We start from the raw sequence: 288,358 nt of genomic DNA on the forward strand, positions 1-288,358 counted from the left end.
GGAATAGACAAGTTAGAAACAGGGGAGTTGTTTCCACTGGCAGGTGAAACTAGAACTAGGGGCAATGGCCTCAAAATAAGGGGAAGCAGATTTAGGACTGCGTTGAGTAGGAACTTTTTCCACATAGAGGGTTGTGAATCTGTGGAATTCTCTGCCCAGTGAAGAAGTTGAGGCCACCTCATTGAATGTTTTTAAGGCAAGGATAGATAAATTTTTGAACAGTAAAAGAATTAAGGATTACGATGAGTGGGTGGGTAAGTGGAACTGAGTCCATGAAAAAATCAGCCATGATCTTACTAAATGGCAGAGCAGGCTCAAGGGCCAGATGGCTTACTTGTGCTCCTAGTTCTTATGTTCTTATGTCCTATAAAAGGAAGAAAGATGCGAGGAGTACTTTGACTTGATTTGGTTTATTATTGTCACATGTATTTGGATACAGTATTATTTCTTGCATGCTCTACAGACAAAGCATACCATTCATAGAATACATGAGGGAGAAGGAAAGGAGGAGGCTTTTATTTTTATTCATTCGTGGGACATGGGCTTTGCTGGCTGGCCAGCATTTATTGCCCATCCCTAGTTGCCCTTGGTGGACAGTTGAGAGTCAACCACATTGCTGTGGCTCTGGAGTCACACGTAGGCCAACCCAGGTAAAGGCAACAGATATTCTTCCCTCAAGGACATTAATGAACCATACGGCTTTTCCCCAATAATCAACAATGGTTTCAAGGTCATCAGTAGATTCTTAATTCCAGATTTTAAAAAAAAATCAAATTCAAATTCCACCATCTGCTGTGGCAGGATTCAAACCTGAGTAGCCAGAACATTAGCTGAGTTTCTGGATTAATAGTCTAGGCCATTGCCTAGTGCATAATATAGTGTTACAGTCATAGCTACGGTGTCTTTGTTGTCCACAGATAATGGGGATTTACAATTTTAGAAGTAAAACACACTGGGGGGTATTCTCCTATCCTGCTGTCATGGGAATCAAACCGGGCAGGGAGCGGACCATGCAATGGTCCATTGAACTTGGGCAGGATTCTCCATTTTTGGGGCAAGTGTGGCCTGTCTGCAGGGATAGCAGAAGCTTGTAACCAGGTAGCAAAACATCAAAATCAAGCACAAAGCATCAGCTAAAGAAACAAGTGGATTATTTTATTCATCGTTATTTTTCATTGTTATGAATCAAAGCTAGTAAGAAGAAAAACTGAAAATAATTAATGGGATTTCTAAAACGCAGAATCATTTCTGGGTTTATTTAAATTTGATTTCATACTTTTGTATGACAGTAAGTATTGCCAATATTTCCCATGTGTATTTGTTATAATTAGTATTGTTTTTATATTGACTAAAGCTCACTGCATTGCACACTGCATGTAAGTACAGGTTGCCCTAGTCAACACTGCCTCTCTGTATTTTCTTAAAATCTTGCCTCAGAAGCCCTGCTGTGATAATCGTTACCTCAATTCCAAACTATAATAAAATGCCAATGCTGCTGACTTTGAATCATGGTTGCACATTGTAGTTACACTGGGCAGGGAAGAAAGGCATCAGTGAATGCAGTGGAGACCGTGTCAATATTTTAGAATAGGTTGGATAGATAGCTGATAAAAAGGCAGATAAAAGGAAATAGGAACAGAATGGGCACATGGGATTAGGAGTATGTCTCATGTGGAGGGTAAACAGCAGCACAGACAGTTCCAGGCGTGCTGCATTTGGGATAACCGACACTGCCTAACCAGCAATCCAAACCAGACATTGCCTAACCAGCAATCCTAAGAAGAATTGTTAGACATTGCCAATCGAAAGACAATAGGTGGAATCTTCCAGTCATTCATGCCTCATTGTAAGTGAGGATGGGTAATTTGGTGCTCAGCCAAATGTCTGTTCACTGCAGTGGGGCCAAAGAATCCTGTCTGTAACATGAATGGCTGATAAATTCTGGCCAAATTTTTATAGTGGCACAGAGCTGAGCTCCTGCTTTAATGATGAGTTGTCTGGTGCCCTGCAGTAAGAGTCAACAAATACTAATTTCAATGATGTTCCAGACCCAACTTTAATCCAGCCTCAAATCTATCTGGTCTGCCACAAGGACTATGACAGTTCCACCCTGATGTAACAATTGAATTAAGTTAATCTGATCGCAAATGTTGCTCTGTATGTTGACTTTGCTAAATGTAAATAAAGCAATTTAATAATTTGTTTTTCAAAATAATCATTTGGTAATATTTCTGAAAAAACACTCTATCAAAACTTTTTGTCTTCTACTCATCAGGATAACTTGCAAGAAATTACTAATAGTAAAAGGGAAAATACTGCATGAGAAAAGAATGTTGATTGGCTAGCAAGTGGACTCTGATTGGTGAAGGTATTGCCATGGAGATTACAGCGTGGAAGAGTTAACAGCCCAGTTTTGTTCAAATTCAAACTGGGCAGGTTGATTCTGGTTAGTCAAGGCATTATCCCGGGGAATGAATCAGGGAATGACCTCCCCAAACCTTTGTTTAGTTCAAAAAAGGTGCAATGTGTGGATGTGTTCCTTCTATCTGCAAAGGACAGGACTCTGTGTATGAATTTTTGTTTGATTTGATCTGATTTATTATTGTCACATGTATTAACATACAGTGAAGAGTATTGTTTCATGCGCACTATACAGACAAAGAATACCATTCATAGAGAAGGAAACAAGAGAGTGCAAAATGTAGTGTTATAGTCATAGGTAGGGTGTAGAGAAAGATCAACTCAATGCAAGGTAAGTCCATTCAAAAGTTTGACAGCAGTAAGGAAGAACATGTTCTTGAGTCAGTTGGTACATGACCTCAGACTTTTTCCAAAAGGAAGAAGGTGAACGAGAGGTGTGTGGGATTCCTAATTATGCTGCTGCTTTGCCATGGCAGAGGGCAGTATGGACAGAGTCAATGGATGGGAGGCTGGTTCATGTGATGGATTGGGTTACATTCACAACCTTTTGTAGAACCTGTGGACTTGGGCAGAGCAGGAGCCATACCAAGCTGTGAAACAACCAGAAAGAATGCTTTCTATGATGCATCTGTAAATGCTGGTGAGAGTAGTAACAGACGTGCCAAATTTTCTCAGTCTTCTGAGAAAGTAGAGGCGTTGGTGGGCCTTCTTAACTATAGTGTCGGAACAGGGGGGACCAGGACAAGTTGTTGGTGATCTGGACACCTAAAAGCTTGAATGAAGTTCTCGATCCTTTCTACTTCGTCCCCATTGATATAGACAAGGGCATGTTCTTCTTTACGCTTCCTGAAGTCAATGACAATCTCCTTCATTTTGTCGATATGTTATGTGGCTTCTAGCACGCATAAGTGAGCCACATTGCAATCCCAAATGACAACTCTAAATTTGTTTTCACTGTAACTCTTATCACAGTTGAGATGTTTCCCCACTTTTCCTTGTCTACACAGTTTATCATGTCAAAAAGATTAGGCACATATGTGCAAGTCACTACATAAAATTTAATTTTGGCAGGGACCGGGATAGACACAAAATGAAGAATAGAAAATTATTGCCTTTATACATTTCACTGAATTTCCATTCCCCTGAAATTCAAAGAAAGGATGGGGATTGTTTTATATCTTCAAATCGACAACACATTGTTCTCATAAATTCCAGCTCCCAAGTATTTTTTATAACTAGCAAGAAAATTATATATAAGGAAGAAAATGTAATTCTATGTCTCTCTTTAAGGCATTGACAGATATAGATACTGAACTGCATATTCTGCTTTGAATTCTAGAACCTATCAGACAGACTGAAATGGCCTTTTCCACTTTGAATAGGGGCAATTCAATCATCTGTCATCACTTTATCAGAAAATCCACTGGAAAAGCCAAAGGAATGCTTTAAACAGTCATTATGTTCCAAAAACTCCATACTGCACATAGCATGTGGTAACATTTTGATGTTATGGCCAAATGGATTTTTGCTTGCTGTTGTCTTTGACTTGTCATTCTTACTTTTTAGTATTTCTATACTGCCAGGATTAGTGTGTAATGGGTTAAATGTATCTCATCCAAGGTTTCTCAAAAAGGGTAGACTTAGTTGTGTTGGCATCAACATTGCTTACTTATGCAAGTTATTGAAGCTGTGAACAATGAGAAATCCCCAAGTGGGAATTAACTGGAATGGGCACATTCACTGACAAGCATTTTAGGCTATCAGTGGAGATTATTTTCATTCAATATTAATGAACAGACATTCTTGTTTAATTAAATCATGACAAGTATATTGTCTACTCACAGTTCTAAGGTTGGGTACCACCGTGGAATCCTATCATTGTTAGCTCAATGGATATAAACCTTGACCAACTATTCAAGGCAGGTGCAGTCTTGTTTAAGCAAAGTCGTGGTGGCTTTGGCAGTTAGTGGCCAAAGGTTGTATGTATTTTAAGTCTGAGCTGATTTAGATTTAAAGAATGAAGCAGTAAATGGTCTTCTGTCATAGGGCCCATGCTTAAAAAGAAAGTAAGTTACATCTTTGTTGTTTTCATACACTGAGGAGTCCAGGGAATTGATGTTCACATTGTGAAAACTGTTTGTTCATGTACTTTATGTAAATAAACCAGTTATTCAAAGTCTGAGACCTCAGTTTCCATGCCATGCTTATTCAGTCTGTCTTCCATATAGAGAAAGGAAGCAGATGTGGGTGCCAGGGGAGAAGGAAAAATATGTTATATTTCAGCCATGATTGGGTGGAGTAAGTGTTTTGTTTTACAGTTCCTTGGTCATGCTATTGTGTAACTAGATAATTGGACAGAAAAGGGAGCACCCCAGATTTTAAGCTGGATCCCTGTGCAACTGTTTGTTGATCAGAACCTTATGAAATAGAAGGTTTGTTGCCCATTCACTGGTGCTCCATCTGGTGCCTCGCTTTATGTATAACACAGCTCGAGATCCACCTGCCTCACGTACTTGGTAATGATGGGCACAGGTTTTTTTTAAAAAAATTCCCAGATTGCAGGAGAGTTTAAATGGGGAAATGAACAGAGGGTGGTTAGAATGTAAAATTCGGTGCCAGTGTTGCTGAGGCAAAACTTTTTTCTAAAATGGAATTAGATATTAGCTTTGGAAAAAGGTATGTAACAGGTGAGTGGGATTGTCAGGTTGGTGGAATAAAACAGCAGCCTGGTCCTGTGCCACTCTGAATCTCTTGCTCTCTGATGCTCAGTGAGACAACACACATTTTGTGGATTAGGCTGCCTGCTTCTGCCTCTGGGTGGATATTCTGTAATAATATACGCTCTGTACATCAGGTGTCTACAGTCTCTCCTCCCGAAACAAGCGTGCCCCCCAGCAAGAGCACTCTCTCCCCTGGTTGAACATCAGGTAGTTACATTGTGATTGACAGCTCGGGTGACGTCGGCGTTGTGCTCCCTCTGCCTCTCTCTCTGTCTGGCTGCTTTCACACTGGCTTCATTTTCTCACCCGGAGGGGAAGGGAATCAGATCGGGCAGCCACAGCTCGAATATCATCCCATTCAGTCCCTCCGGCAACAGAGCTGACCTGGCAAATGCCAAATCCGCATCAGCCACAGAAAAGCCACCGCACCGCGCCGACAGGGTTTATTTCATGGTAAGTTTCATTTGCCATTGCGTGTCGGAAAATGAACATCTCCGTGCTGCTCTTCAGATACATGTTTTCCGGAGCATTTTCGGTTGGCAAGGAGCGATGCAGTGTGTTGATTGCAGTCTGATGCGGGGCGCTTACAAAGATACATCCAAAGCTGCCTGCAAATTCAACCGCTCCTGGTTAAAGAGAGGGATGGAGCAGAACGCAAATTTGCTCAGTACTCCCTGTCTTTGTCTGTCCTTAATGACTGAACGTGTGGCTGTGTTCCTACTGGTACCCGTGTTTGTGCACAGAATAGGTCGGGCGCTTCGTGCATCACACGTTAACTGGAAGTGTATAAATAATAGATTGATGCAGGTGCCCTACGTTCTGCAGTCTTTGTGTATATATTTGCATGTGCACGAAGAATATTTCAGCTGTAGATCGCTTGCATTTGCTGGTTAAGTTTCTCAGGTGCGGGCAGTATTGTTATTGCCAATGTGGTATGGTCACTGTCATTTCTTACCTCCAAAGTAGCGCTAATCCCCAAACTGTTTTTAACCTGGAGCACCTAACCCTCTGTGAATGTACACTTTAGAAATGAGCATTGTGTAGCAGATGCAGAATGATGGTGCATGGTGGGTGATGGATACAACATGTTCTTTTGTTTGGAAAGATTGCCTATACGGACATCAGCTTTACAAACTAGATTAATACAGGGAATTAGTTCCCAAAGGAGGCTGGGAGTGGGGGCATGGGGAAATGCAATTTGAAGTGTGGCGATACCATAATGGTTGTGGTTGACCTGTGTGCTGGCATTATTCAATCGCTGAGGCTGGGTTGGTGGCACAGCGGCAAAGTGGTTGGCATTGCTGCCTCACAATGTCAGGGACCCGGGTTTGATTCCTGGCTTGGGTCACTGTCTGTGCAGAGTCTGCATGACCTCCCCATGTCTGTGTGGGTTTCTTCCGGGTGCTCTGGTTTCCTCCCACAGACCGAAAGATGTGCTGGTTAGGTGCATTGCCATCCTAAATTGCCCCTTAGTGTATCAAACAGGTGCTGGAGTGTGATGATTAGAAAATTTTCACAGTAACTTCATTGCAGTGTTAATGTAAGCCTATTTGTGACAAACAAATTAACTTTAACTTTTAATATTGGTTGGAGATTGGTAAACTGGGGTTGTTCTTCCTGGAAAGATGGAGAATGAGGGGGGACCTAATAGAGGTGTACAAAATTATGAAGGGTGAACAGTGGGAAGCTTTTTCCCAGGTCGGAGGTGACGATCACGAGGGGTCACAGGCTTAAGGTGAGAGGGGCGAGGTTTAACTCAGATATCAGAGGGACGTTTTTTACAGAGGGTGGTGGGGGCCTGGAACGCACTGCCAAGTAGGGTGGTGGAGGCGGACATGCTGGGATCATTTAAGACTTACCTGGATAATCACATGAACAGACTGGGAATGGAGGGATACAAACAAATGGTCTAGTTGGACCAATGAGCAACACAGGCTTGGAGGCTGTTCTGATCTTTGTTCTTTATCTTTTATAAGTCAGCAAGAAATGAACCAAAAAGAAACTTCTTTACCCAAGCAGTGGTGAGAATGTTGAACTTGCTACCACAGGGAACAGTTAAGCAGACAGTATAGTTACATTTAAGAGGAAGGTGAATAAGCAGAAAGAGGAGAATGGAGGGTTCGGCTGATAAGAGTTAGATGAGGAAGAATGTGAGGAGGATTGAGTGGAGCATAAACACTGGCATGGACTGGTTGGCCAAATGACCCATTTCTGAGCTTTATATTCAACATAGTTTTACTTAATTCCTTGTCAATTAAGTGCCTTGATCGACACAATAACAAAGTGCTATGGATGTCGGAAATATGAAATAAAAACAAAAACTGCTCAGCAGGCCTGCAGCATCCGTGGAGAGAAAAAAATAGAGTCAATGTTGCAGATCAATGAGCCAAAAAGCATAAATAAGCGTGAACCTTGAGTAGGTCTGACAAAATGTCATTGACCTGAAACATTAACTCTCTTCCCTCTCCACAGATCTGCTGAGTGTTACCTTTATTTGCAATTTGAAGAATAAATTAAATTAGTTTCCTTCCTCTTGTGTGCTGAGCACAAACAGGTACGGTTGCAAGATCAAGATAATTTGATTTAGACAGAGTGTAATGGGCATGATTTGTTGCAGTTATCATTGCCATTGCTGTAAAGCAGGTGTTACCTAACTTTACTGTGAGGTAATTGAAGTAGTTTATAACAATCCCCGTCATTCCTCAATTTGATTTTTGCCTCTAAAGTGATCTCATGTACTTGTTATTCTTAGGCAATGTATTATGTAATGCTGGAATATAATAAACAGAGATTGAAATCCATTCAATAAAGCAGCTTCTATCCCATGTTTTCTGGGTTGACTGCCACATCACTGACAATATCTTTTGTCTCTTATTTGGGTATCTGGTGGATATTGGTGGTCAGGATGTTCTGTGAAATTGAGACATGATGAATTCCTCAGTTGGAGACTTAATGATTGGATGCAGGGTGTGCGATGGGTTAGATATTGGTCTTGGCATTCAAATCTGTAGTGTAAAACTGCATTTAAGCTAAGTAGCACTAAATTGTGAATCTCACAATTGTTGGTTTGGAAATAGAAAAATATTCCATGTGCCTTGACTGGAGTGCCCTATTGATTAAGGCTAAGGTAAGTTATTGAGATTTCACTGGGGGAGCTTCAGTCCGCAGCTAACTGTGTTGCATCCAAACTGAATCTTAATCGATTCAAATAATGGGTGCCTGAAACGGAAAGTGTTCCATTTCCAAGAATGAGTATCAGCTTGAGAACCACAACATGGAATAGGTTTAACAACTGAGGCCCAATTATCGTGAGCTTACCTAGTGATTATCTACGATTGCTTAACAGAAAATAAAATTGGCAGTATATATCAGCTGGTGAATAATAATCAGAGTGTTTTAGAACATAGTAATTGACTTCGAATGTTCATAAGAGTCAAAAACCCATAAGAGTGAACCTTGAATAGTTTCCATCACAGCGCAAAGATTGAATTACAGCATTATTTCACTGACGTACAGACTAATTTCTAATTGAATTTTATACTACTGTGGGGTGATCTCTACCTGACACTGTGAAAATAAAAGGTATGTCACATGATGCAGAACAAAGAATAATGTTGACTTTATGATTTAGGATCAGCAGTGACAATGCATCTGACTTAGAATCTAATGTTTTAAACTGTAATCTAGAGGAAACTACTGGCAAAGTGTCGTTCTACTATTCCCACTCTGATCACTTTGTGTAAATGGTCATCTAGAGATTTTGTTGTTCCTCAATCAGCAGTATCTTTCAATCTCCCATCAGGGCTACAGATAACCTTGTTGCTAGGTCTCTGCTAGTCCTACTTTTGAATGCAGTATTGCAATACAGTTAACCTTACCACAGGGCTGTCTTACTTTCTGATTTAGCTTCCCTCTCTATGGGGATGCACCCTATCTCTTTTTGCCACATCCTCTAAGTTTACTGAGATTAAGACTGTATAGTATCTCCCTTTGGCAACCTTCCATCTCATGAGCCAAGATTTTTTTTGCCTTGTCAATCAACTCTGCTAAGCATCATTTGGCGTGTCTTTGGCATGGTCTGCCTTACTCCAGTGCAGCAGTCTCTCTGCCGCAGGTGAAAACAGTGGACTGAGATGGTGCAGCATTTGCTGGCCCTTGTTTTCTCTGGACTGTCTACTTACTCTGGTTTACTTCACCCCTTCCAATGCCCATCCAGACAGTCAGGCTCCAGAGCTCATGGCCATCAACAACTGTCTCCCAGTTTTCTGTGTGATTGTCCACCAACTACATATATCATTTGACTGTGTCATTTTAGTGGAATAATGGACATCCAGAGATGCCAAGAAATGCTGAGACAGTGAAGATGGGAACTGTTTATCTTTTCACCTGCTCAGCAAATTATGTACAGGTCTCACTACTGAAGAGGAGTACACTGAGGACACAGGGTTGATGCACTTTGGAGTTTGATATTTTCAGTTAGGTTGTTGATGTTCAGGTTGGATATAGCAGTTGCTGCTGATGTAATGCGTATGTTGATTTCAGTACCAAGCGACAGATTGCTGGTAATTGTGGAGCCTAGATGTGTGAAGCTATCAACATTGTTACTGTTGCTACATGGCTACAAGGCAATATCCTGGACCATGACATTTGTCTACCTGTTGTTGATGGTTAACCCAAACTCTGTACAGGTGTGAAAGAATCTATCCATTTGTCAGTGAAGATGTTCCTTGGTATGGAATGTTCACACAGTATCAACAGTCTAGAATAACTCTCTGATGAAGAGTTGGTGCACTTCTGTCTTGGGTCTCAGGTGAGAAAGGCTGAACAGCTTTTCACCAGTCCTGGTGTTTAAGTAGACACCCACTAGATGAACTGAAGGTTGTGACAGCAGCAGAGCAGAATATGCTTAAGAGTGTCAGCGGCAGAACGTAACCTCACTGTGGACATAAGAACATAAGAACATAAGAAACAGGAGCAGAGGTAGGCCATCCAGCCCCTCGAGCCTGCCCCGCCATTCAATAAGATCATGGCTGATCTGTTGTGGCTCAGTTCCACATTCCCGCCCTCTCCCCATAACCCTTAATCCCCTTGCCTATCAAAAACCTATCAACCCGCGTCTTAAAAATATTGAGCGAGGTAGCCTCCATCACTTCAACGGGCAGAGAATTCCAGAGATTCACCACCCTTTGAGTGAAGAAGTTCCTCCTCAACTCCGTTCTAAACCTCAAAGGGTCTTGATGTTGCTCCATTATAACTGACCTTACTCATCATGTTGTGACAGAGAGAGGACACCACAGTGAGCAGCTTTGGAGTGCAGCCAATTTTCTTCAGCAGCTTAAATTGCTCAGCTCATATGGTCGAATGCCTTGGTGAAGTTGACAGTATATGTGATCTCCTTTGTTCATATGATTGTCTCAGTCCAGCAGTTGCAAGAGAAATGCTGTCATAGAATCAGAGAATCCCTACAGTGCAGAAGAGGCCATTTGGCCCATCGACTCTTAAATTGGCCTCGCAGGTAGAGGATTTGGTTAAGAAGGCGTGTGGTGTACTGGCCTTCATCAACTGAGGGATTGAGTTTAGGAGTCGGGAGATAATGCTGCGGCTTCATAAGACCCTAGTCAGACCCCACTTGGAGTACTGTGCTCAGTTCTGGTTGCCTCATTATAGGAGGGATGTGGAAGCTATTGAAAGGTGCAGAGGAGATTTACAAGGATGTTGCCTGGATTGGGTGGCATGCCTTATGAGGATAGGTTGAGGGAGCTCGGTCTTTTCTCCTTGGAGAGACGAAGGATGAGAGGTGACCTGATAGAGGTATATAAGATGTTGCGAGGTATAGATCGGGTGGATTCTCAGAGGCTTTTTCCCAGGGCTGAAATGGTTGCTATGAGAGGACACAGGTTTAAGGTGCTGGGGAGTAGGTACAGAGGCGATGTCAGGGGTAAGCTTTTCACTCAGAGGGTAGTGGGTGAGTGGAATCAGCTGCCGTCGGTGATGGTGGAGGCAAATTCGATAGGGTCTTTTAAGAGACTTCTGGATGAGTACATGGGACTTAATGGGATTGAGGGTTATAGGTAAGCCTAGTAGGTAGGGATATGATCAGCGCAACTTGTGGGCTGAAGGGCCTGTTTGTGCTGTAGTTTTTCTATGTTCTGTGTTCTATGAGTCTGCACTGACTCTTGAGCAGAGCATCTTACTCGGGCCCTCTCCCAACACTATTCCCTTAATCCCACACATTTGCCATGGATAATCCATCTAATCTACACATCTCTGGACACTAAGGGACATTTTATCGTAGTCAATCACCCTAACCTGCATATCTTTGGACTGTGAGAGGGAACTTGAGCATCCAGAGGAAAACCACGCAAACAAGGGGAGAATGTGCAAACTCCACGCAGACAGTGATCCAACCTGGGAACCGAACCCAGGACCCTGGAGCTCTGAGGTAGCAATGCTAACCATTGAGCCAGTGTGCTGCTCCCACCATGTCGATTGTTCACCTTCCAGTTACTATGCCTCTGTTATTGCACCCACAAAAAGTAGCTCCTTCACTTGGAGAAAGTTTGATCCCTAGGCATGCAGTGTGCTAGTCCACTGATATTGGGGCATACCCTGATGTTCATGAACTGAACTCCTAGCAATGGACAAATAGCTTCACAGCCTTGTGGATACCTCAGGAGAGTTGAAGGCTAAAAATATAGAGTGCAGCCAAAAGGTGATTTGATGTCTACATTTTTCTGACAAATCCTACAGCTAGAATGGTGCTTTGCATTCCTTTGGACTCAACCAGGAAGTTAGAGAGAGGGATCATGGCACTTGGGCAATCCAACATTCCCATAAATTTTGCCAGGCTTGTGTCCAGGAGAACACACTCACTCCAGTTTGACTCAAAATGTTAACTCAACTTAGGAGACAGCAGTAATGAATGATGAGCCTGTTTGATTGGCAGAGAACGGGTGGTGCAGGCTGCCTCTGAGGATGGGCGAGACCATTATGTCCCACCAGCTAGCCACGGCCAGTAGTCAGGCCATACCCCCCACAATAAGTCAGGTACTGGCCTTGCATGGTTCCTCTGCTTTAATGGGTGCTTGAAGTCTGTGCCCAACAAGTGGATGGATTTCATCGCACCAGGTTAGCAAACAAAATAAACACACAGGGAAAAGACGCTAACTCTTCAAATGGCAAAAGTGGAACATCAAGGCCCTGTGCACAGGACTGACCCAGACAACTTGCAGCTACTCATGAACATGTGCAGGACAGCCATGAGCAACATGGATATCAATCATTTCAACATTAACAGACTTATCTTCCAGCAACAGAAACAACCGGACCTGTAGGGGACAGCTGTACTGGGGCAGCTGGTAAGTGTAGAGCAAGACTCAGAGCCTTCACTTACCTTCTGGGAATGGAGTTAGGTGGACCTGTGAGGGACATCTCGACTGGGGCAGCGGACTGGGAAAGAAATCCAGGAATAACATCACAGGGAAATGATAAATTCGTTGGTTGGTGAGAAGCTGCTGTTAGTGATTGTGTTCAAATGGTTTAGTTAAACAGATCGTTTATGAAGAAGTAGCTCCTTGAATTTCAGACAGGAACACTAGCAACAGGGAAGTAAAGTTAAGTCAAGTCAAAAGTGAAATAAGGTAATAAAATAAATAAAGTAAGATAAAGTTAGAGAATGGAACCGGGAAGAAAAAGAGCGTGAGAAAGAGTGAGACTGGGAGCCAAGCCGAGAGGAAAAAAGAACGAGACTGAGAGCAGAGCTGGAAGGATAAAAGAGCACGGGAAAGAGTGAAAATGGGAGCGGAGACAGGAGGATAAAAGAGCGTGGGAAAGATTGAAATTTAGAGCGGAGTGCTAGCTTGGACTTTGGAGACCCTGAAGTGACATCAGGATTCAATATAACCCAGGGCAAGTGAAAGCAGCTGATTGGCTGAATATGATCCGGTAAGTATTTACTAAATCATTGCTTATAGTTTGTAAGGTCTTTATTTTATGTTTTATAGTTTGTCGTAACAAGGAACAGGGAAGAACGGCCCCATATTATTTGATTGTAAGTATCATTCAAAGGTTTATAAAAAGGGATGCTGTGGCAGGAGTGCTCATCCTGTTCTATGTGGGAATCCAGAAACATTTCCAGTGCCTGGGGCCAGCATGTTTGCAGGAGGTATCTCCAGCTGCAGCGGTGCTAGAGACACTGGACATCCACGAGCTGGACGCTATTGTGGATAGCACATATAAAGAGATGGTCACACTGCAGACTAAGACCGTACAGGCAGGAAGGGAATGGATGACCACCAGACAGAGCAAGAGGACAGTTGGTGCAGGAATCTCCTGTGACTATTCCACTGAAAAACAGATATACCATTTTGGATACTGTTGAGTGTCTCAGGGGAAATCAGCAACAGCCAAATTCATTGCACCACAATTGACTGTTGCATAGGGAGGAGTTATAAAGTGTGGATAATGCAACAGTTATAACAGTAATAGATAGGCATTTCTGTGGCTACAAATGAGACTCCAAGATGGTATGTTACCTCAGATCAATGATGTCTCAGGACAGTTCCAGGGCATTCTGCAGGGGAGGGTGAATAGCTAGTGGTCGTGGTACACATTGGTACAAATGACACAGGTAAAACAGATTCTAAAAGCAGAATATAGAGTCTTCGGAATTGAAAAGTAGGAGCTCAAAGGTAGTGATTTCAGGATTACTGCCAGTGCCATATGCTAGTCAGAGCAGGAATTGCAGGGTTATCAGATGAAAATGTGGCTAAAGAGATGGTGTGAGGGTTTTAGATTCTGGCACATTGGAACCAGTTCTGGGGAGGTTGGACCAATACAAACTGGATGGGTTACATCTGGGTCAAACTGGGACTGATGTCCTAGGGGGATTATTTGCTAGAGTGGTTGGGGAGGGTTTAAACTAAAATGGCAGGGGAAATGGAAATGTATGCAAGGAGTCTGAGGAGAGAGAAACAGGGACAGAAAGGGGAATAAGAAAGTTGAAAAGCGGAGAAATCCAGGGCCAGATTCAAACAGGGCCATAGTGAAAAATAATGGGAAAGGGACAAATAATGTTAAAAAGATAAGGCTTAAGTCTTTTTGGCAATAAAGTGGATGAATTAATTGCGCAAATTGATGTAAGTGGGTCTACAGTTGGGATTATGGAGACATGACTGCAGGGTCACCAAGGATAGGAATTGAACATCCAGGGCTATTCAGCTTTTAGGAAGGACAGACAAAAAAGAAAATGCAGTGAAGTTGCATTGCTGGTTAACGAGGAAATTCATGCAATAGTGAGGAAGGATGTTAGTTCCAATGATGTGGAATCTATATGAATAAAGCTGAGAAATACCAAGGAACCCCCAAACTAATGGTGATGTTGCGAATGGCATTAAACAGAAAACAAGAGACACATGCGATAAAGTAACATCTGTAAATTAAGGTGACTTTAATTTGCATATAGATCAAATTAGTGTACCTGGATGTCCTCATGTACCAGTTGCTGAAAGTAAGCATGCAGCTGCAGTGGGTGGTGAAGAAGGCAAATGGTATGTTGGCCTTTATAGCTAGAGGATTTGAATACAGGAACAGGGATGCCTTGCTGCAATTATACAGGGCCTTGGTGACATCATACCTGGAATATTGTAATAAACGCAAAAAAATGTGGATGCTGGAATCTGAAACAAAAACAGAAAAATGCTCGAAAATCTCAGCAAGTCTGACAGCATCTTTGCAGAGAGAGTAGAGCCAACATTTTGAGACCAGATGATCCTTTGTCAAAGCTGAGGGATGTTGTTGCCTCTCCTTACTGATTGCAGTCTGTGGGTTTGGAAGTCTGGGATCTAGTCACAGAGAAGGAGCCGAGCCCAAGGCCATGGAGTTTGGAGATGAGCTTTGTTGCGATAATGATGTTGAAGGATGAGCTATAATCAATAAATAGTGAGTGTGACATAAGTGTCTTTGTTATCCAGATGTTCCAGGATCCTGCTGACTTGGTTTGTAATAGAACATGTCATTAGTAGGTCATGTACAATGGGTGCAGATGACATTAGCTTGTGTTAGAAAACGAGTTGGGAGGAGTGACCGATCATTGTGTGGGTCAGGTTGAATGGTCATGCTAAATTGTCCCTTCATGTCAGGGTAAATTAACAGGGTAAATATGTGGGGTTATGGGGATAGATGAGTCACCTGATGAAGCAGCAGCACTCCGAAAGCTCATGATTCCAAATAAACCTGTTGGACTTTAGCCTGCTGTTGTGAGATCTTACTGTGTTCACTCTAGTCCAACACTAGCATCTCCATATCATGGCTCCCATGTACAACACAAGCCTCATGTTGGTGGTACGTTATTATTTCTGTCATATATTAGCATATCCAATACATTAATCCTTTATACTGCACCTCACCCAAAGTATACTATCCTACTTTTTAACAACAATATGAAACTTTAACTATTCACATTACATTTCTGCAACTCTCTTTTTACAATACAGATTTCAGCCAACTCAACTCCTACTCTTCCCCTCCCCAAGTATCAGTCTTGGGGGTTCATCTCCCTCAGTGTTCTTGATCCTTGGTCCTTCATGTCTTGGAGACATGAAGGCTTTCTTCTGCATTTGGTCGGATATTATTATCTCCAAATGAGGACAATACTTTATCAGCATTGTTGGGAAACATCGTGTAGGTTGCAGGATGAATTGAAATTGCAATGTTAACAAAGACATTTCAACAAAAGACTCATCCAAAAAGGAAGACTGAAGAGAATTAATCTTTGGACCCTCTGGTACGAGAAGAGAAGAACTCAGAACACACCGAGGAACGTGTTGCTCCCTTGAAGGAACTGGGAAAAAACTTCAGAAGAGAAATAATCTTCAACTTCAGGGACGATCATCACACCTGTATCATCCACTGTTGTGTTAAAGACTGAAAAAGCATTGAAGATCTGAGATTTCAGTGAACTTAAAATGATCAACTTCCTGTAAGATTGTCAGGAAAAGAAGAGATGATTTCCCAGTGATATGTCAGGAGGACTGTTGACTTTCTGCAGGCAGTAGTAAGAAAGCCATGCTTCTCTTTGCATGGGGTTGCTCCACTATAGGCAATGGGAAGAACTGCTGAGTATTTGGAGACAAAACATCCTCGTGCTCTGTAATGATATGAATTCCCTGTAGACAATCAACTCTGGGACAAGATTGCTGTACAGGATTCTGTTGCCTCAGAAGTGCTAAAGATTCTTCTACAGTTTCTGTGCTGACTTCCAGTCCTGGAGTGAAAAAGACATTTAGCTGGCATTGAAAGCATCAGCCTTCAGCAATGGACTCTGACCTGAAGTCAGGAAACACATTCTCTGTGGAAGACTCTTCACGGACAGTAGGATATAAAGTAGGCAACACATTGATCAATTCAGTGAAATTGAGATCTGAATATTGCTCAGTCACAAAAAGCACAACTGATTTAGAGATGCAAGGACTGATTAGGGACAGTCAGCATGGCTTTGTGAGTGAAAAATCATGTCTCTCAAATTTGATTGAGTTTTTTGAAGGGGTAACCAAGAACGTAGATGAGGGCAATGCAGTTGATGTTGTCTACGTGGACTTTAGCAAGGCCTTTGACAAGGTACCACGTGGTAGGTTGTTGCATAAGATTAAATCTTATGGGATCCAGGGTAAGGTATCTAAATGGATACAAAATTGACTTCTTGACAGAAGCCGGAGGATGGTTGTAGAGGGTTGTTTTTCAAATTGGAGGCCTGTGATCAGCAGTGTGCTTCAGGGATCAGTGCTGGGCCCATTGTTATTTGTCATTTAATGATTTGGATGAGAATATAGGAGGCAGGATTAGTAAATTTGCAGATGACACCAAGATTGGTGGTGCAGTGGATAGTGAAGAAAATTATCTCCGATTGCAGTAGAATCTTGATCAATTAGGCCAGTGGGCTGATGAATGGCAGATGGAGTTTAATTTAGATAAATGTGTGGTGATGCATTTTGTTAGATTGAACCAGGACAGGATTTACTCAGTTAAAAGTAGGGCGCTGGGGAGAGTTACAGAACAGAGAGATCTAGGGGTACATGTTCCTAGCTCCTTTAAAGTGGAGTCACAGGTAGACAGAGCGGTGAAGGATTTCAGCATTCTTGGTTTCATTGGTCAGAACATTGAATACAAGAGTTGGGACGTCTTGTTAAAGTTGTACGAGACATTGGTAAGGCAATACTTGGAGTATAGTTCTAGTCACCCTATTATAGAAAGGATATTATTAAAAGGATATTATTATTAAAAGACTAGGACTTTTTTCTCTGGAGCACAGAAAGCTGAGGGGTAATCTTATAGAGGTCTGTAAAATACTGAAGGGCACACATCAGCGAGATAGTAAATATCTTTTCCCAAAGATAGGTGAGTCTAAAACTAGAGGGCATAGGTTTAAGGTGAGAGGGGAGCAATACAAAAGGTCCAGAGGGGCAATTTTTTCACAAAGAGGGTGGTGAGTGTATAGAACAAGCTGCCAGAGGTAGGGGTAAGGGCGGGTACAATTTTGTCTTTTAAAAAGCATTTAGACAGTTACATGGGTAAGGTGGGTATAGAGGGAAAAGGGCCAAATGTGGGCAACTGGGATTAGCTTAGAGGTTTCAAAAAAAAGGGCGGCATGGACAAGTTGGGCCAAAGGGCCTGTTCCATGTTGTAAATCTCTATGACTCTATGATTCAACTAAAAAGAAAGTAGAGACATCATAAGATGCATCCATCAATGGGAAGATGAATCATCCTCTAGGATCTTAATCTTCAGGAGGTCACTCAGTACTGCAAGGGGTTCTTCCTCATCACCCACTACAAAGGGCACAATTCTGATCCAGCAGGTTTTCATGTGGTTGCCACCATCTACTGCAGCGTCTTCTGTATCCGTCATCTCTGTCCTTACTTTGTGAAGAATGGAGAGTTTCATAACTTCATTCTTTGCCTGTGTCTAACGGATGGTATCTCTGTGAAAGTGTATGAACTTCCTCAGCTTCTGAAGGCTGAATTTCTACTGCTTTTCAATAAAAGATTGAAGACTGTTGCATGGAAGACAGCAAATCATTCAAATGCTTTTTTTACATATGTTTTTTCTAAGATTCTTAACAGCGTGCCAGTATTGCCACTCAATGAGGACACATATTGTTTGTGAAGAACTAGAGAGAAAGAAAGATCTGTCACCCCCTGTAGCTATGAGGAGCAATAATTCTACCTTTGATTGTAATGTCTGTGTCTCTTGGACAGTTATAACTTGATGTCTGATGAATAAAGAGCTGAAGCCATTCGAGGCCATCTGCTAATATGTTAGCAGCATCTCCGCTATCAATTTTTAAAGTCTTGAACCTGGACTGTAACTGATGATTTAAGACTGTCTATTTCCCGAAGGAACTCTGTAATTTTGTCTTTTTTAGTTTTAAAGTTTAAGTTTATTTGTTATTGTCATAAGTAGGCTTACATCAACAGTACAATGAATTACTGTGGAAATCCCCTGGCCGCCACACTCCGAAACCTGTTCGGGTACACTGAGGAAGAATTTACCAATGCACCCAACCAGCACGTCTTTCGCAGCACCCGGAGGAAACCCACGCAAAAATAGGGAGAACATGCAGACTCCATACAGACAGTGACCCAAGCCGGGAATCGAAATCAGGTTCCCGGCACTGTGAAGCAGCAGTGTTAAACACTGTGCCACCATGCTGCCCTTTTGACTTTCCATTTCATGTTTCATAAATACTTTCTGGTTCTTGACTTTGATGAAAATTACTGAATTTGCAGAAATGTTAGAAATGGCTAGTTTTGCCATACTGGAAGTATTCTGCACTCCCTGCTGGGCAGTTTTGGCATCAATGCTGGGGTTTCCTATCGCAACACGGTGGCATGGTGGCACAGTGGTTAGCACTACTGCCTCACAACACCAGGGACCAGGTTTGATTCCCGGCTTGGGTGACTGTCAGTGTGGAGTTTGCATGTTCTCCCTGTGTCTGCATGGGTTTCCTCTGGGTGCTCCAGTTTCCTCCCAGAGTCCAAAGATGTGCAGGTTAGGTGGATTGGCCATGATAAATTGTACCTTCGTGTCAGGGGGATTAGCTAGCATAAACAAATGGGGATAGGGCCTGCGTGAGATTGTGGTCAGTGCAGACCCGATGGGCCAAATGGCCTCCTTCTGCACTGTAGGATTCTATAGCGCAAGCATCTCAAAATGGCGGCTGGTGTGGAATTTTTGATTCGATTTAATTTATTATCATCACATGTATTAGTATATAGTAAAAAGCATTGTTCCTTACATGCTATACAGACAATGCGTACCGTTTACAGAGAAGGAAAGGACAGGGTGCAGAATGTAGTGTTACAGTCATAACTAGGGTGTAATGAAAGATCAACATAATGCAAAGTAAATCAATTCAAAAGTCTGATCGTGGTGGTGAAGAAGCTGCCCTTGAATCGGTTGGTATGTGACCTTAGACAGAGCTGTGTGAAGCCTCAGAGTTGCCCTGAATTCTGGCTGATTCAGCGCTCAGTGTTGGGCTGCATTATGCACTGAACCACCTGCCCCATATTGGGGTTCTGTGGCAGTATCAAGGTATCAATAGCTTTAAGAATAGACTCAAAGTCCACAATGGAGTCCTGCACACCCTGCCTTAGGAGTATGCTAACTGCTATTGGACCTACTGCATAAATGAATGAACTAACTTGAAGCTTAGCTTCCTTTCCATGAACTAACTTGGAGCTTAGGTTCCTTCTCATGCTGCTTGGTACTGGAGAAAACGGTAGTTCCATAACTCCCATTTCTAATCTCTGTGAACAGTTAAACAGGGCTAGGAAAGGGACTACGTACTCAGTACTGCCGTTGTTACTTCGCTCCAGTGTGCAGCCTTCCTCCACCAAAATGTTTCAAGTTGCTTCCAAAGATTTCTTCACTTTGTGTTTCTTTCGACATCACTGATGCATCTTTTACATTGATGTCTCCACAGATGTCACCATGTCCTGAGAATGGTCTATCTACCCTTAACTCTAGGCATGGGACTTAGTCCTTAGACAGACTGTAGACCTTCTCTGATATCTTAACAATTGTTTGTTGTTGTACACTGTAATGACTTTGGTCAGGCCATTGAGGTTGGCCTGTTGAGGTATGAACTCCCTGATTAAGGATCCAATTGATGGAAGTCTCTGCATTGCACTTAACTGGGAGTGTTAGTTCCTCTGAAAATCCCCGAAGGAAGATTGCTAACAGAAAGCATTCTGTATGCTGCTGTTAGAGTTTGTAAACAAAGGGATTTTGGTGAAGGGTCTTCTGCCTCCACAGAATAGGCACGTTGCTCTGAGGCATGATTCCAACCTACCTCCCTCTCTTTTTCAAGACAGAGAGCTGAACACATATACTGACTGATGTCAGTGGTACTTCATCATCTATATCATCCATTAGCATTTCCAATCTGTTAATCCTTTATACTACATAACCAAATATGTATCGTTTCTAAAGAAGTTACTTAACGTATGAATGAGAAAGTGATGTGTGATAGATACTTTCAAAAAAATAATAACGAGGAAAGGCTTCTTTACCTAATGACTGGTAGATATTTATTAGGACCTTGCAATCTAAAAACATCTCTTGTCAAATAGCATTAAACTCTGCTTGACCTCAGATTGGACCGACTTACAGCGATTAGACTTTCTGGCTTAAAGGAGAGACTATTTTATACACAGCTCCACTTAAATAGCAGCATAATGCATTTTATGTAAGACTCCTGTTATAATAAACATCCAATTTAACATAAGCAGTGTTATTATATTCAGTAACGTATATTTCAGGTGTTATATCAAGTGCATATTATTTCTTTTCACTCAGCCGTTGAGGAAGCTTTGTGTCCGGTGCTCTGACACTGAATTCTTTTGATGTGTCCACACCATTTGGACAGTGTATTTCCCCGTGGGTAAACGCTTGATATCTTTTTGGAAGGAAGAAACAGAAGAGCAACGGAGAGGCACTAGATGCAGACTGTGCCACCTGCCAGTCCCCTCACACCCACATTTACTGGCAGGGATTCCCTGTCAGTTAACAAATAATTGTTAATCACACATAAACCTATAACTCTGCTGCATCTTGCTTGCATTACCTGCCTGGCAGCGCCAGTGGTGTTAACAATTAGCTATGCCTCAAGTCTACGTCGTCTATCTCCTTCTAGGCATCCTGTGGTGATGTCTTAGGAGACAGTAACTTCTGAGTAAACGCACTGAATTGTAGAACATCCTGGCACAGAAACTTGCTATTTGGCTCAGCAAAACTGCAGCTTTTCTCCACACCTAATCTAATCCAATGCTCCTGCTCACTCCATGTATCATCTAATGTTCCTCTAAATGTCCCTTTCACAAGGATTTATGGGCACAGCTTCAAAAATAACACATAATTGCACTATCTAATCACGCTCTTTCAGATGAGACATTAAACCAAGGTCCCATCTGTCTCCTTGGTTGGATGTGACTGATCCCATGGCACTAGCTTGAAGAAGCGCAGGGTGGTAGGGAATGCGGGTGGTTATGTTGGTGGGGAGGGGATGTGGGGGTGGTGGGGGGGGGGGGTTATCCCCAGTGTCCTGCCCAATATTTATCCCTCACTTAACATTAGAAAAAACATGATCTGATTACTAACACACTGTTGTTTGTGGGAATTGATTGTAGGCGATTTAGCTGCTGCATGTCCTACATTACAACAGTGACTACACTTCAGAAATACTTAATTGGTTACAAAGTGCTTTGAGAAGTCTGGTAATTGTGCAAAGCGCCTTATAAATGCAAGTCTCTGTTTTTTTCAGGACAAACAAATTTTTCTAACCTACTCTTTGATGATTTTTATCATTATTTTAAATTGCTGTCTTTTTGTACTGTCTCATTAACCAATGGAAACACCATTTCTAATTACCCTATTGGAATTATTTAAGATAATGAAGTGTTACATTAGATTACACAGCTCTAGTGAAAATAACCCTGTCTTCTAAGATCTGTCCATTTGGAGTGATGTATCTAAGTCCAAAAGTAGAACACTGAATCCAATTGCATAGGTGGGAGTTGGCTATAGTAGGTTGGGAAATTAGAGGGGAAGGTGATGGCTGAGTGGTATTATCGCTGGACAATTAATCCAGAAACTCAGCTAATGTTCTGGGGACATTGTTCAAATCCAGCCAAGGCAGATAGTGGAATTTGAATTCAATAAAAAAAATCTGGAATTAAGAATCCACTGATGAACTGTGAAACTATTGTCGATTGTTGTAAAAAGTCGTCTGGTTCACTAACGTCCTTTGAGGAAAGAAATCTGCCGTCTTTGCCTGGTCTGACCTACATGTGACTCCAAAGCTACAGCAATGTGTTTGACTCTCAACTGCCGCCCAAGGGCTGGGCAATAAATGCTGACCAGCCAGTGACGCCCATGTCCCACAAGTGAAAAAAAAATACAACAGGTGAACAATAACAAACATTTAAATCAAAATTTCATAATGGTGAACTAATCGATATTCCATTCAGAAATAAAAGCATCACGGGAAAAGAAATCCATCTATGGCTAAGTAAAGAAGTAAAGGATAGGGTGGGATTTTTTGGCCACATTCACCCCAAGACCAAAATTCCCCAGAGGTCAATGGACCTTTGCATGGTCTGCCCCCCCGCCCGCCATGGGAAAGTTCCAGCCAGAGTGTCAGATTAAAAGGAGAGGCTCCTAAAATTGCCAGGAAGGAAAGTAGGCTTGAATGTTGGGAGAGTTTATATATGAGTAAAAATGATCCAAAAATTGATAAAGGAGGATAAAATAAAGTATAAGAGCCAGAAACATTGAAATAATTTGTACAAGAATGTAAGAAGGGAGAGAATTAGAGAAAGTAAGTGTGGCTCCCTAAGAAGATACAGAAGAAATTAAGATGAAGTTTGTATCTGCTGGAATTTAGAAGGTCCTTAGGGATCCTGACAGGGTGGCTGTGGAATGGATGTTTCCTATTGTGGGAGAATCTGTAACTGGGGGGTCACTGTTTGGCAGCTGGAGTTGCTCATTAAGAACAGAGGGAAGAATTTTTTTCTCTTAGTGTTCTGAATCTTTGGAACTCTCTTCCTCAAAAGACGGTGGAGGCAGATTCTTTGAATATTTATAGACAGGGCTAGATTGATATTTGAGATACATAGAAAATAGGTGCAGAAGTGGTCCATTTGGCCCTTCGAGCCTGTACTATCATTCAATATGATCACGGCTGATCATACACTTTCAGTATCCCACTCCCACCTGGAGGAGACTATTAATAGCTGCAAAACCAGACCCCAACACAAGTCAACATTTTTAGGAGAGGGGGAAGAAAGAAGAACAAAATAAAAATAAAGATAAAGTAATATTCACCAGAGAAAAACAAATCAACTTTGCAAATTATGAAGGCCAGATTCAATTAACTTAAGTAATTTCTCATCTTCTGATACTTTCCCAATAGGGCTATAAATCATGCGGAATAGGTTTTATTACTGCCAGGAATTATTTATTACATATTTGTTTTAGTTCAGATGCAATATATTTCACTACCAAGCAATACTAATAAGTCTTTTTGACATTGCTGCTCCATCTACTCATTTGCAGTATGTGATATTTCTGCAGTGCTCTGAGCAGAAAGTTAGGAAAGGTTTGATATTACAACATTGTTGAATGTAAAGTGAAAAATGATGGCCCTGACATTACCTCAAAGGGTATTGGCACAGGAACACTGAATTCAGGCATATGGATTTAGGGCAGACGGTGGTATTCTCACTGGATAAGTAATCTGGAGGCTCGTGGTAATGCACTGGGATATCGACTTCAGGAAGCATAAAGGAGAACATGCCCCTGTCTACATATATGGGGACAAAGTAGAAAGGGTCAAAAGCTTCAAGTTTTTAGGTGCCCAAATCACCAACAACCTGTTCTGGTCCCACCATGCCAACACTATAGTTAAGAAAGCCCACCAGCGCCTCTGCTTTCTCAGAAGACTAAGGAAATTTGGCATGTCAGCTACTACTCTCACCAACTTTTACAGATGCACCATAGAAAGCATTCTTTCTGGTTGTATCACAGCTTGGTATGGCTCCTGCTCTGCCCAAGACTGCAAGGAACTACAAAAGGCCGTGAATGTAGCCCAATCCATCACGCAAACCAGCCTCCTATCCATTCACTCTGTCTACACTTTCCGCTGCCTTGGCAAAGCAGCCAGCATAATTAAAGACCCCATGCACCCCGGACATTCTCTCTCCACCTTCTTCCTTCAGGAAAAAGATACAAAAGTCTGAGGTCACGTACCAACTGACTCAAGAACAGCTTCTTCCCTGCTGCTGTCAAACTTTGGAATGGACTTACCTTGCATTAAGTTGACCTTTCTCTACACCGTAGCTATGACTGTAACACTACATTTTGCACTTTCTCGTTTCCTTCTCTATGAATGGTATTTTTTGTCTGTATAGCGTGCAAGAAACAATACTTTTCGTTGTATGTTAATATATATGACAATAATCAAATCAAATCAAATGTGTTTAAATCTCACTACAGCAGCTGGTGAAATTTAAATTCAATTGATAAAATCTGGAATTAAAAAGCTAGCTTCAATAATGGGAACCATGAAACCCTCGTCAATTGTTGTAAAAATCCATCTGCTTCACTAATGAAGGAAATCTGCCATTCTTACCAGGTCTTGTCTGCACGTGACTTTGGACACGCAGACATGTGGTTGACTCTGAAATAGCCAAGCAAACCCTTAGTTGTAACAAACTGCTACAAAGTCAATAAAGAATGAAACTGGAGAGACCTAGGGATCAAGAAGACAACGGCATAGCCTAGCTGGTCAACCCTCCATATTCTTCCTTTCTGACATCTGGAAATTTATACCAAAATTGGGAGAGCAGTCTTCCTGATTAGGCAACAGCCTGAGATAGTCATACTGTGAATCATATTGTACAGTATCCCAGATACCACATTCACCAGAAGTGGTGGCACAATGGTGTGCAGTTGAGAGGTAAGTTCTGAAAATTGACTCTGGGCCACATGAAGTCAAATGGCATCAGGTTAAACAAGGACAAGGAATCCCCCTTTCACCTAGCTACTGTAGCAGCAGTGTAAACCATCCAGAAGGTATGCCACAGCAACTCACCAAGACTCCTTCAACATCAGTTTCGAAACCAGTCACCTGGACCACTCAGAAGGACAAGGACAACACTTGCATGCACCACTCTCTGCAAGTTTCCTCCAGGCCCTCCAGAAGCCCATCCTGGCTAGTTAATATATCGCTGTTCCATCACTATAACTGGTCAAAATTCTCGAACTCCCTTCCCAACAGCACTGTCAGTGAACCTACACCACATGAACTGCAATGGTTCAAGAAGGTGGTTCAGCACCACCTTTTGAAGAGCAATTAGGGATGGCCAATAAATATTGGCCTAGTCAGTGACACCCACAATCTAAAAAAGACTTAAAAATACATTGAGATGTTGAACACATATATAATTAAGCACAAACTGCTTAATTATATAAGTGTTAGTCTCAATTATATAGTGTTATGCAACTATGAGAAGACTGTAGTACCAACGAATGATTAAATATTCGTGCTTCTTTGTCAAAGGGAGAAATTAAATTCCCCAATCAATTTTTTCATCATTTCTTACTGAAGTAGTTGAAGGAGTTAGATGATGATCCTGCTTTAATAAGGTTGCTTCTTCTCAAGTATTCATTGTATTTACTTTAACCCTTCTCTGTTACATGTTTTCTTCAGTACTCAGAGAGACATACAGTTCAGCACAACTTGAGGATTACTGTGGTGTTGTGCCAAACACACGCTGGAATAATCCATCCTGTGTAATAATTCCAGTGAGGAACGATAAACCAAAATAACCAAATGTATTGCATGCCCCCAAACGAAGAAATTATCAAAAAGATTCCACTGTTAGTGGCTTTTACTTTAAAACAAATCAAAAACAATGTCAATTTAAACATAAAAATGCAAAGGCAAATTTCACTTTAGTCAAAACTACAAAGATGCATCCTAGGACCAGAAGCACAAACATCACTCCCTACACTGTGACACCATATTCAGTTCCAAATTCCTCTACCTCAGCTTGCAGTGCATGGGATCTGTCACTTACCCACTCAGTTATTTTGTCCCTCAACGCACATTCATCAGCACCAATACTGCATCCAAGGTCCAGCATATGATTAATGCCAACAAGGTGCACAACAGCAGACCCTCTCTCACTCAGCACACGTCAGTCCTGATCACATAACAAAGTTCGGCTGCCCCCCCCAAATTCATTCAGGTGGTACGCCAGTTCCATGATGGCATGATGGCCAGAGTACTAGATGGCGGAAAATCCTATGAGGCATTCCCACTCATCAGTGGCAACAATCAGGGCTGTGTGCTTGCACCCACACTGTTCAGCATGATGTTTACTGCCAGGCTGAATGATGCCTTCCAGGACAGTGTTGCTGGAATCAGCCTCAAGTACAGAGTGGATGGGAAGCTCTTCAACCTGAGGAGACTTCAAGCTATTACCAAAATGAAGGAGACTGTTCTGAGAGACTTCCTCTTTGCCAATGACTGCACCCTGTATACTGGCTCAGAGCCAGAGATGCAAGTCAGTATGGTCAAATTTTCCATGGCTTGTGACAACTTTGGACCCACCATCAACATTAAAAAGACCGAAGTCATGCACCAACCTGCTCCTCATGCACCGTACACAGAACTCATAATCACAATCAAAGGGCAGAAACTACAGGCAGTGGACCAGTTCACTTATCTTGGCAGCACTCTCTCCCAAGTAGTGACTATTGATACAGAAGTTAATTGCAGAATAGCAAAAGCAAGTTCTGCTTTCGGTAGACTGCGCACCACTGTATGGGAATGTCGAGGAATCAGCCCAGCAACAAAACTGAAGGTCTACAGTGCCGTGGTACTCACTACCCTCCTGTATGCCTGTGAAACGTGGACTGTGTACCGAAAGCATGCAAGACAGCTCAATCATTTCCACATGACTTGTCTTCGCAGAATATTACACATCAGATGGCAAGACAAAGTACCAGACACTGAAGTTCTCTCTAGACCAAGTCTACCATCAGTCCACATGATGCTGATGAGAGCGCAGACCTGGTGGGCAGGTCATGTCATCCGTATGTCAGACAAGCGCATACCGAAGCAGCTCCTTTTTGGGGAACGCTTCGCTGGAAGATGCTCACATGGAGGGCAGAAGAAACGTTTCAAAGACACACTCAATGCCTCCCTGAAGTCACTTGACATTGACACGACCACCTGGGAAACGCTGGCACAAAACCGCCCTACCTGGCACTGCCTCATCCACAAAGGATGTCAAGCTTACGAAGCAAGGTGTATTGCTGAAGCACAACTTAAGTGTGAGCTGCGCAAGTCCAGAGCCACCAGCGCAACAACTACAGTGTCTACACAAGTCTGAACAATATGTGCCAGGACATTCCTTTCCCAAATTGGCCTGATCAGTCATCTTCTGACACACCGCAACCAGCCTCAAAATGACTAATGGTGTCGAGGTCCTCATCGATGACGATGGATGAACAACAAAACCTCAGCTTGCAGTGTGTGGGATCTCTCACTTACCCACTCTCACTTACCCACTTACCCACATTTATCGGCACTAATATTGCATCTGATGTCCAGCTTATGGTTAATGCCAACAAGGTGCACAACAGCAGACCCTCTCTCACTCAGCACATGTCAGTCCTGATCGCATAACTTTGCAGACTTCCTTTTCAACTGAACAGCCAACAATACCTGGTTCATTATCTGGTCCTCTAATACAAACTCTCAGCTCTTTCACAGGCCTGAGCTTTTCACACCACTTTTAGAACTCAGTCCTTTTTAGCTCACTTCCCCAAGAACTTCTGGAATGCTATTATTCTTCTTACTGTCAAACAAAAAATTTTCCTTTACTTAGAGAGCTTTGCAGGCTTCACCACATAAATTCTCTATTCCTTCTCTGTCTGTTTCTGCTTTCTCTTTGTGTCTGCATCTGTGTGCTGATTACTGTCTATCTACAGCTCTCCTTTGTGTCAGACACACAGAGTAAGATTTTATAGCCTCGCTCATCCTGCCAGAGGTCAATGGACCTTTCCATGGTCTGTCCCTCATCCACTCTGATTTCCTTGGTGGATGGGACAGTAAAATTCCAGCCACAGGTTCCATATCTTAACTTCCTTCTTATTGGTACTGTTTCCAGGTTAACAGCCTCCAGGTCACATGGATCAATATTTCTTCTTATCCAAGAACAGTACAATTGATCCCTTTATAATTGACACAAAATTCTGGTGACTTGCATAATCCTTACTGCAGTTAAAGTTACCTTCTGTAGCAATGAAAAGTCTAGTGAGCTATGCTATTTCTATTGCAGAAATAAGACACCACTGGAACATGAACAAAGGAGAATTGCAATATTACTGACCTACAATTTAAAGTTTAAAACAGTTCCTCCCAAAGCCACACATTATCCTAACTTGGAGCTTTTCTTCACTGTCACTGGCTCAAAATCTTGGAATTCTCTTTTTTTCATTCATTCATGAGATATGGGTGTCACTGGCTGGCCAGCATTTATTACCCATCCCTAGTTGCCCGAGAGCAGTTCAGAATCAACCACATTGCTGTGGCTCTGCAGTCACATGCAGGTCAGACCAGGTAAGCATGACAGATTTCCTTCCCTAAAGGACATTAGTGATCCGGATGGGTTTTTCCGACAATTGGTAACAGTTTCATGGTCATCAGTAGATTCTTAATTCTAATCTTACTTTATTGAATTCAGGTTCCACCACCTACCTTGGCAGGATTCGAACGCAGGTCCCCAGAATATTAGCTGAGTTTCTGGACTATAAGTCTGGCGATAATGCAACTAGGCCATTGCCTCCCCTCCTAACAGCACCGGGGTGTACCTACAACACATGGACTGCAGCGGTTCAAAATGACGGCTCACTGCCACTTTCTCAAGGGCAACTAGGGATAAGCAGTAAACGCTGGACTTGCAAGCAACGCTCACATCCCACGACAGAATTTAGCAAAATATATTTTTCAGTTTTCAAAATTGATTTATTAGAAGCATATTTTTATTCTTTATGACTAGGTTATGCTTGTTATTTACTGTAGATCCTTAATATTTCTGAAGCTTTGTCATCCACAATGCTTCCTTACCAGCCATATTACAATTCAAGCTGCTTTTTTTTAGGGGCTAGTCTTTTTAAATTGCTTTCCTCAAATATTTCAAATCCAATTCACAGTCTTTTAAAATGATGCTGTGAATTGAGATTAATGTTCGTGCTGCCCTGGAGACTCTGTAAATTTATTCAAAAGGTGCAAGTTGGTGTCAGCTTGTATTTGTCCTGCTGCTCATTGGCAGATTCCCGAAGCGCAAAATCCTGAATGTCTGAAACATTCAAATGACATTTTTTACCCTACATGTTATCATGGATGAATTGTCAGCGAAATAATTACTAAACCATCAAGTGCTGTACCACTTTCAAAGTCTTCTGCAAAGCTTTGCCTGCTGAATGAAGGAGCTTGCAGTTAGATAGCATTCCATCATGTTTCTGAGGGCCTCCTGAAGTGCCGATCATTTGAGTTACTTTGAAGCATAGTCGTTGTTGTGAAAAACACTATAAATGTATGTCTTTTTTTATTTTCTGAGGATAACACAGTGCAAGGGGGTTAGTTTTAGATTGCTCTCAGCAAACTTTTTTATACTTTCATGGGCTGTGGGTATTGCTGACTAGGCCAGCTTTTACTGCCCATCTTTAATTGCCCTTGGGAAGGTGAGGGTGATCTGCCTTCCTGAACAGCTGCTGTCTTTGGGTGTAGGTATACCCAAAATACTATGTGGAGGGTAGTTGCAGGACTCAGTGACAGTGAAAAAACACAATGTCTGATATTATCCAGCTGTTCCCACTGATGGGATCTTCCAGTCCTGCCAACAGTGAGTTGCACTGTTTGCATCGGAGGATGCAAACAATGGGAAAGCCCATTGACACTGGCGGGACAGGAGAACCTGCCACCAGCAAATAGGGGCTGCCTCAAAGATTCTGTCAAAGGAGCTTTGGCGAGTAGTTGCATTGCATCTTGTAGGTGGCACACACTACAGCCACCATACGGTGGTGGAGGGAGTGAATATTTAAGTGATAGATCAGGATGCCAATCACGCAGGCTGCTATATCCAGGATTGTGTTGAGCCACTAGAATGTTGTTGGAGCTGCAATCACCCAGGCAAGTGGGGACTATTCCATCACATCCCTGACTTGTGCCTTGTAGATGATGGACAGACTTTGGGGAGTCAGGAGGCGAGTTACTTGTTGCACAATTCCCAGTTCTAACCTGCTCTTGTCACCACAGCATTTATATGGCTGGTCCAGTTCAGTTTCTAGTTAATTGTGCCCCCCAGAAAGTTCATGATGGGGAATTCAACAATGGAGACATTCAATAATTAGATTCTCTCTTGTTAAAGATGGTCATTGCCTGATATTTCTGCAGTGAGAATGTTATTTGTCACGTGATGGACCAAGCCTGAACATTGTTCAGATCTTGCTACAGAGGGACAATGACTGTTACAGCATCTGAGGAGTTGTGAATAGTGCTGAGCATTGTGCAACTATCAGCAAATGTCCCCGCTTCTGAACTTATGATGGAGGGAAGGTCATTGATGAAGCAGCTGAAGATGGTTGAGCCTAGGACACTATCCTGAGGAACTCCTGCAGCAGTGCCTTGGCACTGAGATAATTTTATTTTACTCATTTATGGGACAAGGGTGTTGCAGGCTGGGCCAGCATTTATTGCTCATCCCTAGTCAGCCTTGAACTGAGTGGCTTGCTAGGCCATTTCAGAGGGCAGTTGAGAGTGAACCACATTGCTATGGCTCTGGAGTCACATCTAGGCCAGACCAAGTAAGAATGGCGGATTTCCTTCCCTAAAGGACTTAGTGAACCAGATGGACTTTTCTGACAATCAACAATGGTTTCATAGTCATCAGTAGACTTTTAATTCCAGATTTCCTTTATTGAATTCAAATTTCACCATCCGCCATGGCAAGATTCAAACTTGGGTCCCCAGAACATTAGCTGAGTTTTTGAATGAATAGTCTAGCAATAATGTCACTAGGCCATTGCTTTCCCTAAAATAGGCCAACAACAATCTTAGCCTTTGTGCTTTGTGCCAGCTATGACTCCAACCAGTGGAGAGTTTTCCACCTGATTCTCATTGACTTCAATTTTGTTTGGGCTCCTTGATGCCAAGTCAAATCCTGTCTTGATGTTAAAGACAGTCACTCACACTTCCTCTCATGAGTAAGAAGTCTCACATCACCAGGTTAACATCCAACAGGTTTATTTGGTATCATGAATTTTCAGAGCACAGCTCATCTAATAAAGGAGCAGCACTGTGAAAGCTCATGATACCAAATAAACCTATTGGACTTTAACCTAGTGTTGTAAGACTTCTTACTGTGCTCACCCCAGTCCAACAGTGGCACCTCACATCATTCCTCTCATGAGTCAGCTCTTTTGTCCATTTTTGGACCAAGGCTGTAATGAGGTCAAGAGTCAAGTGATCCTTCGGAACCCAGACTGTGGGTGGGTAACCAGGATATTGCATGTGACTGCACTGTTGGCACTGTTGGCGACATCTTCCATTACTTTGCTGATGGTTGAGAGGAGACCGATGGGACAGTAATTTGCCCATTTGATTTGTCCTACTGTTTGTAAACAGGATATATCCAGCCAGTTTTCCACAATGTTGGGTGTTGTAGCTGGCATGGCAGGGTCCTAGCTGTACTCGAAATCTTGGCTGAGGGCACGCTAGTTCAGGAGCGCAAATTCTTCAGTGCTCCTGTTGCAGTATTGTCAGGGCCTATGGCCTTTGCTGTATCTTGTGTCTTCATGATGTGGAGATGCTGGCGTTGGACTGGGGTAAACACAGTAAAAAGTCTGACAACACCAGGTTTAAGTCCAGGTTTCGAGGTTTCAACCTCGAAAGTTTGTGAGTTTACTATCAAATAAATTGGTTGGACTTAAACCTGGTGCTGTCAGACTTTTTCTTGTGTCTTCAGCCATTGATGGGCCAAGGCGCCACCTTATTAAAAGAGTCAGGCAGTCTCATGTATTTCCCATGTATCAATTTGCATATACTGGCAACCTCATCCCAAGTTTCCCCAGAGGTAAGCAGGTGCTAAGGTGAATCTGTGTATGTGCAGACAGTGTTAATATGTTAAAAGATTGGTAATGACTGTATTGTGTTTGCCACATTCGAATGCCAAGCCTGAATGCACTTTTAGCCAAACAGAACTCCAGCTAAATCCAAACATAACAAAGACACTGGATTCATTGTTTATTATCAAGATAAATGAAGACTGAGAACGCTTTGAGTCAGTACTGGAGTCAGCCAGGAAGATTACTGCAATACACAACAAGAAGCATTAACAACACTTTAATTTCAGAGTAAGCTTTGTGAACAGACAGATTAAGCAAAAAAAAAGACATTACGCCAACTGAAAAGATTATTTTGTGTTGTGTCCTACATTTTGGGTGTCATTGCATATAGATATAGAGAGGTGGGTGCCAAATTCTATGACAAACCAGCTAACAACAACACATCGTGATTGCAGCCCTGAAATTATGGAACAGAACTAGACTATGAATGCTTACTGCTTTCATCTGAAGTTTCTCTTATTAATTTAAAGAAAATATTGAACTATTTATTTTAAAGTACCACAGAGAAGAAATTCAGACAACTGTTTAGCATTGCTGTCTCACAGTGCCAGGGACCTGGATTCGATTCCCGTCTTGGGTCACTGTGCAGAGTCTGCATGTTCTCTCCATGTCTGCATGAGTTTTCTCTGGGTGCTCCGGTTTCCTCCCACAATCTGAAAGACATGCTGGTTAGGTGCATTGGCCATGCTAAATTCTCCCTCAGTGTACCCGAACAGGCACCAGAGTGTGGCATCTAAGGGATTTTCACAGTAACTTCGTTGCACTGTTAATATAAGCCAACTCATGACATTAATAATAAGTAAACCCTAAACTGATTCATATTATTTTGCCCTATCTTATAATTTCAAAGCTTGGGTGAAAACAATTGAAGTTTTCACAAAATTTCAGTAGATGAAAGATAATTACATACAGGAAGGGGATAATCTAAGTGAAGAACCCCAGAAAAATGTATAGCATTACCCTAACTCAGAAAACATCACAAAATAACAGGAACCACAAAAATCATCTTAAAACTAGGCAGATGAGGAAGAAGGTTGGATTTAATTCTCAGGTGGCTAAAGCATAATGAAACAACTCGGTCATCCCTAAAAAAGCACTTTCAAGAAAGCTATTCAAATTAGTCCCAGTGAGAGAAAATTCATCCCCAGAGTCCCAGCCCAAAGTGGTTAAGGAGCTTCAACCAAATCGAAGTTAATGGGAATCAGGTGAAAAACTGCACTGTTTGGTGTTGAATCCAGCACAAAGGAAGATGGCTGTCCTTGTTGGAGCCTCGGCCTCAAGATATTGCAGCAAGAGTTTCCCAGAGGAGTGCCCAAGGTTGGAACTATCTTCAGCTGTTTCATCAATGATTTTCCCTCTATCACAAGGTCAGAAGTGGGGATATTTGCTGATGATTGTACAATGTTGAGTACCATTGTGACTCCTCGGATACTGAAGCAGTCCATGCCACATGCCGTAAGACCTGAAAACCATCTGATGATTGGAAAACATCTACCATTACAGTGAAAGTAGATGAAAAATGCTGTGACTAATTTTGCCTTAATTTGCTTAGTAATATAAAGCTGCTAAATCACTGAATTATACAGCTTAGAAGGAAGCCATTCAACTCATTGTGTCTGTGCCAGCTCTTTGAAAGAAGTATCAAATTAGTCCTATTACTTTGCTTTTACCCCATTGTCCCACAGATTACTTCTTAAGAATATATCCAATTCAATTATTTTTATTCATGCTTAGAATCTGAGCACCATTGACAAGGCCAGCACTTATTACCCATCTCTAATCTTCCTTGAGCAGGTGGTACTGAGTGCCTTCTTGAACCAAAGCATTTCATGTAGCTTAGGTACTCCCACAGCACTGTTAGGAAGAGAATTCCAAGATTTTAACCCAGTGACAGTGAAGGAATGCATTACAGTTCCAACAATATTGTGTATGACTTGAAGGGGCGCTTCAAGGTATTGGTGTTCCCATACACCATCTGCTCTTGTTTTTGTAGTTGGTAGAAAGCGGGGGTTTTGAAGGTGTTATCGAAAGAGCCTTGTCACGATGCTGCATTGCATCTTGTAGCCATTGCATATTGCTGCCACTGTGTGACAGTGATGGAGGGAATTAATACTGAGGATGGCAGATGGGATGTCAATCATGCAGGCTGCTTTGTCTTTGGTAGTGTTGATCTTCTTGAATGTTATTGGAGCTGCATTCATCAAACTCCATCATGCTCACGGCTGGTGCCTTTTAGATGGTGGGGAGGCTTCAGGGAACCAGGAGGTGAGTTACTAGCTACAGAATCCCAGCCTCTGATCTGCACAGCATTTATATGACTGGTTCAGTTCATTTTCTGGTCAATGGCAGCCCCCAGGATGTTGATACTGGTGAGGTTAATGATGGCAATGTTGTTGGATATCAAGGGGAAATGGTTAGATTTTCTCTTAATGGAGATGGTCATTGTGCAGCACTTTTGTGGCACAAATGTTACAGCCCAAATTTCTCAGACCTTACTGCATGCACATGGACTGTTTCAGTATCTGAGAAATCGTGAATGGTGCTGAACATCAGCTAATATCCCCACTTCTGACCTTATGATGGAGGGGAAGGTCATTGATGAAGCAGCTGAAGATGATGCAGCCTTGAATGCCATCCTGAGAAATTCCTGTTGCAGTGACCAGGGGCTGAGATGATTGGCCTCCAACCAGCACAACCATCTTCCTTCGTGCTAGATACATGACTCTAACCTGAGTCCCATTGACTTCAACATTGTTCAAGCTTCTTGATTATTTTGCTGTTGATTGAGAGTCATCCAAGTCCACATAGAAATTTACGATTGAACCTGCTTTCATCACCTTTTCTAGGTAGTCCATTCCAGATCAAAACTTGTAATAATACCTAAGCAAAGAACTGATTAAATCTATTGCATTCAGAGAGTATTGCAAAACTCATGTTTGAGTCTCACAATTTCCGATAATGAGGTTTTGCACTTTGGAAGGACAAACCAAGGTAGAACGTTCAAGGTAAATGGCAGGACACTGAAGAGTTCAGTAGAACAGAGGGATCTGGGAATACAGATACATAATTCCCTAAAAGTGGCATCACAGGTCGATAGGGTCGTAAAGAGTGCTTTTGGTACATTGGACTATCTAAAATAAAGTATTGAGTATAAGAGTTGGAATGTTATGGTGAGGTTGTATAATACATCGGTGAGGCCAAATTTAGAGTATCGTGTACAGTTTTGGTCACCTAATTACAGGAAGGATATTAATAAGGTTGAAAGAGTGCAGAGAAGGTTTACAAGGATGTTGCTGGAACCTGAGAAACTGAGTTACAGAGAAAGGTTGAATAGATTAGGACTTTATTCCCTGGAGCGTAGAAGAATGCGGGGAGATTTGATAGAGGTGTATAAAATTATGATGGGTATAGATAGAGTGAATGCAAGCAGGCTTTTTCCACTGAGGCTAGGGGAGAAAAAAACCAGAGGACATGGGTTAAGGGTGAAGGGGAAAAAGTTGAAGGGAATATTAGGGGACTTCTTCACACAGAGAGTGATGGAGTGTGGAATGAGCTGCCAGATGAAGTGGTGAATGCAGGCTCACTTTTAACATTTAAGAAAAACTTGGACAGGTACATGGATGAGAGGGGTGTGGAGGGATATGGTCCAGGTACAGGTCAGTGGGACTAGGCAGAAAAATGGTTCAGCACAGGCAAGAAGGGCCAAAAGGCCTGTTTCTGTGCTGTAATGTTCTGTGGTTCTATATGTTCCAATGTTTTGTCCTCATAGAGAAGTAGTCTTCAGCTTGTATTGTCACAACTATTCGTGGGTCTGTAGCTAAACTGGAGGATAGCAACAAGATATAAGAGGCCACAGAAACTTAGACAATGGTGGTGGGGCATTCATTACAATTATTTGACATGTCATTACTCAGGGAGGACAACGTGAGGTCAAGTAGTGCAAACAAAAATCAGCTGTGGTCAGATCCTCTGCAGGATCTTTTCTGAGGTAGTACAGACTTAAAATCATCAAATCCCTACAGTGCAAGAGGAGGCCATTTGGACCGTAGTGCCTGCACCGACAACGATTCCACCCAGGCCCTATCCATGCAACCCCACATAACCCCTGCTAGTCTCCCACACACTAAGGGGCAATTTACCATGGCCAATCCACCTAGAGTCATAGAGGTTTGCAGCAGGGAAACAGGCCCTTCGGCCCAACTTGTCCATGCCGCCTTTTCTTTGAAATGACTAAGCTAGTCCCGATTGACCGCACTTGGCCCATATTCCTCAATTCCCATCTTACTGATGTAACTGTCTAAACGATTTTTAAAATACAAAATTCTACTACTACCTCTGGCAGCTTTTTCCAGACACTCGCCACCTTCTGTGTGAAAAAATTGCCCCTCTTGACCCTTTTGTACCCCTCCCCTCTCACCTTAAACCTATGCCTTCTAGTTTTAGACTCCCCTGCCTTTGGGAAAAGATATTACTATCTAGCTGATCGATGTCCCTCATTATTTTATAGACCCCTGTAAGATCACCCCTAAGCCTTCTACGCTGCAGAGAAAAAGTCCCAAACTATCCAGCCTTTCCTTATAACTCAAACCATCAAGTCCTGGTAGCATCCTAGTAAATCTTTTCTGCACTCTTTCTAGTTTAATAATATCTTTTCTGTAATAGGGTGACCAGAACTGTACACAGTGTGCCCTTACCAATGTCTTGTACAACTTCAACAAGACATCCCAACTCCTGTATTCAATGTTCTGACCAATGAAACCATGCATGCCGAATGCCTTCTTCACCACTCTGTTCACCTGTGACTCCACTTTCAATGAGCAATGATCTGTTTGTTCTATAACACTTCCCAACGCCTTACCATTAATTGAGTAAGAACTGCTCTGGTTCGCTCTACCAAAATGCATCACCTTGTATTTATCTAAATTAAACTCTGCCTGCCATTCGTCAGCCCATTGGCCCAATTAATCAAGATCCCATTGTAATCTGAGGTAGCCTTCTTCACTGTCCACTATGCTGCCAATCTTGGTGTCATCTGCAAACTTATTAACCATGCCTCCTAAATTCTCATCCAAATCATTAATGTAAATGAGAAATAACAGTGGACCCGGCATCGATCGGTGAGGCACACCACTGGTCACAGGCCTCCAGTTTGAAAAATAACCCTCTCAACCACCCTTTGTCTTCTATCATCAAGTCAATTTTTATTCATTTGGCTTGCTCACCCTGGGTCCTGTGAGATTTAATCTTATAGAACAACCTACCATGCGGTACCTTGTCAAAGACCAGTTAAAGTCCATGTAGTCAACGTCAACTGCACTGCCCTCATCTACCTTCTTGGTTATCCCTTCAAAAACTCAGTCAAATTTGTGAGACATGATTTTCCACTCACAAAGCTACGCTGATTGTCACTAATGAGCCTTTGGTCTCTAAATGTCTGTGGATCCTGTCTCTCAGAAAACCTTCAAACAAGTCACCCACTACAGATGTGAAGCTCACAGGGCTGTATTTTCCAGGCTTTTCCCTGCAGCCTTTTGAAAAGAAAGGCACAACATTTGCCACCCTCCAATCTTCAGGCACCTCACCTGTGGCTATTGATGATTCAATTGATGATGGGGACAAAGTAGAAAGGATCAAGAGCTTCAAGTGTTTAGGTGTCCAGATCACCAACAACCTGTCCTGGTCCCCCATGTCGACACTATAGTTAAGAAAGCTCACCAACGCCTCTACTTTCTCAGAAGACTAAAGAAATTTGACATGTTAGCTACGACTGTCATCAACTTTTACAGATGCAGCATAGAAAGCATTCTTTCTGTTGTGTCACAGCTTGGTGTGACTCCAGCTCTGCCAAAGACCACAAGGATCTACAAAAGGTCATGAATGTAGCCCAATCCATCGCACAAACCAGCCACCCATTTATTGACTCTGTCTACACTTCCCGCTGCCTCGGCAAAGCAGCTAGTATAATTAAGGACCCCACCCACCCCAGACATTCTCTCTTCCACCTTCTTCCTTCGGGAAAAAGATAACAAAAGTCTGAGGTCACATACCAACTGACTCAAGAACAGCTTCTTCTCTGCTGCTGTCAGACTTTTGAATGGACTTATGTTGCATTAAGTTGACCTTTCTCTACACCCTAGCTATGACTGTAACACTACGTTCTGCACTCTCTCGTTTCCGTTGCTATGAACGGTATGTTTTATCTGTATAGTGCGCAAGAAACAATACTTTTCACTTAATGATAATACATGTGACAATAATAAATCAAATCAAATCAAATATATCTCTGCTAGGGGACCCAAAATTTCCTCCCTAACCTCTCACAACGTCTTGGGATGTTGGCAACATAGATAACCTAACCCGCACATCTTTGGACTGTGGGAGGAAACCGGAGCACCTGGAGAAAACCCATGCAAGACATGGGGAGAATGTGCAAACTCCATGTAGAGCAACTCAAGCCAGGCAGCTAACCACTGTGCCACCGTGCTGCCCTTTGTAGGAAACTCATCATTTAAGGCAATGTGTCAGTTACATCGAGCAGATGCTGTACCATCAACAACCCTCACAAAGCGAAAAGCATACCTAGATTTAAAAATTTGATTGATATTTCTAATGCTAGAGTGCGGTCTGGGACTTACACCATTATTGCTACATTAGGACGTATGAAACTTGTGTACGTTCCTGGAATGTTGCCATTCGGATCTCCTAGAAATTATTGAAATTATTTTTTGTTAGGTCTCAGGAGCCAGCATCCAATTCTTATGTGCTTAAAATAGCCCAGTGAGGACTACTGTTCTATAGATGGATGGACCTTCCCAAAATCTGACAAGCAGTCTTTTCAAAAATCTGATATAAGGAATGAGTATTTTAGCTTTATGATTATGTTAACCTATCATTAAATGAAGGCTGGAGACCAGTAGTCCTGTAGAATTTCAGGTACAATTTGTTGATCAGATATAATATCCATGTGCATTCTTTTCTGTGTCAATCTTTCAGTTCCTTACAGAAAAACAATTCCTTACATGCAAAAAGTGTCACCAGTTTTGTGGTGCTAATTCTCTTGATATACTTGTAATTAATTACATTGGCTTCTAGAATGTACAACCACATTCCTTATTATAAGGATATCAATGTATTTATGTAGTAAGTGTCTTTGCTTGCGTCAGTTCCAATTGTGTACCCTAACCCCACATTCATATTGTAATCAAGCACAGTTTACATAACTGCATTCAGCAAAGTGTTGTAATGAAATGCGCAGAGAAGCTTCATAGCACTGCAATATGCATCAGTGCATGATGCCTTTGTGAATATGTGAATGACATTATCATGTTACAAAAATTGACATCATTGTGTTGACTCAGCTTCACTGACGCAGCTTAAAGCTACCACTGAAAATGACTTATAAGTGACCATTGAATGTGCCATATCTTTCAACAAGTTGTTTACAGCTAACAAAATATGTTCACATCCCCTTTAATAAGTGGCTGGGTTCTGCAGGGGGGAGGAGGGGGTGTGCTCTTCAATGGTAACACAAATTCCCCATGGACTGAAATATATAGTGGTCGATTCTCCCAGCTCGGACCAGGAGACTCAAGCTGAGGCCTCTTAATAGGCTTCCCACTGGGTGCCTTGGCATCTGCACATCTCCAGCTGCCGGATTTCTGGCGTCATCATTTCCAAGCCGGAAATCATGTGGAGCTAAATAAGTTATTTAAATGGGGATTTGCCTATCATTAGCAGGCCCACGACTGAGGTATGGGAGGCCAGCGATCAGGGGGTTTGGGGTTGGAGGGGCAACATTGCGGGGTTGGCCAGCGATTGAGCTGGCCAGCGATTGGGAGGCTGGCCGTGCCGGGCTACTGTGCATATGCCGATTTTGGTGCTGACAGATCGGCGCATGCACAATGGTCTGCCAAGTGCTATGCTATTGGCCTCTCCAGTGGAAAGATTTTGTGTGGGAGATCCATTTTGAAAGTCCTGTTGAAAAAACCAGCTGGATTTACTCCAGTTTCGGCATTGAGAATTTTTTTGGGAGACTTCCACCCATAATGTGTGAATAAGCATTTAAAGCAGTTGTTTTTGTGACAACATGCAGAGGTGCCCACTCCTCATCTTAAGGATGCTTGCTTTTCCATAATCCTTAGGACCACAGTTCCAAACTTGTTGGCTCCAGAATCTCACTGGAGTCGGGATCTAAACTTGGCAGAAGGGTAGGGTTGCCACACCACCTGAATTGTCCATGAGTCTCCTATGAATCTTCAGGACAGAACTGTGAGCATCTTAGGAGGAAAAGGAGCTGAAAGAACACTGTGATTATTTATTTTCTTTGAAAAGTTATGAAAGTACTGGAGTAGCGGCAAAGGGTTGTTTGACTGGGTGGGGTGGGGCTGGAGATGGAAAGTTGTGTGGTAAATCCTCCACGATACGTCCAACCAGACCTGATAAGGCTACAGCAATGGAGTGAAGAGGAAGAGCGGGAATAGGGACACTAGAAATTCTCATGGAAGTGGTGATGCAATTATTTTAGAGATTTGTTTGCCATCCTATGGTGGAATTTCAAGGGCCAGTGAATTTTCATTTCAAAACATTTGGATGATTGGTGGATGAGATTGATCTGGTGTGTAATATTGGTGTTTGAATAAATCAGTGCTCAGAATTATGGCGCTCAGTTATAAGTTGACATGTGTCTCTCAAATGCTTGCCTCTTAATAATCAACCACTGCAATGGACGTGCACGAAATAACTCAGAAAATTAAGGACTTGATCAATGTGACTATTACTAAAAGGTGAACTGCACTGACCAACCTTTGGACTGTGCTCTGAGACTATTAGCTTGCAGCACTGAGGAATAGCATCAAAGGTTTTGGCTAAGACAAGTGTAATTTCTGATACTGCACTTGGTCGGAGCCAATGAGGTTACACTGAGGCTTCACCTGAAGCAATTCTTTTAAAGCCATCTGGATCTTTTGGCTAAGATGGAGCTCTGATCGAGCCCGGGATGGGGTGTTAACTCCTCATCCTGTCAGCTTGGATCTTATTTGATTGAGCCCAAGATGGAATATATGCCCTGTCTTGTCAGCTTGGATCTGTTTCATCTCGCTTGTAGGCACTCTGAGACAAATTAGATTTTTGACTGGGAATACAGTAGCAAAAGGTACAAACAAAAAACCAGCAGTGATGGACGTTTTTTTTTAGGTCAGTTGAATTTTCCTACAAATCTTAGAAATCTGATGCTGACTGACTTTTATCTTAGCACGTTTTAATTTTATTTTTGTTTGAATTCTTTAATTCTCCCTGCCCAGCACCTTACCCACCTACATGACTGAAATCAGCTCCTAGGCTGGGATTTTACTTGCTCCCCTCTCCTGCCCACCGATAGGCAAAGCAAGCCAGTAAAATCGCGTGAGAGCCAAGGAATCAGGATCATGCCCGATTTCTCAGCTCTCACAATTTTACGGGAGCCGGATTTCCGGTGAGGTCAGCCTCTCGCTGGAAATCAGCAACAGACTGAATAATTTATTCAAATTTATTATAATATTAATTTACGTCTGTTTTAGCGAGCCCAGCGCTGAATCGTCCGGGCTCACTTGCCTTTATGGCCTTGCCAGGAGAGGCTTTCTCCAGCGAGGAAAACACTTGCTCCCCATGAACAGGGAACAGTCTTGCTGGCGGGCAGAAATGGAGGTCATTGAAGCCCTCAAGGGAGGCCGAGGGCAAGAGGGGGTACATTTTGGGCAGTGCCAGCCTGGCATCTTGGCACAGCCAAGGGGCTGGGCCTACGGGAGAGGGGCTTATGTGGGGCAGTGCTTATGGAGGCCTGAGGGGGTAGGTCCTAAAGGGGTAGGGCATAAAATGGCTGGGCCAGAAGTGGGCAGAACCGATCATGGAGGGAGGGGGGGCTTGTTGTCACTCTGTCTATGATAAGACTGGTGTGGCCACTCTGCACTGCAATTGGATCAGGGGGATGGTGCGCGATAGCTCTGGGCAGCGGGGAGGAGCAACAGAGTCTACATTTCTGTGCAGCGTGGGTTAGCAATTGGCTGCAGGCCCCTACAATTGCAGTGGAGGGGTGGAGGTTTTGTGAGGCTGCTTGCAACCACAGAGGACCTGACAACTTGTTTCCTGTCTTTCAGACCTCTGTTGTTGAAATTGCGCATGTGCAACATCAGAGGTCAGCACATGCACAATAGCTCCCTCTGCAGCCCTGATTGGTGAATTAAGCCCAGTCCATTGCCTGCAGCAGCTAGAAATGGTCTAGCCCATAATTCAATGTCTAAAATTGGGTGTGAAAACTTGCCCACAAAATGGACCAGGAACCCTCCCATTTTCACGCTAGCTGGACATTTAGAATCATTCTTGTAAACTTCTGCCCCGAATCATCTGATAAGATGCTCACCTCCAACAATTTTTGAGTTGGTGCATGACTATCATTCAGGGGGACCCTCCAATATTAACTCCTTCCTTTTCGTCATCACTTTGAAACCTCTCCTGATGACATTGCCTTGACTGGAATTCTTTGAGGATATAACTAGTAGAATTGATGAGGGGGAGCAGTGGATGTGGTTTACCTGGACTTTCAGAAGGCTTTTGGTAAAGTTCCACATAAGAGTGTGTGTAAAATTAAAGCACATGGGATTGGGGGTACTGTATTGAGATGGAGAGAAAACTGGTTGGCAGACAGGAATCAAAGAGTAGGAATAAACAGGTCTTTTTCCAAATGGCAGTCAATGACTAGTGGGATATCGCAGGGATGGGTGCTAGGACCCCAGCCATTCAGTATATATATTAATGATTAAATAAGGGAATTATATGTAGTGTCTCCAAATTTGCAGATAACTCAAAGCTGGGTGGGAGGGTGACCCATGAGGAGGGTGCAGAGATCCCTAAGTGTGATTTGAACAACTTGAATGAGTGCACAAATGATTAGCAGATGCAGTATAATGTGGATAAATGTGAAGTTATTCACTTTAGTAACAAAAATGGGCAGGCAGATTACTATCTGAATGGTCAGATCTGTGTGCTACAGAAACATAGAAACTAGAAGCAGCAGTAGGCCATTTGGCTCTTCGAGCCTGCTCCAGCATTCATTTTGATCGTGGCTGATCATGGAATTTAACATCCTGATTCCCCCTCTTCCTCCCATACCCCTTTAGCCCCAAGAGCTATATCTGATTTCTTCTTGAAATCAGACAACATTTTGACTTCAACTACATTCTGTGGTAGTGAATTCCACACATTCATCGCCCTCTGGGTGAAGAAATTTCTCCTTACCTCAGTTCTAAAAGGTTTATCCCTTATCCTCAAACAATGACCCATAGTCCTGGACTCCCCCACCGTTGGGAACATTCTTTCTGAATCTACCCTGTCTAACCTGTTAGAATTTTATATGAGATCCTCTCTCACTCTAAACTTCAGTGAATATAGAACATAGAACATAGAACATTACAGCGCAGAACAGGCCCTTCGGCCCACGATGTTGCGCCGACCAGTTAAAAAAAAAACAACAACAATGACCCACTAACCTAAACCAATCCCTTTTCGTCCATAAACCTGTCCACAGACCTCTTAAACGCCCCCATACTAGGCGCATTTACAACTGCAGCAGGCAGGGCATTCCAATCCCTCACCACCCTCTGGGTAAAGAACCTACCCCTGACATCTGTCCTATAACTACCCCCCCTTAGTTTAAAGCCATGCCCCCTCGTGCTAGATTTTTCCATCAGAGGAAAAAGGCTATCACTATCCACCCTATCTAAACCTCTAATCATCTTATATGTTTCAATAAGATCCCCTCTTAGCCGCCTTCTTTCCAGCGAAAACAACCCCAAATCCCTCAGCCTCTCCTCATAGGATCTCCCCTCCATACCAGGCAACATCCTGGTAAACCTCCTCTGCACCCTCTCCAAAGCCTCCACATCCTTCCTGTAATGTGGGGACCAGAACTGCACACAATACTCCAAGTGCGGCCGCATCAGAGTTGTGTACAGTTGCAACATAACGCTACGACTCCTAAATTCAATCCCCCTACCAATAAACGCCAAGACACTGTATGCCTTCTTAACAACCTTATCTACTTGATTCCCAACTTTCAGGGATCTATGTACACATACACCTAGATCCCTCTGCTCCTCCACACTATTCAAAGTCTTCCCGTTAGCCCTATACTCAACACATCTGTTATTCCTACCAAAATAATTATAGTTCTAAATGACTTTGTCTCTCCTCATATGACAGACCTGCCATTCCCAGGAATCAGCCTGGTAAACCTTCACTGTACTCCCTCTATAGCATGGAAAGCCTTCCTCAGATAAGGACATCAAAACTGCACTCAATACTCAAGGTGTAGGCACCAATGCCCTATACAATTGCAGCAAAACATTTCAATCCCTATACTCAAACCCTCTTGCTATGAAGGCCAACATTTGCCCTTATAGCAGGCAGTAAAAAGGGCATTTGCAATACAATATGAACAAATATGGAGGTTATCCACTTTAGTAGCAATAATAGGAAGACAGGCTACTATTTGAATGGGTGTAAACTGAGAGAGGTAGCTACTCAATGAGATCTTGGAATCCTTGTGCATCAGTTGCTGCAAGTAAGCATACACGTATAGCAGGCAGTAAAACATGTATGCTTACTTGCAGCAACTGATGCACAAGGATTCCAAGATCTCATTGAGTAGCTACCTCTCTCAGTTTACACCCATTCAAATAGTAGCCTGTCTTCCTATTATTGCTACTAAAGTGGATAACCTCCATATTTGTTCATAATGTATTGCAAATGCCATGCAAATGCCCACATACTCAGCCTCTCCAAATCTCACTGAAGCATCTCTGCATCCTCCTCACAGCTCACCCTCCCATCCAACTTTGTATCATCTGCAAATTTGGAGATAATGTATTCAGTTCCCTCTTCCAAATCATTAATATATAATGTGAACAGTTGGGGTCCTAGCACAGATCCCTGTGGAACCCCACTAGTCACTGACCAATCAGAAAAAGACCCATTAAGGCACCCCACGTGCAGCCTCCCCTGCAGACCCCACTCCTTCCCCTTAGGCTCCACCCGCTCCCTTGAGCCCTAGCCTTTGGCACTATCTGGTGCGTGGTGCGCAGTGCCAGGGTGCCTAGTGTGCAGTGCCAGGATGCCAGACTGGCACTGACAGGGTCCCAGGCTAGCACCACCCAAGGGGCACTGCCCCCTCTGACCCAGACCACCTGGGGCCTCAATGGGCTCTGGTCCCACCGGTGAGGCCATTACGTCTGGTCCATGTTGCCGGGGACCATACATGATCCTCGCCAGTCAGATCCTCCACCGGCGCAGCTGTCAAGGCAAGTAAGCCCAGACTATTACGTAGGGGCTCACTAATAATATTTAAATTCAGATTGAAATATTAACACCTGCCTTGTGCAAGTCTGATTATGCCAGTAATTCACGGCTAGTGTCATTACGATCTTACCAGCTCACAATGCTGATCGACCAGTGTGACGAGTCAGCAAGATTGCTCCCATGCGCTGCAAAAAGCAGTCTTGGTCTGAAGTTTCTTGGATTTCCACAACAGAGTGGAAGTTGTTTGTTGTTTGTCTGCTGCATCATTATTAAAGCAACAATAGTTTTGCTTTGGTTAATATTACTGGATTTTTATAGTTAAACATTTGTAAAGGAATATTGGGCTGTAAGGTGTTTACTTGTGGGTTTGGAGTAAGGAGTCTTTTGGGGGAAAGTTTTATAAGACTAATTTAAACTGTGTGAGTGTAACCTTGTGTGCTTAATTCTTCTTTTTTTCTTGTTAATAAACCTTTTAACTTTTTTTTTATGTCCCAGAAATGTTACTGGACTTCTTGCTGCTGAGATCAATATGATATTTTTCACATTTTCAGAAAAGGGTACGGATCAATAAGCCAGGTTTCCCACTAGGATTTAGTGTGCTCAGCAATTAGCATCTGCTATGTTCATAACAACTCATTATTATCCTGTCACTGACAGGCTTCACTGCTGTGACAGCAAGAAACCCACTCCATGATGGTGCTTTTCTCCACTACCATAATTGAAGATCAAGAGCTCTGACTTCTGATCACTGCCTGTCCACCTGACTTCAGAAAGACCCATCAGGCTACTTCTCAGTCTTTCTGCCTCCATATATACTTGCTCTTTCTTTCTTGTATCTGTCCAGGTTCCAGGTTGCCAACCGCATTGCTGTGGGTCTGAATCACATGTGAGTGAGAGCAGGTAAAGATGGCAAATCGCCTTCCCTGAAGGACATTAATGAACCAGATAGTCACCACTACTGAGATTGGCTTTCAATTCCAGACTTTACTAACTGAATTGAAATTCTCCCATAAGTTTAAAGTTTATTTCTTTAGTGTCACAAGTAGGATTACATTAACACTGCAGTGAAGTTACTGTGAAAATCTTCTAGTTGCCACACTCCGGTGCTTGTTTGGGTACACTGAGGGAGAATTTAGCATGACCAGTGCACCTAACCAGCACATCTTTCAGAGGAAATTGGAGCACCTGGAAGAAACCCACGCAGACATGGGGAGAACATACAGACTCTGCACAGATATATTCAGAGTGGATAGCCAGAGGCTTTTTCCGAGGGTAGAAGTTGTCAATTACAAGGGGGCAAAGTACAAGGTGAGAGGGGGAAGGTTTAAGGGAGATGTGCGGGAGACGTTTTGTGGTGGGTGCCTGGCACGCGCTGCCAGAAGAGGTGGTGAAAGCAGGCACATTAGTAACATTTAAGAGGCATCTGGATGGGTACATGGATAGGGAGGAAATAGAGGATACGGACCGAGAAAGGGCAGAAGAAAGGTTTTTTTTAGTTTAGTTAGGGCTTCATGATCAGCACAGGCTTGGAGGGCCGAAGGACCTGTTCCTGTGCTGATCTTTTATTTGTGCTTTTTTTTTTGACAGTGACCCAAGCCGGGGATCAAATCCTGGTCTTTGGCACTGTGAGGCAGCAGTGCTAAACACTGTGCCACCATGCTGCCCCATATGCTGTGGTGGGATTTGAACCCATGTCCTCAATACATTAGCCTGGTTCTCTAGACTACTATTCCAGTAACATCACTAATGCTCTGGGGACCCGGGTTTGAATCGCACCATGGCTGATGGTGAAGTTTGAATTCAATAAAAAAAAGTCTGGAACTAAAAGTCTAATGATCACCGTGAAACCATTGTTGATTGTTGTAAACACCTATCTGGTTCATTTATGTTCTTTAAGAAAGTAAATCTGCCGTCCTCATCTGGTCTAGCCTACAGGGACCCCAGAGCCACAGCAATGTAATTGATGCTGAAATGCCCTCTAAAATAACTTAACAAGCCGCTGTGTTCATGGGCATTTAGGGACGGACAACAAATGGTTGTCTTGCCAGTGGTGCCCACATGTCATGAAAGAATAAAACAAAACTCTGAGATACTGTAGATCAGTGAGTTTAGAGATGGTGGGTGAACAGGAGTGATGTAGGGAAGGATGCAGACAGCAGAGTGTTCGATAAGCTCACTGTTATGGAGTATGGAGAATGGAAGACTGGCCAGCAGAACATTGGGATTGTCTGAAGGTAACAAAAGCTAGGATAAAAGTTTCAGCAGTAGGTGGAGTGAGGGCAGGGCATATGGAGGTGGAAGTAAGCGGGTTTTGGAAGGAGTAAGGGGGTCAGGAGCTCAGCTCAGGGTAAGATAGGATCCTGAGCTTGCCGTGGGCCTGGTTCAATCTCAGACAACGCCCATGGAAGGGGATGAAATCAGTGGCTAATGAATGGAGTTTGGAGGGCAAGAGGAATGGCTTTGTTCCACTTAATATTTTATTCAGCGTAATTTCTGTTTATCCGATACTGGATGTCAGAGAAGCAAGCATGACAAATCAGAGGCAGTGATGGGACAAGGTGTGGTAGAGCTGGGTGTCATGAGGGTATACATGGAACTTAACATTATGTTTTCAAATGATGTTGCAGAGCGGTACCATGTTGACACAAAATAGGAAAGACAAAAGAGGGACTTCAGAACTAATATCACAGGCGTTGGAAAAGAAGCCATTGCACTTGATTACCAAGCGAAGACTGGATAGTTAAGAATGGAATCAAGCGAGTGCAGTCAAATCAGAAGAGGTTTTGGAGGATGGTGATGTGGCCAACTGCTGTGGTCAAAGGTTGCAGACAGTCACACAGTAGTACACTACCTCCCACGGTAGCAGAGTGTGTCGCACGGTAACGCAGTGGTTAGCACTGTTGCTTCACAGCTCCAGGGACCTGGGTTCGATTCCCGACTTGAGTCACTGTCTGTGTGGAGTTTGCGCATTCTCCTTGTGTCGGGGTGGGTTTCCTCCCACAGTCCAAAGATGTGCGGGTTAGGCTGATTGGCCATGCTAATAAAATTGCCCCTTAGTGTCCTGAGATGTGTAGGTTAGAGGGATTAGTGGGTAAAATATGTTGGGATATGGGGGTAGGGTCTGGCTGGGATTGTGGTCAGTGCAGATTCGATGAGCCAAATGGCCTCTTTCTGTACTGTAGGGTTTCTGTGATTTCTATGAGCATGCGGTGAGGATCATTTCAGTGCTGTATCAGACAGATAGTGTCAGGAATTACTACAGGAGTCAATAATAAAGGCATTTAACGGGTTGACTGGGCAGACAATTTTGGGCTGTTCAGTAAATACATTCCTTTATTTACCAATTTTGAAACATTGAGTGCAGACAAAGTCTGGCCTTCAAGCAGTTTAAATCAATTGACCGCATCTTTTTAACATACAATTATCGCAGTGGTGAGATTTTGTGAGATCTTGGATGCAAATACCATCCATTTTGACAGGTTGTTACTAAGTGGCAATTTCCTGCATGTGAAAATGATATTAGTTACTTCACTTTCTGATTTCACCATCTGTGCGTTTGGCAAACAGATCGCATCATGCACCCTTTATCAGCACATGTACTGCAGTGTTGACAACATCAGATCTGAGCTCAAAAAGATTCTGTCACGACAGTTAACCTCATTATCCCTGCAGTTGGAAAGAGAAGTAACAGTTCATATGTCACCTCCTGATCACTACCCAGTGACTACTCTGGGAAAACAAGTGTGTGCCAATTTTGAATGAGGACAGAATCAAGATTTAACTGGGGTTGAAAAACCGGCTGGGACTTCGGAGCTGGAGGTTCCATGCTCTATTGATAAGAACGAAAGGCTGCAATCTCGGCCAAGCCAAATCTGACAAAGGAATTTCCCTTCATCCCAATGGATCCTCAGTGCCTGATCTTGTGTATTTCTTCACTGCCATGTAGCCCATTTAGGGTGCCTCCATGTTGCAGCACCTTCACAGTTACTGACCTACCACAGCATCCACCTCTCATGATGGGTTTGCAGAGGCTACAGCACTGACAGCTCTCTGATTGGACCTGCAACATCTAGGGCCCACCAGCGAACATGATGGTGACCATTTAGAAGGCTGGCTCCCTGAAGATTACTAAACTGCTCTCGCTGCCAGCAAGCACAGCCTTGGGGACCCAAAATCAGTCCAGATGTTGGAGTCCCAAAGCCTGTCAGGTCCCAAATCCAGCTGTAAATGTCAAGGGTAACAGAGGGATAAACATCACTTGGGTAGGACAAAGAAGGTTTGCTTAGTGTTTATATAATAATAATCTAGCATAAGGCAGCTTAAGACAGCAAAAAGGTGAGGCAACTAGAAAGAAAATACTAACAGGGTACATCCAAATTGATATCATCATATCCAGAAACCACTGCAACAAAAGAGGAATGAAGATACCTCCATGCTGTTAAAAGATTGCTACATTATAATCTCGACTTTTCCACGTCAACCAAAACTTGGCGTAAGGCTGTGGTATTTGAATAAGTTATTTAAAGTAGATCTTGACTTTATACAGTAGTGTAAATTGGATGATAATGAATTGACAGCCCATTTTACATCCCTCCTGAATTTAGTTTCTTGTTGTTTTATACTGTCTCACAAAATCAAGATCTAACCCTTTGAACTTTATGAACCTTAATAAATATTTCAATCCTATTAGAACATAGAACATAGAACACTACAGCACAAACAGGCCCTTCGGCCCACGAGTTGCACCGATCACATCAACACCTACCATCATATAAGATGATTAGAGGTTTAGATAGGGTGGATAGTGATAGCCTTTTTCCTCGAATGGAGAATGCTAGCACGAGGGGGGATGGCTTTAAATTAAGGGGTGGTAGTTATAGGACGGATGTCAGGGGTAGGTTCTTTACCCAGAGGGTGGTGAGGGATTGAAATGCCCTGCCTGCTGCGGTTGTAAATGCGCCTAGTTTGGGGGCGTTTAAGAGATCTATGGATAGGTTTATGGATGAAAAGGGATTGGTTTAGATTAGTGGGTCAGTGTTTTTTTTTTAAAAAACTGGTCAGCGCAACATCGTGGGCCGAAGGGCCTGTTCTGCGCTGTAATGTTCTATGTTCTAACCTACAGACCTATCTATAACCCTCAATCTCATTAAACCCCATGTACTCATCCAGAAGTCTTTTAAAAGACCCCAGCGAGTTCGCCTCCACCACCACTGACGGCAGCCGATTCCATTCACTCACCACCCTCTGAGTGAAAAACTTACCCCTAACATCACTTCTGAACTTCCCTCCCTGCACCTTAAATCTATGTCCTCTCGTAGCAACCATTTCAACCCGGGGAAATAGCCTCTGAGAGTCCACCCTATCTATTCCTCTCAACATTTTGTAAACTTCTATCAGGTCGCCTCTCAACCTTCGTCTCTCCAGGGAAAAGAGTCCCAGCTCCCTCAACCTAACTTCATAAGGCATGCCTCCCAGTCCAGGCAACATCCTTGTAAATCTCCTCTGTACCCTCTCAATAGCTTCTACATCTTTCCTAGAGTGAGGCGACCAGAACTGCACACAATACTCTAAATGAGGCCTGACAAGGGTCTTATAAAGTTGCAGCATTACCTCCCGACTCCTAAACTCAATCCCTCGATTAATGAAGGCCAGTACACCATACGCCTTCTTGACCACCTCCTCCACCTGCGAGGCCGATTTAAGAGTCCTGTGGACCTGGACCCCAAGATCCTTCTGCTCTTCAACACTACTCAGACTTCTGCCCTTGATAGTGTACTCGTTCATCCCGTTGGTTCTGCCAAAATGGACGACTACACATTTATCCGCGTTGAAGTCCATCTGCCACTTCTCCGCCCAGTCCTGCATCCTATCTATGTCCTGCTGCAACTTTTGCCATCCTTCCAGACCATCCACAACACCACCGACCTTAGTGTCATCAGCGAACTTACTTACCCATCCCTCCACTTCCTCATCCAGGTCATTTATGAAAATGACAAACAACAAGGGTCCCAGAACAGATCCTTGAGGCACTCCGCTGGTGACTGACCTCCATTCAGAAAAAGCCCCATCCACAACCACTCTCTGCCTTCTGCAGGCAAGCCAGTTCTGAATCCACAAGGCCAAAGGCCCTTGGATCCCATGCCCTCTCATCTTCTCAAGAAGTCTTGCATGGGGGACCTTATCAAACGCCTTGCTGAAGTCCATGTACACTACGTCCACGGCACTTCCTTCGTCAATGTGTTCAGTCACATTATCGAAGTCACATTATCGTAAGGCACGACCTGCCCTTGACAAATCCACGCTGACTATTCCTGATCATGTCAAACCTCTCCAAATGTTTGTAAATCTTGTCCCTCAGAAGCCTCTCCATCAGCTTACCAACCACAGAGGTCAGACTCACCGGTCGGTAATTTCCCGGGCTATCTCTGTTCCCTTTCTTGAAAATAGGAACTACATCTGCAATCCTCCAATCCTCCGGAACCTCTCCCGTCTCCATTGACGACGCAAAGATCATCGCCAGGGGCTCTGCAATCTCTTCCCTCGCCTCCCACAGTATCCTGGGGTACATCCCATCTGGTCCAGGCGACTTATCTACCTTGATAGGATTCAAAAGTTCCAACACATCCTCCTCCTTAATATTCACGTACTCAATCTTTTCCATCTGCTGCAAATCCATAACAAAATCTCCCAGATCAGCTTCCACTGTGAATACTGAGGCGAAGTACTCGTTAAGCACCTCTGCCATTTCTTCTGGTTCCACACAAACCTTTCCCCCCTCACCTTTTATAGGTCCTATCCCTTCTCTTCTTATCCTTTTACCTTTCACATATTTATAGAAGGCCTTGGGATTCTCCTTAATCTTACCCGCCAAGGTCTTCTCATGACCCCTTCTGGCTCTCCTAATTTCCCTTTTAAGTTCCTTCCTACAGTCCTTATACTCCTCAAGATCTTTAACCTCTCCTAATTCCCTGAACCTCTTATACACCTTCCCTTTCCTCCTGACTAGGTTCAACACAGCCTTTGTGCACCACGGTTCCCGCGACCTACCAAAACCCCCTTGTCTCATCGGAACGTTGTCATTCAGAGCTCCAGACACACATTCCTTGAATATCTGCCACCTTCCTTCGGTACTTTTCCCTAAGAACGCCTCCTTCCAGTTTATTTGTCCAAGTAACTTCCTGACTTCTTCGTATCTCCCCTTACCCCAGACAAACACCTTCCTAGCCTGCCTGATCCTATCTCGTTCCAATGCAATTGTGAAGGAGATAGAGTTATGGTCACCATTTCCAAGATGCTCTCCTACCGAAAGATCCATCACCTGCCCTGGTTCATTCGCCAGTACCAGGTCAAGTACAGCCTCTCCCCTCGTAGGCTTATCCACATACTGTGTCAGGAAACCTTCCTGAACACTCCTAACAAACTCCTCCCCATCCAAACCCCTTACCCTAGGGATATTCCAGTCGATGTTTGGGAAATTGAAGTCTCCCATCACGACAACTCTGTTATTAAAACATCTCTCCTGAAAGTGCTGACATACTTCTTCCTGAAAACTTCTTCCTGAAAGTGCTGACATACGCGGGGATTTAGTTCTGTGGGCAATGTGTGTGATATTTTTATTCTTTTATGGGATTTGAGTGTTCCTGGCAAAGCCAATATTTGTCGCCCATCCCAAATTATTCTTAGGCACCTGAAAGTGAGAAGCCTTCTTCAACTGCTATCGGCCATGTGACAAAGGCATACACACAGTGCTATTAGGAAAGGAGTTCCAGGATTTTCAGTCAGTGACAGTGAAGGAAGGGTGACATAGTGCCAAGTTGGCATGGTCTCTGGCTTGGAGGATAACTTGCAGGTGGTGGAGTTCCCATGCTTTTGCTGCTCTTGTTCTTCTAGCCTGTAGACCTTGTCGGTTTGAAGGAAGCTTAGCAATTTGCTGCAGTTCATCTTCTAGGTGTATATGCCGCACTTGGGGTATTGCGTACAGTTCTGGTCGCCACATTATAAGAAAGATGTGGAAGCATTGGAAAGGGTGCGGAGGAGGTTTACCAGGATGTTGCCTGGTATGGTGGGAAGGTCTTACGAGGATTGGCTGAGGGACTTGAGGTTGCTTTCGTTAGAGAGAAGAAGGTTAAGAGGTGACCTAATTGAGGCATCCAAGATGATCAGAGGATTAGATAGGGTGGACAGGGAGAGCCTTTTTCCTTGGATGGTGATGGCTAACACGAGGGGACATAGCTTTAAATTGAGGGGTGATAATTATAGGATGGCTGTCAGGGGTAGGTTCTTTACTCAGAGGGTAGTAAGGGTGTGGAATGCCCTGCCTGCAGCAGCTGTGGACTCGCCAACTTTAAGGGCATTCAAATGGTCATTGGGTAGGCATGAGGATAATATTGGAATAGTGTAGGTTAGAGGGTCATTAGATTGGTTCCACTGGTCGGTGCAACATCGAGGGCCGAAGGGCCTGTACTGTGCTGTAATGTTCTATGTTTCTATGGAACTCGTTGCCGGGGAAGCTGGTGGAAGCGGATAGGTAGTGACTTTTAAAAGACCTCTTGACAAGTACATAAATAGGATGGGAATAGAAGGATATGATCCCCGGAAGGTTAGGGGATTTTAGTTAAGTTGGGCAGCATGGTCAGTGCAGGCTTGGAGGGCCAAAGGGCCTGTTCCTGGGCTGTAATTTTCATTGTTCTTTGTTCTTTGTAAATCACTATTTCTTTAACTAGTTATTGTTTATTTTGATTTGCTGATCTTAGAATCTGATTGTCCTTTTATTTCTGTGTTGTTAGCGATAATTTCTGTGTCCAGTCACAGGAGATTTTCTGTAAATTCTTTTTCTCTTCTAGGAGGTGACTTGGTGTGGCACAAAGCCAAGTTGTTTGCGTAACATTGGCAGAAGCAAATGGCAATAAAAATCTCAATGAGCTGTGAAGAACAGCAGCAGAACTCCTGTTGAACAAGATGAATGCATGTCTGCCTGTGTTACTGCACAGTTTCATGGAAACCCATGCAGGCACGCAACATCCATAGAACTTGTCAACGGAGGGCAAGTCAACTGAAGATCACCCTTTTCAGCACAACACTGGGAGGAGGAGCTCTTCCATTTAACGTTATCACTCTTCGGAAAAAGAGATTCAAATATTTCTAAAGGCTTCTGGATGAGAAGAAAGACTAACCACCACGTTGAGACATTAATTGACTAGGACAATGGCAGAAAAGTTTGACTGCATCACCCACATCCATGGGTTTGATCTAGGTGTCCGTTATATTGAGTTGAAACCTTTGGGTTATGGTGCCAATGGATTGGTGTTTGCAGCAATAGACAGCCAAAGCTACCGTAAGGTTGCAGTGAAGAAGATCACTATTAGTGATTCTCGAAGTATCAAGCATGCTCTGCGAGAGATCAAAATCATCCGTCGATTGGACCATGACAACATTGTAAAGGTTTTTGAGGTCCTTGGCCCTAAGGGAAGCGATATACCTCGCGACATCTGCAGGCTGAGTGTAGTATACATAGTGCAAGAACACATGGACACAGACCTTGCCCGCCTTTTGGAGCAGGGACCGCTCTCAGAGGAACATGCTAAGCTTTTCATGTATCAGCTACTTCGAGGACTCAAGTATATCCACTCAGCTAACATTCTACACAGAGATCTAAAGCCAGCCAACATCTTTATCAACACTGAAGACCTTGTGTTGAAAATTGGTGACTTTGGATTGGCGAGAATTGTGGATCCACATTATTCACACAAAGTAAGTGAGTTACATTAAAATCCATTGGTTTAACATAATACTGAGGGAAACTGTATTGTTAGCTGTTTAATTGAATTTATTGGGATAGAAAACAATGGGATCTTTTGTACTTGCCTACAGAGAGGTAGAAAAATCATTTATGTACCAACTTTTTGCTTTTAACCTCAGGAGCACTGGGCAGCAGTAGTTCTCTGTTGGTGCACTGAACATTCTGTATATAGACAGCTTGTGGCAAAATGCATAGAGCCAGCATCCTGTTTAAATATGTGAAACAAGCTCCCTTGCCTTAAAGGCAGAATTGTAGATTCTGACATTGAGTTTACAGATGGTCAGTTACAGGCGAATGCAAGTTCAGGCTGAGAGGCAGGAGGTTTAGGGAGGGATGTGAGGATAGATTTTGTTTTACCCAGAGGGTGGTGACAGTTTGGAATGCGCTGCCTGGGAGGATGGTAGAAGTGGGTTGCCTCAGATCCTTTAAAAAGTACCTGGATGAGCACTTGGCATGTCATCACATTCAAGACTATGGGCCAAGTGCTGGTTGATGAGAGTTCAAGTGTTTCTCATGTGTTGACACAGACCCAATGGGCTGAAGGGTCTGTTCTGCACTATGATTACTAACACTAAAGGGTTCAGCTGACAAAGGAAGCTAATGGACCTGCAGTCCTTAAGTATAAAAGTGCTGCATGACATTGTCCATAATCAAATAATCCACTGATATATAAATTTCCAGGTCTCCTGCTCCACCACCAGATGTGCGGCAAGGGTAAGACACATGACCATCAAACAATGAGGATATTGCCCACGTTCCACATCTCAGGCATGGGGGGGGGGTCATCTTAATAATGAGGGTGGGTGATCCAAAACCAGAGTCATAGAGGTTTACATCATGGAAACAGACTCTTTAGCCCAACTTGTCCATGCTGCCCTTTCTTTTAACCACTAAGCCAGTCCCAATTGCCCGCATTTGTCCAATTTTCCTCCTACCCATGTAAGATGAAATGACAAAAATCATCATGGTATCTTGCTGCTCCTTGTAAAGAATCTAGAGGCCCTGAACTGAACTCAGGTTTAAAAATATTAAGTGCTTCCTTCTGTGGAGAAACAAAGTGTGGTATTTTGCTTATCTTTGCTCATTAAAACATAGCATGGAACTCATGCAGTCAGCCTTCATGATCTATGTTTGGAATGAAGGAAGATATACTGGTTGTAATTTCTGGGATAGTTGAGAAACAGCCCCAGACGTGCCCTGAAAGCTGGCTGCAGACATAAGGGCGAAGTAGAAAACTTACCTGTCTCCCCAAACCAACCAGGATTCTGAAATGGTACAGCAGCAAAGTGTGTATGTCGCTGGGATATAATCCAGGGGCTTGGACTAATAATTTGGGGTCAACGATAGTGAAAGAAATCTACAAATGGATGGCTGGTAATAAGTATGGGTAAAAGTGACTGTGAAACTGTGTTTGGGGCGGCACGGTGGCACAGTGGTTAGCACTGCTGCCTCACAGCGCCAGAGACCCTGGTTCGATTCCTGGGTTGGGCCACTGTCTGCTTGGGAGTCTGTATTTTCTCCCCATGTCTGCGTGGGTTTCCGCTGGGTGCTTCTCCTACAATCCAAAGATGTGCATGTTAGGTTGATTGGCCATACTAAGTCGACCCTAGTGTCAGGTGGTTAGTAGGGTAAATAAATAGGGTTATGGGAATTGTGGTCAGTGCAGACTCGATGGGCCAAATGATCTCCTTCTGCGGTCTAGGGATTCTATGATTCTACGATTCACTGCAGTAAAAGTTCCGCAGATTTACTCATGTCTTTTCAGGAGGGGAACCTGTTGTCACTTGGTCTATCAGCGATTTGAGCAGATTACACAATCCCCTCCCCGCTGCACACATAGAAGGCCCTGAGGGGGTGTGACAGAGTGGATGTGGAGAGGATGTTTCCTCTTGTGGTAAACCTAGAACGAGGGGATCACTAAAAATAAAGAGTCACCCATTTGAAACAGAGATTAGGAGAATTTCTTTTTCTCAGACAGTTGTGAGTCTTTGGAAATATCTTCCTCAAAAAGTAGTGGACGAAGATGCTTCGCATATGCTTAAGGCAGAACTGAATAGATTTTTATCAAGTGAGGAGATGAACTATTATTGGTGATGGTCTGGAATATGGAGTTCAGGTTACAATCAGATCAGCTCTGATCTTATTGAATGGTGGAACAGACTCAAGGGGCCAAATGGCCTACACCTGCACCTCATCTATATGTTTGTCTGTATTAGAGGAATTTTATCCTCGGAATACTTAGACTCAGATTTGAACAGTTGTTACTTGGACACAGTTACAGAAATGGGGCAATACCCTGCATAATTGGTAGTTTCAGAAGGTAACATGAGAATACTGGGAGCAAGGGACAATCATTCTTTAGGAAACTTTTGTTTCAAATACAACCCATCTTTTACAGTGAACGTGTATGTCAATTGCAGGTCAACTCATTGAGTCAAATCCCACTTACATGGGTGACTAAATTTACAGTAAGAAGTCTCACAACACCAGGTTAAAGTCCAACAGGTTTATTTGGTAGCAAAAGCCACTAGCTTTCGGAGCGCTGCTCCTTCATCAGGTAAATGAGAGTTCTGTGAACAGAACAACCTGGCGTTGTGAGACTTCTTACTGTGTTTACCACAGTCCAACGCTGACATCTTCACATCATGACTAAATTTACTGCAGCATGTATTGAACCAAATAGGATATGATCTCCTGATACTTTAACTAACCTTACTGTACGAAAATAAAGCAACAACATGTTCTTTTTTACGAGTTACTTACAATTGCAAATGAAACATTTTGAGAGCATTACAGGCTTCGAGTGACATAGCAACAACCTGCATTTATTTTGTGCCTTTCAGGTAGCAATACACCCCGAGGAGTTTAACATAATACCAGCAAATGTGAATGATATTGTTCCATTCTTTCTTGGCTGACAAAATCTGACACACTTATCCTTCGAGCTCTGTTTATCACTGTCCAAAAACTAATTAGATTTTTATGTTAAACAAAAGCCAACAAAATAGCTGGCTCTGTGACAGCATTGAGCTTCTGGATATAGAATCATTCCCCCAAACTTGCTGATAAATAAATTGATCCTTTTGCTTCAGTACCCTCTGCTTGAAAACTGCTTCTATCAGGGGGCTTTAGTTCAGTTGGACAGCATGGCCAGTGCTGGCTTGGAGGGCCGAAGGGCCTGTTCCTGTGCTGTCACCTTCAGTTGCTGTATCCTTCACTGAATCAAACCTGGCTTCTCTCCACAAAGTACATGAGTGTGTTGTTGCCATACTCCTCTGTTGTTGCCATACTGCTCTGTTGTTGCCATACTGTTCCCTCTTTGAATCCTTACAGTCTGCCCTTCCAAGTCCACCTTAGTCAAAGTCATTAATGAAATCCTCCACAGTTGCAGTCATGGTGTGCTGTCCCTTACTGGCCTGTTTTCTGTGATCCAACGTCACTATCTCTGATCCGTGGCCCTTGTTTATCCCTGTGATGTCTTCATATTTCCAATAATCATTACTTCTCCCACCCCAGGGGCAACTCTATGTACTCATTTTAACCTTCACTGCTGGCCTCAATTCCACAGCCGCATTGTGTGCAATCAGACATCATATCTGATATCAATTAGCCAGGTCTCCTTCCCATTGAGTATCGAGAAAATGAAGCCATCTTATTCAGCTCCAGCCAAAAATAGATTCTCCTGATCATGACTGAATTTTTCTTTCCAGCTACTGCACTCAAACTGAATCACAATGTTCGGTTTGACCCTGAGCTGAACTTCAGACCTGTAACCTATCCGTCACCAAGACAGCATATTTTCACTCCTGCAACAATATCCAGCTTCATCCTTCCTTCACTTCTAATGCCATCAAAGGTTTTCCTGCTTTTATTAGCTCGAGACTTGGCTTCTAAAACACTCTCTCTTGTGTCTGAGCTCCTCCTTTTATAAACTTGCAGCACATCTGAAACAGTGACAGCTATATCTTGAATCACAGTAAACCTTGCTTCTGCCCGCATTGACCTCCATTAGTCCTGGCTGCCATTCTCTCAAACTGGGACTAAGTGCCCACACCATGCTCAGGACTGTTTCCCACTGGCACTGGCAGTACCTGTCAGATGGGATTTATCTATTCTCCATCATCCTCATTCACTTGGAAGAAATATTCATTCAACACTCTACCAATATCCTCTGGTTCCACCTACAGATTACCCCCTTGGTCCATAATGGGCCCTATTCTTTCCCTACTTCTCCTCTTCCCATTGATGTACTTAGAGAATACCTTGGGATTTCCCCTATTTTTACCAACCAGAGCTTTCTCATATCCCCTCTTTGCATTCAAAGAACAAAGAAAAGTACAGCACAGGAACAGGCCTTTCACCACTGCCCCCCCACCACCCCCCAAGCCTGTGCTGATCATGATGCCTTACTCCTCATTCATGTATCCATCCAGATGCCTCTTAAGTGTTGCTAATGTGCCTGCTTCCATCACATCCTCTGGCAGAGCATTCCAGGCACCCACCACTCTCTGTGTGAAGAACCTCTCCCACACACCTCTGATGATCTGAAAAAGCCTCTGACCATCCATCCTGTCTTGATCATCCAAAATGCATCATCTCGCATTTGTCTGGATTAAATTCCACCTGCCATTTCTGAGCCCCAGTCTCCAATCTATCTATATCCTGTTGTATCCTCTGACAACCCTTGGTACTATCAGCAACTCCATCAATCTTCATGTCAACCACAAGCTTACTGATCAGACCACCCACATTTTCCTCTAGATTGTTTATATATACCACAAACAACAGAGGTCTAAGCTCTGATCCCTGCACAACACCACTAGTGATAGATCTCTATTCTGAAAAGCACCCTTCATCTGCTAATCTCTGTCATCTATAACCAACCAGTAAGTCACTCCAAAATATTGTCTTCCAGTCCTAGCTTTAGGATGAAGTGTTATTTGGAGTAACTTACTGGTCAGTTAATGTTGGAAATCAGATTACAGAAGCAAATATGTGCTCGTGGAGTAAGAAACTCAATGCTGACCTCTCTGGGACCATGGATGGCAGTACCACGAAGAAGTACCGATGTGAAGCTTACCACCAAGTGTTTGTCAATCGTAATTTGGCAATGGAGAAGATTAAGTGCTTTGGATTTGACATGGATACACCCTAGCAGCTATTGGCTGAGAAAGGAGGGTTGCAGTCGCACTTGAGGAGGAGTTTGCGGCCTGTCGTACCCCTCCCAGCTGTAGGAGAGATTCTCGGATTAGATTGTTGCAAAATTTGGAAGCTGTTCCAACACTTGCTTCTATAACCAAGCCAGCTCTTTATCCATTTAGCCAGCCTACCCCAAATCCCATATGGTTTTTAGTTTTTGTACCAGTCTGCCATGTGGGATCTTGTCAAACATCTTATTAAAGTCCATATAAACTATATCCCCAGCCCTTCCCTCATCAATTTTCTTTGTCACCTCTTCAAAAAACTCAATTAAGATGGTAAGTTGTGACCTTCCCTGTACAAAACCATGCTGCCTGTCACTAACTAGTCCATTTTCTTCCAAATATATCCTGTCCCTCAGTATCTTCTCCAAAAGCTCCCCCAGCACTGAACCCCCAAACTCACCAGCCTATAATTTGCTGGATTATCCCTGCCTCCTGTCTTAAACAAGGGAACAACATTGGCCATTCTCAAGTCCTCTGGAACCTCACCTGTGGTTAAAGAGCTTGTGAAGATATCTATTAAGATCTCAACTATTTCTCTCCTTGCCCTCACAGTGACCTGGGATAGATCCCATCTGGCCCCGGTGACTTATCTACCTTAATTTAGGATACTCAACACTTCCTCTTTCGATATATTGACATTCTCTAGAGCGCTCACACACCTATCTCTGATGTCAACATCCATCATGTCTTTCTTCTTGGTGAATACCGATATAAGCTACTCATTGAGGATTTCACCTACTCCCTATGGTTCCATGCATAACTTCCTTCTGTTATCCTGGAGCAGGCCTATTCTTTCTCTTGCTACCCTCTTACTCGTAATATATGCATAAAAGGCCCTGGGCTTCTCCTTGACCCTGTTTACCTAAGATTTTATGGCCCCATCTAGCCCCCTAATTCCACGTTTAAATTCCTTCCTATTTCACTGTACTGTTCAAGGGCTGCGTCAGTTTTTAGATGCTTAGACCTATCATATGCTTCCTTTTTCCTTTTGACTAAGGTTACAATTTCCCTTGTCATCCATGGTTCCCAAATCCTGCCATTTCTATCCTTCATTTTACCTGTCCTGCGTTTCAATCTACTGGTCTTTAAAAGTCTCCCACCTTCCAAACCTGGATTTGTCCTCAAATCATTGCTCCCTGTGCACATTCCCCAGTTTCTGGATGTAATTGGCCCTCGCACAATTAAACACCTCACCCGAGGACCACTCTTGTCCTAATCCATAACTAACTGAAATCTTATTGAATCTTATGGAATTATGGTTGTTAAGCCAAAATGTTCTCCCACTGAAACATTTATCACCTGGCTCGGCTCAATCTCCAATACCAAGTCTAGTATGGCCCCCTCCCTGGTTGGATTGGTATCACAAAGCCCTCCTGGACACATCTAACAAATTGCTCTCCTTCCGAGCCCCTGGTTTAAGGAATTCCCAGTCAATATGAGGGAAGTTAAAGTCACCGACCACGACTACCAGGCATTTTTCACACCTTGTAGTATCTGACTACACAGCTGCTCCTCCGTCTCTTGCGGGTTGTTAGGATGTCTGTACTACCCTCCAACATTGTGATTTCACCCTTCCTATTCCTGAGGTCCACCTATTATGCCTCAACACAAGATTCTTCCTATGTGTCCTCCCTCAATACAGCCATGATGTACTCCTTAATCAGCAACGCAGCTCCTCCATCCCTTATGTTTCACCTTTTGTCCTGTCTAAAACAACGATATCCCAGAATGTTAAGCAGCCAGTCCTGTCTCTCCTTTAACCATGTCTCCGTAACTGCAATAACATCATAATTCCATGCAGTAATCCAGGCTCTCAGTTCTTCCATTTTACCTGTTGTTCTTCTTGTGTTGAAGCAAAGGCACTCCAGACCTACAGTACCACTGAGCCCTGCAGCTTCTCTCTGCCTGCTCTTACTCTGTGCTTTGTTTATCTCAGTCTCACATTTTTCCCCAGTATCTACACTTACACTTAAGTCCTTGGACTTAGCCCGACCCTGCTGTACAGTAGAACCAGATATCATAGAGTCATAGAGACCTACAGCATGGAAACAGGCCCTTCGGCCCAACCTGTCCATGTCACTCTTTTTAAACCCCTAAGCTAATCCCAATTGCCTGTATTTGGCCCATATCCCTCTATACCTATCTTACCATGCAACTATCTAAATGCTTTTCAAAAGACAAAATTTTACCCAACTTACTACTACCTCTGGCATTTGTTCCAGACACTCACTACCCTTTGTGTGAAAGAATTGCTCCTCCGGACACTTTTGTGTTTCTTCCCTCTCATCTTAAACCTATGCCCTCTAGATTTAGGCTCCACTATCTTTGGGAAAAGATATTGACTATCTAGCTGATCTGTCCCTCATTATTTAATAGACCTCTATAAGATCAGTCCTCAGCCTCCTACACTCCAGAGAAAAATGTCCCAGTCTATCCAGTGTCTCCTTATAACTCAAACCACCAAGTCCCGGTACCATCCTAGTAAATCTTTTCTACATTCTTCCTAGTTTAATAATATCCTTCCTATGATAAGGTTACCAGAACTGTACACAGAGTTTCAAGTGTGGGCTTATTAATGTTTTGTACAACTTCAACAAGACATTCCAACTCCTGTTTTCAGTGTTCTAATCGATGCAATCAAGCACACTGAATGCTTTCTTTACCACTCTGTCCACCTGTGACTTCACTTTCAAGGAGCTATGAACATGTACCCCAAGATCTCTTTGTCCTGTATCTCTCCCCAGTACTCTACCATTAACTGAGTAAGTCCTGCCCTGGTTCAGTCTACCAAAATGCATCACCTTGCATTTGTCTAAATTAAATTCCATCTGCCATTCATCAACCCATTGGCCCAATTGATCAAGATCCCATTGCAATCACAGATACCTTTTTTCACTGTCCACTAAGCTACCAATTTTGGTGTCATCTGCAAACTTACTAACCATGCCTTCTATGTTCTCATTCAAATCATTAATATAAATGACAAATAACAATGGACCCAGCACTGATCCCTCAGGCATATCACTGGTCACAGGCCTCCAATTTGAAAAAACAACCTTCTACAAACACTCTCTGGCTTCTGTCAAGAAGCAATTTTGTATTCATTTGGATACCTCACCCTGGATCCTGTGAGATTTAACCTTATGCAACAACCTACCATGCGGTACTATGTCAAAGGCCTTGCTAAAGTCCACGTAGACAACATCAACTGCACTGCCCTCATCTACCTTCTTGATTACCCCTTCAAAAAACTCAATCAAATTTTTGAGACATGATTTTCTACTCACAAAGCTATGCTGACTGTCCCTAATCAGTTTTTGCGTCTCTATGGCAACATACCTGTGGGTATGTTGCCATAGGCCTGGCTGCTGCTGGTATCTTCCCCTGAGAGACTATTCCCCCAACATTATCCAAAATGCTAAAGCTGTTTGAGAGGGGAATAGCCACAGGAGACTCTGGTCTTACTTGCCTGACTCTCCGGGCAGTTCACCTATCTACCTGTCTGGACCTGTTACTGTGACCTCCTCCCTGAAGCTAGTGTCTATCGCACTCTCTGTCCCCTGTATGCTCTGTAATGTGTCCATCTACTGTTCAAACTGAACCACGCAGCCTGTGAACAGCTGCAGCCAGAGGAATGTTTCCTCTGTGGGGAAGAGCATAATGGGAGGTCATCAATATAAAATAGTTACCCAAAAAATGCAATAGGGAATCCAGAAGAAACTTCATTATACCATGAATAGTAAGAATATGGAACTCGCTACCACAGGGAGTGGTTGAAGAGAATGGCAGAGCTGCATTTATGGGGAAGCATTTGAGGTAGAAGGGAATAAATGGTGTATTTAGAGGAAAAAAGATTGGAGAAGGTTCGAGTGGAACAGAAACACTGGCATGGACTGTTTGGGCCAGAAGGTCTGTTTCTGTGCCATGTGTTGTGTTAATCTAAGAAATTTCAGGTGCAAGACTGCTTTCTGAAATAAAGACTTTTCTGGTTCTGAATGGCTGCTCCAGATTTTGCACTTCTCTCAGTACAGAGCTGTTCCCAGGATACCATCCCCTACCCCATCTACATACACAAACAGGCACGCCCACACTCACACACACACACACACATACCCAGCCACACACACACACACAGCCACATATCCATACACATGCACACATACACACCCACACACACAAACACCCATACACACACAGACCCACACCCACCCACCCCCATAACACACAAACACAAATACATACCCACACCCATACACGCACACACACACACACAGACCCACACACACATACACATCCATACACACACAAACACAAATACATACCCACACCCATACACACATAAACACAAACACATGCCCACACCTACACACACAAACACACATATACACACACACCCAGAAACACACCCACACACACACGCCCACCCATACCCATGCACACACAAACACACATCCACACTCGTGCACACACAAAGCACATACATACACACACACACTCACAGACAATGCAATTCAGCTCAATATCTTTCATAAAATATCCTTGTTCCCTTTCACCTCTAATTCCATTGTCTTCAGCACCTCTTTAAACTCAACTATACCAAAATATAAAAAATCTTCCATGTTTTCTTATTTTCTCCCCTTTCAGGTTATATGAAATGTAATAACCTTCACTCGTTTACTTGGGAAACTGATAAATTGCACAAGTTCCTTCATCCCCTTTGAAATTTAACAGTTGAAATTTCAGGTCCCTATTTATCTTCTAATAAAAATTTCTAAATCTATCCTGTTTACTCCACTTCACCATGGCTTCCTATTACAAATATATGCTTTTAGTTCCTTTATTCTTTCTATCTCTTAGCTCTTCCAGAAGAGCTGTCGTATTAGCCATTCTGTTTGTTTGGACTGAAATTGACAAGGTTTGGGAGGGTGTAGGAATGAAGGGGGCAAGGGATGGGGGAGTTGGTGTGGCAATGCAATATTGCACTACAGATGAGTCAAACAAACAGAGAATAGGACTTATCTCACTGAGAGGAGGTCCCATTCTCGAGAGTTGCTGGGTAATCATATTAACCGGCAGCTGTGCCAACTGCTCCAGAACTGAGTAGTGGTCACTGCTGGAACTGCAAGTAGGCCTGAGGATAAACAGTCAACCACATTGCTGTATCTGGAGTCACATGCAAGCCTGACCAGGTAAAGACGGCAAATTTCCTTCCCTAAAGGACAAATAGGATAGATTTAGAAATTGATGAGTCAAATGAGTAGTGTGAAATTGATGGCTCCACCTTTTCAACTGCAGATTTTATTCATTGAATTTAAATTTCAGCTGTTCATAATATATATAAATGATTTGGAGGAAAATGTAACTGGTTTGATTACCAAGTTTGTGGACGACATAAAGATTGGTGGATTTGTGGATAGTGATGAGGACCATTAGAGGATACAGCAGAATATAGATCAATTGGAGACTTGGGCGAGAGATGGCAGGTGGAGTTTAATCTGAACAAATGTGAGGTAATGTATTTTGGAATGTCTAATACAGATGGGAAATGTACAGTAAATGGCAGAACCTTTAAGAGTATTGATAGGCAGAGGGATCTGGCTGTACAGGTACACAGATCACTGAAAGTGGCAAAGCTGGTGGAGAAAGTAGTCAAGAAGGCATATGGCATGCTTATCTTCATTGGCTGGGGCATTGAGTTTAAAAATTGGCAGGTCAGTTGGCTGCACTTGGAATATACTGTTCAATTCTGGTTGCCACACTACCGGAAGGATGTGGAGGCTTTGGAGAGGGTACAGAAAAGATTTACCAGGATGTTGTCTTGTATGGAGGGCATTAGCTATGAGGAGAGATTGGAGAAACTTGGTTTGTTCTCACTGGAACAATGGAGGTTGAGAGGCAACCCATTAGAAGTCTACAAGGTTATGAGGGGCATGGACAGAATGGATAGTAAGAAGCATTTTTCCAGGGTGGAAGAGTCACTTACTGGAGGGCACAGGTTTAAGGTGTCAGAGGCAAGGTTTAAAGGAGATGTAAGAGACAAGCTTTTTACAATATGGTAGTGGGTGCCTGTGGAAGCAGATACAATAATGACTTTTAAGGGGCATCTGGACAAAGACATGAATAGGATAGGAATAGAGGGATATGGTCCCTGGAAGGGTAGGGGGTTTTAGTTCACATGGGCAGCATGGTCATTGCAGACTTGGAGGGCCAAAAGGTGTGTATCTCTGCTGTAACTTTCTTTGTTCTTTGTTCCTAAATTCCATAAACTGTTCTGGTGGGATTTGAATTCGTGTCCCCAAAGCATTAGCCTTGGCCTTTAATTTACTAACCTAATGACATTATCACGACACCACCATTTCCCTTTTTCTCCTTTATTTTGGCAACAGACCTCTATTCCTTTACATATATTTGATCCTGCAAGTGCATTTGATGGTGTATTCATTAGGCTGAGCAGAAAAAGCAGATTTGGTAAAAAACATTTTTCTTCCTTGCATCAGACCAGGAATCCTACAAGTCAGATATATCCTGATGATGCTGTAAGAGACACACTTTTCTATTTAAGTTCAGGTCCTGCTGCTCCAGGGGTGTACAGTATTCCCATCCCTCATTCCAGGTGAGTTAAAATGGTGGAACATAATATTGCATCCGGACTGTAGCACTGCACACTCCTCGCCCCCCTCACACTGTCCCTGCCAAGCAGGTTGGATTAAAATCAGCTTTGTTGATTGAAAGCCTGTGCATAAATTGGATAGCACTGACTCAATTCAAGGCCATTAACAAATCAAATAAATTAAGAAGTCATTTTTATTTGATTAGATTTATTATTGTAACACAGTGTATTGTGACACAGTGAAAAATATTGTTCTGTGCAGACAAAACAAAGTTCAAAGAGTACATGGGGAGAAGGAAAGGAGAGGATGCAGAACATAGTGTTACAGTCACAGCTAAGATATAGAGAAAGATCAGCTTAATATAGGCTAGGTCCATTCAAAATTCTGATGACAGCAGGGAAGAAGCTGTTCTTGTATCTGTTGGTACATGTTTTCAGACTTTTATATCTTCTTCCTGACGGAAGAAGGTGGAAGAGGGAATGTCCAGGATGCGTGGGGTCCTTGATTATGCTGGCTGCTTTGCCGAGGCAACAAGAAGTGTAGACAGAGTCAATGGGTGGGAGGCTGGTTTGTGTGATGGTCTGGGCTTCGTTCACAACCCTTTGTACCTTCTTGCGGTCTGTGCTTGTGAGATACAAAAGAGAAAAGAATCTGACCCAGGTAAGAATAAGTAGAAGAAGCATTTGGCCCTGGAGGGAGTGCAGAGGAGGTTTACTAGGCTGATACCGGAGTTGAGGGGATTGAGCTATGAGGAGAGGCTGAATAAACTAGGCTTGTACTCGTTAGAGTTTAGAAGAATGAGGGGAGATCTCATTGAGACGTATAAGATGATGAATGGGATGGATAGGATAGAGGTGGAGAGACTCTTCCCGCTCAAAAAAGACAGTAGGACTAGGGGGCACAGCCTCAAGATAAAGGGGAGGCGGTTTAGAACGGAGTTGAGGAGGAACTTCTTCACTCAAAGGGTGGTGAATCTCTGGAATTCTCTGCCCGTTGAAGTGGTGGAGGCTGCCTCGCTAAATATTTTTAAGAAGCGGGTTGATGGGTTTTTGATAAGAGAAGGGATTAAGGGTTATGGGGAGAGGGCGGGAAAGTGGAACTGAGCCACGACAGATCAGCCATGATCTTATTGAATGGCGGGGCAGGCTCGAAGGGCTAGATGGCCTGCTCCTGCTCCTATTTCTTATGTTCTTATATAGAAAGGAAAAGAGTGAATAAAGAAAATCTCGAGTAAGGGAGGAAATTAGAGAAATATATTGGGGAAAATGTTGTGATCCCTGTAGCACTACAGGATATCAGTAATGCCCTACCAGAGCACATGCACTTTAATGCGCTAATCTGAAAGTTATGGTGGACCAACCAAAGCAATTCCCAAGCGTTCACTACTTCAAATGGAATGCATGGTGCCAGTTAGAATTTGGGCTAATTGCCCATTAATTCTGACTTTAAAATTTTATGTCTGTATTTCCAGGCATAAGAATTCTGAATGAAGTTGCCCACATTCCCACAGTACCCACTTGGAGCACTGTGCGCAGTTCTGGTCGCCTCACTACAGGAAGGATGTGGAAGCTATTGAGAGGGTGCGGAGGAGATTTACAAGGATGTTGCTTGGATTGGGAGGCATGCCTTATGAAGATAGGTTGAGGGAGCTAGGTCTTTTCTCCCTGGAGGGACGAAGGTTGAGAGGCGACCTGACAGAGGTTTATAAAATGTTGAGAGGAATAGATAGGGTGGATTCTTGGAGGCTATTTCCCAGGGCTGAAATGGTCGCTACGAGAGGACGCAGGTTTAAGGTGCTGGGAAGCAAGTACAAAAGAGATGTTAGGGGTAAGTTTTTCACTCAGAGAGTGGTGAGTGAGTGGAATCGGCTGCCATCGGTGGTGGTAGAGGCGAATTCGCTGGGGTCTTTTAAAAGACTTCTGGATGAGTATGTGGGATTTAATGGGATTGGGAGTTACAGATAGTTCAATGGCTTGGTAGGTATGGATGTGATTGGTGCAACTTGTGGGCTGAAGGGCCTGTTTGTGCTGTAGTGTTCTATGTTCTATTCTAAAAATTAAAACGGATTGATTTTTAACTTTTAAAAACCTGTTAAAGCTCATTAAAAAGTAAGATCAGTGGCCTGAACCTTCCATTCAGAGTAGGAATGGATCCCAAGATCCATTACGTTAATCTTCCACAAACCATCACATGTGGCTTGATAGAATGACTGGTTTTTCCTCTTTCCACATTTCTTTATATCATCCAGCCAACAAAATAGTCATGATTAAATCTTTGCATTCCTTATTCGCATAGATGAAGCATCTCACAAGACACAAATGGTAATCTCATTAAGGGGACAAAAATGAGCATTGCATTGAAACATGACTGAAATTATAAGAGAGCGTTCTGTGTACCATAGCATTGTAATTTCTCTTCAGGGCTTTGGATGTAAGAGGAATTCATACTGTGTCCTGCAATACTCCCACTGTGGCTTTATAAATCATTCAGTGCAGCATCAATTGAGGATGTGAAACAGAAAAGGACAGATTGAATCAACATGCTGCATTCTATGACCTGCTGAAGGTGCAGTACACAGAAATATCTGCTCATTATTTATGCACTGGAGTGGAATGAAATGTAGTGTATGAGAAGCTTTGCAGGTTGAAGATATTTAAATGAGGTTTTGCCTATTCTCCAGCTAATTGTGTGTTATTGATAAGACAAATTGTACCAAACAAATGTCACTGGGAACTGATGTCAGATTGAGTATTTACTAATTAAGGAGCTTAGAGTCAATGGTACATATCACTGTGACTTTTGACTTACAGAGCAAGCTATCAACAATTCCAAATGTGTTTCAGGTTATGAGCATTGGGGAATGTGCCAGCCATGGGACTGCTTTGTGTGCCTGCAATACAAGATAAGGATAAGGGGATTTCAAGGTAAAATACAATGGAAGGATTTTCCCATCCCGTTTTTAAGGGGTGGGATCAGTGGCAGGAAATCCCTCAGGAATTTACACTAGCAGGATTTTCCATTCCTATTGTCCCGTCTCTGCCAATGATGCAACGGGAATCCTGACATTGAACATTGGGTTTCCCATTTGAATGTATTTCAATATAAATATAAATAATATCAAAGACCAAAGCAAAGTACAGTACAGGAACAGGCCCTTCGGCCCTCCAAACCTATGTCAATTGGGATGCCCTAACTGAAAAAAACCTTCTGCCCTTATTCGGTCTGTATCCCTCTATTTCCTCCCTATTCATATGCCCACCTAGATACCTCTTAAATGCTGCTAATGTGTTTGCTTCCACCACATCCTCTGGCAGCACGTTCCAGGCACCCACCACTCCCTTGCATGAAAAAAATTCCCTTGCACATCTCTCTTAAACTTTCCCCTCTCACCTTGAACCTGTGCCCCTTGTAATTGACACTTCCACCCTAGGGAAAAAGCCCCTGTTGATGACTCTCATAATTTTGTAGACCTCCCCTCAGCTTCCATTTTTCCAATAAAAACAATCCTAGTTTATTCAACCTCTCCTCATAGCCAAGAGACCAGGCAACATCCTAGTGAACCTTCTTTGCACTCTGTCCAAAGCTTCCATGTCCTTCTGATAGAGTGGTGACCACAGCTGCATGCAAAACTCCAAATGCACCCTAATCAAGGCTTTATTTGGCTGTAACATGATTTCCCATATATTCAATGTCCTGGCTGATAAAGGCAAGCCTTCTTCATCACCTTGGCCACCTATTTGCCACTTTTAGGGAACTGTGGACCTGCACTCACAGATCCCTCTGTATTTTAATGTTCCTAAAGGTTCTGCTATTTACAGTATAATTCATACCTAAATTTGAACATCCAAAATGCATCACCTCACATTTATTTAGATAAACTCCATCTGCCATTTCTGTGCCCAAGTCTCTAATCTATCTATATCCTATGGTATCCTCTGACAATTCTCGGCACTTTCAGCAGCTCCGCCAAACTTACTAATCAGACCACCCACATTTTCCTCCTGATCGTTTATATATTCTACAAACACAAAGGTCCCAGCACTGATTCCTGCAGAATACTACTAACTACAGATCTCCATTCTGAAAAACACCCTTCCACCACTACTCCCTTGTCTTTTATAACCAAGCCAATTCTGTATCCATCTAGCCAGCCCCCCCAAATCCTATGTGATTTTAGTTTTGGGATCTTGTCAAACACCTTACTAAAGTCCATATAAACTACATTCACAGCCCTTCCCTCATCAATTTTCTTTGTCACCTCTTCAAAAAAACTCAGTCAGGTTGGTACAACACCATGTTGCCTGTCACTAACTGGTCTATTTTCCTCTCAATTGCATATATCCTGTCCCTCAGTATCCTCCCCAAACGCTTCTCCACCACTGTTGTCAGACTCACTGCCCTAGAATTTGCTGGATTATCCTTGCTTCCTTTGTTAAACAAGGGAACAACATTGGCCATTCTCCTGTCCTCTGGAAACTTCCCTGTGGTCAAAGGGGATGTGAAGATATCTGCTAAGGCCCCAGCTATTTCTTCCCTTGCCTCCCATAGTAATCTAGGATAGATCCCATCCAGCCCTGGGAACTTATCTAACTTAACTTAGGATACTCAGCACTTCCTTCTTTGATATATTGGCGTTCTCTAGATCGTTCGCTGACTTCAACATCCGTTATGTCTTTCTCCTTGGTGAATACCAATACAAAGTATTCATTAAGGATTTCACCCACTTCCTGTGGTTCCAAACATAACTTCCCCCTATTGTCCTGGAGTGGGCCTATTCTTTCTCTTGTCACCTTCTTGTTCCTAATATATGCATAAGAAGCCTTGGGATTCTTCTTGCCTTGTTTGGCAAAGAGATTTCATCATCCCTCTTAGCCCTTCTAATTCCACATTTAAGTTCCTTCTACTTACACTGTACTCGTCAAAGGCTTTGTCAGTTTTTAGATGCCTGGACCTACTGTATGCTTCCTTTTTCCTTTTGACTAAGCTTACAATCAGGCCTTTACACCTAATAGTTCACTCCACCCCCAGTTAAACTTTTACATTCATGTCACTGGGAGCTTCCAGAGTGATGTTGCCCCTTAAGGCTCCATGCTGCTTTTCCCACTCGCTGCGCCAGTCTGCCTAAAAATAAAAAGTTCCACCTAATGTTGCCATTGTGATGGCCACAGGGATCGATCATCAATAGATCTCTCCTGGGCCTCATAGAATACAAGCTCCTCTATTAGGTGAGTGGAAGCTCACCCAGTTGGAAAGGAGCGGCAGGGGTGGAGGTGGGTTTAGGCTTGATCTGTACACTGCAACCGCTGAGCGGCATGTAGTAAATAAAGGGTGATAGTGATGGAAGACTGGCCTTAGTGAGATCATTACATTGCCTATCTTCAATGGACCACATTTAGAAAATAAGGGAAAATTTTCTACCCTTTGATGAATATACATGTCTGATGTACAGTGGACTGGCCATGCAATGGCCTTCCCTCAGCTCCAATTTCAGTGGATCACTCCTGTAATGCAACACTGTTAGTAAGGAAGGAATTTATATTTGATAGCTCACTTCTTGGTGTTTGATTTGATACTGTGCTTAGTTGGACAGGGTGTCTGTGTGACATGTAACGTTTACACATCTGCTTGTATTTCATTTGGTGAGTACTGTTTGGTTGTTTTGTATTTAATTTCGGTATGATTTTAATTACGTTCTATTCATAATTTAATATTTGCATTCTCACCTCTAAGTTGAAGGTGCAGGGTTTGAACATAGTTCTAGATAGCATCACAGAACTGCGACTACTTTGACATCTAGGAGGATGCTTGCATCTGATGGGTGTGGGTGATTTCCTGTTCATCAGATAAGCTGTGGGATTCACTACTTATTGGCTGGAGAGAGTTAACGCCATGGAAGGAGCATTCACATCACATCCTGTCAGAGCTTCAATCTATTAGTGAGTCCTTCCACTACCTCGCACTGTTTTCCAGAGATAAGAGTGTGAAGATGCAAAACCAACAATACTTTGAAAAGGGAGCTCTACTTGCAACTGGACAATGTTATGCCCATCTAGCATGGATGGGATGACTAAAATTTTTGTGAAGGATTTACTCTTGTTGTCCTGCTGCATTGCTACTAGTCAGTTGCCCTATTGGCTGTGCTGTTTCTTTAATCAGCTGAGGGTCTCATCAGAGACAGTAAGGAGCCTCATGAGTACATTCAAATTGGGAACTTTGCAGAAATTAGATGCCCAATTTCAATTTAATTCAAAATAATTAAAGTCACAGCCAGCGAATCAGTGAAACCAAGTGGAGTCTAGAGGCATACTAGAAATTATCATGGGGAATAAGGAAATAGCTGAGGCATTGAACAAATATTATTTGTCTTCATGGTAGAGGAATAAATTTCATAGCAGAAACAGAACAACCAAGAGGTTAATAAAAGTGAAGTACTTGAAAGTAATTAATATCAGCAGAGAAAAGTATTAGAGAAACTTAAGGGATTAAAAATTGGCAAATCCACAGAACCTGATGGCCTATATCCTAACTTCCTAAAAGAGTTATCCTAAAATAGTGATGCACTGGCTATAATTTTCCAAAATTCTATGGAAGTTAGCAAATATAACACTGTTATTCAAGAAAGGGGCAGAAAGCAAAAACAGAATTACAGGCTAATTAGTCTGGCATTAGTAAGTAGGAAAATGTTAGAACCTATTATTAAGGAAGTCTCAATAATGCATTGAGAAAATCACAGTATAATCAAAGTTAGCGTGACTTTCTGAAAAGAAATTGTGTTTGACAAATTTATTCAAATTTTGTGGGGTGTAACCAGCAGTGCAACTAAAGAGGAACCAGTAGATGCAGTGTACTTGGATCTTGAAAGGCATTTGATAGGATGCCAAGCAAAAGGTAAGAACAATGAACAAAAAAAAGCCCAGGAAACAGGCCCTTCGGCCCAACGAGCCCACGCCGCCATTTTAACACTACCAGTCCCCCCCTCCGCCCATGACCCTTATCTATTGTTTTATGGCCATCCACATTGAGGGAAACTAATTTAGGGACAATTTATTACTTCCAGTCAGCCTAATAGCACATCTTTGGGGTGTGGGAGGAAACCGGAGCACCCGGAGAAAACCCATGCAAGCACAGGGAGAATGTGCAAACTCCCACAGACACTGGCCCAAATCCATGTGTCTGCACAGCAAACAGTGATAGTCACTGAGCTGTCGTGTTGCCCAGCATCTGGTCCAGTTTAAGCACACACTAACGACATGAAGTACTAGGCCAATCTCGAACAATCAAGAGCAGCCCCAGTACGACCCATCGCGTGTATGCCTCTCGTTGGACAACAAGGCGGACCTACTTAAAACCTGTGAATGAAAAGAGAAAAAAAATTATTATCATACCATATCCATTTACCTTACCTTACCTTAAGGGTTCCTGAAGTTGGGGGTAATATATTAGCATGGAGGGAGGACTGGTTAATGAACAGGAAACAGAGAGTAAAGATAAACAGGACACTTTCAATTTGGTAGACTAAAACTAATGGAGTGCCACAAGAATTTGTGCTGATGCCTAAGTTATTTACAATCCATGTTAATGATTTAGACAAAGAGACCAACTGTAATGCAAAGGTGAATGGGAATATAAGTTGTGGGGACATAAAGAGGCTGCAAAGTGATAAAGACAGGCTAATCAATGAACAACCAAGTGTCAGATGGAGTGTAAGGTGGAAAAGGAGAAGTGCAAAGTTATTTGCTTTGGTATTAGGAATTAAAAAAAGGATATTTTCAAATGGCATGAAACTTATAAATGGCGAGAGACTTCACAATACTCGTAGAAACTACAAAAGGTCATGAATATAGCCCAAGCCATCCCGCAAACCAGCCTCCCGATGCCTCGACAAAGCAGTCAGCATAATTAAGGACCCCACGCACCCCAGCCATTCTCTCTTCCACCTTCTTCCTTTGGGAAAAAGATAAAAAGTCTGAGGTCACATACCAACCGACTCAAGAACAGCTTCTTCCATGCTGCTGTCAGACTTCTGAATGGGCTTACCTTGCATTAAGTTGATCTTTCTCTACATCCTAGCTATGTCTGTAACACTACATTCTTCACTCTCTCATTTCCTTCTCCATGAACGGTATGTTTTATCTGTATAGCGTGCAAGAAACAAGACTTTTCACTGTATGTTAATACATGTGACAATAATAATCAAATCAAATCAAGAAGGAGCACTGAAGTTTAGCATGCAGATGCAGCACACCAGGCTATTAGGAAGCCAAATAACATATTTTGTCAGGAGCTTGGAGTACAAGAATGAGAACATCTTATTAAATTGTGGAGGGATTTTGTGAAACCACACCTTGGACAGGACTTCATTCGAGCAAGACCAGAAATTCCGTTGTCTGCCCCTCGTCTGCTCCGATTCTGTAGCAGGCGAGGCAGTAGAATTCCAGCGCTTGAGTACTGTGTGCAGTTTTGGGGCGTCACATCTAAGGAAGGCAAATATGCATTGGGAGACAGTAGAGTAAAATTTCATGAGCTTGGTTCCTAAAATGAGAGGGTTGTCCTATGATAAACTAAGCCAATTGGACTTATATTTTCTGAGATAAATGGCTTTTTGGACATTGTGGTAATCAAGGGATTACTCATGAACTTGTTGAATGGCAGAGCAGACTTCAGGGGCCATTTGGCCTATTTCTACTATTTTTTATGTTCTTAAATTCAGATTCAGAATAAGTGGTCTCACAACACCAGGTTAAAGTCCAACAGGTTTATTTGGTAGCACGAGCTTTCATCAGGTGAGTGAGTGAGTGAGAAGAGACAGTGCTCTGAAAGCTCGTGCTACCAAATAAACCTGTTCGACTTTAATCTGGTGTTGTGAGACTATGCACTGTGCCTACCCCAGTCCAATGCAGGCATCTCCACATCAGATTCAGAATGTCAGGGATTCTGGAGAAACAATTGGAAAACACCATAGTTGGAATGGTTTGCCCCCTCCATTGCAAATTTGCTGATATTGGGAGCATTTCATTGAGTAGCAGATGGCAGATGCCAACTCTGCCACCTTTCGTGGGTGCAAGGTAGAAAGGCCTGTGGTCGACTTTCATGCCTTACTATCAATGGAAGCCAGCATAATTAAGGACCCCACGCACCCCAGCCATTCTCTCTTCCACCTTCTTCCTTTGGGACCTCAACTGAGGCCCCAGAGTGGACAGTTAATATCTATTTAAGGGTCTTATCCTGCCACCACAGCTGGTGTTAATGCAGTGGTGAGTGGGGTCTCGCCACACAAGGAACATGACAAGCAAATCCGTGCTGTCAATCCCCCCTCACCACCAATCTCTTCCCTCCATCACACACCTGGGCCTGGGATCCAGACCTCGGCCTTGGGTGGATATCGTCCTGGCAGCAGCCACCATCTTCCAGGTGGTGTTGTCCTTCAGTAGACGTTGGCAGCTCTCAGCAGACAGGGTCCTTGATTGTAGGAAAAGGCCAATTGCTGACTGTCATGTGCCTGAGTGGAACAAGATGTGGTGGGTCTTCCCAGAAAGAGGTGGTTCTGGGCTCTCTCCAGCTTTCCAGCCAATGGCCGAAACTGCCATCAGCTCCAGAAGATTCCGGCCCTAGTATTTTCTAGGAATTATAGTATATTGAAATTGTCCGACTGGTTTAGAAAATATAATGCTGGATATCCAGGCAAGTATGTGTGGCACATCTTATCTTTTGTATCATTAGATTGAAATATGTTGTGTAGCTTGAATTAAACAAGTTTGACAATGCCTGTATGTTCACTGCGAAATAAAAGCAGCTTATTTTTCTGTATCAGACCTCATTCTTTCAAAGAGATTGAAGAAGCATTCCACTAAAAATATTATCACATTTCTGTGATAGAGACCAAAATGAATCAACTCCTATAAAAATAAGGTGCTCTTTCCACTTGTAGGAGTGATAGTGTCACTGAACTTGAGGAGGCATTTATAGCAGACAAAAAAATTGTAACAGCAATAGTAGTTCAAGCTCTAGATTAGGCTCTCAAGGCTGGAAGTATACATGCCGCCTCATATCTGGAGTCCATTCAATAACTGCGATTGAGGATGTGGGAAAGCAATTTGTACCTAGCTATCTAGCCAAACTGCTCATAACTGGCTTCTACAAAGGAGCCAAGGGCTACTTCAGTGGTTCTCTCCAACCGTGACGTGGCAGGGATTGGGAGATCAGCATTATGGGAAATTCAAAGCTGTATTTTGACACTCCTTTTTTATTACATATCAATGTTCAAATATACTGTGCCATTTCAGTGCCAGAACCTTATACCAGTCTTTGAAAGTTTCCACCATGTACAAGTAGTGTCTTTTTTTCTAGCAATTATTGTATGCTGTAGTTGTTTAACTAGTTTTAGAAGTTTAACATTGATGCAATACCTGCTGGGCTTATTGCTTTTTGTTAAAATGAGAATGAGCTCAACTACTGCAGGATGAGACTGAAGGTCAAGTCTATCATTTATCAGTCGACTGTAGTTTGATAAAGCAAGATAGCAAAGTCCATAAATTCAACTGAATGATACTTCAAGCCTGATTATGCATTTTAATATGTTTATGAAATTACATGTCATTTACAGGAGAATCTAAATTCTCTTTCCAACTAGCTGGTTGCCAAAAGTTCAAATGGTTTTGACAAAACAGTCGCATTTTGGATCAGTGTTGCTTGAAGTTATTTATTATTGGTAAATCTGGGTGATGCATTATGTGCCATCGAGTGGGATAACACAAAGGCTGAAAAATATAGAAGAGAAAATGAGGAATTTGAATAAGTAATGTTTGGGGAAGGGGTTAGGAAGATCTGAAAGGGATAAGGAGCTGATATTTTTCTTCTGCTGTTGAACATGCTGAAGGCAGAATCTCCACCTGAACTTGCCCCAGCCGCACACTAATTTCTCTTTATGCATACTGAGTTTGGAGCAGTGCTAAGTAATATAAAGGGTGATTTCAGTAGTACTGAAATTCCAGGAGTCCTGCTGCACTCATGGAAATATAATTGGGCTACACTCCCAACCACAATATGCAATATGTCCCAAATTCTGGAAATGAGGATATCTGTGTAGGTGGGGCAAAATCCAAGCACCTGCAGGGCATACAATACCTATGTGATGCTCTGAAAATCAGAACTACAGCACATCATTCCAAGGTTGAAAGGGAGGCTTGGGAAGAACCCAACAAAGAGGTGATTTTTTTTCCACTGTTCCCAATGGATTCTCAGGGTATTTTCTTCGTATAATCAATGCCTTTAGCTGCAAGTGGTGGTCCTGATACCCCACACTGGCTCTAGGAGTGTTCCATTGTGAATAGAGCGCTGGGCAAAATTTCCAGGAACTCTCCCAGACATACCCTTTGATGTAAGGGTTGGTGAGAAGACAATCCGTCCTCTGTCCTACCCTTCCTGAATTTTAAGGCCTCTTCTCCGTGGGGCAGAAGCCTGAAAAAACAAGATTACATCTCATTTTCAATTCCAGTATGGAAATAAGGCCAGAAAGGTAGCCTGGGCTAGAATGGAATTTCAATGAGGAATTTGTTGAAAAGTATGATAAGGAATAGAAATAAGACCATGGTGAATATCCTCATATGTAACTGCCGGTCATAGAGTCATGGAAACAGGCCCTTCAGCCCAGCTTGTCCATGTTGTCCTTTTTTTAACCACTAAGCGAGTCCAAATTGCCCGCATTTGGCCCATATCCCTCTACACCCATCTTACCCATATAACTTATAAATGCTTTTAAAAAGACAGAAATTGTACCCGCCTCTACTACTACCTCTGGCAGCTTGTTCCAGACACTCAACACCCTCTGTGAAAAAATTGCCCCTCTGGACCCTTTTGTATCTCTTCCCTCTCACCTTAAACCTATGTCCTCTAGTTTTAGACCCAGTCCCCTACCTTTGGGAAAAGATATTGACTATCTGGCTGATCTACGCTTATATTTCTTATGTTATCTGGTGCTTCATCGTATCTGTTAGCTGCAAACTGGGATCATCAACCATTATTGCAAATGGGTTTGCCTGGCCTCCAATAATACAGATTCAGTGGATTAGAACAAAGGCATTAAAAAAACATAAATAAACAACAACCTTTCAGCGACTGAATTCCATCCCTTCTCCCCATCTGCTGTCATATGGCTTTGCTCATGCGGTAAACATGCAAGGATTATATTATAATTAAATTAATGAGTTATTCTTGTCAAATCCGGTCAGGTCAGCTGCCCACTCTGCCCGAAGTGCAAATAAATGCCATGGTCCCAAGGTCATTTGGCAGTTGGAGAAATTGGCCCTTGTGTTTAAACAGTTGCACCACAGCTTGCAGCAGAGCTCCAAGTAGTGTTGATTGGAGGAGATCATGTCAGGCAAGTGAGTGAAAAGGAGAGAATGAGAGACGGCTTACATCGTGACAGGATGTGAGCCGACATTGATGCACTGGAGAAAAGCCAAAGTGACTGAGGAATAAAACAGAAAATACTGCAGTGTGGACCAACTGTCAGGTTGTTGGTCATTTTTTCCAATACCTGTCTCTTACAGGAACATTGCTGAGTTTCAAAGCTTTAATTTTTGACTATGCATTGAGCCTTTAGTGAATGCCTATGTATGTTTAGTTCCTTATTTTCTCACACAGTTGCTGTTTTCAGAAAGTGCTGTTTTGCAATATTCCTTTGAAAACATTAAGCGCTTGAGATTCTTTAGCAGTAAGAATTAGAGAAGTTCTCACTTTATCAGTAACTGATTTTTATTGTACTGTATTGCAGAAAAATGTGACACAGTCATCAAGGCTACACTTTTAGAGAAAACTGGTTCAAGCAGGTAGGAGTGATCTAGCTCCAGTGTAGTTCAAGTACAATGACCTGACCTAATCAGATCTCATCAGTAATTACACACATGCAAGAAATGAGAACATTGAGGGGAGGGATTTGAAGGAATGTTTTACAATCTAAGTCATTATCTTTATGTATATTTATTATGCCTTTCTATTTTGAAAGATGTTTAAAGGGGCACTGTTGTACTTGTAAAGTAATTTTAGATAGAATTTTATCAGACATCGATAGTAACAGCCACACAATTGGAAATGTAACATATAAACGTCACTTAACATATTAAGGCTGGGGTTCTCTGGCCGTTCATGCTGGCAGGATTCCCTGAACTCGCTGCAGCAAACCCCCACCCACAGGCTTCCCAATAGCATGGGGTGGCCTCAATGGGAAACCCCGTTGACAGTGGCGGGACCAGAGAATTCCACCACCAGTGAACAGCATGTCACCCTCTACTGCCGAGTAACACGCAGCTGGAGGATGAAGAATCCTGCCCTAAGTCTTCTTCGCAACTGACTGTCAAGGTCCTACATTAATTGAGTTTGGGCAATTTTAATCTAGCTCCTAATGGTTGTAAATCTCTAATTTAGGATTAAATTGGCAACCTTACTCAAAATAGCCACAAAATACTGAAACTGGTGGTGCCATAATGAGGTAATACTCCTCTGTATTTTTGACTAAGGCACATTCTTGGTATAGAGAGGATTGGAATTCCTTGAGCCCCACTCTTTCACAGTGTGTACTTAGGTCATCCAATCTACCCCAGCACAATTTGTACTAGTTGGGATGCTCCTTGAGTAACCCACCCTTCGAAACTAGACATTCCAGAATGGCACAATACTAATTGATTGGGAAGCATGGCACATCTTAGTTAAAGAATAATGATTTATTTTCCAAAGTAGATTCATTTTGCCACTGCTATTTTCCTCACTGCAACTAATCTCTCTGCAATCATTTGTTATCAGGAAATGGGTACTGTGAGCTTCATTGCCAGAATGTCAAATACCTCAGCATAATGGAAATGTAATCTGTACAGGGTATAAAGTAGAACTGGTGGGTTCCTAGTCAATGGAGCCATCCTGCCATTTCCATCTCTTTATGCACCAGCATGGGACAGGGAACATACTTAGGAATACCCAACACTTCACCTGTCAGAAATGCTCTTCATTACAAAGAAGTTTGGAGACCCTGTAAATCCCTGACTCCAGTCAAATCTCTGCCTCAGAAACATCCTCAGTTGCTCAGGAAATTTGGCCCAAAGTAGGTATGCTATGAATGACCTGGGAGTACTTGTTTCTAACACTGAAGCTATTCACAAAATTCACAAAAGGAAAGGTAGAAAGATGAATTACCTCTTTGGAAACCACAACATTAAAATAATGCGGTGTGTAAATTGTACATTAATTGGCTGTTAATTTGGGTGGTGGATTTTACTTGGAGATGTTTTTTTCAAATCGGAGGTGCAATCTGGAAATCGAAATTTGTAATTATTAAAACTCAACTGTGGTCTTCTATTCTTCTCCAACTGGTTGTCTGAGATTTGACAAGGAAGAGACAAAAAAACCCGTTACACTGGTTTCAGTAGGGCATTGGGGCATCAAATTTCAATTTTTAAATAAAACTAAAACTTTTCCAATATTTGATTTGAGAACTAAGAATTTTTTTAAGTTTATTTATTAGTGTCACAAGTAGGCTTGCATGAACACTGCAATGAAGTTTCTGTGAAAACCCCGTAGTCGCCAGACTCCAGTGCCTGTTTGGGAGGGAAGGAGAATTTAGCATGGCCAATGCACCTAACCAGCATGTCTTTCAGACTGTGGGAGGAAACCAGAGCACCCGGAGGAAACCCACGCAGACACAGAGAGAACATGCAGGCTCCACAAGACAATAACCCAAGCCAGGAATTGAACCCAGGTCTCTGGCATTGTGAGGCAGCAGTGCTAACCACTGTGCCACCATGCCGTCCCTGCAATTGGGGGCATGCTATGGTCAGGTGCTGCCTTTCTTTCAATATTGAAATCCCATTCTATAAAATCCCACACCAAAGGTTGCCTTTTGCACTCAGGAAAGAAAGTAAGCAGGAAACCAACTTGCAAGCATTCCATATTTTTAGGGGGCCGATTAGCTCCATTAGCTGGACAGCTGGTTCATGGTGCAGAGCCACGCCAACCATGTGGGTCCAATTGAAGGCCCAACCTTCTCAACCTAGCCCCTCGCCTGATGTACGGTGATCCTCAGGTTAAATCATCACCAGTCAGCTCTCCGTCTTGAAGGAGAGATCATCTGACAAATTTAGTTAGATGTTTTAAGTTTCACTTGTGATTTGTTTTAGTTAAAGGAAGTATCCCTTTAAGGGCCTTCCCCTTTTGTTTTATCCTGTCCTTCAGTTTGTTTAATTTAGTTTAATTGGTTTCCCAAAACGAATGGAAGACAACCCATGGGCATGCTTACCCACAGCCTCTCTGATTGGCCAGCAGCTTCAGCAATCCTACAGTGCCAAGAGCTTATTATTGGAAGCTGCTGGAATCATAGAATCCCTACAGTGCAGAAGGAGGCCATGTGACCCATTGAGTCTGCGCCAATTATGATCCCACCCAGGCCCTATTCCCGTAACCCCATATATTTACCCTGCTAATCTCCTTACACCAGAGTCAATTTGGCATGGCCATTCAACCTAATCTGCACATCTTTGGATTGTGGGAGGAAACCGGAGCACCCGGAGCAAACCTACACAGACATGGGGACAATGTGCAATCTCCACACAGACAGTGAACCGAGGCCAGAATCGAACCAGGGTCCCTGGTGCTGTGAGGCAGCAGTCCTAACCACTGTTTCACCATGCTGCCCAACTGCAAGCAGTCCCAAAAATGTCCAATGGATCAGGGGTATTGGTCAGGAGAGGATGGCCAGCTCAGGAAGGGGATGGAGCCTTGGGTTTTGGAGATCAGGTGGGGACAAAGGAAGAGGAGGTACTACCTATGGGGTAGGATGCCCCCGATAGGCAAAGGTCTCCCCCCAGTAATAGTCAACCCCCACTTCCTTCCCTTTAAAGACTTTTTTAATGCCCTGAACAATCCAGAAAAGCAGCTAGCATAATCAAAGACCCCACACACCCCGGACATTCTCTCTTCCACTCTTTTCCGTCGGGAAAGAGGTACAAGAGCCTGAGGTCACGCACCAACCGACTCAAGAACAACTTCTTCCTTGCTGCCATCAGATTTCTGAATGGACTTACCTTGCATTAAGTTGATCTTTCTCTACACCCTAGCTATGACTGCAACATTATGTTCTGCACTCTCTCCTTTCCTTCTTTATGAATGGTATGCTCTGTCTGTATAGCACACAAGAAACAATACTTTTTACTGTATGTTAATACATGTGACAATAATAAATCAAATCAAAATCAAAATCCTGTCTGCCTACACAAGCCAACTGTATTATGGCATGGGTGGTGTATTATCAAGGTCAATTGACTTGTTAACAAATTCAGTTAACCCTTAATTATTTTTTCAAACCTGGCCTGTAGGTTGCCACTTGTGTTATGGGAGTGAGCTCAGGTGGAAGCTGGTGAGTTGGAAGCTGGTGAGTTGAGTACACATCCTTGCTGAAAATGTGCCCAGCAGATAAACATAATATGCAACCTTGAATCTTACTTCTTTGGGTGAGGCTCTTGTCAATAATCTTCCCATGAATCTTCCTGTAAAAAACATGTGCAAGTGAGCTCCAGGATCTGACCTGAAGCAACTGACCTTTTAAAAAGAGAAAGTAGGTTTTCATGAGGTTTATTTTGTTAACTGCTTCGCAGTTTTAGTGTCTGTACAGACATTGGGACTAATTCCCACAACAATATTTGTTGGCTCCACTGGAAACCTCCTTAGCTGCAAACAGTTAAATTGTTTAAGTTAAAAAATCGGACCTGTTAATGCTGTTTTGCACAATCCTTTTTGCATTACTTCAGTAGGTTGAGGTTTGGCATGGATGTTTATGAAGTGCTTTCATGTTAATTTGGCACTTTGTGGTCAGCGTTAGCCCAGCAGGGATTGTGAGGAATAAATAGTTGTTTGAGTGCTGGTCATTGAGGGGATTGTGGATCCTCGGAGGCAGAAGTCCCTTTACCAAAATCCCTTTATTTACAAATCTGACAACAGCGTACAGAGTGCTTTCAGTTAGCTGCCTACACCAGGATTGATGTAGAGATGCCGGCATTGGACCGGGGTAAACACAGTAAGAAGTCTCACAACACCAGGCTAAAGTCCAACAGGGTTATTTGGTAGTAAACACCACTAGCTTTCGGAATGCTGTTCCTTCGTCGGGTGAGTAGAGAGTTCTGATCACAAACAGGGCATATAAAGGCACGTACAGATAACAGGATACTGATTAGAATGTGAGTCTTTACAGCTAATGTGCTATTCAAGTCTTAAAGGTGCAGACGATGTGAGTGGAGATAGCATTAAGCATAGGTTAAAGAGATGTTTATTGTCACCAGACAGGACAGTAAGTGAGATGTTGCAAGTTCAGGCATGTTCATGTCACACTATCTGTAACCCCCCATGACTTGCCTGAACTTGCAACATCTCACTTACTGTACTGTCTGGAGACAATACACATCTCTTTAACCTATGCTTAATGCTATCTCCACTCATATTGTCTGCGCCTTTAAGGCTTGAATAGCAGATTAGCTGTAAAGACTCACATTCTAATCAGTATTCTGTAAACTGTGTGTGCCTTTATGCCCTGTTTATGATCAGAACTCTCCACTCACCTGATAAAGGGACAGTATTCCAAAAGCCAGTGGCGTTTACTACCGAATAAACCTGTTGGACTTCAACCCGGTGTTGTGAGACTTCTTACTGTGTACCAGAGTGCCAGAGGAACTGATGCTCCTGGTTAAATACAAAGCAACAGGCTCCCTGATCTAACAGGTCAACCTTAATTGCCTGATTAAAGTTGTTACAGTGGGGGAGGGTAGGGCATTGGCATCAAGGGCAAGGGACCCAGCCAGAAACCCCACGGAGTTCTGTCTGCACAGTTGCTTGGCGAGGTCGCTACCTGTTAATACCAACTGCGGCACTGGGGCCTCAATTGGCTGCAGGGCAGGAAGGCTGTTGATAGGCTTCCCCACCATGGTCCAAATTGGAAATTCACAGTCGACCTATCAGCACCCGGCAGACAAATTAGCATTTTGGGAGAACCTTTCAACTGAACAACTGGCGAATGAACCAGGACAGGTGATGGATCTCTCGGTAGGAGAGCACCTTGGGAATGGTGATCATAATTCTATCTCCTTCACAACTGCATTGGAACGAGATAGGATCAGGCAGGCTAGGAAGGTGTTTGTCTGGAGTAAGGGGAATTACGAAGTTACTTGGACAAATAAACTGGAAGGAGGCGTTCTTAGGGAAAAGTACCAAAGGAAGGTGGCGGATATTCAAGGAATGTTTGTCTGGAGCTCTGCATGACAACGTTCCGATGAGACAAGGGGGTTTTGGTAGGTTGAGGGAACCGTGGTGCACGAAGGCTGTGGTGAACCTAGTCAGGAGGAAAAGGAAGGTGTACAAAAGGTTCAGGGAACTAGGAGATGTTAAGGATCTTGAGGAGTATAAGGACTGTAGAAGGGAGCTTAAAAGGGAAATTAGGAGAGCCAGAAGGGGTCATGAGAAGACCTTGGCAGGTAAGATTAAGGAGAATCCCAAGGCCTATAAATATGTGAAAAGTAAAAGGATGAGAAGAGAAGGGATAGGACCTATAAAAGGTGAAGGGGGAAAGGTCTGTGTGGAACCAGAAGAAATGGCAGAGGTGCTTAATGAGTACTTTGCCTCAGTATTCACAGTGGAAACTGATCTGGGAGATTTTGCTACGGATTTGCAGCAGATGCAAAAGATTGAGTATGTGGATATTAAGGAGGAGGATGTGTTAGAACTTTTGAATTCTATAAAGATAGATAAGTCGCTGGGACCAGATGGGATGTACCCCAGGATACTGTGGGAGGTGAGGGAGGTGATTGTAGAGCCCCTGGCGATGATCTTTGCGTCGTCAATAGAGACGGGAGAGGTTCCGGAAGATTGAAGGATTGCGGATGTAGTTCCTATTTTCAAGAAAGGGAACAGAGATAGCCCGGGAAATTACCGACCGGTGAGTCTGACCTCAGTGGTTGGTAAGCTGATGGAGAGGCTTCTGAGGGACAAGATTTACGAGCATTTGGAGAGGTTTGACATGATCAGAAATAGTCAGCATGGTTTTGTCAAGGGCAGGTTGTGCCTTACGAGCCTAGTTGAGTTCTTCGAAAATGTGACTGAACACATTGACGAAGGAAGTACAGTGGACGTGGTGTACATGGACTTCAGCAAGGCGTTTGATAAGGTCCCCCATGCAAGACTTCTTGAGGAGGTGAGAGGGCATGGGATCCAAGGGCCTTTGGCCTTGTGGATCCAGAACTGGCTTGCCTGCAGAAGGCAGAGAGTGGTTGTGGATGGGTCTTTTTCCGCATGGAGGTCAGTCACCAGTGGAGTGCCCCAGGGATCTGTTCTAGGACCCTTGCTGTTTGTCATTTTCATAAATGACCTGGATGAGGAAGTGGAGGGATGGGTAAGTAAGTTCGCTGATGACACGAAGGTCGGTGGTGTTGTGGATGGTCTGGAAGGATGTCAAAAGTTGCAGCAGGACATAAATAGGATGCAGGACTGGGCGGAGAAGTGGCAGATGGACTTCAATGCGGATAAATGTGTAGTCGTCCATTTTGGCAGAACCAACGGGATGAACGAGTACACTAACAAGGGCAGGAGTCTTAGTAGTGTTGAAGAGCAGAAGGATCTTGGGGTCTGGGTCCATAGGACTCTTAAATCGGCCTCGCAGGTGGAGGATGTGGTCAAGAAGGCGTATGGTGTACTGGCCTTCATTAATCGAGGGATTGAGTTAGGAATCGGGAGGTAATGCTGCAACTTTATAGGACCCTTGTCAGGTCTCATTTGGAGTACTGTGCGCAGTTCTGGTCGCCTCACTATAGGAAGGACGTAGAAGCTATTGAAAGGGTACAGAGGAGATTTACAAGGATGTTGCCTGGACTGGGAGGCATGCCTTATGAAGTTAGGTTGAGGGAGCTGGGACTCTTTTCCCTGGAGAGACGAAGGTTGAGAGGCGACCTGATAGAAGTTTATAAAATGTTGAGAGGAATAGATAGGGTGGATTCTCAGAGGCTATTTCCCCGGGTTGAAATGGTCGCTACGAGAGGACACAGATTTAAGGTGCGGGGAGGCAAGTACAGAAGTGATGTTAGGGGTAAGTTTTTCACTCAGAGGGTGGTGAGTGAATGGAATAGGCTGCCGTCAGTGGTGGTGGAGGCGAACTCGCTGGGGTCTTTTAAAAGACTTCTGGATGAGTATATGGGGTTTTATGGGATTGGGGGTTATAGATAGGTCTATAGATTGGTAGGTGTTGATGTGATCGGCGCAACTCGTGGGCCTAAGGGCCTGTTTGTGCTGTAGTGTTCTATGTTCTATGTTCTATGAACACCGGAAACCAAAGTGAAAAAATAATCTTCGCCAGAAATTCAATTCTATCTTTCTCTTCGAATAGGCCAACCAAATCAACACTATGACTAAAACTGCAGGGAAGGGTAAGTTTTAGTTACTCTGCTATTAGTTTCTCATTAATCAACAAGTCTCTTCACCACCTAAGAGGCTCAAGTCAGGATAGCGATGAATATGCACCATTCACTGAGGTCTGGAACATTGCTCAAGAAGCTCGATACAATCCAGGCACCATCATATTGTGATTGGCATAGCATCAAGCAAACATTGGCGTAAAGTTGAGTGTAATGCCATGGTGCCATTGTCAACGCCTAACAATCTTCTCATTATGTTGAACGCTCCTTGGATGAAGCAAGTGGTTGACATTTCTGGCCCTTCTGTAATTTTAGGTGCAGCAGAGAAGGCATCACTGACTTGTGGGCTAATGAGGCCATTAGGTAGCCAGTTAATAGCCATGCGAGGATCCCTTCCCTTGGCTGCCAAGTATAAAGTCTGTCAGCTTACAGTACTCAGGCTGCCTACCAGCCTGACCCTGGTTCTACTCCGACCACCTGCCACTCCTGGCAACCAACATTCCTCAGTGTTCGTCTCCATTGAAAATTTCTGTTGGAGACTGGATACAGTTTCCAGTAGAAGCCACTGTTCTCCATGGGTTACTGAAACCCAGAAATCCACTGGTTATTTGACAGTCCGCAGCTCTCAGGGACAGGACTTCCCCTCCAAATGGTGGAGGGGTTGGGCACCCTGACCAAGTTTAAATTCCCACCCATCACATCCATACTTGATGAATTCACTCTTGACTAATGTTTACACTCCAATCTGTGTGTTAGCTGCATAACCTTTGTTTCATTAAATATCATACACTTGGAAAACCAACCACTTTGCAATATCATTGAATTACAGCTTTAGACTGACTCATTGTCAAACATATTGTAGCGAACGGACTTGAAATGTACTACAACAGATTAATTTTCCCATATGTGGCAGCAGTTTTGTTGGTGATATGTTGCCAGTTTTGCATTTTGGGTTTGTGATAATGACACTGTTACTCAGCATGTTAAGTAACAAAACTGTTTGAGCCTTGGGCAGGATTTTCCGGTTCTTCTTGCGGCAAGATCTTCTGAGGACAACCCTCCAGTGGCGAATGGCCAACCACCTCCATCAGCGGAAAACACAGCATGGGGGTGGGAGCAGTTAATCCCATCCCTTGTCTCTAAAGTTGAACCAATGTGAGAATCTGTTTTATTGGTTAATGTCATGTTTTGTCACTTCTCATTGACCAGGGTCATCTTTCTGAAGGTCTGGTAACCAAATGGTATCGATCTCCACGCCTCCTTCTGTCACCGAACAACTACACCAAAGCTATTGACATGTGGGCTGCAGGTTGTATATTTATGGAAATGCTGACTGGAAAGATGTTGTTTGCTGGTAAGCAAGTTCCTGTTCTTCTATTTGCTGCTTGTCAAATGTTGACTTACAAAGGCACAGGATAGCTTGTGACAGCGATAAAGTTAGTTATAAAAAATTGAAGAGAAAGGTACAATTTTACACGAATAGAAGAGAGGAGAGCCTGGCTGGGACTCTCTTTCAGAGAGTCAGTGCAGACTCGATAGGCCAACTGGCCTCTTTTTGCACTCTAGGGATTTTAAGAGAGAGGGATCTGTCAGGCAATGAGATGAAATACAGTTCTTCTACAGCTGATGCCACGCAGTGTCTCATGGATGCCCAGTTTTGGGAGTTATACCATAGAGTTATACTATAGAAACCTACAGTGCAGTAGGAGGCCATTTGGCCCATCAAGTCGGACTGACCACAATCCCACCCAGGCCCTATTCCCATAATTCCCTACTACCCTGCTAATCTCCTGAGACTAAGGAAGAATTTAGCATGATCAATCAACCTGACTAGCACATATTTTGATTGTGGGAGGAAACCAGTGCATCCGGAGGGAACCCACACAGACACAGAGAGAATGTGCAAACTCCACACAGACAGTGACCCAAGCCAGGAATCGAACTTGGGTCCCTGGCACTGTGAGGCAGCATTCTAACTACTGTGCCACCGTGTCGCCTTGGAGACTGGATCTGTCCTCAGTAAATCTCAACTAACATGGCTGTAAATCTGTGTTGAATGAATGGACAGTGCCCTCACCTTAGAAATAAGACTTTGTCTTCATAAGTGTGGAGATGTTATCACATCTATTGTGGACAGTTGAGTCTATGAGAAGTAGGTTGGTGAGAATGAGACCAAATTAAGTAGCCCCTCATGTTGGTTCCTTCTTCAACTGATATGGACTCATCTTGCTTGGAAACCACAAGCGGGAGAAGGCCATTCAGCCCTTCAAACCTGCTCTGCCATTCATCTTGATCACGGCTGATCATAGAATTCAATATCCTGATCCCCCGCTTCCCCCCATATCCCTTGATTCCCTAAGCCCCAAGAACTCCAGGTTTCTGCTGACTCAGTAATGGGATTACCACGTCGTACTTGATGGCGAATGTTGATGATGCCCATTCATTCTGTACATTCTGCATCCTTGGTGCTTTGTCCAGGAGATGTTCAACATGAAGTGAAGGCTGATTTGCCAGTTGAGTGTTGGTCAGTAGGTGATCAATAGAAGGTTTCCTTGACCATCTTGGAGCCATTAGATTTCATAGTGTGTGCGGTCAATATTGAGGATTTCCAGGGCCACTATCACTTGTCTGAGTATCACGTCCCTGGTGGAAACAAACAGGGTTTATGATGAAAAAATCTGGAAGAACGGCTGATAAATATTATTCTTGCAGTACAGCATATATCAGACTATTGATATATGTTATTGACAGTTGTCCCAAGGATCGTATAAAGTGACTGAGCTTGGAATTTCTGAATATTGTGTTGCTCTAATCTATTTATCATTGCTAAAAGGGCAGTGTGCTGTTTCTTTTTTGATTCTGTTCTGTAATTATTCTTTCCAACTGCATAGTCTTCAGGATCACTTCAGGGTACATTGTGACTGAACCACATATTGTGGGTGGAGAATGGCATGTAGGTCAGACCTGGCAGGGGTGCCTGGTTGCTTTTCTAGAAGGACCTTAGGTAGACCCTCAGGGTCTCTTTTCTGTGTTCATAATTATCTGACATCTTGTCGAGATGAAGTTCACAGTTTGAGGAATATGGCTGTAATCCAATATCTCCAATACTCCAACATATCCTGGCAGTCAACAGTGCTACTTAATTTTGTTTTAAATTTTGAACGGTACATGGCATTTCTTTTCGTGTCAACTAAACAAAACGACCTCAGGGCAAAACAAGAAGGGCAGCCCCCAGAAAGGAAGGAACTGCGCAAACCAAAAAAACAAAGTAAAAAGGAAACTTAAATCAAAGTGTGATTAATGAGGTCAATAATACACCCCAGTCCCTGTGGTGCCCTCGGATGGTCCTGTCGGTCATCCGCTGCTTGGATCTGTTTGATAGCATGTTTGGCTGGGCCCAGGAGCAGGTACATGAGGAGGCCCTCTACCTTCCCCAACACCCTCTGTATCAGGTACATGGCATGTGACAAAGAAGAAGTGAACAAACTTAAAGATGGTATGACTTCCTCCTCTCTACCTCTCCTTTCTTCCTAGGTGCTCATGAGCTGGAACAGATGCAGTTGATTCTGAAAACAATTCCTGTTCTCCACGAGGAGGACAAGCAGGAGCTGCTCCGTGTCATGCCAGCATACATCAACCCAAAGTGGGAGGTATCAAAACCATTGAGGACACTACTTCATGAAGGCAATTCAGAAGGTAAATTAGGAAGTAAAGTGTGATACTTGTTTTGCATGTAAGATGTCCTCAGGGAACAAGCAGGAAGTGAGAAGATAGCACACAGCTCTGTCCTTTCACTTTAGTAAAAAGTCTGACAACACCAGGTTTCACTTTAGACCCACATACATGAAGTGATTCTGCAATGTTCCCGCAAGCTTACATCTTCCTTTTTAAATTTTCTGGCTGTGGACCTTACCTACCACTGAGGAAACAACTCAGCATTTCTGTGGCCAAATAAAATGATTCTCAACACTGGCACTGCATGCCTACTTGTGAAGTTTGAAAAACCTCAGATGTCAATATTGCCACCTCATAAATATTACAACATTGCCATTGTGATGGAGTTAATATCTGTTTAGTTTAATAATTTAACTCAAAAAAAAATTGGAGTTAATATCAGTGGTAATGGTATATAAATGAAAGGGTTTTCCATCATCTTGCATCTCCTCCATGCTTCTTCTACCAACCAAGATAAACAATTATGTAACTAAGTAAGCATTCATGATGTGGAGCTGCTGATGTGGACGAGGGTGGGCAAAATGAGAAGTCTCACAACACCAGGTTAAAGTCCAACAGCTTTATTTAGAATCACGAGCTTTCGGAGCACTTCTCCTTCATCAGGTGAATGGAGGTGGGTTCATGATAAGTAACCAATGTTACAGTTTGGGCTTTCTCCTCAAGACTTATTGGCATAAAGGAACATTATTTCTAGGAAACATGTCGGCTTATGTGATTAGGGAAATGTATGAACACCTTTTAAAAACTGGACTCACCCATGGGATATGGCCTTCACTGATGAGGCCAGCATTATTGTCCATCTCAAAAATTCCTCAGGAAAATGGTGGTGTGCCTTCTTCAACTGCTCCAGTCCATGTGATGAAGGTACTTTATGGTGCTCTTCATGGAACATAAGAACATAAGAAATAGGAGCAGGAGTAGGCCATCTAGCCCTTCGAGCCTGCTCCACCATTGCTGATCTGAAGTGGATCAGTTCCACTTTCCCGCTTTCTCCCCATAACCCTTAATTCCCTTGTCTATCAGAAACCTATCTACCCGTGACTTAAATATATTTAGTGAGGTAGCCTCCACCACTTCAAAGGGCAGAGAATTCCAGAGATTCACCACCCTTTGAGTGAAGAAGTTCCTCCTGAACTCTGATCTAAACTGCCCCCCGCCCGCCACTTATCTTGAGGCTGCGTCCTCTAGTCCTGCTATCCTTTCTAAGCGGGAAGAATCTCTCTATCTCTACCTTATCCATCCCCTTCGTTATCTTATACGTCTCTATAAGATACCCCCTCATCCTTCTAAACTCCAATGAGTACAGACCCATTCTATTTAGTCTCTCTTCATAGGCCAACCCCCTCATCTCCGGTATCAGCCTAGTGAACCTCCTCTGCACTCCCTCCAAGACCAATATATCCTTCCGCAAGTGCGATGGCATTAGCTCTCTGGACAGAGTTATACTATTTCTTCGTAACAAAATAGCCTATGAACTTGTAACCATTGAATCCGAAAGTGGTTACAAGATAGAAGGAAGCCATTCAGCCCGTAAACATGACAGGCTGAATGGCTTCCTTCTATCTTGTAACCACTTCGGACACTCTGCGCCTGAACCCACCAGGAACCACAGTGTTCTAGTGAAATGGATAAATAGGGTGGTCACAAGGACTTTGAACTAGCAAGTGAAGGGGAAGGGAAGAGTAAAACTACAGGAAGTATAATGGTTAATGGGAAACAAAGCAGCAGGTTAGCATGTGGAGAAAAAAGTTAAACGGAAGGAGAACTCAGGAGATGTTATTAATGGAGGTGTTAGGATTCAAAAAGAAGGCATAAAAACTGGCATAAGGGCACTTTACTTAAATGCTCATAGCATTCAAAACAAGGTAAATGAGTTGATGGCACATATCATAGCAAATCAGTATGATTTAGTGGCCATTACAGAGACATGGTTGCAGAGCGATTGGGAGTTAAATATCCAGGAGTATCAGCCTATTTGGAAGGACAGACAGGAGGTGAAAGGCGGTGGTACAGCTCTGATATTTAAGGATGACATCAGGGCAGTAGTGAGAAATAATTTAGGTTCTATGGAGGAAAAGGTGATCCCATTTGGGTGGAATTTAAAAATAATAAGGAGAAAAAGTCACTCATAGGTGCAACCTATAGGCCACCAAATAATAACATCACGGGACAAGCAATAAATAAAGAAATAACTGATGTATCTAAAAACAGTACAGCAATTATCACAGGGGATTTTAATCCACATGTCAATTGATCAAACCAGGTCAGTCAAGGCAGCCTCGAGGAGGAGCTCATAGAATGTATCCTCTTGGAAGAAGTGATCACAGTATGGTTGAATTTAAAATAGAGATGGAGTGTGAGAAGGTAAAGTCCAATACCAGCATCTTGTGCTTAAACAAAGGAGTCTACAATGGGATGAGGCAGGAGTTGGCTAAGATAGACTGGGAGCAAAAACTTTATGGTGGGACGATTGAGGAACAGTGGTGGACCTTCAAAGTGATTTTTCACAGCACTCAGCAAAAGTATATACCAGTGATAAGGAAGGACTGTAGAAAAAGTAGCCATGGATATCTAAGGAAATAGAGAGTATCAAATTGAAAGAAAATGCATATAGAGTGGCAGAGATTAGTGGGAAACTGGAGGATTGGGAAATCTTTAAAGGTCAACAGAAAGCAACAAAAAAGCTATAAAGAAAAGTAAGATCATGAGAGTAAACTAGCTCAGAATATAAAAGAGATAGCAAAAGTTTCTACAAATATATAGAACAAAAAAGAGTGGCTAAAGTGAACATTTGTCCTTTGGAGGATGAGAAGGGGGATTTCATAATGGGAAATCAGGAAATGGCTGAGGCATTGAACAGGTATTTTGTGTCGGTCTTCACAGTGGAAGACACAAATAACATGCCAAAAATTGATGACAGGTAGGGCATGGCAGGTGAGGACCTAGAAATGATCATTATCACTAAAGAGGTAGTATTGGGCAAGCTAATGGGGCTAAAGGTAAACAATCTCCTGGAATGCATCCCAGGATACTAAAAGAGACGGCAGGGGAAATAGCAAATGCATTCATGGTAATTTGCCAAAATTCACTTGACTCTGGGGAGGTTCTGGCAGATTGGAAAGCAGCAAATATGACGCCACTGTTTAAAAGAAGGAGATAGACAAAATACAGGTTGTTTAGCTTAACTTTTGTAATAGGAAAAATGCTTGAATCTATCATCAAGGAAGAAATGGTGAGACACCTGCAGAGAAATTGTCCCCTTTGTAAGATACAGCATGGGTTTATGGAAGACAGGTCATTTTTAACTAATGTATTGGAATTCTATGAGGACATTACGAGTGTGGTGGACAGTGGAAAACCTGTGGATGTGGTGTATCTGGATTTCCAGAAGGCATTTGACAAGGTGCCGCACAAAAGACTGCTGTGTAAAATAAAGGTACACAGTGTTACGGGTGATGTATAGAGGATTTATTAGCTAATAGAAAGCAAAGAGTGGGAATAAATGGGTGTTTTTCTGGTTGGTGATCAGTGACTAGTGGTGTGCCTGCAATTGATTACGATTTACATAGATGATTTTGAGTTGGGGACTGAGTGTAGTGTGTCCAGGTTCGCAGATGACACTAAGATGAGTTGCAGAGCAAAGTGTGCAAAGGATACTAAAAGTCTGCAGGGGAATATAGATGAGTGAGTGGGTAAGAGTCTGGTAGATGGAGTGCAATGTTGGTAAATGTGAGATAATCCATTTTGGTAGGAAAAACAGCAAAATGGCCTGTTATTTAAATGGTAACAATTTGCAGCATGCTACTGTGCAGAGGGACCTGGTGTCCTTGTGCATAAATCACAAAAAAGTTGGTGCAGCAGGTAATTAAGAAGGCAAATGGAATTTTGTCATTCATTGCTAGAGAGATGGAGTTTAAAAACAGGGAGGCTATGGTTTCCAGTGAGGCCACACCTGGAGTACTGTGTACAGTTTTGGTCTCCTTACTTGAGAAAGGATATACTGGCACTGGAGGGGATGCAGAGGAGATTCACTAGGTTGATTCTGAAGTTGAGAGGATTGGCTTATGAGAAGAGACTGAGTAGACTGGGGCTATACTCATTGGAATTCAGGAGAATGAGGGGAGCTTATAGAAACATATAAGATTATGAAGGGAATAGACAAGATAGAAGCAGGGAAATTGTTTCCACTGGCAGGTACAACTATAACTAGCCTCAAAATAAGGGGGAGCAGATTTAGGACTGAGTTGAGGAAGAACTTCTTCACACAAAGGGTTGTGAATTGTGGAATTCCCTGCCCAGTGAAGCATCTGAATGTTTTTAAGGCAAGGATAGTAAAGGGATTGAGAGTTATAGTGAGCAGGTGGGTAAGTGGAGCTGAGTCCACAAAAAGATCAGCCATGATCTTATTGAATGGCAGAGCAGGCTTGAGGGGCCAGATGGCCTTCTCCTGCTCCTAGTTCTTATGTTCTTATGTTTTTGTATTATGAACCTGCCATCTGTTTTCTGCTTCATCTTACTCTCCATCTCTTTTGGAATCTCTGACTTTGCTTGCTCTTGTGAGAGTGTACCAGACAAATGTGCCATCTTTAAAGAAATTGCATTGTTTTGTGACTCTTTTATTTGCTCACTTTAGTTTCTGATTTACATGGGGCAGATGCATTCTTGTCCCAATGAGATTGGCCCTCCTCCAGTTAAGTATGTTTGCATTAGATTTCTCCTTATCCTTTCTCATAGTTAATCTAAACCTGAACTATGTTCACTGTTATCTAAATTATTCCTATTGGCAGTTGATCCACTTGACTTATCTCATTTCCCAGAAACAGGAATGTCTCTTTCCTCATTGGACTGAAAATGTACCGAATTCCTGAACACCCTTCACAGCAGCATTATCAATAACTTGTCAGCATGGGAGGTGCTACATTACTTTCCACAGCCTTAACTAATCTCTAGACATTCTGAATGTTTCAGTATTGCACTGATCAGCAGTTAGTATATAAATGAGATACCAAGATCAAAACCAGGAACTGTGCTTCATTACTAAGCATCATCAACAGTTAGTGTGAGATCCATTATTTTATACTGGCATCCTGAGGACTATTTATAGCTCACTAATTCAAGTCAGTGATGCATGTTTTGTATTTTACACAAAGGCCATTGGCCCTGGCATCTTGGCTGAAAATTGGGACCCAGCCTGTCTCTGCTTGGCTCTGACTCCCTGTAGTGATTTAATGGCTAAGTGGCAGCTCCGAGAGGCACCAGCCTATTAAATAGCCGTCAGCTTTCAAGTTCCAGCAGCACCATCAGATGGTGGCAGTGCCTACTCAAGAGAAACTATGCTGCCTTACTCGCAAATAAGTCAGGGGTTTTGCTGGAGCCCGGATAGGGAATGGGGGGATATGAGGCTGTGTTTGGCAGGCCAGTTGGTGGCAACATGTGGATTGGAGGGAAGCAACAAGCCAGTTTGGTGGGGCTTTAATTAGGCACAGGTTGCCTGAACAAGAGGGATCCTCCTCAGCCCATTGCCATGTGAGAAGAGGCCCTTAAGTGGCAAATAATTGATGGTCCTTTTTGCCCCAAGAATAGACAAGTGCCTGATGTCACCCCAGCTGTTGGTAAATCCAATGGAAGCACGTTTATGGCAGGCATATGGCTACCATAGCATCCAATGCTACACACATACACACACACACGTGCATGCACACTCACGCACAACACCATTTACCAGCAAGCTCCTGGGGGACCACCAACCATCCATAATGTTGGCTGGAATGTTACGGCTGTTCTCACTGGTGGGATTTTCCCATTTTGCTGCAGTGAATGGAGATTTGGCTGGATGCCAAATTCTCCAGTCTCACTGCAGCGAGAGCGTGGCATGAACGGCCAGTAAGATCATGCCTGTTGAATTTTCCCCTTGACATAATGAACTTCCAGACTAACAAGTTAGAATTTGTAGTCTTTTGTTATTGTAAGAACTGTGCCACTGCATGAATTAATCTGATATTAGAGAAATAAATCACATTAATAACCCCTATGGGCATGATCTCATCTTTCACCATCACCAGTAAACAGCTATCCTGATCAATCATAAATTAACGTGTGTGCTCATGAAGTATCTAAATTAAAAAACAACACTTTTCACTTGCAAGCTGTTCAAAAGTAACATTAATATCAAATCATCAACCTGGACTGAAAACAAGTAAACAAGGTTCACCTCATGCTGATTCATAGGAAGGGAAGAGAGAAAACAAAATAAAAAGAATGAGTTTGTGTTTGAGTTGGTTTTAATATGGCCTAGCAGAAGAAGTCAACAATGACATCTTAACATTGAGGAGGTAAAATGCAGATGGAGAGAGAAAAGGATGAGAAGGAGAGTAAAAGGCAAGGTGGAAGAGAAGACTTCCTCTACAGAAGAAGGTGACAATGTAGGGAAGCTTCAGCATATAGTAGCTGAAAGTTGCACAGATAGAGGGCATCTGTGAAGGACGAAGATACACTGGAGATACACCTCCTATCATGCAAACAGGGAAGGCAAAACTGTTAATATGAACAGATGTACCAGTTGTTAAGGATACCACAGGATGTGACAGTTGAAAGGATGTAACAAGAGACAACTGGAATTTGTGGCTTTTCATTGAGAGGTGGGGAACCACAAGAGCAAAGAAGTGATGTTGAAATTGAACTTCATTAAGCTGCTGTTGGATTAGAATGTAAGAAGAAGGAGCTGGAGTGGGCTATATGACACTTTGGATCATGACTGGTCCTCAACCTTAATTGCATTTTCCCACATTATCCCCATATCTCCAACATAGTGGTTAGTACTGCAGCCTCACAGCGCCAGGGACCAGGGTTCGATTCCCAGCTTGGGTCACTGTTGCACGGATTCTGAACGTTCTCCTGATGTCTGCGTGGGTTTCCTCCAACTGCTCCAGCTTTCTCCCACAGTCTGAAAGATGTGCTGGTTAAGTGCACTCGCCATGCTAAATTCTCCCCCAGTGTAGCTGAACAGGCGTCGGAGTGTGGCAACGAGGGGATTTTCACAGTAACTTCACTGCAGTGTGAATGTAAGCCTATTTGTGACTAATAAATAAACTTTACTTTATAACCCCTGATGACTCTAGTTCCCAAAAATTCATCACTCTTATTCTTGAATGTCAATTATTTATTATCAGAAGGTTATTACAACCAATGGACAAGGTAGGATGTAGATTCGCTGTGATGTTATCAGGAATCATATAAGAAGAGGGAGTGGAGGAATTCAATCTTTTCTTTTAAATTGGAACTGTTATATTCCGGTTAGGTTATAGTAACTCTTTGTTTAACTTAGATGAAATATGAATTCTCAGATACTTAATAAGAAAATAAAACTAGAAGATTCCATGGTATTAAACAAACAAAATAAATTTTACGATACAAAGTTTGCTTGGAAGTGAGAGAAGTATTAGAGCAGGTGGCTGAGTGACCCATCACTCCAACATTCTGGGATTCTATAACAACACTTTAGTGCCTTTAACATAATGAAATGACTCAAGGCACTTCACAGGAGCATTATAAAGCAAAGAATGACACCAACTCATGTAAGGAAATATTACATCAGATAACTAAAAGTTTGTTCAAAGATGTAGGCTTTAAGGAGTGTCTTAAAGAAGGAAAATGAAGTGGAGAGGCTTAGGGAGGGCCTTTGCAACTAAAGACACAGCCTCCAGTGGTGGAGTGATTATGGTTGGGAATGCATAAGATGAGCACAGATACCTTGGAGGGTTGTGGGCTTGCAGGAGATCACAGAGCTAGGGAAAGGCAAGGGCCATGGAGGGATTTGAAAACAAGTCAGGTGTGATGGAATACACCCCTTTACCTGAATGGGTACAGCTCCAATAACACACAAGACACTTGACACCATCCATGACAAAGCAGCCCACTTAACTGGCACCGCAACCACAAACTTCTACCCCCTTCACCACCGATGTTCAGTAGCAGCAGTGTGTACTATCTACAAGATATCTGCAGCAACTCACCAAAGATCCTTAGACAGCCCCTTCTAAACCCACAACCACTTCCATCTAAAAAGGCAAGGGCAGCAGATGCATGGGAGCACCACCACCTACAAGATTCCCTCCAAGTCACACCCAATCCTGACTTGGAAATATATCGCCATTCCTTTGCAGTCGCTGGGTCAAAATCCTGGAATTCCCTTCCTAACGGCACTTGAGGGTCAACCCACAGCATGTGGGACTGCAGCAATTCAAGAAGGCAGCTCATCGCCACCTCCTCAAGGGCAATTTGGGACAGGCAATAAATGTTGGCCAGTCAGCAATGCCCATGTCCCACGAATTAATAAATTTTAAAAATGAATGCTGTGCTGACAGTTAAGGAAGCCAAGAAAGAACAGTCACACAAAGGTGGACTGCAAGAGACAGCTGTAATTGCCAAACATTTTTAATGCCTTAATTTCTTTCCTTCCCCTTCCCTTTGCAACTTTCCAGATTTATAGTTTTTCACTTCTCATTTTGTTTTAAACTACAATTTATCCTTTCCTTCTACACCATAGCTATGACTGTAGCACTACATTCTGCATTCTCAGGTTTCCTTCTGTATGAACAGCATGCTTTGTCTGTATAACACACAGGAAACAATACTTTTCACTGTATGCTAATACATATGACAATGATAAATCAAATCAAAATTCAAATCAAATCAAAATTCCCCCAAAAAAGGTTGCCGAGATTAACATACACTGCCACCCTAGCTTCATGGTAGGTTTTGCTTCTAAGTTAGAAGGTTTGTTCAATCCTTAGTCCAATGTTTCTAGACTGACATCTTCAATACAGATGACACTGCACTGTTCAGATTAAACACTAGGCGATGCCCCTTCCTACCTGTTCAGGTGTGTGTAAAAGATCCAACTAGACTGAAGATCAGGGTTTTCCTAGTGTCCTGCCTGACCCAAAATAGATGAACTGGTCAATATTTCACTGCTGTTGATAGGGTTTTTGCGGCATGCAAAATGGTTATCTCTTTTATTGCATAACAACAGTGACAATGGACAGGATTTTGTGAACCTTCCCACTGGTGGGATTTTCCAATTCCACTGAATGCAATTCCCCCATGGCAGGGACTCTAGCAGCATGGCCTGCAAGCCATGCAAAAGCACCATGGACTTTGGCCGGATTGGAAGATCCCGCTGGCAGCCAGCGGTGAGCTGCCTCCACCGCCGGAAAACATGTTGCGGGGTGGGGCGGAATCCTGGTCTACATTTCAGAAGAATTCCTAAAGACATCAGTGCTGCTTTATGAATGTGAATTATATCTGGAAGGGGCAGCACGACAGCACAGTGGCTCGCACTGCTGTCTCGTAGCACCAGGGACCCGGGTTCGATTCCTGGCTTGGGTCACTGTCTGTGTGGAGTTTGCACATTCTTACTGTGTCTGCATGGGTTTCCTCCAGGTACTCCCCCGAGTTTCCTCCCACTGTCTGAAAGACTTGCTGGTTAGGTGTATTGACCCGAACAGATGTTAGACTGTGGTGACTAGGGGAATTTCACAATATCTTCATTGCTGTATTAATGTAAGTCTTGCTTGTGACTAATAAATAAACTTTACAGTATTTTTCTTTATTCACTACTTCTTTAAAAAATGATCATGTGTAAAATGCAGGGATCCACAAGGATCAAAACAAATCATACATAAAATCCACCACAGAGCGTCTCTGCTGAGCTGCAGAAACATAACCTGGAGCACTTTCACTCAATCAGTCGAGGTAGACGGAAATACTAAGCAAACGTTACTTGCATGGAGTTCAGAAGAGTCCTGTTTATCACTTTTATTAGTGTAGAAACTGAGAGTGAAATTCTGTTGAGACAGCCAATTACAATGTTTGCAACAGTAACCAATATTATCTGCTTGCCACAGCCATCGACTTCCTGGAGAAGATACTGACATTTAACTCTATGGATCGATTAACTGCTGAGGAAGGCCTAGCACATCTCTTTATGAGCCCTTATTCCTGCCCACAAGATGAACCAATATCCCAGCATCCTTTCAGGATTGAAGATGAGATAGATGACATACTGTTGATGGAAGCCAGTCGGAGCCAAATGTCGAACTGGGAGAGGTATTACATAATGATTAGTACAAATTATATCCTGCACTTTGTACTGAGATATGATGCTTAAGATACCATTATTTCCACAGAGTTTACCACTGTCTACATCAGAACATACTTTAATTCTATTATAATCACATTTGAACCTCTAATTTTGCAATGAACACTTGGGCAAGAGAACAGAAGGCTATCTTCACATTGTGAATGAAGGTCAGCCGTGGGGTGAAGGATGAGTGTGAGCGCAACGTAGAAGGAGAAGCAGTAGGAGGGAGGAAATGTTTAGGTGTCATTCTCCAGCCATTGTGGGGCAGGCTTGATGGACCAGCTGTTCTTCTTTACATGCTGATCAATTTTCTATTTCCAGGCAGAAAGAAATATTTTTAAAAATAGAACAGTAAGAACAGATTGTCTGCCTGAAAATACAAAAGAAATACCGCAGTTTTAGTTTCATTCATTCATGGGACATGGGCATCGCTGGCTGGCCAGCGTTTATTGCCCGTCCGTGGATACCCTTGAACTGAGTGGCTTGCTAGACCATTTCAGAGGGCAGTTGAGAGGCAACCACATTACTGTGGCTCTGGAGTCAAACTTAGCCCAGACCATGTTAGGAATCCAAATTTCCTTCCCTGAAGGACATTAGTGAACCAAATGGGTTTTTCCTACAATCGACAATGATTGCATGGTCATCAGTAGATTGTTAATTCCAGATTTTTTTTATTGAATTCAAGTTCCACCATCTGCTGTGGCAGGATTTGAACCAGTGCACCCAAAACATTAGCTGAGTTTCTGGATTAATAATCCAACAATAATACCACTCAGCCATCGCCTCGCCTGCAGTATGAAATTCTTGTCCAGTGTTAGTGGAAGTCAATATGACTTTAAAATAAAAATGGTATTCACCAAATTCTCACTTTTTAAAAATGTATTTGTGGGATTTGGTCTTTGCTGGCTAAGCCAGCATTTATTACCTATCCTTACTTGCCCTTGTGAAGGTGGTAATGAGCTGTCATCTTGATCTGCTGCAGTTCCTGAAGTGCAGGTACACTCAGGATGCATTAGGGAGGGACTTCCTGGATTTTGATCCAGCTACAATGAAGGAACAGGATATTTCCAAATCAGGATAATGAGTGACTTACAGGGGAACCTGCAGATAGTAGTGTTCACAGATGTCTGCTACTCTTGTCCTCCCAGGTGGTAGCGGTCATGGGCCTGGAAGGTGCTAAGGAAACTTGATGAGTTTCTGCAGGGCATCTTATAGATAGTACACACTACTGCCATTGTTCATTGTTGGTGGAGGGATTGAATATTTATGAAAGGGGTAGCAATCAAGTGCACTGCTTTGTCCTGGATGGTGTCAACCTTCTTGAGTGATTTTGGAGCTGCACTCACCCAGACAAGGAGAGAGTATTCCGTCACTTACCTGACTTGTGTCTTGCACATGGTGGACTGGGCTTTGGGGAGTCAAGAGATGAGTTACTCATCTCAGTATTCCTAGTCTAGGCTGCAGAGCTGGGCTGAGAGGCGGCAAATGGAGTTTAATGTGGAAAAGTGTGAGGTGATTCACTTTGGGAAGAGTAACAGGATTACAGAATATTGGGCTAATGGAAGGACTCTTGGTACTGTTGATGAGCAGAGAGATCTCGGTGTACATCCCTGAAAGTTGGCACCCAGGTTGATAAGGTTGTTAAGAAGGCGTACGTTGTGTTAGCTTTTATTGGTAGAGGGATTGAATTTCGGAGCCGTGAGATCATGTTGCAGCTGTACAAAACTCTGGTGCGGCCGCACTTGGAGTATTGCGTACAGTTCTGGTCGCCGCATTATAAGAAGGATGAGGAAGCATTGGAAAGGGTGCAGAGGAGGTTTACCAGGATGTTGCCTGGTATGGTGGGAAGGTCTTATGAGGAAAGGCTGAGGGACTTAAGGTTGTTTTCGTTAGAGAGAAGGTTAAGAGGTGACCTAATTGAGGCATACAAGATGATCAGAGGATTAGATAGGGTGGACAGTGAGAGCCTTTTTCCTCGGATGGTGATGGCTAACACGAGGGGACATACCTTTAAATTGAGGGGTGATAATCATAGGACGGATGTCAGAGATAGGTTCTTTACTCAGAGGGTAGTAAGGGCGTGGAATGCCCTCCCTGCAGCAGTTGTGGACTCGCCAACTTTAAGGGCATTCAAATGGTCATTGGATAGACATGTGGATAATATTGGAATAGTTTAGGTTAGAGGGTCATTAGATTGGTTCCACTAAGGGCCTGTACTGCGCTGTAATGTTCTATGTTCTATGTTCTAGTCTTTGACCTGTTGTGATATCTGCAGTATTTATATGGCTAGTTCAGTTTCTCTTCAATGGTAACTCCAGGATGTTGACTCGATGGGACAATGTTGCCATAAGTTATCTCACAAGATATCTTGTCTTTTCCAGGGCAAAACATCATAATTTCCTGGCAAAAGTGATTGTATGTGGTGTAACAAAATTGTTTCATTTTAGGATAATTTGAATCAAAAACTAGAATTAAAATATTTTAAAGTATGTTAACATTTCTATACTCAATATGTAAAATCCTGTCAGCAGACATGCTGGGCATGTAAACAAAATGTGTAAACAATTGTAACATTCTGAGTGAAATTTAAAAAAGAGTATAGTTTGAAACTTCAGTGCAAGCTTTCTAGGGAAGTTAACATGCTAGCAGCTAGCCACATTCTTAAGATATGATTGCCCTTAATAATTCCAGAAAATGTTTTACACAGGCATAGGGAGTTTATCTGCTCGACTGCTATTTTGGGACATTTTTGAATTTTAAAATGCTATTTTGATATAATATAATTTTTGGTATTTATCTCTATTCCTTTTCCTCCTTGGTGCAACTGTGTCATGCACTGTCTTCAGCTGAAAGGTCCTTGCCACTATAAGTGACCTTGGGAAACTGCTCTTTCCTCACTTATAATAGGTATCATGTAACAGCAGAGTAGAAATCACTGATTGACTGTAGCTTACTGGGCACAAATCCTTGTCCTATCATTCTACTGAGCAAAGTGATCTGTGCTGCCTTATAGTCTTGCTATCTGTGCAAAACTAGACAGTGTTCCTCAGCACCTGTAGCCTGGAATGAGAAAAATCATCCAGGTGTTCCACCTCTGGAGCCCAATTCTCCCATCGCGACCCACACTTTTCTGACAAGTCCAGTTGGGAGATTTGCATGACGGCCATTTTGCAAGATTCGCGCATGCGTCGGGAACACGTGCATATCTCCCAGAGCCGGAGAACAGGCACAGTCAAGACTGCGCTAGAAACTGGCGAGAAGAGAGATAAGTTATTTAAATCTTCATTTTAACATATTTTAAATATATTTTGCACGGAATTTACTGGGCCCGACGGCATTTCCAATCCTGCCAGGAGTACTTCATTCCAGCGAGGTTTAGAGTTGCTCCCCACATTCGGGGAACTAGCGCGAGACCCCATAGGAATAAAGAGGGGGCAATCGGGGCTTCTCAAGGAGTCAGGCGGCAGGGGATGATATTCCCTGGGCATGGGCATTCTGGCAGTGCCAGTCCGTATCCCCGTCACTGCCTAAGGAGCAAAGTGCCCATGTCCAGGGGGCACCTTGGAACTGTCCAACAGGCATCAGGCAGTGCCAAGGGGTGGGCCTATTGTGGGCAGGGCCTAAGGGTGATTGGTAGGGGTGGGGGGGGTTCTGCTGCCACTCTGCGTGTGGATTGGTCTGGGTTGGAGGGAGGCCAGTGATTGGGTCGGGCTGGCAGGATGGGTGGTCTGGCAGAGGGTTGGGGGGTGGTGGGGGGGGGGGGGGGGGGGGGGGGCTGCCTCCCGGGGAGAGGCAGAGTTGCACTGAGTTCCAGAGCTGTCAGACTGTGGCACGAATAGGCTCTGCCCGCTGGGGTTTTTAATGATATTCACAGTTGTGACCTCTGCAGTGCACAGAGTGGGAGATTCAGGTGCGAAGCTGAACTGACAAAACAGCCATGATCTACTTTTCAACACTTTTGGGAGAATTGCCCCCCCGCCTCCCCTGCCCCACCTCCAATTTCTACCTCAAAGTACTTCCATGTGAATGATTAGAAAAGAAATTCTTGCATTATATAGCACCTTTCAAAAAAATCAGGACATTCCAACAAAATAAAAGCGGGATGGCACAGTGGCACAGTGGTTAGCACTGCTGCCTCACAGGACCAAGACTCAGGTTCAATTCTCAGTTTGGGTCACCGTTTATGTGGGGTTTACACATTCTCGCCATGCCAGCATGGATTTCCTCTGGGTGCTCTGGTTTATTCGCACAGTCCAAAGATGTGCGGGTTAGGTGAATTGGCCATGCTACGTTGCACCTTAATGTCAGGGAGACCACCTAGGGTAAATGTAAGGGGTTATGGGGATAGGGCCTAGGTGGGATTGTGGTCAGTGGAGACTTGATGGACCGAGTAGCCTCCTTCTGCACTGTAGGATTCTGTGACTCTATGAAAATACTGTGGATACTGGAAATCTGAAATAAAAACAGAAAATGCTGGATAAACGCAGCAGCTCTGGCAGCAGCCTGGAGAGAAACAGAGTTAATGTTTTGACTCCAAATGGTCCCTCTGCAGAACTGAAGAAAGGTAGAAAAGTAATGAATCATACAGTAGGAGGTGGGGTAAAATAGAAGAACAGTGGTAGGCCAGGGCAAATGAGAGATTGACAAAGCTGACGACATAATACAAAGGGGAGTGCTAATGGCACCATTAAGGGATGGTAAAAGGTAAATAGCAGAATGTGTTAACAGGAGCATAACTGACAACCAAAGTATTTTATAGTCAATGAATTTCTTTTAAAGCATTGATATGTATGGCAGCCAAGTCACACATAGGAAGATTTCAGAAACAGCAATATTGGAGGTGGGGGGGGGGGGGGGGGTGGTGGAGCCTCAGCTCGCCTGTAAAGCCAGCTGCTGAGCTCTAGATGCATCATTGCGTGGCACCTCAATCTTCCAGTGTACTGGGAGATCTCCTGCCCCCAACCCCCCCCAGGACACGCCCCCACCCCCACCCCCCATGAATATCACCCCCCGCCAATCCAATCACCCCCTCTCCTGCAGTGCTTCCCTCTTTCCCACTCTGCCACTGATCACCCCACCAGCAGAGTTCCCTCACTCTCTCTCCTGCAGGTTGCCGTCTTGCTCACAGAGTTCTCCTTCCCTTAAACCCCACCAATCACCCTTCTCCCCCTTTGCAGAGTTCCCCTTCGTTCCCCCACCCCCCCAAGCCTGTCGATTGCTCCCCCTCACTTCATTCCCACCCTCTATCCCACAGAGTTCCTTTTCTCCCATCCCATTGCCGATCGCTCCCACTCCACCCCCCTACCGCAGAGGAATATTGCTTGAATTGGAATTCACAGGAGTAGGTTAGCAGTTAAGAATTGTATCTTGCATGTTTAAGTATTGTTCAATTGTTAAGTGTTAGGATAATTAATTTATTATAGTTAAACTGTGTTGTTAAATAAAGTTTGTTCAATTAAAGCTTCCCGGTGTGTCAGTAGAATCGCACCTGGAGTGAAATATCCTATCTTCACACTAATGCCAAAATAGCAACTAGTTGGGATCTAGTCTGGTTTCATAGTACTCCTTGGGATTTCTGATCTGGTATCCTTACAAGAGACATAGCGCTGTGGAGAGTTGGTGGAGGGTGGAGCCATGACATCATGGACACTCTTTATGGGTGAGCAAAGTGAGTTTTAATACAAGTTAGGTACTGCAATATCTCCACTAATACCTTGGTTCACCTGTGCCCATCTGGTGCCTATCATTTCTTAGTCTTCCTCCCCCATCTTCCACGTCTAGGATCCACAGTTGAGGTTGAGGTGGCCTGCTGACCGAGATGATCTTGGTGAGCATGCCCTGGAGAGCAGGCAGCTTGAGGATCCGAGCTTGCTTTCAAGCAGCATGGGTGCTGCAGTGCTGCCTCCTCAGTGTTCTGGGCTGGAGCTGTGTTGCTGACAGGGAGAGGGGTCTCAGCTGGGCTGGATACCCTAGGGTCTCCTGGGCGGTAGGCCTCGGGCTGCCATGGGATAAAGAGGCAGCTGGAGTGAGATCTAGAAGCCCCACCATCCTCTAGCCTTGACACCTATGGATTCCCACTATTGCCAGCACCATGCACTTAAAGCCCTGCACTGTAGAACTCGTGCCATCATCACGGAGATCATGACCTGAACCAAGGACTCCACTGGATGCCATTCTTGCAGTGTTGATCTTGTTATGTTGGAGTGACATATGGGGTACTTTCCTTTATTAATCGAGGTATGGAATATAATAATATATGCAATATAATGTGGATAAATGTGAGGTTATCTGTTTAGAAAGCAACAATAAGAAGGCAGATTATTATCTGAATGGGTGTAAATTGAGAGAGGTGGATACTCAGCAAGACCTTGGAGTTCTTGTGCATCAGTCGCTGAAAGTAAGTGAGCAGGTAAAGCAGAGAATAAAGAAGGCAAACAGTATGTTGGCCTTCATAGCGAGAGGATTTGAGTATAAGGATAGGGATGTTTGACTGTAATTGTACAGGGCATTGGTGAGACCACACCTGGAGTATTGTGTGCAGTGTTGGTGTCCTTGTCTGAAGAAGGATGTCCTTGTTGTAGAGCAAGTGCAGTGAAGGTTTACCAGGCTGATTCCTGGGATGGCAGGCTGTCAAAAGTGAAGAAACTCAGTCAATTAGGATGACATGCACTGGAGTTTAGAAGAGTCAGAAAGGGTCCCATAGAAACTTATAAAATTCTAACATGGTTATGCAAGGTAGATTCAGAAAGAATGTTCCCAGTGGTGGGAGAATCCATAACTAGGGGTTATAGTTTGATGATAAGCGGTAAACCTTTTAGAACTGAGGTGAGGAGAAATTTCTTCACCAAGAGGGTGGTGAATGTGTGGAACCACAGAACTAACACAGCATGTAGTTGAGGCCAAAAAGTTGTCCGATTTCAAGAAGAAATTAGATATAGCTGTATGAACTAAAGGGATCAAGGGATATGGGGTGAAGGGAGGTTCAGAATATTGAATTCAGTGATCAGCCATGATCAAAATGAATAGTGGAGCAGACTTGAGGGTTGAATGGCCTCCTCCTGCTTCTAATTTCTATGTTTCCATAAAAGTAGGGTGGTTATAATGGAGCTGTATAAAATGCTCATTAGGCCACAGCTAGCGTACTATGTGCAGTTCTGGTAGCCACATGATAGGAAGGATGTGATTGCACTAGGAAGGTTGCAGAGGAGATTCACCAGGATGTTGCCTGGGCTGAAGTATTTCAGCTATGACAAGAGGCTGGTTAGGCTGGGGTTGTTTGCCTCAGAGCAGAGACGGCTAAGGGGGAATTCACTGAGTTGTATAAAATTATGAGGGTTATAGATAAGATAGATGGGAATAAACTTTTCCCTTTAGTTGAGGGGATTAATAATCAGGGGACATAGATTTAAGGCAAGGAACAGGAGATTTAGAGGAGATTTGAGGAAAAACATTTTCACCCAAAGGAAGAGGAATCTGGAATCACTGCCTGAAAGGATGGTAGAACCAGCAACCCTCACAACATTTAAGAAACATTTAGATGAGTACTTGAAATGTCACAGTATACAAGGCTATAGGCCAAGTGCTGGAAAATGGGGTTAGAATGGATAGGTGCTTGATGGTCAGCATTGACATGATGGGCCAAAGGGCCTCTGTCTGTGCTGTAAAACTTGTGACTCTATGAATCAGCTAGTCACTAATTGGTAGCACACTTAAATCTGAGTTATAAGGTTGTGGGTTCAGGCCTCCACTCCAGTGTGTGAATACAAAAAAATAAGTTTGACATTGCAACGCAATACCAAAGGAGTGAAGCACCATTGGATGTGCCATCTTTTGGATAAAACATTAAACTAAGGCTTTGTGTGCTCGTTCAGGTAGACATAAAAGATTCCCTGGCACTAGTTCAAGAAGAGCACAGGAGCTAGCCTAACTGTCCTGGCCAATATTTATCCTTCAGTCAACATTTAAAAAATGGTCAGTATCATACTGCTGTTTGTGGGAGCTGCTGCTGCATTTCCTACATTACAACAGTTTCTACACTTCAAAAATACTTAATTGTCTGTAAAAAAATGTTGTGAATTCTGATGGTCATGAAAGCTTCTGTCTAAATGCAAGCCTTTATTTTCATTTCTTTTAGCTGTGCATTTTGTTATGAGCAAGCATTAATGAATCTATAGACACAATTGTGCCTACTTGTACAGCAGTAGTTATATATATATTTCAATGTCAAGTCACAGGGGAATGAGGATATGAAAGTGTTATCTTATATTGTAGTGGTTATGAGTCATCACCACCCCTTTGCTGACTGAAATGGATCTTGGGGCTTGTGCTCCTTCTATGATCCACAATTCGAGAATGTGGAGTCGCAGAACATGTGAGCAAGATGCATGTTCAGCAACCTCAGCCACATCCTATAAATTAATTTTAGTCTAAGTAACACTGATAGTGGATTTGAAAGTTACAAGGATTCTCCTTCAATGGCTTATAGTTGATTTGAAGTTGCGTGATCTTTCTTAGGAATTCATTACTTTCTGGGATACAGATGTTGCTGGCAGGGTCAGCATTTCTTGCCAATTCATGATAGCAGTTGTGAAGATGGTGATGAACTGGTTTTAAATACATACAAGCCCATGAAGGGGAGGTAATCCCACAGTGCTGTTAAGTAGGAATTTCCAGAATTTTTTAAAAAAAGTTTATTTGTCAGTCACAAGTAAGGCTTATATTAACACTGCAATGAAGTCATTGTGAAAATCCCTTAGTCACCACACTGTGGTACACTAAGGGAGAATTTAGCTTGGCCAATGCACCTTACCAGTATGTCTATCAGACTGTGGGAGTAAACTGGAGCACCCAGAAGAAACCCACACAGGCACAGGGGGAACATGCAAACTCCACACACAGTGACCAAGTCGGAAATCAAACCTGGGTCCCTGGTGCTGTGAGGTAGCAGTGCTAATCTCTGTGCCACCATGCCACCCTACTTGGTGGAAGAGGATGCAGATCTCGTAGGCTGTTTTGGCCTGGATAGTTTCGAACTCCTTGGGTGGAATTTTCCCATCCCATCCACTGCGAGAATCATAGCTGGTGGGACCTGGGCCATCAAAGGTCCGTTGACTTTGGGTGGGATTTTCTGGTCTTGAACCAAGCATGGCCAGAAAATCCCATCCCTTGAGTGTTGGAAACTGCTCTTATTAAGACAATGGTGTATTTTACATCACACTCAATGCCATGTAGATTGTTAAGATGCTGTGGCTAGTCAGGAGATGAGTTACTCAGCATGAATTCTCAGCATCTGATTTTTTTTTTAATTTGTTCATGATATGTGGATGTCACTGGCAAGGCCAACATTTGTTGTCTTCGTTTCTGTTGTAAAGTTGGGTGGTGATCTGCCTTCTGAACCATTGCAATGCATATAGTGTAGGTACATCTACAGTGCTGTTAGGAAAAGAGTTCTGGGATTTTATTCCAGTGACAGTTAAGGAATGATTCCTGGTCAGGATGGTGTACAGCTTGGTGGAGAACCTGCAGATGGTGTTGTTTCCACATGTCTGCAGCCCTCCTACGTGGTAGAGGTCAGGGATGTCGTGCTGCCAAAATGCACCAGAGTATCACTTTAACACCTTCAACAGAGCATGGGAGAGTGGGCGGGAATGAGAGTGGAAATTGCCCTGGCCATAACTGTTCAGTTCTCCTTAGCCTTGGGGGTGGTGCCAGAGGACTGGAGAATGGCAAACTTTACACCCTTGTTCAGAAATAGGTGGGAGGGATAAGCCCAGCTTGACTTGACTAGTGGGAAAACGTCTAGAAACAATAATTCATGGACAAAGGCAGGTTTAATTAAGGAAAGCCAGCATTGATTTTTTTTAAGGAAAAATCGTGGTCAGCTAATTTGCTGGAGTTTTTTGGAGAAGTGACAGAGAGGGTTGCTTCTTCATTTGAGAAGTTGCAAATGAAGTTTCCACTTCTGACCTTATGATAGAGGGTAGGTCATTAATGAAGCAACTGAGGGATGTTGGCCTAGGACACTACCCTGAGGAACTCCTACAGTGATGTCCTCAGATGCTTGGCAACAGCCACATTCATCTTACTTGTATGATTCAAATCATTGGAGAGTTTTCCCCAATCCCACTGACTTTAGTTCTACTAGGGATCCTTAATGCCACACTTGATCAAATGCTGGTTTGATGTCAAGTGCAATCCCTGTCGCCTCTGGAATTCAGCTCTTTTGTTCATATTTGGGCTAAAACTGTATTGAGATTTGGAGCTGAGTTGTCCAGGGGAAACCCAAACTGGCACCTGTGAGCAGGTTATTGCTGAGTAAATGCCACTTGATAACACTATCAATGACATCTTCTGTCACTTGGCTAATAATTGAGAGCGGACTAATTGTTGTATTTGTCCAGATTAAATTTGTCCTACTTTTTATGGATTGGACATAGCTGGGCAACTTTCCACTTACCAGATTTTGTTGCTGTACTGGGACAGCTTAGTTAGAGGTGAAGCTAGTCTTGGAACACAAGGCTTCCTCACAATATGCAGCCAGGATGTTTTCGAGAATCGTAGCCTTTGCTGTAGCCAGTGTGCTCAGCCAGTGTGTCTTGATATCATGTCAAGTGAATGAAATTGGTTCAAGACTGGCTTCTGTGAATTAATGCCCTCAAGAAGAGGCCAAGACGGATTCTGTAAATGTTTATTTGAACTGAAATCATGTAAAAGTAACTTTCTCTGCTGCTTCATTTAGGTAATTTGGTTCGAACCATTGGATAATTGAAATTTTATGGGGGCGTTGGTATGTGTCTGAGCCGTATTAACAGTAAGGCCTCACATTTATTACACAGTCTAGGCCAGTTTAATTAATCTTAGCAGAGAGCAGCAAGGTATGCTGGTGTTGGTACCCATAGGATATGGAGGCAGAAAGAAATGAGATTTGCTCCTGATTGAAGTGCATTGATCCCCATCAGGAAAAATATAACTGTTGGGCAATGGGTGAGAACAGAATTGGGCTCAGACTGTGACATTCTCTACAATCAAACAAATCGACAGTCTCTGTTCTTGTACAAGAATGGCTATTTAATCAGGATATCAGAAGGTTGGCCACTAGTGCATAGTGCCAAAGCGTGGTGAGATTTAGGTACATGTGTTCTATTCTTAACACTAGAGATTTTCTTTTATCTCTGCCATACAGGGGGTTTGCTCGGTATTTTTTCCTCACTTCCTTATTGAAAGAGAAAAATAAATAAGCTGAGGTTGATCTCTGGGCTGCTGCCGCTCATTCTTAGATCGGCTTTGACGGCCTCCCCCTTCATGACTGTGAATCTTCCCTGATTCGGGAACACCCAATTGAAAATTATTTAAAAACAAAATTCTCTGCCCGTTGAAGTGGTGGAGGCTGCCTCGCTAAATATTTTTAAGAAGCGGGTTGATGGGTTTTTGATAAGAGAGGGGATTAAGGGTTATGGGGAGAGGGCGGGAAAGTGGAACTGAGCCACGACAGATCAGCCATGATCTTATTGAATGGCGGGGCAGGCTCGAAGGGCCAGATGGCCTACTCCTGCTCCTATTTCTTATGTTCTTATGTTCTTATGTTCTTAGTATGAAAATTCCCAAAGATGGACAGCATGGTGGCACAGTGGTTAGCACTGCTGCCTCACAGCGCCAGAGACCCAGGTTCGGACCCTGGTTTGGGTCACTGTCTGTGCGGTGTCTGCACATGCTCCCCGTGTCTGTGTGGATTTCCCCAAGGTGCTTCGGTTTCCTCCTACAGCCCAAAGATGTGCAGGTTAGGTGCATTGGCCATGCTAGATTCTCCCTCAGTGGACCTGAATAAGCACCGGAGTGTGGCAACTAGGGGATATTCACAGTAACTTTATTACAGTGTTAATATAAGTCTTTTTGTGACACTAATAAATAAACTTTAACAAAAGCTGCAGTGAATGTGCATTTCCTCTTGGCAATGTGTTGCAATTTAAATCAACCAGTGAACAGGATGTTACCACTTGCTGTTTATCTTTGACAATTTTACAATCATCAATTTTGTTGTAGGTATCACGACAGCCTGTCTTCCGACTTGGAACTGCTGCGAGACAAATATGGTGAAATGGATGAAGCACAACGCGATCCACGTGCGGCGTCCAAAGTGGTTGCGGAAGATGTGCAGGTTGACCCTCGGAAATATTCACAGAGCAGCTCTGAGCGACTCCTGGAGCAATCCCACACTTCCATGGATCGGATGTGCGAAATGGACTATGGACGGTCTTGTGATTATAAAATTGGGTCGCCCTCCTATCTGGATAGACTTTTGTGGAGGGACAACAAGCCCCATCATTACTCAGAGCCTAAGCTCATTTTGGATTTATCTCACAGGAAAAGAACAGCGACTGCCTCCTGTGTGGCCGTCTCACTGGACGAAGGGAAATCTGACCTCCTTTTGAAGGTTTCGGACTGTAAGAATGGGAGCTCTTTTAAAATTGATTGCTCTAGTTCTCTGCCAAATATTCAGGAAAGGAGTCAGCCATCATCCCCTCGTACATTGGCATCTTCAGAAATGTCAACTGGAGGGGGCTCCCAATTTGATTTTGATGTCTTCATATCTAGAGCCTTGAAGCTTTGCGGGAAGCAAGAAGAGCTGGCCGATAGTAAAATGAATGATTTGAATGGCACCTGCATGCCAGAACATACCAATGAAATTGTTCAGACAGAAGTGAAAGAAAAGGAGAGGTGGTAGAAAATAGGCAATTCTTGGAACAGCTGGACAGGAGTTTCAATTTGTAAAGATGGTGTTTCAGCAATTCAACACAAGTGGGGTTTGTTAACCTAGAAAATTAAGTCTTGGGGGAGGTTTAGTTCATCTGTTACAGCCCAGACCCAGTGCTTCATCAGTTTGGGAGGTAGCTATGGTAAACACTGGTGACTTGTCAACCTTTTGAAGACTATAAAGGTATAACCAACAAATCAAAGCTTACATTTTTTGTGTATTCTCAATGAATTTGTCACAATGTGTAACAAGTTTTAATTTTCCTGCCTAAAAGACCAATGACTACAAAGATATACAGAATCACAGAATGGGTACAGCAGGAGGAGGCCAATTGGCCTCATGTCTGTGGCTAGCCCACTGTAGAAACAATTCACTTAGTGCCACTGCCCTGCTATTTCCCTATGCACCTGCAAAGGTTTCCTCTTCAGAAAATGATCCAATTCCGTTTTGAAAGCCTCCATTATACCTGCCTCCCTCCCACTCTCAGACAGTGCATTCCGGATCCTAATCACTCAGTCCATGAAAATGTTTATCCTCAAGTTGCCATTGCTTCTTTTGCCAATTGCTTCAAATCTGTGCCCTCTGATTCTCAATCCTTCTACTGATAGGAACAGTTTCCCCTTATCTCCTCTGTCCAGGTTCCCCATGATCACAAATACCTTTATAAATCTCTTGTCAACCTTCCCTTTTCCGGGGTGGGGGCGGGGAATAGCCCCAACTTCTCTGATCTCTCTATGTAAATGTCTACCCATCAAGAATAATGCTTGTGAAATAAAAACTGTAAGTCTGGCAGCATCTGCAGAGAGTCAAATAGAGTTAATGTTTCAAGTCCAATATGTCTCTTAACTGAAGAGAGATGGAAATATGATGGCTTTTATGCTGTTGCAAATGGCAGAAGTGTCAGGCATAGGTTAGAGGATGGGGGAAATTAAATGCCAAAGATGTCAGAGAACAAGGGAGTGGTAATGGTAAAGAATTGGTGTAGAGTAGGTTTTAATAGCAGAATAAAAGTCAGCTCTGAAAGCAAAAGCGTGGACACAAGATACATACTGGCACTTGGGGAAAGAAAAATTCAAAATGGAGGACAGAATTCATTGTCTGATTTTGTTGAACTTCAGTGTTTGGTTCAGAAGGTTGTAATGTGCTCAAATGGAAGATTAGGTGCTGTTCTCTAGTTTGTGTTGGGTTTCACTGGATCATTGGAGCAGGCTAAGGAAGAAATGTGAACTTGAGAGCAAGCATTCTTGTGAATCTATTCTGTACCCTCTCTAATGATTTTACATCCTTCCTAAAGTGTGGTACCCAGAACTACATGCAGTATTCCAGTTGAAGTCAAACCATTCATTTCTTCAGGTTTAATACAACTCCCTTGCTTTTTTTATTTTGTGCTCCTGTCGATAAAGCCCAGGGTGCCATATGCTTTATTAACCACGTTGTCAACCTATCCTGCCACCTTCAATGATTTATGCACATAGACACAAATATCTCTCTGCAACTTCAACTCCTTTATTTTGTACTGTTTCTCTACATTCTTTTGACCAAAATAAATCAGTTTACACTTTTGTGCATTAAATTGTATCTGCCACTTGTCTGCCCTTTCCACTAACCTGTTAACAGGTGGCTTGTTTCCTTTGAAGTTCTACATGACCCTCCTCATGGTTAACAATGCTTTCAGATTTCATAATATCCACAAATTTTGACATAAGTTATATCTTCAGTTCACCAGTAATACACTGTGTAGATTTTTATTTTTAAAAAGTTATTTGGTTTCCTATCCCTGTGACTGTCCCATTCTGGCCTTCTGCCATTGCTATTTTGAGTCAGTACGTGGAGTTGCCCAGAAGTGAATGTTTGCCATTTTCCTGACTGGCCTCCAATTCCTCTCACAGCACCTCAGTTCAGCACCTATCAATTCTGCCAAGTGGGTCAATTCCAAACATTAGGTTCAATTTTATTTCCTCCACCCAGCAGAAATGCATCATAACGTAAGACCTTGAGGCAATTTTGACTGCATGGTGGGCACAGCATTCACTGTGGACATTCTCTCTGGAAATTTTGATTGAGTAGCAGAAGAGGCCCTTTTCAATAAATGCTAAAATTAACTTTACTGGGCCAAGAGGAGGTCCGGGCTCCACGTGTGTAATATGGATCATTGGTTGCTCCAAGTGTCACTCTTTAAGGGCTACAACTACCCCCCTCAGCTCTGTCAGGTGGCCAGATTGGCAACTGGCAGAATGTCCTGGAATGCATGTGTTGCACCAGCAGTCTGACAATGGTAATGCATCTCAATTGTCCAAAATGAGAATGCAGACATGTACCCCTTATCTGGCCACTTAATAGTTAATTTTTAAAAAATTCTTTCATGAAAAGGCCAGCATTTGTTGCCCATCCCTAAATGACCTTGAACAGAATGGCTTGCAACATCATTTCAGAGGGCAGTTAATTGCAATGGGTCTGGAATCAGATGTAGGCCAGACCAGATAAGGATGGCAGATTTCCTTCCCCAAAGGTCATTTGCGAACCAGAATGGATTTTTTTTTAAACAACTATTGACAATTGTTTCATTGACACCATTACTTTTCAATTCCAGATTATTAATTCAATTTAAATTCCACCAGCTGCCATGGTGAACCTCTGGATTACTCGTCCAGTGACACTACCACTATGCCACTGTCTCCCATAATTCAAAACCACTATTTGGTGGGATGATGGCATTCCAGACCACTGGAGTTTACATTGGTCACACTGAATTTACATAATGACCATGGCAAACAAAAAAGATACTAATCATTTTTTTTAATATTCTAAATCTGCTAAACTGTTGAAAACACATCAAGGTTTCTTGAACTAGATCTGAAGTGTTATGTTTACTGCCAGTTATATAATATTGTTTTAATACCAGCTTAGGTGATTACCAAAAATGAGGAACAAAAGTAACATTATTGCAGACAGAATAGATACCCTAATGCTCATTAGGCATCATAGTGGATGTTGTGTCATAGGAAAGCATCATATTGAGGGGATTCAGGTGACATTATAAGTGCCGAAAACCTCTGACTTTGTCCAAGTCTGGGATTCTACGAAGCTGCTGCAATGAATAGAGATTTGGCTGAGTGGCAAAGTCTCCTTTCTTGCTGGCAGGGGGGTGGCCTTGGACGAGATCGGAGAATCCCATCCAAACTTCAAGAATGTTGTCAGTAAGTGCTGAAAAATTGAATTGCTTAAAATAAAATTCTTGACTCCATCATGGTTATTCGGGTGAGACTGGACAGTAACTGGTGACTGGTGCTTAACGTGCTGTGTTTCAGCAAGCATTCAAGAAATCCTGGAAAAAATTGATATAGAAAAAGTTAACGTATTGTTCAAAATCAAAGAGCACAGGGTATGGTGTGCCACTGAGCTAAATGGACCAGGAAGGTCACAGGTTTTAATTCTGGTTAGTTAGCCAGTGTCAGTTAGGGAAAGAATGGGGGTGGGGGGTACTAAAATTAGCAGTGTCCTTGGCTGCCATTCCTGATTGTGAGCCTGTAACTGTGACTGCTGTAAATTGCTCATACTGGATGCTGGGTACTTAATGGCAGAATGCTGCAAAGGAGTAATGCCTAGTTATTTCAGGATTGGAGTCTGTATCGAATACCTGAGATAAAAGTCACCTCTCCCTCTTTGGATTAACTAAAGAATCGTTGACAAATAAGTCAGAAATCAGTGGGTGGAAGCCCCCAGTCTTGGAATCATTTATAATTGGATTCAAATTGACAATATCACTCAGAATAAAAACTGACCGTAAAAGAATTTTTTTTCTGTAGGATTCTGGGGATGGTCTGGGTTTAATATGGTTGTGCCTCCAAAACAAAATTAAAATTAAACTTTCCTTATTTAAAGGGTCAAATTGAGATAAACATGACTTTGGCAATCCAACATGAACTTCCGGTCCAACGTAAACCATGAGACGTGGTCAGGCCAATGCTGAATCTGCTCATTTTTGTACATACTGAAAGAAAATACACAGGACATTAGGGGAAGATTGTTTTTAAAGTGAAGCTCAATTGAATTTTATTGATGTCTTTTAGTTTAATTGGCACAGGTTCGATTCCATTAAATTGGATTCCATTAAATTGAATACTTGTCTGTTAGCTAACTTCAGTGACATGTCACAGCAACTCATCAGGATAGCTTGGACGCTTCCACCAGTCAGGATCCACTTGCCAACTAATCAGCAATCTCTCCTCATTTAGTATAAATTGTTGTTTCCCTGTTATGTTTGAAGGTCTTTTACAGACAATCCTGATGAGTACAAGGCAAGAAGCTTTGATAGTGTGTCTCTTTTTCAGCAATACTCAGATTCTGAACTACCAAACAACTATTTGTTCTGATATAATTCTGAGTCAGGTAGCAGATGCAAATTAGTCAGTAGCTCACCCCCAACTTTAAAGAGGCAACAGAAAAATGGTAAATGCCACAACTATTAATCTTTCATCACCGGCAACACAAAGCTTTCTGCATACTTAAGAGTACTCTAATATATAATGTACCCAATGGTATTCTAATATAACTAAATATAATCAAAATTCTGATTAACATGTCATGGCTCTATCATGTCACACACTATCTGTCACACTCCATTATAGTAACATTCTTGCGCAACAAACTTTTATCACTGACAGTTGGAAGAAATGGTTTTAGCAAATTTTGGAAAGAAGAGAAAGCTGATCCTTTGGACTGTACCAAAAGGCCACCCCCATGAACAAAAAGTACATTCCTAATTGAGGACTAAGAATGTGTCTAGCCCATTAAAAAATGTAATAACTAAAATAGGAAAAGAAAGCCAGACATTCTTGCAGTCTGACTGGCCTCACTCCAAAAGTTCCCTTATTATGCAATTAGAATCAGATTGATATGAGAGATTATGTACATGGTAACAATTACATTTTCTGGCATTAATAGGATTTCATTCCATATCAGAATCAGAATATATGGTGTAACACTCTGTCATTATTTTTCAAAATCGTGTTACTTGACTAATGACGATCAATGCAGCCATCTCATCCATGTCATAGTCTGCTGTATTCCAGATATAAAACAATCTTTAAAAATCAAGGAAAACCACTGAATACTGACACATTGCCCAAAAACTAAAAGAATTTAAATATCTATACAGTTCCCTCAGTACACGATTATTAATCTCTAATTGACTAGATGCTGTTTAATTAACAGTTATGTTGTGACCTTAAAGGTCTTTACTTCAGCATTATAATAAAACTCTGCTTTTCTTCTCATTAAACATCATTAACATCAGACTTACTGTGAGCAATGTCGTAGAAAGTTTTAAAAACAAAAGACCACTTAAAATACTGCTTTAACCTTGGTTATTAGATGAACCAGAAACACCTTGTCGATTTTTGACTTCATCTAAATACTTGAGTAAACACCAATCCCACACCCAATTAATCAGGTAAACAACCAATTTGCATATAGAATCATAGAATCCCTACAGTGCAGAAAGAGGCCATTCAGCCCATCGTGTCTGCACCAATAACAATCCCTCCCAGGCTCTATTCCCATAATCTTACATATTTACCCTGACACAAAGGGGCAATTTAGATGGCCAATTAAACTAATCTGCACGTCTTTGGACTGTGGGAGGAAACTGGAGTACCCAGAGGAAACCCATGCAAACACAGGGAGAACGTGCAAACTCCACACATACAGTGGACTGAGGCTGGAATTGAACCCGGGTCCCTGGCGCTGTGAGGCTAACTACTATGCCATCATGCTGTGGTTATCTCTTCATATAAAATATATGAATCTTTTCATGTAAAATCTCTACAGTGCAAAAGGACGCCATTTGGTCCATTGAGTCTGCACCAACTTTCCAACAGAGCATCTTACCCAGGCCCTATCCCCGTAACCCCACATATTTACTCTGCTAACTCCCCTAACTTATGTATCTTGGGACACTAAGGGACAATTTAGCATAGCCAATCAACCTAACCTGCACATCTTTGAACTAGTACCAGATCTTGTTGCAAAATGTCTATGCGTATGAACTAAATATCCATTGTTTTATTTGTAATGTATTGAGAACACACAAGATCTGTGGGATACAGTTTAAAGGGATGACTTAATTTGGTCATCTGTGAGTATTCAAGTCATTAGTGAGTTACAGTTAATGAGCATGCTACATTCTGTAACTAGTTAAAATTCTAAGTAGATAATTTTATGGATAAATGTATGACGCATTACAGAAGTTATATGTGCTGAGTTAGCAAATCTCAAACATGCATCTGTAAGTACACATAATTGGCCTCAGTGTCTCCAGATTTGGGAGGTGGTGAAATGAACTAGGCTGGGAACCTTGCCTCAGTGACCTTATCTCAACCCCAGGTGAAGTGTATGTGCAGTAGTCAAATGAAAACAGAATTTGCATTGAAAGTGCTAGATCCCATGGTTTTAATAGCTTGCTGATGTCAGCGTCTACTTTCACATTAGGTGCAAGACGCCAGGTGGATGAGGCTGTCTTTGGATTTGTGTCCTGAATCACCTGTGAGTTAATAAAAAAAGAAAGAAAATAAATCAAGATATATTTATGGGGCTAAAATTCCTGTATTGACAGGCTTTGGGGTGTCAGGGTGAACTGGCTTTGCATCATTATACTATATTGTCTGTTAGATCATTTTTAGGAAACTTAAGGAATATTTCATGAGCTATCACCATTGTTGGTGGCGCAATTCACATTCAAGGGAAATGAATGAGCAATAAGTGCAAAGCTCAAAACACTCCCCAAGAGAATAATGAACTTATTTTAGATATAAGATATTAATGTCATGCAGCTATATAGTGAATATAAATCATGGAACTGATTATTTAAGCTTGCACTGTTGGCGTCTTGGCATATCTAAAGCCTTTGTGCATTTTTTGGCTTGAATGCAGACTGTGTGTACACTTGAATCAGTACATAGCCCTAATAGCTTTTTTTGATAATTTAAACTAATTTACCTTACAAGTCTTTTTTTATCGGCAAGGATTCTAGATCACCTTTGCTGGCTGCAGATCTTGCAGTCAAGTCTCTAACTACGTTACAAGCTTGCCTGCAACATTGGGAGCTGGGGCAGGTGATAGAGGAACTTCTGAGATCTCCTGCAACCCGACAAAGTATATTGCATACCTGATGAATTCACAATCCATATTTGGAAAGTAGGAATTTCTGACCAAAGTTGTGCCTTACTGTTATAGTGTTAGGCCTCTTGATGAGTATCTTCTTCTCCTTTATGGTTTAAAAGGGGCATTGTTATTATGGGCAGAAGAGCCCGAAAAGTTGTGCAGCACTTTTTTTTTGTGGGAAGAAGATGACACAATAAATCTCAGCGTAATTGGTATCACCATGTCATAATTCTGTTTTGCAAGCAAATGAAAAAGAAGTTTGTCTCTTTTCATGAAGATGGTGGCCTTTTTAAAACTAAATTTGACCTACGTTAGAAAGTGGTTTCCAGCTCAGGAGATCTACCTAAAAGTGGCCTCTAGTTTTAGCTATATTTTATTACGAATGTAGGCCGGCAAAAAGGGTACAATTGCTTCGGAATTTAAAACAAAAATCTTGATAATGCACTGTATTAATAAAACTTATATTTGAAAATAGTGACAGAAATGAATGTCTTGCACAGTACTGTAACTCCTGCATAATACAGAATTTCAATGTACATTTTTATAAATAGAATATATCAATGTGATTCAAAATATGTGAAATGGAAGTAAAGCTTTGGTGTTTATTTTTTAAAAGTATACATGTTCCTAAGTTATCCTAGATTTATTGGGATATTACGGACTATGGTTGTAAATATCTCTAAAAATGAATAAAGATCATTTTTTCAATACTATTGCATTCTGTACTATTTTTAGGGAGAATTACAGAATACTACAGTGCAGAAGAGGCCCTTCAGCCCATTGAGTCTGCACCAATGCATGAAATGCCCTGGCCTGCCCACCTAATTCCAATTGCCAGCATTGGGCCTATAGTCTTGAATGTTATGGTGTGCCAAGTGCTCATCAGATACTTTTTAAAGGATGTGAGGCGTCCCGCCTCCACTACCCTCCCAGGCTTTGCATTCCAGACTGTCACCACCCTCTGAGTAAAAACCTTTTTCTCAAATCTCCTCTAAACCTCCCACTCCTCATTTTTAACTTGTGTCTCCTCGTAACTGAGCCTTCAACTAAGGAGAACAGCTGCTCCCTATCCATCCTATCAATGCCCTTCAGAATCTTGAACACCTCAATCAGGTCGCCCTTCATACTTCTCTGTTCCAACGAAAACAACCCAAACCTACCCAACCTCTCTTCATCCCAGGCAGCACCCTGGTAAATCTCTCTGCACCCCTTCCAGTGCGGTCACGTCCTTCCTATATTGTAACATGGTTACTGGAAGGCTAATGGCTTGTGGGTGGAACCGGTTTCCAACATATTTTTTTGAAACCAAAGCACAAGATCACAGAAACTTTATTTCTTTTGGATGTAAGTTGCACTTGCAATACTCTGATATTTTGCACAGGTTAGCCAATTTCAAGCTAATTGTGCTGAAAAATTAAAGCACAACTGAGCAGAAACACTATAATGAAAATTTGTTATTGCAAATTTTAAATAAATTATAATTCAGATTTGTTTTTATATTGCTATTGTTGCTCTGAAATTCAGCTTACCAAGTAAATATATTCATTTTTTTGTAATTTTTTTTTAACTTGTGAGCCCAATCAACTTGTGATTGAGATGTCTGTAGCCATTGACATCATTGGCCAAAATGATGACTAGATATAATGAAGGTTGAGAAGTGGTTGTGAACTAAAATGGAATTTCAGAACAAAATGTTTTTGATCAAACATTAACAATGCTTCCTATTAGTAAATAGAAAATAAACCTTAGAATTATATACAATGCTTTTTCAAGTATCTCATACATACATCAAAATTATTTTGAAGTGCTGTTACATTTTTTTGCAGACAATTAAATTCAAAAAACTAATGAACACTTTTACTACCAGGACATAATTAAAAATATTGTAATCATTCATTCTAACTATTTAGGTCTATTAAAAATTGTAATGAGAAGTACGTGGAATAAATGAAATAAGAACAGCAATACAATCATAAGTGTCGATATTCTGGCCAAAACATGATTTCTGTTTTCTACTTTATGAAATGTTCAAAGCCAATCTAGAAATGTGCATCCCATTTTGAAATAACTTTGTCTATATCCAAGAAATAAATGGTGATGTTATTCACTTTTTAAAAGTCATTCATCTGTTTACAATTGTATATTCACTGGAAAAGTCCATATGGTCTTTTCAGTCCATAAGACCATAAGACATAGGAGCAGAGTTACGCCACTTGGCCCATTTGTCTGCTCCGCCATTCAATCATGGCTGATATTTTTCTCACCCTCGTTCTCCTCTCTTTTCCCCATAACCTCTGATTACCTTATTAATCAAGAATCTGTCTATCTCTGCCTTAAAGACACTCAATGCCCTTTCCTCCACAGCCTTTTGTGGCAAAGAGTTCACCACTCTCTGGCTGAAGAAATACCTTCTCAGCTCTGTTTTAAAGGATCGTCCCTTTAGTCTGAGTTGTGCCCTCCGGTTCTGGATTTTCCTAATAGTGGAAACATCCTCTCCACGTCCACTCTATCCAGGCCATACAATATCCTGTCACTTTCAATAAGATCCCCCCTCATCCTTCTAAACTCCAACGAGTACAGACCCAGAGCCCTCAACCATTCCTCGTATGACAAGCTCTTCATTCCAGGGATCATTCTTGTGAACGTCTTCTGAACTCTTTCCAGGGCCAGCCCATCTAGGGAGATACGGGGCTCAAAACTGCTCACAGTACTCCAAATGGAGTCTGACCAGAGCCTTATACAGCCTCAGAAGTACATCCCTGCTCTTGTATGCTAGCCCTCTCGACATGAATGCTAACATTGCATTTGCCTTCCTAACTGCTGACGAAACTTACATGTTAACCTTAAGAAAATCTTGAACAAGGACTCCCAAGTCTCCTTATGCTTCTGATTCCTAAGCATTTTCCCATTTAGAAAATAGTCTAATCCTCCATTCCTCCTTCCAAAGTGCATAACCTCACACTTTTCCACATTGTATTCCATCTACCACTTCTTTGCTCACTCTCCTAGCCTGTCCAAGTCCTTCTGCAGCCCCCCTGCTTCCTCACTACTACTTGTCCCTCCACCTGTCAGCTAATTTATAGTATATTTATGTGACAATCCCACAGCAAAGATGAAATGCATCATAAATTGTTTGCAGTTTACACATATGTGATCATTGACAAGAACAGGTTTGATTAATCTGTATTCTATCAAGAAATGCAATATACCAAAGGCAAGGGGCTTACCAGTTGTTGTCCAGGACTCTTCTGGTTGTTCCTTTAGTTTGTGTACATTTTAGGAAAGGGTCTATCTTCAATCCTTGGAGTCTGTTCCCAACCCTAACATTCCCCTTTGTAGCTATTCCTATGGCTTTATTCCTCCACTTCTTACACCTTTAAGTCGAATAGTGATTTCCAAGAACTACACTTGTACCTAACAACATAAAGGGAGAAACAAATTTACTTCTCGAGAACCCAGCCACATTTAAAAAAGGAAGATCCATCAAAATGCAGAAGCCTAAATCACCTTGGAATTTGCATTTATAACATATTCAAGATCACCTACCCCTTTACCTTAAAATGACCATTCATAAATAATGGAATTTTTCATGCAAACTGAAACTTGTTTTTTTGGAAATGAAACAGGATTTTAATTAGTACAAAATGTAATCTTAATAAAAGAACCATGATTAATCTCTCATCCACCATCTCTGGCTTCAATTTCAGATAGTAATTAGAGTGAATGTTTAGTACTTTAAAATAGTTCTATATCTTCCAAAAGTTAAATGTTTATGTTAGTGCTTTTTTTCCTGTTGCAAACAATATTGTTGCATTGATTTGCAAACTGTGACCTCCAGAAGTAATGAGTTGGAAGTGCCAGCTTGTTCCAAAATAAACTGGACACATTATTTTCCTAAAATGTGGCACACAGAAGGAATTAGAGAAATGCAGAAAAGATTCACGTAATGGTTCCAGAGGTGAGAAGTTTCAGTTAAATAAATAGATTGGATAAGTTGGAATTCTTCCCTGGAAAAGAGAAAGTTGGGATGAGATTTGACAGAGATATTCATGAGAGGGGTCTAGAAGGAGTGCATAGGGAAAAACTGATAAGGATTGAGAAGGAGAAAGCATAGATTCAAGGTAATTGGCAAAATAAGAATGGAGAGAAGAATTGAGAAGGAGAGAGCACAGATTCAAGGTAACTGGCAAAATAAGAACAGAGACATGAGGAGAAATCAGAGAACTCTGGAATGTGCTGCCTAGTGGAGACAGGTTCCATGGAGGCATTCACATTTCTGCCTCTCTTCAGTGCCGAAGGACTCAAAACGTTAACTGCTTGTCTTCTACAGACACTGCCAGACCTGCTGAGATTTTCCAGCACTTGCTGATTTAATTTCAGATCTCCAGCATTTTGCTTTCATTCAAGATGACGTTACTCCACATCCTATCAGTAACTGCAACACTTTATTCTGCATCCTCTGCTTTCCTTCTTCCTTATGGACTCTACAAATGGAATGTTTTGTCTCTATAGCACACAGGAGACAACACTTTACACTGTATCCCAATACATGTGACAATAATAAATCAAAAGAAAAATTGAATTGTTAACTGAAAAGGAAGTATGTGCAGAGTCTGGAGGGAGAAGGCAGACCAGAAAGGGGAAAAGAAATTAAAGTTGGAAAATGACAGATACTGTTCCAAACTGGAGTCCGTTTTAAGGTTTCTAAGAGCAATCTGGACCAATAACTTGCCAAGTTTCACAATGTTCTTTTTACCTTCTGTAGGCAATGGGGAGGGAGAAGGTGAGGTGGTTAGCTGAGTTTCTGGATTAATAGTCCAGCAGTAATACCACGAGGCCATTGCCTCCACAGTGGACACCATCTTCCTGGCCCTACACTCAACCCTGGAACACCTAGAGAACAAAGGCACCTATGTCAGACTCCTATTTATTGAACACAGCTCAGCTTTCAAAACCATTATTCAGACAAATCTCATCTCCAAACTCCGTGGCCTGGGGGTTGGTTCCTCCCGCTGCAACTGGATCCTGAACTTCCGAACCCACAGACTGCAATCAGTATGGATGGGCAAAAACACCTCCTCCATGATCATCCTCAACACCAGTGTCTCACAAGGCTGTCTTCTCAGCCCCTTACTATACTCCTTATACACAAATGACTGTGCAGCCAAATTCCCCTCCAACTCAATTTTCAAGTTTGCTGATGACATCACCATAGATGGTTGGATCTCAAACAATGTTTTGTCCCTTTAACTATTAACACAATAGTGAGAAAGGATCATTAAATCCCCACAGTACAGAAGGAGCCCATTCATAAGGTTAAATCTCACAGAATCCAGGGTGAGGTATCTAAATAGATCAGCTATTTACCATTTATATAGATGATCTGGAGGAGGGAACCGAGTGTAGGGTGTCGAAATTTGCTGATGACACCAAGATTGGTGGAACGGCAAATTGTGCGGAGGGCGTGGAAAGTCTGCATCTAGATAGGCTGGGCGAATGGGCCAGGAACTGGCAAATGGAATTTAATGTTGGTAAGTGTGAAGTTGTCCACTTTGGTAGGAATAATGGTAGGAAGGACTATTACTTACATGGCGAAAAACTGCAGCATGCGACGGTGCAGAGGGACCTCGGGGTCCTTGTGCATGAGTCGCAAAAACCCAGCCTGCAGGTGCAGCACGTGGTCAGGAAGGCTAATGGGATGCTGGCCTTCATAGCGAGGGGGATTGAATATAAAAGTAGGGAGGTCTTGCTGCAACTGTACAGGGCACTGGTGAGGCCACAGCTAGGAGTACTATGTGCAGTTTTGGTCGCCGCACTTACGCAAGGATATTTTGGCCTTGGAGGGAGTGCAGAGGAGGTTTACTAGGCTGATACCGGAGTTGAGTGGGTTGAGCTATGAGGAGAGGCTGAATAAGCTAGGCTTGTACTCATTAGAGTTTAGAAGAATGAGGGGAGATCTCATTGAGATGTATAAGATGATGAATGGGATGGATAGGATAGAGGTGGAGAGACTCTTCCCGCTCAAAAAAGACAGTAGGACTAGGGGGCACAGCCTCAAGATAAAAGGGGGGGCGGTTTAGAACGGAGTTGAGGAGGAACTTCTTCACTCAAAGGGCGGTGAATCTCTGGAATTCTCTGCCTGTTGAAGTGGTGGAGGCTGCCTCACTAAATATATTTAAGACGCGGGTTGATAGGTTTTTGATAGGCAAGGGGATTAAGGGTTATGGGGAGAGGGCGGGAAAATGGAACTGAGCCACGATAGATCAGCCATGATCTTATTGAATGGTGGGGCAGGCTCGAAGGGCTAGATGGCCTACTCCTGCTCCTATTTCTTATGTTCTTGTGTTCTTAAATGGATACAAAATTGGCTTCTTGACAGAAGCCAGAGGGTGGTTGTAGAGGGTTGTTTTTCAAACTGAAGGCCTGAGATCAGCGGTGTACCTCAGGGGTCAGTGCTGGGTCCACTGTTATTTCTCATTTATATTAATGATTTCAATGAGAATATAGGAGGCATGGTTAGTAAGCTGCAGATGACACCAAGATTGGTGGTGTAGTGGATAGTGAAGAAAGTTATCTCTGATTGCAACAGGAGAGGCGCTAAATGAATATTTTTCGCCAGTATTCACACAGGGAAAAAACAATGTTGTCAAGGAGAATACTGAGATACAGGCAATTAGACTAGATGGGATTGAGGTTCATAAGGAGGAGGTGTTAGCAATTTTAGAAAGTATGAAAATAGATAAGTCCCCTGAGCCGGATGGGATTTATCCTAGGATTCTCTGGAGGGTAGGGAGGAGATTGCAGAGCCTTTGGCTTTGATCTTTAGGTCGTCATTGTCTACAGAAATAGTGCCAGAAGACTGGAGGACAGCAAATGTTGTCCCCTTGTTCAAGAAGAAGAGTAGAGCCAACCCTGATAATTACAGACCAGAGAGCCTTACTTCTGTTGTGGGCAAAGTTTTGGAAAGGGTTAGAAGAGATAGGATTTATAATCATCTAGAAAGGAATAATTTGATTAGGGATAGTTAACATGGTTTTGTGAAGGGTAGGTCGTGCCTCACAAACCTTATTGATTTCTTTGAGAAGGTGACCAAAGAGGTGGATGAGGGTAAAGCAGTTGACGTGGTGTAAATGGATTTCAGTAAAGCATTTAATAAGGTCCCCCACGGTAAGCTATTGCAGATGATACAGAGGCATGGGATTGAGGGTGATTTAGCGGTTTGGATCAGAAATTGACTAGCTGTAAGAAGACAAAGAGTGGTGGTTGATGAGAAATGTTCATCCTGGAGTTCAGTTACTAGTGGTGTACTGCAAGGTTTTTTTTTGGGGCCACTGCTGTTTGTCATTTTTATAAGTGACCTGGATGAAGGCATAGAAGGATGGGTTAATAAATTTGCAGATGACACTAAAGTTGGTGAAGTTGCGGACAGTGCAGAAAGATGTTGCAGGTTACAGAGGGACATACATAAGCTGCAGAGCTGGGCTGAGAGGTGGCAAATGCAGTTTAATGCAGAAAAGTGTGAAGTGCTTCACTTTGGAAGGAGTAACAGGAATACAGAGTACTGGGCTAAGGGTAAGATACTTGGTAGTGTGGATGAGTAAAGAGATCTTGGTGTCCATATGTATAGATCCCTGAAAGTTGGCACCCAGGTTGGTAGGGTTGTTAAGAAGGTGTACGATGTGTTAGCTTTTATTGGTACAGGTATTGAGTTTCGGAGCCATGAGGTCATGTTGCAGCTGTACAAAACTCTGCTGTGGCCGCTTGTACAGTTCTGGTTGCTGCATTATAGAAAGGATGTGGAAGCATTGGAAACAGTGCAGAGGAGATTTACCAGGATGTTGCCTGGTGTGGTGGGAAGTTGTTATGAGGAAAGGCTGAGGGATTTAAGGCTGTTTTCATGAGAAAGAAGAAGGTGACTTAATTGAGGCATGAATGATGATCAGAGGATTAGATAGGGTGGACAGTGTGAACCTTTTTCCTCAGATGGAGATGGCTAGCATGAGGGACATAGCTTTAAATTGAGCAGTGACAGATATTAGTCAGATGTCAGAGGTAGGTTCTTTACTCAGAGAGTAGTAAGGGTGTGGAATGCCTTGCCTGCAACAGTAGTGGGCTTGCTAACATTAAGGTCATTTAAATGTCATTGGATAAAAATATGGATAATATTGAAATAGTGTAGGTTAGATGGGCTTTAGATTGGTTTCACAGGTCGGCGCAACATCAAGGGCCAAAGGCTGTATACTGCACTGTAATGTTCTATGTTCATGTTCTAATTGAGCCAGTGGGTTGACAGATGGAGTTTAATTTAGATAAATGCGAGGTGATACATTTTGGTAGATTGAACCAGGGTAGGACTTACTCAGTTAATGGCAGGGCGATGGGGAGAGTTACAGAACAAAGAGATCTAGGAATACATGTTCATAGCTTCTTGAAAGTGGAGTCACAGGTGGACAGAGTGGTGAGGAAGGCATTCATCATGCTTGGTTTCATTGATCAGAACACTGAATACCGGAGTTGGGACGTCTTGTTGAAGTCGTACAAGACATTGGTAAGGACACACATGGAATACTTTGTACAGTTCTGGTCACCCTATTATAGAAAGGACATTATTAATCTAGAAAGAGTGCTGAAAAGATTTACTAGGATGCTACCAAGACTTGATGATTTGAGTTATAGGAAGAGGCTGGATTAACTGGGACTTTTTTTCTCTGAAGCTTAGAAGGCTGAGGGGTGATCTTATAGAGGTCTATAAGATATTGAGGGGCATAGATCAGGCAGGTAGCCAATATCTTTTCCCAAAGGTAGGAGAGTCTAAAACTAGAGGACATAGGTTTAAGTTAAGAGAGGAGAGGTACAGAAGTGTCCAGAGGGGCAATTTTTTCAGACAGAGTGTGGTGAGTGTCTGGAATAAGCTGCCAGATGTAGAAGTAGAGGCGGGTACAATTTTGTTTTTTAAAAAACATTTAGACAGTTACATGGGTAAGATAGGTATAGAGGGATATGGGCCAAATGCAGACAATTTTGATTAGCTTAGGGGTTTAAAAAAAAGGCTGCATGGACAAGTTGGGCCAAAGGGCCTGTTTCCATACTGTAAACCTCCATGATTCTATGAGTCTGTACTGACCACAATCCCACCTAAGCCCCATTCCTGTGACCCACATTTACCCTGCTAATCCCCTGACACAAGGGTCAGCAAGGATATTAGTTCTGACAATGTGGAGTCTGTATGGTTAGAGTTGAGAAATACCAAGGGGCAAAAAACATGTCATATATAGACCCCTGAACTGCACTGGTGATGTTGGGAATGGCATTAAACACAAAATTAGAGATGCACGTGATAAGGAAATATTGATGATCATGGGTGATTTTAATCTGTATATCGATTGGGCAAAGTAAATTAGCCCACAATGCCTTAAAGGAGGAATTCCTAGAGTGTATACGGGATGGTTTTCTTGACAAACCTGTGGAGAAACTAACTAGAGAGCAGGTCATCTTAGATTGGATACTGTGTAATGAGAAGGGGATCATTGCCAATCTAGCTGTATGAGACCCCTTGGGGATGAGGGGCCATAACATGGTAGAATTTTTATCTAGTTGGAAAGTAAATCAGTTGACTCGGAGACTAGGGTGCTGAATCTTAATAAAGGAAACTATGAGGATATGAGACGTGAATTAGCCTTGATGGATTGGGAAGAGTTACTTAAAGGGATGACGATGGATAGGCAATGGCAAACATTCAAGGAATGCATGGGGGAACTGCAGTAACTGTTCATTCCTGTCTGGCACAAAAGCAAAATGGGTAAGAGGGCCAATCCATGGAAATTAGAGAGTATCCGATCTAAGGAAGAAGCATACAGATTGGTCAAGAAAAATAATAGGTTTGAGGATCGGGAGCAGCTTAGAATTCAGCAAAGAAGGACCAAGGGATTGAGTAAGAAGGGAAAAATACAGTTTGAAAGTAAGCTTGCAGGGAACATCAAGACTGACACTAAGAGTTTCTATAAATATGTGACAAGAAAGAGGTTGAAGACAAATGTAGGTCCCCTATAGACAGAAATGGGATAATGTATAATAGGGAACAAAGAAATGGCCGAGCAACTGAATACATACTTTGGTTCTGTCTTCACAAACGAGGACACAAATCAAATGCCAGAAATTGATTTTTGTCATTGATAGGAGCTTTAGAGAGATGGTCACACCCAAGGTGCAGGCAGATAGATGGGCGACTGCTAGAAGGGTCAGGCAGTCAGTGCAGGAATCCCTTGTGGTCGTCCCCCTCTCTAACAAGTATACCATTTTGGATATTGTTTGGGTGATGACAACAGTAGCAGCTAGAGCAGTGGCATGACAGCTGGCTTTGTTATTAAGCAGGGAGGGACAAAGAGCATTAGAACAATAATTATAAGGGATTCTATAGTTCGGTCTGCAGATAGGCGCTTCTGTGGACATGACAGAGACTCCAGGATGGTGTGTTGCCTCCATGGTGCCAGGGCCCCGGACATCTCTGAATGGACAGAAAGCATTCTGAAGGGAGAGAGTGAATAGCCAGAGGTCATGTTATATATCAGTACTAACGACATGGGTAGGAAGAATGATGAGGTTCTGCAGCAGTAATTTAGGGAGTTAGGTAGAAAGTTAAAAAGCTGGACCTCTAGGGTTGTAATCTCAGGATTACTCCCTGTGCCATGTGCCAGTGAGGTTAGAAATAGAAAGATAGTGCAGCTCAACACGTGGCTAAACAACTGGTATAGGAGAGAGGGTTTCAGATATCAGGACCATTGAGATCTCTTCCAGGGCAGGTGGGACCTGTACAAGGAAGACGGGCTGCAACTAAACTGAAAGGGCATAAATATTCTGGGTGGGAGGTTTGCTAGTGTCACACGGGAGGATCTAAACTAGTTTGGCAGGTGGGGGGAAACCAAATCAAAGATGATTTAACTGAAGCGGAACCAGACAGTAGAACCAGTAAGACTCAGAGGAATAGCAGGCAGGACGTGATTACTAATCAAAGAGGGTCTGGTGGACTGACGTGCATTTATTTCAATGCGAGAAGAGTAACAGGTAAGGCTTGGATTCAGAGCTTGGATTAGTTCTTGGAACTATGATGTTGTTGCTATTAGAGAGACTTGTTGAGGGGAAGGACAGGATTGGCAGTTTAATGTCCCAGGATACAGGTGGGATAAAGGGGAATGAAAGGGGGGGAGCGGGGTTGCATTATTGGTTAAGGAGAATATCACAGCAGGAGACATCTCGAAGAGCTCATACAGTGAGGCAATATGGTAGAGTTCAGGAATAGGAAGGGCGTAATCACAACATTGAGTGTTTACTATAGGCCACCCAACTGCCAGCAGGAGGTGAAGCAACAGATAAGCAGGCAAATTTTGGCAAGGTGTAAAAGTAAGAGTGATGGGAGACTTTAATATCCCTATATTGACGGGGTTCACTTAGTGCTAAGGGCATGGATGGGGCAGAGTTTGTAAGGAGCATCCAGGAGGGCTTCTTGAAACAGTAGGTAGATAGCCCAACTAGGGAAGGAGCCATACTGGACCTGGTATTGGGGAATGAGCCCGGCCAGGTGGTCGATGTTTCAGCAGAGGAGCAATCAGGAGCAGTGACCACAATCCAGAAAGCTTTACAGTACTGACGGATAAAGCAAAATGTAGTCCTCGAGTTAAGGTGCTAAATTGGGGGAAGGCTAATTACAGCAATATTAGGCAGGAACTGAAGAATTGGGAGCAGATATTTGAGGGCAAATCAACATATGGCATCAAGTGTAAGTTGATAGTTCCTGTAAGGATGAAGGAAAGCTTTGGAAACCTTGGGTAATGAGAGATATTGTGAGCTTAGTCAAAGAGAAAAAGGAAGCATTTGTCAAGTCTAGGAGGCTAGGAACATAAAGCAAGTATGGAATACAAGGAAAGTAGAAAGAAACTTAAGCAAGGAGTGAGAAGGGCTAAAAGGGTCATGAAAAGTCATTGGCCAGCAGGATTAAGGAAAATCCCAAGGCTGTTTATACATATATAAAGAGCAAGAGGGTAGCCAGGAAGACGGTTGGCCCACTCAAGGACAGAGGAAGGAATCTATGCGTGGAGCCAGAGGAAATGGATGAGGTACTAAATGAATACTTTGCGTCAGAATTCACCAAGAGGAGGACTTGGTGGATGATGAGTTGGGGGAAGGATGTGTAAATAGTTTGAGTCACGTTGAGATCAAAAAGGAGGTAGTGGGGTTCTTGAGAAACATCAAGGTAGACAAGTTTCCAGAGCCTGATGGGATATACCCCAGAATACTGAAAGAGGCAAGAGAGGAAATTGCTGGGGTCTTAAGAGAAATCTTTGTATCCTCACTGGCTACAGGGGAGGTCCCTGAGGATTGGAGAATAGCCAATGTTGTTCCTTTGTTTAAGAAGGATAGCAAGAATAATCCAAATAATTACAGGCTGGTGAACTCTACTTCATGGTATGGAAATTATTGGAGAGGATTCTTTAAGACAGGATTTACTCCCACTTGGAAATAAGTGGACGTATTAGAGCGAGGCAACATGGTTTTGTGAAGGGAAGGTTGTGTCTCACAAATTTGATTGCGTTTTTTGAGGAAGTGACAAAGATGATTGATGAGGATAGGGCAGTGGAATTTGTCTACATGGACTTCAGTCAGGCCTTTAACAGGGTCCCTCATGGCAGACTGGTGCAGAAGGCGAAGTTGCATGGGATCAGAGATGAGCTGGCAAGGTGGATACAGAACTGGCTTGGTCACAGAAGACAGAGGATAGCAGTGGAAGGGTGCATTTCTGAATAGGGGGCTGTGACAAGTAGCGTTCCTCAGGGATCAGTGCTGGGACTGTTGCTGCTGATAATATATATAAATGATTTGGAGGAAAATGTAACTGGTTTGATTAGTAAGTCTGCGGAAGTGACAAAGGTTGGTGGATTTGCGGATAGCGATGAGGACTATTAGAGGATACAGCAGGATATAGATTGGTTGGAAACTTGGGTGGAGATATGGCAGATGGAGTTTAATCTGGACAAATGTGGGGCAATGTATTTTGGATGTATTATAGAGGAAATATGCAGTAAATGGCAGAACCCTTAAAAGTATTGACAGAGGGATCTGGGTGTACAAGTGCACAGGTCACTGAAAGTGGCAACGCAAGTAGAAAAGGTAGTCAAGAAAGCATACGGCATGCTTGCCTTCATTGGCCGGGGCACTGAGTTTAAAAATTGGCAAGTCATGTTGCAGCTTTATAGAACCTTAGTTAGGCTGCACTTGCAATATAGTGTTCTATTCTGGTCACCACACTACCAGAAGGATGTGGAGGCTTTAGAGAAGTTACAGAAAAGATTTACCAGGATGTTGCCTAGCATGGAGGGCATGAGCTGTGAGGAGAGGTTGGAGAAACTTGGTTTGTTCTCACTGGGATGACAGAGGTTGAGGGGTGACCCGATTATGCGCCTCATAATGTACAAGATTATGAGGGGCATGGACAGAATGGATAGTCAGAAGCTTTTTCCCAGGGTGAAAGAGTCAATTACTGGGGGGCATAGGTTTAAGTTGCGAGGGGCAAGGTTTAAAGGAGATGGACGGAGCAAGTTGTTTACAATGAGGGTGGTGGGTGACTGGAACTCGCTGCCAGGAGAGATAATTGAAGCAGATACGATAGTGACTTAATAGGCGTCTTGACAAATACATGAATAGGATTTAAGTAGGGGGATATTGTCCCTGGAAGTGTAGGGGGCTTTAGTTCAGTCGAGCAGCATGGTTGGTGCAGGATTGGAGGGCCGAACAGCCTGTTCCTGTGCCATAATTTTGTTTGTTCTTTGTTCTAAATGTTGGAGAATGCAAGATTTAGTGAAAAGGAAGAACTGAGGGAGATCAATATTTGTAAAGAAATTGTGCTGGGAAAATTGATGGGATTGAAGGCAAATAAATCCCCAGGGCCTGATAATTTACATCCCAGAGTACTTAAGGAAGTGGCTCTAGAAATAGTGGATGCATTGGTCGTTATCTTCCAGGATTCTATAGGTTCTGGAACAGTCCCTACAGATTGGAGGGTAGTGAATGTCACTCCAGTATTCAAAAAGGGAGGTAAAGAGAAAACTGGGAATTATAGACCAGTAAGCTTAACATCGATAGTAGGGAAAATTCTCAAATCCATTATCAAGTACTTTATAGCAGAGCATTTAGAAAGCAGTGGCAGGATCAGACAGAGTCGGCATGGATTTATGAAGGGGAAATCATGCTTGACAAATCTGTTGGAATTCTTTGAAGATGCAACTATTACAGTAGACAAGGGAGAACTAGTCGATGTGGTATATTTGGACTTTCAGAAAGTGTTTGACAAAGTCCCGCAGAAGAGATTATCAGGCAAGATTAAAGCTCATGGGATTGGGGGGAAGTGTATTGAGATGGATAGAAAACTGGTTGGCAGAGAGGAAGCAAAGAGTAGAAATTAATGTGAGCTTTTCAAATTGGCAGGCAGTAACTAGTGGGGTGCCACAGGGTTCGGTGCTGGGACCCCAGCTATTCACAATATATATTAATGATTTGAACGAGGGAACAAAATATAACATCTCAAAGTTTGCAGATGATACCAAATTGGGTAGGAGGATGTGTAAGTAAGTGCAGTGGAGGACATGCCCCTATCTACATCAATGAGGATGAATTGGAAGTGGTCAAGAGTTTCAAGTTTTTAGTTGTCCAGATCACCAATAACCTGCTCTGGTCCCTCCATGCTAACAGTATCATTTAGAATGCCCACCAATGCCACTACCTTCTCAGGAGGGTGAGGAAATTTGGCATGTCCACTACGACTCTCACCAACTTTTACAGATGCACCATAGAAAGCAATATTTCTGGTTGTATCACAGCTTGGTATGGCTCCTGCTCTGTCCAAGACTGCAAAGAACTACAAAAGGACATGAACGAAACCCAGTCCATCATGCAAACTACAAAAGGGCATGAACGAAGCTCAGTCCATCATGCAAACCAGCCTCCCATCCATTGATCTGTCTACACTTTCCGCTGCCTCACAAAAGCAGCCAGCATAATCAAGGATCCGATGCATCCTGGACATACTCTCTACCACCTTCTTTGGTCAGGAAAAAGATTCAAGGGCATGTACCTAGACATACTCTCTTCCACCTTGTTCCGTCAGGAAAAGGATCCAAGGACAAGTACCAGCTGACTAAGAGCAGCTATTTCCCTGCTGCCACCAGACATTTGAATGGACCAAGTTGATCTTTCTCTACACCCTAGCTATGATTATAACACTACATTCTGCACTCCTTTCCTTCTCTAGGTACGGTGTGTTTGTTCGCATAGCGCAAGAAACAATACTTTTCACTGTATACTAACATACGTGACAAATAATAGATAAAATCAAAATCGTTTGGAGAAGCAGCTTTGTGTCAATGGGCTGAATGGCCTCCTCCCGAGAATGCACGGGACCGATACTCCCCCTCTTGTGCCGTCATCGGCCTGTCGCGCGCTCCGCCTTTCTCGAGTTCCCATTGGCCGCGGGCGGCTGTCAATCAGCATGAATTGGTGGGCGGTTAACGGACGTCAGCGGCTCGCGCGAGGCAGCAGCGGTTGGGCAGCGGTATTTTGATCGGAGCTGGGTACCGGGCGGTACTCACATCAAGTTCTGGCGCTTCCAGCCAGGATCTGTGAACGCCGACTGGTGGTGGTGGTGGTGGTAAGTCCCAATCTCAAGAGGATGGGGAGTAAGTGGAGTGGGGCTCTGAGTAGGGAGCCTGCCTGCTGGAAGATGCTGTCCTCTTCTCTCTGCCGCTTCTGGTGCTGAAGGTGGCGAGTGGGCCGGGGGTTGGAGGGTGAGAGCCAGATCATCCTGGGTCTACCACTGCTGGCAGTATTTTGCCTTTGTAACATTGGTCTTTTATTCACTCTTGCTTCTCTTCCGGGATTGCCCAGCTTGGAAAAGTTCTAGACCTGCCCTCTAACGGCTTTCCCCACGGCCTCTCTCTCTCTCTCTGCCTTTGTTTCCCCTCCCATCTCCCATCTCCCATCTGACTGAAACTTGTCCCCCCCTCAGCCATTCTCTCGGGCTCTCTGACCCTTTCCACGTGGATTTCAATTGAAATCCCACTCTCCATGCTTCGAATCATGGCAACATAGAAAGTAGAAGCAGGAGTAGGCAATGATTATCAACTTCTTTTAAGATAAGTTGATGTTCTTGTTGCCTCCAAGTCAAATGTAACGTGCCGCTATAATACAGCTCCAGCTCTCTTATTTCAGAGCTGTCCTGGGTCTGCAGAGATGATGTGGTCTGCAGTTCCAGTTCGTTCTTAGCTCCACCTGCTGCTTTTCCTCATCAGGTGCTTTCGTACTTCAAGTGTCAAAGGTTGCAAGCTTCAACAAAAGTTGGATAGCAACCCTCCTCTGGATTCTTTACTTTGCTCTGATTCCTTCCCTTCTTAGAATTTCAGCTTGTGCTATTAGTTGCTGCTATTGACTTGTTAACCCTGATTAATCCTTTGCGAAGGTTTGGCTTTGCTACCTTATGCGTCCACCTCCATGATTTTTCATGCTTGGCATGATGCTGAGCTGTCCTTTTTTCAGTTTTGTGCTTAGGAGTTTTCCCACCCTCTGCCCAGCAACCCCCTCTCAATTTGTGTGCCACTTGGGCTCCTCCAACTTGCCTTTTTTAATCCCACCTCAAATCTTTTCACTGAAAACTGTTGGCATGGCAATGTCCATCTTCATTTTCTCTGCTCCCTGCATTTTCCCTAACCAGTCTCCTTTTGAACTTGCTGCAGTCAATTCTTTCAGGTCAGTCCCAACATATGATTTCAATATGATGAAAGGTCAGTGACCTGCAATGTTGGTTGTACTCCTTTCTGCATGGATCTGCCTGCCCTGGGTTTTCCAGGTTTTTGTGTTTTAATTCAAGAGTTCCAACATCTACAGTGCTTTGTTTTGTGTTGTTAATAAACATGCTGACAAGCGTGATGCTGTTGTAGTTAGGTAAACTGACTTTGCAGAGGCTGGATGCCAATTTTCTAATATCTCCTGTCTCCACCATCACTGAACGTTAAGACATTGTTTCCAAGACTGAGTGGGACTTGTTGGCTGCGCCCACCCTGGAACCAGAAAATCCTGCCTGAGATCAACAGAACTTCCCATGGTTTGCCCTCCCCTCACCTGCTACAATTTCAAAGTAGGTGGAATGAGAACATTCACCCCCTTTGTTTCCAAGACTGTCTCTGACCACACCTCATCTTTGGTGATCTTCCCCCTAAACCTCCAACCTCAGTTACCTGCACCTCGAACAACCTCCTCCTACCTCATTCCTAAGATGCAGGCACCAAACTGCCCTTGGTAGACTTGATGTCTCAGCACATTTTTGCCTCACGGAATTTTCTTTTGATTCCAGGTCTATTTTTATCCTCACTTGGCTCATCTATATCTATGACTCAGCTGACATCCTTGGCCACTTCAAAGATTTCCAACTTTCTGTTCCTAACTTTCTCCTCCTAACTTTCTCCTTTATATCATGGATATCAAATTGCTCAACATGTTCATTCACCCCACCAGGACAGCCTGAGGGTCCTCTGAAAGGAGAGTCAACTATTGCCTGTCCACCACCATCTCCTGTCCTCTACCTGAGTGAACTGTTCTCCCATTAAAGAACAGTAACTTCATTCTAGTGTTAATGTCAGCCTACTTATGACACCAATGAAATAAATGTTAAACTTTCAAACTTTAACTTCACTCATTTCCTCCAACTGAGGAAGTTGTTTTGGTAAAATCGGTTCTGCCTAATTTGTGAACTATGTGAAACATTATTTCAATATCCTCCTTACCTCATTGATAAATGTATCAGTGCTGCTTTCTGCTCATTCCTAACAGAACACGTAATCAACTTTGTAACAATTTTCATTCTGTTCTGACGATGCCTTCTTCCCTACCTGTGTTTCTTAGATGTCTTTGTTCCTCAACTGAGGCTTTTCCGCTGTGGTTGAGAAGACACCTCTCCTCCCAAAGGCCATTTCCTAAATTTTCCATTTTTTGCCCTTCACTCTCACCCCTTCCCCTTCCTTACCAAGGACCATGATGACTTCCCCTTGTCCTTGCTGTCTATACCACTAGCCTTCACATTCAACAGGTTGTCCTGTGCCATTTCTATTACCTTCATTGTGATGCCATCACCAATATATCTCCCCCATGTCAAATGTCAGAGTGTTTTCCCTGGTTCCACTGCTTAATCATTCCAATGCCCACTGCACCTTGCAATTGCAGGAGATGCATCATTTGCCTTTTTACCTCCTGTCTTCCTATCATTCAGGGCCCCCAACATCCCTTCCAGCTGAAACTATTATTTCAATTCAATGTACTGTATTTCATAGTTAAGAGGCAATGTCCTCCACATTGTGGAGACCAAGTGCAAATTGAGCGACTGCATTGCAGAATGTGCGAGTTCAGTCTGCAAGCTTGACTTTGAACTTCTAATCCCTTGTCACTTAATTCTCTGCCTAACTCCTGCTCTGACCTCTCTGCTCTACACATTGCCACCTGAACACTGAGCTCAGCAATTTTAGCTCATAGCCATTGTCCCTTTTTTCCAGACAGAGCCATGGCTGCTGTCCCCAATTGCAAGTTTTCTGGACCCATCATCTTATTTATTTATTCCATTGCCATCAAACCTTTTCATCTTTAACCTGTCCAAACTTCCACTTTCTCTCTCAGCCATCCCTTTTGTTCTCTTTCCTCATCCCACCCAAATCTATTTCCTTTATCAATGTACTTGCTTAATAACCTGCCACATTTCTGGCTTGATCCAGTTCTGTTGAAACATTGGTAACCTGAAACACAAACTCTGTCTGTGGCTTGACAAATACTGTCTGACCTGAGTATTTCCAGCATTTTCTGTTTTTTTTTGTTTTCAGTTATTTGTATAATTCCACATCAGTTTAATTTTCTGGAAGATTCTCCACTTTATTATAAGTGCTTGAAACCTATGTGGAATCAGTGATCTTTACTCCCCTAACAGTTGTTTTTTACCGTTTGCATTTTAATTCTGCTTAAGCTGAAATAAGACAACTGATCTAGTGATTGCGGGGAGAGGATTTTCAGTATCCATTCTGGCAATGATGGATCACTAAGTAGGTCTGAGGAACTATTTTTCTGAAAGCATTGAATAGAAATGTAGGACTTCTAGCGTTGAAACTGAGGTGCCTTATAGACCCCAATAATCACATTTTAATTTGACATGTGTTAAGTTTCCTTTTGTACCTTTTGTTTCTGTTCGGCCCATTCCCCCTCCTTTTGGGGAGCTGCCCCCTTTTTTCTTTGTCTGAACGTAATTTAAGTTAGTTTACTTGGTTTGACCCGAAAGAGGGGTGGTAAACAGAAAGACAGATTAAAACATTTAAGCCCAAAAGAGAAAATGGTGGAAAATCCCAGTGGGTCTAGCAGCATCTGTAAGGAGAGAAAAGAGTTGATGTTTCAAGTCCAGATGACCCTTTGTCATTTGGACTTAAAACATCAACTTTTTCTCCTTCTGTAGATGCTGCCAAACCTGCTGAGATTCTCCTGCATTTTCGCTTTTGGTTTCAGATTCCAGCATCTGCAGTAATTTGCTTTTAAAATGTTGAATTTACATAGAATGTGAGAGAGAAGAATATTGGGAGACATGAACGAATGGAATCTCATAATTTTATAACTGGAGTTATACTACATTAAATATAAATGATAAGTCTGTGACATTCAGTTCAGCTTTCTCTGGAACCTCAGTTTACTTTATCACCTTCAGGTACTGCTCTTTTTGTGCTATGCTGCTGCAAATCTGCTTTACAGTTGTCTCTGTAGTGAGATTGTTGTTCATGTGTCTTCTCCAGTAGCAATACATTAAACAGATCTATGCAAGTTTCTATAGATAGTCCAATAACTATTGTAAAGCCTGTTAAATTACTGCAACATATATTAAATGAGGTTACGCTGCTGTTATCTAAATTCTGGATCAACTTCTTAAGTTCTTGTGTTCTCTCAAATGCTTATTGAATTGAATTTTGGAGTTGCACTCAAAGTTGGAAGGCTATCTGTTTGAAATATTGTGCATCACAAACCAAATCAATTTTTCTTTTGTAAAATAGCTACAAAAATTGATTCAGTGGTATTCCTTCACATTACTAGACAAATTCTATTTCCCTCTTTTAACCATTTTTTTTCCCCCCATCTTATCAACATTGTTTTGCAACTTCCTTTGGTCTTAGTAATTAACAATGTATTTCATTTTGGTATCGTTGCTAATTTCAACAGCACTTCCTGTAGGCTGATAGATCGTGGATAGGGATAACTCCAGAACTGAACATTGGAGCACTTGTATTTCTTGTATTTCCCCTTCTAACCAATTTTTTAACCCAGTTTTCTAACCTTCCCCTAATTCCATGGCAATTAGCCTTCTCCAGTATTCTTTTCTCTCCAGTTCCTTCCTTACTTGCTGTGCCTTGGTGACATTGTATGAAAACATGACATGTATGTTAATGGCACCCAGTTGTACCTTATCCACTACTCTTTTTTGATCACTCCTCTGCTTCTGTGTTGTTGAGCTGTTGCTTCTATTCCAGACACACATCTGGATAACTCTTAGCCCTAAGTTTGTTTGAAAATGTTAGAGACCCCCAAAACAGAACTCTGGAATCTGACTGATCAGGCTACTGTATCATTATTATCTGTGTTCACAAAGAGCAGTGAGATGAATGATTAGCTAATTCACTTTATGGTGTTGGATGGAAGATATTTGCATGTCAGGACACTAGAATACTGAATCTTTTGCGCTCACTTGAACGAGTTGACACAATCTGAATTTAGTTTCTCATCTGAAATGAGCATTTCCAGTAATGCAATAACCTATCATCCCCTTGCTTTACCAAGAATCTATTCACCTTTGCCTTAAGAAATTCAAAGACTCAGCTTCCACCACCTTTCAGGAAGAGTTCCAAAGACTCAAGACCCTCCATAGGAAAAAAAAAGTTGCTGCTTTTCTATTTAAATTGAGTGACCCCTTATTTTTAAACATGGTTCTGAAGTCTAGATTCTCCCACAAGAGGGAACATCCTTTCCAAATCCAGCCTGTCAAGACTACTCAGGATTTTGTATGTTTCAAACAAGTTGCCTCTTACATTTTCTAAACTCTAGTGAATACAAGCTTAACCTGTCCAACCTTTCCTCATAAAACGACTCACCCATTCTAGGTATTAGTCTGGTAAATCTTCGCTGAATTGTTTCCAACAAATTTACACTTTTGTGGGGAGGCAGTGGCAGAGTTTTTTTTATATATTTTTATTTTTCTGCTGGTAATTGTTTCAGGGATGGCAGTTCAGGCAGTAAGCTGCATCTCCTGTGGGATGTATGTGGTGAGGGACTCTAGTAGTGTTTCAGGTGATTTTACTTGTAGGAAGTGTGTTAGATTGCAGCTTCTGGAGGAGCGTGTAAAGGAGCTGGAGGTGGAATTAGAGGAACTCCGCATAATTTGGGAGGTGGAGGAGGACATCGATAGGAGTTATAAGAAGATAGTCACTCCTAGAAATGAGTCTTGGGTCACTGCCAGGAAGAGGGGAAAGAAGCAATTGGGGGGACAATCCCCTGGGGCTGTTCCCCTCCAAAATAGGTTTTCGGTCCTGGAGGCTACAGTTGAGGAGGAATCAACTAGTGATAACCGAAGGGAGCAGGTCTCTGGGGGTGAGCCTAGTGTGAAAGCTCAGGTGGTTAGGGGATGTAAAAGATTGGGCCTCGTGACTGGGGACTCTACAGTTAAGGGGACGGATAGGAGAGTCGGAAGTAATGGTAGGGACTCGGGGCAGGTGTGTTGCCTACCAGGGGCTGGGGTCCAGGATGTATCGGAAAGAGTATTCAGGACTCTTGGGGGAGAGGGAGATCAACCCCAAGTTATAGTTCATGTGGGGACGCATGACATAGGGAGGCTAAGGGAAGGGGATATTAAGCAGAGATTTATGGAGTTGGGGTGGAAACTAAAGGCCAAGTCTGATAGTGGTTATCTCCGGACTCTTGCCCGTGCCACAGGATAGTTTAGAGAGGAATAGAGAGCGGGAAAGTTTGAACTCGTGGATGAGGGGATGGTGCAGGAGGGAGGGGTTCAGATACTTGAGCAATTGGGGCTCGTTCTGGGGAAGGTGGGACCTCTATAAGAGAACATAAGAACATAAGAACATAAGAACATAAGAACATAAGAAATAGGAGCAGGAGTAGGCCATCCAGCCCCTCGAGCCTGCCCCGCCATTCAATAAGATCATGGCTGATCTGTTGTGGCTCAGTTCCACTTTCCCGCCCTCTCCCCATAACCCTTAATCCCCTCGCTTATCAAGAACCCATCAACCCGCTTCTTAAAAATATTTAGCGAGGCAGCCTCCACCACTTCAACGGGCAGAGAATTCCAGAGATTCACCACCCTTTGAGTGAAGAAGTTCCTCCTCAACTCTGTTCTAAACCGCCTCCCCTTTATCTTGAGGCTGTGCCCCCTAGTCCTACTGTCTTTTTTGAGCAGGAAGAGTCTCTCCACCTCTATCCTATCCATCCCATTCATCATCTTATACGTCTCAATGAGATCTCCCCTCATTCTTCTAAACTCTAACGAGTACAAGCCTAGTTTATTCAGCCTCTCCTCATAGCTCAATCCCCTCAACTCCGGTATCAGCCTAGTAAACCTCCTCTGCACTCCCTCCAGGGCCAAAATATCCTTGCGCAGGTGCGGCGCCCAAAACTGCACACAGTACTCCAGCTGCGGCCTCACCAATGCCCTATACAGCTGCAGCAAGACCTCCCTACTTTTATATTCAATCCCCCTCGCTATGAAGGCCAGCATCCCATTCGCCTTCCTGACCACCTGCTGCACCTGCAAGCTGGGTTTTTGCGACTCATGCACAAGGACCCCGAGGTCCCTCTGCACCGTCGCCTGCTGCAGTTTTTCGCCACGTAAGTAATAGTCCTTCCTACCATTCTTCCTACCAAAGTGGACCACCTCACACTTGCCAACATTAAATTCCATTTGCCATTTCCTGGCCCATTCGCCCAGCCTATCTAGGAGTGATGGTCTACACCTGAATCAGAGGGGAACCAATATCCTGGGGGGTAAATTTGCTAAGGCTATGCAGGGAGGTTTAAACTGATTCGGAGGGGGGGTGGGATCCTGAGTAGAGGGGGTGAAAGTGAGGGGGGCATAGATGGGGACTGCAATGCACGGCATCGTGGGGCTGGGGCGGAGCAGGGTTTGAAATGCGTATACTTTAATGCGAGGAGTATTCGCAATAAAGTGGATGAACTTGCAGCGTGGATCAGTACCTGGAACTTTGATGTTGTGGCCATTTCAGAGACATGGATAGAGCAGGGTCAGGAATGGTTGTTGCAGGTCCCGGGGTTCAAATGCTTTAGTCGGAGTAGAGAAGGAGGTAGAAGGGGGGGAGGGGTAGCATTATTGGTCAAGGACTGTATCACAGTGTCAGAGAGGAAGTTTGATGAGGACTTGTCTGTTGAGGAATTATGGGCGGAGATTAGAAATAGGAGAGGAGAGGTCACCCTGTTGGGAGTCTTTTATAGACCTCAAAGTTCTAGAGAGGTTGAGGAAAGGATTGCGGAGACGATCCTGGTTAGGAGTGAAAGTAATAGGGTAATTGTTATGGGGAACTTTAACTTTACTAATATTGATTGGAATTGCTATAGCTCTAGCTCGTTAGAGGGGTCAGTTTTTGTACAAAGCGTGCAGGTAGGTTTTTTGAGTCAGTATGTAGATAAGCCAACTAGAGGTGAGGCTACATTGGATTTGGTGCTGGGAAATGAGCCAGACCAGGTGCTAGACTTGGAAGTTGGTGTGCATTTTGGTGATAGTGACCACAATTCGGTTACGTTCACCTTAGTGATGGAAAGGGATAGGCATGAACCTCGGGCCAGTAGTTTTAGCTGGGGGAAGGGTAATTATGAGGCCATTAGGAGAGAATTAGGAAGCATAGGTTGGACTAGGAGATTACAGGGACTGGGAACGTCCGAAATGTGGAGTTTTTTCAAGGAGCAGCTACTGCGAGTCCGTGATAGGTATGTCCCTGTCAGGCAAGGAGGAATTGGTCAAGCTAGGGAACCGTGGTGCACTAAAAAAGTTGATTCGTTGGTTAAAAAGAAAAAGGAGGCTTATGTTCGGATGAGACTTGAGGGCTCGGGTAGTGCACTAGAAAACTTTAGATTGGCTAGGAGGGAGTTGAAGAGTGAGTTAAGAAGGGCTAAAAGAGGACGTGAGAAGACTTTGGCTGCTAGGATTAAGGAGAATCCTAAGGCGTTCTATAGGTATGTCAAGAACAGAAGGTTGGTTAGGGCAAGATTAGGGCCAGTTATAGACAGCAGAGGGAAGTTATGTGTGGAACCGGAAGAGATTGGAGAGGCATTGAACCAATATTTCTCTTCGGTGTTCACGCAGGGGGACAAGAATATAGCTGAGGAGGACACTGGGTTGCAGGGGAGTAGAATAGACAGTATTACCGTTGATAAGGAGGATGTGCTGGATATTCTTGAGGGATTGAAAATGGATAAGTCCCCTGGTCCGGATGGGATTTACCCTAGGATTCTCTGGGAGGCAAGAGAAGTGATTGCAGAGCCTCTGGCTCTGATCTTCAGGTTGTCGTTGGCCTCTGGTATAGTACCGGAAGATTGGAGGTTAGCGAATGTTGTCCCATTGTTTAAGAAGGGGAACAGAGACTTCCCCGGGAATTATAGACCGGTGAGTCTTACTTCTGTTGTGGGCAAGGTTTTAGAAAAAATTATTAGGGATAGGATTTATAATTATTTGGAGAGTAATGAATTGATTGGAGATAGTCAGCATGGTTTTGTAGCGGGTAGGTCGTGCCTTACTAACCTTATTGAGTTTTTTGAAAAAGTGACCAAAGAGGTGGATGGGGGTAAGGCAGTTGACGTGGTATGTATGGATTTTAGTAAGGCGTTTGATAAGGTTCACCATGGTAGGCTTCTGCAGAAAATGCAGATGTATGGGATTGAGGGTAATCTAGGAAATTGGAGCAGGAATTGGCTAGCAGATAGGAGACAGAGGGTGGTGGTTGATGGTAAATATTTGTCATGGAGTTCAGTTACGAGTGGTGTGCCTCAGGGATCTGTTTTGGGGCCATTGCTGTTTGTAATTTTTATTAATGATCTGGATGAGGGTATAGTTGGGTGGATTAGTAAATTTGCTGATGACACCAAAGTCAGAGGTGTGGTAGATTGTGAGGAAGGGTGTCATGGTTTGCAGGAAGACTTGGACAGGTTGCAGAGCTGGGCCGAGAGGTGGCGGATGGAGTTTAATGCGGAGAAGTGTGAGGTAATTCACTTTGGTAGGAATAACAGATGTGTTGAGTATAGGGCTAACGGGAGGACTTTGAATAGTGTGGATGAACAGAGGGATCTAGGTGTATGTGTACATAGATCCCTGAAAGTTGGGAATCAAGTAGATAAGGTTGTTAAGAAGGCATACGGTGTCTTGGCGTTTATTGGTGGGGGATTGAATTTAGGAGTCGCAGCGTCATGTTGCAACTGTACACAACTTTGGTGCGGCCGCACTTGGAGTACTGTGTGCAGTTCTGGTCCCCACATTACAGGAAGGATGTGGAGGCTTTGGAGAGGGTGCAGAGGAGGTTTACCAGGATGTTGCCTGGTATGGAGGGGAGGTCCTATGAGGAGAGACTGAGGGATTTGGGGTTGTTTTCGCTGGAAAGAAGGCGGCTAAGAGGGGATCTTATTGAAACATATAAGATGATTAGACGTTTAGATAGGGTGGACAGTGATAGCCTTTTTCCTCGGATGGAGAAAGCTAGCACGAGGGGGCATGGCTTTAAATTAAGGGGGGGTAGTTATAGGACGGATGTCAGGGGTAGGTTCTTTACCCAGAGGGTGGTGAGGGATTGGAATGCCCTGCCTGCTGCGGTTGTAAATGCGCCTAGTTTGGGGGCGTTTAAGAGATCCGTGGATAGGTTTATGGACGAAAAGGGATTGGTTTAGGTTAGTGGGTCATTGTTTTTTAACTGGTCGGTGCAACATCGTGGGCCGAAGGGCCTGTTCTGCGCTGTAATGTTCTATTTTCTATATGAGTGCAATTATCACTAGACTAGCAGGGTAATTACTCTGGGGACTTGGGTTCAAATCCCACCATGGTATGTGGTGAAATTTGAATTCATTAAAAATCTAATGATGACCATTAAACGATTGTCGTAAAAGCCTATCTGGTTCACTATCTTTCTTCAGAGAAAGGCCTGGTCTGGCCTAATGTGATTCCAGATCCATAGCAATATGGTTGACTTCCAAATGCCCTCTGAGGACAATTGGGGATGGGCAGTAAATCCTGGCCCAAACAGCAAAATCCACATCCGTTAAAGTAAAGTGACCCAAAACAGTGGTGGGCACCTGCAGCCCCAGGGCCACTGTGGCCTATCTGAGTGTGACCCACAAGATATTTTGTTGACCATTGCCTGTCAATATGGATGCCACATGCTGCTGATTTCCATCTGCACAGTTTATTTTCTTACTGGTATGACTAAAACAATATGCATGTATAGTGAGGCACATGCTGACTGCACACAACACAGACTGAGAGCCGTGCACTCCCTCTGTTTCCACTTATTTTGTTACTTATTTTGTTTTTGCCATTTGAAGTTGATAGTTCTATTAATAAATACATAAAGCATTTTCTAGAACTCATTATGAAATATTTGGCACATTTAATGTATTTAATCTTGGTCATGGTTTGTGAACATGCCCTGATCTCAATCTTGCGGCCCACTCACTACCCTAGGTTGCCCATCGCTGCTGTACACAGTATTCCAGATGTGGTCTCACTAGTGCTCTGTATAACTGAAGCATTACCTCTGTACTTTTTTTATTCAATTCCCATCACAATAAGTGATAGTCTATTAACTTTTCTAATCACTTTTTGTACCTACATAACCTTTTGTGACTTGTGTGTGAGGGTACCCAGATCCCTCTAGACCTCCATGCTCTGCAATCTCTCACCATTTAGAATACATGCAGAAAAGTATGTTATTACTGCACCGAATTGACACTGGTTTTTGAGGTGCAAACATTTGCAAAACAGTGTTGTATTGAACCATTCACCACAATTAGAGTTGGCTACTGGTGGACACTATTGCATACTGGTTAGTTAATTATACCAAGACAATGTTGCTGAAGCTGAAAATAAGGAAGGCGAGTAAACGAAGGAAAAAGTTCTTCCTGATTTTTGAAAAGGTGATACTTTATGAATTATATTACAGATTTCCTTTAAGCAAACAGGAATTCGAATGCCAAGGAGAATCTGGTAATGTTTTAAATGTCGGTAGTCTTGAAATAATTTAATGATATTATGTATCTGCACTAGTATTAACTAATACCATATTCTGTATGTTAGTCCTGATGCTCAATTTTTTTTTAACATTGCTGATTTTCATATTGTTGCTGATACTTTTTGAAAGTATCTTAACTATTACTCTTGTTATAAACTTAAAGGCTGTATTTATTTTAATGTCTTCTCTACTATGATATCTGCACAGCCTCAAGATAAAGGGGAGGCGGTTTAGAACGGAGTTGAGGAGGAACTTCTTCACTCAAAGGGTGGTGAATCTCTGGAATTCTCTGCCCGTTGAAGTGGTGGAGGCTGCCTCGCTAAATATTTTTAAGAAGCGGGTTGATGGGTTCTTGATAAGAGAGGGGATTAAGGGTTATGGGGAGAGGGCGGGAAAGTGGAACTGAGCCACAACAGATCAGCCATGATCTTATTGAATGGCGGGGCAGGCTCGAAGGGCTAGATGGCCTACTCCTGCTCCTATTTCTTATGTTCTTATGTTCTTATAATGTATATGGAAATGGGGAGGTGGTGGCACAGCGATTATTTTCACAGGCTGAGTAATCCAGAGACCCAGGATTCAAATCCCACCACTGAATTCAATAAAAATCTGGAATTAAAATCTAATGAATATCATGAAACCATTGTTAATTGTTTTAAAAATCCATCTGCCATCCTACATATGACTCCAGATCCGCAGCAATATGGCTGCCTTTTAAGTGCCCTCTGAAATGGCCTAGCAGGGAACTCAGTTCAAGGGCAATCGGGGATGGGCAATAAATCTGGCCCAGCCAGAGATGCCTATATCCCATGAGTGAATAAAATAAATGCTTTGTCACTATTGCCCCTCTTTATCTCGTGTGCAAAAGTGCAAACACTTCTCTGTATTAAATTTCACCTGCCACTCGTCGGGTTTTTTTTGTCAGCTGTGCAATAGGCATCTATTCTTTATCCTAGTGGAAGGAATTGCACTCATGCAAATTCAGTGATGCATATCAGGTTGATCTGTCACATACCATTTAATCTTGCCTCTTGTGGGGCTTTGGCAAAGGGCAAGCCGAGCCACGAGGTACTTCTTCCAACCTCTCTTCAGGGTGTTAGTTGGATCTTTCTCTGTTCTCCCCTTTCAACTATTCATGTTGTTCTGTTGCCAATCAAGTTAACACCTTGGCCAGTAAAAGCCTTTCAGTTGGGCATTCCGAAGTGGCTTCAGTTTGAAGTGTATAAATAATAATGAATCAGTTTGTAATGGTGGCACAGTAGTTAGCACGGCTGCCTCAAAGTATCAGGGACCTAGGTTTGATTCCTGGCTTGGGTCATTGTCTGTGTGGAGTCTGCATGTTCTCCCCATGTCTGCATGGTTTTCCTCCCACAGTCTGAAAGAAATGCTGGTTAGGTGCATTGGCCACGTTAAATTCTTCCTCTGTGTACCTGAACAGGTGCCAGTGTGGCGACTAAGGAATTTTCACAGTAATTTCATTGCAGTGTGTTAATGTAAGCCTGCTTGATTTATTATTGCCATATGTATTAGCATACAGTGAAAAATATTGTTTATTGCATGCTATACAGACAAAGCATACCATTCAAAGGGAAGGAGAGGGTGCAGAATGTAGTGTTACAGTCACGGTTAGGGTTCAGAGAAAGGTCAACTTAGTGTGAGGTAGGTCCATTCATAAGTCTGGCAGCAGGGAGGAAACTGTTCTTGAGTCAGTTGGTATGTAACCTCAGACTTTTGTATCTTTTTCTCAATGAAAGAAGGTGGAAGAGAATATGTCCGGGTTGCGTGTGGTCCTTAATTATGCTGGCTGCTTTCACCATACAGCAGGGCATGTAGACTGTCATTGGATGGGAGGCTGGTTTGTGTGATGGATCGGGCTACATTCTCAATCTTTTGTAGTTTCTTGGGTGGAGCAGGAGCCATACCAAGTTGTGATACAACTGGAAAGAATGCTTTCTATGGTGACACTAATAAATAAGCTTGAATATAATTAAGTTGGCACCTACAGTATGTTAATGGCAACTTTAAAGCTTTACAAAATGGTTGATGCCATAAAGTCAGAATTTTAAAGCATGGAAGCAGGCCCTTCAGCTGCCCATGGTCCATGCTACCCAGTTTTTATCATTTAAGTTAGTTCCAACTGACCATGTTTGGTCCATATCCCTCTATGCCAATCTTACTCATGTAACTGTCTAAATGCTTTTTAAAAGATATTTGTACCTGCCTCTACTACTGGCAGCTGGTTTCAGATACACTCCACCTGCTGTGTGAAGAAATTGCCCCTCTGGACCCTTTTGTGTATCTCCCCTCTAGACTCCCTTACACTTAAGAAAAGATGTTGACTATCTATCTTATGCCCTTTATTATTTTGTAGACCTTTATAAGATCGCCCCTAAGCCTCCAAGGAAAAAGTCTCTGGACCACAGTGCCTCCTTATAACTCAAACCATTAAATCCCAGTGGCATCCTCATAAATCATTTCTGCACTCTTTTTGAGTTGATTATCCTTTCTATTATAGGGTGACCAGAATTGTACACAGTATTCCAAGTGCAGCCTTACCAATGTCTTGTACAACTTCAACAAGAACACCCCAACTCCTGTATTCAATGTTCTGACCAATGAAACCAAGTATGCCAATGCCTTCTTCACTACCCTATCCACCTGTGACTCCTTGATCAAGGAGCTATGAACCTGTACCCTTAGAGCTCTTCATTCTATAACTCTCCTCAACACTGTACCATTAACTAAATAATTCTGCCCTGGTTTGATCTACCAAAAAGCATCACCTCACATTTATCTAAATTAAACTCCATTAGCCCACTGACACCAGTCTTATGTCATCTGCAAACTTGCTAACCGTGCTTCTTAAATTCTCATCCAAATCACTAATATAAGTGACAAATAATAGTGGACCCAGCACTGATCCCTAAGGCACACTGCTGGTCACAGGCCTCTACTTTGAAAAACAACTTTCTACAACCAGCCTCTGTCTTCTGTCATCAATCCAATTTTGTATCTGAATGGCTACCTCACCCTGCATCCCATGAGATTTAACTTTGTGCAACAACCTACCATGCAGTACCTTGTCAAGAGCCTTGCTAAAGTTCATGTAAACAATGTCGACTGCACTGCCATCATCTACCTTCTTCATTACCCCTTCAAAAAAAACTCAAATCAACTTCATGAGACGTGATTTTCCACTCACCAAGCCATGCTGACTGTCCCTAATCAGTCCCTGAAACGTCAGCCATTGCAACTTCCTGAAAGGTTTTGAATTGTAACATGCTTTATCAAAGTGTTTGTTTTAATTTTGTAAAACATAATGCTCGTATTGAAAGGCTGATATGGTGATTTCCTTGAAAAACTGCATCCCCTCATTTATTTGTTTGCATGTTACCGTAGCTGGCATGAGCACAATATTAAATCAGAAATGCTTCATCAGCGTGACAGCTAAATAAACTCTGTAAGAGAATCTTATTGCCCATCAGGAGTTGCTTAACTGGTTTGTATTTTTTTTTTGTTGAAGGAAGTACTATTGCTCCTTTAACAAACGACAAGGAAAAGGTAAAAGTTAGCAATCCAAACAAATGGATGTGCCTGTCAGGGCATTTTGTAATCTTGTTGCTTTTACCCTTATCTGCAGTTAGTGCTTCTCAAAGCAATTGAGAGTGACCTTTTAGTATTTGTCAAACATTTTTATCTGTTCTGCTTTCAATGCTGATTCCAGCTTTTGCTGCTTGTGATGAATGCAATTTTCTGATTGCTGCTGGTGACATTTGCACATACGTCTTTAACTAATAGATTTGCTCTCAATGTGCAAAAAATGAGCCAGAGTCAAAATGCAATATTCTGTTCTGATTTTCAGTTTTGATTCAAATTCATGTGGTTTCATGCCATTAACGGAACAATTCAGACCTTCAGTTTCTGTTGTGGAAATTGGTTAATTGATTTGGACTTGGGGTGGGAGTAATTGTGTAAAAAATGATTCTTGCATAGATTGGATCCTGCTTAAAAGAAACATTGAAGTCTTGCATTTGAGAATAAATATTTCATTTTAAAATCTTGACGTTCCTGCAAGCTTGCAAATGGATTGAAACAAAAGGGTGAGAACAGACTTGCAGGATGATGATGTTGAGGGGAGTTGCTGCTGCTGCATCCTGCTTTACTTTTCTTTGAAAAGAAACTTTCTCTCATAGCATGCATTCCTCTCGTCTGTGTATTATTTTATTAGTGGACTGATCATGAACAAAAACTGAGAAAACATGGACTTCCACATGCAGATATCACATAAAAACATGGAAAATAGTAGCAGGAGTAGGCCATTTGGCCCTTCAGGTTTCCTGCGCCATTCAATTTGATCATAACTGATCATCAAATGCAATATCCTGATTATTACCCCCCCCCACCATATCCTTTGATCCCTTTAGCCACAAGAGCTTAAGATGTTAAAAATTTCTATATCATCCAGTCAAAAACAATTGCTGAGGAGCACTGAGCTCATTGGTTATATGTGGAGATGTGAAAATCAATTATAACCCAACTCCCAGCTCAATAATCAAAGGTGTAAGAAATTGGTCTGCCTTCCGCCTCTCCTAGAGACAGAGGAAAGGCTAGTGTAAACATTGGTAAATGTACTGGGAGATGAAATGAGTAAAACTTTGGTTGTCTTTCCTTTTTAAATTTTACTTCTGGGATGGATTGGGATTCGGTAATGGTGGCTCAAAGGAACGAACTGTTTTCAAGAATGTAATTTAACCTTTATTTTGAGATGGTGAACAAAGTGTTTAATTTAAACTTAAATTTTCTGAGAAGGATGTAATCAACAGCATGTTTTTGCAACTTATAACTTGAATGTAATCATCTAACTTACTGTTCTTAGCTGGTCAATATGAGTCAGAGGTTTACAGCATGGAAACAGACCCTTCAGCCCAACTTGTCCATGCCACCTTTTTTTTTTAAACCCCAAACTAGTCCCACTTGCCTGCATTTGGCCCATATCCCTCTATACCCCTCTTGCCCATGTAACTGTCTAAATGCTTTTAAAGACAAAATTGCACCGGCCTCCACTACTACCTCTGGCAGCCTGTTCTGGACGCTCACCACCCTCTGGAAAAAATTACCCCTCTGGACCCTTTTGTATCTCTCCCCTCTCACCTTAAACCTCTGCCCTCCAGTTTTAGATTCCACTATCTCGGGAAAGATATTGACTATCCAGCTGATCTATGCCCCTCATCATCCGTCAGCCCCCTACACTTCAGAGGGAAAAAAATCCCAGTCTATCCAGCCTCTCCTTGTAACTCAAACCATCAAGTCCTGGTAGCATGCTAGTAAATCTCTTCTGCACTCTTTCTAGTTTAATAATATCCTTTCTATAATAGGGTGACCAGAATGACACACAGTATTCCGAGTGTGGCCTCACCAATGTCTTGTACAACTTCAAGGCATCCCAAGTCCTGTATTCAATGTTCTGACCAATGAAACCAAGCATGCTGAATGCCTCTTTCACCACCCTGTCCATCCGTGACTTCACTTTCAAGGAACTATGAACATGAACCACTAGATCTCTTTTTTTCTTTAACTCTCCCCAATGCCTTACCATTAACTGAGTAATGTCCTGCCCTGATTCGATCTACCAAAAATGCATCACCTTGCATTTATCTAAATTAAACTCCGTCTGCCATTCATCAGCCTGCTGGCCCAATTGATCAAGATCCTGTTGCAATCAGAGATAACTTTCTTTACTTTCTACTACGCCACCAATCTTGGTGTCATCTGCAAACTTACTAACCATGCCTCCTATACTCTCATCCAAATCATTAATATAAATGACAAGTGTCTTCAGACACTTGTATATTTTCTTGACAGAAGATGGTGGAAGAGAATATGTCCAGGATGCGAGGGGGTTTTTAATTATGCTGGCTACTTTTCTGAGGCAGTGGGAACTGTAGATGATGGATGGGAGGCTGGTTTGCATGATGGACTGGGCTACGTTCACAACTCTTTGTAGTTTCCTGCAGTCTTGAATAGAGCAGGAGCCATACCAAGTGGTGATACAACCAGAAAGAATGTTTTCTATAGATCATATGTAAAAGTTGGCAAGGGTCATAGTACCAAGTTTTCCTTAGTCTTTTGAGAGAGTAGACGCATTGGTGGGCTTTCTTAACTATAATATCCACCTGGAGGGATCAGGACAGGTTGTTGGCTATCTGGACACCTAAAGACTTGATACTTTCGACCATTTCTATTTTGTCCTCATTGATGTAGACAGGGTCATGCCCTCCACTGTGCTTCCTGAAGTCGATCACTATCTTCTTTTTGTTGACATTTAAGGGAGAGATTATTGTCGTTGCACCAGTTCACCAGATTCTCTATCCCTTTCCTGTTCAGAGTCTTCTCATTGTTTGAGATCCAACCCACAATGGTGATGTCATCAGCAAACTTGAAAATTGTGCATACATGCACATGCTGTGGCAACTTGCTGATCATTGCCACTGCTTGATGATGTGGCACATTGTATCCTGTGTAGTGATCGCATAAGCGTTGGACTTTGTCTTGCCCCTCCCTGATGAATATTTAATTGCCAGCAGCCGCATCACCTTAGAGAATTTACTGCTTTGTCATTTTGCTGTTGGAAAAATCTTTTCGATTTTTTTTTTCACTTGAAGAGTTTGAACACTTAAATAAGAAGGTCATGCAACTTGGCATTGTGATTTGGGATATAAACATGAATAAATATTTAACTAGGCTTCAGTGAGCACTGCTGTTATACAATGACCAAGTATATTACAACATGAATGGGAGTGGTTTGTTCTGAGTGAATGGACAGTTATTGAACTATGATTGTACTTGTGTACATTAAACATTCAGGAAGTTGAACCTGTCTGGATCATTGACTTTTATTGTCTGCAATTAGTCCTGCAGCCTTCATTTTAAGTTCTAGTGCAATCTGGATGACCAGTTATTAATTTTACTTTCTGCTAACCACAAGCAATTAGTTGTATTGAATTTCCATAAATAATTCAGATTGTAATTTTGAGTTTCATTAAAAAAACATGGACTTTTCATTTTGCTATTCTGCTGCACCAAATTAAACTTCAATGTGTGATTAAAAATATATTAGTGATTATATTAGTCATGGTAAACTCCTGGCAAAATCAGTTGATTTCTACAAGTACATTTGAACAGTGTGAATGGGGGTACCTCTCCATATTTGTTTATGCTTTGAAACCTGGCACATCTTCATGGGAATGATAGAGGAGAAAGGGACAACGTTATCATCACTTTCAATTATCTTTGGCAAATGCCTCTGAACAGCAATGCAAAAGTCTGGAGGTGAATTATTCACTATTTGTTATTCAATTTTATTGAAATTGCAAAGCATGGAAAGTAGAACTGTTCTTACCCCTGAAAAAGCTTTGTCATTTTGTAAAAAAAAGACAATAATAAATGTTAAATTTTGGTTTCAGAATTTACATCATGATTTGTATTCTCTATCGGACCTTGAAACCTTTTCAAATCCTACTTGCCATTTGACCAATGTGCAGAAGCTTTGTTTTCTGAAATGATTTTCAAAAGAACCTTGATCTTTTACTGCTGCATGCTGGAATGTGTTGTTTTGCTTGTATTGCCAAAAGGAAAATTTGGAATCAAGTCTTTATATTTAACTTTTGAATCCAAATTCTTAGTTGGGCTTAAACCCACATTCAAATGTTACTGACTTGTATTACTAAAATGGCTAACATGGTTCACTTTAACTCCTACAGCTGGGATATTAAAAATGTTATCACGATTTAATTTGGCTGTGAGACCATGTGTGCACATGTGCCGTTGTGTTCACACAAAGGAGAAGGGAAAACCACTGATGCTAAGTCCCAGAACAAATAAGGTATTTTTAAAAAATGTGAACATATTGTTTTCCTTGTATTACAGGACACCAGAATTTCCTATACCTAATGACCAGAAATATGCACTTTTTCTGTATTGTACATACTGGAATAAAAGGAATAGAAAATGCTCCTAGTATTTAATCTATACAACAGATTAGGCAGTATCAAATATTTCAAATCAGTGGCCTTTCATCAGAATGTTTGCTTTTGTTCTTTCATTAACACATTTCTTCCAGGTGTAAATTTGCATAGTGACAAGAAAATTCATTGGGAGATTCTAAAGGTTTCTCATTCTGCCATTGCCTGTGCCTGTACTACTACATGTACATCCACGAGAAAAAAGTGCTGTTTTGCTGCATCAACTACCTGCATTTATTTAGCACCCAGTAATAAATTTGAAGATGCATCTCTGGAATGGAGGAATAAACTGATGCCTAAGGAAGACTAAACAAAAGCTTTATCTAAGATGTGGATTTTGAGGAAGGCTTCAAAGGGATAGATGATAGTAGAGAGCTGGTAGTGTTTAGGGAAGGAATTTCAGTGACCAGATTTTTAGATATCTGAATGTATGGTCAATAGTGGGAGGGACAATGCACAAGAGATTGCAGTCTGTTTCGGACATCCACTGACCCTGTAAAATCAAATTTTTCAGCACATTAGGCCCTGTATTCCATGGTGCCGATGCTAAATTTCCTGAAGGATTTGATTCTTTTCCTCTCCTGTTCATCTTTCATTTTAAGACATCATGCATTCTACTTCTATCATTATCCAATAAAGAGTTTTATGTCCTAATAGCCCCCAATATTTTTAATTTCCTTATTTTTTTCATTCATGCTAATGTTGAATTATAACTTCTAGTTATTAACCATGTGCAGAAATAATTTGTTATTAATGTTATTTGAAGTCGAACTGTATCCTCTTTCTAGAAAATGTGTTCTTTGAAATCTCTCAGCTTATTTTTATGGCCTCCTGGGCACGAAGATGGGCAAAATGTTTCTTTTGCTGTGAAATTACTGATAGAGCTAATGTACTGAAAGATTCCTATGATCTCAAATAGCCTCCACTATACTGTGGTGCAAATCTTAAAGTAGAGATGATAATATAGTGAGTTGTTGCAGCACAAAGCAGACTTTTTTCATTTTATTTAACTTTAAGTCTATCTAAAAGGAGGAAAGTCACTTTTGCTGCACTTTTTTTAACCCCATATTGCATAATTAACTGAAATAAGACTGCTGTTATGCATTTCAGATCAATGTGGGAAAACAACAATCCTGATTAAAAATGTTCATCTCAAACCTGATCTGTAACCAGTGAGATATATCTGATATGATAGTGTTTAATCTCTACTTTTTAATCTTGTTGGAAAGACTTTTTTTGTTTTGGGAGACTTTACGAATTAATCGGTGAAAGCAATAAGATGAAAGTTAAATATAATTATCTTCAATTTGTTTTAAATATTAGGAACAAAGGAGTATTTGAAATAAATTAGTGGGAAAGGCTTTTGAAGTTCAATGCATTTCTTGAGAGAGTAAATGAAATTTTCCATGATTTCAACAATTTTATGTTGATTTTATTTTAAAAATTGATTTTCTGCTTCTCAGAGTTCTCATTAAACTGCAATGAATTTATGCCAGATTTTCAGGCAATAATTATTGTATCTACCATAGAATCTAAAGTCAATGTGTATATAATATAGTTTTGTATGCAATTTACAATACACTAATTGTCATGGTTGAGACATTTTTCACTATCTTTCCAGGGCATGGCATTCACATTGCAGGAACGACAGATTCTTGGCCTGCATGGGCTTTTACCTCCTAAAGTAGAAACCCAAGATATTCAAGCCTGGCGCTTTAAGAATCACATAGAAAAAGTGCATGATCCTCTATTGAAGTAAGAGCAGTTTCCTTTATTATGCATTGTATAGTAGAACTTAAAAAAAAATGTGGCTGCAAAAGCAGACATGAACAACTGTGCATTCATTTATAATGACTTGTTATATGTCAGATTTAAAAACAATTGTGATATGGTGGTATTATCATAGTTGGATGACAGTCAAGCCATTATATTTAGAATAGAAAGTCAGGCACCTGCCTTGCCTGTTTAAAAATATTTGCTTGAAATTAATTAATTGATAGCTTACTGAAGATTTGTGCATCGACTTAGTTGAAAAGGTTGGTAGCAGCTGCTCCAGTTGTGAGCAGATGGCATGTTGTTCTTCCGGATTTATCTAATGTTCCGGTGGCATAAATAACATCAGTACTGGCCAAACAGCGGCTATTTTTAGATGGTAACCTTTAGAAATATTTCTAGCTACTATAATAGTCCACTGGATACATTTTTGAGAATGAAATAAAGACATAAATTTGTTAAATTTATAAATAATTTTGTTATCCACTGATACGTTTTCAGTGCTGTGAAGAATAACTTTATACTAGTTACTTCTGTGGAAATGAACAAAGTATATATGGCTGGATGCAGTTGTGTGGCATGGATTTACACTGTTTTATCACTACAGAATAAGTTAATCTCCCTGACTCTACTTGATGTATTAAAGTCCCATGGCATGTCACTATCAGATCCCGCTTCTGGCAAAGCTTTGGGCTGTGATGAAGGGTCATCCAGACTCCAAACGTTGGGCAGAATTTTACCGATACATCCGTCCAAGGTTCATACGATCCAGCTTGAGGCCAATGGAGAATGCAGTTCTCTGAGCCTCACCCACCCCTGGAATCGGGGCGGACATGCTGGTAAAATTCTAGCCATTGTCTCTACTCTCCCTTCAGATTCTGAAAAATCCTAGCAGATCTTCTATTTGTGTTTCAGATTGTAGCATCCCCAGTATTTTGCCATCATATTGAAGTCCTTAATGGGTTAATATTATCCTCCATTCCGGTGGCCATGTGAAGCAATATGTAAAAGAAAAGTTTCATTTTAAAGTACTTTTCTTCTCTTTCTATAAGCAGTGCAATAAATTCTGTTTTATTGGCCATTTTTAATGCTTCTCCTTGGGAATCTTTAAGTTAGCTTTTTTTTTAAACTAACTCTTCTGACTTGACCTGAGTCTCTTTTTTTTAGACTTTATTCCTCATCTTTCAGTTCAAATTTCTAAGCTGCGTTTTTCCAGAAGTTTGACCTGGCAATGGGGCATCTGTGATCTTGATAAATCACAGAACCAACAGTTCTCCTTAATCAGTGAGATTTAAGGATTAGAAAAAGAACTAGGAATATCAGAAGCAAACTGGGTGAATTAGATTTAAATCAGGTATTCAGTGAGGAATGGAGAAGAAAACAAAGATTGGATTGGGAGAGAAAAGTAAGGAATTTTTAAAACAAACACCAATTGTGGTTGAGATTCCACAATTTTAATTTTTCCCTTTGGTGTGGTTGATTAGCATTGCAAGAAAGAAAATATTATCACTAAGAAGTACATTTGTTGTTAAGTACTGGCCTTAATATTCCAGGGCTTGCCTGTGGGCATGAGAGAGAGAGTATGCTAGTAAGATAGGAAACTTGTGTAGCACATAAATACTGACACAGAGCATTGGGCTGAATGAACTGTTTTTGAACTGTATTTGTGATGTATTGAGCTTGCTGGGCAATTTTCTGTTTAACACCCCTCAAAGGAGTTCTTTTGGAGTTCTCTGAAAGTGCCTTTATGAATTGCTGTAATTTTTACAATTTAGTAAAAATTTGAAAATCACTTTGTCTTAAATATGTAAAATCTGAACCATGCAAAACATCCAAATTCCCGTTTCATCACTCGAATGTCTTTTGTGCCTGTTTAGTTTATTTTGAATATTCAACTTTTATTGTGGTACCAAAGTTAATACCAAAGAGTTTCTGAGTGGACATCAACACACTAACAAGCTATTGGTCAATCTCTAGTTGCCCTTGTGGTAAACAACCTTCTTGAACTGTTGCACCCCTGGAGAAAGTACTTCTCCAGTGCTGTTAGGCAGGGAGTTGCAGGATTTTGACCCAGTGACAGTAAATGAAAACAATGTTGTTTATTATACTCCATTCCTAGACTTATAAACCTAAATCTTTACTCTATGCTTTGGAAATTATAGAAAGACAAAATTCTTTAATCTGCAGCTTAAGGTCATAAGATAAGAGAGAGGAGCAGAATTAGGTTATTCCGTTCCACCATTCAATCATTGCTAATATTCTCATCCCCATTCTCCTGCCTTCTGCCTGTAATACTTAATCCCTTTTATGGGTCAACAACCAATCTATCTCTGCTTTTAAAAACACTCAATGACCTGGCCTCACAGCCCCCTGTGACAATAAGATCCATAGCTTCACCACCCTCTGGCTAAAGAAATTCTTCCTCATCTCAGTTTTAAAAGAGCGTCCCTTCATTCTGAGGTTGTTCCCTCGAGTCCTAGACTCTCCCATTAATAGAAACATCCTCTCCACTTCCACTCTGTACTCCTCTCAGTATTCTGTAAGTTTCAATTAGATCCCCCTCATCCATCTGAACTCAGAGTATAGGCCCAGACTCCTCAATCACTCCTGATATGACAAACCCTTCATTCCGGGGATCATTCATGTGAACCACCTCTGGACTCCCAAGACCAGCATGTCCTCCCTTGGGTATGGGGCCCAAAACTGCTCACAGTATTCCAAATGAGGTCTGATCAATGCATTATTCAGCTTCAACAATATATCCCTGCTGCTGTATTCTAACCCTCTAGAAATGAATGCTAACATTGAATTTGCCTTCCTAACTGCCAACTCAAGTTGCATGTTAACCTTGAGTCCTGAACCAGGACTCCCACGTTCCTTTGTGTTTCAGATTTTCAAAGCCTTTCCCCATTTTAGAAAATAGTCTATGCCTCTTCTTCCAAAGTGCCCGACCTCTCACTTTCCCAATTGTATTCCATCTGCCAGTCTTTGCCCATTCTCCTAGCCTGTCCAAGCCATTCTGTAGCCTCCCCAGTTCCTCGACACTACCTGTCCCTCTATATATCTTTGTATCATCTGCAAACTTAGCAACCATGCCCTTAGTTCAATCTTCCTGTGAAAAGTTGTGGTCCCAACACTGACCTCTTGTCAGGTTGCCATCCTGAAAAGGAATCCCTTATCTCCACTCTCTGCCTTCTGTCTGTCAGCCAATCTTCTGTCCATGCCAATACTTTGTCACTAACACCATTGGCTCCCAGCAGCCTCCTGTAAAGTGCCTTGTCAAAGGCTTTCTAGAAATCCAAATAAATCATGTCCACTGGCTCTCCTTTTGTTTAACTTCTTTGCCGCTTCAAAGAATTCTAGCAGATTTGTTGGATATGCCCTCCCTTTGACAAAGCTGTGCTGACTCAACCCTATTTTACCATGCATTTCCAAATACTCTGCAATTTCATCCTTAATAATAGACTCCAAGATCTTACCATGACCGAGGTCAGGCTAACTAGCCTATAATTTGCCATCTTTTGCTTCCCTCCCTTCTTTAAACAGGGGTGGTATATTAGCCTTTTTCAGACCTCTGGGACCTTCCCTGACTCCAGTGATTCCTGAAAGATCACTACCAATGCCTCCACAATCTCCTTGGCTAACTCTCAGGACCTTGAGGTGTAGTCTATCCAGACTGGATGATTTAACCACCTTCAGACCTTGCAGCTTCTGTAGCACCTTCTCGGTGGTGGCCACTACGTTTATCTCGGCTGTCGACTCTACTGAAATTCTGGCATGTTATTGATGTCTTTCACTGTGAAAACTGAGTTTCTCATGGGAGTTTGTGTATTTCAGATTTGTAGGGTTGTCATTATTCACATTTTGGTTTCCACTTTGATAGTAAGTTGAGTGGCAGATGTCTTTGATAGTAAAAACCCCTTGAGTTATTCTGAACTCAAAGCTTGCAAATAGTTGTTTTCTAGGGGCAATAGGGAGGAAATGGAGTAGGTTAAAATTGCCTACTTTTTATTAATTGCAGTTGTAAGGCCCACAAAATGCTAAAAGAAAAATATCTTCATGTCAATGATCTTGTAGAATTTTACTGTCATTCATTCTGTTCTTTTACAGGTATGTTTATGTGATGGGAATACTGGAAAGGAACGAAAAGTTATTCTACAGGGTTCTGCTTGACAACGTTGAAGAATTGTTGCCAATTGTTTACACCCCAACAGTAGGCTTGGCCTGCTCACGGTATGGACACATTTTTAGGAGGCCAAGGTAAGTCAAAAGCTCACCCTTCACCACTTCTACAGCATCATGTAGAGTATTGCATCCTAATTTTTGAATTTAATCTGGATGACTATTGCTAATGGGGAGGGATTTAGTGTATTCTTGTTTTTACATTGTAACATGAATGCAGCTCTGGTCATGAGCATGATCAGTATCTCTATAATCTTGCTTCACAAAGTATGTTCTTTTCAAGGCCATGTTTCTGACTTGGAAAGTAGATGGAATTTATAGATCTTTGATTTGCAGAGAAAATTATTGGGGCAAAAGGAAAGTATATACAAAAATAAGAATTAATTTACAGAAACATAGAAAATAGAAGCAGAAGTGGGCCATTCGGTCTTTCGAACCTGCTTTGCCATTCATTATGATCATGGTTTGATCATATTCATATCCTAATCCTGCCTTCCCCCATATCCTTTGATCTATCTAGCCTTAAGGACTATATCTAATTTCGTCTTGAAATCTCAACGTTTTGGCTTCAATTCAATATATTCTGCAGATTCACCACTCTCTGGGTAAAGAAATTTCTCCTCCCCTCAGTCCTAAAGAGTTTATCCCTTTTTCCTCAAACTATGACTCCTAGTTCTGAACTCTCCTGTTGGGGAGATTCTTTCTGAGTCTACCTTGTCTAATCCTGTTAGAATTTTATAAGTTTCTATAAGATCCCCTTTCACTGTTCTAAACTCCAATTAATATAATCCTAGTTGATTCTGTCACTCCTTATATGACAGACCTACCATCCTGCAATCAGCCTGGTAAGCCTTCACTGCACTCCCTCTATAGCAAGGACATCCTCCTTCAGATCAGGACACCATAACTGCCCCCACTATTCCAGGTATGGCCTCACCAATACCCTATGCAATTGCAGCAAAACATTCCTATTCCTATGCTCATCCTCTTGCTATGAAGGCCAAAATACCATTTTGTCTCATAAGAACATAAGAACATAAGAAATAGGAGCAGGAGTAGGCCATCTAGCCCTTCGAGCCTGCCCCGCCATTCAATAAGATCATGGCTGATCTGTTGTGGCTCAGTTCCACTTTCCCGCCCTCTCCCCATAACCCTTAATCCCCTCTCTTATCAAGAACCCATCAACCCGCTTCTTAAAAATATTTAGCGAGGCAGCCTCCACCACTTCAACGGGCAGAGAATTCCAGAGATTCACCACCCTTTGAGTGAAGAAGTTCCTCCTCAACTCTGTTCTAAACCGCCTCCCCTTTATCTTGAGGCTGTGCCCCCTAGTCCTACTGTCTTTTTTGAGCAGGAAGAGTCTCTCCACCTCTATCCTATCCATCCCATTCATCATCTTATACGTCTCAATGAGATCTCCCCTCATTCTTCTAAACTCTAACGAGTACAAGCCTAGTTTATTCAGCCTCTCCTCATAGCTCAATCCCCTCAACTCCGGTATCAGCCTAGTAAACCTCCTCTGCACTCCCTCCAGGGCCAAAATATCCTTGCGCAGGTGCGGCGCCCAAAACTGCACACAGTACTCCAGCTGCGGCCTCACCAATGCCCTATACAGCTGCAGCAAGACCGCCCTACTTTTATATTCAGTCCCCCTCGCTATGAAGGCCAGCATCCCATTCGCCTTCCTGACCACCTGCTGCACCTGCAAGCTGGGTTTTTGCGACTCATGCACAAGGACCCCGAGGTCCCTCTGCACCGTCGCCTGCTGCAGTTTTTCGCCACGTAAGTAATAGTCCTTCCTACCATTCTTCCTACCAAAGTGGACCACCTCACACTTGCCAACATTAAATTCCATTTGCCATTTCCTGGCCCATTCGCCCAGCCTATCTAGATCCTTCTGCAGACTCTCCACACCCTCCGCACAATTTGCCTTTCCCCCAATCTTGGTGTCATCAGCAAATTTCGACACCCTGCACTCGGTTCCCTCCTCCAGATCCTTTTACTGCCTGCTACACTTGCACATTTACTTTCAGTAACTGCACAAGAATACCATTCAAATAATAATCTACCTTCCTATTACTGAAATAACCTCACATTTATCCACATTATACCAAAAATTCCCAAAACATGTGCAGGATTTCTTCAAGTCATGTTTCTACGCTCACAAGAGGCGATATTGCTAGATTCAAGTTTTTAAAAATTTGTTTATTTTCATTAGTGTCACAAGTAGGCTTATATTAACACTGCAATGAAGTTACTGTGAAAATCCCCTAGTTGCCACACTCCACCTGTTTGGGTACAGTGAGGACGAATTTAGTACAGTCAGTGCACCTAACCAGCACATCTTTTGGACTGTGGGAGGAAACCAGAGCACCTGGAGGAAATTCACACAGACACAGGAAGAACGTGCAGACTCCACAGAGGCAGTGCCTGAAGCTGGGAATCGAATCCAAGTCCTGGCACTGGGGCAGCAGTGCTAGGCACTGTGCCACCATGCCATCCCATGATAATGAGCAACAGAATAGATCTAGTAGTTGAATTATATGGAGGTGCGCGTCTCAGGAGAGGTAATCCTTGTTAATAGCAACCTTGGTTGACTAACTTTTCTTTCATCTTTTTCCTGTCTTGCATCCTATTACGGCCCTTCCATTTGTTCAGTGTGTACAAGTTAGGTGAATTGGCCGTACTACATTGCCTCTTAGTGTTCAAAGGTGTCGGTTGGGTGGATTGGCCATAGTAAGTGTGTGTGGGGTTACAGGGAGAGGGTGGAAGGGAGAGCTTTGGTGGTGGGGGGTTGTTCTTTCGAAAGATGGCATTTCTTTGCATTGTAGGGATTCTATAATACTTGTTCTCCCACCTCTTGCTCAAAACCTCTAGCTTTTCTCAGTTCTGATGAAAGGACGCATGTCTGAATGTTAACTGTTTCTGATCTACACAGATACTGCTGAACCTCCTGAGTTTTTTCCAGCAAACCAGTGGTTTGATCAAAAATGAAAATAACTGAGAAAATAACTATTATAATACTGACTCCTAATACCACTCGAGTAGGACTTTTGCAACTTCAATAAAGTTGTGGCTAATCTGATTTGTGGCCTTGAGCTCCCCTTTTTCGTCAGCTCCCCGTTACCCTTGACTCCTTTTAATCTAGTCATGTAGATCAAATTTCTGTCCTAGCTCAGTCAGGAATATGTTCAATGGCCTGGTCTCTATTGCTTTCTGGGGTAGGGAATTCCAATAACTAATAATTTTCTGCGAGAAGAAATTCCTCCTCCTGCCTGCCTTAAATGGGAGACCCGTTATTTTGAAACTACCTTCTAGTTCTCAATCTTCCCCACGAAGGAAATGCTCTTAAAATCTGTTCTGTCGAGTCCTTTAGGAATCTTGTATATTTCAACAAGATCACCTTTATTCTTCTAATCTCTAATGAGTAAAGATTCAACTTGCTTAACCTTTCCTCCCAAAACAGCCCCTGCATCTCAGTGATCAACTGAGTGAATCCTTTCTGAATTACTTCCGATGTAAGAACAGCAAAACTGGGGGTTGTCTCACCTATGCCCCATACAATTGTAGCAAAACTTTTGTACTCCCATTTTCCCTTGCTGTGCAGGCCAATATTGTGTATGACTTCCTAATTACTTGCTATATTGGGTATCTGCATGCTAATGTTTTTGTGACTCATGTAGGACAACTTCCATATCCCTCTAACACAGCATTCAGGTCATCCATTTTGGGCTTAAAAAGGATAAAGCAGATACTTGTAAATGGCCAAAATCTAGAAATAAGGTTAATGGAATGCTAGCTTTTATATCTGGAGGATGAGAATGCAAGAGGGAAGATATCATGCCTCAGCTATACAAAGTCTTGGTTGGACCACACGCAGAGTACTGAGCTATTCTGGGCACTACACTTTACTCCCTTCAAGACTAATTCTTAGTGTAAATTTTTAAGAATTACATCTTATTCTTTTATGGTATATGGGTGTTTCTGGTTATGCCAACATTTATTGTAAGAGAAACCAAAACTGTTCCCTGTTAGTCTGCACCACCCCAACCCCCATGAATAATTTGAAGATATGGACATAAGAAACCCAGTGGTTAGCACTGCTGCCTCACAGCGCCAGGGACCCAGATTTGATTCCTGGCTTGGGTCACTGTCAGTGTGGAGTTTGCACGTTCTCACTGTCTGCGTGATTTTCCTCCGGGTGCTCTGGTTTCCTCGCACAGTCTGAAAAATGTGCTGGTTAGGCGCATTGAACATGCATCGGACTGTGGTGAATGGAGGAGTTTCACAGTAACTTCATTGCAGTGTGAATGTAATACTTGTGGCTAACAAAATAAACCTTAACTTTAGATTTTTTTTTGGTGCCTAGAAATGCTTACTTTTTGGCTAATAAAGGTGAGTTCCAATGTTTAAACTATATTAAGTGCTTGAGTGAGAAATAAAATGTGGTGACTTTTGATTAAATTCCAATAATGTGGAATTAGCACAATTGTAGATATCAAGTGACCAAAATATGTTCATTTTTTTCTTTTGCATTGCAACAGAGGTTTATTTATTTCCATCTTGGACAAAGGTCATATTAGATCGATTATTGACAACTGGCCAGAATCAGATGTAAAGGTAAAGAATAAATTGTGCATTTTTAAAAAGAGTTGGTATGAAGCATGGTGCATTTTGATTTTTACGCAATATGGTAACATTTCTATATGAAATCAGTTGAAGTTCATTATTTGGCAGTTAACCCAGTTGAGAGAATTGGATGTTCCCATAAATATTAGACTGTGCTACCTAAACTCCGGAATTGCTTGCATTCCCTTTTCCTTCCTGGTTCCCCAGTACTTCAAACTTGTATTAATGATGAAATTCTGAATAAATCTAAATTGTTATGGAGTTACATAAATGGGGACATTTAAATCCAGAAATGTTGGCCACAGTCCATGTTCTAACGAGGATAAACTTTTCATGACTTGCCCAGTTGGAAGTTAAGGGTTAACCATGAAAAATACCATATCATAGGGAAAGGTTTAAAAAAAATTAGGTTCTTCAATTTGGGCACAGAGTGAAATCAGTGGCAGGGCTCAAGGGCTTTTGTTCTTCCCAGTTTTAATCTGGAGGAATACAAGAGTTTAACAAGCAGGAAATGGTGATGAAATGGCTGTCCTTGACCTCAAGTTCACTTTCCCACAAATTCCCATATCCCATGGCTCCCTTGAGTCCAAACATCTATCAGCTTCAGCTTGAATATTATTTTGTTTATTTGTGTCACAAGTATGTTTACATTAACACACCAATGAAGTTACTGTGAAAATCCACTAGTTGCCACATTCCAGCACCTGTTTGAGTACACAGAATTTAGCATGGCCAATCCACTTAACCTGCACATGTTTGGACTATGGGAGAAAACCAGAATGCCCGGAGGAAACACATATATGTGGAGAATGTGCAAGCTCCACGCAGTCACCCAAGCTGGAAATTTAACCTGGGCCCCTGATACTGTGAAGCAGCAATGCTAACCACTGTGCTGCCCCTCATACTTGGTGACTGAGCATTCATAGCCTCCTTGGTAAAGAATTCCAAATATTCACAAACCTCTGGGGTAATGAGGTAATTTCTCCTCATCTCCACTGTTGTGACCACTCACTTAATCTATCAGTATCATTAGTGCACCTGGATATGTATGTGTGGCAAAGTAGTTAGCAGTGCTGCCTCACAGTCCCAGGGACCTGGGTTCCTGGATTGGGCTGTCTCTATGGAGTTTGCATATTCTCCCCATGTCTGCATGGGTTTCCACAGTCCAAATATGTGTGGGTTAGGTTGATAAGCCATGCTAAATTGCTCCTTTGTGTCAGGGGGCTAGCTAGGGTAAATACATAGGGTTATGGGGATAGGGCTTTGGTGGGATTGTGGTCAATGCAGATTTGCTGGACCGAATGGTCTCCTGCACTGTAAGGATTCTGACTTGATCACCTCATCTTAGTCATTAATATAGGTTGTAAATAGCTGTGCCCTAGCTCTCACCCTTGCAATATCCTTCAATCTGAAAATGACTTGTTTATTCCTATTTTCTATTTTGTCCTTTCACCAACCCTCTGACATTGCTCATTTGTAACCCTCCCTTCTGAACCCACCTTGTCCTATCACTTTTATCTGGTCCTTATCAAATATATTTTGAAAGTCCAAATAAGCTGCTCCTACTCATTCCTCATTTCTCTATCAGCCCAATTGGTTCTATTCTCAAAAATGTCTAATAAATTTGTCCTTTCAGAAAGGGCAAAGCCATATTGATTCTGCCTAATCATGATTATTTTTAGTACTCTGTCACCACATCCTCAGTAATGGGTTTTGCATTTTCCTAATGACTGATTCAGGAACTTGTGGCTTCGTTAGAAGAGAGGCAGTGAAATGCACGAGAGAGACAGAGGAGTGTGTGTGGTAAATGATGCTGAGGGAAAGGGGTGGGGGTGGCAAGATTAGATCTCTGATAGAAGTAGACTGAGTTGGTATCTTCCAAAGTGGTGTAAGGAATTGCAGGAGAGATTGGTATGTAAGATGCCATGGGTGATGGGTAGCTGGGCTGTCAGGAGGTGACATAGAATTTTGAGGAATGGGATGCTTTGAAGGGGAGGGCAAACATGCCTTAAGATAGGGAAGTATTTAAATATCAGGATAAGGACTTGAAAGTATATCATGTGGACAAGATTAACTTGGAGAGGAGATATGGAGATGCTCAAAAGAGGAGTCTGGGGATGGGATAGGGGAGTGATTATGGGCTCAATGGCACAGAATAATGAAAGATCTCTTTTGGCAAGTCTAAGCCCCTAGCACTAGTTGAAGTACAGTAGTTAATAGGCAGCTGAAAGCAAAACTGCTGAGAACTGTGGCTCTTGAGGTGCTGCTTCATATAGGTTAAGTTTCTTTTCCAAGGGCAGATGTAAAAGGAGATGGCTTGAAGGGAGCTTGGGGATATGGGTGATGAGGAATTTGGATTATATTCAGAAATGTCTATTAGCCTTAGCAGGCAGAGGAATAAAGAGGCCACGGGAGCTGACATCATCAAGGGATGGCTGTAAATCGGAGTAGAATAATTTGTATGGAGGAAATCAGTTAAGTGAGCCATGGTAAAGATGCAGAGGATGCAGTCATAGTGCAGTGACCAGTTAAAGAAATGAGAGAAGGACAAAGTTGAGGTGGTGGATGAGGATTTTAAATTGAGGTGTGGAGCTGTTCAGATTCCATGGAGAATGTGATTGCCACTACATGCTACATTATGAAGGACGTAATAGCAGAACATTTAGAAATAACGTAAAATAATCAAGCCAAGTCTTCATGGCTTCATGAAGGGGAAATTATACCTGACAAATTTATTAGAATTCTTTTGAGGTGGTAACAAGCACAATACATAAGGAGCAACCATTCAGTGTAATATGCCTGAATTTTCAAGAAACATTTGATAAGGTCCACTCAGGCTACCTAAGATGAGCCCATGGTGTTGTGGATAGTATATTAGCATGGATAGACAATTGGCTAACTAATAAACAATAGAGTTGGAATAAGAGGGGCATTTTCAGGTTTCCAGCTGGAACTTGTAGAATGCCACAGGGATCAGTGCTGGGGTCACGATTATTTACAATATATGTTAATGTGTACCGGAGCAGGTGTTGGAGTGTGGGACTAGGGGATTTTCACAAAGTTTGTTGGATTGTTAATGTAAGCCTACCTCTGACTCCAATTAATAAACTAAACTAATTACTTGAATGAGGGAAGTGAAAATTGCCAAATTTGTGGATGTAACAAAAATAGGTGTGAAGACAAATGGTGAGGAAGACGCAAGATATGGACAGATTGAGTGGACAAAAGGGAAATGTGAAGTAATGTGGTTTGATAGGAAGAATAAAGGAGCTGATTATTATTTAAATGGAGAAAAGCTGCAGCACAGAGGGATTTGGGGCATACATCACAAAGCTAACGTACAAATTCAATGAGTCATGGGGAAGGCAAATGGTATATTGACAAGATTTTGTTAAAACTAAATGAGGCACAAGTTAGACCACATCTAGAACAATGCAAGTAGTTTTGATCCCCTTATCCAAAGAATGGTATTCTGGCATTGGAGGCAGTCCAGAGAAGGTTCACCTCGGTTGATCCTGGATATGGAGGGTTTTTTATTATGAAGAGAAGTTGAGTATATTGGACCTGTACTTAATAAGGTTGCCTCATTCTTCTAACCTTCAATGAGACATAGGATTCTGGGGGAGTTTGACAGGGCAGATGCAGATAGGTTGTTTCCCTTGAGGGTGTGTCTAGTTCGAGATGGCATAATTTGAGTGAAGGGCCACCCATTTAAGATGAGGAAGAATTTCTTCTCGAGGATGGTGAGTCTGGAATTCTTTACCAGAGAGGGCTGCAGAGGTTGGGTCATTAAGTATGTTCAAGACAGATTTTTAATCCGTAAAGGAATTGAGGGTTACGGGAATAAGACAGGAAAGTGGATTTGAGGACTTATATCAAATCGGTCATAATATCATGGCGAAGCAGACCTAATGATCTGAATAGTTAAGTCTGCTCTGACTTACTGCCTCATCTGATCTGGGAGTTGTTGATGTTTGAATCATTCCTCAGTTTCAGAAAACTAAAACTGAAGATTTGAATTTGGGTGGGGGGGGGGGGAGCATGGACAAGGGTGGAGTGGTGGGGATGGTTTGAGACTCTTGATATTGTACATAAGTTAATGTTTGGTCTTGGTCTTTCTGGCCTTGCTCTCCTTAGTGTTTAAAGGGGATGCAGAGGCGATTCACTAGGTTGATTCTGGAGTTGAGAGGGTTAGCTTATGAAAAGAGACTGAGTAGAATGAGGCTATACTCATTGGAATTCAGAAGAATGAGACATAAGATCATGAAGGGAATAGATAAGGTAGAAGCAGGGAAGTTGTTTCCACTGGCAGGTGAAACTAGAACTAGGGGGCATAGTCCTAAATCTGCTTCCCCTTATTTTGAGGCTGAGTTAAGGAGGAACTTCTTCACACAAAGGGTTGTGAATCTGTGGAATTCCCTGCCCAGTGAAGCAGTTGAGGCTACCTCATTAAATGTTTTTAAGGCAAGGATAAATTTTTGAACAGTAAAGGAATTAAAGGTTATGGTGAGCAGGCAAGTAGGTGGAGCTGAGTCCACAAAAAGGTCAGCCATGATCTTATTGAATGGTGGAGCAGCTCAAGGGGCCAGATGGCCTATTCCTGCTCCTAGTTCTTGTTATTATGTAAATGTATCTTAAATTTTCTAATCTGTGCAATGGGAGGAGAATTGAATAATTTGTTTAAATTCTTTCGTTACTATTAATCCTAGTGCTACATTCTTGTAGAATAGCTAAGTACTTTTGCCTCAGTGCACTTGGAATGTTTAACCTGATTTAATTTTAGTAAATGCACTACAGATATACAAAAATAAGGAAGATGAAATAGTTTCAGCTCACATATTAATATAGTTTTTTTAAAATGTGAGAATACTTTGATTTTAAAGCATGTTTGTTAGATTAGTAACTCATTATAACTTTATTTCTTATTTTAGGCTGTAGTTGTAACAGATGGAGAACGAATCTTGGGACTTGGCGATCTGGGGGTTTATGGGATGGGAATACCTGTGGGAAAGCTGTGTCTATATACAACATGTGCTGGAGTTGATCCCCGTATGTGCCTTCCTGTTTGCATCGATGTGGGTACTGACAATGAGGTAACAGCATGAACTAATCCAACTCTGCGTTAATGGGATAATCAAATTTTAAGCATATCCACTGTATTTAAAAACATTTTGGTTTTTATTAAATACAGGTTTTCAACCCAAAATTGTGTGTGTACAAAGCTTTCACGTTCCTAACTTACTAGCTTGACCATGAGTCCAAGCTCTGGGTGATATCGTCAAACTGATTTTTTTGTTGTTGTCTTTATATCATTAATTCTGAATACTGTGCAATATATTTTTAGTTGTCTTTTCAATTTCTTGTAAATCAGTGGGAGCAATAAGGCCACTGATTAGTATCCACAGGTTCAGGCTAATGCTCTGTGGGCATGGGTTCAAATCCCACAATGGCAGCTTGTGGAATTTAAATTCAATTCAATTAATTAAACTAGTAGTGGTGACTATGACAACTATCCTTGATTGTTTTATTTGATTTTATTATTGTCACATATTAGAATGCGATGAAAAGTATTGTTCTTGTTCACTGTACAGGCAAAATATTCTGATTAGAGTACACAGGAGAAGGAAAGGAGAGGGTGCAGAATGTAGTGTTTAGATGCAGATAGGGCCAGGAGAAAGATCAACTTAGTATATGATAGGACCATTCAAAAGTTTGTGGCAGCAGATGCACTACACAAAAAGATACACTAATGTTACAGTTGCTTAAAAAAAAACTTTTTGGTTCACTCATGTCATTTATTGAGGGAGATCTGCTATCCTATATTGGTTTGGCTTATGTATGACTCCAGATCCACAGCAATGTAGTTGACTCTGCCCTCTGTGCCCTAGGAAGCCACTGAGCTCAAGGGATCAGGCAACAAATGGTAGCCTTGCTACTGATTCCCACATTCCATGAAAGAATGAAACAAAAAAATTATTCCACTTTTTTTAATTCTTTCGTGGGACATGGGCATCGCTGACTGGTCAGCATTTATTGCACATCTCTAGTTGCCCGAGTGCGTTGAGACTCAGCATATTGTTGTGGCTCTGGTGTCACATGTAGGCCAGACCAGATAAGGAGTGCCAATTTCCTTCCCTACAGGACATGAGTAAACCAGATGGGTTATTCTGACAATTGATAGTGGTCTCATGGTTGTCGTTAGGTTCTTAATTCCATTTTTTTCATTGAATTCAAATTCCATCATTTGCCATGATGGGATTTGAACCTGGGTCCCCAAAGAATTGCTGAGTTTCTGCATTAATAGACTAGTAATAATACCACTAGGCCATCTCCTCCCTTGGCTGACCCTTAAAATGCATTTAAAATATTTGTTCGTCCATTATATGGTTTACTATATTCATCTTTTTATAGGCCAATTGAAATAATAGCCTATCGAAACCCGTCTGATTTCTTTCATTATTTGAAATCATGTGATTGACTTCCATGCTGTTGTTGTTAGAAGACTTCAAAGAGGATAGTTTCAGAACAAAGATGCACTAATATTTAGTTCAAGCCTTTTACTACTTTTTAAATCTTTACAGTTCAGATTGTCTTTACAAGAGTAGAAAAGTTGGTAGCAAGAGCAGATTACCTGGCTCATTGACACAGCTCCACCATTCAATCCGAACATTGCTGATCTTGAATTCCTTTATATTGTATAATGATCCTTCAAGTCCTGTTGAACACATTACTTGTCACAAAATCAAACAAGAAAAAGGAGGCAGTTTAGCTTGGTACCTGTGGTTCTTTGAAAGAACTATCTAGTTAGTCTTGCACTCTGTGCCCTTTTCCCATACACATCTTCCTGTTAGTTATATATTTACTTATCTGAAGTACTTTGAGCGTGAAACATCATCTTCCCCCACCCCCTCAAAAAAAAACAGGGATGGTAATGGAATGAGTTTATTATTGTCACACCTGTTGGGTTACAGTGAAAAGTATTATTTCTTGCGCACAATATAGACAAAATATATCTTTCATAGAATACATAGGGAGAAGGAAAGGATGCAGGATATAGTGTTACAGACATAGCTAGGGTGTGGAGAAAAAGTAGTTTTAAATGCATAGAATCAGAGGGTATGTTGGGGCAGCTCACAAGAAGTCTCCTCGCTCTGGCGTTGTCTTATTGTTGGGTGTTAAGAGAAAAAAGGTAGGGAAGAAATGAAAGATGGTGGGTGTCATCTTACTGGTTCACCATGCTGGTCAACCGTCATGACAAGCTGGAAAGATAGGGCGAGAGGTGAAATATCAGGATTGCGTCCAGTTTCATACCTCTTGCCATCTTGCTGGCACTGTTTTGTTAGAATATAACCGGTGACAACGTTATATTGGATGTAATGTAACCAATGGTAACAAGGCGAGGGTTAGCTGACCCAGTAAAGCATGGAACCAATTACAGAAAGATGTAATAGTCAACTGACTACCTGATTCACTATAAATAAGAACCTGTGTAGTATTGCGAAGAGCTTGGAGTGGCCCAAGGCAAGGCCCCAAGTTTGGAGTAATGATGTTTCTTTATTAAACCCTTGATTTATAAGTTGGAGTAAATTTTTTGTTATTTTCATTATCTGCATTTGAAGAAGTTCCTTCTGAAGAAACATGTTTTTGCAGGCGAAATCAGCTTTGATTTCAATATTAATGACATGATTAACATGTCATTAACAAGCCCCAGATGCTATTGCCAGGGCTTGGTTACCTTAACCCCCTTGGCTGGTTGAGATCTCCACCTTTTGGAGGCCAGACGTGATGGCCCCGCCAGTGGGACCAGACACCATTCAGGCCCTCGGATGTTTGGGAGGAGGGTTAGGTGCCAGCCTATTACCCTGGCAGTGCCCACTGAACAACTTGGCTGTGCCTTTGCAGCCAGAAAATGCATGATGTTCAGTTGAAAGTAAACTGCCAATAAAAGATGAAAGTTGATCAGCATTTATAAGGACAAAATGGTGAGGTGACAAAATTGGGAGCTTATTGATTTTGATGTCCACTTGGGTGTCTGTGTTAGTTCACTGTCCACTTTGCAATTTAACCTGCTTGTGTCTGCCATTTTTAATTGTAGCCAGTACTTTAAATTTACTACTGTGCTCAGTGTTCGAGTTCTCTTCAGCTTTTTTTAGTGAGTCATGATGCATTTTATTGTTGCTTTCTGCTCAATTTGGTGTCAAAATGCACATTCTTTCTTTTTCTATTAAGTTCTATGAATTCATTAGTAGCAAATGTTTAAATATATGGTCATCACAAACAGTTTCAATATAACAGGTGTATCTCTATGGTTGATAAACACATAGGCTTCTTTTGACCACTAAGCCTGTTAACCTTGATGTCATCTGGTGTCTGTTTCATTTCTTTCAAATATATAACCTCTCTGGAAAACAGTATGGGAGAATTCTGTGGGTATGTATTTGTCTTCATAGTGTATCTCTCTCTTTTTCTTTCTTTTTTTTCTTCTGTCTGTCCGTCCCTCTCTTGCTCTGTCTCACAGGCATTCCATTTCCCACAGCTTAGATTATGAAATGGGGACTGAATTTTGTTCTGAGTGTAAGTAATGTTTATTAGGGTTTAAATACTTTTTTAAATACCACATTCCATTGGAGTTTTATAAGTATAAAACTTGCTTAGAGGTTTTTCTTTAGATTTCAAAATGGTATTTTTTTTTGTTTGTAGATGCTATTGAAAGATCCCTTTTATATGGGTCTTTACCAGAGGAGAGACCGTTCACACCACTATGACGAACTTCTTGATGAGTTTATGGAAGCAGTTGTATCCAAGTTAGTAAGCCTACTTTCTGACTGTCAAGACTTAGCTTCACAAAAAGTAAAACTGTATTTTTCTCTTGGATGCTCTCATCAAGCTTTATCTATAGGGAGCAAAAAAGCCTTTGTTAGCAGTTACCTGTAGTCCATGGTAGAATCCATTAAATCCTTACAGGGCAGAGGAGGCCATTGAGCCCATCAAGTCTGCACCGACCACAATCCCACTTGGGCCCTATCCCTATAATCCCTTGTATTTACCCTTTTAATCCTCTAACACTAAGGGGCAATTTAGCATAGCCAATCCACCTAACCAGCACGTCTTTCAGACTGTGGGAGGAAACCAGAGGAAACTCACACAGACACGGGAAGAACATGCAATCTCCACATGGTCAGTCACCTAAGGCTGGAATTGTACCAGGACCCCTAGTGCTTTGAAGCAGCAGTGCTAACCACTTTGCCACTGTGCTGCCCTGCACAATGATTAGCATTTAGTGTTCAGTGTAATGGTATTTCTTGGGTGCCAAGCTAGGCATGTGCTTTGCTCCAGCTATCAGTAACAGTGTAAAGCCACAGGGGTTGCAGCACAGAAGTGAGTTGTGATTACATGATATTGACATTGTCCCATACATCGCTAGTTTCATGCTATAAACAAAATTTTGTGTTGTGATTTTCCTAAATTATAAAACAAACCCAAACACCTAATTATCAGCTTATTGAAAAGTGCTTATTTCCATTGCATATTGCTACCAAGCTGTATTGCATGCACAATGCTGAGTCAACTGCATATAAATCTCCTAAGGACACATCAGTAGATTTGTTTTGAGGGTCTTCCCTCCTTTACCTCCATCAGTACCCATCTCCCCTGCAGAAAAAACAGTTGGCTAGTGATCTTTTGGTTTTAATTTTCCAAAATTGCCTAGCTTTGCAGAAAGTTCCATTACACTGGAAAATAGCTAGTAGAACTTAAGAACTAGGAACTGGAGTTGGTCCCTCGAGCCTGCTGTGCCATTCATTAAGGCTGATCTTTTTGTGGACTCAGCTCCACTTAATTGCATGCTCACCCACCTGCTAATGTATCTTGAGCTAAAAAGGGGAGACCAAAAGCAGCAAACTAGTTAGATTAATATCTGTTATAGGGAAGATGTTAGAAGCTATTATTAAAAATGTTATAGCAGGCCACTTGGATAAATTCAAGGTAATCCGGTAGATGATGCCAAGTTGGATGGGAGGGTGAACGGTGATGAGGATGCAGAGATCCTTCAGCATGATTTGGACAGGTTGGGTGAGTGGGCAAATCAATGGCAAATACAGTATAATTTAGATAGATGTGTGGTTATTCACTTTGGAAGCAAAAACAAGACTGCTACCTGAAAAATTGGTAGGGGGAGTGTGCAATCTGGGTTGCACGCTCCATGGGTGTCCTTGGCCACCAGTCGTTGAAGGTAAGCACATGGGCAGCAGGCGGTAAAGAAGGCAAATGGTATGTTCGCCTTCATTACGAGAGGTTTTGAGTACAGGAACAGGGATGTGCTGTTGCCATTACACAGGGCTTGTGAGGCCACATCTAAAATATTGGGGAGGAACAGGAACAGAGCACCAGGCTGAGTCCAGGTTGGCAGGTCCAATGTATGGGAAGAGGTTGACCAGGTTTGCGCTGAAGTTCAGACAAATGAGACTTATGAAATTCTAACTGGACTACACAGGGTAGATGCAGGAGGGATGTTTCCAACAGTAGGTCTGTCCAGAACCAGGGGTCACAGTCTGAGGATACATCCATTTAGGATGGAGATGAGACATTTCTTCACCCAAAGAGAGGTGAGTCTGTGGAATTCATTACCACAGGAAGTAGTAGATGCAAAAGCATTTGAATATATTCAAGAGGTGGCTAGATATAGCACTTAAGATGAATAGGATCAAAAGTTACGGGGCAGAAGCAGGATTAGACTATTGAATTGAATGATCAGCCATGATCATGATGAGTGGTGGAGCGGACCAGATGGACCAAATGGCCCCCTCCTGCTCTCACTTTCCATGTTGCTGTGAGTAAACGTAGTTTTGAGAAAGAAAAAGCATTTTGCCAATTTGTTGGAGTTCTATTCGGTAATGTGCTGGATAAAGGGGAACTGGTGGATGTGTTGAACTTCAATTTTCAAGAAGATGTTTGATAAGACGATACATCAAAGGTTCTTGTGGAAAATAAAAGCTCGATGTAGGGGTACTACATTAGCATGAATAGAAGATTGGCTCACTAACAAGAAATAATTGGCATAAACGGGTCATTTTCTGATTGACAAGATGTAACGAGGGGTGTGCCACAGGGATCAGTATTGGGGCTTCAACCTCTTCCAATTTTTATAAATTACTTTGAAGGTACATTTGCTAAATTTGTTGATGGTGCACAGATCAATAGAAAATTAAGCTGTAAAGAGGGCATTCTGAGACTACAAAGGGATAGAGATAGGTTGTAAATGGGCAAAGATACGAAAAATGGAGTATAACATGGGAAATTATTCTAACAGGGAGGGGGAAAAAACCGTAAAAGATTGCAGAGCACTGAAATGCAGAAGGATCTCACTGCATTAATTGCAAAATGTTTGTATTCAGGTACAGCATATAATTAGGAAAGCTAATAGAATGTTATTGTTTATTGAAATGGGAATTGACTAAGGTAGAGAAGTTATGCTTCATTTATGAAGGGTAGTGTGTATTACTGTGTACAATATTGGCCAACTTATTCAAGAAAGGATATAAATGCTTTGGAAGCAGTTCAGATAAGGTTAACCAAACTAATACATGGAATAGGCAGGTTATCTTACAAGGAAAGATTGGATGGGCTAGGCTTGTATCCATTGGAGCTTAGAGTAAGAAGTGACTTAATTGAAATAAGATCCTGGGGGGACTTGGCAGGGAAGATGTGGCAAAGATGTTTCCTCTTGTGGGGGTATCTAGAACTGGGGCCCACTGCTTAACAATAAAGGGTCTCCCATTTAGGTCAGAGATTAAGATTTTTTTTCTCAAAGGGTAGTGAGTCTTTAGAACTCCGACTTCAAAAGGAGGTGGAAGCAGAGTATTTGAGCATTTTTAAGGCAGAGCTAGATGTCAGCTATGAACTTGTTGAGTGGTTGAGCAAGCTCAAGGGACCAAGTGGCTCTTTTCCTACTCCTAATTCATTTGTTCGTACTTGCAGAACTGGAGGGACACCAATATCCTGGCTGGGAGGTTTGCTAGTATGGTTTGGGTGGGTTTAAACTAATGTGGCAGGAGGGTGAGGATCAGAACAATAGGTCAGTAAGCGTAGAGACTGGGGATGAGTATGGGGCCAGGACAAGGTTACCTAAGAGGAAAAGCAATCTGGGGGGAGGATGAACTCAGTGGGCCTGGAGGTCTGGAGTGCATCTGCTCAAATGGAAGTTGCATAACAGGCAAGACAGATGATCTTAGAGCCTTAATGCATGCGCAGAACTTGGATGGGGTTGCAGTGATAGAGACTTGATTACAAGAAGGACAGGACTGGCAGCTGAATATTCTGGGGTATAAGTGTTTTAGGCGAGACGGTGGGGGAGTAGCAATACTTAGGGAGCATGTTGCAGCAGTACAGAGGATGGACAATTTGGAAGGATCAAGTAACACGACACTGTGGGTAGAGCTCAAAAACAGGAAGGGCACGGTCATTTTGCTGGGGGTATACTACAGGCCCCCCAACAGCCCACGGGAAGTTGAGGAACGGATATGTAAGAAGATTCTGGACAAGTGTGGAAAAATAGGATTGTTGTAGTGGGAGACTTTAATTTCCCTCAAAGACTGGAAATCCCTTGGTGCAGGGGGGTCCAGATGGGGAGGAATTTGGAAAATGTGTCCAGGAAGGTTCTTTGGAACAATATGTTGATAGCCCAACTAGAGAGGGGCCTATACTGGACCTAGTACTGGGAAATGAGCCTGGTCGGGTCATTAAAGTTTCAGTGGGGGAATCGTGTGACAAACAGTGACCACAATTCTGTAAACTTTTTGATAATCATGGAAAAGGATGAGTGTTGTCCTGTGGGTAAGGTGCTGAATTGGGGGAAGGCTAACTACAGCCGGATTAGGCAGGACTTGGTGGCTGTTGATTTAGAGAAGCCGTTCGAGGGTGAATCCACACCTGGCATGTGGGAGTCTTAAGGAGCAGTTGATAAGAAGAGTGCAGGACAGGCATGTGGCTGTAAAAAGGAAGGACAGGATTTGAGAGCCATGGATAACCAGAGATATTGTGGGTCTAATCAAAAAGGGAAAAAAAAAAGAGGCATACATAAGCACTGGAGGAATACAAAAAGTAGAAGAGAACTCAAACAGGGAGTTAGGGCAAAAGGGGGTCACAAAATGTCCTTGGCGGACAGGATGAGGGCGAATCCCAAGGCATTTTATACATACGTTAAGAACAAGAGGGTTATCAGAAAGAGTCGGACCCCTCAAAGGAGGGGAATTATGCTTAGAACCCAAGGAAGTAGGTGAGGTCCTAAATGAATACTTTGCATCAGTATTCACAAAGGAGAGGGACACACTAATTGGTAGTGTCTCAGAGGGATGTGTAGACCTATTAGAACAAATCACAATTACAAGGGAGGAAGTGTTAGTTGATTTAGGAAGAATTAAGGTAGACCAATACCCAGGGCCAGATGGCATTTGTCGTAGGTTACTGAGAGACCAGATGAAATTGCTGGCTCTAACAGAAATCTTTGTTTCTTCATTGGACACAGGTGAGGTCCCAGAGGATTGGAGGATAGCAAATGTGGTCCCATTATTTAAGAAGGGTAGCAAGGATAACCCAGGTAATTTATAGGCCAGTGAGCTTGACTTCCATGGTAGGGAAATTATTGAAGATCCTTAGAGAGAGGATCTATACACATTTGGAACTGAATAGTCTCATTAGCGATAGACAATGTGGTTTTGTATGAGGGAGGTCATGCCTCACAAATTTGGTTGAGTTTTTTTGAGGCGATAGCAAACATGATTGACAAGGGAAGGGCCATGGATGTTGTCTACATGGATTTTAGTAAAGCACTTGACAAGGGCCCTTGTGGCAGGCTGCTGCAAAAGGTTAAATCTCACAGGATCAAAGGTGAACTAACTAGATGGGTACAGAACTGGCTTGTGTTGGACTGGGGTAAATACAGTAAGAAGTCTTACACCAGGTTAAAGTCCAAGGCCAGTGGTGCTTGCTACCAAATAAACCTGTTGGACTTTAAGCTGGTGTTGTAAAATTTCTTACTTGGCCATAGAAGACAGGGTAGCAGTGGAGGGGTCTTTTTCTTATTGAAGGTCTGTGACGAGTGCTATTCCGCAGGGCTGTGTACTAGGACCTCTGCTGTTTGTGAGATGTATAAATGATTTGGAAGAAAATGTAGCTAGTCTGATATTAGTAGGTTTGTGGATAACACACAGATTGCTGGAATTGCGGATAATGATGAACATTCAGAGAATGCAAGATATAGATTGGCTGGAAAGTTGGTGGAGAAATGGCAGATGGAATTTAATCCACATAACTTCAAAGTGATGTGTTTTGGTAGATCTAATGCAGAGGGGAGCTATACAATAAATGCCATAACCATTAGGAGTATAGACACAGAGGGATCTGGGTATGCAAGCCAAAGATCATTAAAGGTGGCAACACAGGTGGAAAAAGTGATGAAGGCATATGGCATGCTGTCTTTATTGGACAGGGCATAGAGTGTAAAAGTTGGCATATGATGTTGCAGTTATATAGAACGTTGGTTAGGCCAATTTGGAATACTGGTTGCCACACTACCGGAAGGACGTGGAGGCTTTGGAGAGTGCAAAAAAGGTTTACTAGGATGTTGTCTGGTATGGAGGGTATTAGCTATGAGGTGAGATTGAGTAAACTAGGGTTGTTCTCCCTGGAAAGATGGAGGTTGAGAGATGACCTAATAGCTTATAAAATTATGAAGGGCACACAGGGTGAACAATTAGAAGCTTTTTCCCAGGTCAGAAATGACAAACACAAGGGGTCACAAGTTCAAGGTAAGGGGAATTCAATACAGGTATGTGGGGGATGTTTTTTATGTGATGGGGGCCTGGAATGCACGGCCAAGCAAGGTGGTTGAAGCAGACACGGTAAGAATAGCCACATGAGCAGACTGGGAATAGAGGGATACAAATGGATGGTCTAGTTAAGAACGTGTGATCGATGCAGGCTTGGAGGGCTGAAGGGCCTGTACCTGTCCTGTATTGTTCTTTGTACTGGAAAAAAAGTCGTGAGGATGCAGATTGACTGGCAATATAGATGTGTTAACGAGGGGGAAAGAGCTTGAGAAAGATAAATAGAAAAACTGATTTTTTTAAAATGGTGAAAAACCAGGAACTATTGATATTCAAAAGGATGTCCTTGTGCATGAATTTCAAAGTTGATGTGCAAGTAAGGCAAGCAATTAGGAAGGGAAGTGGTGCATTTTTTTATTACAAAGGGATTGGAGTATGAGTAAATTTTTTTTATTGCAATTGTATTGGTAAGGCCACAGGTGCTATTATGAGCAGTTCTGGCCTCCTAGCCTTGGCTGGAAGGAGTACAACAAAATAAACTTTAAAGTTTCACTCGGCTGGTTCATGGTATGAGGCGTCCTCCTGTGAAGTGATTGAATAGGCTAGGCCTATATCCACCAGTATTTCGAACAATGCAAGGTGATCTCATTAAAGCTTATAAGATTTCTGAAGAAACTTGGGGCCAGTGCTAGGAGGATGTTACTTCTGGCTGATTTAAGTTACGAATTTGGCTAAGGCCATTTAGAAATTAGAAACAGGAGGAGGCCGTTTGGCCCTCTGAGCCTGCTCTGCCATTGTCTGATTGTCCAATTCAATATCCTGATCTTGCACCACTGCCCCCATTCCCTTGATCCCTTTAGCCCTAAGAGCTATATCTAATGTCTTCTCAAAATCAGACAGTGTTTTGGCCTCAATTGCTTTCTGTGGTAGTGATTTTCACACATTCACCAATCTCTAGGTGGAGAAATTTCTTCTCACCTCAGTTCTAAAAGGTTTACTCCTTTATCGCCAAACTATGACCCCAATCCTGGACTCCCCCACAATTGGGAACATTCTTTCTGAATCCAACCTGTCTAACCCTATTAAAATTTTAAAAGTTTCCATGAGATTCCCTCTCGCTCTTCTAAACTCCAGTGAATATAATCCTAACTGACTTAGTCTCTCCTCATATGACAGACCTGTCTTCGGGTTTACCTTCGCTGTACTCCCTCTTATAGCAAGGACATCCTTCCTCAGACAAGGACACCAAAACTGCACACAATACTCCAGGTGTGGCCTCACCAATGCCTTACATAATTGCAGCAAAACATCCCTATACTCAAATCCTCCCGCTCTGAAGGCCAACATACCATTTGCCTTCTTTACTGCCTGCTGTACCTGCACACTTACTTTCAGTGACTGATGCACAAGGACACCAAGGTCTCACTAACTATCCATCTCTCTCAATTCAAGTAATAATCTATTTTCTTGGTACTGCTACCAAGGTGGATGACATCACATGTATCCACATTATACCTCATCTGCCATGCATATGCCACACAGTCTGTTCAAATCAAGCTGAAACATTTCTGCATCCTCACAGTTCAACCTCCCACCTGATTTTGTATCATCTGCAAATTTGGAGATACATTCCAAATCATTAATATATAATGTGAACAATTGGGGTCCCTGTGGAACCCCACCAGTCACTGACTGCCAATCAGAAAATAACCCATTTACGTCAACTCTTTGCTTTCTATGCATCTCAATCACATGTGCTTTCACTTAACATAGTCTGTTACGTGAGACCTTGTTGAAATAAAATACATCCACTGGTTCTCCTTGATCAACTCTACTAGTTACAGCCTCAGAGTTCCAATAGATTTGTCAAGCATGGTTTCCTCTTTATAAATCCATGCTGACCTTGTCTGATTTATACCATTGCCTTCCAAATGCTGAGTTATGAAATCCTTGATAAAAGTCTAGCAACTTCCCCAGTTATTGACATTAGGCTCAGTGGCCTATAGTTCCCTGTTTCCTCTTTACCTCACTTTTTTTGAATAGCGAGCTTACGTTAGCTACTTTCCAATCTGTAGGAATTATTCCAGAATCTCAGGGCCACCTCAAGTACTCTGGGATGAAGATTATCAGGTCCTGGAGATTTATCCACCACCAATCCCATCAATTTCCCTGGCATTTCTCTACAGCACTTCACTAAAACTTTTCTCTCAGAACTTGTGGCACATTGTTCATGTCGTCTTTTGTGAAGACAAGCAAAAGTAGAAACTTAATTCCTCAGCCATTTCTTTATTCCTGTTATGAATTCTCCCATTTCTGACCTAGAAGGGTCGTTATGACACAGAAGGAGGCCATTAGGCCCATATAGTTCATGCTAGCTCTTGTGTAGAACGATCCACTCAGTTCCATTCCCCTGCTGTATCCCCATTAGCTTGCAAGTGTATTTCCCTCAACTCACTATCAAGTTTCCTTTTTGAAATCGTTCATTGTTGCCATACCAGCCTTGTAGCCAGTGAGTTCACAATCATTACCCTTTCCTGCACAAGAACATTTCTTCTTCACATCATCCTGCATCACTTGCCAAGTGGGCGACACAGGGGTTAACATTGCTGCCTCATGGTGCAAGGGACCCAGGTTCTGTTCCTGGCTTGGGTCACTTTATCTGTGTGGATTTTGCACGTTCTCCCTCTATCTGTGGATTTCCTCTGGATACTCTGATTCCCTCCCACAGCCCAAAGGTTTATAGGTTAGGTGCGTTGGCTTTTCTAAATCCTCCTTCAGTTACATGAATGTGATGACTAGTAGATTTTCAGTAACTTCATTGCAGTGTGAATATAAGCCTACTTGCGACTAATAACTTTATTTTAAATGATTCTGTATCCCTTTGACCTTGTGCAATCATCTAATAGAAACAGCTTTCCTTTGTTTGCCTTATCTAAACCTGTCATAATGAATGTATTCACGAGACAGCTATGTAGATCACCTGGGGCAAACGTGATCAAAGATTATGGGGAGAAAGCAGGATTAGGCTATTGAGTTGGATGATCAGCGAATGAATGGCGGAGCACACTCAAAAGGCCAAATGACCTCCTCCTGCTCCTATCTTCTAATATTTCTATAATCTTGTACACCTTTTATCAAACTTCCCCATAATTTCCTTTGCTCCAAAGGAAACAACCTGCTTCTCCAACCAAACTTTAGCTAAAATGCCTCATCGTGGCGCGTCGCCAGTAAATCTCATCTGTATCTTCCTGAGGACTTTCGCATCTTTCCAGAAATGTGTGACCAAACCACAATACTTTGGTTGTGGCCTAACCAGTGACTTATAAAGGTTTTGCATAAATTTTCTATTTTTGCATTCAATACCCTGATTATCAAAAAAAAACCCATATGCCTCGCTAAATGCCCTACCAATGGGTGTAATCTGTCAGCTTTATTCACCATAGGTGTGAATCCAGTTATGGCTGCTAAATTTGACAAGTGGCCAAAAATGGGACTTGCCCCTACATGATCTCCAATTTGAGATCTTTCCTGTCACCTGCCAGTGATGCGATGAGGCTCATGCCCATCATGAATTTACATATTTTAATATAATTAAAGGGCTTTAACACTATAGCTTCCATCCATGACACATCCTCTCCCCATGTGACATCATGCCAACATGAATCACTACTGGTTTTCAAAATCAAAAATTGGCTGTGATGACTATGCTGGCAGCACGCAGATTTCTACAGGCCCTGGAGGTTGAAAGGCTGTTGCCCCCTGAGTGTCATGGTATGATCTTGTGGGGCAGTGCCAAGTGGGCACCTGCAGCTGGGAGGGGGTTACCCCTTGTACGTGTTGGGGGTGAATGCTGTGGTGGTGGAGTGGGGGGGGGTGATGGAGAAAGTGTCCCCGACGCTGGTCTGGGGGTGGGAAGTACCCCTGATACTTCCAATGTGGTGGTGGATTGGGGGCAGTTTCTCCATGTCTGGAGGGTTAGAAGAACTGTATTTTAAATGCTGATCAGGGTGCCCTTTTTAAAGATGGCATCCCAACCTTGTCAACATCATTACCCTCTCTCAATCCAAGAGTGACAGAGTAAACCAGACCCCCTAATTTTCTGTGCACTAAGTGTTCCTGGAGAAGAACATACCAGATTTCAGTTGGTTTGACACTCTGGCAAATCTTAGAAAAATTCTGCCCAATAGGTCCTGCCACATTCAGATATATGTGCACATGAATTCCAAGATCCCTCTATTCCTGCATTCTCTTTAGAATTGTGTGTTTAAGTCAATATTGCCTCTCCTATTCCTTCTGTCAATGTGCTTCACCCTTAGTATTAAATTTATTTTGCCATTTGTCAGCCTATTCATTCTGCCAGCTGTCTTGTTGCAGCTGACTGGCATATTTTTTATTGTTTGCCAGACCTTCAGGTTTGATATCATAAGCAAATTTGAAATTTTTACTGTATTGCCACATTAATGATCCCTGGGAAACAATACTGTGTACCTTTTTCCAGTCTGAAAAACAATCATTCACCATGATTTTCTGCTTTTTGTCATATGCTCACTTTTTAGTCAAAGTTGACACTGATCTTCCCTCAACCCTCCACTGATTCATAAGTTTCATTTTTTAAACCAGAATTTTTGTGGTATTTTGTAAAATGTTTTGCTCAAGTGAGATGACAAACTTCTCCACTCTGGTTATGAATCTTTGGCATTCTCTACCTTCGAGAGCTGCTCAATCATTGAGTACATTCAAGATAAAGATCAATAGATATTTGGATACTAGAAGAATCAAGGGATATAGGAATGGTGTAGAAATTTGGATTTGAGGTAGAAAATCAGCCATGATCTTATTGAATGGTCAAAATTTGATAAATACCTGAAGGAAAATCTTTTGCAGGACTCAGAAGGGCAGTGGCAAGGGATGAGTTAAATTGCACTTGTGTAACAAAAAAAATGCTGGCATGGACAACTTGGGTACAACAAGTTAGTGTGTAATTTTACCTTCAAGAATCCTTAACCCTACCCCCACCCTGATGAGGTAGCATTTATCAGTGAAGTATAAACTGTTCTACTTCAGTTCCACTGGCAATCTTTTATGACAGTGCCCCACAGATAATTTCCAGGAACAGAGTCAAGTCATGCCCCATCTCCCCCCCCCCCCCCCCTTCCCTGTCCAACTTTGCCAATCTTCAAACTAATTCTCTTCTAAAGAAACTTCTTGACTAGTAATTATAAGTAAGTATATAATCTAGAACATAGAACATTACAGTGCAATACAGGCCCTTCAGCCCTCTGTTGCGCCGACCAGTGGAACGAATCTAATGACCCTCTAACCTAAACTATTCCAATGTTATCCATATGCCTATCCACTGACCATTTGAACGCCCTTGAAGTTGGCGAGTCCACAACTGCTGCAGGCAGGGCATTCCACGCCCTTTCTAGCGTCTGAGTAAAGAACCTACTTCTGACATTCGTCCTATAATTACCACCCCTTAATTTAAAGCTGTCCCCTCATGTCAGCCATCATCATCTGAGGAAAAAGGCTTTCACTGTCCATCCAGTCTAATTCTCTGATCGTCTTGTATGCCTCAATTAGGTCACCTCTTAACCTTCCCTCTAACAAAAACAACCTCAAGTCCCTCAGCCTTTCCTCATTAGACCTTCCCACCATAACAGGCAACATCCTGGTAAACCACCTCTGCACCCATTCCAGTGCTTCCACATCTTTCTTATAATGCAGCGACCAGAACTGTACACAATACTCCAAGTGTAGCCACACCAGAGTTTTGTACAGTTGCAACATGATCTCAAGGCTCCAAAATTCAATCCCTCTACCAATAAAAGCTAACACATTGTACACCTTCTTAACAACCTTGTCAACCTGGGTGCCAACTTTCAGGGATCTATGCACATGTACACCCGAGATCTCTCTGCTCGTCGACACTACCAAGAGTCCTTCCATTAGCCCTACATTCTGTAATCCTGTTAATCTTTCCAAAGTGAATCACCTCACACTTTTCCACATTAAACTCCATTTGCCACTTCTCAGCCCAGCTCTGCAGCTTATCTATGTCCCTCTGCAAATTGTAACATCCATCCTCACCGTCTACAACTCCTCCGACTTTAGTGTCGTCCGCAAATTTACTAACCCATCCTCCTCCACCCTCATCTAGGTCATTTATAAAAATGACAAACAGCAGTGGCCCCAAAACAGATCCCTGCGGTACACCACTAGTAACTGAACTCCAGGTTGAATATTTCCCATCAACACCACCCTCTGTCTTCTATCAGCTAGCCAATTCCTGATCCAAACTGCGAAATCACCCTCAATCCCATGCATCTGTATTTTCCGCAGTAGCCTACCATGGGGAACCTTATCAAATGCTTTGCTAAAATCCATATACACCACGTCAACTGCTTTACCCGTATCCACCTCTTTGGTCACCTTCTCAAAGAACTCTAAGGTTTGTGAGGCACGACCTACCCTTCACAAAACCGTGTTGACTATCCATAATCAAATTATTTCTCTAGATGATTGTAAATCCTATCTCTTATAATTCTTTCCAAAACTTTGCCCACAACAGAAGTAAGGCTCACTGGTCTATAATTCCCAGGATGGTCTCTACTCCCCTTCTTGAACAAGGGGACAATATTTGCTATCCTCCAGTCTTCCGGCACTACACCTGTAGCCAATGACAACATGAAGATCAAAGCCAAAGGCTCTGCAATCTCCTCCCTAGCCTCCCAGAGAATCCTAGGATAAATCCCATCCAGCCTGGGGGACTTATCTATTTTCATGCACTCAAGAATTGCTAACACCACCTCCTCGTGTACCTCAATCCCGTTTAGTCTAAAAGCCTGTATCTCGGTATTCTCCTCGACTACGTTGACTTTTCCCTGCGTGAATACTGACGAAAAATATTCATTTAATGCCCCTCCTATCTCTTCAGGCTCCACGCACAACTTCCCACTACTGTCCCTGTCTGGCCCTAATCAATCTTTTATTCCTGACATACCTACAGAAAGCTTTAAGGTTCTCCTTGATCCTACCTGCCAATTATCCTCCTCATGTCGTCTTCTAGCTCTTAACTCTCTCTTTAGCTCCTCCCTGGCTAATTTGTAACTCTCCAATGCCCTAACTGAGCCTTCACGTCTCATCGCCTCCTTCCTCTTCAGAGATTTGACTTCCTTAGTACACCACAGTTCCCTTGCTTGACCACTTCCTCCCTGCCTGACAGGTACATATTTATCAAGGACTCGCAGTAGCTGCTCCTTGAACAAGCTCCACATTTCGATTGTTCCCAGCCCCTGCAGTTTCCTACTCCAACCTATGTATCTTAAATCTCACCTAATCACCTCTTAATTACCTTTCCCCCAGCTATAACTTCTGCCCTTTGGCATATACCTATCCCTTTCCATCACTAAGGTAAATGTAACCGAATTGTGATCACTATCACCAAAGTGCTCACCTACCTCCAAGTTTAACACCTAATCTAGTTCATTACCCAGTACCAAATCCAATGTGGCCTCACCTCTTGTTGGCCGATCTACATACTGTCAGGAAACCTTCCTGCACACGTTGGACAAAAACTGACCCCTCTAACGTACTTGAACTATAGCTTTTCCAATCAATATTTGTAAAGTTAAAGTTCCATTTAGAAAACTAGTGCACTGATTTCTAACTTGTAAAGATCTCGATTTCATTTGTACTTGATAGGAGAATTCCAAGGGATCTAGGGGTACTTTGTTAAGGGATGTCTTTTCCGAGCAAAAAGTTGCATAGAACCACAAAAAGATACGCGGTTTAGCCCAGCAAGCTTACTTCGTTCTTATATCCACAGGGATACATTTTGCAGCACCTTGTTGGAGAATGCTGAAGCTAATTTCACTGTCCTTGCTGAAGTATGCCAACTCCAGATCAACCAGGGGTTGAACTTGATGTCTTTGGTGATGGTTGACTGTATTTTGAAGTGTAATTATCTATTATCTACAAGTAAGGCTTACATTAATGCTGCAAGGAAGTTTCTATGAAATTCCCACAGTCTGGTGCCTGTTTGGGTCAATGCACCTAACCAGCATGTCTTTCAGACTGGTGGGAGGAAACTGGAGCACATGGAAGAAACCCACGCAGACCCTTGGAGAATGTGAATACTCCACACAGTGACCCAAGCTGGGAATCAAACCCAGGTCCCTGGTGCTGTGCAGCAGCAGTGCTAACCACTGTGCTAGCATGCCATCCTGACTAAATTTGTTTGCAACTGAAGAGATTGTGTTGTACTTTTTAGATGCTTTTAACAACTTTGTACATTTGTCTGACATAAGTTAGTTGCTTAAAAATTTATTGAACTTTTTTTAATAGGTACGGTCGTAATACCCTCATTCAGTTTGAAGATTTTGGGAATGGAAATGCCTTCAGGCTTTTGAAGAAATATCAAGATAGATACTGTACATTCAATGATGATATCCAAGGTACATTTCAGTTGGCTGGATTACGTTAGAAAAAAAAATTGCTTAAAATGACTGAACTCCCAAACTGCAGGATACAAAGTAACTAGTGAACCTGATACCATAGACACTTACACAAATGACAAATGCTAGACAAAAATGTATAGGTAAAAATATGGCTGGGGAATTTTTTTATTTGCGTGGAGTATGGATTTTGAGTTCAATGTCATCAGTTGATGCAATAAAATTTATTAAAACACTGGTTACACATTTGAAGACCTCTTGTATCAAACTATTCAAGAACTGAAGAAACACTTTTGAACTGGCAGTTAACTCAGAGTCCAATAAATGCTAACATCCTTGGAATCAGTGAAGATGACAGTCTTGAGTGAATGACCACGATGGTCATGGGTGCTGTTTTATGGGTGATCATGCTATCAAATGTAGAGATGAGGAAATAGTTGAGCAGGTTGAGAGCAGTAAACAGAGGGAGAAGCAAAGGTTAGGTTGATGTGGTTTTGAAAGTTTGAGTACAATTGACGAGAGAGTTTTCCAATAGTGAATACAGAACGAAATGGAAGTTACTTGAGAGGTGGTGGATCCCAATGTTGAGTGGTATAAAGAAGTGATTGAAGATTGCTTTGCTTTGTCTGTTATCAAAACAGTAAGGAGCAAGGCCACATGCATTTTTTAAAAATTATTTGTGTGTGGGTGTTGCTGGCTAAACCAGCATTTATTGCCCATCCTTAATTGCCAGTGAGAAGCTGAAGGTGAGCTGCCTCTTTAAACTGCTGCAGCCTATACAGTGTAGGTACACTGACAGTGACGTTAGGAAGGGAGAACCAGGATTTTGACCCAGCAACAGTGAATGAATGACAACTTAGTTCAAAGTCAGGGTGGTGGGGCATTGATGCAGGATTTTCTGGTCAAAGGTGTCAGGAAGGTTAGGTAGGTTGCAGTTGCACCAATTTGCAATCAACTAAGATATTTGTTTGGGAATATAACAGGGGGCAAAACATTGATTGGAGAGCTACAAATATCAAATTCCAACAAGGATGAACACTGCTTTGGGAACTGACTATTCAATTTTGGAGAGGAATAGAAGTTAGAGATGTGGCAGTGGCTTGCAAGGATGGGTGAAAACTTTGTTTTTTGTAAGAGGAGTGATAGCTGGTCTTAAACAGAGTACAAAAAGGGTGAAAACCATTTAGGAGTTAACGTGGGAGCAAAGGACAGAGGTTGGGTGGTCAGTAGTTAGAGCACAAGAGATGGGTCTCATGAACCAACAGCTTTTCAAGGAAAGCTAGAGAACAATGTGCAATCAAAGTTTGGGCAGAGGGGAACCTTTCACACTAAGTTTGACTTGATAGACTAGGAAAATGGAAGTAAGCCGCAGAAAAACATAGAAACAGGAGAAAGCCACTGAGATCTTTGAACCTGCTCTGCCATTCATCTTAATCATGGCCTCTGGGTGAAGAAATCACCTCAGTTCTAAAAGGTTTACCATTTATTCTCAAGCTATGATCTCTAAATCTGGACCACGACCACCACCACCCCCCCCCCCCCCCCTCCCCCAATTCTTCTAAACGCCAGTGAATATAATCCTAACTGACTTAGTCTCTCCTCATATGACAGATTTGCCATCCCACGAATCAGCCTGATCAATGTTTGCTGTACTGTCTCTATATATAACAAGGACATCCTTCCTTGGTTAAGGACACCAAAACTGTACACATTACTCCAGGTGTGGCCTCACCAACACCCTATACAATTGCAGCGAAACATTCCTATCCCTATACTTCAATCCTCTTGCTATAAAGCCAACATACCATTTGTCTTTATTGCCTGCTGTACCTACTTCAGCGACTAATGCGTGAGGACTCCAAGGTCTTGTTGAGTACCCACTTCTCTCAAGTTACACCCATTCAAATAATAATTTGTCTTCCAAAGTGAATAACCTTACATGCATGCACATTTTACTGCACCTGCCATGCATGTGCCCATACACTCAGCCTGTCCAAATCACTCTGAAGCATCTCAGTTCACCCACCAACCCAACTTTGTATCACTTGCAAATTTGGAGATAATAGATTCAGATCCTTCTTCCAAATTATTAATGTTGGGGTCCTAGTACAGATCCCTGCAGAACCCCACCAGTCACTGACTGGTAATCAGGAAAAGATCCATTTATGCCAATTCTTTGCTTCCTATCTGCTAACAAGCTTTCTGTACATCTGAAGATAATACCTGAAATCCCATATGCTTTAACATTACATAGAACAAAGAAAATTGAAGCACAGGAAGAGGCCCTTCGGCCCTCTAAGCCTGCGCTGACCATGCTGCCCAACTTAACTAAAATCCCCTACTATTCTGGAGATCATATCCCTCCTTTCCCATCCTATTCATGTATTTGTCAAGATGCCCCTTAAACTACCTCTTCCGGCAGCAATTTTCAGACATCCGCCACCCTCTGTATTTTTTTTAAAAGAAAAACACCTGCCTCATACATCTCCTTTACCTTGCCCCTCACACCTTAAACCTGTGCTCCTTGGGAATTGACTTTTCCACCCTGGGAAAAAGCTTCTGACTATCCATTCTGTCCATGCTTCTTATAATCTTGTAGACTTCATTCATACTGCCCCTCAATCTCCGTTGCTCCAGTGAGAACAAACCAAGTTTCTCCAACTTCTTCTCATAGCTAATGCCCTCCATACCAAGCAACATCCTGGTAAATCCTTTCTGAACCCTCTCCAAAGCCTCCCCATCTTTCTGTAGTGTGGTGACCAGAATTACATAAGAACATAAGAAATAGGAGCAGGAGTAAGTCATCTAGCCCTTCGAGCCTGCCCTGCCATGCAATAAGATCATGGCTGATCTGAAGTGAATCAGTTCCACTTTCCCGCTTTCTCCGCATAACCCTTAATTCCCTTGAATGTCAGAAATCTATCTACCCGTGACTTAAATATACTTAACGAGGTAGCCTCCGCTATTTCAATGGGCAGAGAATTCCAGAGATTCACCACCCTTGGAGTGAAGAAGTCCCTCCTCAACTCCAAACTAAACTGCACCACCCCTGCCCCCCCAACCATTTTGAGGCTATGCCCTTTAGTTCTGCTATCCTTTCTAAGCAGGGAGAATCTCTCTTCTTCTACCATATTTAGCCCCTTCATTATCTTGTAAGTCTCTATAAGATCCCCCCCCCCCAGCCGCCTTAACTCTAACGAGTACAGACCCAGTCTATTCAATCTCTCTTCATAAGCTAACCATTGAATACTTCCAAGTGCAGCTTAACTAAGTTTCTATGAAGCTGTAACGTGACTTGCCAATTAAACTCAATGCCTCGGCTGGTGAAGGCAAGCATGCTGTATGCCTTTTTGACTACCTTCCTCCATCTGCATTGCCACTTTCAGTAACCTGTGCACCTGTATACCCAGATCCCTCTGCCTATCAATACACTTAAGGGTTCTGCCATTTACTGTATATTTCCTATTTGTATTCGACCTTCCAAAGTGCATTACCTCACATTTGTCCGGATTAAACTCCACCTGCCATCTCTCCACCCAAGTCTCCAACTGATCTGTATCCTCTGATCCTCATCACTATCCGCAAAATTCAAAAACGCATCCTTCCACTGTTACCTTCTGCATTCTATGACTGAGCCAGTTCTGTATCCACCTTGCCAGCTCACCTGATCCCATGCTACTTCACCTTCTGCACCAGTCTGCCATGAGGGACCTTGTCAAAAGCCTTCTGAATGTCTATATAAACATATCCACTGGTTCTCCTCAGTCAATTCTACTAGTTAATCCTTATGTTAAAAAAAAACCAATAGATTTGTCAAACATGATTTCCCTTTTGTAAATCCATGCTGACTGTCTGATTATGCCACTGCCTTCCAAATGCCATGTTATGAAATCCTTGATAATAGATTCTAGCAATTTCTCCGGTACCAATGTTAGGCTCACTGGTCTATAGTTCCCTGTTTTCCCTCTATCTCCCTTTTTGAAAAGCGGTCTTACATTAGCTACCCTCCAATCTATAGGAATTATTCGAATCTCAGGGCCACCTCCTTAGTACTTTGGCATGAAGATTATCAGGACCTGGAAATTTATCCACCTTCAATCCCATCAGTTTCCCCAAAACCATTTCTCTACTAATCCTGATTTCCCTCAGCTCCTCACTAAAACATGTTTCTCTCGGACCTTTGCTTCAGTCTTCACAGACAGACACAAAAGTACACATTTAATTCCTTAGCCATTTCTTTATTCCCCGTTATGAATTCTCCTGTTTCTGACTGTGGGGAGCCTACGTTTGTTTGTCAATCTTTTTCTCTTTAGAAACTTTTCCAATAGTATTTACGTTCCCTGTTACTAGCTTTCATACTCTCTTCTTAATCAATCTCTTGGTCCTCCTTCAAAATTTAAACTGCTCCCAATCCTCAGGCCTATTGCTTTTTCTTGCCAATTTGTATGCTACTTTCTTGAATTTGATATTATCTTTAATTTCCTTTGTATCCATGGTTTGGCCACAATTCTCTTACCACTCTTGTGCCAAATAAAAATAAACAACTTCTGGAGTTCACCTACCCACCAACGTCTCTACTTTCTCAGAAGATTAAGGCAATTTATGATGTCCATTCTGACTCTGTCCAATTTTTACAGATGCACATAGAAAACATTTTTGGTATGGCTCCTGCTCTATCCAAGATTGCAAGAAACTACAAAAGGTTGTGAATGAAGCCCAGTCCATCACTCAAACCAACCTTCCAATCATTGACACTGTCTACATTTTCCGTTGCCTCAAAAATGCAGCCAGCATAATTAAGGACCCCTTGCATCCCAGACATACACTCTTCCACCTATTTCCATTGGGGGAAAAAGATACAAAAGTCTGAGGACACATACCAACTGACTCAAGAACAGCTTCTACCCTGTTGCCATCAGATTTTTGAAAGGACCAACCTAGTTTTAAGTTGATCTTTCTCTATAGTCAAGCTATGACTATAACACTACATTTCTGTACTCTGTCCTTTCCTTCTCTACGAATGGTTTGCTTTGTCTGTATTTTGTAAGAAACAATGCTTTCGTATCTATTGGAATATGGTGAACAATAAATCAAATCAAAAATCAAATCAAATTAGTTCTTTTAAATGCCTATCCACTGTCTTTCCTTTTAGTAATGTTTCCCGTGGCCAATTCGTGCCTCATACCATCATAGCTGCCTTTGAGTCCAGGCTCCTGAATCTCAAATCAGCTAAGTCATTATCCACCTTGACAAAGAATTCTACTATATTTTGGTCACTTGTCCCCAAGGGTTCTCTCAACATATATTGCCAACTAATCCTTGCTCACTGTACAGCACCCATTCCAAAATGGTCTGCTTCCTTGGTTCCTTGATGTATTACTCCAGAAATTCTTCCTCTATTGTACTGCGACTAATTTAACCCTCCCAATTTAAATGCAGATTAAAGTCACCCATGATCAAAGATTTTTCTTTAACAGATGCATCTCTGATTTTTCCCAACATTACCACTACAGTTTAATGGTTTGTATACCACCTCCACTAATGTTTTATGCCCTCTTGTTGTTTGAACTTGATCCATACAGATTCCACATCATCTCTGCTTGTATCTTTCCTCGATAGCATGTACCATCTTTAATCAACAATATAACTCCACCGCCTTTTCCCTTTGTCTGTCCTTTATAAACATTGGCCCTCAGTGTTAGTTCCCATCCTTGCTCAGCTTGGAGCCACTTCTCTATAATGCCAACTATATCATATCCCTTTACATCTATCGGTGCAATTAATTCATCCATTTTGTTTTGAATGTTTTTTCCTCTTGTTCTACCAAGGACTTTATAGCAGAGCATTTAGAAAGCAGTTGTAGGATCAGACAGAGTCAGCATGGATTTATGAAGAAGAAATCATGCTTGACAAATCTGTTTGAATCTTTGGAGATGTAAGTAGTGGCATTGACAAGGGGAACCAGTCAAGGTGGTTTGACAAAGTCCTGCACAAGTGCTTTAATCTTGCATGATAATCTCAAGGGATTGGGGGAAGTGTATTGAGATAGGTAGAAAACTAGTTGGCAGAGAGGAAACGGAGTAGGGATTAATAGGTGCCTTTCAAATTGGCAGGTAGTAATTAGTAGGGTGTCACAGGGATCAGTGCTGGGACTCCAGCTATTCTCTGTATTGGATGAGGGAACAAAAGGGTTATGGGGAGAGGGCGGGAATGTGGAACTGAGCCACGACAGATCAGCCATGATCTTATTGAATGGCGGGGCAGGCTCGAAGGGCTAGATGGCCTACTCCTGCTCCTATTTCTTATGTTCTTATGTCAAAGTTTGCAGATGATGCCAAGTTGAGCGGGAGGGTGAACTGTGACCAGGATGCAGAGATCCTTTAGAATGATCTGTATGGGTTGGGTGAGTGGGCTAATCAATAGCAGATGCAGTATAATTTGGATAAGTGTGAGGTTATTTACTTTGGAAGCAAAAACAAGAAGGCAGATTACTACTTGAATGGCTGTAAGTTGCAAGAGGGGAGTATGCAGTGGGACCTGAGTGTCCTTGTGTACCGGTCGCTGCAGGTGCAGCAGGCAGTGAAGAAGGCAAATGCTATGTTGGCCTTCATTTGTGAGAGGTTTTGCGTACAGGAGCAGGGATGTATTGTTGCAATTATACAGGGTCTTGGTAAGGCCACAGCTTAGAGTATTGTATGCAGTTTTGATCTCTGAGGAAGGATGTTCTTGTTCTCAAGGGAGTGCAGTGAAGGGATACCAATCTGATTCTGGGGATGGCGGGACTGATATATGAGGAGAAATTGAGGTTAGGATTGTTTTCGCTGGGGTCCAGATGAACGAGGGGAGAACTCATAGAGACTTATAAAATTCTAACAGGTCTGGATAGGGAGGATGTTCCTGATGGTGGGGGAGTCCAGAACCAGGGATCACAGTCTGAGGATTCGGGATAGACCATTTAGGATGGAGGTGAGGAGACATTTCTTCACCCAAAGAGTGGTGAACCTGTGGAATTCATTACCATAGAAAGTAGTTGATGCCAAAACATTGAATGTATTCCAGAGGTGGCTGCATATAGCACTTGGGGCGAATGGGATCACAGCTTATGGGGGGTGGGGGGGAAGCAGGACTAGGCTGTTGAGTTGGATGATCAGCCATGATCTTAATGAATGGCAGAGCAGATGCGAAGGGCCAAATGGCCTTCTCCTGTCTTCTGTATTTCTGTGACCTTAATTCATCCTATTCTGAATCCTTGCAAAGGTTCCCATCCCCCTGCCTGGCACTGTAGCTCAGTGGTTAGCACTGTTGCCTCACAGCACCAGGGTGCCAAATTTGATTCCTAGCTTGGGTCACTCTATGTGGAGTTTGCACTTTCTCCCCATGTCTATGTGGGTTTCCTCTGAGTAGTCCAGTTTCCTCCCATATTCTGAAAGATGTGCTAGCTAGGTGCATTAGCCATGCTAAATTCTCCCTCAGTGTACCTGAACAAGTGCTGGACTGTGGTGACTAGGGGAATTTCACAGTAACTTCATTGCAATGTTAATGTAAGCCTTACTTGTGACCTAATAAATAAGCTTCAGATTAAACCTCCCCAACCACTGTAACAAGTATACTTTTAGGACCTCATCCCTTTTTTTGTCTTACCTGTGTCGTTTGTATCAACATATGCTATGACCACTGGCTGTTTGCCCCCCCCTTCAGAATGTCCTGCAGCTGCTCTGAGACCTTCTTGGTCCTTGCACCATGGAGGCAACATATCATCCTGGAGTCTCATTTGCGGCCACGGAAATGCCTGTTCCCTTTACAATTGAATCCCTTGTAACTATTGCATTCCCACTTTTTTTTTCTCCTCCCAGCTGCAGAAGAACCAGCCATCGTGCAACACATTTAGCTGTTGTTTTCTCTTGAAAGGCCATTCCCCCTCAGTGGTCTCCAAAATGGTATATCTGTTTTGCTGTGGCACGATGGCTGGTTCCTGCATTGCATTGCCTAACTCTCTTGCTGTGCCTGGTTGTCACTCATTCCCTTCCTGCCTGTGGTGTGACCACCTCTCTGTGCATGCTATCCACGATACTCTTCACTTTGAGATGCTCTATAGTGTCCCTAGCTCTGAAGCGCAGCCTTCTGGGAGCTGCATTTTGAGACATTTCCTTCACATGTGCTGGCTCCAGGCACTGGAAACATTCCCGGCCTCCCACATGAAGTACAAAGAGCAGATTATAGCTTGAAGGTTTTGTCTTGTCTTACCCTTTAAATTTAACTTTAGAAATATGTTTTGTTTCAGATTATATCCAATTGTCTAGGGTTCTTCTATAATCTTTACAAACTACAAACCACAGAAATTACCTCTGAGACAACAAGTGGCAAAATTATTAAATGCTTATGAATCCAGTCTTTCCCTTGTATCCTCTACTTCTGCAGCAGGGCAAGACCACACGTTGCTGTCACCTTGTTTGTGCTCCTTTTCCCCCTTTTTTGTTTTGTTTTTTATTCCAATTCAATCCAATCAAGTCCAATTCAGAGTCTCAACAAGTTGAGACATTCCTGATCCAAGCTGACAAGACAGGGCTCTCACCACCTATCTTGGGCTTGATCTACATGATCCAAGCTGATTGGAGTAGGCATTGCTCCTCCCCCAAGGCTTGATCTTAACCAAAAGGCCAAGACGCTGCTTTTAAAAATTGCTTCAAATGAAGCTGAAATGTAACCTAATGACTTCAACCAAGTACAGCATGTTGATACTAGACTTGATCTTAGCTAAAAGGCCAAGAAGCGATGCTCCTCCTTGAAGTCTCTCTGCCGCCTCTGCTAGATGTTCTTCTTTTGTTTCTCTGGAGGGGTTCTTCCTCTACCCACTATGCAGTCACAGTAACTGCAACAACAAGCAGAGACTTGTAAAGGGAGGAAAGACAGGCAGTGTTGGTTAATCTGCTAACAGAATCCAAGGTTGCAACAGTTACTTAAATGTGAAGCATGTTGGTGAAATTAGCCAAGAAAGTAATATTGCAGATAATGATCTACCCTGATCTCATCTTGGCCGCGATTAGTAAAGAACTATCCTCAACCGAGTGATGCAGACTGGCACACTCCAACGTCCAGGACTACGTGCTGAGGGACGTGCTGAAGCTTGGAGCAGCCGTTGCAAAGGCACAATGGGGAAAGGCCACACTATAAGGCCTTTTAACGGAGGCAGACCGAGGGCCCGAGAACAGCAGAATACCCTCGACCTGCGTAACTGTGTGCCAATCTGAGCAGTGACGGCACACAGTAATTTTTGAGGCATGTGTATAGTTCTAAGTTTTGAAAAGTTTTGACTGTAATTTGTATAGAACTGTAAAAAGTTTTAATTCTGCACTGTTTGCAATTCATAGACATGTAGTTTTGCAATGGTTTATTTGAGATTTTTATGAGTAAAGTATATTTTTGGAAAAAAAAGTTGTGTTTCAAGACTATACTTGGAACATTTCTATAGTTTTTTTTTTCTCGGCCTTTTGGTTAAGATCAAGTGTAGTACTGACATGCTGCACTTGGTTGAAGTCATTAGGTTACATTTCAGCTTCATTTGAAGCAATTTTTTCAAGCGGCATCTCAGCCTTTTGGCTAAGATGCAAATAAGATCAAGCCTTGGAGGAGGAGCTACACCTACTCCTATCAGCTTGGATCATGTAGATCAAGCCCAAGACAAAAGGTGAGAGCCCTGTCTTGTCAGCTTGGATCAGGAATGTCCCAACTTGTTGGGACTCTGAACTGGCTTTAAGTTGACTTGCTTGAATTGGAATAAAGTTTTAAAAAAAGTTTACTGTTTCAAGTATTACCCTTTGCATCAGATCTTTTTAATCATAAGAACATAAGAAATAGGAGCAGGAGTAGGCCATCTAGCCCTTCGAGCCTGCCCCGCCATTCAATAAGATCATGGCTGATCTGTTGTGGCTCAGTTCCACTTTCCCGCCCTCTCCCCATAACCCTTAATCCCCTCTCTTATCAAGAACCCATCAACCCGCTTCTTAAAAATATTTAGCGAGGCAGCCTCCACCACTTCAACGGGCAGAGAATTCCACAGATTCACCACCCTTTGAGTGAAGAAGTTCCTCCTCAACTCCGTTCTAAACCGCCTCCCCTTTATCTTGAGGCTGTGCCCCCTAGTCCTACTGTCTTTTTTGAGCGGGAAGAGTCTCTCCACCTCTATCCTATCCATCCCATTCATCATCTTATACGTCTCAATGAGATCTCCCCTCATTCTTCTAAACTCTAACGAGTACAAGCCTAGTTTATTCAGCCTCTCCTCATAGCTCAATCCCCTCAACTCCGGTATCAGCCTAGTAAACCTCCTCTGCACTCCCTCCAGGGCCAAAATATCCTTGCGCAGGTGCGGCGCCCAAAACTGCACACAGTACTCCAGCTGCGGCCTCACCAATGCCCTATACAGCTGCAGCAAGACCTCCCTACTTTTTATATTCAATCCCCCTCGCTATGAAGGCCAGCATTAATGTCACTGGACTAAAATAATTTTAATTAATTACTGTCATTTTTAATTTAAATTCTGTTTCTTGTGTTTTATTATTATTGAACCAATATTTGGTTGTAGCAGTCACTTCCAGTTAACAAGAGTAAGGTGTAAAGTAGCTATCAATCTCGTACAATAAATTTACAGCAAAAGGAAAATATTAAAATATTAAGACAAGGAAAGCTTGTCACAATCTGTTCCATAGAAAGTGAGAAACCAACAGTTTTGTTAACTTTTCTTGACTTCAATTGTTTCAGTATTTTAGTGGATAGGAATTATAAAATAAAGTTGGTGTTTCTCAGTGAAGAACAGCATGGTGGCACAGCGGTTAGCACTGCCTCACCATGCCAGGGACCTGGGTTCGATTCCCGGCTTGGGTCACTGTCTGTATGGAGTTTGCATGTTTGCATGGGCTTCCTCCAGGTGCTCTGGTTTCCTCCCAGTCTGAAAGATATGCTTGTTAGGTGCACTGACCTGAACAGGCTCTGGATTGTGGCGACCAGGGGAATTTCACAGTAACTTCATTGCGGTGTTAATGTAAGCCTTACTTGTGACACTAATAAATAAACTTTTTAAAAAATTGTTTTTTAAAATGATCAAATTTAAATTCTGTGCATTGATTTAAGCATCTTCACATGAAATAAATCTGTGATTTTTTTAAGTTATAGTAAGCAATAGATCCAGTGCTTTTTAACCTGATTTGAAAGCTGTGTTGCTTTGATCAGCCATGATCTTATTGAATGGCGGGGCAGGCTCGAAGGGCTAGATGGCCTACTCCTGCTCCTATTTCTTATGTTCTTATGTTTTATATGGTCAGTGTTTGCCATCTAGTGCTGGTTTTTGTATTGTACAGGCACGGCAGCAGTAGCACTAGCAGGATTGTTGTCAGCCCAGAGAGTGATTAATAAACCAATCACAGAGCACCGATATCTGTTCCTTGGAGCAGGGGAGGTAAGACAACATTATTTTCTTTGCCTTTAACATCATTTGTTACGTGGAGACTATATAGGGCTAATTATATAGACTGATTTGATGCTGAGCAAGTGAAACAGCATTTGGTGAACAAGTCTTGGGGCGTGTTCCTTGACTCCTGCACAGAGAGCATCATTCTGCAAGCAAGATTGTTTAGGGTTGAAGTTGAATTGATACCTTTATTAATTATTTGACATAATTCCTATATTCAGTCAAATTGTGCAGCAGCTATTGGTGGCATACTCAACACTGCAGTACTGTTGTTAACTATAAAATATTGTCTTGCCGCAGTGTTTTTTGTAGTATTTGCTGCTATTTCTTGTCTTGCACTTATTTTCCAACTCCTTTTCATTTGTGGCATATTGCCAGTTCCAACTTTTACATTTGTCCTCGCCTTCTTTTGCTTGTTTGGGGAAGGATGCATAAGAGAGATGAGGGCATTGTGACTGCACCCTCCTTTACTCCCCTTGGAGGTTATGTCTACCTAAACATGAATTTCAACTGAGACACAAGTAGGGTAATGCCATGTTTTTCGAGCCAGGCCTTCAAGCATACGCTGAGTACTATCAAACTACAGTGGAATTTTACAGCAACTTCACTGCATTGTTAATGTAAGCCCACTTGTGACTAATAAGTTAACTTTAACATGTAACTTTATGTCAAATTTCATAAGTGCTAGTACACTGAGGCATAAATCAGGTAACAATGTCTGGTTTCACAGAGCTATCCCCTTCCTTCCTCAAAGCAACCAGCAACAGAGGAACCCTCCACTTTCAATGTTGCAGGTTTCATAAAGTACAGGGCGTGCACAAGTCCTGACCCCTAAATCCAGTCTGCATAGACCGGAAGGATTTCATTTTAATTCTCTGTAGCTCCTGTTTGAATACTATGGAATTATGCCTATTTCCTATGTAATATGAACGCTTGTCAACCTGATGACTGTAAAAATGTCTTCGTTTTATGGCTTTCTATAGTGCTCTTATTTGAGAGTAGGCTCCTTACAAACTAAGTATCTATTCTTTAGCTCTGGCCAAGGTGTTCTTAAGATAACTGAGTGAAACAAGGTGTTAATTTACCGATTGGCCAACATCCTTCCATCTTTGAAATATGATGCCATGCAGCAAATGTCCAATTTAGATGAGGTGCTTTCATGTGGTACACCTTTGCTGATGGGTGAAAAGGCCAATCCTTGAGAGGCAGGTTTTGTCCCAAGTGCCACACATGAAGCTGCCAGGTTTGGTTACAGGATGTTTTGGCATCTGCTGTAGCTGTTGGTTATTGTGGTGGTGTCTGCTATCTCTGAGGAAGTGCAAAAATATATATTGGAATTATTATTTTAATATTCTATTCTAGGGAGGAGGGAGACAAAAACTATAGGCCAGTTACCCCATCTGTCACTGGGATAATGTTAGAATCTATTCATAGAAATAAACCGACAATGCAGAAGGAGGCCATTTGGCTCATCGAGTCTGTGTCAATAACAATCCCACCTAGGCCCTATCCCCATGACTGCACATATTTACCCTGCCAATCCCTCTAACCTACTCATCTGGGGACACGTAAGGGGCAATTTAGCATGGCCTATGAACCTAATCGGCACATCTTTGAACTGAGAGGAAACTGGAGCACCTGGAGGAAACCCATGCAGACACGGTGAGAACATGCAAACTCCACACAGACAGTGACCCAAGCTGGGAATCTGACCTAGGTCCCTGGAGCTGTGAGGCAGCAGTCCTAACCACTGTGTTGCTCTGTTTTTAAGGAGGTAATAGCAAGACATTTAGAAAGTTATAATAAAATCGAGCAAATAAATTCCCTTTTGTGAAAGGGAAATCATATTTGATAAATTTGAATTATTTAGAAGATATAACAAGCAGAATGGAAAAAGAGAACAAATAGATATAGCTTATTTGGATTCCTAACAGGCATTTGAGAAGGTGCCAGATAAAAAGAATTACTGCACAAGAGCTCATGATGATGGTGGTGGTGATGTATTAATATGGATAGAAGATTAGCTAACAGTGAACTGAGTCAGGATAAATTTTCAAATTGGCAAACTAGCTAATAGAGTGCTGCAGGGATCAGTGCTGGGGCCTTAACGATTTATGATCAACAGTAATGACTTGAATGAAGGAACCAACTGTTTTGTAGATACGTTTGCTGATGGGTAGAAAAGCTAGAAAAGCGAGAAAAGGAGGAAACGGCATCAAATAGGTACGTTATGTTAAATGAGTGGGTAAAAATTAGCAGATTGAGTATAATGTAGGGGGGAAAAGGTTGTCCACTTGAACAAGAAGAATAGAAAAGCAGAATATTATAAATGGAGAGCAAATACAGAATACTGTGGACAGAGGATCTGGGTGTTTTTGTACATGAAACGAAACAAAGTTGGCATGCAGGTCAGCAAGTAATTAGAGAGGTAAACAGAATTTCAGCCATATGGCAAGAGATATACTATTAATGTATGATTTATATGAGTAGGAATATTATGTTGGAGCTGTACAAAACTTTAGGGCACAGCTGGAATACAGTGTGCATTTCTAATCCACTCATAGGAAGGATGTAATTGCACTTGAGAGGGTGCAGAGATGATTCACCAGGATGTTGCCTAGGATGGAGCATTTGACCTATGAATAAAGAGTGGATAAGCTTGTGTTGGTTCAGAGAAGGCTGAGGAGAAATACTTATTGAGGTGTGTTAGGTTATGAGGGGTATGGATAGGGTGGATATGAAGCAGCTATTCCTCTTGGTTACGGGGCAGAATTTTAAGGTGAGGGCTGGAAATTAAGGGGATTTGAGGAAAACATTTCTTCATCCAGAGGATGGTGGGTGTTGAGACCGAACATCTGGGATAGTAGTAGAACCGGGAAGCTTTACAATCTTTACAAAGTATGTGGATGAGCACTTGAAATGTCACAACATTCAAAGCTATGGCCAAGTGCTGGAAAGTGGAATTAGTGTACTTTTGTCAGTGCAGATTTGATAGGCAAAGGGCCCCTTCTGTACTGTGTATGAGTCTCTGAAAGCCTTGCTGCAACCATAGAAGGCATTGGTGAGATTGTACCTTGAATACAGTATACAGTTTTGATTCCTTACTGAAGAAAGGAATTTGCTTGAAAACAGTTTAGACAGGTTTAATAGGCTGATTTCTAGGATAAAGCAGTAGGCTTGAGAAATTGTTGAACAGGTTGGGCCTATATTGACTAGAGTTGAGAAGAATGAGGTAACCTTATTGAAACATGATTCTGAAGGGGTTTTTCGGAGTAGATGCTCGGATGATGTTTCTTCTTGGAGAGTCTAAAATTAAGGAACATGGTTTCAAAATAAGTGGCCTCCCACTTAAGACAGATGAGGAGGAATTTCTTCTCCGAAATTCCTCCTCGTCTGTCTTAAGTGAGTTGTTAGACTTTGGAATTCTATGGACACTGGAGATTTGAAATGTAAATAGGAAGTGCTGGGAAAACTCAGCCTTTTCTCGTTTCTCAACCTTTTCTCTTTTCAGTTGTGGAGGAATGCAGGCTCTAAACAATTTCTTATTACCAATGCCTCTCTGGATCTATCCTCTGACCCCAGACTTTTTCTAATCCCAACTCTTGCTGTGTATTCACTACAACCTCTGATTTTTCTATTGTGTATTTGAAGACATGATGCTTAGAAGCACTTTGGTTAAAAATGAGCGGAGCAATATTAATAGTGTGTGATGTCTTCCAGGGCTACTTTTCTCTTTCCTGTGCCAGATCTTACTACATCCTATGCATTACATCACTACTTGTGCATGCATTAATACAGCAGAGCTTCAAAGAGCCAATAGAGAAATACATAACATTTCCTCACCCCCTAAATTAAATGACCCCAACAAGTTCAACATGAACAATAGTCAGAGGTCAGTAGCTATTAAGAAGTCAGACGATCTAGAAGTTGTCTCTCAAAACGGCTGATGACAAATTTCTGGCATTGTCTTTTCACACAAGGAACTTCTGGGATTTTCATCTTCCCACTGGTGTTATTGATGGTTGGTTTAACTGGCATTGATGTAAGAATTAGAAGTTGTCTCTGCGTCTGAACAGAAAGTGAGGAGGTGAATTCCTCAGTGTCTGGTTATGTCGGTGTTGAAGGAAGGTTCAAGTCAGGATCTTAAGTCTAAACCTGAATTTTGAACAGGTTCCAATTCCAACAGATCTGTTCTTTCAGCCAACATTGGTCTGCTTGTCGCCATAATCTACAATCACCCATTGCCATGCCTCTTCACGCCATTTCCATGGATTCAGCAGTACTAAGAATAGGATTAGGGATAATCACTAAGAATAATGATTAGGGATAGTCGACACGGTTTTGTGAAGGGTAGGTCGTGCCTCACAAACCTTATCGAGCTTTTTGAAAAGGTGACCAAAGAGGTGGATAAAGGTAAGGCAGTTGATGTGACTCCCTTCCACAACTCTTTTAGACACAACCATGGAAAATAGGTGCAGAAGTAAACCGTTCAGCCCTTCAAGTCTGCTTTGTCATTCAGTATGATCATGGCTGATCCTGTCTCAATATCAAATCCCTTGATATCTTTAGTCTAGAAACCTGGTTTTTCCTCCAATATATTCAGCGACTTGGCCTCCATAACTTTTGTGGCAGAGATTTCTTCGGGCTCATCACCCTTTTGAGTGAAGAGATTTCTCCCCTCCTAAATGCCCTACCCATATCCCAAAAATGTGATAAAAGCAAATTACTGCGGATGCTGAAGTCTGAAACCAAAAGAGAAAATGCTAGAAAATCTCAGCGGGTCTGGCAGCATCTGTAAGGAGAGAAAAGACCTGATGTTTTGAGTCCAGATAACCCTTTGTCAAAGCTTTGTCAAAAGCGTTGTCTGGACTCAACGTCAGCTTTTTTTTCTCTCCTTGCAGATGCTGCCAGACCCGCTGAGATTTTCTAGCGGTTCCTGAAAACGTGATTTCTGTTCTCGATCCCTCGGCCAGACTCTGCATCCAGTCTGTCTGAATTTTATATATCTTGATGAGATCTCCTCTTGTTCTAAATTACAGTGAATAGAGAGGTCTAGTTGACTCAATCTCTCCACATAGAATAATCCTGCCATCTCAGGAATCAGCCTGGTGAATCTTTGCTGCACTCCCTCCATGGAAAGTATTTGCTGCCTTAGATGAGGAAACTAAAACTGCATTCTGTACTCAAAGTGTGGTCTCACCAAATCCCTATACAGCTGCAGTAAGACGTCCTTGCTCCTGTACTCGGATCCTCAGCCAAAATACCATATGCCTTTCTAATGGGGTAAGGTGGCAGAGCAATTAGCACTGCTGCCTCACAGCACAAGGGACCCAGGTTCGATTCCTGGCTTGGGTCATTGTCTGCGAGGAGCCTGCATGATCTCCCAGTGTGTGTATAAGTTTCATCCGGGTGCTCCAGTTTCTCCACCCCCCCCCCCCCCCCCCCCCTCAGTCTGAAAGATGTGCTGGTTAGATGCATTGGCCATGCTTAATTCTTGCTCAATGTACCCTAACAGGTGTTTTTCAATCTTCAAATTATACTCTGACAATCTCTTTCTCCATCCAAAGTGGATAACTTCATATTTATCCATTTTATCTGCATTTGCCATGTATTTTTTCATTCACTCAACTTGAAGCCTCTTAAAATCCTCCTCCCCATTCGCATTCCCACCAAGTTCCATGTCATCAACAAACTTGGAAATATTACAATTGATTCCCATCCCATTGGTCACTGTCTGCCATTTCAAAGAACTCCCATTAATTCCTACTGTTTCCTGTCTCTTAAGCAATCCATACCAATATGTTACTCCTAATGCCATGTGTTTTAATTTTGCCATGAATTTCTTACGTAGGACTTTAGGTAAAGCTTTCTGAAAATCTGAATATACCATATCCACAGGTTCGTCTTTATCTATTTATTCTACTAATTATGAATTCAAAAGCCTTCAGTAGGTTTGTCAAACATGATTTCTGTTTCATAAATCTGATTTTAAGTATCCTGTTATCATATCCTTTATAAATTCCAGCATTTTTCCTACTAATATTGTTCAGTATATTGATTAATGTATTGGTGCTGCTTTCAGCTCTTACCTGGAACTGGAAAATAAAATCGTCAATTTTGCTTCCACTTCTGCTGTTCTCTCACTTTTGCAAGGTCCATCTCCATCAGCTCAACTCCTTCCCATGGCACCTTTCCATGCAGTTGCAGGAAGTGTAATATCTGCCTCTTTGACTCCTCTTCCCCTATCCTACTGCAGTCCATGGCCCCAAACACTCCTTCCAGGTGAATCAGTGATTTACTTGTACTCCTGTCAAGTTATCCTACTGCAATTGCTGCTCACTATGCAACCTGTTCTACACTGGAGAGACTAAATAGTCTGGTGACCACTTTGCAGCAGTGTGCAAGCATGTCACCAACTTCCTGTCATTTGCCATCAATTCGCTATCTTGCTCTTGTCCCTGCCCTTGGCCCACTATAGCCTTCCAATGAAGGCTAAGGCAAGCTGGAGTGCCAGTTGAGCACTTTAGTTTTCTGAACTCAACATTGACTTCAGCAACTTCTGACCAAATACTCTTAATTTTGAATTTTTTTCCTCTAGTACCAGTCTGTATTTTGTTCTTATGTTTTTGCTCTCAAGCAGTGCTTAATTTTATTTGGCTATCAATACCTACTCTGACAAAACTGTCTCTTAATACTATCATCACCACTCCTTTTGCCTATGTTTCATGATATCTTTGATATTGTATCCCTGTTTGCTAACACACACCCCTGCCTTTCTCTTTTGCTCCATCTGCCACATCCCCCCCGCCCAATATTCCAAGTGATAGTGCTCCTATGCATCTACTACCATTGTCTTTCTAGGTGGTAAAGGTTCTGGGTTTGGACGATGTTGTTGAAGGAACTTTGCTAAGTTGCTGCAGTGCATCATGTAGATTATGCACTCTGCTGCACTGTGTAAGTGTTGGAAACAGTTGGATAGGTTGACTATCAAGCAGGCTGCTTTATCCTGAATAGTGTCAAGTATCTTGAAAGTTGTTGGAGCTGTCCTTATCCAGCAAGTGGAGAGTGTTCTGTCACAGTCCAGACCTGTACTTTATAGATGGTGGACAGGCTTTGGGGAGTCGGGAGCTATTTGGCAAGTTATTCATATAACTGGCAGGGTGGAAGATACCTTGTTCTTGTGGGGCATTCTATCTGCATGACAACTCCTGCTTCTAGGTACTCTTAAATTTGTCCAGTAATTTATGTGAGAGAAAATGTGGTTCTTGAAGGTGTTTGCAATTATCATGCCACATGTTAAAATCCAATGAATAATTTTTTTGTAAATTGGAACACAAACTGCCTACAGCCCTGTATATGTGATCAAAAAAAGTGAAAGTGCAAGTTGATAAATTTTATAGCGAAGGCAAGTAGAAGGAAACTTGTGGCATGTAAATAACGACAGTGACATTTTGGACCAAATGACCTGTTTCTGTGCTATAAAATTCAATGTAATGTAAGGGGCTAAATTGCCCCTGTGGGGGACTAGCTAGGGTAAATACACAGGGTTATGGGGATAGGGCCTTGGTGGGATTGTGGTTGGTGCATACTCAATGGGCCAAATGCTCTCCTCCTGCACTGTAGGGTTTTTATGATTCTAGCACCAGCTGTCAGAGTTTCTTTCGACAAAACTTTTATTACCAGGTACTCTGCACAATGTGTCTGAATTAATGAACTTGATGATCTGAAGAAGTGTGAAAGTTTCCATTACTGAACTGAATGTACTGTGCACAATAGAAGCTTGGATTTATCATTAGGAACAATGATGAGGCGATCACCACTCACCATTTAAAGTGTATGTTGACAGCAACTTCCAATAGCTGCTCTGCACAATTTAACAATCTGGAAAGTTGCTGTTCAAGTTTTCCTGCTCCTCAAAAATCTGCAGTAGATGAGTATCTCACTGGCTTGGCATTGAAACTATATGGGAAGGAATGAAGTTGTATTTGCACAATAGATGCTCATTTCTGAGCGAAAATTGAGGCTTGCCTATTCAGTATAAGTATACTTTGAGGTGTGATATCTTAATTATTGCAAAAAAAAACTTAATCTGGCACTGAAAAATGACCTTTTGTACAGGCATGCTGTCATTTGCTTTGTTTTTAATTATTGAAAATTTCAAAAATTAATTATTTTTTCATTTGTTTGACTGTCAACTCAGGCAGGAAAAGCAGGGTGTAGCTTGTTGGCCACATTGCCAGATTTTCCAGCCATATTTTTTGACACAGTCAAACAAAACCAATTGTGGGTCTCACAATGTCACATTGGCAAGAAGTGCTCTGCATGAGCTTGCTCTGCTAGTAACCTCAGTTCTTATCAGATTGACTGTCTTTTTGACAGGGCATACCAACATTAAAAAGATAATACAATAAAATAATCCCACCCAGTACATTCCCCTGCCTTTTCCATGTAGCCATGTAATTTTTTTCTCATTAAGTAATTATCCAATTCCCTTTTGAAAGCCACAATTGAATCTGCCTCCTCCACACTTTCAGGCAATGAATTCTAGGTCCTAACCACTTTGTTTTCCCTCGTCGCATTAATTGGTGTCCTCTGGTTCTTAGGCCAAAAAGAACAGTTTCTCCCCTTCTATTCTGTGCAGACCCTACATCATTGGAACACCTCTATCAAAAGACTCTCAATTTTCTCTTCAAGGACATCAGCCCAGTTTCTCCAATCCAAGTTATGGATAGCTTCTGTATTTGTTTCATGTTTTTACAAATAATTTCAAGTAATGATTTCTTTGGTTACTACTTTATGTAGGCAGCACTGGGCATTGCTGACCTGATTGTGCTGGCAATGAAAGAAGCTGGATTGCTTGAAGAAGAAGCACAGAACAAGATATGGATGTTTGACAAGTATGGCTTGCTTTGTCAGGTGAGCAAGCAAGCTTAAGCATTTACTTTTAACACTTTTGCATAAAACAATAGGCTCTTGGTTACCTTCTAACATCTTTGGGTATCTGGCTTCTGACCTGTTATGAACAGGTCTTTATTGTCTGAAAACACCCCAGAGTTCTGAAGGAGATAGCTGAAGAGATAGTGGAGGCATTAGTGGTGATCTTTGAGGAATCACTGGAGGGTCCCAGAGGACTGGAAAATCACAAATGCAACACCCCCTGTTTAAGAAGGGAGGGAGGCAAAAGTTGGGAAATTACAGGCCAGTTAGCCTGACCTTGATCTTGCTAAGTTTGTGGAGTCCATTTATTGAGGTTGAGTTTTCTGAATACTTGGAAATGCATGGTAAGAGGATGAAGTCAGCATGGTTTCATCAAGGAAAGGTCATGTCTGACATCTGTTAGAGTTCTTTGGGGAGGTAACAAGCAGGTTAGACAAAGGAGTGGATGTTATCTACTTGGATTTTCAGAAGACCTTTGAAGAGGTGCTGCAGATGAGGCTGCTGGGTAAGATAAGAGCCTATGGTGTTACTGGCAGAAGGCAGAGAGTGGGAAATAAAAGCTTCCTTTTCAGGATGGCAGCTGGTGACTTGAGTTCTGCAGGGGTCAGTGTTGGGACCACAACTTTTCACTTTATACATCAGTTATCTAAACAAAGGAACTGTGGGCATTGTGGTTTAGTTTGCAAATGATACAAAGAACAATACAGCACAGGAACAGGCCCTCCAAGCCTGCACTGATCATGTGTTCCTAACTAGACCATCCGTTTGTATCCATCTATTCCCAGTCTGTTCATGCGCCTATCTAGATAAGTCTTAAATGATCATAGCGTGTCTGCCTCAACCACCTTGATTGGTAGTGCATCCCAGGCCCCACCACCCTCTAAAATATGTCCCCCGCATATCTGTATTGAACCTTGCCCCTTGCCCCCTGCCCCCCCCCCCCCCACCTTATCTTGAACTTGTGACCCCTTGTGTTTGTCATTTCTGACCTGTGGGAAAAGCTTCTAATTGTTCACCCTATCTATGTGCCCTTTATAATTTTATAGTTCTATTAGATCGCCCCTCAGCCTCCATCTTTCCAGGGAGAACAACACTAGTTCACTCGATCTCACCTCATAGCTAATACCCTCCATACCAGGCTACATCCTGGTAAAGCTTTTCTGCACTCTCTCCAAAGCCTCCACATCCTTCTCGTAGTGTGGCGACCAGAAGTGGACACAGTATTCCAAATGTGGCCTAACCAATGTTCTATATAACTGCGACATCATATGCCACCTCTTATACTCTACGCCCTGTGTAATAAAGTAAGCATGCCGTATGCCATTTACACCACCTATTCCACCTGTGCTGCCACTTTAAGGATCTGTGGACTTGCACACCCAGATCCCTCTGCGTCTGTACTCCTGATGGTTTTGCCATTTATTGTATAGCTCCCCCCTGCATTAGATCTACCAAAATGCATCACTTTGCATATATCTGGATTAAATTCCATCTGCCATTTCACCACCAAGTTTCCAGCCTGTCTATATCCTGCTGTATTCTCTATCAATGTTCATCACCATCCGCAACTCCAGCAATCCTCGTGTCGTCCGCAAACTTACTAATCAGACCATTATCTTCCAAATCACTTATATATACCACAAACAGCAGAGATCCCAGTACGAAGCCTGTGGAACACCACTAGTCACAGACCTCTGATCAGAAAAAGACCCCTCCACTGCCAGCCTCTGTCTTCTATGGCCAAGCCAGTTGTGTACCCATCTAGCTAGTTCACCTTTGATCCTGTGAGATTTAACCTTTTGCACCAGCCTGCCATGAGGGACCTTGTCAAATGCTTTATTAAAATCCATATAGATGACATCCACGGTTCTTCCCTCTGATCCTTTTTTTGTCACTCCTCAAAAAAAAGCTCATTTGTAGGCATGACTTCCCTCGTACAAAACCATGTTGTCGACCGCTAATGAGACTATTCAGTTCTAAATGTGTATAGATCCTATCTCTAATCATCTTCTCCAACAACTTCCCTCCCATGGACATCAAGCTCACGGGCCTATAGGATATGTTATCCTTGCTACCTTTCTTTAAAAAGGGGACTACGTTTGCTATCCTTCGATCTTCTGGGACCTCACCTGTGTCCAATGAAGAAACAAAGATTTCTGTTAGAGGCCCAGCAATTTCATCTCTTGTCTCTCTCAGTAATCTGAGACAGATGCCATCAAAGAATATATGGATGCGGGAAGGCTGAAGAAGGATTTGGACAGGTTAGAAGAGCGGGCAAAGAAGTGGGGGTTGGAATAAAAAGTGGGAAAGTGTGAGGTTATGTACTTTGGTAGGAAGAATAAACTATTTTCTAAATGGGGAGAGAATTCAGAAATCAGAAGCACAAAGGGACTTGGGAGTCCTAATTCAAGATTCTGTTGAGGTTAACTTGCAGATTGACTTGGTAGTTAGAAAGGTAATTGCAGTATCAGCATTTATTTTAAGAGGACTAGAATACAAAAGCAGGGATGGACTGCTGAGGCTTTGTAATGCTCTGGTCAGACCACATCTGGAATATTGCGAATAACTTTGGGCCCAATATCTGAGGAAGGATGTGCTGGCCTTGGAGAAGGTCCAAAGGAGGTTCACGAGGAGATCCTGGGAATGAAAAGTTTGACATAAGCGTGTTTGAGAACTCTGGGATTTGTACTTGGAGTTTAGAAGGATGAGAGGAATTGCATTGAAACTTAGAATGTTGAAAAGCCTGAATAGAGGAGATGTGGAGAAGATGCTTCCATTAATAAGAGAGACTAGTATTAGAGGCACAGCCAAACAGAGATGAAGAGGAATTTCTAGGTGGTGAATCTGTGGCATTCGTTTCCACAAGACTGTGGAAGCCACTTCATTGAGTGAATTTAGGATGGAGATAGGTTTTTGATAAGGGGATCAAAGGTTACAGGGAAAAGATGGGAGAATAAGTTTGAGAAATTTCTCAGCCATGATCAAACAATGGAACAGACTCAATGGGTCAAATGGCCTAATTCTGCTCCTATACCTTATGGCCTTATAAAGGGAGTTTGAGAGCCTAGAAACAAGACTTGGGCAATTATTTCAGAATCTAAGCTGAATGCAGTTGCAGTAATTTTAGCTGGTCTGTAAAGACAATCACTGGAGCAGCACAGCTATGATAGTCGAGCTGTGATGGTCAAAGAATAGAAGCATGTGTAGAACTGCATTTAATGCATTTGAATGCCTTACCCTATTGGCAAGTCTGAATTTCAAATTTTGAGATATTTTTACAAAGTCAAGAGTCAGTACATTGGCATTCCAATTATATGTACCACTATATTTCTCCGAAAGTAAGCTGATGTTTTATTTGGTGATGACCTAGTGGTATTATTGCTGGACTATTAATCCAGAGACTCAGCTAATGTTCTGAGGGACCTGGTATTAAATCCAGCCATGGCAGATGGTGGAATTTGAGTTCAATAAAAAGTATCCGGAGTTAAGAATCTACTGATGACCATGACCATTGACGATTGCTGGAAAACTCATCTGGTTCACTAATGTCCTTATCTGGCCTGGCCTACGTGTGACTCGACCCACGGCAATGTGGTTGGCTCTCAACTACCTTAGGACAATTAAGGATGGGCACCCATGTTCCACGAATCAAAAAAAAGTAACTTGTTTAGAAATTGTTTACAAGTCAAATCTGGTAACCCATGTCACTCTGGATACTTGATGTTTAACAAACTTTTTTTGGAAATATAATTTGAGCGGCAGCCAAAAAGAGTGTAATGACTCAAAACCGTGCATGTCAATTCTGACGATCTGCAATCAGTGCTATCTAATTTGAGTCAACATTAACTTCCTTGATTTGGAAAAGTTAATTGTAAAGTTAGTAATAGGAGTTGAAAGTATTGAGAGAAGAATTCCTTCCTAATGACTAGTTTGGTTCTAATCAGGAAAGATGGGAGTTGTATCTAAAAATTCCTCAGTTCTGTGAGAAAATGAAACTAATCAGAATGAATGTCACTCTTGTGGACTTGATACGAATATAAAACTTCCACTGATGGTTGTAGTTTAGTTGTTTTTAAATCATTACTATTAAGGCTTTCAGTTTTTATTGTGTCTGGAGTAGCACAAGTAACTTTCTTTTACAAGTTCAGTGTGATCATGAGTTGCCTGAATTGCTGGTACAACATAATAGATGCTTAGTGTGGAAATGTTGCTATAACCTATTGTCAAAAAGCTAAAGATCTGTTATCTTGTTTTTCTGGAATATCTTAAAATATTTCATGTACTGCCAATATTATAACCAATACACTTCAAAGTATAAATACTTATTAATTTGACATAATCTGGGCTGTTGGTTGGGGATAGAAGAGTATATATTTAGAAAAAGCTTAACTCTATCTCAGGTGTTGGCCAACTTAACTGAGCATGAACTGAGTTTGTATGTTACCAGTTAACTTCAAACAATGCTGCTTTGGAATACAGGATCGATCAGAGCCAGTTGAGGATCATCAAAAAGCATATGCCCACCCAGCACCTGATCAGAAGGTCAAGACCTTTCTGGATGCAGTTAATGTATTAAAGCCCACTGCTATTATTGGTAAGTGGTAAAAGCTACAGCAGAATGTTTATGGTTGCTGTGGCTTCATTTGCTACTTCTGTTGGTTTTAATTTGAAATGCTACTTGGAGAAGAATCTTGCTGTTCTTTACGTATAGAAGTATGTGTGTATTGGGGAATATTTTTGAGCACAGTAGGATGCCATTTGAATGTTGCAGTAAGTGCTTTTGGGCAATGTGAGCTGCAGCACTCCCAAATTTTTAGAACATAGAACACTACAGCACAAACAGGCCCTTTGGCCCACAAGTTGCGCTGATCATATCCATACCTACCAGGCCATAGAACTATCTAACTCCCAATCCCACTAAATCCCATGTACTCATCCAGAAGTCTTTTAAAAGACCCCAGCGTGTTCGCCTCTACCACCACTGATGGCAGCCGATTCCACTCACTCACCACCCTCTGAGTGAAAAACTTATCCCTAACATCTCCTCTGTACTTGCTCCCCAGCACCTTAAACCTGTGTCCTCTTGCAGCAACCATTTCAGCCCTGGGAAATAGCCTCCAAGAATCCACCCTATCTATGCCTCTCAACCTTTTTTTATAAACCTCTATCAGGTCACGTCTCAACCTTCGTCTCTCCAGGGAGAAGAGACCTAGCTCCCTCAACCTATCTTCATAAGGCATGCCTCCCAATCCAGGCAACATCCTTGTAAATCTCCTCTGCACCTTCTCCATAGCTTCCACATCCTTCCTGTAGTGAGGCGACCAGAATTGTGCACAGTACTCCAAGTGGGGTCTGATAAGGGTCCTGTAAAGTTGCAGCATTACCTCCCGACTCCTAAACTCAATCCCTCACTTAATGAAGGCCAGTACACCATACGCCTTCATCACTTCCTCCACCTGCGAGGCCGATTTAAGAGTCCTGTGGACCTGGACCCCAAGGTCCTTCTGCTCCTCAACACTGCTAAGACTCCTACCCTTGATATTGTACTCCTTCATCCCATTGGTCCTGCCAGAATGGACCGCTACACATTTATCTGCATTGAAGTCCATCTAACACTTCTCCACCCAGTCTTGTATCCTATCTATGTCACGCTGCAACTTCTGACAGCCCTCCAGACTATCCACAACACCACCAACCTTCATATTGTCCGTGAACTTACTAACCCATCCCTCCACTTCCTCAAACAGGTCATTTATGAAAATGACAAACAGCAAGGGAGCTAGAACAGATCCCTGGGGCACCCCACTGGTGACCGACCTCAATGCAGAAAAAGACCCATCCACAACCACACTCTCTGCCTTCTGCAGGCAAGCCAGTTCTGGATCCACAAGGCCAAAGCCCCTTGGATCCCATGCCCTCTCACCTTCTCAAGAAGTCTTGCATGAGGGACCTTATCAAATGCCTTGCTGAAGTCCATGTAAACCACATCCACTGCTCTTCCCTTGTCAATGTGTTCAGTCACATTTTCAAAGAATGCAGGTATAAATGTATATATTTTTAATTGGGACAAATCATTCAGTTATGAACCACCAATCTATCTTCGCTTTCTCTTTTCTCCAAAGATCTTGAAAGCCCTAACCTCCCAAGTCCATGCCTATATTTCCTGTAACTCCTTTTGAAGTCCAATCAAATTCTCATTTCGTAGCTTTGCCTGCTTTCACAGTATCAACATTGATTTTTTTTTCTTGTTGCTAACAAGGCCACATCCCTTTTTTAACCATTTTTTCTGAGCATTCTATTCCTCGATATTTTCTCGCACATTCACAGTAATTTGCCTTGTGATGTATAGTAACTTGTAATTTAACATACATGTCTGAAGTATATGTGTAATTATTAGTAGTAATAGTTAACATTGCAGGCATAATTCCTTTGGAAGCCAACAGTGCGGTGGAACCCTATTATTTTCTTAAATAACTTGTAAGAACATTCATTTTCTCCCAGTCTTGAAAACACCACTTGTAGTGGAGTTAATGGTGTTGGAGATGTTCTTTAACAAAGTTTCCTTGGAACCTGCAATTTATTTTAAGAACATAAGAAATAGAAGCAAGAGTAGGCCATTCAGCCCTTAAAGCTGAAAGGTAACGAATGTTGGCACTGGCTAGTGATGTCCACATCCCATGAAATGGGTCAATGGGTGCTATTCGGATTGGCGGATGGTGACTAGTGGGGTGCCCCAGGGGTCGGTGCTGGGGCCTCAGCTATTTACCATTTATATAGATGATCTGGAGGAGGGAACCGAGTGCAGGGTGTCGAAATTTGCTGATGACACCAAGATTGGGGGAACGGCAAATTGTGCGGAGGGTGTGGAGAGTCTGCAGAAGGATCTAGATAGGCTGGGCGAATGGGCCAGGAAATGGCAAATGGAATTTAATGTTGGCAAGTGTGAGGTGGTCCACTTTGGTAGGAAGAATGGTAGGAAGGACTATTACTTACGTGGCGAAAAACTGCAGCAGGCGACGGTGCAGAGGGACCTCGGGGTCCTTGTGCATGAATCGCAAAAACCCAGCTTGCAGGTGCAGCAGGTGGTCAGGAAGGCGAATGGGATGCTGGCCTTCATAGCGAGGGGGATTGAATATAAAAGTAGGGAGGTCTTGCTGCAGCTGTATAGGGCATTGGTGAGGCCGCAGCTGGAGTACTGTGTGCAGTTTTGGGCGCCGCACCTGCGCAAGGATATTTTGGCCCTGGAGGGAGTGCAGAGGAGGTTTACTAGGCTGATACCGGAGTTGAGGGGATTGAGCTATGAGGAGAGGCTGAATAAACTAGGCTTGTACTCGTTAGAGTTTAGAAGAATGAGGGGAGATCTCATTGAGACGTATAAGATGATGAATGGGATGGATAGGATAGAGGTGGAGAGACTCTTCCTGCTCAAAAAAGACAGTAGGACTAGGGGGCACAGCCTCAAGATAAAGGGGAGGCGGTTTAGAACGGAGTTGAGGAGGAACTTCTTCACTCAAAGGGTGGTGAATCTCTGGAATTCTCTGCCCGTTGAAGTGGTGGAGGCTGCCTCGCTAAATATTTTTAAGAAGCGGGTTGATGGGTTTTTGATAAGAGAAGGGATTAAGGGTTATGGGGAGAGGGCGGGAAAGTGGAACTGAGCCACGACAGATCAGCCATGATCTTATTGAATGGCGGGGCAGGCTCGAAGGGCTAGATGGCCTACTCCTGCTCCTATTTCTTATGTTCTTATGTTCTTATGAAAGAATAAATAACATACTACTCTAGAAATCCATCTTGCATACATTCCAAGAATTAATTCTCCACAACGTTGGTAATAATTGGACTTATCATTCTATATGTAGATTGAAATGCCCCATGATTACTCTATTTGTAAGCATCTCTAATTTTCTAATTTAAACTATGATTTATATTGCTGGTCTATAAGCAGTTCCCACCAGTGTTTTGTGCCTATTATTTAATACTCCCTTTTTGTAGAATCATAGAACGCTACAGTGCAGAAAGAGGCCATTCGGCCCATCGAGTCTGCACCAACCACAATCCCACCCAGGCCCTACCCCCATATCCCTATGCATTTACCCGCTAATCCCTCTAACCTACGCATCTCAGGACACTAAGGGGCAATTTTAGCATGGCTAATCAACCTAACCCACACATCTTTGGACTGTGGGAGGAAACTGGAGCACCCAGAGGAAACCCACGCAGACACGAGGAGAATGTGTAAACTCCACACAGACAGTGACCTGAGCCGGGAATCAAACGCAAGTCCCTAGAGCTGTGAAGCAGCAGTGCTTACCACTATGCTACCGTGCTGCCCAAAGTTAATAAGGATGTTTCGTAGGGGTTCCATCAATAATCTTGGGCGGTCAAAAGGGTTCTGTGACTGGAAAGATTAGGGAAACCCTGTCCTATAGTAATTAACGCTTTGAGGGCAACTACTTTCAGCAAATTGTCAGTGCCACTTCAGACAGCTCCCAATTTATCTTGGCTATTCGGCTAACAATGTTTGAAATTAAAAATCTAACTCTGAATCTAAATTTAGAAGTTAAGAATAGTTTATCAGAAATTTGCACCTGAACCAAATTCCCAGCTCCTCACTTAATCTGTCTGACTCTGGTGTACTCTGGTGTCCACGTGCTGTTTTCTGTCAACTTTGAATAAGTATCAAAAAACTGCAGGTTTCCTTGATCCACTATTGGAAAGTGGATATAGTACAACACTAGGACCCAAATTAATCAATATTTTGTTTTTGTTAAAAGTATGAAAGTAAAGTTTTAATCTTTATTGCAAACCCATTCTGTATTTTGCTTCTGGCTGGTTTTAAACCTTCCTCTGAGAATAAACTCCAAATTCTGGCAAACATAACATTTAACCATTTTATTGTGGCTTTATCATAATTTAAATTGTAACAAAGGTTGTGAAATGGAGAAAATGCTACTTTTTACATCAATCCTGATTTATAAGAATTCCTATGCAAAAAAACCTGCAAATTTTTTAATATAAACCAAAATATATAGCAGTACAGTTGGTATTTTTATAAAGAATTTAAGTTTGTAGCTGAAGTATTGGCCTAATGGTTTTTAAGATTTCAGATTGACTTTGTTGAATTTGTTTTTGACAGGAGTAGCAGGTGCAGGCAGACTGTTCACCAAGAAAGTGATTAGTGCTATGGGAAGCATTAACGAGCATCCTATAATTTTTGCACTAAGTAATCCAACGGACAAAGCTGAATGTACTGCAGAGGAAGCGTATACTTTAACAGAGGTATCATGGTTAAATTGCACTTGTTCATTTTTATGAACAGGAAAAGAAAGACTTGCTTTTATATAGTGCTTTTTATGATGATAAAGTTTATTTATTAGTCATCAGTAATGTGATAATGACTGGATAATCTGGTTTTGTGATCTTGACTGAGGGATGAATATTGGCCAGGACACCAAGCATAACTCTTCTTGTCTTCTTTGAAGTAATGCCATTTTACATCCATTTGAGAGGGAAGATGGAGCTTGAGTTATCATCACGTCCAATAAACAGTGTTGCATTTCCTGCTTACTGTTGTGGTCATAGAGTGATAGAACTTTACAGCAGAAAAGAGGCCCTTCAGCCCTTCATGACTGTGCCAGCCATCAAGCAATTCTAATCCCATTTTGCAACATTTGGGCTTGGATCCCCTGAAAAACATTCGCAAGTGTTGAATTAGTGGGAAAACTGGAGTAAATCATGCTGGTTTCTTTTAGTGGCAGTTTCAAGAAGAATCTCCAATGCTGTGTGCACTGCAGAGTGCCTCAGCATGAATCATGTTGAAAATCAGGGGACAGGGCCTAATTTCTGTTGGAGAGACCCACAAGATAGCACTGAACAGGCCACTGCGCGTTCACCGATCTGTCAGCCCTGAGACGGCAGTGCTGGCCCCCAATGCATGCCCAAGCCCAGCCTCAACACCCCTCCCCCCAAATTTGCTGGCTTCCCTCCCTTCTGCTGGTTAGGTGCATCGGCCATGATAAATTCTTCTGCAGTGTACCCAAACAGGCATAAGTACTGCAATGAAGTTGCTGTGAAAGTATTAATGTAAGCCTACTTGTGACATTAATGAACAATCTCTATTTTAAAAAAAGTCACGTTTCAAAAATTGATGTCAGGCTTTTGAATTCCAGTGCTGATGAGTATCTGGAGTGGTATGTCAGTTGTGACTTTTATGCTGAAACCATGGAGTCAGACTGAACCCAGAACCTTGTGACACACAGCATTGCCAATTAATCCATGACTGTTACTGCACCAAACTTTCAAACTCCATATGCTGAATACATGCTATTAAGTGGAGGTTTGCAGAAGAGAATAAATCAATTTATGCCAGTTGTAGTTTTCAATTGCTTATAATCAAATGATCTTTAACCCCTTCCTACTACAATCTATATGTAGGATTCAAGCCATGCTCCAGAGATTTGTGCATATAATCATATCTTACATTTAATGATGCTGTAAATTATCTGGCTTTTTTTTTGTTGTGACGAATGATTCAGTAGCATCTCCCTTCTTGAAAATGTTGATGAGATTTGATTTAAAGTAGATCATTATGTGCCAAGATCCCAGTTACTAGATACAAGATTTCTACAGGTTAAAGGGTGTAGTTTTTTTTTTCCTGCTTCTTGAGCTGGTTCTGTTCCTTCTTTCAAATTATTCTCATTACTGGTAATTAAGAACATAAGAAATAGGAGCAGGAGTAGGCCATCTAGCCCTTCGAGCCTGCCCTGCCATTCAATAAGATGATGGCTGATCTGAAGTGGATTAGTTACACTTTCCTGCTCTCTCTCCATAACCCTTAATTCCCTTGTCTGTCAAAAACCTATCTACCCGTGACTTAAATATATTTAGTGAGGTAGCCTCCACCACTTCAACGGGCAGAGAATTCCAGAGATTCATCACCCTTTGAGTGAAGAAGTTCCTCCTCAACTCTGATCTAAACTGCGCACCCCCCCCCCCCCCAAACCTCCTTTATCTTGAGGCTGTGCCCTGTAGTCGTGCTATCCTTTCTAAGCGGGAAGAATCTCTCTACCTCTACCCTATCCATCCCTTTCATTATCTTATACATCTCTATAAGATCCCCCCCCTTATCCTTCTAAACTCTGAGTACAGACCCAGTCCATTTAGTCTCTCTTCATAGTCCAGAATTCTGTTGTACTTCAACTTCCAAATTTTATTGCAACCTTCAATTTCAACATTTCTAATTGGAACACCCTTTCTGTTGGCTTATTTGTTTATCCTTGGTAGCACTGTTTTCTCTATCCTGTTAGATTAATTTCTGCTTTTTCTTTAAGATATTACTTTTCATTACTGAATAAGAGACTTGTAGTCAAAGGTTTTAGGTACAGAGGAGATGTCAGGGTAAGTTTTTCCAGAGTGGTGGGTGCGTGTAATGGGCTGCCAGCAATAGTAGTGGAGATGGATTCGATAGGGTCTTTTAAGAGACTTTTAGATAAGTACGTGGAACTTAGTAAGGTAGAGGGTTATAGGTAAGCCTAGTAACCTCTAAGGTAGGGACATGTTCGGCACAACATTGTGGGCCAAAGGGTCTGTATTGTGCTGTAGTTTTTCTATGTTTCTATCTTGCACTCATCAGGACAGCAATGCAACTTTCAAAGAGAGCAATAATTTATACTACATGTGTAAAGGACTTCTCATTGGTTGGCAAGTCAGCTCTGATAGCTCGATTGTTGCCATGGCGAATGCACTAAGTGATTTGTCCCCCATGCTTTTGATTATTCAAAATAAGTGCAACGTCTGGCCTAGTTCCTTTTGCTTGCACTTCAAGGCTATCTTCAAGTATATACATATATGTTGCTTCCAGCAAGTATAAGTGAGCTACATTTTGAGCCTGATTGATGGCCTTAAATTGGTTGTTAGTGTAATTCTTGGCATCCTTGCTCTGCAAATACTGTCCAATTGTGGAATCGCATCTAATGTTAAACCTTATGTTCTGAGTTTTGCAAGGTGGTTAAGTATGCTTTATGCTCTGCATATTGCAAACAGACAAAGGGACATGCTGTTTGATGTAATCTGCCAGTCATTGTAGTGTATAGCCAACATATCTGGCATTGTGCCACTTTACCATTGTGTGGTAGACAGAATGTCTTTTTAGCTTGAGGACAGCATCCTGTTGATTTTAAAACACCACCTGTTTTGCCACTGTATTGTGGTAGCGTAAAATGGCAAGATTTACTTGTTGCTCAGATTATTCCAGGGTAATAGACTGCATTTTTCACATCTAAATGTTTCATCCTTAGGCTCATTTGTTTCCTGTGCATGTGATACTCAGCAAATAATGATCTGATTGTGTAGCTTTTATCTAACGTGAAAGCTTTGATGCATTCTACTTCAATGTCAAGTTTGCAGAATTAGCAAATGGTTTAGGCCCTACTTAGAGATTACTTGAGGCCAATCTTGCAGTATGTGGAGGAATTTCAAGGTGAACATTGAGCAGTGAAAGGAGGTTTGTGCTAGAAATTGGTAGGGAACCCATTAATAGATTTCTCAATCGTAGTCATTAGACTGCTCCATTTCAATTTTAGTGCAGGATGGAGTGTATTAATGTGTCTAATGAAATTGTTACATGCAGCTGCAGATTCCAATATGTGTCACCAACATATCAATAAAGGAAATTCTGCAGACATTGCACCTTTTTGAATAAACAGAAGTGTGGGGAACAAAGGTCCCCAATGCATTTGAAATGGCGGTGTTTACACAAATCGGAGCTGATTTGTCAACCAATCAACACTCCTTTACTTTTTCTGTCTGTCCTGATGGATGCAAGATGAAAAGCTTTGACAGCATGTCTCTCTTCAATACTCAGTTCGGTACTGCCAAAGGACTAAATGTTACATTTTTCTGATTTCACTTTTTAAACATTTTGAATCAATTTTATCATGTTATATTTAACCGTGAGATGACTTTGCAACCACATGCTGAAGTTGGTGACTATCCAAGACAACAAGGCAGCACTCAACCACATTGGCATCAAGGAGCTCTCAAAATTGGTCAGTGGGAATCAAGGTAAAACTCTCCACTGAGTCAACCTGGTACAAAGGAAGATGGCTGTGGTTGGAGGTCAATCATCTCAGTCCCTGGAATCCTGCAGAATAGTGTATTCAGCCTAACTATATTTTCAGTAGCTTCTTTAGTGACCATAAGATCAGAAGTGAGGGTGTTTGCTGCTGATTGCACATCATTCATGACTCCTTGGATAGTGATGCAGTCTGTATCCTTGTGCAGCACAAGACCTGGACAACATTTAGACTTGGACTGATGTGCGGGGTGAATGCAACTTGCTGCACAATTATCAGGCAGTAACCACCTTTAGTAAGAGAAAACCCCAGGACATCCAATGGCAATACATTGGTTGAATTGTCAACCTAGTGACCTATCATTGACCAGAAACTGAACTGGCATAGCTATTTATGGGTGTACACTACAGGCTTAAGAAGGTAGCTCACCACATCTTCTCAAGGGCAATTAGGAATTGGCAATAAATGTTTGCTTAGCCAGAGATGCTCACATCCTGTAAAATGAATAAAGGAACATAAACATTGGCTACAAGAGCTGGTCAGATGTCTCCTCAAGGCCTTGTCCATCTGCAAGGTGCAACTTAGGAGTGTGATGCAATACACTTCACTTGCCTGGATGAGTGCAGCTTCAACACCGTTCAAGAAGTTTGACACTATCTGAGCCAAAGCAGTCATGTGACTGGCATCCACCACATTCAGCAACTGCTCCCTCCACCGCTGACGCACACTGGCAGCAGTGTATGCCATCCATAAGATGCACTGCAGCAACTCCGTATTACTCCTTGGACAGCAACTTTCAAACCCATGGTCTCTGTTCCTTAGAAGGATAAGGGCAGCAGATGCATGGGAACACCGCAACCTGCAAGTTTCCCTCCAAGCTACATACATCTTAAATGTTGTGTCAAAATCAAACTCCCTTCCTAACAGCACTGCCACTTTACCTATACCACATGGACTGCAGTGGCTCAAGAAGGCAGTTAATCACCTTTCTTCTTCTTTGGCAGTCCCACAGGGTCAAGGATGAGCTCAGCACCATCCCCTCAAGGGCAGTAAATGCTGGTCTAACCAGCGATGCCCACATGCCATGAAAGAATAAAGGTAAACGCCACAAGTTATTGTTGGTTCTAGTGGAATAATAAGTAAATGCTGACAGTTGTGCCATCATTGACTGAAAAATCTTGGCATTGTCTTTTTGATTTTTATTATTGTCATGTATTAACATACAGTGAAAAGTATTGTTTCTTGTGCACTATGCAGACAAACCGTTCATAGAGAAGGAAATGAGAGAGTGCAGAATGTAGTGTTACAGTCACAGCTAGGGTGTAGAGAAAGATCAACTTAATGCAAGGTAAGTCCATTCAAAAGTCTGACAGCAGCAGGGAAGAAGCTGTTCTTCAGTCGGTTGGTATGTGACCTCAGACTTTTATATCTTTCCCCTACGGAAGAAGGTGGAAGAGTGTGTGTCCAGGGTGCATGGGGTCCTTAATTATGCTGGCCGCTTTGCTGAAGTATCCAGAGCCAATGGATGGGAGACTGGTTTACCTGATGGATTAAGCTACATTCACAACCTTTTAGTAGTTCCTTGCAGTTTTGGGAAGAACAGGAGCCATACCAAGCTTTGATACAACTAGAAAGAATGCTGGTGCATCACTAAAAGTTGGTAAGAGTTATAGCTGACATGCCAAATTTCCTTAGTCTTTTGAGAGAGGAGAGGTGTTGGTGGGCGTTCTTAATTACAATGTCGGCATGGGCAGACCAGGACAGGTGGTTGGTGATCTGGACACCTAAAAACTTGAAGCTCTCGACCCTTTCTACTTCATCCCTGTTGATGTAGACAGGGGTATGTTCTCCTTTACGCTTCCCGAAGTTGATGACAATTTCCTGATTATGTTGACATTGGGGAAGAGATTACTGTTGCTGCACCAGATCACCAGATTCTCTCTCATTCCTGCATTCTGTCTCCTCATTGTTTTGGATCTGACCCACTACAGTGGTGTTGTCAGCCAACTTGAAAATCAAACTGGAGGGGAATTTGGCTGCACAGTAATAGGTGCATAAGGAGTAAAGTAGGGAGCTGACAACATAATTTTGTGGGGCACCAGTGTTGAGGATGATTATGGAGGTGATGTTGTCTATCCTTACTGATTGTAGTCTGTGAGTTAGGAAGTTCAGGATCCAGTTGCAGAGGGAGATGCCGAGGCCCAGGCCAGGAGTTTGGAGATGAGCTTCATGGGAATGATAGTGTTGAAGGCTGAACTGTAGCCAATAAATAGGAGTCCGACATAGGTGTCTGTACTTAACCATTTTAATGAAGGAATGTAAAAGGTTATCAGACAATTTATCTCTTGTGAATTTTTTGGCATGGTAAATTGGCTGTGGTGTCTGACGATGCTTCTGTATTAGTTCATGGAACGATTGGCATGCTGAAAGCATGGTAGGTACTTGTCTTTTTTCTTTATTTCCAGTCTGATCCTACTAAAAGACTGCTTTCAGTTTTCTGTTATAACAACGTTACTCAGCATGTATTTTTGTCTGTTTCTCCCTATGCTTACAAATGAGTGGGGGAGTATTGTAACCACCTTTTCTGCTCTTGCTGCTTTTAGTAAAATAATTAGCTGAATACATTTTGCTTCAAAAACCCTCACACTTAAATGTAACTTTTTTCTCATCTTAGTATTTTTTTTAAAAAAACTACAAAACATGACTTGCACTTCGAAAAGAAAATATTAAATGTCAGAGTTTAGATGATATATATGCTTTGTTGATGATCATTTTTGTTTTCACAGGGAAGGTGCCTTTTTGCCAGTGGCAGTCCATTTCCCCCAGTGACTCTGCTAGATGGACGTGTGCTTCACCCAGGACAGGGAAATAACGCCTACATTTTTCCTGGTTAGTGAGATGTGTTTGTCCCTATGCTTGCTTAAAGCTCTCTGTTCTGGATTTAAAATCTCACTATCTTGTCTGAGTTGTTCAGATAGTTCAGTTATGATTTCCGGTTATACTTAAAGAATAAATCATCATTTGTTGCCCTTTATCTCCAATCATTCAATGGACACACTGCATTCTGTGGTTACAAAAGTAGGTGAGATGGTGGGAATTCTATAGCAAGTAACTTGCCTCCAGATTGCCCAGTTTCTCCACCATCTATGAGGCATAAGTCAGGAGTGCGATGGAATATTCTCCACTCAGAATCCTGGAAGTTCCTTTCTAATAAAACTGAATGTATCTGTTATGAACCTCAGTGATGCTGCCTGATTGCTTTTCAAAGCCCTGAAGGATAACTTGAAATATTGGTTCTTAGTATTGTGTATAGATACTTAAGTGTAGTAGTCTAATTTAGTCTTTCTTGCTGTGTATTTTTCTTTTACTTCAGTAACTCTCAAAAACACCCCATTACCCAAACAACATTTGCTTCTGTAACTCTAAGCCAAATCCAGCTCATACAGTACAGCTTAGATGACCAAGTCTGGGAAAACAGTCTGAAGGACGTGCTGGTTAGGTGCTTTGGCCATGCTAAATTCTCCCTCGATATACCTGAACAGGCACTGGAATGTGGTAACTAAGGGATTTTCAAAGTAACTTAATTGCAGTTTTAACTGAGCCTACTTGTGACACTAATAAATAAACTTTAAAACGTCTTTTGCTGGTTCAACGAAGGTACAAAACTGTTTTTAAGAGAATCAGCTATGACACTAAATGTTAGATGGAACAGGTCTTTGTTGCTCTGATCATGGATGAACCCAGCCTCTCTGAAGATTCTTACCTGACTGGTTGTTAGATGGAAAACTAGCTTGCTTTCCCAAATGAGGGAGCTGGCACTTGTACTGTTCAGTCGCCATGATAACCAAATCCATAGGGTGGCATGTCTACAGCTCTCCAATTCTTTGCCTTTAGAAGTTACCAATTTTGTACAGCCCCACTGATTTCTGGTACACAATGTTTCTGATATGGCAATTTGCATCTCGATTTGCCTGTTAATCTTGTCACTGCGCAAATCACACTTCAATATTCTTTTAGACACTTGTTAATCATGTAACATTTGTTTTCATCTCAAGTTCACTGTCAACCTCCTTAATTTCCAAATTCCTAACAGTATCTTACCACACAGTTCAAGAAAATGGCTTACCACCACTGTCTCAAAGGCAATTAAGGATGGAAAATATATGCTGTGCCAGGACAGCGATGTTCACACCCTGAGAGAGGATTTTTTTCAAATTCTCACTCAAAACTAGATCTGTTGGTAGTGCTCTTGTCTCCCAGTCACTTGGTTCCAGGTTCAATACCTATTCCCTAGTTTGAGTCCTAAAATCTAGGCTGACACCCTAGTGCAAAGCTGAGGGAGTGCTCAACTGTTGGAGGTGCTATCTTTCAGGTATTAAACTGAAGTTCCATTTGCCTACTTGGATGGATGTAAAAGATGCCATATTGAAAAAGAATGTGGGAATTATCCCTGGTATCATAGTGAATATTTATCCCTCAATCAAGATCACAAAATAGGTCAACTGAATGAAAGCACATTGCTATTTGTTTTAGCTAAATACTGATTATTGACTTCCTACATTAAAACAGTGAGTGCACTTGAAAAATTACTTTGGTTGTAAATTGCTTTGCGACATCAGCGTGGTTGTGAAATGCACTATATAAATGTAATCTTTTTGTATCATCAAACTTTCCTTCACTCCCACCAAATAACTTTTCCTACTTTTTTTAGTGTCTTTTTTATATACCATCCAAATGCTTTTGGTGTTTAATTTTGCATGTAGTTAGTTGCATATGTTTTATTTATTTGACTGCTGTAGAATCCCAGCTGTGCAGAAGGTGGCCGTTTGGCCCATCTAGTCTGCACCAACGGAACATCTTCCCTGAACCCATACACCCATACTTTTATCCTGCTAATCCCCCAACGTAAACTTTGGGCACTAAGGGGCAATTTAGCAGGCCAGTCCACCTAATCTGCACAACTTTGGACTGTGTGATGAAACCCTCACAGACATGGGAGAACTTGCAAACTCCATACAGTCACCTAAGGTGGGAATTGAACTTGGGTCCCTGGCCATGTGAGGCAGTGGTGCTAACCACTGTGCCATCGCACCGCCCACATTTAGTCTATTTTTCAATCAGCATTTTGGGTTCTTTCGCCGTTATCTTAAAATGGGGAGCTGTTCTGTTTTTGACATTTAGAGTGCACTGGGCAGTGGAGCTCAACAAGAAGAATTAGCTTTCAAACTTTGTCAGGATATTTTTGCAGTTTTTAAACCTGGAATTGCAGCATTTTACCATAAAACTAAAGCTATCACTAAATATTTTAGGAAATTCTTGTCTGCAATGAAAATCCTTTTTAATTAAAACCTAGGCAGTAAGAATATTGACTATTTTAATTTGTTCATGGGATGTGGGCATTATGGCTAAGGCAGCATTTATGCCCATTCCTAGTTGCCCTTGAGAAAGTGGTGGTAAGTTGCTGGCAGCCCACTTGCTGCAGGAACATCCACAATACTGTTTGGAAGCAAGTTCAGGATTTTAACCCAGTGACAGTGAAAACCAAATTTTCCATTCTTGCTGCAGCGGTGGCTGAGTGTGAGAGGCTGGAAAATTCCGGCCATAATTCCAAGTCAAGATGGTGAGTGGCTTCCAGTTGGTGGTGTCCACATGTATCTGCTGCCCTTGTCCTTCTGAGGTAGAGATTGTAGGATTGGAAGGTGTGGTTGAAGAAGCATTGGCTAGTTGCTGCAGTGCATTCTGTGGCTGTTACTATGCGTTGGTGGTGGGGGGGTGAATGTTGAAAGTGGATGGGGTGCCAATCAAGTGGGCTGCTTTTTCCTGTGTATCAAGGCTGTGTTGTTGGAGCTGTACTTATTCAGGCATATGGAAAATGTTACTACATAACCAATGGCAATATGCTGTGATGGTCAGCTGACCTTGTAGAAATAAGAAACAATTGTGGAGTGTTTGTGATCCAAGTGGTTGTGTAATGAAGTTTCTTTATTAAACCTTTACTTTGGATTTACTTTGTGAAGTAGTTGTTATTATTACTGCTTGCTACTGGAGGATTCTTGCTGCCCGATGAACAGAATAATCCATCACACTCCATGTTTTAGCAAGTCAGGAGGTGAATTAATCTCTCCAGAATTCTCAGCCTCTGACCTGCTTTTGAAGTCACAATATTAATTATGAAATTAAAGTTTGTTTATTAGTCACAAGGCTTATGCTAACACTGCAGTGAAGTTGCTGTGAAATTCCCCTAGTCACCAGACACCGGTGCCTGTTTGGGTCAATACACCTAACCAGCATGTCTTTCAGACTGGGAGGAAACTGGAGTACTTGGGGGAAACCCATGCAGACATGGGGAGAACATGCAAACTCCACACAGACAGTGACCTAAGCCAGGAATCAAACTTGGTGGCTGGCACTGTGAGGCAGCAGTGCTAACCACTGTCACCCTGTGCCAGTGCTGGTCCAATTCAGTCTCTGATCAATGCTAACCCCCAGAATGTTGTTAGTGGGCAGTGAAGGCAATGTCATTGAATGTCATGGGCAGATGGTTGGATTTTGTCTTACTGGAGATGTTTGTTGCCTGGAACTTGTGTGGCATGAATGTTACTTGTTACCTATTAGCCCAGGTCTGAATGTTGCCCAGGTTTTGCTGTATGTGAACACAGTACCTGAAGATTTGTGAAATGGTTGTTAACATTGGGCAATCGTCTATCTACATCCCGGGAGGAGTTTGTCAGAGACCTATGTATTTTGCTGGCTTCATGCAGGAGATTTCTCTAATACAGTTCAGCAAATACGAAGAACTTATGGAGACAATAATTCTGGTCTGAAGACATACTTTATTGCCCAGGCTTGGTCTTTGTGGAGGGAGAGTATTCCAAGACAGCTCAAATTACTCTAATTAAATTATCAAAATGTTCTGTAATTATACTTTGTCAGAAATTATCTGCCCGCCTACTCTATCCATCTTAACAGGATGGACCAATCATGTTAATATGGATTATTTGCCTTGGCTAATCACATCCTACTCTGGCAGCATGAAAATTCATTGGTCTTTAAAGTACAGAAGTTCTCACTTGTCTCTTAGCAACTTCAATTACATAGGGAAGAGTTCAAAGGTACCTTTCCCACTGTCTCTCAGTTATGTAGATCATAAAATTCAAGAGTTCCCATTCTCACTGTTTGCTAAGCATTTCTTAGCAGCAGAAATTGAATTGTCCCATTCATTTAGTGTCTGGCAACCTATACTGATTAAAAACTGCTCTATGGCCATATTCTTTAAAGAATATGGTTTATCTCATTAAGCTATCATCCCCTTATGCCTTGGGGCAGTCTGTATTTGGCCAAGATGTACAGAGTATTTTTCAAAAATACATATTTAAAATCTCTAATAGTGGTTATGTGTTTCTATTCAATTCCACCGTTTGTAATCCCAGGTATTTTATATTTTTCTGTACAGTATTCATTCCTAACTTAGTTTACCCTAATTTAGTATCAGATTATCATAATTTCATAAGAACATAAGAAATAGGAGCAGGAGTAGGCCATCTAGCCCTTCGAGCCTGCCCCGCCATTCAATAAGATCATGGCTGATCTGTTGTGGCTCAGTTCCACTTTCCCGCCCTCTCCCCATAACCCTTAATCCCCTCTCTTATCAAGAACCCATCAACCCGCTTCTTAAAAATATTTAGCGAGGCAGCCTCCACCACTTCAACGGGCAGAGAATTCCACAGATTCACCACCCTTTGAGTGAAGAAGTTCCTCCTCAACTCCGTTCTAAACCGCCTCCCCTTTATCTTGAGGCTGTGCCCCCTAGTCCTACTGTCTTTTTTGAGCAGGAAGAGTCTCTCCACCTCTATCCTATCCATCCCATTCATCATCTTATACGTCTCAATGAGATCTCCCCTCATTCTTCTAAACTCTAACGAGTACAAGCCCAGTTTATTCAGCCTCTCCTCATAGCTCAATCCCCTCAACTCCGGTATCAGCCTAGTAAACCTCCTCTGCACTCCCTCCAGGGCCAAAATATCCTTGCGCAGGTGCGGCGCCCAAAACTGCACACAGTACTCCAGCTGCGGCCTCACCAATGCCCTATACAGCTGCAGCAAGACCTCCCTACTTTTATATTCAATCCCCCTCGCTATGAAGGCCAGCATCCCATTCGCCTTCCTGACCACCTGCTGCACCTGCAAGCTGGGTTTTTGCGACTCATGCACAAGGACCCCGAGGTCCCTCTGCACCGTCGCCTGCTGCAGTTTTTCGCCACGTAAGTAATAGTCCTTCCTACCATTCTTCCTACCAAAGTGGACCACCTCACACTTGCCAACATTAAATTCCATTTGCCATTTCCTGGCCCATTCGCCCAGCCTATCTAGATCCTTCTGCAGACTCTCCACACCCTCCGCACAATTTGCCTTTCCCCCAATCTTGGTGTCATCAGCAAATTTCGACACCCTGCACTCGGTTCCCTCCTCCAGATCATCTATATAAATGGTAAATAGCTGAGGCCCCAGCACCGACCCCTGGGGCACCCCACTAGTCACCAACCGCCAATCCGAACAGCACCCATTGACCCCCACTCTCTGCCTCCTATTTGACAACCAATCCTCTATCCACGCTAACACCCTACCCCCAACTCCATGTCCCCTGACCTTCTGCAATAACCTCTTGTGAGGTACCTTGTCAAACGCCTTCTGAAAATCCAGAAAGACCACATCCACCGGCTCTCCTCTATCCACTGCCCTAGACACATCCTCATAGAACTCCAGTAAATTTGTCAGACACGACTTCCCTTTAATGAAACCGTGTTGCGTCCGCCCTATCAAGCAATTCCCTTCAAGATGCCTCGCAATTTCCTCCTTAATGACGGATTCTAACATTTTACCTACCACAGATGTTAAACTAACCGGCCTATAATTCCCCGCCTTTTGCCTGGCACCCTTCTTAAACAACGGCGTAACATTAGCCATTTTCCAATCTTCCGGCACTTCCCCGGAATCCAGCGACGTCTGGAAAATAACCACCAAGGCATCCACTATCACCTCCGCCATTTCTTTCAGAACCCTCGGATGCATTCCATCCGGTCCTGGGGACTTGTCCACAATCAGCCCCTCCAGTCTGTCGAGCACCACCTCTCTAGTAACAGTAATGTCATTAAGACCCTCCATTCCTACCACCTTTCCATCGCTAACACCCGGCAAATTATTCACGTCCTCCTCCGTGAAGACAGAAACAAAAAAGTTATTCAAGACCTTAGCCGTATCCCCATCCCCTACCACTAGGTCCCCTTTCTCATCCTCTAAAGGACCAACGTTCACCCTAGCCAGCCTCTTCCTTTTTATATATTTATAAAAACTCTTGCTATCCTTTTTTATATTAAGTGCTAGCCCAGCCTCATAGCTTCTCCTACCCTCCTTTATCAACTTCTTTGTCAATCTTTGTTGACATTTAAACCTTTCCCAATCCTCTTCTCGCCCACTACTCTTAGCTACTCTAAATTCCTCCGCTTTTAATTTAACACTTTCCTTCACCTCCTTCGTTATCCACGGCTTATTACCTCTCTTCCTACTGTCCTTTTTAACCATCGGAATAAATTTCTGCTGAGCACCAAGAAAGATCTCCTTAAAGATCCTCCACTGCTCCTCAGCAGACCTACCTTCCAACGCACTCCCCCAGTCCACATTCGCCAATTCTTCTCTCATCCTACCATACTCCCCTCTATTCAAACAAAGGACGCGTGTCCGGGAACCCACTTTCTCCTCCTCCATCTGCACCAGAAACTCCACCATACAATGATCACTCTCTCCAAGAGGATCCTTCACCGCAAGGTCCCTAATTCTACCCGCCTCATTACATAGCACCAGATCCAAGATAGCTCGCTCCCTCGTCGGCTCCAACACACACTGTTCAAGGAAATTATCCCGGCAGCATTCCAAGAACTCCTCCTCGAGCCCACCTCGTCCAACATGGGTCGACCAATCAATATGCAGATTGAAATCTCCCATAACTACTGCCGTCCCATTCCTGCACGCCGCACTTATTTGCGTGTTAACAGCCCGCCCCACCTCCAGATCATTATTCGGGGGCCTATAGACGACACCCACCAGCGTCTTCCTCCCTTTGCTGTTCCTAATCTCCACCCACAACGATTCCACGTTCTGCTCTTTGGCTCCGATATCATCCCTTGCTACCACCCTGATGCTATCCTTAATCAGCAGAGCTACGCCACCCCCTCTTTCCTCCTGCCTATCCTTCCTAAACACTTGATAGCCCTGTACATTCATCTCCCAGTCCCTGTCACCTTGCAGCCACGTCTCTGTAATGGCCACCAGATCGTATCCATTTGTTTTCCTCTAACAATCCCCAGTTTGACCTTGTGGAAGGAAAGTTAGTGATGAAGCACCTGAAGATGGTTGGGCCCAGGAGATTACCCTGAGGAGTTCCTGCAATAATGTCCTCTGACTGAGATGATTGACTTCTAACAATCATAACCATCTTCCTTTGTGCTAGATATGACTCCAACCAGTAGACTTTCCCCTCCGATTTCCCATCATCTTAGCTTTGCCAGAGCTCCTTGATGCCATTCTCGGTCAAATGTTGCCTTAGTGGCAAGGGCAGTCACTCACCTGACCCCTTCCGAGTTGAGCTCTTTTATCTATGTTTGGACCAAAACTATAATTAGCTGAATGGCCCTGAGTGGAACAAAAACTAGACGACAGTTATGGCTGAGCAAGTGCCGCTGGATAGCATTGTCAAAAACAATCTGTCACTTAAATGTTTGCAAAATGTAAATTCCTGCCCTTGCAATATAGCTTTTGTGCAATAAGAATGTTGTCATTGAAGATGTATTTGTTGATTGCAGGTGTGGCGCTGGCTGTGATACTTATTGGGGTTCGTACTATCAGCAATCAAATCTTCTTGGAAGCTGCAAAGGTTTGTGGTGGAAAAAAAATTTAATACGTGGACTTAGAGAAGCAATAGTTTGTTCTGCAGAACATTTGAGATTTAACTGTATCTGTCTGAAATCATGGTTAAGGTAAAGGTTTATTACAGGCATCCTAACTGTGGTTAGCACTGCTCCCTCAGTGTCAGGGACCCAGGTTTGATTCCCACCTTGGCTCACTGTCTGTGTGGGGTCTGCACATTCTCCCTGTGTCTGCATGGGTTTCCACCAGGTGCTTCAGTTTGAAAAATGTGCTGCTTGGGTGCAAAGGCCATGCTAAAATCTCCCTCTGTGTACCTGAACAAGTGCCAGTGTGTGGAGATTAGGGGATTTTCACAGTAACTTCATTGCAATTTTAGTGTAAGCCTACTTGTGACACTAATAAATAAACTTTTAACCAGAGGCTAGTCAGGTGGCCAGTTTCCAGCTGTCACTGGGATTTGTTTTGTCTTTATCAAGCATGCTAGTACTGAGGAATGGAATAATTCCAGATGTCCAGTTCCAGCAGCTGGTCTAGCAAAACAATGCATTAAGCTCCCATTATTCTACCCAAATGGTGAACCTTAACCCTAACCTAGGGTGAATGTTAGTGTGTGGAAGACTTTTCGATTTGAACCAGCTTATGATCTTGTTTTTTCAAAAAAAAACTTTACCTCTTCCAGAAGGACCACTGATATCAATTTCCTACATCAGCAACTCTTGTGGTACATCTAAAATCCAGACCATTTGGAAATTGCAAGATTGTAACTCTTGGGAGGAAGGAGAATAGTATCCTAACATCTCAAAAATGTATTTTCAATCTGGTTGCTTGCCCACTGCATCACCATCCCGCCACGTCTCTATGATGGATTTCACTGCATAATTTGAAATTTGAAACACTGCCCCACCATCCCGCCACGTCTCTATGATGGATTTCACTGCAGAATTTGAAATTTGAAACACAAACATGTCTTGAAAATTAGTTTAAAGCAAAGATTAACCTTAAAATTGAAGGGATGATTTCAACCTTAGTTTGTAAGCAGAAAATGGGCTTGTGAATAGTTATATCACCCATTTTGCTTCCCAAATTGAAAGATACTAAGGTTGCAAGCTTCACAACACACTCCTGCTGCAGCAAAGTCAAAGAATTTGGCAATTGCTGCAGCAGGATGGGAAAATTCTACTGGCATGAATGATGGTAAGCTTTTGGCCAAATAGTTGGGAGATTTTAACCTGTATAATTAAAGGAATTAAGTGACTAATCAGCCCAAAGGTGGATGTGTGCTGTTTCTCCATGTACATTTCAAATGCAATTAGCTATTAGTCTCCTCTTGTGGGACATTCTGGGATGACAGTCTTTGGATAACAGGTAGCAAATTTAAAACAGAGTTGAGGAGAAAATACTTCTCCCAAAGGGTTGTGAATCTGTAGAATTCGCTACCCCAAAGTTCTGCAGATGCTGAGACAGTGAGTAAATTTAAGGCTAAGTTAGACAAATGTTTAATTGGTTATGGGGAGAAGGCAAGAAACTGGGGATGAAGAGCATATCAGCCATGATCGAATGATGGAGCAGACTCGATGGGCCAAATGGCCTAATTCTGCTGTTATATCTTATGAACTTAGGAGGCTTATTTCACCTTTAATAGCTCCAAGCAGAGAAACTGCTGTGGTATTTCTCCTGATAAAAATAATTGAGTTGCGTACCTACCGTGTGCAGGGGAGGAAAATAAGTATATAAAATTTAGGGTCTGGGCCGGCAAAGAACATATTTCCTCCACCTTCCCCATCTCAAACACCACCAAGCAAAAGCAAAACCCTTGAGAAACATCTCTGGAGGCCAATCTTGTTGGTTCTGCCACTCACTGCCCATCTGTAATTAAAGTTGAGGCTGAATAGATTTAAGATATAATTAACAAGTTTGCTAATACTAACTCCAGTAATCAGATGTAATTGGTGTATAGTTGAAACCATTTAGTCAATGGCAAAATATCAACAGTGCCTTCTTGAAATTCACCAGGACTTGCAGTATAATATGATTAATTTGTGTGTTAGATTTGTCCTACAATTCCTCATTTATCTTTTCCGTAGGCACTAGCTATGCAGGTGACCGATGATGAATTAGCCCATGGAAGCCTTTATCCACCCCTAGCTAAGATCCGTGATGTCTCCATAAAAACTGCAGTTAAGGTGAGAATCCATATTACCTAGAGGTGCACGTACAAACCTATTCCTTTTGTTAACTACATCAGAAGTGATGGGAAGGATGAAGTCACTAGGATCCTTGAATTGGCAAGTATGCCTCCATTGTGTGCTTAACGCAGGTCCACACCTGTGGTGAAGTTTCTGATGTTTGTAGTTTTTGTGTGGGAGTAAGAAAATTCTGGGGTTAGACTCTCTTCATTGGTGAAGTGTTCTCATTACTCTAATGTTTTTTTTAGATACAACATTCAACCTGTACATTAGACTGGTTAATCTATTATTTTGAATAGAAAGAAAGGCAGACTTTTATCACCACTCTTAATATGCTTTTTTTTGCAAAATTTGGTAATGATTTCCTTATCTGTAGTTTTACAAAATTCTATGTGGAGGAGTGCACTTATTTTGTAATGAGATAAAGAGCTGTGGAGGAGTTTAAGGAATTTAAACAAATACTGTGCAGGTATAAAAGGTAACCAAATGATTGATGGAATGTTGGCCTTTTATCTTGCCGAGTTTTTGAAATTAAAGATGAGCAACTTGCACTTTAGTTGCACAGAGCCTTTGTCTGTTCATTTGGTTGAAAAATGTCTTTTGCACGTTGCAAATTCACCTGAATGATGTGAGGCCTTTAAAAATGGCTAAATTTAGGATAGATTGCATAAACTTGGCTTAATTGTGTTTGCTTGTATTTAGAAGTTTGAGGGATTTTCCAGTGAAGATATTTAAAATGATTGTGGCATTTATTAGTTTCCCTGTGCATCCCATTTTCTCATGGGCAAATCTAGTTTAAACAGAATTTAAATATTGCAAACAGCCTTGCACCCTTTGAGAGGGAATTTGACCTTGTCAGATATGCGGTGCTGGTAAGATCGCAAGAGGCGAGAAATAGGGCACAAACCTGTTTTTTTTTGCTCACCCTGCCCATTGGGCGGGTCAAGAAGACAAAACACCGCCCCCCCCCCCCCCCCCCCACCCCAATAACCTTCACAACAAGTTATCCTCATCAGTGTAAGACAGAAGTAAGTTAGGACAGGATATTTCCTTCGCAACAGGATTTGTGAACTAATTTTGTTTATATGATGACTCAAGTACTTCATGGGTTGTTTTCACTGCTACCTAACCCTGAAAAGTTCTTTTACTCACAATTACAGGATTTTGTATGGTCATCAGTATAAGCTACTGGTATTCACAATTTTTTAAACCCAGATTCCCAGAACATTAGCTGAGTCTCTGCATTAATGGTCTAGCAATAATACATTGGGCTGTCACCTCCCCTAAATACGATATAGAAATCACACTCTGTTTCTAACAAGTCTTCTAAAAGTCACCACATTTTCAGCATTCATAACAAAATCAAGTAAAGTATTTTAAGTATCAACAACACTGAAAAAAGTTGGTAGATGGTGGAATTTAAATTCAATCAAAATCTGGAATTAAGAATCTATTGATGACTATGAAACCATTGTCAATTGTCAGAAAAACCCATCTGGTTCATTGATTCCTTTTAGGAAAGGAAATCGGACATGCTTACCTGGTCAGGCTTACATGTGACTCTAGAACCACAACAATGTGGTTGACTCTCAATTGTCATTGAGCAATAAATGCTGGGCAGCCAGCAACACCCATGTCCTACAAATAATTTTTTTAAAATTCTGATGTTGCTGATCTTGTTTTTAATACTGTGCCTATATGCTTTGCATGGCAATAAAGATACATATTTCTGGAATGGTTTTGTGTTTCTACTATAGTTTAATATCTCACTGTTTCTTTATTCTTCATTATAACATCACCTGTTGTCTATAGTGGCCCACATTTATTTTCGCTAATCTCTTCCAATTTACATATTTATCTGTTTTTATTGTTGGTCTGCTGTCATTTTTCTCTTTCCTTATCCATGTTTTGGCCCTCTTTACTGAGTTCTCAAATTATTTCAATCCTCAGACTTCTTGGCACTAGTACAAGTCTCTTTGATCTAATACTATCTTTAACTCCTCTTATTTGCCATGGTTTGAGAACTTTCGCTGTCACTTTTGTGCCTTAAAGAAAAATATGTTTGTAGTAGTTATTGCCTGTCTATTTTCATATCTCAATGTGGTTTTCCAGTATAAGCCAACTTGTCCCATGTACCCTGGTAGTTTTTGTTTAGATATTAGACCCTAGTTTTGAACTTTATATTGTTTAATGGAATGGGGGCATTTTGAGTCTATCCCTAATTGCTCTGGAACTGAGTGGCTTACGGGGCCACTTCAGAGGGAAGCTGAGAGTCACCCCACACATGACTGTCATTCTGAAGTTACAGGGAGCCACACCAATAAGGATGGCAGATTTACTTAGCTAATGTAAATTGGATCAAAACTAAATCACTTTCAAACTCAGGCCTTTTGGCCATTCTTCACTGGAGGTCCATTTACTAGTTATTTGATTAAATAACTGAGAATTAATTATTCTTGTACATTAGATCCCAATTAGAATGTTCCCTACTTGGTTCCTTGACATATTTATCTAGAAAACCATTTTAGATACATTCTATAAACTCGTCCTCCACATTTGTTGAATGAGATGTAACGGAGTTCATAATTAACCACTCTGCATGAGAAACTAATTTCATATTTGTGGAATGTCAAATTCCTCTATGATAGAACATAGAACACTACAGCACAAACAGGCCCTTCGGCCCACAAGTTGCGCCAATCACATCTATACCTACCAAGCCATACAGCTATCTGTAACTCCCAATCCCATTAGGTCCCATATACACATCCAGAAGCCTTTTAAAAGACCCCAGCGAGTTCGCCTCTACCGCCACCACCGGCAGCCGATTCCACTCACTCACCACCCTCTGAGTGAAAAACTTACCCCTAACATCTCCTCTGTACTTGCTCCCCAGCACCTTTAAATAGTTGCAGCAAGACCTCCCTTTATTTGTAGTGCAGTAGACAGCGGGGAACAGGTGGATGTGGTGTTTCTCGATTTTTCAAAAGGCGTTTGATAAGGTGCCTCACAAAAGGTTGCTTCAGAACGTTAGGGTGCATGGAGTTGGGGGTAAGGTGTTAGCGTGGATAGAGGATTGGTTGTCTAATAGGAGGCAGAGAGTTGGTATCAATGGGTGCTATTCTGATTGGCGGTTGGTGACTAGTGGAGTGCCGCAGGGATCGGTGCTGGAGCCTCAGCTATTTACCATTTTACATAGATGATCTGGAGGAGGGGGCTGAGTGTAGGGTGACGAAATTTGCTGATGACACAAAGATGAGTGGAAAAGCAATTTGCGCAGAGGGTGTGGAAAGTCCGCAGAGGGATCTGGATAGGTTGAGTGAGTGGGCGAGGACCTGGCAGATGGAGTACAATATTAGCAAGTGTAAGGTTATCCACTTTGGCAGAAATAATAGTAGGAGGGATTACTATTTAAAAGGCGAAAAGCTGCGGCATGCTATGGTGCAGAGGGACCTGGGGCTCCTTGTGCATGAGTTGCAAAAACCCAGTCTGCAGGTGCAGCAGGTGATCAAGAAGGCAAATGGTATGCTGGCCTTTATAGCGAGGGGGATAGAATATAAAAGCAGGGAGGCCTTGCTGCAACTGTACAGGGCACTGGTGAGGCCGCAGCTGGAGTACTGTGTGCAGTTTTGGTCGCCGCACTTGTGCAAAGATATTTTGATCTTGTAGGGAGTGCAGAGGAGGTTCACTAGGCTGATACCGGAGTTGAGGGGATTGGACTATGAAGAGAGACTAAATAGACTGGGCTGTACTCGTTGGAGTTTAGAAGGATGAGGGGGGATCTTATAGAGACGTATAAGATAATGAAAGGGATGGATAGGGTAGAGATAGAGAGATTCTTCCCGCTCAAAGGATAGCAGGACTAGAGGGCACAGCCTCAAGATGGGGGGGGGGTGCAGTTTAGATCAGAGTTGAGGAGGAACTTCTTCACTCAAAGGGTGGTGAATCTCTGGAATTCTCTGCCTGTTGTGGTGGAGGCTACCCTGCTAAATATATTTAAGTCACGGGTAGATAGGTTTTTGACAGGCAAGGGAATTAAGGGTTATGGGGAGAGAGTGGGAAAGTGGAACTGATCCACTTCAGATCAGCCATGATCTTATTGAACGGTGGGGCAGGCTCGAAGGGCTAGATGGCCTACTTCCATTGTTTGCTGAAGCAGAGAGAGAGAGCTAAGATTTTACCTGTTAAAAACCTGTTTAAAATAAGTTTAAAGCACTTTACTCTTTGTAGAACTGTTTAAAGCATTTATTTATTGTATTTACTGCTTTAAGAATTCTGAAGGAGTGGTTAAAAGGCATTTGTGGACCAGCCTGCTTTAATTATCAAGGGGCCACACGGTGAAGCCTTCCATTGTTTGCTGAAGCAGAGAGAGAGAGCTAAGATTTTACCTGTTAAAAACCTGTTTAAAATAAGTTTAAAGCACTTTACTCTTTGTAGAACTGTTTAAAGCATTTATTTATTGTATTTACTGCTTTAAGAATTCTGAAGGAGTGGTTAAAAGGCATTTGTGGACCAGCCTGCTTTAAATCAGCGCCAGGTTTAAAAGGAGGCCTGGTGTAGACAGCGGGCAGCGTCTGAGCGGGCAGTGGAGTGAGTGGGAAGCAGAGTGAGTTAATAGGGCTTAATATCAAAAAGGGCTTGGAGGAAAAAAGGCCAGGTGAGTTTGTTTGAAAAAACAAGGAAAAAAATTTTTTTTCAAAACTACTACAGCAGGAAACAAGGAAAAAAATTTTTTTCCCCATAAAAAATTACAGTGAATAATGGAGGGGCATGTGATGTGTGGTTTCTGTATGATGTGGGAACTGGTGGACCCCAGGGTCCTTCCCAGTGACCATGTCTGTAGTAAGTGCAGGTTGCTGGAGGAGCTCCAGCTCAAGGTGGATGAGCTGGCCTCTGAGCTACAGACACTGAGGCTCATCAGGGGGAGAGAGGGTGCCATTGTCAATGGGGTGCAAGTGACATCCACCCCTGCTAGACTGGCTAAATCTAAGGGTCAGGGACAAAAGGGGGCTGCTGGGAGGAGGAAGGGGGGTGAGGAGCGGAGGCCTCAGCCTCTTAATCTGCATAACAGGTTTGAGGTTCTTGCTTCCAGTCTGGAAGAGGACGAGGCAGGTGAGGTTGGTGAGCAAACTGCACACGGTACAGTGATGCAGCAGGACATAGGCAAAGAGAAGGCGAAAAGGAACGTAGTAGTGATTGGGGATAGTGGGGTGAAGGGTATTGACACTGTCCTTTGTCACAATGACAAAGTGCACAGAAGGGTGTGTTGTCTGCCTGGTGCTCGGGTACAGGATGTCGCAGCTGGGCTGCAGAGGAATCTGGAGTGGGAGGGTGAGAACCCGGTCGTTGTAGTACATGTGGGTGCCGGCGACGTAGGCAAAGTGCGGACTGAGGATCTGGGGAGGGAGTATGAAAAGCTGGGAATGGAATTAAAGAGTAGAACCGACAAGGTGGTCGTCTCTGGGCTACTGCCTGAACTGAGTGCAGACGGGCGTAGGGTTGACAGGATAAAGGAAGTGAATGGGTGGCTCAGGGATTGGTGTGGGAGGAATGGGTTCGAATTTATGGGGCATTGGCACCAGTATTGGGGTAGGTGGGACTTGTTCGGGCGGGATGGGGTGGGTCTGAACCGTGCTGGGACCAGAGTGTTGGCGAATCGAGTAAGGAGGACTGTAGACAGGGCTTTAAACTAATTAGGGGGGGGGAGGGTGCGAGGGTAGGTGACCTTACGAGGTCTAAAGTTAAGGATAGGGTACAGGTAAGGGAAGAGGCCGAGGATGTCCCAATTGGTGGCGTTACGGCAAATAGGGTCCAGGTGAAGGCTGGGATGAAAGCGCTTTATCTGAATGCACGAAGCATTCGGAATAAAGTGGATGAGCTGGTGGCGCAGATCGACACAAATGGATATGATCTGGTGGCCATTACAGAGACGTGGCTGCAAGGTGACAGGGACTGGGAGATGAATGTACAGGGCTATCAAGTGTTTAGGAAGGATAGGCAGGAGGAAAGAGGGGGTGGCGTAGCTCTGCTGATTAAGGATAGTATCAAGGTGGTAGCAAGGGATGATATCGGAGCCAAAGAGCAGAAAGTGGAATCGTTGTGGGTGGAGATTAGGAACAGCAAAGGGAGGAAGACGCTGGTGGGTGTCGTCTATAGGCCCCCGAATAATGATCTGGAGGTGGGGCGGGCTGTTAACACGCAAATAAGTGCGGCGTGCAGGAATGGGACGGCAGTAGTTATGGGAGATTTCAATCTGCATATTGATTGGTCGACCCATGTTGGACGAGGTGGGCTCGAGGAGGAGTTCTTGGAATGCTGCCGGGATAATTTCCTTGAGCAGTGTGTGTTGGAGCCGACGAGGGAGCGAGCTATCTTGGATCTGGTGCTATGTAATGAGGCGGGTAGAATTAGGGACCTTGCGGTGAAGGATCCTCTTGGAGAGAGTGATCATTGCATGGTGGAGTTTCTGTTGCAGATGGAGGAGGAGAAAGTGGGTTCCCGGACACGCGTCCTTTGTTTGAATAGAGGGGAGTATGGTAGGATGAGAGAAGAATTGGCGAATGTGGACTGGGGGAGCGCGTTGGAAGGTAGGTCTGCTGAGGAGCAGTGGAGGATCTTTAAGGAGATCTTTCTTGGTGCTCAGCAGAAATTTATTCCAATGGTCAAAAAGGACAGTAGGAGGAGAGGTAATAAGCCCTGGATAACAAAGGAGGTGAAGGAAAGTGTTAAATTAAAAGCGGAGGAATTTAGAGTAGCTAAGAGCAGTGGGCGAGAAGAGGATTGGGAAAGGTTTAAATGTCAACAAAGATTGACAAAGAAGTTGATAAAGGAGGGTAGGAGAAGCTATGAAGCTGGGCTAGCGCTTAATATAAAAAAGGATAGCAAGAGTTTTTATAAATATATAAAAAGGAAGAGGCTGGCTAGGGTGAACGTTGGTCCTTTAGAGGATGAGAAAGGGGACCTAGTGGTAGGGGATGGGGATATGGCTAAGGTATTGAATAACTTTTTTGTTTCTGTCTTCACGGAGGAGGACGTGAATAATTTGCCGGGTGTTAGCGATGGAAAGGTGGTAGGACTGGAGGGTCTTAATGACATTACTGTTACTAGAGAGGTGGTGCTCGACAGACTGGAGGGGCTGATTGTGGACAAGTCCCCAGGACCGGATGGAATGCATCCGAGGGTTCTGAAAGAAATGGCGGAGGTTATAGTGGATGCCTTGGTGGTTATTTTCCAGACGTCGCTGGATTCCGGGGAAGTGCCGGAAGATTGGAAAACGGCTAATGTTACGCCGTTGTTTAAGAAGGGTGCCAGGCAAAAGGCAGGGAATTATAGGCCGGTTAGTTTAACGTCTGTGGTAGGTAAAATGTTGGAATCCGTCATTAAGGAGGAAATTGCGAGGCATCTTGAAGGGAATTGCTTGATAGGGCAGACGCAACACGGTTTCATTAAAGGGAAGTCGTGTCTGACAAATTTACTGGAGTTCTATGAGGATGTGTCTAGGGCAGTGGATAGAGGAGAGCCGGTGGATGTGGTCTTTCTGGATTTTCAGAAGGCGTTTGACAAGGTACCTCACAAGAGGTTATTGCAGAAGGTCAGGGGACATGGAGTTGGGGGTAGGGTGTTAGCGTGGATAGAGGATTGGTTGTCAAATAGGAGGCAGAGAGTGGGGGTCAATGGGTGCTATTCGGATTGGCGGTTGGTGACTAGTGGGGTGCCCCAGGGGTCGGTGCTGGGGCCTCAGCTATTTACCATTTATATAGATGATCTGGAGGAGGGAACCGAGTGCAGGGTGTCGAAATTTGCTGATGACACCAAGATTGGGGGAAAGGCAAATTGTGCGGAGGGTGTGGAGAGTCTGCAGAAGGATCTAGATAGGCTGGGCGAATGGGCCAGGAAATGGCAAATGGAATTTAATGTTGGCAAGTGTGAGGTGGTCCACTTTGGTAGGAAGAATGGTAGGAAGGACTATTACTTACGTGGCGAAAAACTGCAGCAGGCGACGGTGCAGAGGGACCTCGGGGTCCTTGTGCATGAGTCGCAAAAACCCAGCTTGCAGGTGCAGCAGGTGGTCAGGAAGGCGAATGGGATGCTGGCCTTCATAGCGAGGGGGATTGAATATAAAAGTAGGGAGGTCTTGCTGCAGCTGTATAGGGCATTGGTGAGGCCGCAGCTGGAGTACTGTGTGCAGTTTTGGGCGCCGTACTTACGCAAGGATATTTTGGCCCTGGAGGGAGTGCAAAGGAGGTTTACTAGGCTGATACCGGAGTTGAGGGGATTGAGCTATGAGGAGAGGCTGAATAAACTAGGCTTGTACTCGTTAGAGTTTAGAAGAATGAGGGGAGATCTCATTGAGACGTATAAGATGATGAATGGGATGGATAGGATAGAGGTGGAGAGACTCTTCCCGCTCAAAAAAGACAGTAGGACTAGGGGGCACAGCCTCAAGATAAAGGGGAGGCGGTTTAGAACGGAGTTGAGGAGGAACTTCTTCACTCAAAGGGTGGTGAATCTCTGGAATTCTCTGCCCGTTGAAGTGGTGGAGGCTGCCTCGCTAAATATTTTTAAGAAGCAGGTTGATGGGTTCTTGATAAGAGAGGGGATTAAGGGTTATGGGGAGAGGGCGGGAAAGTGGAACTGAGCCACGACAGATCAGCCATGATCTTATTGAATGGCGGGGCAGGCTCGAAGGGCTAGATGGCCTACTCCTGCTCCTATTTCTTATGTTCTTATGTTCCTGCTCCTATTTCTTATGTTCTTAAACCTGTGTCCCCTCATAGCGACCATTTCAGCCCTGGGAAATAGCCTCCGAGAATCCACCCTATCTATTCCCCTCGACATTTTATAAACCTCTATCAGGTTGCCTCTCAACCTTTGTCTTTCCAGGGAGAAGAGCCCTAGCTCCCTCAACCTATCCAAGTATGCCTCCATTGTGTGCTTAATGCAGGTCCACACCTGTGGTGAAGTTTCTGATGTTTGTAGTTTTTGTGTGGGAGTAATAAAATTCTGGGGTTAGATTCTCTCTTCATTAGATTAATGGGAACACGTCACCAATGTTTTTTTGATACAACGTTCAGTCAACCTGTACATTAGACTGGTTAATGTATTCTTTTGAATAGAAAAAAAGGCAGACTTTTATCACCACTCTTTTTTAATATGCTTTTTTTGCAAAATTTGATAGTGATTTCCTAGCTGATGAAGACTTCAAGAAAATTTTAACTTTTTTTTCAAATTTACTATTTCAATTTCTACTTTAAAACCTGAGTCTGTGTCTCAATCTTTACTTCACCAATCTGTAAATAGATAAGAAGTGAAGAATACTCTGTTTACTGTCCGAGTATTCTTGCATGTGTTTTGCTTGTTTGACATCATTGCTATCTCCCAGGAGAGAGAATTGTTTCCTTGATTGTTTCCTTGTTTTTGTTGCTGTAATTTTCTTCTGTTTCTTCTTTCTGTTGATTTTCTCCAGTGTGTAAATCTTCAATCTTACAATCATGTAATTACAAGTATATTGTACTCTTGGTATATCCTGCTGTTACATGTAAGTTTTGATTTTGTTTTGGTTTATTGTAGGTTGCAGAATACCTTTATGCACATGACATGGCATTTGAGTTCCCAGAGCCTAAAGACAAAGAGGAGTTTTTTCGGTCCAAGGTGTGGAAGACAGATTATGAGTCGTTCCTTCCAGATATTTATGATTGGCCAGAGTCTGCAACAAAGCTTCCTAATTTGTAATCATGTGCTGCATTTAAAGTGATTATCTGATGATTTTTCATCTGGCAGCAGATCATCTCATAACTTGTCAAGACTCATCATTTTACTAATTTAATTCCCTTTTCAACTTCCATAATCACTTCATTGGAAATTAGCAACTTCCTAAGAAATAAATAAATTTGTGTTTATATGGTGTTTTGCTCTACCTGATGGTTTCCCAAAATACATTCCTTCCGACATGTGCTATAGGAAAGTGCAGTTGCCAATTTGAAAAATGACTTTCATCTGAAAGTTGGCCCCCTCCAACAAAGTACCTGAATGTATTCAGTTTATGTATTTACATCCTGAAATGAACTTGTATTAAGTGGTTTCTGACTTGGATGCAAGAATCCAGATCCTGAGTCAAATTGACAATGTCACAGAACCATGGCCTCCATTTATTTTTTTAAAAAAGCCCACTTCTTACTTTCCTTCTAATAAGGTATCAGGAAAGCATTAGTTACGCCTCTATTTTCTTCTCCCCTAAATTCTGAAATGTTTAGTTCATATCTTAGGTGTGTAAGGGTAGCAAATATACAGAAAATGATCAAATTTTTCAAAGCAAAGTTAGTTATTGGAAGCTATACCTGGAAGTTATTTTTGACATGTTAAATCATATTTTGAATATTATATGATGAACCTGAAGGACCATATACATCAGGAAAGCAAGATGAAAAACAAAATGCTTGGAATACTTGACATGTCAAACAGCACCTTTGGAAAAGCAGTTATGGTTTCTCTGTTCAAGTTTCTGCCAGTAATGCTTGATTAAGAATTTCTAGCATTTGTTTCATTTCCAGATTTTAAGCATCTTTACTATTTTGTCTCTATATCATGAATGTAACAGTTGATTGATACATGCAAGGGATAGCTTTGCTTGTCCTGGTGTTTTTGCATTTTCTTTTAGTGCTAAAACGTTGGTGATGTAATTGCAGTATTAATGATTTTTCCAACATGTATGCAATTTCTATTGGGCTATTTCACTGTGAAATTACTGGCTGACCCCCTTTTACAGGACTCAGGACAGTATCCATTGCCTGAACTGATGTAGAGGGAGGTGGGGCTATTTGGGTGAGATGTGTGCTTTGTCTAGCTCCAGTGAGAATATTCTACGTTTTAGTCTGTTTAATAGCAATTGAGTGGTCCAATAAATGTCTCTACTTGCCATGAAAAGATGTACAATTTTGAGATCCATACCTTTTTGAAGTGGAAAGTGGCTGTAATAAGAATACGATTCACACTATTTTGTGATGTGTGGGAGGAAAAAAAATTCTGGGGTTATACTGCCTGTTTGTTAGAGTAATGGGAACCCATCACCAACATTTTTTTTAAGATACAACATTCAGCCACCCTGTATGTTAGACTGGTTAATGTATTGCTTTGAATATAAAGGAAGGCACAGACTTTTACCACCACACTTCTATGTTGTTCTCATAAGAAATAATGAAATGAGAAATAGATGCCCCCAACGAAGACCAGAAAAGGCCCAAAGCACTTTCTAATTCAAATCCTGCATTTGAGTTGTACTTTTTTTTCACAAATAGGACTTTGATCTTTGGAATAGTTATCTAAAACTTTGTCAGTGATTTAAAGAAAACGCTGTTGTCAGAATCAAGTGAACGAAAGGAAATATTTGTGTGGTAAAGATTTTATTTATTGATCAGTTTTACCATTCAAAACAATATTGCTATTTTTCCACAATTCTTGACTCGTTTTATCAATTTTTCTTCATGCAATCTTTGAGTATTATCCATATTGTCAGATTTACTGATCACCCATGTGTTATGTATTGGTTTTGTCTGTATTTGTTTATCACTGAAATAAAAGTTTTCAATATTTTTGGATTGGTTTGCAATAAAATTCAAAGCTAATGGTTGCAGTTAAGTAGAAGAGTATTGTACTTTACAAGATGCTGTATAAAGTTCTAACGATGCCCCATCTGAACTGAAATCGGTCATACCTTCTCAACCCAATTACTTCAAGGTAGATTAACAATGACAAAACAGTTGGGGCTGGGGGGGGGGATCATAACTGCTAATGAATATGCATTTCTTTTGAAGAATTAACTCCTAAGGAGTTTATCCATTTCATTAGGAAAAATAGAAAAGCAGAAAAATTTTAAATTGTGGGGAACTGGGAAATGGTAATGTTCAGAAGGATGTGAATGTTCTTGTAGATTAACCAAAGTTACCATGCAGGCGCAATAACAATTAGGAGAAAATAATGTTTTAGTCTTTAATATAAAGAGATTGGAGTACAAGTGTGATATGTCTTCCTACAACTGTAGAGTCTTGGGATGACCAGACCCATCTCTGACCAAGGAAGGATGTACTTGTGATAGAGGAGGAGGAGGAGGAGGAGCGGGCAGGGGGCTGTTTTATCTGGCTAGGAAGTTGAGAACTAGAGTCCAGTTTCAGAAGAAATGGTCAGCCATATAGGATGATGAGAAATCCCTTCAGTTGAAGGGTTTTGAATCTTTGGTGTTCTTTACCCCAGACACTTGAATGCTCAGTCAATGAGTAATTACAAGACAGATCAACAGATTTTGAATTGGAATTGATGGATATGATAGTGAGTGAGGAAGCTGAAGTTTCATAGGATATATGACACAAACAGACCAACTGGGTCAACTAGTCCAATCTGATATTTCTGCTCCACTCAACACCTCCAATTTTTTTCTCATTTAAGTCAACTGTAGTCACCATCTGTTCTTTTAAATGTTTATCTAACTTCCCTTGTAAATGCATCCATATTACTCATTTCAGCTATACTGTGGTGGACTTCCCACATTCTTAGGATAGTTTTTTTATTTGTTTTTTGAGTTCCCTATTGGATTCCTTGGTTATGGTTATCATCTTACATTGATGGCCGTGAGTTTTGCTCTTCTCAAAAAGAAAAATTCTTTCTGCATCTGCTATCAAAACCATTCATAATTTTAAAGACTTATTAGGTTGCCCTCAGCTACCATTGCTCCATGAGAAATGAAACCCATCTGTCAATCCTATCCTGCTATTTAAAGCAAAAATTACTGAATGACTGTCCACAGCCCTCTGGGGTAGAGAATTACAAAGATTCACAACCCTCATTAAGTAAAAAATTCTCCTAATCTCAGTCCTAATTGGCTTTGCTCTTGTTTTGAAATTGTCTCCTGGTTCTATAATTCATGACTAGCAGAAATATCTTACTGCATCTACTCTGTCTATCCCTTTTAATATTTTGTAGGTTTCAATTAGATCACCTCTCACTGATATTACAGGCCCAGTTTCCTCAATTTTTCTTAATAGGACCGTCCTGCCATCCCAGGAACAAGTCTGGTGAACCTTCATTACAGTCCCTCTATGATGATATCCTCCTAAGGGAAGGAAGGAAAACTGCACCTATTACTAAATTTAACCAAATTTCTATACAGTTGAAGCAAGACATTGCTCCTGAATTCATAAAATCCCTACAATGCGAAAGGAGGCCATTTGGCCCATCAAGTTTGCACCAACAATCCCACCCAGGCCCTATCCCTGTAATCCCATATTTATCCTGCAAATCCCCCTTACACTGGCTATGCTAAATTGCCCCTTAACATAATCTGCACAAATTTGGACACTATTGCCTAAATGTTCCCTTGCATTTAATTTTATTTGTTGAAATACTAGCCAACCATGATCTTACTTTGTGCAAGCTTGAATAGGTACTCAATTAGAGAAGTTACGGATAACATTAGATTAAAAGAATAATGATACAATGTTGCTGAAAAAGAGCAGCAAGGTTGAGGATGGGGAAGATTCCAGAAATTAGCCAATGATGGCTAAGAAATCGATGGAAGGGGAAACAATAGTATGAACAAACTATCATGAAATATAAAAAAACAAATTTTAAGAGTTTCTGAAAGGGAGAGATTACCAAATGTAATGCTGGAAGGAGTGGTGAGGGGGTATTATTGAAAGTAAACATTGGTCACTTAGAAGCAAAAATTGGAGAAATTATAATGGGGAATATTGAAAAGCCAGAGAAGTTAAACACATATTTTGTATCTAACTTCACAGAAGACTCAAGAAACACTGGGAGTAGTAGGAAATCAAGAGTCTGGTTTGTGAAGACCCTTGAAGCACTGATATTAGTGAAGAAATGTACTGGAAAAATTAATAGAGCTAAAAGCTAACATTTTTTTGGACCTGTCAACTTCAAAAGTAGTGTTACAGAAATGAACTGTACATTACCTAACCTGGGGCAGGTGATGTTCATAAGACAAGGAAAGCAAAACTGTAGTTCCCTCAAATGCTGTGGCATTTAATTCTCTGCCTGGAAGTCAACTTCCAGTCGAACAGAGAGGAAGCTGAACCCACAGTCAGGTAAATCAGCACCAATGATGGAGATAGACTGTTCACTTGCCTAACCTCTCATTACAACTGGAAGTAGGTGTTGAAATTCTGATTCTCAGATTCTTTCTCCTGCCCACCCATCCATTCAGTTAAAATTTCCCCCGTGGCTTCTTGAATGGTTCTTACAGATCGGAAAGTAGCATTCATAATCCTGCTATTCGAAAAAGTAGGTACAAAGAAACCAGGTAAACTATGGGCTGAGTAACCTGATATCAGTAGTAGGAAAATGCAGTGTGTGTCATTAAGAATGTGAGAGGATGGCACAAATATATGATTAGACAGGCTCAACACTGTCGTAAATAGGGGTTTTCCTCTCAAGGCTATGTATTGTTACTTAAGCTAATACAGAAACTCGTAGAATGCAGTGTACTGATTTTTGAGACGTGACTTTATTTAACCAAACAAATTAATGGGAGAATGATATGAGGAGGTCCTGCACTCAAGATAAAGAATGCAGGTAGCCTAATTTTACTCTTAAGAACAATGCCCCTGTGAAAGCAATTATATATTCCCAAAATCATATTGGCCATCTTTCTGTGGACATTATCTGGTAAACATTAATGCAAATGAGCCAATAATCATCCTGTCATTAACTCCAATCAATAACAATACACAGCCTGACATCATAAGATTTCATTTGTCATTAATTATAGACATTACCTCACTTATGTTGCCCAGCAACATGGGACGCTGGACAGTGAAATGGGGGAATGATTCCCACCAAATTGAACTCACTTGACTCTTGTCTGGCCCTGATCATTAATTATGTTTAAAAAAGGTAGCAGGCAAAAGGCAGGGAATTATAGGCCGGTTAGTTTAACATCTGTAGTTGGAAAAATGTTTGAATCCGTCATCAAAGAAGAAATAGCAAGGCACCTAGAAAAGAATGGTTTGATAGAGCAGACGCAGCACGGATTCGTTAAGGGGAAGTCATGTTTGACGAATTTATTGGATTTCTATGAGGATGTGGCTAGTGCGGTAGACAGGGGAACCGGTGGATGTGGTGTTTCTCAATTTTTCAACAGGCATTTGATAAGGTGCCACACAAAAGGTTGCTTCAGAAGGTTAGGGGGCATGGAGTTGGGGGTAAGGTGTTAGCGTGGATAGAGGATTGGTTGTCTAATAGGAGGCAGAGAGTTGGTATCAATGGGTGCTATTCTGATTGGCGGTTGGTGACTAGAGTGCCGCAGGGATCGGTGCTGGGGCCTTAGCTATTTACCATTTATACAGATGATCTGGAGGAGGGGGCTGAGTGTAGGGTAATGAAATTTGCTGATGACACAAAGATGAGTGGAAAAGCAAATTGCGTGGAGGGTGTGGAAAGTCCGCAGAGGGATCTGGATAGGCTGAGCGAGTGGGCGAGGACCTGGCAGATGGAGTACAATATTAGCAAGTGTGAGGTTATCCACTTAGGCAGAAATAATAGTAGGAGGGATTACTATTTAAAGGGCGAAAAGCTGCAACATGCTACGGTGCAGAGGGACCTGGGGCTCCTTGTGCATGAGTTGCAAAAACCCAGTCTGCAGGTGCAGCAGGTGATCAAGAAGGCAAATGGTATGCTGGCCTTTATAGCGAGGGAGATAGAATATAAAAGCAGGGAGGTCTTGCTGCAACTGTACAGGGTACTGGTGAGGCCGCAGCTGGAGTACTGTGTGCAGTTTTGGTTGCTGCACTTGCGCAAGGATATTTTGGCCTTGAAGGGAGTGCAGAGGAGGTTCACTAGGCTGATACCGGAGATGAGGGGGTTAGACTATGAAGAGAGACTAAATAGACTGGGTCTGTACTTGCTGGAGTTTAGAAGGATGAGGGGGGATCTTATAGAGACGTATAAGATAATGAAGGGGATGGATAGGGTAGAGGTAGAGAGATTCTTCCCGCTGAGAAAGGATAGCAGGACTAGAGGGCACAGTCTCAAGATAAGGGGGGGCAGTTTAGAACAGAGTTGAGGAGGAACTTCTTCACTCAAAGGGTGGTGAATCTCTGGAATTCTCTGCCCGTTGAAGTGGTGGAGGCTACCCCGCTAAATATATTTAAGTCACAGGTAGATAGGTTTTTGACAGACAAGGGAATTAAGGGTTATGGGGAGAAAGCAGGAAAGTGGAACTGATCCGCTTCAGATCAGCCATGATCTTATCGAATGGCGGGGCAGGCTCGAAGGGCTAGATGGCCTACTCCTGCTCCTATTTCTTATGTTCTTATGCGTACGCACCATCTGCATTATCAACTTGGAAGTTGTATCACTCTATTCATAAAGTGGTTAGCACTGCTGCCCCACAGCATCAGGGACCTGGGCTTGATACCTGGATTGGGTCACTGTCTATGTGGAATTTGCACATTCTCCTTGTATCTGCGTGGTCTTCCTCTGGGTGCTCCAGTTTCCTCCTACAGATGTGCAGGTTAGGTGAATTGGCCATGCTGAATTGTCCCTTAGTGACAGGGAGACTAGCTAGGGTAAGTGTATGCAGCTATGGAGATAGGGCCTGGCTGGGATTGTGAGGACTCGATGAGCTGAATGGCCGCCTTCTGCACTGTAGGATTCTATGATGTATTGCAGGAACTGACCAAGCTTCAAAGGAAAGCACCTTCCAAATTCACGACCGCTACCATTTGAAGGACAAGGGGAGCAGACACTTGGAAACACCACTACCTGGCTGTTCTCCTCCAAGCCACTTGCCACTGTGATTTGAAAATAAATTGCTGCTCCTTCACTGTCACTTGATCAAAATCCTGGAATTCCTACTGCAGCTCAGTGCTGCCACCTCAAGGGCAATTAGGCATGAACAATAAATGCTGGCCTAGCCAACAACCCATATCACAAGAATGAATTTTTTTAAAATTGGATTTTCAGAAGACATTGGACAAAAGCCAGCAGATGGGTAGTTGCATAAGATTAGGGCTCATGGAATTGATTAAAAGAATTGGATTAGCAGCCTTTAGCTCATAGCACGTGGAAATCTGTTGCTTGGAATCAACTATTCATAATTTATATCAATGAATTAGATGTATGTTAAATACATCTAGGTTTGCTGACTTTATTGTGTGGGAAGGTGTTGGATTGGATCTCAAACAATGATGAGACAGAGTACAGGAATGAGATAGAGAATCTGGTGAACTGGTGCGGCAACAATAATCTCTCCCTCAATGTCAACAAAACAAAGGAGATTGTCATTGACTTCAGGATGCATAAAGGACAACATGTCCCTGAATACATCAATGGAGGTGAAGTAGAAAGGGTCGAGAGATTCAAGTTCTTAGGTGTCCAGATCATCAACAACCTGTCCTGGTCCCTCCATGCTGACACTTTAGTTAAGAAAGCCCACCAACACCTCTACTTTCTCAGAAGACTAAGGAAATTTGGCATGTCAGCTATGACTTTCGCCAACTTTTACATATGCACCATAGAAAGCATTCTTTCTGGTTGTATCACAGCTTGGTCTGGCTCCTGCTGTACCCAAGACTGCAAGGAATTACAAGAGATCATGAATGTACCCCAATCCATTGACTCTGTCTACACTTCCCACTGCCTCAGCAAAGCAGCCAGCATAATTCAGGACCCCATGCATCCTGCACATTCTCTCTTCCACCTTCTTCCGTCGGGGAAGATTCAAAAGTCTGAGGTCATGTACCAACCGACTCAAGAATAGCTTCTTCCCTGCTGCTGTCAGACTTTTGAATGGACTTACCTTGCAATAAGTTGATCTTTCTCTGCACCCTAGCTGTGACTGTAACATTATATTCTGTACGCTCTCGTTTGCTTCTCTATTAACGGCATGCTTTGTCTGTATAGCACGCAAGAAACAATACTTTTCACTATATGTTAATACGTGTGACAATAATAAATCAAATCAAACCAAAGTAAGCTGTGAGGAATCTGCAGGGAAATATAGTTCTGTGATTGGACAAAAAGGTGATAGTGCAAAATCATCCTTTTTGGTAGGAAGAATGAGGATTGATTGATTAGATATGGGGGCCTATGAGATATGGGTCCATGCTCTCTGGCATTTAGAAGAATCACCTCTCAGTGATTGCAATGAAATTTTTCCAGGGCTTGACAGAATGGATACTTTCTTCTTGCTTGATCTCTACAAGTGTATGACTGTTATATATTTGAAAAGGTTGCAGGTTTCTTTAAGAGCTGAGCACAGGATTTGATGGTGATGTCATTAAGGTGTTGCAGAGGCTTCAGTTTTACTTTTAGTTTTGTACTCTGGTGCAGACAACAGCTTTTAATAAAACCTGTTGTGTGTTAGTTTAGATCTATGCGCACAAACCAAATCTTTTGCTTTTCTGTTAAAAGCCATAATCACCAACATAGTTAGGACCTTACAGAAAGAAAATTGGCAGTGCATTAGGATTTTGTTTCACTTAGAACATGGAGAAGGCCAACAAAGAAAATTGTGGTCCTCACACTTTGAATATTAGAAGATTGGGTAAAAGCAACAACAGATTTATTAGGATGGAGGTTAATATTGAGGCTGCTCTATCTTTAATTCTTGAAACTACATATGACAAAAACTGAAGCATCTTCCTTTCAAACCAGCTGATGTGATTTTAAGTACATACACAAAAGGTATTGTGCTGTTAAAAGGTTACGTCATGTTCAGCACAGAATTAAGTGGAGTTGCCACTCCATGTGATCTGCATTAATTTTTTGGCTCCATTGGGAGATCATGGTTGAAGAAGATAAAGCTTAATAAGAGTGCTGTCAACAGACTGGTTGATGTCAAAACAGTCCTATAGTACCGTCTGGGTAAATACACTTGGCTCAATGAAGAAAGTTCAAGTGAAACTCAAGATAAAGCTTAATAGTCAACCTAAAACTGGTTTTTTAACTGGTCGGCGCAACAGCGTGGGCCGAAGGGCCTGTTCTGCGCTGTAATGTTCTATGTTCTATGTTCTATGTTCTAAAAGGTTCAAAACAAGAGCAATGCCATATGCAATTCATCCTAAGGTTAAAGAAGAATTGGTACATCTTGTTAACCTTGATGGTTATAATGAGTGACTGGGCTATACCCATCATACCTGGAATGGAACCAGATGGTTCAGTTCATATTTGTGATGATTTTAAAATAACCATAAATCCAGTGTTGTGTGCTGAATGATATCCATTTACTTCAATTGAAAATTTGCTTGCTGGGTTATCAGGTGGACAGAAATTAAGCAAAACTGATCTTTCACAAACATGCTTACAGATAAATGTAGCTGCTGAATCACAACCATAATTAAGGACCCCACGCACCCTGGAAATTCTCTTTCCCACCTTCTTGCGCTGGGAAAAAGATACAAAGTCTGAAGTCATGTACCAGCTGACTCAAAAAAGTTTCTTCCCTGCTGCCATCAGACCTTTGAATGGACCTACCTTGCTTAAAGTTGATCTTTCTCTACACCCTAGTTATAACTGTAACACTACATTCTGTACTTTCTCATTTGACAATAATAAATCAAGTCAAATCAGTTGCTTACCATCATTATTCATAAGGTCTTTTTTGTTATAAAAGAATTGCGTTTTAGAATAGAATCCATACTAGCTCTGTTTCAAAGATCAATGGATCACATTTTAAGTGATCTCTCTGGTGTACAATGTTACTTGGATCACAGTCTAATTACAGAATCCAGTGAACAAGATCACATGAATAATTTAGGTGTGACATTGGAACATCTTCAAGCACATGGTCTGCATATCAAAAAAGAAAAGTGTGACTTTTTCCAGACATCATGGGTCATGTCGTTACAAGTAAAGGCCCACATAAAGCACCTAAAAAGATGGATGCTATTTTAGAAGCATCACATCTGACAAATGTGACTCATTTGAGGTCCTTTCTAGGATTAGTAAATTATCATGGCAGATTTGTTCCCAGCTTCATTACATTATTGAAGTCATTGCATAATTTACTATATGTGCAACACCCATGAGACTGGACAACAGAATGTGAATAAGCACACAAGGACGTCAAATATGGTTTGTGGAAGTCTGAAGTATTGGTTAATTTTAATCCAAAGTTACCATTACCACTTGCATGCAATGTTTCACCTAATGGAGTAAGGGACAGTTGCTTCACATATTGTGCCTTTGGGAAAAGAATGACCAATAGCTTTTGCTTCACGTAGTCTGACTAGTACTAAATTTAACTATATTCAATTAGAGAAAGAAGCATTTAGTATAATTTTTGGCATATAAAAGTTTCATCATTATTTATACGATTGTCATTTCACATTATTGACTGATCATCAACCCTTTACTATTTTTGGATTGTATGAATGCATACCATTATTAGCTGCTATCAATTGCAAAGATGGTCACTGATCTCTGCACATTCTTACAATACAAAATACCATCAGACTGTCATGCTAATGCATTACCACATTTACCTTTTCCTATTGAGCAGATAGTAGCAACTAGTTTTGCTAATATTCTTTACTTTTTGCCAATGACAGCTTATCAAGTTCAGAGACATAGCAGAAATCATCTTGTGATGGGGAAGGTGATGGATATGATATTGAAAGGAACAATAGTTGGGACACATTGTCCACATCCGAATTTGAAACCAGATGTGTCAAGGAAGCTTGAGTTAACGGTTCAAGGTGGGTGTCAATTATGGGGAATCTGAGTGATCATTCCTCCTATTCTGCATTGAAGAGTTCTTGAACAACCACATGAAGGACATCTTGCTATAGTCCATATGAAGGAATTAGCACATAGTTATTTTTGGTGGTGAGGTCTGGATGCTCACATTGAAGAGAAAGTATAAGGGTATCAATCCTGTGCAGAATAAGAAATACATCACTGTTGTCTTCTTTACTACTTTGTGAAAGGCAATGATTACATCTAGATTTTGTTGATCCATTTGAGAGTTACATGTTCTTAGTTATAATTGATGCACACTCAAAGTGGCCTGAAATTATTATTGTAAGATCCACCACATCTGAACAAGCCATTGAAAACTTGACAAACTTTTTGTGAGAGATAAATTATTTGGCATAATCAGTCCAGGCTAGATTTTATACTCTACTTTAGCCTCTCCCATCCCTCCTTACCTAATTAGCAACATAAACCCAAAATTCCCCCTCCCTCGAATGTTCGAGCTTACCCTTAAATGTATCTAGGCTGCTCTTCACATCAATGAAGCACTTGACTGTGTGGCACCAAGGAGCCAATGGGAAACTGGAGGAAAGCTGTCCACTGGTTTGAATCTTATCTGGCACAAAGGAAGATGATATGGTTGCCAATCATCTCAGTTCCAGAATATTGCTGCAGTAGCTCGACAAAGTAATGCTACTTCATCCTTGATCTCCCTTCCACTATATTGTCAGAAGTGAGGATGTTTGATGATTGCACAATGTTTAGTATCATTTGATATTCCCCGGTACTGAAGCAGTCTGTTCCAATATACTGCAAGAGCTGAACAATATTCAAGCCTGGGTTAATATGTGGCAAGTAATGTTCATGCCATTCAAGTGACAAATGCTGGGCAATGACCATCTCCAACAAGAGAGAATTTAACTGTTTCCCCTTGACATTGAATGGCATTACCATTGCTGAATCTCCCACTATTAACAATATGCGTGCTGCCATTTACAGACATAAAAATACCATGGCTACAGAAACAGGTGAGAAGCTGGGAATTCTGCGGCACGTAACTCACCTCCCAGCTCCCCTGTTCACCAAGTCATTGCACAAGTCAGTTGGCAGTGGCAACAGTGTATACCAGCTATAAGATGCAATGCAGCAACTCACCAACTCTTTCTACTGCATTTTCCGACCGCCATGACCTCTATCACTTAGAAGTGTAAGGGCAGTTAACGTGGGGGAACACCACCAATTGGTAAGTTCCCCTCCAAGCCACACACCACCCTGATCTGGAACTATATCGCGGTTCCTTCACTCCTTCACTGTTATGGGATCAAAGCCCTGGGCCTCCCTTCTTAAAAGCATATATATGTACCAGGTGGACAGCAGCAGTTCAAGAAGGCAGCTAAGCACCACTTTCACAAGAGCAATTAGGATGGGCAACAAATTTTGTTTTTGCACTGACAACCACTTCCAGACAAATTGTTGAAGTCATTTCAATTGTGCCATAAAGAAGCTTCTGAAGTTTCTATCTGACTTCTCAGTTATCTTATATTGATGGTATCTAGTTTTGCTCTTCCCCACACATGGAAGAATCAGACTCTGATTATCAAACCCTTTCAGAATTTTAAAGCACTTTCTCCAGTCACCCCTCAGCCTTCGCTTTTCACGAGAAAGGTTTCTGAACCTGTTCATTCTTTCCTAACGTGAATAACCTCACATTTCTACTGTCATTCTTGCAAATCTCAATTGCCTTTCAATGCTCTGTTTCTTTCTTAACAATATGGTAAACAGATACAGGGTCATGTAATCCATATGTTTAGTACTAGGTTGATTTGAAGATTGGCTGACTGGCAGAAAGCAGAGAGCTGGGATAAATGAATCCTTCTCTGGCAGGCAAACTGTAACTAGCAGGATGCTGCAGGGGTCAGTCCCTGGACCGCAACCATTTACAATTTATACAAATGATCTGCAAGCAGGGATAAAGTGTAACATAGCAAAATTTGTGGATAATACAAAAATAGGTGGGAAAACAGGTAGTAAAGAGGATATAAAGATTCTACAGATAGGCTAGGAGAATAGACCAAAATTTGACATGGAATTTAATGTGGATAAGTGTGAGGTTATCCATTTTGGCAGAAAAAATAGAAAAGCAAATTATTGCATAAATGGAAAGCAGATTCAAAATGCACCTAGGCAGAGGGATCTGGGTGTCAATGTTCATGAATCACAGAAAGTCAATATGCAGGTGCAGCATGTAAGAAAAATGGCAAATGAGATGTTGCCATTTATTGCAAAGGAATTGAAATATAAAAGTAGTGAGGCGTTGTTGCAATTGTATAGAATGTTGGTGAGACCACATTTGGAGTATTGTGTCCAGTTTTGGTCTCCTTATTTGAGGAAAGAGTTCAGAAGAGGTTCACCAGATTGATTCCAGGGATGAAAAGGTTGACGAATGAGGAAAGGTCAAACTCCAGCTTAAGCTTGGTGGAGTTTAGAAGGATGAAAGGAGATCTGATCAAGCTATATAACATTTTTAAAAGGGATTGATAAAGTAAATGTAGACCAAATGTTCTTTCTTATGGGGCGATCTTAAACATGAGGTCACAGATACAGGTTGAGAGGCTGTAGATTTAAAACTGAAATGAGGAGTAACTACTTCTTGCAGATGGTGGTGAATTTGTGGAACTCACTAATCTGTAGTGTCGAGTCTAAATTGTTGAATGGTTTCAAAAGCGAGATAGATGCATTTCTAATAAAACAAAAAAGGAATAAGGGGATATAGGGATCAGGTGGATTTGAGACCAGGGAGTGATCAGCCATGATCTGATTGAATGGAGGAGCAGGATCGAAGGGCTGAATTTGCCTACTTCTGGTCCCAATTTCTAGTTCTTATGTTCAAACTGAGGTTAAATGAAAGTTTAATATAACTTCACTATTTTTCAATTCCATCCCTCTGAAAATAATCCTGCTTGGTTTGCTGATATTCTTCTGGTACTATTGATCTACATTGCTACTAGTTGTAATTTGTGGCACAGAGGTTAGCACTGCTGCCTTACAGCAGCAGGTGTTTCTTCAGAAGGAACTCTTCAAATTGCAGCTAATGAAAATACAACAAAATTTACTCCAATTTATAAATCATAGAGAGGGTCAATAAAGGAACATCATTACTCCCAACTTGGGGCCTTGCCCTAAGCAACTCCAAGCTACCCACAATTCTACATAGTTCCTTATTTATAGACAGTCAGCTGGTCAGCTGATTATTACATCGTTCTGTAATTGTTTCCATGGTCTACTGGGTCAGCTGACCCTTACATCTTGTTCCCATTGATCACATTGTATTTGATTCCAGGCTTGGGTCACTGTCTGTGTGGAGTTTGCACATTCTCCCCATGTCTGCGTGGGTTTCCTCCAGGTGCTCCGGATTCCTTCCACAGTCCAAAGATGTGCGAGTTAGGTGGATTGGCCATGCTAAAAATTGCCCTTTAGTGTCGGGGGACTAGCTAGGGTAAATGCATGGGGTTACGGAGATAGGGCCTCAGTGGGATTGTTCTTGGTACAGACTTGATGGGACAGATGGTCTCCTGCACTGTAAGATTCTATAGTTCTATAATTCGATATACATCCAAAGCCCTTTGACCCTCTACCTATTTTGAATCTTATTGCCCAAGTAATATGACCTCCTTGTTTTAACAAAATGTAATATCTACTTGTGTGTGTTAAACTTTATTTGCATAATATGCCCATTCTCAAGTTATCACCTTGTAATTTGTTGCAGTCCTACTCTGTATTGACTATCCCTACTCCACAATTTGGTGTTATCTACAAATTGAATGGCTGTGTTTTGGATTCCAAAATCACTCTAAATCATTCATAAAAATTGTGAACAGTCATTCTAATACTGATCCTCATGGGACTAGAGACATAGAGGTTTACAGCATGGAAACAGGCCCTTTGGCTCAACTTGTCCATGCCACCCTTTTTTTAAACCCCTAGGCTAGTTCCAATTGCCTGCATTTAGCCCGTATCCCTCTATACCCATCTTGCCCATGTAACTGGCTAAATGCTTTTTAAAAGACAAAATTGTACCCGTCTCTACTACTGTCTCTGGCAGCTTGTTCCAGACACTCACCACCCTCTTTGTGAAAAAACTGCGCTCTGGACACTTTTGTACCTCTCCCCTCCCATCCTAAACCTATGCTCTCTAGTTTTAGACTCCTATCTTTGAGAAAAGATATTGACTATCTAGCTGATCTATGCCCCTCATTATTTTTATAGATCTCTATAAGATCACCCCTTAGCCTTCTACATTCCAGAGAAAAAAGTCCCAGTCTATCAAGCCTTTCCTTATAACTCAAACCATTAGGTCCCAGTAGCATCCTAGTAAATCTTTTCTGCACTCTTTCTAGTTTAATAATATCCTTTCTATAATAGAGTGACCAGAACTGTACACAGTATTCCAAGTGTGGCCTTTACCACCTTTCACCATTCTGATCTTTTATACTTATTCTCTTCTTTGTCTTGTAGTCAGTTAGTTATCCATTCTGCATCATCTAACTTTATTCATTAATCTTGTTATGATCCTCATAGAAACAACTAACTTTTAAAAATAGAAATGAATGTATTTCCTAGTTGTGGTGATACTCTGCCTTTAAGAAATATATGTATATCATGTTTCTTGTAACCAATATGTTAAGAATTCAGATATGTTTTGCATGATGCCAATTTGTCCAGCAGAACCTTTAAATTGGTAGCTGGGAACACAGGATAAATACTCATTGCAGTCCTGGATTGTTTGTTTTAGGCTAAAGTAATGCTTTTTGTTTACTTGGGTTTCTTCTGGGGGTTTCAGTGTAGAGCTTTGCTTAAGTTGATTGACAGGGACAGAGTCATGTGCTTAATGCGGGGGGAGGAAGAAATACTGTTGCAGTTTCCTCTTTAAAGATACGAGCAGTTGCTGCCAAAACTGCCAGAAGAAGCAGGTATTTCTCTGCCTCTCTCTCTCTCTTGAAAGGTATCTGAACGTTCTAAATCCATTATTCTGAGACAAACTGTGTTTTGCTAACTAATTTTAAAGAGGGGTTTAAGTCTGTGAAAGGAATTTTGCTTGAATTGGAACTCATAATGTGAGGTTTACAGTTGAGAATTGCATCTCGTGTTATTTAAATTTGTTCAATTGTCACAAGTTAAACCTATTCATTTATTATAGATGAGCTGTACTGTTGAATAAAAATTGCTTTGATAAAAGTTGCCCAGTGTCTCAGTGGAACTGTGCCTGGAATGAAACATCATGTCCTCACCTTAATGGCAAATAGCAAATTGTTAGGCTGTAGTCTGACTTCACAATATACCTTGGAGTTTCTGATCTGGTATCCTAAGTCAGTGACCTATGAAAAGAGTCTACTGAATGTTTTCTGTTTTTAAACTGAATTTTCAGGAAATTGCATTTTGTCTCCATTGCTGCAATAAATCTGGAACTTCCATGCAGCGATCTTGAACCATTGGAATGTAGAAGTGTCAGGGTGACGATTAATTCCTCAGGTGAATAGTAAGCAGAAAGTACAGATTGAAGATCGTCAAGAGAATGAAGGGAGAGGTTTAAATGATTTCATTTTAGCCAGAAGGCTGCTAAAAAGCTCAATTTCCAGCATGATTTCTGGAGAAACAATGAAAGTTTATCAAAGAGAAATTCAAATAAAAGATGGGATTTCCAGTGAGGGGTTTATGTTTGTGTATTACTAGACGGAGAAATAAAAGAAATAAGGCAGTGCAGGCTTCAGGAGCTGTGGATAGAAGACAAGGTGAATACCTGGCACTTAGGCTTTTTCCCAGGGTGGAAGAGTCAATTACTAGGGGGCACAGGTTTAAAGGGGATGCACAAGGCAGATTTTTAACACAGAGGTTGGTGGGTGCCTGGAACTGGTTGCAGGGGGAGATTGGGGAAGCAGATACGATAGCGTCTTGACAAATTCATGAATAGGATGGGAATAGAGGGATATAGTCCCTGGAAGGGTAGGGGGTTTTAGTTAAGTCAGGTAGCATAGTCGGTGCAAGCTTGGAGGGCCAAAGGGCCTGTTCCTGCACTGCAATTTTCTTTGCTTTTTGTTCAGGCATAGAAGTGGTACGGTGGCACAGTGGTTAGCACTGCTGCCTTACAGCGCCAGGGACTTGGGTTTGATTCCCAGCTTGGGTCACTGTTTGCGTGGAGTTTGCATGATCTTCCCATGTCTGCGTGGGTTTCCTCTGGGTGCTCCAGCTTCCTCCCACAGTCCAAAAGATGTGCCGATCAGGTGCATTGACCTGAACAGGCGCTGGAATGTGGTGACTAGGGGAATTTCACAGTACCTTCATCTGACAAGCTCTTCATTCCAGGGATCGTGTTATTTAGAGTCATACAGGTTTACAGCATGGAAACAGGCCCTTCGACCCAACTTGCCCATGCACCCTTTTTTTTAAAACCCCTAAGCTAGTCCCAATTGTCCGCATTTGGCCCATATCTCTCCATACCCATCATCCCCCTGTAACAATCTAAATGCTTTTCAAAAGACAAAATTGTACCCGCCTCTACTACTATCTCTGGCAGCTTGTTCCAGATACTCACCACCCTCTGTGTGAAAAAATTGCCCCTCTGGACACTTTTGTATTTCTCCCCTCTGCATTTAAACCTATGCCCTCTAGTTTTAGACTCCTTTACTATTTGGAAATGATATTAACTAGCTCAGTGATCTATGCCCCTCATTATTTTATAGACCTCTATAAGATCACCCCTCAGCCTCCTAGGCTCTAGAGAATAAAATCCCAGTCTATCCAGCCTCTTCTTTTAATTCAATCCATCAAGTCCCAGTAGCATCCTAGTAAATCTTTTCTGCACCCTTTCTAGTTTAGTTGTGACTAATAAGTAAATGTTTTAAATACCTGGCACTCGCACAAAAAGGGTTGATCCACCCAACAGCAACATGTCCCTGCTAGAGGCCATCCAGGTGTCCTGTCCAGGTGAGCCTGTCAATCAACATAGGCCGACGCCTGATTGGTGAAATTACTTGGCACAATGGGCCAATGGAAGAGGAGAGAGGCGGGTCCTGTGCGCGCAGGCGCGGTGCCAGCGCCGCCGCCGCCGCCATGGCGATGGAGTTGACCTTCCTGGGCACCGGCTCAGCCTACCCGTCCCCCAGCCGCGGGGCTTCGGCCCTGGCGCTGCGGTACCAGGGCGAGTGCTGGCTCTTCGACTGCGGCGAGGGCACTCAGACCCAGTTCATGAGGAGTCAGTTACGAGCAGGTAGGCGGTGGGCCCACCACGCAGCCGGAACCCCCGGCTGCTTCCCCCCCCAACTCTCCCATGCTGCCCGCCTCCCCACCCCATCCCCGGCTCGCCCAGCCTGCCCCACTCCCCCCACTCCCCCCCCCCGGCTGCATCCCTCCCGCACCCCTCACCCCCCCCGCCCCCCCGCCGGTTGGTAGACTTTATCAAACCAACTATCTTCATTGACTCTCCTTATTACCATAGATGTTGGTGTATAAGTCACCCATTGAAGCCTCCACACGTATGAACTGTCATTGTGGGTGCTCACCAATTTGAAACGATGGAAACATATCACTGTCTTCGGTATCTGCCACATTCTTTGAGTGACTTTGGCATCATCATAAGGAAACCCACTCTGGATCAGGTGTGGAGCTTTTGGTTTCAGAAACATCCATAAGATATATAGTATAGTTAGGCCATTCAGCCCATTGAATTTGCTACACCATTCAATCATGACTGATACTTTTCTCATCCCCGTTCCCCTGCCTTTTCCCCATAACACCTGATCCCCTTTTTAATCAAGAACCTGTCTATCTGTCTTAAAGATAGTGACCTGGCCTCCACAGCCTTCTGCAGCAGAGTTCCACAGATTCACCACTCTCTGACTGAAAAAATCCTCCTCATCTCTGTTTTAAAGAATTGTCCCTTTAGCCTGAGGTTATGCCCTCTGGTTCTAGGTTTTCCTACTCATGGAAACATCTTCTCCACGTCCATTCTATCCAGGCCTCACAGTATCCTGTAAGTTTCAATAAGATCCCCCCTTCATCCGTCTAAACTCCAAGGAGTACAGAGTCTGAGTCCTCAACCGTTCTTCATCTGACAAGCTCTTCACTCCAGGGACCATTCTTGTGTACCTCCTCTGGACCCTTTTCAAGGCCAGCACATCCTTCCTTAGATACAGGGCCCAAAACTGCTCACAAAACTCCAAGTGGGGCCTGACCAGAGCTTTATACAGCCTCAGAAGTACTTTCCTGCTCTTGTATTCTAGCTCCCTCGACATGAATGCTAACATTGCATTTAAATTCCTAACTACTGACTGAACCTGCCCATTAACCTTAAGAGAAGCTTGAACAAGGACTCCCAAGTCCCTTTGTGTTTCTGATTTCATAAACATTTTCCCATTTAGCTAATAGTCCATGCCTTCATTCCTCCTTCCAAAGTGCATAGCCTCACATTTTTCCACACTGTATTCCATCTGCCACTTTTTTGCCCACTCTCCTAATCTGTCTAGGTCCTTCTGCAGCCCCCCTGCTTTTTCAATACTACCTTTCCCTTTACATATCTTTGTATCATCTGCAAATTCCAAATCATTAATGTATATTGTGAAAACTTGTGATCCCAACACCAACTCCTGAGGCACACCACTAGTCACTGGCTGCCATCCTGAAAAGGACCCCTTTATCCCCACTCTCTGCCTTCTGTTAGTCATCCAATTCTCTATGCATGCCAGGATCTTACCCTTCACAAAAATCATTTTCCTCTCCATCCATTCAGTTAGAAATTCTGCATTTTTTAAATGATCTAATTACAATTTGTGCAGTAACAGCAATCAAAATGTGGAGATGCAACCACATAAAATATCAATTGGGGCAGCGCACATATTTTCAGATTGTGAAGGCTCCTCCTACTTTTCTGTCTTTTCCAACTTTCCTTCATAGAATCCCTACAGTACAGAAGGGGGCCATTTGGCCCATCAAGTCTACTGACCACAATCCCACACATGCCCTATTCATGTAACCCTCAGTTATCCTGCTAATCCCCCTGTTACCAGGTTGAATTTAGCTTGGCCAGTCAACCCAGCCTACACATCTTTGGACTGTGGAGGAAACCGGAGCACCTGAAGGAAACCCATGTAGACACAGGGAGAAGGTATAAAACCCCACACAGACAGTAAGACTGGAGACTGAATTTGAACCTGGGTTCCTGGTGCTGTGATGCAGCAGTGCTAACCACTGTGTCACCATGTTGACCCTTCTTTCCTTTCTGAATTTACTTTCAGGTTCCTGTCCACCTGCCAGTTTAAATCCTCCCAATAACACTAGCAAAACACATATGAGAATTTTGTTCCCAGCCCTATTGAGATGCATCCTGTCTGACCTGTACCCCTATAAGTGGTACCCAATGTCTAAGGAAGGGAGAGAGGCACTTAAATGCCTGTCTGCTTGCTCAGTTGGACAAAAAAGATCTGATGGCACTCTTTAAAGAAGAATAGGAAATTGTCCTTGTGCCTGGGCCACCAAACCACCATTAATCAACATCACCAAAACGAGACTAATTTATTCATTTGGTATTTGTGAGACCTTGCCATACATTGTTTGCTTCATTTGCCTATTTAGCAATGATGACACCACTTTAAAATTTATCTATTGGTGATAAAACACTTTGGGTTCTGCTGAGAATATGACATTTGCTATATAATTGCAGATTGTTTCTTTAAAATGCTGGTTTTGTATGTGTCCTTCAGGAATGATGCCATAAGAGAGGACTGGTGACCATGAACATCTGTTGGATTGATCCATGATAATGTTCGGCAATGTATGCAATTGCTTGCTGTTGCCTTGTGCAGGTTAGCTGGGATACTCTCCCGCTCTGCCTTCCAACAATTATAATGGAGGAATTTACAGGCTGGCAGTCAACCTGTCTGGCTACATTTTGAAAGCACCTTCTGTGGCAATCAAGTCCTGAAGTGAGAATTGAATTCTGGCCTAGAGGTAGGGGTGCTACCACTGCACTACAAGATTTTATATCCCCACACATTAATAAAAGTAAAACTTCTGGATTTTGCAGAGGAAACCCATGCAGACATGGTGAGAATATGCAGACTCTGCACAGACAATGACCCTAGCGGAATCGAATCCAGATCCCTGGCGCAGTGAGGCAGCAGTGCTACTCACTGTGCCACCCCATAGTCAAAGATTCACCTGAAATGGCTTCTCCTCCCATTCCTGATTCAACAAGGATCTTTCTTTGCTCCTGTTTGTAATCTTTAGGCTGCATCTTAGTAGTGTCAACAGAAATATAGCATTAATTTCCATGCTCTCAGGCTCTACTACACTACCACTTCTCTCGGCCCTGTCTCACTTGTCTGACAACTCGTTTGATATTCAGTATTAGATGAACATAAATTTCCTCTAAACAAATACATTGGGAATACAAAAGCTTCCCTCATTGGAATTCAGAAGAATGAGGAGAGACCTTATAGAAACATAAGATTATGAAGGGAATAGATAAGATAGAATCAGGCAGGATGATTCCACGTGCAGGTGAAACTAGAACTAGGGGGCAAGGCCTCAAAATAAGGGGGAGCAGATTTAGGACTCAGTTGAGGAGGAACTCCTTAATCCAAAGGGTTGTGAATCTTGACTTCCCTGCCCAGTGAAGCAGTTGAGGCTTCCTCACAATGTTTTTATGGCAAGGATAGATACATTTTTGAACAATAAAATTGTTTGGCTCCACAACCCACACAAATATTGGTTCTAATTCTAGATTCTTAGAATCCCCAATTTTAGTCTCATCACTATTGATCAGATGCCAAGGCCAAAGCTCTGGATTTTCCTCAGCCTGCATCTCTTCCTCAGTCCTCTCAACATACTCTGTAAAACCGATCTCTTTAACACATTTTTGATCACCTGTCTTAAGATTTCTATTGTGACTCATTGTCTTTTAAAGATGCCAGTTGTTGTGACTAAGATGCGAATGTATATAACATTCTGATATTTTCATTGTATCTTGTAGGAAAAATTGCAAAAATTTTCATTACTCATCTCCATGGTGACCATATATTTGGTTTGCCTGGTCTCTTGTGCACAGTGAGCCTCCAAAGTAGTCCTCTCTCAAACAAACAACCTGTTGAGGTTTATGGACCAATTGGACTAAGGAAATTTTTGAGGACAAGCATGGAACTTTCTCACTCACAGTTGCTCTTCCAATACGTAGTCCATGAACTGGTTCCAACAGAAGATCAGTGTTTTCCTGAGGAATGGAGGCAGCCTTGTATACAGGAAGTGGATGATCACCTTCACCCTCAGGAAGTACCAGGAAAAACAATTTATCTTAATCCTGAGGAAGACTGCTACAATCTTGTCGCTGATGAACAGTTCATTGTAAAAGCATTCCGACTTTTTCATCGCATACCATCTTTTGGCTTTGTAATTGAGGAGAGAAAACGACCGGGAAAACTACAGACACAAAAACTGAAAGATATGGGTAATTTTACAAATTTTATCAAATCAATTTTATTTTTTGATTGCACTTTTATAGCCAAGGATCGCCAGAAATTCTTTTCACGGAAGTAATTTGAGATCCAAAAACTGTTATCTTTAATTGAGATTTTGAATGCTGTTTGAACTATATTAAAATAATAAAATGTATATACAGGTACAGTGTTTCATAGAAACTAGAAGCAGGAGTAGCCCAATTGGCCCTTCGAACTTGCTTCACTGTTCATTATGATCACGGCTGATAATCAAATTCAATATCCTGATTTCCCCTTCCCTCCTCCCTGTCCCTTGATCCCTTTAGCCCCAAGAGCTATATCGAATTTCTTCTCAAAACACAAGTTATCCAAAAAAATCAGACACTTTTATAATGTTCCATTCATCAATTTTATTGGAATAAGTTAGAAAAGGAATTTATCTTGACAATTCAACCAGATACTGCACTGATGTTGTGTAGCTCCAGATTAATTATTTGGTTTGCTTGCTGATCTATCCCATGCTTCAAGCAATCCTTGACGCCACCTGACCCAAGCTGGACCCTAACTGTCCTAAATGCAAGGTGATGCATTTTGGAAGAACTACTGTAGGGGGGGAATTATACAATAAATGGCAGGGCCATCAAGAGTATAGAAACACAGAGGGACCTAGGTGTGCAAGTCCACAAATCCTTGAAGGTGGCAGCAAGATGGAGAAGGTGGTGAAGAAGGCATACGGTGTGCTTGCCTTTATAAGATGGGGTATAGAGTATAAAAGCTGGAGTCTGATGTTGCAGCTCTATAGAACGCTGGATAGGCCACATTTGGAGTGTACTACCAGAAGGACGTGGAGGGTTTAGAGAGAGTGCAGAGAAGGTTTACCAGGATGTTGCCTGGTATGGAGGGTCTTAGCTGTGAGGAGAGATTGGGTAGGCTGGGGTTGTTCTCCCTGGAAAGATGGGGAATGAAGGAGACCTAATAGAGGTGTACAAAATTATGAAGGGTATAGATAGGGTGAATATCACTGTGTGCAGTTTTGGTCGCCGCACTTGCACAAGGATATTTTGGCCTTGGAGGGAGTGAAGAGGAGGTTCACTAGGCTGATACTGGAGATAAGAACATAAGAAATAGGAGCAGGAGTAGGCCATCTAGCCCTTCGAGCCTGCCCCGCAATTCAATAAGATCATGGCTGATCTGTCATGACTCAGTTCCACATTCCCGCCCTCTCCCCATAACCCTTAATCCCCTTGCCTATCAAAAACCTATCAACCCGCGTCTTAAAAATATTGAGCGAGGCAGCCTCCACCACTTCAACGGGCAGAGAATTCCAGAGATTCACCACCCTTTGAGTGAAGAAGTTCCTCCTCAACTCTGTTCTGAACTGCCCCCCTTTATCCTGAGGCTGTGCCCTCTAGTCCTACTGTCCTTTCTGAGTGGGAAGAGCCTCTCCACCTCTATCCTATCCATCCCATTCGTCATCTTATACGTCTCAATGAGATCTCCCCTCATTCTTCTAAACTCTAATGAGTACAAGCCCAGTTTATTCAGCCTCTCCTCATAGTTCAACCCCCTCAACTCCGGTGTCAGCCTAATAAACCTCCTCTGCATTCCCTCCAAGGCCAAAATATCCTTGCTTAAGTGCAGCGACCAAAACTGCACACAGTACTCCAGCTGCGGCCTCACCAGTGCCCTATACAGCTGCAGCAAGACCTCCCTACTTTTATATTCAATCCCCCTCGCTATGAAGGCCAGCATCCCATTCGCCTTCCTGACCACCTGCTGCACCTGCAGGCTGGGTTTTTGCGACTCATGCACAAGGACCCCGAGGCCCCTCTGCACCGTCGCATGCTGCAGTTTTTCGCCACGTAAGTAATAGTCCTTCCTACCATTATTCCTACCAAAGTGGACAACCTCACATTTGCCAACATTAAATTCCATTTGCCAGTTCCTGGCCCATTCGCCTAGCCTGTCTAGATCCTTCTGCAGACTCTCCACACCCTCTGCACAATTTGCCGTTCCACCAATCTTGGTGTCATCAGCAAATTTCGACACCATACACTCGGTTCCCTCCTCCAGATCATCTATATTAATGGCGAATAGCTGAGGCCCCAGCACCGACCCCTGGGGCACTCCACTAGTAACCAAACGCCAATCCGAATAGCACCCATTGACCCCCACTCTCTGCCTCCTATTTGACAGCCAATCCCCTATCCACGCTAAAACCCTACCCCCAACTCCATGCCCCCTGACCTTCTGCAATAACCTCTTGTGAGGCACCTTGTCAAACGCCTTCTGAAAATCAAGAAACACCACATCCACCGGCTCTCCTCTATCCACCGCCCTAGACACATCCTCATAGAACTCCAATAAATTCGTCAGACACGACTTCCCCTTAACGAAACCGTGCTGCGTCTGCTCTACCAAACAATTCTCCTCAAGATGCCTCGCTATTTTCTCCTTGATCATGGATTCTAACATTTTTCCTACAACAGATGTTAAACTAACTGGCCTATAATCCCCGCCTTTTGCCTGCCACCCTTTGTGAGAAACACAGCTCACAGTTAAACAATTTAGTCAAGTCAAGTTCTGAAGGAGCAAGATTTTATTTGTCGTTCTTGCAAGACCGGGTGTCTAGTCAAAATAGGCACACCTTACATAGATTTGCAGCACATTTTATACTGTTTTTCAAACATTGTGATGGCTTGTATTGTGTTATTCCCCCTTATTTGGCTGTTAACCTTGTTAACTTTAAACACTGTAAATGGCTTGTATTGTGTCATTCCTTCAATTAACACTCTCTCAACTCCCATTTTGCGCTTAATCTCATCACTGCGGTTATCTGTTTCGTGTAACCTAGTTAACTGTCTGTCATGTGCCTCCCCCTTTCTGTATGCTGCTGAACTCGTCCATCACTGCTGATTGTACTGTTAGCTCTTGCAGCCTTAAAAATTACACTACTTCTCACACCTTCTTAAACAACGGCGTAACATTAGCCGTTTTCCAATCTTCCGGCACTTCCCCGGAATCCAGCGACGTTTGGAAAATAATCACCAAGGCATCCACTATCACCTCTGCCATTTCCTTCAGAACCCTTGGATGCATTCCATCTGGTCCTGGGGACTTGTCCACAATCAGCCCCTCCAGTCTGTCGAGCACCGCCTCTCTAGTAACAATAATGTCATTCAGGCCCTCCACTCCTACCATCTTTCCATCGCTAACACCCGGCAAATTATTCACGTCCTCCTCCGTGAAGACCGAAACAAAAACGTTATTCAGGGCCTCAGCCATTTCCCCATCCCCTACCACTGAGTCCCCCCTCTCATCCTCTAAGGGTCCAACGTTCACCCTAGCCAGCCTCTTCCTTTTTATATACTTATAAAAACTCTTGCTATCCTTTTTTATATTAAGCGCTAGCCTAGCTTCATAGTTTATCCTACCCTTCTTTATCAATTTCTTTGTCATTCTTTGTTGACATTTAAACCTCTCCCAATCCTCTTCTCGCCCACTATTCTTAGCTACTCTAAACGCATCCGCTTTTAATTTAACACTTTCCTTCACCTCCTTCGCTATCCCTGAGATGAGGGGGTTAGACTATGAAGAGAGACTAAATAGACTGGGTCTGTACTCTTTGGAGTATAGAAGGATGAGGGGGGATCTTATAGAGACATATAATGAAAGGGATGGATAGGGTAGAGGCAGAGAGATTCTTCCCACTTAGAAAGGATAGCAGGACTAGAGGGCACAGCCTCAAGATAAGGGGGGGGGGGGGCAGTTTAGATCGGAGTTGAGGAGGAACTTCTTCACTCAAAGGATGGTGAATCTCTGGAATTCTCTGCCTGTTGAAGTGGTGGAGGCTACCCCGCTAAATATATTTAAAGTCACGGGTAGATAGGTTTTTGACAGACAAGGGAATTAAGGGTTATGGGGAGAAAGCAGGAAAGTGGAACTGATCCACTTCAGATCTGCCATGATCTTATTGAATGGTGGGGCAGGCTCGAAGGGCTAGATGGCCTACTCCTGCTCCTATTTCTTATGTTCTTATTGTCTTATGAATTCTGGGAACCTTTTTCCTAGGTCAGAGGTGACGATCACAAGGGGTCACGGGCTCAAGGTGAGAGTAGCGAGGTTTAACTCAGATATCAGAGGGACGTTTTTTACACAGAGGGTGGTGGGGGCCTGGAATGCACTGCCAAGTAGGGTGGTGGAGGCAGACATGCTGGCATCGTTTAAGACTTACCTGGATAGTCACATGAGCAGACTGGGAATGGAGGGATACAAACAAATGGTCTAGTTGGACCAATGAGCGGCACAGGCTTGGAGGGCCAAAGGGCCTGTTTCCTGTGCTGTACTGTTCTTTGTCTGACCAGAAATCCAACAAGATCCAAAATACAGCAGGGCACCAGTGCCGCAGTTACCGGATTTGAGGTGCTCTATCTGAAATTAAAATATCCAGAAATAAGTTTGCTGAATTTTCCTGATGGCAGTCTTCACAGAATGATCTTGAGAAGGGCAGAAAGCCCAATAGAAAATGTTCTTGCTTCTCCTATGCTCACTCAAAATGTAATGCAGCTGAGTTTTGTGATCGAGGATCTTTGAAAAATTACCTTAATCAAAATCTTGCTCAAGTGCCAAAGACTTGAGCATGTCCAGTATTTTATGTGATTACGTAGTCATAGGATAGTTACAACACAGCAGGGGACCATTCAGCCAACTATGTCTGTATCAGCTCTCTGCAAGAGAAACGAAACTGGACTAGTCTTGTGCTCTTGATCTTTTCCCTGTAGCTCTTCATCCTTATCCAGTTCTCTTTTGATAGTGTTATTGAAGGGTGTGATTTTTGTGGCAGTAATAGAGGCTTAGCTGAAAAAAGAGCAGAAATGGGAGCTATATATTCCTAGATACAAGGTGTTCAGGAAGTAAATGGAGGGTGATAGGAACACAGTGGGCTGAATGGCAGTCTCATGTGCTGTTAAACTTCCATACATAGTGAAGGAGAATAGGTGATAATATTTACTAAAAACAATATGTCAAATAGGAGGCAGAGTGGGGGTTAATGGGTGCTATTCGGATTGGCGGTTGGTGACTAGTGGAGTGCCCCAGGGGTCGGTGCTGGGGCCTCAGCTATTTACCATTTATATAGATGATCTGGAGGAGGGAACCGAGTGTATGGTGTCAAAATTTGCTGATGACACCAAGATTGGTGGAACGGCAAATTGCGTGGAGGGTGTGGAGAGTCTGCAGAAGGATCTAGATAGGCTGGGCGAATGGGCCAGGAAATGGCAAATGGAATTTAGTGTTGACAAGTGTGAGGTGGTCCACTTTGGTAGGAATAATGGTAGGAAGGACTATTACTTACGTGGCGAAAAACTGCGGCAGGCGACGGTGCAGAGGGACCTCGGGGTCCTTGTGCATGAGTCACAAAAACCCAGCCTGCAGGTGCAGCAGGTGATCAGGAAGGCGAATGGGATGTTGGCCTTCATAGCGAGGGGGATTGAATATAAAAGTAGGGAGGTCTTGCTGCGGCTGTATAGGGCATTGGTGAGGCCGCAGCTGGAGTACTGTGTGCAGTTTTGGTCGCCGAACTTACGCAAGGATATTTTGGCCTTGGAGGGAGTGCAGAGGAGGTTTACTAGGCTGATACCAGAGTTGAGGGGATTGAGCTATGAGGAGAGGCTGAATAAACTAGGCTTGTACTCGTTAGAGTTTAGAAGAATGAGGGGAGATCTCATTGAGACATATAAGATGATGAATGGGATGGATAGGATAGAGGTGGAGAGACTCTTCCCGCTCAGAAAGGACAGTAGGACTAGGGGGCACAGCCTCAAGATAGAGGGGGGGCGGTTTAGAACGGAGTTGAGGAGGAACTTCTTCACTCAAAGGGTGGTGAATCTCTGGAATTCTCTGCCCGTTGCGGTGGTGGAGGCTGCCTCGCTAAATATTTTTAAGACGCGGGTTGATGGGTTTTTGATAAGCGGGGGGGATTAAGGGTTATGGGGAGAGGGCGGGAATGTGGAACTGAGCCACGACAGATCAGCCATGATCTTATTGAATTGCGGGGCAGGCTCGAAGGGCTAGATGGCCTACTCCTGCTCCTATTTCTTATGTTCTTATGTAATATCACAGAGAGAGATTATCCTGGAAGGCTCAAGGACTGAGTCTATTTGATCAGGAGTTAAGCAAAAGTAGGGACTGTGGGGTATATTCTATAGGCCAGATACTGTAGGAAAGATATGGAGTGGCAAATTATGAAGGTGCAAATTCTATAGGGAGTGACAATGGGGGAGTTCAACTATCCTAGTATGGACTGGGATAGTAGTAGTGTAAAAGGCAGAGGGAAAAGGGTCTCCTGAAGGGAAGGCAATGACCAAGTGGTATTATCGCTAAACAATTAATCAAAAACTCAGCTAACGTTCTGGCGACCCTGGTTTGAATCCTGTGACGCAGATGGTGGAATTTGAATTCAATGAAAAATACCTGGAATTAAGAATTTACTGTTGACCATGAAACCATTGTCAATTGTTGAAAAAACCCATCTGGTTCACTTAAGTCCCTTAAGAAAGGAAATCTACTGTCCTAACCTGCCCTGGCCTACATGTGACTCTAGAGCCATAGCAATGTTATTGTCAAGACCATAAGATATAAGGAACAGAATTAGGCTATTCGGCCCATTGAGTCTGCTCCATCGTAGCTTATAAGTTTCTTAACCCCATTCTCCCTTTAATTTAATTAACATTTAATAGTAGATGAGGAAATGGCTGAGGTGCTGAATAGGTATTTTGTGTTGTTCTTCACAGTGGAAGACACAAATAATTGATCACAAAGTGACTAAGGCAGGTAAAATGATCATTATCAGTAAAGAGCTAGTGTTGGGCAAGTTAATGGGGCTAAACGTAGACAAGCCTCTTGGCCCTGATGGAATGCATCCCAGGGTACTAAAAGAAATGGCAGGGGAAATAGCAAACATGTTTGTGGTAATTTACCAAAATTCACTGGACTCTGGGGTGATTCCCACAGATTGGAAAGCAGCAAATGTGACGCCACTGCTTAAAAAAAACAGGTAAACGAAAGGCTGGTAACTATAGGCTGGTTAGTTTAACTTTTGTAGTGGGGAAAATGCTTGCGTATATCGTCAAGGAAGAAATAGTGAGACATTGAGGACACTATAATTGTGGTGGACAACAGGAAACCGGTGGATGTGCCGGGACTGGATTTCCAGAAGGCATTTGACAGGGTGCTGCACAAAAGGCATAAGATAAAGGTGCACAGTGTTGTGGGTGATGTATTAGCATGGATAGAGGATTGGTTAACTAACAGAAAGCAAAGAATTGAGATAAATGGGTGTTTTTCTGGTTGGTGATCAGTGACAAGAGGTGTGCCTCAAAGATCAGTGTTTACGTTGTTTACAATTTACATAGATGATTTGGAGTTGGGGACCAAGTGTAGTGTGTCAAAGGTCATATGACACTGAGATCAGCAGTGGAGCAAAGTGTGCAAAGGACACTGAAAGTCTGCAGAGAGATATAAAGAATTTAAGTGAGTGGGCAAGGGTCGGGCAGATGGAGTACAATGTTGATAAATGTGAGGCCTTCCATTTTGGTAGGAATAACAGCAAAATGGACTATTATTTAAATGGTAAAAAATTGCAGCATGCTGCTGTGCAGAAGGACCTGCATGTCCTTGTGCATGAATCACAGAAAGTTGGTTTGCACATGTAGCAGGTAATTAAGAAGGCAAATGGAATTTTGTCCTTCATTGCTAGAGGGATGGAGTTTAAAAACGGGGAGGTTATGTTGCAGCTGTATAAGGTACTGGTGAAGCCACACCCTGGAGTACTGTGTGCAATTTTGGGCTCCTTACTTGAGAAAGGACATACTGACATTGGAGGGGGTGCAAAGGGGATTCACTAGATTTACTCCAGAATTGAGAGGGTTGGCTTATGAAGTGAGACTGAGTCAACTGGGACTATACTCATTGGAATTTAGAAGAATGAAAGGGGAATCTTATAGAAACATAAAATTATGAAGGTAATAGACAAGATAGAAGCAGGGAAGTTGTTTCTACTGGTGGTGAAATCAGAACTAGAAGGCATTTACCTCAAAATAAGGGGGAGCAGATTTAGACTGAGTTGAAGAAGAACTTCAGTCAAAGGGTTGTGCATCCCTGGAATTCACTGCCCAGTGAAGCAGTTGAGGCTACCTCGTTGAATGTTTTTAAGGCAAAGGTAAATTTTTGAACAGTAAAGGAATTAAGGATTACTGTGAGTGGGCGGAGAAGTGGACCTGAGTCCATGGAAAGATCAGTTATGATCTTATTAAACAGTGGAGTAGGCTCGAGGGGCCAGATGGCCTACTCCTGCTCCTAGTTCTTATGTTCTAACCTTTGATCCCTTTACCAATCAATATCTGCTTCCCTCGGAAATGGCCCAGCAAGCCACTCAAAGGCAACTGGGAATGGGCATTAAATGCTGGCCCACCAGTGATGCCTGTGTCCCATTAATGAATAAAGAAAAAATAAGTGTTGTGGAGAATTTTCTAGATCACTTTGTTTCTGCCGCAATAAGGAAGGAGGCATTGCTGGATCTGGTTCAGGGAAATTTGGTGTACCATGTGGCAGTCGATGAATGTTTAGCAGTTTAGGTTATTTATGGAAATGGACAATGAGCAATCTAGAGTAAAAGTACTTATTTGGAGAATTCATTCATGTGACATGGGCGTTGCTGGCTTGGCCAACATTTATTTCTAATCCCTAATTGGCATTGAGAAGGTGGTGAGCTGCCGTCTTGAACTGCTGCAGTCCATGTAGTGAATGTGCTCCCAGTGACAGTGAAGGAGCGACAATATACTTCCAAGTCAGAATGGCGATTATCTTAGGGGGTGGACTTCCAAGTGATGGTGTTCCCATGTTTCTGCTGTCCTTGCCTTTCTAGATGGTATTGGTCCTGGGTTTGGAAGGTGCTGTCTCAGGAACCTCAGTGAGTTCCTGCAGTGCTGCTTGTAGATGGTTCATGCTGCTGCATGTAAGCATCTAGAATCAATGGATTGGCAAAAGACCAAAAGGTGATCTGAGAAAGGACCTTTATTATGCAATGGTAGTTGAGAGCTGGAACACACTGCCGGAGGGTTGCGTGGAGACAGATTCAATCGTGACTTTCAAAGGCGATTGGATAATTATCTGAAAAGAAAATGTTTATGGGCGATGGGGAGGACTGGAGAGTGGATCTAGCTAAATTGCTCTTGCAGGGAGCTGGATTCTATAAGAAGATTTGTTTGCTAGTGTTGTTTTATGTGGTTTGGTCAAACATCCTTGTCTGTGTTGTTGAGGGTAAAAATGCTTCCTTCATAATAACGGCCTTTGTGAAAGACATGAAAGTGGTGATTAGATACTAGTGTAAAGGAAGAATTTCAGGCTCCATAGCTTACAAAGAGCATTTCTCTTCCTGCTTTACATGCTGACAAATCCTTTTTTTTTGAGTGGCTGCAGTTTACATTGTTTTGTTTATTGTAGCATTTTCTGGGGGATTGCGCATTGTTTACTATTCAGAGTCAACTTTCCTTCTCAGCTCCCTGTAAAATACTCAATTTGTTTGTAGAGCCGTATGATCCAATAGCCTGGCAACACTGCCAAAAGAGAATTATTTTAAAATTGAAAAATGTATATATATTTTTGTCTGTCTTTTGTGCTTTTGCTGTCCATGTTTAACTTTTCTTCCTAAATTCTATGTGGTTTGCATTGTTATAGGTGTTCAACCAGGACCTTTATATGGAAAACTGAAAAATGGACAAACCATCACGCTAAACAATGGGGTTACGGTTTTTCCCATGGATGTGTTAGAAGCTCCTATTCCAGGTCGGAAAATATGCATTTTGGGAGACTGTTCACGAATTGTGGGTGACGTGGGTAAGAAGCTCTGCACTGATGCAGATGTGCTGGTGCATGAAGCCACACTCGATGACAGTCAGTCAGACAAGGCTGAGGAGCATGGACACTGCACTCCGAAGACTGCTGCAGAATTTGCCAAATCATGTAAAGTTAAACGGCTGATCCTTACTCACTTCAGTCAAAGGTACAAGCCTACAGCTTTGACGAATGCAGGAGATGATGATGTAATGGAACTGAAGACGCAGGCTGAGTTGGTGCTGGAAGGACAGGAGGTGACGCTAGCAGAAGACTTTATGGTGATCGAAATCCCTTTCAACAAGACAAAGCAACAAATAATCCCAACACAGTAAAAAAAAAGTTTAATATAACAGACTAGATCCAGAGTCAGTGTCTTAAACTTCACCGCAAGATTAAATCGCAAATAATATAGGTTTTACAAATTCACGATGCAAGTGTAAGTTCTTAGTAAGGGCAATCTTTAATTTTAATCAGTCTCCTTGGTTACCTTGACTGTGTGAACTGGAAGTGGAAACAATTATATCTGCCATTTGCTCTTGGTCTCTGTGGTGTGGATGATGTAAGTTCAGAAACCTCTAACAGCTTACCAAATTTGTTTAGTGAGTTTTGAACCATACGGTTATGTATTGTCCTCTGTTCTCTCTTTATCCTGAATTAAATTGTCTTAGTGGGACAATGTTGGGATACTTTAATCGTTTCAAAGGAAAAAGTTTAGTCGGTGTTCCTTCATCTGATGAGTATCCAATGACCATGTTGAAATTTCCATTTGTGAATACTGGGTAAGAGCAAGGGTGTGTTTGATTTTGATTTGCTTTACACTTGCTCCACTCCCACCTGGAAGGAGTCGTCAACAGACCATTCAATTCTAATATTGATCATGAACATTAAAATGGCTAACTAATTAAAGTAACGATGAACTGAATGATTTTGCTCCGTCTTTTACTGATCTTCTGAAACTTCTGACCTGCTCAAATGTTATCCAGCAGCAGTAGTGGTTTTATAGATTACTGAAATGAGCATTCTTAGTCTGAATCTGAAAAGTGAGCCTCAGCCATGGTTGATTTGTATCTGAAAGCAAATTTCCAGCAGGGTTTCTTATATAGTAGTCTGCAGTATGCTGGCTTCTCTTTCTTCGCAGCCTTTGTGCTTTAGAGACCAATTTTGATGCTGTACCATTAATTCACAAGAGTAAAGAGATGCTTAAAGCTATACTCTGTTTTGTATCATTATGAATGACTTGTGCAGTAGGGAAGTCTGTCCTTCAACTGCCTCAAGCAACTGACGCAATGTTTAAAGATGGATGTCTGAGACAATAGCAAGCTCTCAGTGTTTCAGTATCACATTTATGGCTAACTGTGAACCAAAAATTAACTATTTCCTTTATAATTATTTTAGTTCAGGTCTTAGATTATAACAGCTGCTGAAGGATTTGCTTACCTGCCCCATCTGTTATAACCAAGCCATGTGGCATTGAATGACTGGGAACAGTAACAATCAGGGTTAAGCTCCTTTGGGATGTCCCTCATCTCCCTAACCATGATTGAAAACATTGAGGATTGTTGGCATGATTCTATATCCTATTGCTCCATTCTGCTGTATTGCCATGTTCCCCATTCTAACTTCCTTTTTAAGAATAATTGTTCCAATTTATTTCCTTTTGCACTGCCATACATTGGCAAAGGAATTAGCATTGTACCTTTAGTGCACTTTTCTGCAAAACAACTTATGTTATATCTGGGCTAGAGTTACTACTTTAACTGCTGAATAGAATAATGCCCTCAGTTTGGTTCAGGGAAAATAATAGCAACATCCAGGCAGTGAAGAAATTCCTTACTGAAAATTGGATTTCTACACACACAGCCCTTAAGAGACAAATTTATCTGTGGTCATTTTTAAAATTTTAAGTAGTGTTTTCCTTTTCATAGATTACTTCTACAGAACTTTTGTGTCACTTCTCAAAGTACTAAAGCTTTACAGAGTTTACTGCATTCAGAAAGGAAGTAGATGGGGCAGAGTTTGTAAGGAGCATCCAGGAGGGCTTGTTGAAACAGGATGTAGATAGACCAACTAGGGAAGGGGCCATACCCAACATGGTATTGAGAAATGAGCCCGGCCAGGTTGTCGATGTTTCAGTAGGGGAGCAGTTCGGGAACGCTGACCACAATTCAGTAAGCTTTAAGATACTGATGGATAAAGATAAGTGTAGTCCTCAAGTTAAGGTGGTAAATTGGGGGAAGGTTAATTACAACAATATTAGGCAGAAACTGAAGAATGTATATCGAGGGCAAATCAACATCTGGCATGTGGGAGGCTTTCAAGTGTAAGTTGATAGGGATTCAGGACTGGCACATTCCTGTAAGGATGAAGAATATGTATGGCAAGTTTTGGGAACCTTGGATAACGAGAAATATTGTGAGCCCGGTCAAAGGGAAAAGGGAAGCATTTGTCCAAGCTAGGAGGCTAGGAACACGCAAAGCAAGTGTGGAATACAAGGAAATTGGATTGAGTTTAGGAATCGGGAGGTAATGCTGCAACTTTATAAGACCCTTGTCAGACCCCACTTGGAGTACTGTGTGCAGTTCTGGTCGCCTCACTATAGGAAGGACGTGGAAGCTATTGAAAGGGTGCAGAGGAGATTTACAAGAATGTTGCCTGGATTGGGAGGCATGCCTTATGAAGATAGGTTGAGGGAGCTGGGACTCTTCTCCCTGGAGAGATGAAAGTTGAGAGGTTTATAAGATGTTGAGAGGAATAGATAGGGTGGATTCTCAGAGGCTATTTCCCAGGGCTGAAATGGTCACTATGAGAGGACGCAGGGAAGCAAGTACAGAGGAGATGTTAGGGGTAAGTTTTTCATTCAGAGGGTGGTGAGTGAATGGAATCGGCTGCTGTCGGTAGTGGTGGAGGCGAACTCGCTGGGGTCTTTTAAAAGACTTCTGGATGAGTATATGGGATCTAATGGGATTGGGAGTTATAGATAGGTCTATGGCTTAGTAGGTATAGATGTGATCGGCGCAACTTGTGGGCTGAAGGGCCTGTTTGTGCAGTAATGTTCTATGAAAGTAGAAAAACTTAAGCAAGGTCTAAGGAGTGCTAAAAGGGGTCACGAAAAGCATTTGTCAGCAGGATAAAGGAAAATCCCAAGGCTTTTTATACATATATAAAGAGCAAGAGGGTTGGCTCACTCAAGGACAAGGGCGGGAACCTATGTGTGGAGCAAGAGGAAATGGACGAGATATTAAATAAGTACTTTGCGTCAGTATTTGTCAAAGAGGAGGACTTGGTGGATGATGGGTGTGTAGATAGTTTGAATCATGTTGAGGTCAAAAAGGAGGAGGAATTGGGGTTCTTGAGAAACATTAAGGTAGACAAGTCCCCAGAGCCTGATGGGATATATCCCAGAATACTGAGAGAGGCAAGGGAGGAAATTGCTTGGGTCTTGAGAGAAATCTTTGTATCCTCACTGGCCACAGGGAAGTTTCCAGAGGTTTGGAGAATAGTCAATGTTATTTGTTTAAGAAGGGTAGCAGGAACAATGCAGATAATTACAGGCCGGTGAGCTTTACATCAGTGGTAGGAAAATTATTGGAGAGGATTCTTCGAGACAGGATTTATTCCCACTTGGAAATAAGTGGACATATTAATGAGAGGCAACATGGTTTAATGAAGGGGAGGTCGTGCCTCATTAACTTGATCAAGTTTTTCGAGGAAGTGATGAAGGTGTTTGATGGGGGTAGGGCAGTGGATGTTGTCTACATGGATTTCAGTAAGGCCTTTGACATGGTCCCTCATTGCAGATTGGTGCAGAAGGTGAAGTCGCATGGGATCATAGGTGAGCTGGTAAGGCGGTTACAGAACTGGCTCGGTCATAGAAGACAGAAGGCAGCAGAGGAAGGGTGTAATTCTGAATGGAGGACCGTGACAAGTGGCATTTCTCAGGGATTAGTGTTGGGACCTTTGCTGTTTGTAATATATATAAATGATTTGGAGGAAAATGAAACTGGATTGATTAGTAAGTTTGTGGATGACATAAAGTTTGGTGGATTTGCATAAAGTGATGAGGACCATCAGAGGATATAGCAGGATATCGATCAGTTGGAGACTTGGATGGAGAAATGGCAGATGGAGTTTAATCCGGATAAATGTGCGGTAATGCATTTTGGAAGGTCTAATGCAGATAGGAAACATACAGTAAATGGCAGAACCCTTCAGAGTATTGATAGGCAAAGGGATCTGGGTATACAGATACACAGATCACTGAAAGTGGCAACGCAGGTGGAGAAGGTAATCAAGAAGGCATACTTCATGCTTGCGTTCATTGGCCAGGCCATTGATTTAAAAATTGGCAAGTCATGTTGCAGTTTTATAGAACCTTAGTTACGCCACATTTGGAATATAGTGTTCAATTCTGGTCGCCACACTACCAGAAGGATGTGGAGGCTTTGGAGAGGGTACAGAAAAGACTTTCCAGGATGTTGCCTGGTATGAAGGGCATTAGCTATGAGGAGAGGTTGGAGAAGCTTGGTTTGTTCTCTCTGGAATGACGGAGGTTGAGGGGTGACCTGATAGAAGTCTACAAGATTATGAGAGGCATGGACAGAGTGGGTAGTCAGAAGCTTTTTCCCACGGTGGAAGAGTCAATTACTAGAGGGCACAGGTTTAAGTGCGAGGGGCAAGGTTTAAAGGAGATGTACGAGGCAGATTTTTTACACGTAAGGGTGGTGGGTGCCTGGAACTCATTTCCGGGGAAGGCAGTGGAAGTAGATACGGTAGTGACTTTTAAGAGACGTCTGGACAAATACATGAATAGAATGGGAAAAGAGGGATATGGTCCCCAGAAGGGTAGGGGATTTTAGTTAAGTTGGGCTGCATGGTCAGTGCAGGCTTGGAGGGCTGAAGGGCCTGTTCCTGTGCTGTAATTTTCTTTGTTCTTCATTCTTTATTATTCTTTCATGGATGTAAACCAAGGCAAGCATTTGCTGGCCATCTCTAATAGCCTTAAACTGAGTGGCTTGCTTATCCATTTCAGGGGGTAGTTAAAGGTCAACCACATTGCTGTAGATTTAGAGCCACATGTAAGCCAGACCAGGTAAGCATGGCAGATTCCCATGATACCAATTGATTGTTTCATGGTCACCATTACTGAGACTAGTTTTCAAATCCAGGTTTATTAGCTGAGTTTAAATTCTACCAACTATCGTGGTGGGATTTGAGCCCCTGTTGCCAAAGCATTAACTTGAGTTTCCAGGTGACTAGTCCAGTGACATTGCCATTGTGCCATCATCTCCCGTTTCTCTTTCTGCAGATGCTGTCTGACCTACTGAGCATTTCAATATTTCCTGTTTTTACACTAGTACTTGCTTTCAGTCAGCACTCCTTTTCATTCTCCCCCATTAGATGGACATCATTAGACAGATCTCCACCACCTACTACTAACATCTGATTGGTTTCAAACTGCTCAATTTATCTCCAATATTTTTCCTCAGTCCTGCTCGCTTTCTTCTTCCTGTCCCTAATAATTACCCTTATGACCTGACCTTCTTACCCAGGGAAGCCTCTGGCCCTCCAATTAGTATCCTATTAAAACCCTTACTGGTTATTTGCAAATATCAAGTAATCTGTAAAGCATACTGTTGATATTATATCAAGGTCAGAGAAATTATGACAGGCCCTATACAATCCAACAATAGCAAAATAGAATTTGAAGGAAAATCTCAATTCATTTTTTTACAGCAGCAACTCATCTTGCCTGCTTGTTCTCTTCAATCGTTTAGTCCAAGCTAACACAATCTAACTCATTTTCTTTCCTCCATGCTTTTGAATCTAATGTGCAGCTTCCATTTGAAAATTGGGAGCAAATTCCAAAGTATTGCTGAAAACACTTTCCGAATGTAAGTTTTTTTTAGGTTAAAAACCAAGGTCACAAAAATCAATCTCATCTTTCTCTGTGAATTGAGTGGTTGAAAAGGCTGCCTGCAGACAAGCAAACTGCTGTGACAACCTTCAGGCTCCGATTGTCCTCGTTTGAACTATGTTGTGGTGTAAGTCAATGTCTATTAAATTCTACAGCATTTTGGAATCTGCAACAAACCACGCTCTGATCAGTATTACATGTTTTTAAAATAAGTTGAATGGACTCGTCTTCAGATGACTGCATGCAAGCATTTGCATCACGGTAAGATACAAATTTTAATTTTGCAGTGATTTCTTGTAGATTTGCAGAGTTTTTTTATAGTCTTTTAAAATTGAAAGCAATATGTTGCCAGACACGTGCATGCTACAATGACACAAAGTTGGATGGGAAGTTGAGCTGTGAGGAGGATGCAGAAATGCTTCAGTGTGATTTGGACAAGCTGAATGAAAGGGCAATTGCATAACAAATGCAGTGTAATGTGATTAAAGTTATTCACTTTGGTGGGGCAAAACCAGAAAGGCAGATAACTATCTGGCTATAAACGAGAGAGAGAGGAATGCACAATGAGAATTGGGTGTCTTTGTACATCAATTGCTGAAGGTAAGCACACAGGTGCAGCAGGTGGTACAAAAGGCAAATGGTATGTGGCCTTCATAGCAAGAGAATTCGTGTATAGGAGCAGGAATGTCTTGCTGCAATTACACAGGGCCTTGGTGAGGCCATACCTGAAATATTGTGTGCAGTTTTGGTCCCCTTATCTGAGGAAGGATGTTCTTGTTCTAGAAGGAGCACAGCGAAGGTTTACCAGACTGATTCCTGAGACTGATGTATGAGGAAAAGATTTGAGTCGGTTAAAATTATATTCACTGGCGTTCTGAAGAATGAATGGTAATTTCATAGATACCTTTACAATTCTAACAGGCTGAGACAGGATAAATGTAGGAAAGATGTTCCCGATGACGGGGGAATCCAGAACAAGGGTTATAATCTAAGGACCAGGTTTCATAGTCTAAGTATAAGGGTAAACCTAATAGGATTAAGATGATGAGACATTTCTTCACTCAGAGAGTGATAGGTCTTTGGAATTCACTATCATTGAAAGTAGTTGAGGCCAAAATATATGTTTTCAAGAAGGAGTTAGATACATTTTTTGTGGCAAAAGTGATCAAAGGATACAGGAAGAAGGTAGGATCAAGCTATTGAGTTGAATTTTCAGCCATGACCACATTGAATAATGGAGCAGGCTCAAAGAGCCAAATGGCGTACTCCTGCGCCTATTTTCTATGTTCTAAGTCAACTAAGAACATCTTCATTTGCATGTGTAATTATATCTTCGATCCTCTGCCTTTCTGTACATTTATTTTGTTTCCTTAGAAACTGAAACATTTGGTCAGTAACGTTCAATTTGGCCACACAAAAGGAAACTTGACGTAATAACAGAAACAACAACTTGCATTTATATTTAGCTTTATTAATAAGAACATAAGAAATAGGAGCAGGAGTAGGCCATCTAGCCCTTCGAGCCTGCCCCGCCATTCAATAAGATCATGGCTGATCTGTCGTGGCTCAGTTCCACATTCCCACCCTCTCCCCATAACCCTTAATCCCCTCGCTTATCAAAAACTCATCAACCCGCGTCTTAAAAATATTTAGCGAGGCAGCCTCCACCACCTCAACGGGCAGAGAATTCCAGAGATTCACCACCCTTTGAGTGAAGAAGTTCTTCCTCAACTCCGTTCTAAACCGCCCCCCCTTTATCTTGAGGCTGTGCCCCCTAGTCCTACTGTCCTTTCTGAGCAGGAATGGAGTCAAACATCTCAAGGGGCTTCATAGGAGCACTGTCAAACAAATTTTGACACCAAGCCATATGAAATATGAGAGCAGATGACTGAATGTTTGATCGGCAATATAATTCAAGGAAAGAAAGAGGTAGAAGGGATTCCAAACCTGAGAACCTAGATAGCAGAAGGCATAATCACCAATGGTGTGCATGTAAAATCTGGGCATACTTAGAAGGTCAGGATTTGCTGAGCACAGATGTCTCAGAGTTGTGAAGCTCTAGATATAGGGATGAAGCTGTGGAGAGATCAGAAAACAAAGATGAAAATTTTAAAATTGAGACGTTTAACTGGGAGCCAGTGTAGGTTATTGAGATGATGGATTTATGAGTTTTAAATTTATTTATTAGTATCACAAGTCGACTTGCATCAACGCTGCAAAGAGGTTACTCTGAAAATCCCGTAGTTGCCACACTCTGCTACCTGTTCAGGTGCACTGAGGAAGAATTTAACATGGCCAATGCACCTAACCAGCACATCTTTTGGACTGTGGGAGGAAACCGGAGGAAATCCACACAGACACAGGGAGAATGGGCAGACTCTGCACAGTGAACCAAGCCAGGAATTGAACCCGGGTCCCTGGCGCTGTGAGGCGGCAGTGCTAACCACTGTGCCACCGTATGTGATGCAAGACATGAGCTGCGGAGTTTTGGATGATGAAAAGTTTATTCAGGCCTAGATGTAACAAAGGCATAGGTCAGGTCTTCATAACGAATGAAGTGGGCCACAGTTGGATAGTGTTATGGAAATGGGCACTCTTAGTGATGTCGCCTGCGTACTTCATTACAGTGTAAATGTAAGCCTACTTGTAACACTAATAATAAATAATACATGTGGAAATTGACACTGTTACTGGATGATATCGTCAATCGGACATCATGTGGTTGAAAAATGGGAAAAGGCCAAGGACAGATCATTGGGATGCATCAAAACTAATGGAATTGAAGAAAGACGTCAACCATGTCAAAGTCAAGAAGGATAAGAAAGGATAGTTTATCACTGTCATATGGATTGTCATGGTGACCTTATTGGAAGAATTTAAACATGAAGTTCCGTGATACGTAGACACGAATTAGGGGGACAACAGTTTGTGCATGGACCTGAGAAAGGCAAGGGAGGTTGAACTTGAGATGTTAGTTTGCAAAAATGGATGGGATCAGG

General features: G+C 42.3%; 3 protein-coding genes and 1 pseudogene across 6 annotated transcripts; 3 read left to right on the top strand and 1 right to left on the bottom strand.

The window, feature by feature from the left end:
• Positions 1 to 5,447: 5,447 nt before the first annotated feature.
• On the top strand, positions 5,448 to 122,266 carry LOC145355444 (mitogen-activated protein kinase 4-like). Its single transcript, XM_080207598.1, has 6 exons — positions 5,448 to 5,594; positions 54,566 to 55,472; positions 88,978 to 89,122; positions 91,303 to 91,464; positions 101,409 to 101,610; positions 113,684 to 122,266. The coding sequence occupies exons 2-6, from the start codon at positions 54,927 to 54,929 to the stop codon at positions 114,363 to 114,365; spliced, it is 1,737 nt and encodes a 578-aa protein (XP_080063724.1). The 5' UTR covers positions 5,448 to 5,594; positions 54,566 to 54,926; the 3' UTR covers positions 114,366 to 122,266.
• A 14,894-nt stretch (positions 122,267 to 137,160) lies between these two features.
• Positions 137,161 to 248,953, top strand: me2 (malic enzyme 2, NAD(+)-dependent, mitochondrial). 3 transcript variants are annotated; one of them, XM_080207815.1, is made up of 17 exons: positions 137,161 to 137,247; positions 156,664 to 156,785; positions 158,546 to 158,679; positions 162,808 to 162,957; positions 167,424 to 167,499; positions 172,440 to 172,601; positions 175,921 to 175,938; positions 176,209 to 176,312; positions 190,677 to 190,786; positions 202,141 to 202,238; positions 211,053 to 211,166; positions 215,667 to 215,781; positions 220,324 to 220,466; positions 227,047 to 227,149; positions 235,116 to 235,186; positions 237,264 to 237,362; positions 246,936 to 248,953. In XM_080207815.1, exons 2-17 carry the CDS (start codon positions 156,678 to 156,680, stop codon positions 247,095 to 247,097), a joined length of 1,767 nt encoding a protein of 588 aa, XP_080063941.1. In that variant the 5' UTR covers positions 137,161 to 137,247; positions 156,664 to 156,677; the 3' UTR covers positions 247,098 to 248,953. The 3 variants fall into 3 exon arrangements, with proteins under 3 accessions (XP_080063941.1, XP_080064002.1, XP_080063862.1); XM_080207876.1 differs by lacking the exon at positions 137,161 to 137,247 and adding an exon at positions 137,368 to 137,386; XM_080207736.1 differs by lacking the exons at positions 137,161 to 137,247; positions 175,921 to 175,938.
• LOC145351067 (U2 spliceosomal RNA) lies at positions 199,382 to 199,560 on the bottom strand (annotated as a pseudogene).
• Positions 248,954 to 265,155: 16,202 nt separating the features above from the next.
• Positions 265,156 to 280,367, top strand: elac1 (elaC ribonuclease Z 1). Of its 2 annotated transcripts, XM_080208078.1 has the most exons (4): positions 265,226 to 265,332; positions 267,821 to 267,922; positions 269,092 to 269,562; positions 279,287 to 280,367. In XM_080208078.1, exons 2-4 carry the CDS (start codon positions 267,874 to 267,876, stop codon positions 279,775 to 279,777), a joined length of 1,011 nt encoding a protein of 336 aa, XP_080064204.1. In that variant the 5' UTR covers positions 265,226 to 265,332; positions 267,821 to 267,873; the 3' UTR covers positions 279,778 to 280,367. The 2 variants fall into 2 exon arrangements, with proteins under 2 accessions (XP_080064111.1, XP_080064204.1); XM_080207985.1 differs by lacking the exon at positions 267,821 to 267,922 and having other exon boundaries at positions 265,156 to 265,332.
• The last annotated feature ends 7,991 nt before the right edge of the window (positions 280,368 to 288,358 follow it).

This window comes from Carcharhinus amblyrhynchos, chromosome 1 (assembly GCF_965287045.1).
Source record: "Carcharhinus amblyrhynchos chromosome 1, sCarAmb.v2.hapA, whole genome shotgun sequence".
Classification (NCBI taxonomy): domain Eukaryota; kingdom Metazoa; phylum Chordata; class Chondrichthyes; order Carcharhiniformes; family Carcharhinidae; genus Carcharhinus; species Carcharhinus amblyrhynchos.

Coding starts and splice junctions, on each gene's coding strand:
- LOC145355444 (XM_080207598.1), top strand. CDS start 54,927: ATGGCAGAAAAGTTTGACTGCATCACCCACATCCATGGGTTTGATCTA. Junction 91,465..101,408: donor TCATGAAGGCAATTCAGAAG/GTAAATTAGGAA, acceptor TGCTTGCCACAG/CCATCGACTTCCTGGAGAAG. Junction 101,611..113,683: donor CAAATGTCGAACTGGGAGAG/GTATTACATAAT, acceptor ATTTTGTTGTAG/GTATCACGACAGCCTGTCTT.
- me2 (XM_080207815.1), top strand. CDS start 156,678: ATGTTATCACGATTTAATTTGGCTGTGAGACCATGTGTGCACATGTGC. Junction 220,467..227,046: donor AAGCGTATACTTTAACAGAG/GTATCATGGTTA, acceptor TTGTTTTCACAG/GGAAGGTGCCTTTTTGCCAG. Junction 227,150..235,115: donor TAACGCCTACATTTTTCCTG/GTTAGTGAGATG, acceptor TGTTGATTGCAG/GTGTGGCGCTGGCTGTGATA.
- elac1 (XM_080207985.1), top strand. CDS start 265,176: ATGGCGATGGAGTTGACCTTCCTGGGCACCGGCTCAGCCTACCCGTCC. Junction 265,333..269,091: donor GAGGAGTCAGTTACGAGCAG/GTAGGCGGTGGG, acceptor TGTATCTTGTAG/GAAAAATTGCAAAAATTTTC. Junction 269,563..279,286: donor ACAAAAACTGAAAGATATGG/GTAATTTTACAA, acceptor GCATTGTTATAG/GTGTTCAACCAGGACCTTTA.